At 35.6% G+C, this 287,975-nt stretch overlaps 21 protein-coding genes across 40 annotated transcripts; 12 read left to right on the forward strand and 9 right to left on the reverse strand.

Moving 5' to 3' along the window:
- Positions 1-24,821: 24,821 nt before the first annotated feature.
- On the forward strand, positions 24,822-27,489 carry LOC136350500 (transmembrane protein 272-like). Its single transcript, XM_066302265.1, has 4 exons — positions 24,822-25,122; positions 25,173-25,283; positions 25,337-25,459; positions 25,521-27,489. The coding sequence occupies exons 1-4, from the start codon at positions 24,990-24,992 to the stop codon at positions 25,877-25,879; spliced, it is 726 nt and encodes a 241-aa protein (XP_066158362.1). The 5' UTR covers positions 24,822-24,989; the 3' UTR covers positions 25,880-27,489.
- LOC136350477 (uncharacterized) lies at positions 26,483-30,292 on the reverse strand. 6 transcript variants are annotated; one of them, XM_066302242.1, is made up of 5 exons: positions 29,928-30,292; positions 28,796-28,948; positions 28,147-28,325; positions 27,814-28,092; positions 26,483-27,762 (listed from the first exon to the last, which is right to left on the reverse strand). In XM_066302242.1, exons 2-5 carry the CDS (start codon positions 28,842-28,844, stop codon positions 27,487-27,489), a joined length of 783 nt encoding a protein of 260 aa, XP_066158339.1. In that variant the 5' UTR covers positions 28,845-28,948; positions 29,928-30,292; the 3' UTR covers positions 26,483-27,486. The 6 variants fall into 6 exon arrangements, with proteins under 6 accessions (XP_066158339.1, XP_066158322.1, XP_066158317.1 ...); XM_066302225.1 differs by having other exon boundaries at positions 28,147-28,332; positions 29,928-30,287; XM_066302220.1 differs by having other exon boundaries at positions 28,147-28,332; positions 29,924-30,287.
- A 1,728-nt stretch (positions 30,293-32,020) lies between these two features.
- LOC136348239 (probable phosphoserine aminotransferase) lies at positions 32,021-67,503 on the reverse strand. Of its 4 annotated transcripts, none has more exons than XM_066298949.1 (8): positions 67,227-67,503; positions 34,431-34,490; positions 34,241-34,371; positions 34,073-34,188; positions 33,865-34,023; positions 33,719-33,813; positions 32,993-33,162; positions 32,021-32,929 (listed from the first exon to the last, which is right to left on the reverse strand). In XM_066298949.1, the coding sequence occupies exons 1-8, from the start codon at positions 67,236-67,238 to the stop codon at positions 32,566-32,568; spliced, it is 1,107 nt and encodes a 368-aa protein (XP_066155046.1). In that variant the 5' UTR covers positions 67,239-67,503; the 3' UTR covers positions 32,021-32,565. The 4 variants fall into 4 exon arrangements, with proteins under 4 accessions (XP_066155046.1, XP_066155131.1, XP_066155201.1 ...); XM_066299034.1 differs by lacking the exon at positions 67,227-67,503 and adding an exon at positions 34,881-35,032; XM_066299104.1 differs by lacking the exon at positions 67,227-67,503 and adding an exon at positions 34,962-35,029.
- LOC136347919 (beta-glucuronidase-like) lies at positions 34,645-50,711 on the forward strand. Of its 5 annotated transcripts, none has more exons than XM_066298706.1 (13): positions 34,645-34,664; positions 47,975-48,165; positions 48,211-48,393; positions 48,448-48,614; positions 48,667-48,800; positions 48,854-49,044; positions 49,095-49,215; positions 49,262-49,460; positions 49,731-49,874; positions 49,923-50,007; positions 50,058-50,234; positions 50,293-50,434; positions 50,484-50,711. In XM_066298706.1, exons 2-13 carry the CDS (start codon positions 47,992-47,994, stop codon positions 50,678-50,680), a joined length of 1,914 nt encoding a protein of 637 aa, XP_066154803.1. In that variant the 5' UTR covers positions 34,645-34,664; positions 47,975-47,991; the 3' UTR covers positions 50,681-50,711. The 5 variants fall into 5 exon arrangements, with proteins under 5 accessions (XP_066154803.1, XP_066154477.1, XP_066154638.1 ...); XM_066298380.1 differs by lacking the exon at positions 34,645-34,664 and adding an exon at positions 37,440-37,618; XM_066298541.1 differs by lacking the exon at positions 34,645-34,664 and adding an exon at positions 37,440-37,618 and having other exon boundaries at positions 48,020-48,165.
- A 5-nt stretch (positions 67,504-67,508) lies between the features above and the next one.
- Positions 67,509-123,520, forward strand: LOC136348165 (uncharacterized). The gene is made up of 5 exons (XM_066298821.1): positions 67,509-67,829; positions 98,379-98,435; positions 119,128-119,202; positions 121,433-122,399; positions 122,701-123,520. The coding sequence occupies exons 1-5, from the start codon at positions 67,701-67,703 to the stop codon at positions 122,832-122,834; spliced, it is 1,362 nt and encodes a 453-aa protein (XP_066154918.1). The 5' UTR covers positions 67,509-67,700; the 3' UTR covers positions 122,835-123,520.
- Positions 123,521-173,058: 49,538 nt separating this feature from the next.
- On the forward strand, positions 173,059-175,672 carry LOC136350563 (TLC domain-containing protein 5-like). Its single transcript, XM_066302413.1, has 3 exons — positions 173,059-173,236; positions 173,288-173,508; positions 173,561-175,672. Exons 1-3 carry the CDS (start codon positions 173,085-173,087, stop codon positions 173,932-173,934), a joined length of 747 nt encoding a protein of 248 aa, XP_066158510.1. The 5' UTR covers positions 173,059-173,084; the 3' UTR covers positions 173,935-175,672.
- An 855-nt stretch (positions 175,673-176,527) lies between these two features.
- LOC136338961 (arylalkylamine N-acetyltransferase 1-like) lies at positions 176,528-178,998 on the reverse strand. Its single transcript, XM_066281807.1, has 4 exons — positions 178,627-178,998; positions 177,784-178,005; positions 177,346-177,615; positions 176,528-177,173 (listed from the first exon to the last, which is right to left on the reverse strand). Exons 2-4 carry the CDS (start codon positions 177,994-177,996, stop codon positions 177,000-177,002), a joined length of 657 nt encoding a protein of 218 aa, XP_066137904.1. The 5' UTR covers positions 177,997-178,005; positions 178,627-178,998; the 3' UTR covers positions 176,528-176,999.
- A 311-nt stretch (positions 178,999-179,309) lies between these two features.
- On the reverse strand, positions 179,310-188,612 carry LOC136344904 (nuclear factor related to kappa-B-binding protein). 2 transcript variants are annotated; one of them, XM_066292919.1, is made up of 16 exons: positions 187,305-188,612; positions 185,235-185,955; positions 184,940-185,185; positions 184,167-184,284; positions 183,807-184,117; positions 183,465-183,750; positions 183,228-183,413; positions 182,890-183,177; positions 182,574-182,834; positions 182,245-182,437; positions 182,053-182,181; positions 181,796-182,000; positions 181,442-181,742; positions 181,185-181,389; positions 180,484-180,687; positions 179,310-179,752 (listed from the first exon to the last, which is right to left on the reverse strand). In XM_066292919.1, exons 1-16 carry the CDS (start codon positions 188,197-188,199, stop codon positions 179,634-179,636), a joined length of 4,668 nt encoding a protein of 1,555 aa, XP_066149016.1. In that variant the 5' UTR covers positions 188,200-188,612; the 3' UTR covers positions 179,310-179,633. The 2 variants fall into 2 exon arrangements, with proteins under 2 accessions (XP_066149016.1, XP_066148931.1); XM_066292834.1 differs by having other exon boundaries at positions 182,245-182,449.
- A 2,844-nt stretch (positions 188,613-191,456) lies between these two features.
- Positions 191,457-192,454, forward strand: LOC136345021 (uncharacterized). The gene is made up of 4 exons (XM_066293036.1): positions 191,457-191,680; positions 191,731-191,918; positions 191,976-192,157; positions 192,212-192,454. Exons 1-4 carry the CDS (start codon positions 191,504-191,506, stop codon positions 192,349-192,351), a joined length of 687 nt encoding a protein of 228 aa, XP_066149133.1. The 5' UTR covers positions 191,457-191,503; the 3' UTR covers positions 192,352-192,454.
- Tim8 (translocase of inner membrane 8) lies at positions 192,374-193,226 on the reverse strand. Its single transcript, XM_066293148.1, has 2 exons — positions 192,996-193,226; positions 192,374-192,676 (listed from the first exon to the last, which is right to left on the reverse strand). The coding sequence occupies exons 1-2, from the start codon at positions 193,107-193,109 to the stop codon at positions 192,506-192,508; spliced, it is 285 nt and encodes a 94-aa protein (XP_066149245.1). The 5' UTR covers positions 193,110-193,226; the 3' UTR covers positions 192,374-192,505.
- Positions 193,227-193,766: 540 nt separating this feature from the next.
- Positions 193,767-201,100, forward strand: yem (yemanuclein). Of its 2 annotated transcripts, none has more exons than XM_066303039.1 (9): positions 193,767-194,041; positions 197,400-197,519; positions 197,572-197,865; positions 197,921-197,995; positions 198,045-198,210; positions 198,270-198,591; positions 198,640-198,879; positions 199,423-199,506; positions 199,555-201,100. In XM_066303039.1, the coding sequence occupies exons 1-9, from the start codon at positions 193,874-193,876 to the stop codon at positions 200,306-200,308; spliced, it is 2,223 nt and encodes a 740-aa protein (XP_066159136.1). In that variant the 5' UTR covers positions 193,767-193,873; the 3' UTR covers positions 200,309-201,100. The 2 variants fall into 2 exon arrangements, with proteins under 2 accessions (XP_066159136.1, XP_066159215.1); XM_066303118.1 differs by lacking the exon at positions 193,767-194,041 and adding an exon at positions 194,158-194,420.
- Positions 201,101-201,186: 86 nt separating this feature from the next.
- On the reverse strand, positions 201,187-207,406 carry mRpL19 (mitochondrial ribosomal protein L19). 2 transcript variants are annotated; one of them, XM_066281309.1, is made up of 6 exons: positions 207,197-207,406; positions 207,014-207,145; positions 201,868-202,001; positions 201,653-201,812; positions 201,423-201,600; positions 201,187-201,365 (listed from the first exon to the last, which is right to left on the reverse strand). In XM_066281309.1, exons 1-6 carry the CDS (start codon positions 207,291-207,293, stop codon positions 201,236-201,238), a joined length of 831 nt encoding a protein of 276 aa, XP_066137406.1. In that variant the 5' UTR covers positions 207,294-207,406; the 3' UTR covers positions 201,187-201,235. The 2 variants fall into 2 exon arrangements, with proteins under 2 accessions (XP_066137406.1, XP_066159332.1); XM_066303235.1 differs by having other exon boundaries at positions 207,014-207,406.
- On the reverse strand, positions 202,178-206,857 carry Dna2 (DNA replication helicase/nuclease 2). Its single transcript, XM_066302914.1, has 2 exons — positions 204,606-206,857; positions 202,178-204,249 (listed from the first exon to the last, which is right to left on the reverse strand). The coding sequence occupies exons 1-2, from the start codon at positions 206,583-206,585 to the stop codon at positions 202,327-202,329; spliced, it is 3,903 nt and encodes a 1,300-aa protein (XP_066159011.1). The 5' UTR covers positions 206,586-206,857; the 3' UTR covers positions 202,178-202,326.
- A 114-nt stretch (positions 207,407-207,520) lies between the features above and the next one.
- Mtmr6 (Myotubularin related protein 6) lies at positions 207,521-211,754 on the forward strand. 2 transcript variants are annotated; one of them, XM_066290009.1, is made up of 12 exons: positions 207,521-207,704; positions 207,794-207,907; positions 207,962-208,276; positions 208,326-208,586; positions 209,159-209,291; positions 209,347-209,579; positions 209,631-209,881; positions 209,937-210,065; positions 210,120-210,246; positions 210,296-210,458; positions 210,546-210,709; positions 210,771-211,754. In XM_066290009.1, exons 1-12 carry the CDS (start codon positions 207,681-207,683, stop codon positions 210,909-210,911), a joined length of 2,055 nt encoding a protein of 684 aa, XP_066146106.1. In that variant the 5' UTR covers positions 207,521-207,680; the 3' UTR covers positions 210,912-211,754. The 2 variants fall into 2 exon arrangements, with proteins under 2 accessions (XP_066146106.1, XP_066146115.1); XM_066290018.1 differs by having other exon boundaries at positions 210,561-210,709.
- On the reverse strand, positions 211,642-212,527 carry mRpL48 (mitochondrial ribosomal protein L48). Its single transcript, XM_066290075.1, has 3 exons — positions 212,297-212,527; positions 211,982-212,242; positions 211,642-211,927 (listed from the first exon to the last, which is right to left on the reverse strand). Exons 1-3 carry the CDS (start codon positions 212,393-212,395, stop codon positions 211,760-211,762), a joined length of 528 nt encoding a protein of 175 aa, XP_066146172.1. The 5' UTR covers positions 212,396-212,527; the 3' UTR covers positions 211,642-211,759.
- A 249-nt stretch (positions 212,528-212,776) lies between these two features.
- Positions 212,777-216,346, forward strand: LOC136343345 (RE1-silencing transcription factor B-like). 3 transcript variants are annotated; one of them, XM_066290028.1, is made up of 7 exons: positions 212,777-212,904; positions 212,985-213,296; positions 213,400-213,552; positions 213,601-213,759; positions 213,818-214,053; positions 214,103-214,438; positions 214,493-216,346. In XM_066290028.1, exons 2-7 carry the CDS (start codon positions 213,156-213,158, stop codon positions 215,196-215,198), a joined length of 1,731 nt encoding a protein of 576 aa, XP_066146125.1. In that variant the 5' UTR covers positions 212,777-212,904; positions 212,985-213,155; the 3' UTR covers positions 215,199-216,346. The 3 variants fall into 3 exon arrangements, with proteins under 3 accessions (XP_066146125.1, XP_066146144.1, XP_066146135.1); XM_066290047.1 differs by having other exon boundaries at positions 214,109-214,438; XM_066290038.1 differs by lacking the exon at positions 212,777-212,904 and having other exon boundaries at positions 212,912-213,296.
- A 239-nt stretch (positions 216,347-216,585) lies between these two features.
- Positions 216,586-223,709, reverse strand: ZnT63C (zinc transporter 63C). Of its 2 annotated transcripts, none has more exons than XM_066290066.1 (10): positions 223,533-223,709; positions 223,322-223,479; positions 220,329-220,524; positions 220,053-220,275; positions 219,319-219,569; positions 219,005-219,264; positions 218,823-218,951; positions 218,632-218,737; positions 217,498-217,678; positions 216,586-217,444 (listed from the first exon to the last, which is right to left on the reverse strand). In XM_066290066.1, the coding sequence occupies exons 3-9, from the start codon at positions 220,503-220,505 to the stop codon at positions 217,502-217,504; spliced, it is 1,323 nt and encodes a 440-aa protein (XP_066146163.1). In that variant the 5' UTR covers positions 220,506-220,524; positions 223,322-223,479; positions 223,533-223,709; the 3' UTR covers positions 216,586-217,444; positions 217,498-217,501. The 2 variants fall into 2 exon arrangements, with proteins under 2 accessions (XP_066146163.1, XP_066146155.1); XM_066290058.1 differs by having other exon boundaries at positions 218,632-218,740; positions 223,533-223,708.
- A 2,899-nt stretch (positions 223,710-226,608) lies between these two features.
- On the forward strand, positions 226,609-230,549 carry pdgy (pudgy). The gene is made up of 9 exons (XM_066302615.1): positions 226,609-226,960; positions 228,402-228,612; positions 228,671-228,801; positions 228,849-229,074; positions 229,125-229,310; positions 229,364-229,507; positions 229,561-229,748; positions 229,802-229,963; positions 230,017-230,549. Exons 1-9 carry the CDS (start codon positions 226,751-226,753, stop codon positions 230,302-230,304), a joined length of 1,746 nt encoding a protein of 581 aa, XP_066158712.1. The 5' UTR covers positions 226,609-226,750; the 3' UTR covers positions 230,305-230,549.
- A 2,183-nt stretch (positions 230,550-232,732) lies between these two features.
- Positions 232,733-233,781, forward strand: LOC136345749 (uncharacterized). The gene is made up of 4 exons (XM_066294747.1): positions 232,733-232,951; positions 233,008-233,195; positions 233,249-233,430; positions 233,482-233,781. The coding sequence occupies exons 1-4, from the start codon at positions 232,778-232,780 to the stop codon at positions 233,583-233,585; spliced, it is 648 nt and encodes a 215-aa protein (XP_066150844.1). The 5' UTR covers positions 232,733-232,777; the 3' UTR covers positions 233,586-233,781.
- Positions 233,782-243,976: 10,195 nt separating this feature from the next.
- LOC136344028 (fork head domain transcription factor slp2-like) lies at positions 243,977-245,286 on the forward strand. The gene has a single exon (XM_066291087.1). The coding sequence runs from the start codon at positions 244,045-244,047 to the stop codon at positions 244,918-244,920; it is 876 nt and encodes a 291-aa protein (XP_066147184.1). The 5' UTR covers positions 243,977-244,044; the 3' UTR covers positions 244,921-245,286.
- Positions 245,287-274,347: 29,061 nt separating this feature from the next.
- LOC136338819 (fork head domain transcription factor slp2-like) lies at positions 274,348-287,727 on the forward strand. Its single transcript, XM_066281542.1, has 4 exons — positions 274,348-274,554; positions 282,687-283,168; positions 286,359-286,564; positions 286,626-287,727. Exons 2-4 carry the CDS (start codon positions 282,892-282,894, stop codon positions 287,184-287,186), a joined length of 1,044 nt encoding a protein of 347 aa, XP_066137639.1. The 5' UTR covers positions 274,348-274,554; positions 282,687-282,891; the 3' UTR covers positions 287,187-287,727.
- The last annotated feature ends 248 nt before the right edge of the window (positions 287,728-287,975 follow it).

Consider the following 287,975-nt stretch of genomic DNA (forward strand, 5'->3'; position numbering starts at 1 on the left):
AAACGTTACTAACTGTCTCATAATAAGGAATTTTTTGTGGGCAGTTCATCAAACAGTTAGTAAAGAAATGGCAACTAAGATCACTCTTCACGTCTAAAGTCTTCGTCGCCGGCCTCTAATGTTGGTGGCCCGCATTCTGGAAACATCCGTTATCAGGAATAAAGTATCGTCAATTGAGGATGAGCGCGAGAGGGTGAAGGCACGAGCTGGATTCCTTGATGCGTAGTGCTAAGCCCTTAAATTTACTAATTAAAATTCGCAATTGAACTGTTGTTTCGAAAAAACCTATGACGCAGAATACTTGAAATCCTTAACGAATTTTGAAATTGATGTATTGAAGTCGAAAGAAACAATTGAAATTATCGCTCGAAGAGCCTCAATAATTTGAAAAATGGTAGATCAAGATCTAAATTCGACAGCGTGGAGTCAAGCCCTTACATTTTTTATCCAACATAGTTAACCGCGATATAATTTTTTCTTATTCTGTTACCAGAAATACTCCGAAATTCTCAATGAACTTCAGCCGGCTCATTCCTCGAATCCCCAATAATCTGTTAAATTGAAGATTGAACTCTAGCTTCACAGTGGCGTAGCAACGTAGGTTTCCGAGTCGCTTTTTATGCAAATTAGGCAATTGCGATCGAAAAAATGTGTGGCCAGAAATGCTTGATTTTTTTTAATAAATATAGCGCACATAATCTAACTAACTTAAAATTAAAATGCATTTAAGTAAACGGTGACGTTACAAGATAGAATTAAAAGTCCTGATAATTTTTGCGCAAATTTTATTATACTAATTTAGTTAGAAAAATGGCATTGATGGACCACCCACACTTGCGCCCCGGTAGAAACTGAGTTTAGAAAGTCAATCCAAAAATAGGTTTCTCCATATATGTTAACCTTGAATCCTGTTTGAAAAACAAATTTAATTTTTTGCTTAATTTCTTCAATTATTTTGCTTTATTTTTTTACTAATTATTCAAAATTTGGTTTTCTATAGTAATTATGCAATAATTGAATTTCGTACAATTTTTTAAATTTTATTACTTCATATTCATTGTCCTACTTTGAGCAAACGTTAAAAACTCCAAACTTACACTGTTTTTCGCAGAAAACATTTTTTATATGCTACAAGGAAGACAGTTTTTACGTTTTCTACTGATTTAAATTTACTCAATACATTTCGTCCAACTTTTATATCACAAAAAGTACACTTAATTATGTGACAAATTCAAGAATGAAATTAAAATAAACAGTGGCGTAGCTGAGCAGGATTGCGAGTCGTTACATTTCCTATACAAAGAAGGTAAATGCAACATAAAATTTTGATAAAATCTATAATCAAATATACTTGGAATTTCTAATGAATTTTGGCCAACTCCATGCTTCAAGTACTTTTAATAATTTATGAAGTTGAAGATTGAAATTTAAGTAAATACTGGCAAGATTTCAAGTGTTTACATTTTTTAAACAGAGTAAGTAATTGAAATATCAAATTTAGTGGCAACAGAAACACTTGGTATTTCTAATGACAATTATCCAGATTATTGCTCGAACCTTAGAATAATTGTGGCTTTAGCTTTCCAAATTACATACATACAAATACGAAGGGTAGAATGGGATTTGGTAATGAAAGGCGGTAGCGTGGACAAAAAGAGGAAGAGCGTGCAATGAAAAATTAATGAGAATTATTCATGGTCATAAATTGCAACTAAATTATATTCGATTCGAAATCGAACTCCTATACGTTTCTTGATGTTGATCTGAGAAGTCCATCAGGAAAATAAAATTTTGTGTTTACAAAAAGAATCAAACTTGTCTTATGAAAGCATTGTTTAGAAGATTTCTTCTACGCAAAGTTTTGAAAATTCACGGAAATTATAAAATTGGTTTCAAAAAATCATTTGCCTGGCTTGATTTTCTTCGTAACCAATTATCAATAATTCGTATCTATGGTGCCGTACCAAATAGACGTAATAAGCTATTAATAAGCTAACCTACTTAAACCGTAAAAATTCCCTGCCGCCACGTAATCCCGACGGCGTCAGGTGTGTGACAGTGACCAAGAACTCCAAAAGGCCCCCCTCTCCCTGAACGGGGCCCCCCCGGGGGTCAACGCACCGCCGGACGGTCGAATGGTACCGTTAGATCGCCGCCAATGGTTCGTGAATGCGGGTTCCTCGGCGAATGTTCTTCCACATTGCTAATGATCATATGATGGTTGGTGAGTGTGAGCAATTTATAACGACATGGTGGTACATTGCATTTTTAGAATTTTGCACCAATCCGGGAAATGGGCGAAGTACTCTCAAGTTCACAGGGCGGTTTCGTCGTGGGAGGAGCAGGCGAAAACGCGGAAGCAAGACAAGTTTGTTAGTCTCAACAATTTGTTTTTGTCAAGTTCGATGCTTACGTGCAAACCAACGAAGAGAAGAGCTAGGACTGAGCTACTAGAACTTCAAGAATCATCAAGCGTTGAGAACACTTCCCCGTCTTCTTTTTTCTTTTTAAGGTTATTCTGGAAAACATTTCTGAAGGCATTAGATTAGAGTTCCTGACTATCAGGATTCAAGATAAAAGTACTATTAATCTTGAATATTTTACGTGTATATAAGTGTGCTCTTATCGCAGACGCCTCTGTTATTCATCAAAATTGCAGCATCTTCAGTGGAATAATTCCTCTTGTAGCAATTTGAGTAATTATCAAAAATGATAATGACAGTACCAGTGGATTTATCCTCTAGACGATTAGAGAGGAATGCTGCACTTCAAAAATTTATAATCAATGTTCAAGAAAAAGAGGAGAACAAAAACGAGAAATTACATATTAAGAATAACCAGAAGCATAACATTCATATTCTGATGAATTATATTTTGGACTCTCGTTTAAAACTATGTCAGAGCGAGACCTAGTACTCCACGGATTTTCTGCGCGAAGGTGTTTTCATTTAAGGGCAATCATAAATATTATCAATTTAAAAGAAAAATTATACACGTAACCCTATGGAGCACTTGGTGGTAGAACAAACATAGGTCAATTACAAATAATTCTCTATGAGAAGGTACTAACTTTGAGTTCGATTTAGGACACTTTCATAGGTCCTAGCACCCCTTAATATTCACTGAAAGATCAATTGGATTTCATCATCTTAAAAATCAGAGGCGTACCACTTGTACTTCAACCATCACAATAGTTCTCCAAAGAATCGCAAAGATAATCACAAAAAAAGTGATTGTGAAAAATGTCTGTAATGAAATTGTAAGTCCTCCAAAGAACAATAAAATTAAACACCTAAGCATATCATCAAATACCAACGTAAAATCATCTACTTCTAGCACTAAGGACAGGCTTGTGAGCATGAAAATGCAGCACCGATGGCACGCTAATCATCGGCATATCCGACAAACTTGCAGAGAATACTGCAGCGCCCGAAACTACGAGAAACTCAGATGGAAAATCGAAATGCAGTTCTTTTTTTAAGGAACAAAGAGTGTGTTTAGAAGGAACATAGTGAAAAAGAAAAGTTATCGTATCTGCAAGTTTAGGTCTCATAACTCGTCATGAGGAAAATGAGGAATTTTCTGAGCTCAAACACCAGAACCAACAATTGTGGCGTCAAAAAATACGGAAGGAATGCAAATATCATAAAAATATAATTATATTCTCTTCGGTTCTGATTGTAACGCAGGCAAAGCTGACATGGCAAATTCACAAGAAATTGGTTTAGTTGCACAAACTGCTATTGTTATTACAAATGCGGGAGGGTAGATACAAGATCGGCGTAAATTGGACTTTAAAACACATTAAATTTGCCGTTTCACTAACTTCGCAATATACAACTGCGTAATAGCTTTGAAAGTGTCTTTAAATGAAGATCACTTAAACCACGTTTACAAACCTCTTGGTTATCCAGAGTGGCAATAGAATTTAAATCGATATCACAGGAGATTGTTATATTACTTTTTGCTCTTTAGAGCAGCAGACTCCTTGGCGTCCTTGCACTTTTAATAGTTTAGTAATTTTTAGGAACATAATTAATTGGAACCTTTTTTGTGACGATTGCATGAAATTCGATTTTCCTTAACCGCACTAAAATACCGCGTGGATCAAAATTTACTAACCCTCCTCCCGTCTTTTAACTTATTAAAACATTTTTTTATTCAAAAGGGGCATTATATGGGACAGAAAGTACTATCTTTTGACGTTTATTTATCTTTTGTAGAGGTTGCTGACGATGACTTTTTATTCTTTTTTCTTTAACCAAGGTGACAATGAAAACATAAATAACAATAATCAAAGGCTCTTTGCGAACAAAACATAGATAACAAACCAATTTCCTATAAACAAATAAGTTTTTTCATTGTTTACGTGCTACTTAACTAAGTTAGTGCTGCATTTGTTACCACATTTATACCTGTCATCCTCAAAAACCAATTGACTGATTTTGAATCACAATACACCATTGAATGTAGTTTGGGAAGACCTTCAATTTGACATGTCACTCGATCCATGTCTCAATTTTTCTTAAATCGGAAATTTTCTACGACTCAGGAACGTCCCGTATAGCCCACCTTTGGTCTTATAACTCCAATTATATGAAGGAATTTCAATGGATTTACAAATGGTCGTGACGTCGGAAATTCTACGCTGAACCCAGCAGATTCCCAGCGACTATCGATTCTCATATCCTATATAGAGAAATATACCAATTAAAAATCAATATATTTATGGTTTTTAATTATCCTAATGGTATTTCTCTGTTACAGGCAGCAATGTCTGTTGTCTGCATTTGAAAAGTCAAGATAACGGTTCAAGAATAAATATCTCAATAATTATGTAATTCACTGCACGGAAGTACGTACATACATAATATGAATTCTGAACTTGGTTTATTTACGAATGCAATACATTTGCACATTCTCTGTGCAACTTAGATTTTTCTTGGAATAAAACCGATCTACAATATTTATTCTACGGCGGAAATATTCAAACCTTCACCTGGTTTAAAAGCAAAAACAACATAATTTTTACTTTTCGCTTGGTTTGTTTGTCTTCTGAACCCACATAGGCACATTTTGTTTTTCACCTTGATGATGACAAATCGTCCTGACTTAACCGTTAAATTGGTCATCTAATGGTTCTTTCAAAGTTGTAAATTAAATAGCGACCTACATACATACGTTCTCCGCAATGTGGTGAAATAATGTTTTTAGAGAAGTCGAATGCCGATGGTGACTCCTCAATAGTTAATATCATAAATATTCAATTTTTTTCCACTCAAATTCCACCCATTTTTACACCAAAGAGAACAATAACCATAAACAGGAATTGCGTCATCAAGAATGTACTGAAACATACTTCGGCCTGAAACCCACCTACTTTGGTAGGTATATGATTTATTTCTGATCGGTAATGATATCACACTAATTAGAATAAGTTCTGCGAAGCGAGATTTGTCATTTTTCTAATGCTTAAATTGCAGTACCGCCATTGGGAGTATAATCTTATCAAGTGGCACCTGTTACTACCGGCATAATTGGTACGACAGGAGGCCCGTGCGGCGGCCATAACGGCACTAGAAGTCGATAAATTTGAGTTAGCACTCGAATAGCACGTGAAGAACAAAAATATGTCAAAATCTCTGTATCTAATACCGTTCATTTAAATCTCAAGTCTAAATTGCCATTGGCCGGATGTTGGAGTTGTATAAATTACACGGATATGCTCTTCGAAGACATGCAATAAGTAAATAGCAACACCACTGCTCCATTACCTTTAAGTAGGTTGATAATTGCTTCTTTTCGCTAAAGATGGCAAAATTGGATTGGATTAGATACGTCCTGGGGGTCTTCAGTGCGCAAAGAAGCATTAGACATACTGCTGTGATTCAAAAATGAGGTGAATTTTTCATTTAAACTTCGCGGATAACATAAAATCATGAAATGTTTTTTTTTGTAGGATGGTAGTTTGGCACTGTTTGTAACATCTGTGCAAATTGTCATATCAATATATTCAATTGCTGCAGATCTACATGTGCCTGTAGTAGTACTGTGTAAATATACAAAAGTGAGTTTTTCGATTTCTACTATACCTGATTTTGTTGAGCAACGAATTCATATTAAATTGTGTTCGCGAAATTAATGTTCTGCAGCGGAAACGTTGAGGATGTTGCAGAAGGCCTTTCATGATGCAGTTATGTCGCAAAAAAATGTTTACGAGAAGGTCGAGAAGAAGTTCAAACCGAAGAGGGCCCCGGACGACCGCCAACATCTACCGGTGAAAGCCACGTCAAGGAAATGGAAGATTTGGGACTCCAAAATCGTCGTTTGGCAATTAAATATTTTGCTGATGCTCGAGAATGTCACTCGATCCAACCGTATCCATCTTAAAGGATGTTTTGTGCCTCAAACACGTCAATTGGTTGTAAAAACACTCAGTTTTTTGGAAAAAATTCGTCGCATTCAAATCTGTCACGCAATGATATCTCGATATCAGGAGGTCACGAAAAGCACCATTACGGAAGATGATGCTTAGATCTATGCATGCGACCGGGAAACAAACGGCCAATCGAGCTGATATTGTGCAAGACGAGAACCAAGCCCGAAAAAAACGCACCAAAATCGCACAAAGATCAAGGTCACGTTGACAGATTTCTTCAATCATGGCGGTGTTCTGCATTGCGAATTTCTTCTGCCAAGTAAAACTGTTAACAAGAAATATTATTTGATCGTTATGCGCCGTTTGCGTGAAGCTATTAGTCTCAAATAACCAGAATGATGGGCAGAATATTCTTGGGTTTTGTATCACGATAATGCATCCTCCCACACTGCATTGGTTCTTTGAGAATATTTCGCCAAAAACTCGACCCATATCGTTCCACAACCACCGCGCTCGCCTGATTTAGCACCGTTGGACTTCTGGCTGTTCAACGAGCTCAAAATGCCGCTCCGGGGACATCGCTTCGGCTCGATTGAAGAGATAAAAGCCGAATCGAAGAAAGTATTGAAGGCCATCTCGGAAAAAGACTCCTCCGACTGTTTCAGGGATTTGGAAAAAACGTTGGTATAAGTGCGTTGTTACGTCCGTGAACTACTTTCGAGACGATGAAATTTATTTGAAAAGATAAAGATTTTTCAGTTTATAAATAAACTCACCTTATTTTTTGATCACAGTAACATAATAAATAAGTATAAATATAACATCGCCAACAGAATTCATTTCGTACAGAGTACCAAATATCGCAAATAATGTGATTAATCGATCAAAGTACTGGCAACGTTATTTAAATTGTAATTTTTGTAAAAACCAAAATACAAAATATTGAAGCGAATTTCATCGAAATGAAATCTTCGTTCTCCAATCAAAACTTCGACTCTCCTTGAGACGCATAAGTTTTTTCTATAATTAGATTTATTAATTCAGCAACTGAAATGAAATTTCTGAGAACTTTCCAAACATATGAATACAAGAGGGGGGGGGGCAACAAGAATTTATGAAATTTGTTAAACTCAATGTTCAAGTGAAAGTTAATCCTTGTAAGCGATCCCTGACACCCCACTGTATATCACTTTTTTTTACCTACTTACATTAACATCTTTGATGCAGTGTTGGGAATTCCTCAAACGTACGAAAACAGTGGCGTTACTGACTTCAACGCGCAGCTGTGAATTTTACAAGACCCGGGGATTTTTGTTCTCCATCCATAATTCTGTCACACGCCACTTAATTTTTCTTGTGCGGTTTTTTTAAGTCCAAATATGGAGTAAATGAATAAAGCATCGATAAATTTAATTAAAATATAGAAGAGATTCAGTTACGCCAATAAATACAGACTTTTTCCAAATCTACAAAACGGCTGAAATCATTGGCAGAACTGATTGAAGTGAAGAGATATGAATTTCAAAAATCAATGGTCAAGCAATATTTTGTTCGTTTTTTAACCCTTAAAATCCATCCCTGGCACGCTACCGTGGGCTGCTTTTTTTGGTTTGCTTGCTGTAGCACCTGTAATTCAGTTTCGGGTATTTTTCAAACGTATGAAATTAATGGCTTAAACACGCAATCATTAGTTTTTTAATACAATTTTCGCTCTTCATTAAAATTTTTTTCGCATTCCATTGGTTGTTACTGTTACATGTGTTTTTTACCTTAATTTTTTCCGAAAAATTTAGTAAATTCCTGCTCTGACATCAGTGACGTAACTTATTTCAACGAGCACTCGTGCATTTTACAAATCTCAACTTTTTTATGCGGTTTTCGTTCAACATTTAAATGTTCAAATCTCCTGTACACACCACTGATGATAATCAGCAATGAAAATCGCCAGTGCTAAATTATAAAAAATACTGACAAGGGTTAATAAATCACAGTCCAGATAACTTCACCAAGCGGATGGTGTCCATGGAAAAGTTGAAATAAAGATAGTAGTGAAGTAAAGAGTATCGAACAAGGATATTATCTTCCAGCTAAAGCAGGCACTAGCCTATGAATATAACAATGTTGTGGCAACTTTAACGTTTGAACAGAAATTATTTCGCTGGCAAAGATTACCAGAAGACTGCTACATTGCCGCTTAAACTGAATATTTGCCCATCGCTCTCTGTTGATAACAAATCTAGAAAAAACCAATCCACAAGTCCACTTCATCATCTTCAAGCGACGCAATTAAAATTCTTCGATTCCCATCGGCAAAATCTATCAGTCATACTATTCCCTATTGTGTTATTAACTCAAAGCGACAAAAACTCAATCAAACCTCACCACAAGGCGGATTTCCTAGACCCATAATCTAATCTTTTGCCTAACTATACCGCTATCACAATCAAAAGTTTTGACATTGCAAGATCACATTCTTTTTATATTATGATGCCGCAAAAAGAAGGCCTAACGAAGCATGCGAAGAAGAAGACAAAATGGCGAAAATGATGAAGATAAGTTGCGCAACCGCAATGGTGGGGATCTTCAGCGGCCATGGCCGTGGAATCAACGACCTCTGGTTGCCTAGTGAACCAAACCTGCCTGCCTTCTTTTGCGCACTTCTAGACCACATACTTAGCAATAAAGTATACATTTTTATGTGACACTTTAGTTTACAAAGAAGACATACATTTGGGGCAAACGATTTTGTAATGTTTAGGCAGCTTCGCTTCCTGTTGCTTCTGATGGTTGGAAGCTATTTTTCTCTTATCACATTCCGTTGTGGTGGCACAAATGAAGACCTCAGGTTTGGTCTTGCCTATCGAATTCCTGCGAGCAGAAATCTCCTCTTGAGGCTTATAAGAGCGTGAAACTATGTTGAAAATGCTCAAGGTGCTCTTTAAATCAGTTTGGCTAAACGCAGCATGCTTTCTTCGGTGATGAAATTCCCGCATCCCAGCATTAAGTTTGACATGAGGAAATCATCTGATTTTGTAGACCTTTGCGCCTCTGTATCCATGAACATATGGAATGTAAACTGTTTCACAAAAGTTAAGGATGCGGTCAAACCTTAATAAATAACAAATGACATGTTAATAAATATATTTTTCCTTGTTACTCTTAAAACAATATGTGGATGATGATGGATGGAATGGAATGGTGGGAAAATATGGATGAAAAAATAAAATTTATTATTATATCACATTTTTTCTTTAAATCTAATCAAAACATTGATATTGGAAACCACACCGTTCGAGTGGCCCTTGTTGTTTCACTTGGTGTACAAAGATGTTCGAACCTTTTTGATAATGCTTCGGACGAAGTTAAGTTCAGGAGAACAAAATAGGGCTGTAGGTATGCTGTGGGCTGGATCAAAACAACAGGATGTTGCCCAATTGTTTTATCGATCCCCCCCGCCCTTATAGTGTCATATCCATACTGTTAACCAGATTTCAACAAACTGGAACCATCGCAGAAAGATGGCGCGACCAAGGAGAATCACGAGTGCGCAAGATCGACTCGTTACCGTTTCTGCGCAAAAATGTCGAGAAGTAGGTATTTGGCTGGTAACCTATCGTACGCTACAGGAGTCCAAGTTTCCATGGAAACAATTCGTACGAGACTTAAAGCGGTAAACATAGGCTCGGCACGCCTCGCCCAAGAAAATAAAATTGCAAGACTAAAGTGGGTAAAAGACCACATTAATTCTGGTGAAGAATGGTCTATATTTGTCACGGACGAGTTCAGATTTTGCCATTACCCTGATATTAATGGCAAAATAAGTAGGCGTGTGCGGGTCTGGACAAATCCTGGAATACGCGGAAACTTAAAGATTGTGCAAGAAGTGCATCCTTTTAAGGGGGGAGCAATAATGGTCTGAAATGGATTTTGCTGTGGTGGGAAAAGTGAATTGTACGTTTGTGAAAGAAACATGAATGCACAAATCTATGGACAGGACATCACCAACAACATTCTGCCAAATTTTAAATTGTTATAGGAGAAAATTTCCGATTTTTAGACGGCAATAACTGACCAAATCGTGCAGCATTCGTCATATGTAAATGCGACAGAAAATATAGTTATTAAACATTTACCGCTTTCATGAAGACTGCCGGACCTTAACCCATTGAACATGTGTGAGACATTTTACAAAGAAGTGTTGGAGATCATCGACCACGGCCTCAAACAATGCAACAGTTTTAAAAACTTCTTCCACAGTTATGAGAAAATTTACCACAAGGCACGATAAACCATCGGATTGAAAGTATGTCAAGACGAGATATAGTTTTTATGTTATTTTCAATTTTACAAAAATTCGTTATTATTTTTTTAGTTTTTTTTCAGTAAATTGAAAAATATCATTTCTTACTTATTTTTTACCACGAATTCCAAAAAAAATCATTCTTATTGCTAACCCTAAGCAATGTCCAAAATATCCTAACATCCCTAACTTTTGTGGAGAAGTTCATTTCTCCAAAAATACTTGTTTAACATTTAAACCGTTAGGTATCTTATGCTCATTTCGTATTATGCGCAGCATCGCTAAGTCCTTCCAGAAATATTAATCAAGTTTGACCCTGATCATCTGCAACTCTAGGCAACAGTGCTATATCGACCTCATGCCCTATAGAACGGAAATCCTCGCAAGAATAATTAACTTTCTTATCCATTTTATAATCATAGCCTCCGTAGCTTCATTTCCAAACTAGCGACGTTCCCCAGCTTCTTAAGGCACAGCTTCAGCTTCCTCAAAGTGATGCCTTGCGACTCGATTGCTTCCAGGATGAACGTGATGAGCAGCAAGTCAGCCTCAATGGCTTTCGTACACTTGTGGAACTTTCGTCACATACTTTTCACAAAATTGCTGAAGACCTTTAAGGTTGTTGCAAAGGTTGTCGACAAGAAATCTTGGTTATTTCCACAGATGTAGAACACTGGCTTATTATAAACAACTGAATTATTGGCAGGCTAACTCAGGATGTTTTCTTCTTGTTGGTGTTATACTCAACGAAAAAGAATGTTGCCGAATCTCCTGATGTGTTAGATGTTTTTGGCTGCACAAGGAAAATGGGTCATAATTACAATAAGCATTCTGCCAATTTACAAATTCATTCACGTGTTATCGTGCTATGCCATTATTCAACAATGCTGGGACAATACAAACAACGAACCGTCTAACTGTACTCTGGTTCGCTAACAACAAAGTCCACAGTCAGACTGCGTAACGAACATAAACTACTTTTTATCATCATTCATGGCATATGACGCCATGATGTAACGAAATAATAATAAATTGCTTTATTGCTTTTCCATTACGAGATGGTTGATAACATGGAACCCCCTGTATTAGGTTTGCATTTCATGCTCCCCCCGTAATGATGGGGACTCCGAAGAAATTGCAGGTACCTACGGAGTGAGTAATAGGAATTTTTTAATGAGAAATTTCCACATGGCCTTTAATTTAACAAGATAACGGTAAGATGGCCAAACAGCTTTCAATCATAACGTGAAAATTAATTGTGTTTCCTCATCGACGAAAAGTGAAACAATTATAATAATTTCAGTTGAAGCAAGGTCGATGTATATTTAAGAGATAAAATCAATGCAGAATCCTTCGATATTTTAAATTGGACTGCAGAAGTTAAAGCTAAAATTTTCACATGAGGTGTCGGTCAGCTCACAAGAACATTTTGTTAATGAGATGCGCAAGGTTCATCATTCAGTTAAAGCAAATATCCGCGTTCTTACTATAAGTCCTTAAAACATGAGCTCATACTACTTTATTAAAGATTTTCGGACACTCGAAAATTAACTTTAAGCAGAGTATTCTCCATATCTTCATATGCCTACTATAAACCTCAAAATGTGAGCTCAATCTAAGGTAATAAACGTGAGTCTCGCACTGTTTAAAAATGTGGAGCCCTTCTTGAATCTTTGATTTACGCTCCATATTGACCTCTTCGACGCCTCCTGATCAAGAAGAGTCCAACTTGGGTCAAGGAGAACTGTTTGAAGAATTTCACAAGTAAAACTTGTGATATTGCGCCTAAACTATTGTTTTGATAATCACAAACAATAACAAAATAAAAGATCCCCGTTCACCTTAAGTCTCTTCTGCCAAATGCATAACAGTATTTTTTTAATTATTCCAAGTATGAAGTGTAAATAGTATTTGAAGTATATACTATATCCTCCGAGCTACCATACACGGAAAATATTGACTCCGTCACTGCGTTTGCCTCACTTATGCTTATTTTTGTAGCACCATTTTCATCTCATTGACCTTAACATGGTACGTCAGGTACCACTCGCAATTTGGGTTGTGTACTTTAACACCTATGATATCACCCAACGAAAAATAACGAGAATTATTATTGTTCTCCAACAATAAAACTTTTAGGTATTTTAAGGCGTATTAAAAATATTATTATTATAAATAGAATAATTTAATCGAGACTATTCCCGTTATATCAGGTTCTGTTACAAAACTCAAGTCTAAATTATCATGCAAATGAACCAATGAAATTTCTGAATTTCAAATTAACTACCTCCTAAATTACTACCTCCTGAACAAAGCTTATGCATCCTGTAAATTGACACTTTATTGGGTACCCTAAATGTTGGTTCCCATAAACGAAAATGGGCAATTCCCACGACCCATAGAGGGTAGGTACAGGTAGAAGATTCACTTGTTTTCAATATCAACTCCTACACTGCTCCACCCAGCTTCTCATACGATAATGAAGAGCCACTAACGGTAATCAGAAAGTAAGTAAGTTAAGTCCGAATAAAGTACTGTTAGGTACTTTTATTTAAATTTTAGTTTCATTCTGCATATCCCTGTTGCGTCACAAGGCTGTCGAGGAGCGACCCGTTAGGTCGTAGGTTGGCTTGAAGCCCAAAATGGACAGTTTGCGAGATATATAACTGTGCAGTGGATGAAAACAAAATTGATGTCTCTCGGGTTTTTGGGTCACTGTAATTCTCTCCTGAAGGAAATCAGAGATGCCAACTAAATCGAGTGACCGCTGTGGTCGTTGAACTTGAAACTTCTGATTCCTTTCACATAACCAGTCGAAGCACTATTGATCACAAGAAACTACTAAAATAGTTTCTGAAAAGCAGTATATTTAATTCCCTCCCTATGCAATCCCAGCATCTGCCCACTACTTCTTTATTATTATGTCAAATATTTGATCAATACATTCCCCTACTTATCTATAGCATGCAAACGAAATACGAACTTGAACGTCTTCAAACTGATTTGACCTTACACCAGATGGCAAATGGTACCTTTGGTTCCGCAATATTCGCTTTATGGCTCTTCCAACATATGCTTGTCCAAAACACGTAAATACTCCTTTGCAATGTGTTGAAAATCTGAGCACGAAGTGTAGTAACGTTAGTGCCAAATATCAGTTTCCTGCGGAAGTACATTTACTATGTTAATTTTTTAGGTCAATTGAAGCAGACTCAAATCAGAAGTCTTCTTGTCCATTTCCTTATTAAACTGGCAAGTTTGCAAGAAACGAGTTCTGGCTAACATGTGTGGTTTCAGGCAGAAACTGGTTCCCTACAAGCCAGTAGTTCTTTCAAAAGTGTGGGAATTACTGCAACGAAATGACTTATTTTGGCATCGTAACATGCAATTTGCTCGGTGTAACATGGCACGGAACAAGTAATTGGAACTGTTTCTAAGTCAAGGGCTTTTAGGCGAATACAATAGAATAACTGTTTTTGTGACAGAATATGTGTGTCTCATCAGAAGGTACTAAGACTACATCCGGATCTATGACGTCACGCTCTTGCAATGTATTTCCATATACTGTGAGACAAAGCTAAACTTGCTCACTCAACGAAAATACGTTTTTTGAATAGAGAAAGCATACAAAATAGTTTCGACTAAAGAAAAAGCAATATTTTTGGAAGTGTAAGAATTGTATTATATTTTGCAAAAGAGATCAAAACACTAAAACACATTCATTTGACTAAAAAATACTAACGAAAAACTAGTAACAACTAAACTTCTGTCGAAAAATCAAAACTCGTTCAGACAAAATATGTTTCAAATTTTCAATCGTTCTGGTATCATTTTTTAAACTCATTTGTACAGGGTGTTTCAAAAAACAAACAAAGCTATAACTCAATTATTTATAAACTAATTTTAATTAATTGAAAACTAAATAAAATAACATTTTTCGGGCTACTAAATAACGTCAAAGTTGCCTATTTTAACTCAAATTCTTGTACTTCTGGTGTCAACATCAGAATTTCAAACTGAACTTCATATTTTTGTTACATTTTCTAATAAAAAATATTTTCTGAATTTAATAATGTATGATAAATTAATGTTACAACAATTTTACTTTTTAAAAAAATTTCAAAATTAGTACAATATGAATTATGTAGCCATCTGTATCTTGAATTTGGACATTATGAGTTATGTAACCATCTTTATCGTCATATGGCCACCTGCCTCAGTTTATGGTCATCTGCATTTCATTCCATCTCGTTCTATTGTATCATCTTGTACAAAGTGGCACCCATATGGTCCCTAGTGAAAAGGGGCAACATAAAGCCGTCCGTAACTATTGGAACCACGTCACTCTTTCGCATAATTTTCTGTGAGCAACTATGGTGTATGTGAAATCCAGCAGCAACCTTCTTTGAAGCAAAAATTACAATACACTCACACCTATTTCGATCAGTCGTATTCTAAATTATCTGGAAACTTGGATTTTATCATGTCCAATTGAATAAAAAATTTGTTTTCTGCAAGAAGTAGTTTAAGATTGTAATTTTTATTGTTTATACAGAAGTAGGTGCATTAAACATGAAATAAGTAAAAAATACTGTTTCAAAATTCTATTTTGTAATTTTTCTTCATATTTTACTTCATGTTCATTGTAGCTACTTTTCCATAAACGTCAAAAATTACAAATCTATAATATATCCAGTCTGGAAGTTTGAGGTTAAGTATTGAAGTCTGGACCGGGAAAGCTACTTTTACATTGAATTGGACAATTTTAAGCAATTTTTTAAATTGTTCAATAATAATTTTCCACTTCGCATGACAAATGTGAGAATAATATTCAAATAAAAGCAAAAAGATTTGTGCTAATCTCGACAAAATGAATCATTCTGTTGTTAGATTCTCGATGTTAGCACTGGGGCGTTCAAAGTCAGCAATCTTGAGATTCAGGAATAAGCCAAAAAGACGAAACTACTGGTGAAAGTGGAGCTCACTTCCTGTGTTACCGTATTTTGATTGGAGGACTGTTTCCATCTTCGAATATATTCAATAAATTTTGAAAGCTTGATGTAGAAGAATCTTCTATTTTCACGAAATTCTTGAAATTTTGGTATTCAGAAATCTTACCCAATGTCATATTTGAAATCGAAATTTTCTAAAAATGTCAAATTTTCGTTGAGGTATCCTCTCAACACGCATATTCATGCATCACGAGTTGATAAATTATGAGTTCGAAGAGGAACAATCTTTCATTTTCGTGAACTTCTTGAGGTTTCCAGACCCAAAAATTTTTGGAAATTCGTACTCTGAATTTAAATGTTGCTGAGAATGTCCATTTATCTTTAGACTACAGCGTTAATTTCCTCACTCATCAACCAGGAGTTGATAAAACACTTAATAAGTTTTGAAAGATTGAAGATAAATAATTCTTCATTTTTATGATATTTTTGTATTCACAAATCTTGGAAAATTTTATGTCTTACCTGAATTATACCAAACACAGAAACATTTTTTAAGAATATTGTCTCAGTTCGCGAACCACGAATTCATAAGGCAATCCCTAATTTTCCTAAGTTTCCTGCAGCTCCAAGACCAAATCTATTTGTAAAATTTCTAATGTTGTGTGTAGAATGATCTCAATTGATGAATTAAATTCTTTTATTTTACTTTAAACACCCAGAACCATGACGATTTTGGGCAACAATTATCTTTCGTAACTTCGAAATAACGTGGAACAACCAAATACGAAAAAAACTATTTTAGCTGTCCATTTTTAGCTTATTAAAGCTCCTAATTCGTTATTATTTTATCAGAGATAATTAAAGGAAAAAATCCCTACTTTTGAGACTCACCTGCCATTGGGCAGCTGCCCCTTAATCAAATTAAACTAGTCGGGGGCACTCTAATGCAAAAAAGTTATCAAAATCTGCTAATCGTATTGTTAATTAAAAAGGGTGCCATTTAGGCCGTAAATCTGCAGGTGGTTTTTGGCACTATTGGCGAAAAAATATATTAAAATGCTGAATCACTAGGAAAATTATTTATTTCTCATGTTGTCCCAGTTGTCAGACGTAGATTCTTCTCGGAAAGCGCTCTTTTCGGGGGCGGAAGGGTTCAACAGCTGCGTTGAAAGGGTGTGGGAAAATCGTACAGGTGGTGATCGATTCATCCCTTCGTGATGGGAACCGATCAAGAGAGAGATCGGGTAGAAGAAGAAAAGACTCTTCAAGAACATTTTTTTGATCAGGTATGGATTCAGAAAAAATGCTAGAAAATCTTTCAAAGATAACTTCCTGAAAAAAAAATTCCAGAGGATTAAAGATTTTTATTATAATTTAGCCTTAAAATTTTTAAATGCTTACGTTGGTTACGGTCCTGATTAATGACACCATAACTAACACTTTCGCTTAAAAATATCAGATGCTCTTTGTTGCCCGTGGGAAATGTACCTTTTTTACTTTAAAAGCATATTGAATTTATATGATAATAGGACGGAAGGAAATACCATATGGTGGGTACTCAAGTATTGTATCTTTTGTACTATTTTTCAGTAGGCGGGACAGAATCAAAAATTCGAGAAAATACTTAGAATTGAATTAAAAGAAACTATATAAAAAAATTCTATTTAACTTGTACTCCCAACCCATAAAAAGTATTTTCAAAGAAGATGGAAAGAAAAAGAAATTATTTCCACCATCTTCGGAAAATCAGATTAAATTTGCGGAATACTTCCTGATTCCCGAGATGTAGAAGAAGGTTTGAATTATTTCCTAAACATTTCTGAAACAAAGAGGATAAAAATTCGCCAACTTGAGGATTCGTTCTGAAACCTTAAACTCTAGTACTAAAAGAATCTTAACATTTTGGCAAAAACAGCTACGACCTCGCGGAAACCTAATAATTCCAGAAATGCAGCAGGGGTTTTTAAAGCTTTGATGAATTTTCGAACAGTCCTGGATTGAACATGCTGCCAATTTGAGGCTAAAATCCAACTATTCAAACTCGAACTCTATTATCAAAAAAAATTTCAACATTAGAGCAAAACCAGTTACAATTTTAATTTTTTTTCGATAATTCTATACCAGCAGAAGATATTCTTTAACAAATTTCTCGACATTTCTGGATCGACTATAGTTCAGATCAAGATTGAAGAACATCCAGAACAAATGATAATTCCCATCGTGCTGAAGACATTTTTAAGGTTTTGGTGAACTTCTCGAAATTAATAGATTAAACAGAGCTCCGGATATGTCAACTTCTGGCTAAGATCCAGCCCATTAGCACTAAAACGTTCTGACAAAATCAGTGACAACTTTTGGGGCAGAATGGTGTTTCCACACACGCAGAAGAATTTTTTTGTATCTTGATGAGTTCCTCGAAATATCTTGATTAACAGAACATATACGTAACTGTCAATTTGAGGTTGAGGTTAGCCAATTAAACCTCAGACCTTAAAAGCCAGTTGCAGCAATTTGACACTTAGAATTATTAACTCTAGGCTAATTCAGCTCCTCAATCTCCGACTCAAATACCAGAAAAAAATTCAATATTCTGGCAAAAATCACTGTAACTTAGAAGATAAAAAGAGAAAATATATGGAATAGAATATAGAACAGAAAAAGACATTTTTGAGGTTTTGATGAGTTCATGAAGGAATTTTCTCACAGAAGAATTCTTCATATTTGACAAAAAAATGTATCAGTCAAAATCGAAAATTCTTAGTACCGACTAGTCGTGATCCCACCCACCATCACTAAGCCATCCAATTCTGCCTTCATAAATAGGTCGTGTTTCCACGTGCATATGTGTGTTTTATATTGTGTTGAATTCCATTTCGCCTGATGTCATATGGCTCAATACATTCTGCTTAAATTCCAAAAGTAAGTGGGTTACCGAATTGCTCAATAATAACATAGATATGAGGCGCATCACTTAAGTGGTTACAAACGGCGAAGAAGATTTCTTGAAACTACATAAAGTCAATAAAAAAGTGGTTTTTATATCCGACCACTTCAAGTTCCCAGGTCCGAATTAGGCCATTGTTAAACAACTCGTTTGCGTCACTCTTCTTAGGTGACTTTCAGTCATTGACCTTCGATGGAAAGGAGTCTTCGGTCATCATTGTTGTTTATTTATTCAGTTAATCAATATTTTTAAACTGCTTGTTGTCCAGATAATTTGAAATTTAATTGTGAATTTTACTGACAAAGCCGTGTGAATGTGACATATTTACATTGTAGTTGAAGTTTTTCTGTAAAGAAAAAACGTTCATTTCGCAAAATCCTTGATTTAGGCAATTCTTTCCGTCATTGAACGAAAATTGCATTATTTTAAATGCTCATAAGGAAATGATTTCCTTGACCTTGTGGGACGATTGTACCAGAACCATTATTGTAATTATTCATGGTAGGTTCAGGCAATTTTTTAAATTAATTTAATCTCAAATTGCTGATGAAATTTTTCTTTTTATTCCAGTTGCTCCTGGATTGACTAAATATATTTAACCTCCTTTTAAACCCTTTCCGTCATCTTAAGAATTACTGATAGCATCAAAACCGTGGCATGACACTCAGTTACAGGTCCACATAACATCTGCTTCCTATGCATCAGACATCTTGGGTTATTTGTCTAGTCATTAATTATTATTAAACCTTCCAGTCCATTAACTTTCTTGCTCTATGTGTTGTGCGATCTTGGCCTTAGAGATAAAGGGAACGCAAAACTTTTGTCTATATTTTCAATTGAATTTCTGCCTTTCTAGTCTTCGAAACCCCCTAAACTTGATCTTTATTTGTGGTTTTTGGTTTCAGGCAGCAGAGTAAATTCCATGACTTCTTCAGCAAATGGGCATTTTTCTTGTATTCCAATTAAGCTGCAGGCAAAATCCATCCTGCTGTGCTTCTTCAGCGTACCATCATCGTCTTTGAGCCGTGGAAGTCTTCGCCATGGCTTATTTCGGCCACTGCAGGTTGTTGGCCTCGGTGATGGTTCTCGACTTCCCGGTCTTTCACGGCCAAGATGGCAATGGTACTTTCTGAAGCACAAACTCGAGTGAATGCCACCACGCCGTTGGTTCTCGCGAAATGGGTCGTCTTGTTTGCTTATGCTCGCCGGCCGTATACTTGTTTCCACTTCAAGAACTTCTTATGGTGTTGATGACATTTCGTGCTAGCTTTACGACTTTGGGCTCAGACAATAACCATCGTTTTGCTTGATGTTATCATCACAAAGGCCTTCATTGTAATCTTGCCAGAATGCCTTCAAATTTTTTGCATGTGAAGATCTGAAAAACCGATAAAAAACCCCGGAATTGATAATAAAGCACTCATTAAACTACACAGAAAATTTTCTTCAAATAAATATCGAAATTGACATTACATAACTGCTAAATTCGCTTCCACTTTGATCTTCCTATAATGCTATATTCATAGCCTCTTTGGAATATTTGCATGATTCACTTTTGCAATGGCAAGCAAGTGAATTACACTTTGCCAGATAAAATTTATTTCCACGACCAAAACTGAAAAAAAAATTAAATATACCAAAATCCTGAAATCTATTACTTTATTTCCTCTTTATGTAGCAACGCCGCGCTTAGCAAATCATTTCGAAAAAATATCACATGGGATTTTAACATATTTTGAAGTACAGCATTGCCAAATAAAGCAATGAATACTAAATTAAGAGATTTTCTTCGTTAAACTCGGGTTAGAGCTGGAGTCTTCTATTCTCTCCTCTAGTCCCAGAAGTTTCTTTCACGATTTGCCGCTATTTTTATTGAAGAAGTAGCAGGGAGAGAATAAACTACTTTCAAGTGTCTGTAGTACATACAAGCATTTTTAAGACAATTTTTCTATCTACTTCATTTACTAACTTATATATACTTTTTCTCACTAAACTCTGATAGTATAAAATAGTATAATATATGAAGAAAAATGCTCTGAAAGTTCAACACATCCCTTCTCTTTTCGTCGAGAACACTATGAAACTAATATCTGACGTTTTGTTTCAAAATCTATTGAAGAGAGCAGAGAATTCTGATATTTCTCATTCAACAATTTTATTAACTTTCAAAGTTTTCTACTTTTATTAACTGAATCTACCAAATAGTCATTGCATTGCTCGAAATGGTGCATTTTTCTTCTTCCAGTAACTATCCTGATAATCTACTCTTTTTAACAATTCCTGAAACCCGATCATAGAACTCGAAACATCCTGTATAAAACTATTATTTAAAAAGTAAGAAAGTTAAAAGTATACATACTATGTTCTAAAGAAGGTAATTGTATTTTCATATGTCCAGTACCTCAGAAATAGCAAAGCAATATTCATGTCGAATCCATAAGTCAAAAAACGTTCGTACATTAATTAGCTTGATTTATAGAGACAAAGTACCACATTTCGTCATTCCTACATAGGCAAAACCATCCATTAAACCTCCCATCAAGCAAACAAAAATTAAAATAGCGAGTTAACGTCTAGTTCCTCATTGAAGCATGTAATGGTGTTCCTCGAATCTCCGAAGCGGTCTACAGGAACCCATAGAGAGGACAAACAAAAAATCCATGCACAATATAATGGTACCTACCTACAAAGAACCCGTGATGCGTATCAAATATTTCATCCAATAACTATAGTGTTCTCTGGCAACGTTGCACTAAGAACCCAGCAGTGCCGCCGGTCTTCTTTGCGGAACGAAGAAATTGTGAAGAATTTGCGTGATCCGACATTTTGTGGCCGCAAGTACCAACGTTGGTAACGGTACCATCGACGTGCCATGAGGATGATTATGCGAATTTTTCTCGTGTCGGTGGAATAATATGTTATGTAAATAATGCTTTCTCTCTTTCTTTATCCTTTGGGCAACACACTTAAAGATGGATGGTATCAAATAAAAAATCTAAATTTTCAATGTCTTCTTGAGTACCCATAATGGGTTACGCAACACTGACATAATTATGTATTTTAGATGCTCGCAATGTGTATACGAATGGTTCGCATGAGAAGAGATAACTATCCCGGACTGAATTACCATAATTCAAAGCAATTAATTTTTGAGCCCAATTAGACTGGTAATAGCCTTCTTAGGTCTATGCAACTACCCATAAATGGGTCGTAAAATGCATAAAATTGCACAATCCAACCTCCGACAAAAACTTTTCGAGTCATAAATGAAACACATCCCTTATTGGTCACAGATTTTCAAATATTTTACTGTACTCTATTGTAAACATTTTACTCATTTTATAATTGTGGAGGCGGCTCAAAGCCCTAAGAACAGTTCCAAGAACGAGGGATTTTATTGGGCAAAAACACAATTAAAGGGCTTGCAAGGCCAACTCCAGTGACCCGGTGATATACCGAGGAGGAATGTTACAGGTGGCACCAAACGAAATCACTTTCGTCACTTACGGTACCAACGTACCACGGCAGTACCACGGCGCGAGATCGAAACCGAATCTTCTGCCTTCAGCGAAAATAACTGAACCATATGAACCGTTTTCTTAAGGCAGGTCATCGTGCACACCAAATTCATATTCGAAAAGGGAAATTGATGAAAAATCGCCATTTGTGACGTAATGCGTTAACTGGTACCTGATTTTTGGCTTAGTAAATAAAAAGCGCAAAAGAATATTTTCGGACGGTCAATATTTGGGGGAAATGAAACCCTTATCTGCAACCCTTTTTGGTAAGGTACCTTGAAGTTCCTTTCAGATTCTAATAAATGCCAATATATATGTAGGGTGAAAATAAGCAAAATATCTCAATAATCGAAAGAAATTTATATTTATTCATGCTGTTTTACTAATTAGAAGCTACTGAATTTCAAAAAGAGAACAATATGCCCCTTGGAACTCAATTCTTTCAAATTTTTTTATTTAGATCTGAAAAATAAATTTAGCCAAGAAGTGGGCAATTATAGGATGGTATATAAAGAAACCATGGAAAAATTGTACGCGATGTTCAAAATATTTCTGAAAACTCAAAATAAACTTAAACTTTCAGATAATTCAAAGTCTCCGTACGCAAATCGTTGTAATGCGCTTGATACAGGAAGCCAAAAATTATTAAAAAATTAAATACCTACTTATTTTAGGCCTAATACTTTACTTCGATGAAATATCTGAATAAACATCTGAAAATGTAGTTTCAGTTAATAGAAATGTGAAGCTGCGGGATGTCATATAGAAACCTTAGAAAAATTATACACAGCTAACAGTATAATTTTCAAAAAAAAATTCAAGGAAAAACTAAAGATATTTACCGTTTTCCCTCTTCAACCCGATATACCTATAATATAAGTTATAATATGACGCAGAACCATATTGAAAAAATTAGACATAGTGAGCACATAAATATATTTTTTATTACATACAATTCAAGACATTCCCTCTTCAACCTCCTACACCCCAGTCAGTACCAAGTTATTGCATGACAGGGACTTTTAGATTATCATCGAATTTAATATTTCAGTTTTATAGCGTTCACAATCTTAAAGCTTTCTGTTTTTACAGATACATTACATAGCATCTCCACAATTTCTTGACATTTTCGACTATGAATCGGTAGAACGAGAATACTTTTTCCAATAAACATAGTATGTATTAATGTAATTTCTTTTTTATCTCGTTATTGAAAATTGATTTATTGCAAGTGTTGAGAAACACTACATATTAAGTAATAATTTTGGGTTCAATATTATGATTTGCAATAATGAATTACAGTGAGTCAACGCAATTCTTCGTAATCTTGTGATATAAAATTTCACCTAAATGACTCTTTTCTGTATTGCTTTGTAATAGAGACTAGTACACATTGTCAGTTTTATGGAAAAAATCATAGTTTATGACATCCATATGCCAAATTATCAAGGTGTAAAATTTCTTTTATTAATCAAAAGTACACTACCAATACACTCCTGCAACTTTCTAAATTAAGGAGATACTTACTAATCAAATCTACATTTCAAACTTCGACAAAATGGCGAAGAGCACTCGTTAAAATAACTACGTTAGGACAGGGAACACACAAAACTTGACAATTTCATTATCGAATGCGCTCACATCCATAACTCATTTGTATGCAAAAATGCAATAAGTAGTTTCTTAGAATGCAGCTTCCTTTTATTTAATTATTTTAGTAATGGAAGAGGCATTATTAAACGAACTTGTACTGAATGTTAACATTCCTGATGGAAAAGTTTGCGTTATGAGTATTCAAAACTTCTATATTTTTATTTTAATATCTTATTACGTGTTCAAATGTTAAATTTTCTATATCTTAAGGTTACAGAGATAGCAATATCAAATTTATAATACCTTGTATTTGCGGAGACTAGGTGTTTATTACTAATATATCACGCTCGATAGCATTGATTACACTGTAGGTATTAATATCATGTTACAAACAGATGCAAAATTATTATATTCTTATAAGACCGTGAACAAACGCAGTTAACTTTAAATTGTAATGCTTGAATTCTATTCATACATGCAATTATACGTTACTTCACAGGAAGGAAAACGTACCCCTACTCTACCCTCAAGAAAAAAAATATCTTTAATACAATATGATGAAGTTAGAAAATTCTAGGAAAGACTTCAAATGTGATATCTTTAAGTAATATTTTCTGAAATGTAAGTCTATAGAACTACCGCATAATAATCCTTACTTCCCTCAAGATTTATAAAAAAAATAATGAAAAATAACATTATCTATTACAAAAATCCCAAAATAAAACCACAGAGATCGCCATCCTAAAAATAAATTTAACGTTACCTTAGCGTAAGGTGTAAGACGTAATAACATGCAAATATCAATTAAAAAAACTTTTCCTCAACATTGTACGATATAATTTAATAGTAACGAAGATGATGATTAATAGTCTCTAAAATCTTAAATGCTTTCGTTGATAGTTTTAAAGGAATTGTTCTCCACCTAATGTCATGATTTTTATTATTCATTTCGATAAAAAATATGATTAGATTTTTATTAAAAAACATACATTAGACTCAAAAACTGCATCAGATTGCCATCATTTGTAATACGATTATTCTGCAAGAGAATGCGCTCACACTATATCCCCTATTCTATACTTGGTTTCGACTTTAAATCATAGAGGGAGACACTATTAAAATTCGATTTGTCACAAATCAGCTGATTATTTAAATGTCAACAATTTTTATTGAAAAGGGGTGAAAGTTTAAAAAATATGCAAATTGAATTCAAAAACCCTTGAAGCAGGAACAATGATTTGAAACTAAGCTTTAAGCATTATTATGTAGTTGTAGTGCATTTGCATAGGAAATTGTGTCATATATGACTGGTGCCAACGTTCTTTATAATCATCCCCCGCCCCCCATTTATGATGTTCCTGGGGGGACCCAATTCGCTAACACTCATGAGGAATCTGGAGCACCCCCTTCGTATGAGGAAGCTATCAACCCCAATGGTAAGTACTTTAATAATAAAATTTCATCCCTATGAAAGAATTCCTTTTAGCACCTCCACCTTCTTATGATTCCCTCTTTGGAAGAGTCAGAGAGGCACAGAAGTCCAGCAAAGGGATAATAGACTTCCTTAAAAATGTTATTATTATAGTTTTAGGCACTTGTAAGTATTGAAATTCTTTAAAAACCCTTTTATAAATTAAGATTTTTATTTAGTGGGCTGCTCGATTATTTTGGGGGTGACAATTGTCATTCCCATATGTATGATAGTGATGGGTTCAATTTATTTACATGAATGTCCTCAAGGAGAATATATTCCCGTTTATTTACTAGTGGGAGGCAAGTTCTTAGAACATATTATAAGTATCAGAAGAAATACTTATTTTTTGGTACCCTGTAGGTATTTTTGGTATCTTAAAACAGCTTCTGCACCTCTCAGCAAGAGTTCGACAGACAGAAGAAGAAAGACAGGAAGAGAATCTCCGGCAATCGCCCACTCAAACCCTTCTTAATTGCTTCATGCTGGGTTGGTTCATAATTGGGTCTGTATGGGTTTACAAAGAGTATGAACCCAACTATGATCCGACTTTTGGAAAATACTGTAACAAAAATTTGTATCTTTTTGCATTTTGGTTAATTACTTCAGTGTATATTATTTTGGGACTTATCACCTTGTGCTTATGTTCGATTACTGTTGCTACTGTTGCCTTTCATACTGACGCTAGGGACGATCAGGAGGAGGGAGGTCGGATATGGTAAGGTGGGGTTATACATGTAATTAAATAAAGGTTTATTTAATTTTTTTTCTCAGCTTTAAAGAACTTTAAAAGTGTCATATTAATTCTATTCTTATTTTGATATAAAAGGATTTTGTGGTAAGTTTACCAATTTTTGAGTTACCATATGAGAGTGTTCATAAAGTTTTCCATAGACAACAATATTCTAAAAAGTTCATTTTAAAGTATTGTTGGCTAAATTTTGGTTTTAACCATCTGTGATAAAAGAGAAACGTTAATTTCAAATAAAGGTAAATTTTCTAGCATTAGTATAAGGCAATCATTTAGGGGCAAAACTTACAAATAAACTTATTGAGGCTTAATGGCAATTATCTGTTTGTTGATTGAATCTGGTGCAATTTAATATTTTTATTTTGCTATTAATAGTTTAAGTTCGGAATATTTAGCGTTTATACACAAGTAGGTATGATGATTATTACTTTGCTTACAAATTTTCATTTGGTAATTTTCTTACCTAATTTATATTTATTGTACCAACTCCTAGCTAAAGCTGAAAATTCCGAATTTAGAATCAAGGCTATTTTTAAGACTGAGAAAATTGGCACTTTGAAAATGCTTTTGTGAGTTAATTCATTACGTACTCTCTGAGCAGTGTTTATTAACATTTGACCAATTAGATTACAACTTATGTTCCCTGTTATATTTTTTATGATGTAAAGTTTTCAATAGTGTTTAGTCAAATCTATTGGCAGCTAATGAACAAAGGTTTTTTTATCAAATTAATAATTTACCTCTAATTTACTCACTAATACAATTAAAATAAATTGCATTTAATACTAACATTTTAATGTATAAGGGGGCAAATTTCAATGTTTTTACGGGAAATCATAGTAACTATAGGAGATAACGAAAAACAAATAATTCAGTATCCATTTAAGTTTTAAAATAGTCTATCTGATCATGGAGTACTCAAAATCAGTAAAAGTAACACTTACAATATTCAACATGATGAATTATTCAAAAACTGATCGAATTATAAAAAAATTTCTTAATATCATCGTAATCTATTTCAAAAAGAGTCTTTACAATGAAGAAGTTATATTTGTGTACCTGACATAATAATAAAATAACGAGGGTTTATCAAACATGGCCAAAAAAATGTTATTAACCCACTACACCTCTATCTCATATAATTATAGAGATTTTCTATATGAACTTTGAAATCGACCCAAACTGTACAATAATTTGTATCTCAAACTTGTCAACATATACCTAAATATTTGAGATAGTAAAACCCTTGTTGAAATCAGTATAAATGCATGGACGTAGGCATCAGATGATTAATTTGACTTGCAAGTATCAATAACATGTAAGTTTTTTTTTGGCCATTTTAGTGTCGCCCTTTACAAAATCCTTCGTACTCCCATGCCTGAATAATCAATAGAAGCAATACATAATATGATACAAATAAAATAGCAAAATGACTAGTGCCTCATCAACAATTAAGTCTTAGATACTTTTTTTTTAGTTCTAAATCTAAATCTGGACAAAAGTAGACTAATCTTTACACAATTTTGTATCTCTGCTGCTGATTTCAGCTTTATGTGGAATATATGAGTTTAGTTTTTGTTAGCTTTCTTGCCTTATTTTGTCCCTATAGCAATTTTTCCATTTGTAGTGGTCAGATATGGATACACTGGTTACCATAGCCATGTTGAAGAACTTATAAATATTATAAAAACATATATTGTTACAGAAAAATAAATTAATAGAGCTGTGCCTACTTACATACATTAGCAGTAATAGTTGAGAAATCGATAAAGAAATATTTTTGTGCCAAAGTGCATCTTCCTGAACCCTCCTTAAGCAGCCATATCCATATACATCATTTACGTCACAGTTGTCCTGTTAATCCTCTCAACTAAGTTTAAATGCTTAAGTAAGCAATAACGTTACCTGAGGACAACATGAAGAGGGTACTACCACATAATCCGTAGTCCCACTTACCACCCCACAACATCTAAATTTATTCTGTATTTTATCCATATCGGTGTTATTTTCTGAAGATGTTTCATAACTGGCTATTATAATATTATATAAAGTATAATTGAGAGCCTCAGTAGGGATTGTACTGGATAATCGCAGGGTTTCGTTGCTGTAATGCAATTGATAAATGGTGCCCATGAAGTACCCTGTGAATAGTAGGGAAATTGCCATCAGACTCAGGGCTAGGAACTATAAAAATTATATAATTTTGTTCAAATATTAATCGTTAATAGAGTTATATACCTGTAAAATGTGTTTCAGCTTATTTTTCCTTATGATTAAAGTGAGAAAAATACAGGGGATGCTGATGAATCCAGCTGGTAAAATGAAGAAAGTCAGATCCACTCTCAAATCCATAAAGCAGGTGTACACACTGAGTTTCCATATTAAAGACCACATGGATATTACCAGCAATCCCAATCCTACAAACTGTTAGCATATGAATAAATATTTTTTTAGCAAAGTATATAGAACTATGGTCTTTTCCGCAAAAAGAATGGGTTTGTATAGAAGAAAGGACTTTATTCTGATCGTTATGATGAATGTTCTGTTTGCTGTGTTTAAGGTAAGATTGATGGGGGAAAATTAATTTTCATCACTGAAGTTTTAAATAAACATTTGTAGGATTTTACAGAAATTTCTTCATATAGTTTGTAATATTCTCAAACAAATCAGTAACCGTCCTAGACAAAGCCCAGCGAAGAATTGTTTCTTTTTACTTTACATTTTGGCCAGTTTTGATGGCTTGCTTATCATATTGATATTCGTATTTTATGGTACATCTTCGAAAGACAGTGATTAATGGATCTAAACTTGCTGGTTTTGTGCGTTTCTGTATACTGTTGTGTTTAAAGCTGGCACTGAAATAATCAAATAGAAAGAATCTACTTACCCCAACAACGCAGGCAGAAAAAATGAGTGTTGCCTCTGAAATTGTGCATTTAGCAGCAAATTTGTAAGGCTCACATTTTTGTCTGTAATTCATTTTAAATAAATATTCGTTAACATCATTATGTTCGCTTGTGATGTTTTAACACCGAAGAGCCTGAAATTAAAGTAATATCACTATATATGTCTTGAAGCTTTCGAACCGCGCACAATGGAAAATGTGTCATGCACGCTGATCTTAAACGGCTTATCCAAAACAAACGACACGTTATCTGAACCTTATCGATACGTATCCTTAATAATTACTAATGAAATGGATTTTAGTCGTGTATTCCCATTTCATGAGGCAATATCATGAAGATTGGTAATAATAATATTTAAACACTGAGGAACAAATAAACATAATTTTTTTCTTTTAACGAATTTTATATCTATTGAAACGTACAAGAACAAGATTTGTTCGCTTATTAAGAATTTTAAGTTGATTTTAGTAATGATCTTTGTACATTCAGTTTTTTCATATTTGAGATTAGTTGAGGGATAAAAACTATTTTACCTAGAAAAAAAGACAGAACATTTCAGTTTTAATAGATCTATATTAGAGTTGTGGCATTTTCCTATTAAAAATATCACTGAATATTTCCCAGATACTTTCTTATACATTTATTAGCTTCATTGGTAATTTTGGATGCTATGTATAATAAGTCTGAACTAAGACACATGGGTATTAAGAATTTCCAGCACAGGCGTGTGTTAGCATTTGCTTGTGAGACTACTAACTCTATTTGTTATGTGTACTTCGTAGAGAGTTGTGGGAAAACAGAAGGAACGTTTTCTCTGGAAATAGCATATCCTCTTGATAATAACGCGAATGCAAGCTTTAGGATAATTTCTGATTGCTTGAATTGTTAGGGACAGTATTACACGATATCAAACAACCAGAGGTATGGAAAATAACTTCTAAATAGTATTTCGGACAGAAAATACATCGTAAGTTTCTAAGCCCCTTTTAAAACAAAATTGAAAATGGATATTTTAAATCGTACGTTTTTGCAAAATAAAAAAAATATTTTCGACATATCATTTTGCATTTTTCACAACTATTTTAAATAATTTCATTTCGACTAGTTACCTACATCTGCACACCGTGCAGCAAGAGGAAATGCAGTGGAAACTTCCACAACTGCGGGTTTTCCGCTGTCAAGTGCGCCTTAAATGTTTCACCACTTATGACGTAGCTTCATTTTAGTTGATCCTAGATTGACTGAAATATCAGTAATGTAGATTACATATTTGTGATGTAAGCGGCTTTATCAGTTCTGTAGATTGAATTTATGCAGTTTTAAGGATTATTTAGGTATGTGATTTAAAAAATCTAGACTAACAACATAATAATATGTTTTCCTTCGAGTTACGCTACTGTTGGATCATTCTGTCAGTACCGTAGATTGGATATTAACAGTGTATATATTTTATAGTTTGCTCACTATTACTTCCTTTGCATCACTATATTCTCTAATAAAGTGGCAAAAGTATGAAAAAACTTCTGATTAATATTTTTAAAAGTTTTTTTTACTTTAAAATATCGATTTGACAAACATTCTTGATGTTATGGTGGATTTCGTTTCGTGAACAATTTGCTTTTCATACAAGACCATTTTCCTTTACTACGTGGAGTAATTTTTTCATTATTTATATTATTTTTCTCTGTATGGTGTTTTATGTGTGTGCAGAATTGATTTTAAAAACGCGTCTTTAACGCTGCTTCCCCATCCTCGTCCTTGGGGACAACGAAAACGCGGCCTTTGGGAAAACTGTGTTCACGAGATTAATGGCCGTGGAAATGGAAATTTCAACAACGAGGATGCGATATAACAGTAAATTAATCTCCACGCTCTGGATCTGCGATAATCAACGGAACGAAATTATCTGTAACATTGGTTTATTCTGATTTTGCCATGTCGTGTGACTCGCCTTTAATTACAAATTTGTTATTAAAATGTTGCTTCCCCTGGTCTTAAAGAAATCAATTTCCTGAAAAGCCAACAGCCATATCTCCTTATCTCGAAAACGCGCCTTTGCTTTCTCTGGCTGTTTTGCCGCCGCTTTTAGTCGAGGGTCGTAATTCTTACTTTGCCAGAGAACTGGAATAATACCTTCCAGTTTAGAAACATTTTATGGTTATTATGCAGGAGATACGTCGACGGAAAGAGCCGAATTAGATACAAGTAATAAAAGGGCGTTCAGGTGTTTTTTTATTCAGGTGAAATATACTCTTTTTCCTAAAAAACCTTCAGTCAGTAGTAAATTTCCCGGAATGTTTCAATGAAAAATTTTTAATTCTCGCAAGCACTACATAAAGTTAATTCATGGTGTCGTTTCATTGAGGGGGTTCAAGGGACGAATTTGAGGGCTAATCTGCTTAAAAGTCGCCCTTCGTGCCCGAGCTTTACCCTTTTACGTAACTTCGATAAAAACTTAATTGTTACTTTAATCCTTGGAGGCCTGGATTCGTCACGTTTAGCCAACAGACCGAAATCCGACGAGGGAAGAATTAAGGGTTTTCCGCGACCGTCATGGTTTCCGCGGAATTAATTATCTGCCCTTTTCGGGTGGAACTTTTAATCCTATAAAAATATATAGTTTTTAGTGGAATTTATTATAGCCACCAAGATTTAATCTTATATGCAACATGCTCCTGTGTATATAGATGAAGCCCTATATACTGCATTTGAAAACAATGTAGTTTCGCGCGTTATCAAATAAAATGGATAATAAAGTTTAAAAGATGGGTGTGAAATTTGCATTGAATGAGCCCCATTTTTGTTGAGACTTGCACACAGGTACAAAAGGAGACATCTTTGTTTTGCCTATTTAGGGAATTCCGATGCATGTGAATTTAACTGAGACACTTTCGAATGGAAAAAAATTAAAAATTTATTAAAAATAATAGATATATGTTAAAATGTAACTTGTCTTGACGAAATGGTGAAGGACGTAACTCTTACGGTAAAAAATGATTAAAATACATAATAATGTTGTCTACTTCCCTATTAGTAAGAAAATTTACATCAATTACTATCCCCATAGTGTCATTGTAGTAATATGTGAATACGAATATTCAAGAACAGCGTGAAACGGTAAGTTAAGGTTGTTTCTTAACTTATTTCTAATGCGAAATTATCAATTTTCTACAATAATTGGGAATGGTCACAGAAGCACAAAAACATCTAGTCAACTTATGTTTTATTCGGTTTGTGTTCTTTTCTCAAAAATTAAAATTACAAAACAACTATTTCAATATAAAAAGCTTGCTCAGTGCACGAAACAGCGATTTAGACTTTCGGTAATGTTCCTGAACACTCCCCCGCTCTTCGAACGAGAGGAGACAATCAAGAAAACAGCGAGATAAGCTAACGATGTAAATTAAGGGCGCAGTGACTGATGGTCATTCCGAAGAGATTAATTAATTAATCATTCAGAGAGCGACGCGACTAATGAAAAGTACCGCCAGTGGTGTAGCTCCATCCACTTTCTTTGAAAATTCTTTTACTTACAATAATTCCGGCAACAACGGCTTAGCCATACCTACACCACTGCTTTATCCCACAAGATAAGCCAATCCGATGGCGGAGGAACATGTTCATTTCGCTGTACCGACTCGAGAAATATTAATTGTTCAATACGAAAAACATGAAACGTGGTTGGTGCTAATAAATTGCTGCTTTAATGTGGAATAATGTAATTGGATATACAAGAGTAACAACAACTTTTTTATGCGTAATTCTCGTGAAATTCCTTCATGAAATTTACTAAATGAGAGATGTCTTCATAAGTAATTGCGTTATATAGGGACACTCTAATGCCTCCAACCAATTTATGCCCCTTTAGTTGAAACATCTTCCTCTCTTCCGCCAACTTCAGGAACTCATTCTCAATTTTCTCATCTCCATTATTAATTCGAAAAGGAATGTTAATTCTACTTCGATTTTCAAAAGGAACCTTGTTCTCATAAAAATTTCTCGAGTCTTTTATAGCCTTATAAAGCAACATACTTTTCATCCTGCATTGTTCTTCCATAGCTTTCACTCCTCCATGGCGTTTTGTCCATTTTAAGACTTTACCAAATAGGTACACCCTATAAAATTCAGATATTGAAGGAAATTGGTTTTGCTGAGAATATACATATGGAGATACTAACGAGAATATTGGAGGCGTGTTTAATATTGAGTTGTATTCGGAGATGCGTTCGAAATTGAGGATTGAAGGACAAATACTCAAGTGTTTCCCCAAAAGATCTTCCCTGACAATTGCAATGCCCAAACCTGCAGTTCCAAGGTTTTTCTGGACGGCAGCTATAATGACACCAAACTGGAAGGAAAGAAACTGTTATTGGAGCATTTTGATAGAAAGAACTGTTTTTTTTTTAAATTAAAACCTATGTAAAACTTTCCCTAAGTAAATTTATACAGTTTAGATAGTTTTATTGCTTATTTCAATCATACTGTAACTTAGGTTTATTTAAATTTTCGGAAAAAATTACGAATTTTCTTGACAATTAGGTGTATATATTAGAGATATTGGTGGTTGTCTAATATCGTAGTATCGTCAGGAAATAGTGGAGCAAATGCAAATATCTCGTAAAGAACTCAAGTATTGAAAACATGGAACTCAGTCTACTTCATGGATAGGATTTTTTTACTTTTTTTCCTCCACGAAATTGTAGAAAAAGACTATCTGATGCACATTGAAATATCGGTGAAAACAGAAAGATCGTTCCTCCCAAAATTCTCTTATATTGATACTAATCGTATATTATTTATTTTATCCTGTTTATAATCTATTCTCAAAAAATGTCCTAGGGAAGAACTTTAAGACCTCATCAAAGCATTTTTTCTTCTACTAGTTCCAACCTTTTAATACCTACTTTGGAAACATCAACTTTTCTCGTTAAAATGTTGGAAGACATGTCTGCCACCAGAGGTACGCACTTAGTGTCCGGTACAAAAGAGTATTCCACGCCTATAAAATCAATGCTTCACCCCTGTCATTAAATTAATAAAAAAATTCTACCCTGAATGGTCTCATTATCGCAATAATAGACATAAGAAGCATTAGGGGTGAGTTTCCAAGCTTTCGTGTCAGGAATAGCTCCCTCATGGGGCTGAGGGAGTACCATATTAATTTGTCCATACTTCTTGGCCTCATTCGCGGCGATATTGGACCATATTCCTGAAAATTTAATAAATTAGTACGAGGGAATCTCATTACTATCTGCAACCTGCAACTGCATAATCAGCGATTCCATTAACACCAATTAAATTCAAAGCAACTGCCGAAAACAACCCTTGACCTCCTCCATGCATGAACAGGATTTTGTAGTTTTTGGGCACATTTCTGGAAAAAAACTCTTAAATTTTTACCATTAAAACTTTAAATTAGACGCAACAGTAGTTCTCTGAGATCGTCCTGAGCCCCTTGGTTAATCTGAGCGTAAGCCTCGGAGCGATGGCTCAGCTCCGTCACACTAAACTCCAAATTTTGATAAGAAAGAAACTCTTCTTTAGCTTCTTTGAGCACCTAAAAAGAGGAAAAACTGAAAAATTTAAGTGCGTATTCGTTGTGTAAAACTCACTTACCTCTTCAGGGATTTTTCCAGGCCCTGCTCCAAAATTGATGGGAGCCATTTTGAAGAGATTCTGAAAGGCAACCAATTTGCTTATTAACGTTTGAAGGCTGGAATTAATTTAGCCCGCAGTGTTTGTAAGTGGAGTAATGCGGTTTTGGCGCTTATATCTAATCTTTGGCAACCGGAGTGGTACATAGTCTTCGTCTGATTAAATCCACCGTGGGAAATTTGCCGAGTGTCTGAGGTAAGCGTACCGTAAATTTGAACCCAAAGGATTCAAACAGGAATGAGGTATTCCAAATGAGAAACTTGCCTGAAAAGTAATTTAATGCGAAAGCGGAGTTTTATCGTTTTTTTAAGAGGAACTGACAACGTTGTAATTGCAGATAGTACATTGTGATAGCGACACATGTCAGTCACCACCCAAGTAAAGTTTATCATTTAGTGAGTGTATACTAACCTGTAGCAAAATTAATATATCTCTGAATTTAGGAAGCTCAATCTAAATGTAGATTTGAACTCTTCAACTCACATTACTCACCGACTTACAATGACCACCGAGATCAGTATTTAAACCAATAATAAATTGTTGTGTATGTAAGTAGATGAAACGCTAATGAACGCGAACTGCTGTGTTGCCAATTGAACTTGCATATTTTTCTCAGAATTTAAGATTAGTTAAAAAGCTCGTTTTGTCCAGCGTCTTACTTAATTTGTAACCACTTCCTTGATGGCTCTTTACATTCAAAAAACACCTATACAGTGCGACTCTTAATTTACCCCCTCCTGTACGCTTTTTAACAAATTATTACTTTTAAAAAATCGACATGGATTGAGAATTTTAAAATATTGAAAAATATTGATTTGTGACCTGTATCCCTGAAAGAAAAATACTTTTTTATACCATGCGGCTGTAAATTGACACTCCGCCCCCCTTTTAATTTTTTTAACCAGTTTTTTTAAATCAAAAGAAGCATTAAATACGTCGAAAAACTGGTTTTTGACGTTTATTTATTTCTTTAATGTTGCTTACAAAAGTAGTAGAACAAAATGCCCGATTTAAAAAAACTTAAGCATGGGTCAAGTGGGGCCTCAAATTTAAGGTCTTTCAAAACTACATTGAATAGTGTATTGAGATTTATACCTATTTTTGTCAAAAACAAATTGACAGATTTTCAATCCCCTTTCAGCACTGAATATAGGTTTGAATGGCCTTTGATTTGGGGTCTCACTTGATCCACGTTTCAGTTTTAAAAAATCGGCCATTTTACATTAGCTGTAACGTAAGCGACATTTAAAAAAATAAACAAGCGTCAAAATAGAGCCTTTTTGGTCTAATTTAATGCTACTTTTAAATTTTTTAGAAATAATAATTTATTAAAAAGTTAACAGGGAGGGTGACAATTTAGACCCGCACGGTATTTATTCTCAACTTCCTGAAAATATGACCTGAGTTCGCCAGTTAACTTTTGAATTTTGAACAAGAGTATATTAACGCTTATCCAAGGCCCAGTACCTCTACTTCGAGAATTTCCCCGAATTAAAAATTTACAGTATTTGAGTGAGAGGATCTAGAATTCCCTTTTGACTGAATGAAATTCTCACACGTATCCTTAAAATATTAAAAGCGTGAGATCAATTCCCTATTTAATTTCAGAGATCTGGGCAAGAGCAGTAATGCTTATTAGAGACTCGAAGAGTTAAAGAGTTAACGCCATATGCGCTCCCAAAACACTGAAAATATGAGCTCAGTTCATAACTTAACTATCGAGGTTTAGGCAAGATTCATAGTTTATTCTGGGGAGGGAACAAATTTCTGATTCGAATGGTCTGTTCAAGGAATCATCCGAATTTTCAAATTACATCTTAGAAATGGGAGGATATAGGTTAACCCTGTGAGACTCAGTAAAACACTCATATAGCCTTTTAAAGCACAGAACATACGAGCTAAATATGCTACACAGCTTCCGAGTTTTAGCAAGAATAGCAATAAATATCTGTGTCTCAATAATTCTCATCAAAAAATCAACCAGGTTTAAAAATTTGTAATTTCGAAATCGCAGGATCTTTGGCGTCCTTTTTAGGTCTAGTAAAGCAACCATATGTTCCCTTAAAATACTGAAAATATTATCTAAAATCCCCATTTAACTTTCGGGTTTTCACAGAGAGCGGCAATGCATATTCGTGATTCCCAGTATCTTTACTCAAACAATCAACCAAATTTTAAAATTTGCAACTTCAAAACGAAAGGGTCTAGAACGCCCTTAGGATAAGTAAAATAATGTGTATCAGTCGAAATTCGCTATTTAAGTTTCGAGTAACTTACAAGCAGGCATAGCAATGCATATTGGAGGCTCAATAACTCGACTTAACGATTTAACCAAATTAAAAACTTGGTAGCTCTGAAATGGAACGATCTATGAAGTCTTTTAGTCTGAATAAAGCACCCATATGTACCCGTGAAGTACTTGAATATATCGAGAAAACACGAGTTAAATTCGCTAATTGCTTGCCGAGTTCTACGTGGGAGTAACAATGGACATCTGTGACTGGATAATTTTACTGAGGGAAAATTATAAACTTAGCTCTAAGCTTATTTGAAAAAACTGTTCACATTTGAATAGTAATGAAACAAATACTATTTACATAAGTGAGAAAAGCGGTTCATCATCGACGGGTAATATGTTTAACTCACTTGAATTACCATGAAAGATTAAATTTTAAAAATACCACTACACCTAGATCGGTGAATAAATAGGTAGCTGTTTAATACATGTAATTGAAAATTCAAATTAAAATATAAATTGGGTGTTTACTTGTAAAATATATTCTTTGCATATATGTAATTATGTTATGCAAAACACATTACTCGCCGGGCCCCCTTCCATGGCCGATGCCTCCTTCTCGAACAACACTTGGCAACTCGGTTACTTATCAATTAATTAACTAAAAAGTACTTCTCCTGGCCATGTAGGCTAAAGACTAGCTAAAACACTTGTAATGGTTAGTGTCGCGTCATGTCGCGTCCATTTAGGACAAAGACCTCAAGAGATTAGGTGCACTCAAGACAAGGACCTCAGGGGCCTACATCCATATAGAATAACGTGATGATCATGACGATCCAGTCCACGCAACATCACAGGTATCAAATCATATGGCGATGTACGGGTGTACACTTATTGCTGTCCAGTCAAAAAGGTATAAAATTATACTTGCTACTGCCTAAGGCCTCTATACTATGCTATTATATTTATCCAACTCCTACATAAATCATCTATTCTCTAATTCACAAATCATTAAGCATACACACAATCAAAAAGCGCCCCCGCACAATACCTGTTTTCCAATCTACATATAGGTCAAGACGTATGCCCCATCCGTAAGTGGACACTTCTTACTCAACATTCCACTGTCGATTCTTTCTCTCTTTCACTTTTTTTTCACTTTCGCTCTCACATCATGTATTACTTATTTCTATGAAAAGTGGACAGGACGATCAATTTAATCATTTTTTTTTTCCGAAATTAATTGCGGCATTCCAAAAACATTTTTCAAGAACCCTTATATTTTATACAGGGGGATTGCTTGAGAATGGGCCATGGCGAAACCCGACATAGGGGACAGCAAAATATGACGATTGGATCCAACATATCTTATATCAATGTTGCGTGTTACAGGGTGTAAAAATTAAAATTTCATTTTAAAATTCATGAATAATTTTTTGTGTTTTCACAGCATCACTCACAAAATTGGTATACTTAGGTTTTGTGAGATACCAAGCAGAATTTTCATCTAATTTCTACGTAGTTCTTGGAGGGCGCTAATTACAGCGCACCGCCTCTGTATGTTTGGTCATAATTTTTATAAGTGCAACTAAAGTCAAATTCTATTCATTTTAATGACAGAGCGTCTATTTTTACTCAAAAAAAATATTCTATAATAGTATAACCTCGATGTCTCTCTCTGTTTACGAGATTTTTACCGATAAGCTAATTTGTGTCGTACCACTTCAAGTCCTCAAAAACGATGCAAAGCAAATGCGCCAACATTTGAACGGTGTTTTTCCACATCGGTCGTGGATGTGAATTTCTATGACCCACGTGAAATCCAGATCTATAGGTCAAATACCCTAAATTTATTTAAAAAAAAATTATTGACTGACTTTTATTAATTTTCAAACAAATCTTTCGCCGCGTTAAAAAACTGAAAAGCCTTTAACAAGTGAAAAATAAGTCTTATTTGAGCAGCTGTTCAAAACGACCACCTTGCACCTTAAATCACTTTACTATCTCTTTTCTCACAGATCTTTTTACCCTAAATTGCCAAATCAGCATTATGCCTAATTTCATCCGCTGCTCGTTGAATTTTTCACCACAATTCTTTACGAGTATTAATCGTTGTTTTGTAAACAATCGCGTTCATACTTGATCATATTGAAAAATCCAAAGGGTGCAGGTCTGGACTTCTCACGAAAAATTAAAAAGTCATTTCTACGACCGATCCAACGATATGGAAAAACATTGTTTAAATATTGGCGCACTTGCAGCCACCATCGTTTTTGAGGACTTGACTTAGTACCATACGAATTGGCCATGGATAAGAATCTCATGGACGGCGAGAGGTATCGGAATGACACGAAAATACCTTCTTTGAGTAAAAGTAGATGCCCTTTCATTACATTGAATAGAATTTAACCTTAGTTGCACTCATAAAAACCGTGACTGAATATACTGAAGTGGTGGGTTGTAATCAGCGCCTTCTAGGAACTACATAAAAATTAGATGAAAATTCTTACTTGGTGTCTTACAAAATCTGAGTATACCAATTTTGGTGTTGATGCCATGAAAGCACAAAAAATTGATAAGTAATTTTGAAATAAAATTCCAACCATTAACACTCTGTAATTTTGAAATACGCCATATTGATATAAGATATGTGGGGTCCATCCGTTACATTTTGATGCACTGTATCTCGTGTTTGGCCGCACGCAGTTCCTCACGAATCACCCTATATAAGCAAATTTGAAATGACCGATTAGTATGATATCCGTGAGCTTTCTCATGAATAAATGAGTAATCAGTGTCGTTATTCACGTGCTATGTATTTAATAGCACACGCGGGTTTAAACGTGAGTATTTTTGTTACATACAGTTCATACATGTATAAACACATGTACATACATACATTGAAAGCTACAATGAGGGTTATGATAAAATCGAGAAATCCAAGTCATTAATCATAAGCAAGATATAAGTAATACGAATGCGAATTTCTTAATTCTCACGAGTTCACTGGGGACGGCTTTATACAGGGTACCCCATAATTAGGTGCCAACCCTTAAATAGCGTAATGTACGTGCAAGGATAATACCAAAATGGCAAATAAACATATGTCCTAAAGTGCCCCCTAATGGAGATATTATTGTTGCTAAATAACTTTTAAACTGCTTAATAAAATGTTTGAAATTTTGATATTTTCACAACTTTGACGTGCTCAATCCAAGTGATGAAGTGATGATCAATGTAGTTAACTGTGAATCATAGAGCTGTTATAGAGAGGGTTTGCGTTACAAAACAGCCATATTTTTTCTAGTAGATGCGAATTGTATACTTCTTTGCTAAAAATGTGTAAAGTTAGAGTTTTTTTAACCGTTTTTGAGATATATACGGTTTAATGTTCTGCATATATTTTTTTCACGTTATTTTCAGTAAAACACTGAAGTTGTCTTTGAAATAAAAGCCAGTTGCTTGATATTCGACAGTTTAATATTTTTAGTAATTAGTTAAGAATCTCTAGTTGTGTAAATTTAATTTAGAGTGAATTATGAAACTTTTTGCAAATAATAAACTAGCTGATATTCACTTTATTTATGGTTTTTGCAGTGGTAATGCGAATGCGGTTGTATCAATCACGGGTATATCAAATGCGATATCCTGCCAGGACAGTGCCCCATCGAAAATTCTTTGTCACTGTACACAGAAACTTAGTGGAATATGGTACATTTAGGCGTTCTCAGTGACAAGGAAGGCCTCTTAGAGACCACAATTTCGAACAGGCATTAAATATCACTGAAGAATACCTCAGCATGGCCTTAAGATCATTAGTCAATATTACTACTATCCCTGGATCAACTGTAAGTTTTAAATAACATACATTTTATGTACGTATTTACAATAACACTAAATTTAGCCTGGAAGAATGACGCAAATGCACGGAGTGTGGAATTTATTTGAACACTTATATACATAAATGGTTTAACATTCTGTTTAGCTTTACCTTACGTTCCGCAACTATAGTTTCATAAAGATATTTGAGAAAAATAACTGATTAGAACGTAGAAATATCAAATTGCCAAACATTAAACAGCTGGCTTTTGCTTCGAAAACTGCTTCAGCGTATAACCGAAAATAACACGAAGAAATGTATGCAGAACATGAAACTTCATACATCTCAAAAACGATAACAGTTAGAGATATTATTCAAAAGTACCATTTTTGAGTGAAAAGCTCTAGATGTACAGATTTTTAACAAAGAAATATAAAATTCTCAGGCACTCAAAAAAATATGGCTGTTTTTAGAACGCAAACCCCCTCAATGACAAATTCACCATTATTTCGATCAGATATATGGATTGAGCATGTAAAAATTGTGAGGTTACCAAAATTTCATACGTTTATGCGAAGTAAACGCGTGAGTTTGGGAGTTATTTAGAAAAAATAATCTCATTGGGGCCCCCTTCAGGGAGTTGTATTTCTATTAGGGAACACTTGAGGACATATGTTTATTTACCAATTAGCTACTATTTTTGCACGTACATTGCGCTGTTTAAGGGTTGGCACTTAATTCTGAGGCCCCTGTACAAGTTCCTGAGACACATGTGAAAAATACATAGTAAAACTTAATCAGCATGCTTCACCGATGAGTAACGGTGCATTAATCAGGGTCTCGCGCAACATCTTTATTTCCTCATAATACTACTTCGATAACGCTATGTTTTTGCATCTTAGAATAATATTTTACCGCATTTTCTTTCGAATTTTCACGTTCCTTTCTTGTCTTGTTAAAAGTAGTTTTGAAATGATTTGCCCTTAACTTCTTGATTCCTAAGCAACTCAGACACTCAACAATTCTTCTCAAGAAGATTTGGTAATTTATTACCCATAAGGGGTCCATAATCCCCTAGTGCGATGCCGTTCATACGTGACAGCAAAAAACTATATTTATGAGGCGATAACGCGTAAGATACGGCAGTGGTTCGGTTTTAGATGACAGCCAGATGGATGAGTTTAAACATTTTTATTGGGGTAAACCATGAAAAAGATTTTATAACGGAGGATGGTTAATAGGCTTCGATAATATAAAAATAAAACGTGTGCTTATTTATTAGGTTGTTAGCTTAGAATTTATTACATTGCAGTCTCTATGTCGGTTATTTATGTCCACACTGTATGTAACTACCCGAGAACACGCTAATTAAATTGTTAATAGTGTAGGATGATCCCGGGGAATCTCATATTTAATCGAGCGAGTTATTGCTGTTCGTAAATCATATGTTGTTATAGGCGTTTAACCTCAATATAAGTTTTCACCAGAGAAACATGAGACTTCCAAAGTCCAACCTGGACTAAATCCAGGCACTCGGAAAAGGATATTTACTGATTTAATTGCCAAGATTTCTCCAGGCAATAAATTCAGCCAGCTTTTCCCGTTTATCCGTCTCAGAGGATATTCCCACGAGGGCCGACTAACTCTGATAGATGATGGAAATTCTCTGCCTTGGCCCAGCTAACTGATTCGGGAAACTTTACAGTGTCACTCTCGCCCTCGTTAATGAGGGCTATTACAGCAAAAAGTGCACTTGCAACAGGTTTAAGCAGGAAACGACGTTACATCCATGACTGAACCCGGAATTCATATCCAATATTCCTAAAGATAATCCGGGCTCGGGGCTCTTTTAGGAACGTATTAAAAGGGGCCCCCGTTCTACAAAGCGAATGTGCAATGTGACGTGAAATTGGAACCGGCAAGAATAACCCATCTAATCGCTTTCTGAAGATTCTCTCGAGCATGTCACAAAAGCTTTCCCAACTTGCGTTTAAGCTGACACAGTGATGAAATAACGTTTTTCTAGAGCCTAAAATCTCTTAAACGACTTATCGAACTTTAAATTTTGGAGCCACTGAGGGAGTATTTTGGTCTTTGAAGATACCTTAAGAAGTGTCAATGAAAAAGTTTCTTTTGGTTTAAAGGAGGAAAATTTTGCGCACCTGAAATATATATTTAGGAAAAAAATATTTTTTGTCGTGCTAATCCAAATGACACATTATCATCCCACTCTCTAACATCCCCATTTATTTCTCTGCCTATACCGCACACCACCAAGATTGAGTTATACAGGGTTCTCCTTTAGGGGCTGAGACAACCTGTATAAGGAAAATTAGAAACTTAATGTTCTTTTGAAGTTTTAATTTTTTTGTTGAAAAATCTGGCATTGGAAAAAATGAAACAAACAATTTAAATAAATATTAAGTAACTTGTTCCTGTAATGGTGCGATTATGTAACTACTATCTACGCAGAATAAATTGTTCATAGTTTTTTCGATTTATTCAAAAACAACGAATTTTTTTAGTTATGATGAATATCGTGCGTGTTAATTTTTTCTACCAACCTAATGTTAAAAAAATCATTATAGGGTGTAATTTCAAAAAAAAAAACTTTTTGGAATTTAAAAATTCTAAATTTCACTAATTTTTTTCAAGCATTTTTCTTACTTCTTTAATTATTCGGAAACATGTATTAATTTTTCAGTTATTTAAAACTTATTTTATCAATTTATGTCAAATAGTTTTGTAAGTTTCACGTAAATCGGAAAAATTATATTAATTAAAAAAATGACTAAGAATCGGTACTATGTTGCGTTATGGAACTTATGTTTATATTCGATAAACTCTCATTCTCATTTAAAAGAAACTGTCATGTTCCGATTGAAAAAAACGAAGTTATAATCAGTTTCTGGTTTAAATAAAAATATAAATTTCAAAAATATATTAAGTTTGCGCTTTTTTATATATTGTTACTAATAAATTATTGGTGGTGGTTGCTCATTTTTGAGTGTTATTCATTGGGTGATTCAGCCAAGTTGTGATGATGTCGCGGCCAACAATGCGGCTGGCGATGTATAACCCCTACGACCTAGTACTTTTTGATAATTTTTTCGATTTGGCGAAAAAGCGAAATAAAGACGTGTAGTGGAGATTCGCTGTATTATTTCTTCTAAATTGTAACAATACGAATTCTATAAGCTCTCAATGCCAGACCCTGTATACTGAACCGAAAATACAGTTTTTTCAAGCGCACTTCAGACTCAACAGAAGTAACTTGTCGCCCTTACTGTGCGCTCTAAATTCTACCAAATCTCTTAAAATTTACATTCATCGCAGCATTCTTTAAACTCAAATTTCACGATACAGATGAGTTCACGTGAAATAATTTTCCAGCTCTTACAAATTGTGCATATTTAAAGTTTAACTAACCCTACACCTTTCATAAGGTCAACGAGCTGTTGATTCGCTCCAGCCTTTTCTTTAACTCTTAAAGTGATATCTCCTCATGTAAACGTACACGCCTTACGACCTTCTTCACACTTCAAATTCTCCGTGAATCTGAAATGAACTGAAGTTGCCTGAAAATCGTCGTATCATCTCACCCCATCTAACCTTAAACATCTTATAGGACACTTTAAACCTCAAATGCACGATGTTAATTTAACTTTACTTACGTTACGTTCTGTCCTCTGAACTGTTTGTTATGTTAAATTTTTTAAACACACTGGAAGTTTTACTATATTACTACATATGTACTTATTAAAGGTACCTTACTACCTTACATTTTTGCATTTGAATTGTATATCACCAGTTTAGATGTTCATTCTTCTGAATTAGTTAGGAGGTTCGACTTGTAGTAACCTACCGAATTCTAACTCGAAAATGGCTTGATATTACTTGAACTAACCTTACATGTCTTACATACCTTACGATTCTCTTTTCACTGAGAATTTTTTGTGAATCTGAAGCGAGCGCTAGTAATCTGAAAGCTTATGAATTAAATCTCCCCACTTTAGCCAACCTTACGCCTCTTAGAGACCTTTTTAAGCCGGAAATTTAGAGTGTGAGTTTACCTTTGCTAACTTACATGTTTTATATTTATACGTATACGGGATATTCCTCAATGTCGTGCTAATATTTCAGAGTGTGATTCCTCGGGTCGTTTTATGAAGACAAATTTCCGCAAATTTCTTAGAAAGTACTTTATACATTACTTTACAAATCTCGCATTTTAATGAAAAAAAGTCATTCTATTGCTAGCCAACGGCGTTTCTGCCTATATGTTTTCTGATATTACTTATGAAAAAAGTGGCACGCCACTGACATTTTTTCGCTGGAATGTTTTTCCTGATTAGGCCGGTCGATTCTACATGAAAAAAAGCTGTTACACTTTTCTCGTTAGATGCGCTGTTCGGGATTAATACAATAAAAATCGTCTTAATTAATTTGTTTATTGCAAGAGTTTATTATAAGTCATTATCTTATATTATATACTTTATTTTTTATAGCTTATCATAATAGATCTTTTCAAGCAGAACTGACAAGCTCAATCAGAAAAAATATTCCCGCGAAAAAATGTCAGTGGCGTACCACTTATTTCGTAAATAATATCGGAAGACATGTATGTAGGAACACCACTGGTTGAACAATTGAAATACTTTTCTTACTCAAATATGGGGTTCTAACATTAATATACATCAAAATATGAAAAGCAATATCAAAAGGGCTTTCTGAAAAAGTAAAAAATATCGGTTCAAAAAATTTCAACATCCCGTAGTTAAAAATTTGGACCGTCGTAGACACATATTCATATGAACTTTTCTCCATAAAATGACCTCAGGAATCGCACCCTAAAATATTCACATTCTGTATGTGTGCAAAGATATTACATATTAATAAAATATGTATTATCCTTAGACTCTTTGGCCCCATCCTCATCATTTCTGACGTCATGGTTCAACAAGAAATATTGGAGTTCCTTTGAATATATCAGCCTTTTTGGGCATGTAAATGATTGAAAGATGCTTCTATCAATTGTTGTCTAACGGAACTTTCTAATTGCATTTGAAGAGCAAAGCGTAATTTACTTGTTTTTATTGCTCATTGAGGATGACAAGCTGAAGATTAAGAACAACAACTCTCTGCCATCTGTCTCGTTCTAAATATAGTTGCGAGTGGACTTAGGTCTCTTCAAACCCAAAGATCGTGACTGAAAGTGTTTTCTTTGATTTCCCTTGTTAAGACCAGAAAAAGCGACATTTGTTAAATATCCTTATTAACAGCAAAAAGAAAACAGTGACTAATATAAACTTTCTGAAGAGATATATATCATTGTATCGTCAAATAAGCTCGTTTATAAGCCATGTTATTTCAGTCGAACTCCAGTTCCAGGGGCCTTAATTAATTGTTTACAACCCTTCAAGGAAGAAGGATGGGCCCATAAAACTGGCGCGCTTTTAATGTTTCCCCATAAATAACCTCCCCCCCCCTCACGACTACCCACCCGTGGAGTCAAATTCTGGCGATTTTCGCAGAAATTTAACCCCCCAGTACGACCGTATCGTGAGTGGCATAGTTTAAATAGCAAACATGCATTATGTATGTAAACCGAAATTCGCCCCCCTTCCAACATTGGAGAGTACGTCCCCTGTTTGCTTTCATTCCAAAGGAAAACACGTTTCAATTGTCAATCAGTATTAGGCTGATCACCCCTATATGCTATCCATGTAATTTGGGGTTGTTGAATGATCTGAAACAATACTAATCACTCCCGTAAATAATTATTTCAACGAATGCCTCAGGCTTTAATGCGTACTATAAACTTTCTGGATAACTTTTCAGGTATGGTCCTTTGAAGGTAACCAGAATTCCTGCTAAAGACAAGACCGGTTCAATCTTCGAGCTCAAAGCGACCAAAATGAGCTTAAAACATTCCCAGTTTAATTCAATTTAATTTAAATATCCTGGCGGGGATTTCCAGGCTTAGTCACAAAGAAAATGCCTCCGATGTTGGGGGTGTTTGCATGGAAATCGCCTTTTTGTCGGCCGAATGCCGAACCGAACCTGAACGGAAAGTGGAACTTTGTTAAGCCGAGTGGTTAACTTTTCGCGGTCTCCGTTCTATCTGAAAATTAGTTTAGGAACTGGAAATATTGAGAGAAAGAAATTGGAAAACCTTTGTTACTCTTGGCTACAACAAAAAATGGTTCTTGAAAAATCGATGTGACAGTGATTTTTCAACGCATTCAAGTGTCTCAGGCTTAGAAAACCTCTCTTTGGACACTTCTGAATAGTTTTCCTAAAGAGTTCAAGTGTTCCCTGACTAAATCAAAATAAAACTTGAAACTTTATTAGAATTTTAAGTTAGTTTACTTAAAGGTTTCTTCAAATTGTTCAAGTTTCTTTCTTGATATTATCGCAAGCTAATACATATGTTTGAATATTTCCTCATGATAAAGTCCTGAAAATTAACCGTTTTGAGTGGTAAACATTTTAAATCCTCAACATATTATTGATTTATTGAAGGAAAACACTTATGTTGTTGTTTATTATCTTAACATTAGATATATCTATGAGGGTCTTTCTTATCTTAAGCAGTAGCTGGTTAATGATATTTGGGTCATAAGCAATGCATGCACGGCATTGGTGTACAAGTGTGTCCATTCAGAAGACAGAATTAGGTGAATATCATCGATTTGAATACATATAAATTTCTAAATGGTTATTTAACCTGAGTTTGTAATTTAAAATATTGTGTTCGATGTAGGTTAGCTTCGCTTATTAAATTTTGTTTTTCAAATATCGGGATGCGCTGGATTTTTGACTAGCAATTTTACGAAAGAAATCCAAAAAATCTCTCCACGCATCATCAAAAACTCTTAACTCTATCTCTAACTAAAGCTATCCAAATTGTAAGTCGAAATCTTTCTTGCGGTCGCTATACAGTCATCAACGCCATTTTCTAATTTTTTTTTTACCGAAAACAGCAATGAACCATTCGGATTTCAATACGAAATTTTTAAAACCACATTCGCTCTATTTTTCAAATCTGAGCAAGCCACCTAACTCATTATTATTCTTTTGTAAACAATTTCCAACTTTTTGACTCATAAGTGAACAACTTTACAAATTCAGACTCTTTTGGTGCTTGTTGTAAATTGATCCACCGCGCTTGGGTCTGAAATTTGATCGGTAGTCTTAGTACTATTAGGCAGAGCTAATTGAATTTCTGGAATTTTCGAGTAAATTGCATGAAATTCATGATTCTTTTATGATATACCAAAATTCTTATTTGCTATATAATTTGCATTATTTAATTCAACAAAAATCACTTCAAACACTAATGATTTTATCTCTCTCTCTCTCTCTCTCTATCTCAAAAGGCTCATTCTTACCAAAACAACAATTTTCAAGTACCTTCATCTTCAATAAAGTTTATAATTTTTATAGCCTCTCCATATAAGAATATGATAAAACTACCCCCAACATCTCTAGCAATATGGGCAGTACTTGTACTTGCAACTTATGAAGTTCAAGCAGGAGTCCTGCAAGTTACCCCATCACCCACTAGAGACGTTATCAGCCTTGATGGTCTGTGGTACTTCACCATAAATGGCAGTCATGTCGACTCAATTGAGGAGGTAAGTTTAACTCTTCTAAATCATGAGGTAACATAGAAGTTTTAGTCTGAAGATCAGGAAATTAATTTAATGCCAGTACCCTCAAGCTATAATGATATATCAACGAAACTGGATGTGAGAGATCATGCTGGAGCTGTTTGGTATAAGAGAAGCTTCTTTGTTCCCAGTTCCTGGAAAAATAAAAAAGTTTGGATTCGATTTGGGTCCGTTTGTTATAATGCCACAGTGGTAAGTTCTGGATACTCAAAAGAGATCTTTTGAAAGCTGAAAGGAGAGTTGCAGTCCATTAATGGAGAAGTCGCTGCGGAGCATGAAATTGGACATCTCCCATTTGCAGCTGAAGTTTCCCAATTTTTGAAACTAGGAGAAGACAACGATATTTTAGTCGAAGTGAACAATATTTTGACCAACACCACAATACCTCAAGGGGAATTAAATACTTTAATTAGGTATACTGAATGTTTTAATTATTTTTTACCGTTTCACTATAACATATTGCAGTGGAAGAAAGAAAGTTTCCTATACCTTCGATTTCTTCAACTACGCAGGAATTGACAGGCCTGTATATCTCTATACGACTAACGAAATTTATATCGATGATATAGACATTCACACAAACTTAAATGGCTCTGACGGTAATTGAATCATTAAAGTGATTCACGGACACGTTATCAGCGATGTTTTCTAGGCCTGATCAATTATAATGTGGCAGTGGTTGGGGGAGATTCTACCCTTAAGTATGAGATCAACATCCTGGATAATAAAGGCAAAGTGGCTGGTACAAGTTCAAGCCAGAGTAGCACTTTAAATATCAACAATGCTACTTTATGGTGGCCGTATTTGATGGCCAAAAATCCTGGATATCTCTATACTTTTGAGGCAATTACCTATTCTGAATGATATCATATTCATCAAAGAAATTTTGATAGGTTTTCATAAGATCAAAAGACGATGTTTTACTGGATTATTACAAACAAAGATTCGGCATTAGAGTTCTGGAATACACAAACACCACTTTCACTATAAATGGAAAAAATATCTACATGAGAGGTGATTTTATGTTATCTATTTATGGTATATATAAAAATTTTCCTAGGTTTTGGCAAGCATGAAGACTCAGATATTAGAGGTAAAGGCCTCGATTTGCCGACTATTCTTAGAGACTTCAATTTAATCAGGTGGATTGGTGCGAACTCCTTCAGGACCTCTCATTATCCATACGCAGACGAAATCATGGATTTGGCAGATCAATTTGGTATTATGGTTATTGACGAAGTTCCGGCAGTCAACACCCAGTAAGTAAAATTTAAATAAAACTTTGGAGACGTCCCTGAATCTATTTCGATGTGATTCAACTTTGACAAATAACTCCATTTAAACTTCGTTATCATACCGAACCACCTCTCTAAAATATTCTAATTCATTAGAATAAGGTCGCATCCCGACGGAGTATTGATCTAAGAATTTCCTTAAGGGACTTGAAGAGGATCACGTACAGATTTTTCCCTTATAAAATCAGCCAGAGGCGTAGTATTGGCCTAAATTAACAATTATTATTCTTCCAGGGATTATAACAAAGAGCTTCTGGAAAACCATAAAAGGTCCCTTACAGAGTTGCATAAAAGAGACAAAAACAGACCTTCCGTGGTTTTGTGGTCGATTGCCAATGAGCCTGTGATAGGAGAACCTGTTTCTGAAGATTATTACAGGTACCTAAGACCTCTTGAAATTCGTTAAATTAAGTGAGAACGTTCCAGACAAATTAAAGCCCATATAAAAAGTCTGGATACCTCGAGACCTATCACGTTAGCAAATTCCTATACCTACGACACCGAATATGCGGTAAAACATTTCCTTCGACCTCTAAAGTATGTTCATCAATAAAAATCTAGGCCCAATTCGTGGATATTCTGGGAGTGAATAGATATGAAGCCTGGTATCACCAAGTAGGAGAAATTGATGGGATTTATCCGAGAGTTCTGGAACAGGCCAAAGGCTGGCACACAAAGTTCAACAAGCCTGTAATTTACACTGAATATGGAGCTGACAGTAAAGAGGGACTGAGCTATGTATAATCATCACGTTCATTAATATTATAATAAATACTAAAACTATTCGATTCCTAAGCTGCCAACCTTTATTTGGTCTGAAGAATACCAAAACGACCTCATAACGGAGTACTTCAAAGCCTTTGATGAGCTTAGAGATGATCAGGGATGGTTGGTCGGGGAGATGATTTGGTGTTTTGCGGATTTTAGAACTGATCAAGGTATTACAGCTGCTTACAACGAACTTTTGCCATATTTTGTGTCTTTTAGATATCCGTAGGTTGGGAGGGAACAAGAAAGGTCTCTTCACACGTAGCCGTCAACCTAAACAAGCAGCTTTCAGGATGAGAAAGAGATACTGGGAGTTGGCTCATAACCTGAACAATGCTACTTTGCCTGCGGATTTAGACCCCTACATTGTGAGTTTTACAAGTTCAAAAAATGTGAATTTTAAAGATGAGTTGTAAGATGAAGATAAAATTCTAGTGTTGCAGATGGGCTAGAGTGTTTCAATGTTTCTTACGAGAACTGTCCAGTTCAATACTAAACCAAACGACATAAAACCTCAATAGATTTCGCTTAGTAGGTTAAGTCCTCCAGCGAAATTTTCTGGTGATCCCCGGATAGGCCGGGTCTCTCTGAACATTCAACCACGAGTACCACGAGTACTAACAGTGGTAAGCACGTCTGAGATTCCTGTTACTCTTGGCTCAATTAATGCGGGTTATCGGATTCTTGTTGCTCTTGGTTCAGGTAAGTTCGGGTACGGATGAAAGTGATTTAATCTCAGTCATATGCCACCGAAATTACATTATATTCAAAGCAATTTTAGTAAGAATTGAGTTACTAAGAAGCTATTAACGCACCGAAGTATTCACGCAGACTATAGCAAATTGTTGAGCTCGATGAATTTATTGAAATCCGAGTAGGAAGAGCCTAATTGTCGGGAATAAGCCAATCGCAGTCACTGGGCTGTAAATCTTCCTGAATCGCACGATTATGGTTATGTAGCTAGTTGATTTCTGTCTTGAGGGTAAGTGTGACTTGAAAGGACGATGTGAGGGGATCGCACTTCTTGTAGAGAGTTTCAAATAATACCGAAACTGATCTAAGCTGCTTACGGTAGTCGGAGTCGATTCAATTGATACTTACACGTTTGACAAAAAAAAAAAGCTGAGCAGACAAACATTCGAAACAGTTTGGCTTAATCCTCGCTCAATTTCTTGCGTATCTCTGTTTTCCCCGCACTATGTGGCAATTCCGAATCTACAGTGGTGTTCACGGTTCCATATTGGTGCTGTACATCTTCATTCGAAATCCTCGCATCCTTCGCTTAAACTGTGCCGTCGTAAAGTGCTAATAGACCCTTGCCCCCGGAGCGCTACCTGGCCGGATTACCCAAGAAATATTGTTTCATTTCGTTTTATATTGCTCCCGGAATCCGGATTGTTTTGTTTTTCTAACGAGAAAGTAGCGGATCAAGGGCGCCCCAGAGGAATCGTTCTAGCACCTTTTGATTGGTCGCAGCTGATAAACGTTTACTCGAAATCGCCTCTGAGGGCGTTATGGATGGACCTTCTTTTTTATTTATTCCATTTCCGAATGGTCGTAAAGCATCTTTATGGGGCTCCTAACTCACGCGAACGACCTTTCGTGTTGATATAACGTCTGTTCACTTTTGGCTACTTTTAAGGCTCCTCTGTATGTAGCTGGGATTTTAATTTGTGAAATTGCGAGCAAACTCAAGCATGTTTCTCGTGAAATATAAATGAACTTGAACCGAGCCACGCGGTCGTATTATGCATGTAGATATTTTCAAAACGGTCCCGAAAAGCCTTTTGTTTATCCCCGATGGTTTGAGGCAATTTTCCAATTTGCATAAATAAACATATACATGCCTATGGCTGCCTAAATTTCCCCTAAATATTATGATAATTTTAATAGTTTCAAAGTTACAGAAGCTTATAGAGTGGATTTGCTCAGTTTTAGCATAAACTTTGGAATTTCTCACTGCGGAGGATAATTTGGGGAATATATTAGCGGGTTCATTTAAATAGAATGGCTTTTAAATGAGGACGAAAGTTTGCCTAATCGTGTCAGTAAACAAGGGAGGATTATGAAGTTTTACATAAAAACAAACTATTCCCCCCTTATTACGCACAATTTTCAAGCCGACCTTTTATGCAAAACAGGCCTAATAATACGTATCTCCAGTAATTTGTTAAAATATTAAATATCCCCACAATTACCGAGCGAATATTAACCGAGCCAAAACATTTAAAATTCAAATGTGCCATTATGGATTCTGTGTGGAGATTTTTCCGAAATTGCCCCAAATTATCCCCTACACGAGTAAGAATTTTTTCATGCAAATTAACGTATTGAATCCCGGTAAAATATTAATCCATCCACCCCCAAAATGCGTCGTCCCTCATCTCGCCGGATACTGACGCAAAACACGTAATTACCGGTCCTCGTAAACATCCCTATAACCGGAACTCTTTCCATAATTAATGTCCCTTCAGTTTGGAATCTTTCTCCTTGGGTGCCCTGCAGGGACAAATTTCATTCCCAGGTACGTCATTTTATCCAATTTACATACATCAAACTCTGGAGAAAAGAACATGGGCCTATGGAGAATCCGCGCCATCTACATGCAAATGATATCGGTGCCAGACTCCTCAATCGGGATCATCCAATATTAATGGAGGATTGGATGGAAACGGAGACGTCTTTGCCGGGAATGTCGGTTTTAGGGTTTTTGTCTGCATCTTTTGGGCGATGTTTGAAAAATAGACCCTTCCAGGGGTGTACTTTTCTTTTGACACTTTAAGGCTTTTGAAAAAAAAATTATTACATTTTCGAAAAATTTAATGAGTAAAGTGTGGTTTGTATCGGCTCGCAGGCAGGTTTAGTTCAGTTGAGAATGTCTAACTGGTTAGAGTAAAATAATGGGCTTGATGTGTGTATCTCAGATCCACTGAGAGGAGGTGAGCTCAGGTTGGATCTCTGCAGTTAACATAGCCCGAAAATTTTCTCCAGAAAATCCCAGAACTTGCTATGTATATCAGATGTGGTGAAAGTGTTTCCTTACCTAAACTTTCCAAGTGTCACCTCAGGACAATTCAGTGAAATTTGATATATAGGATGTTATTTTAGTACGTGGTCACTTCAAGAGGTGATCCTTTGAGTGATCTTAAGACGTAAAGTTTATATAAATATAGATACGAAAATACTTCGTTTTCAAGATACAGGGTGTCACTTTTTCATCATTACGTATTTAAAGAAAAGGTCCTAAATAACCCGAAAACGCAAACCAATATAACGTTGGAACTTGATGACAGTTTACAATGTAGTACAACGAAGTCTTTTAAGCTCGAAATTGGTTGTCTCCTCTTGCTATTGGTGAGCACATGGGTAACGCTCTAAATTTAAGAAAAACTAAACAAGGAAAACACTTTATTAAAACAACACTTAAATAAATGGTACGCAAATTTGTTAATAAAAAAACATTTAACAATAAGGAAGACGCGACTTAAATAGTTGCTGAAAGAGTCTTTCTTCGACTTCAATGCGAGTATTAAATCGTCTTAACATCGATTATCGAACACGTTGAAAGATTCTCGGCGTATTTCTTATTTGATGACATGAATCCCGTATCCGTTGGATTAATTCTTCTTCGGTGTTGACTGGAGTTATATAAACGAAGTACTTTACATTTCCCTAATAGACAAAAACTAACGAATTTAAATCCGAGGACTTCGGCGGCCACGATAGTGTTTAATGCGAAAAAATATAAAAGTTTTAAAAAAGTCAGTGGCGCATAAATGACATGAATAACCATAACTAATACTATTAAATTTCAACAAAATCAGCTAAAGGATTATCAAAATTTTTCCAAAAAAAAAAACAATTAAAAGATTTTTTTTGACGACCTGCATCTTGAAAATTAAGCTTTACTGGACTTATATCTATATCAATTTCTCTTCTTAGAATCTCCCCTTGAAGTTTGGCCGCGTACTTCAATAACCCCCTGTATAGGATTTACGCCAATTTCGGATAAATTCAGTAATTTAAAGATTCTGCTACATAAAGAACAAATCTCTAAAGATTTTAGAATATTTGGAAAAACTGACAAATCACCAAAGAGAATTTTTTCGGGTGATAGAAAAATCGAAGATGATACCACAAACAGCAATGAGCATACCATTCGGATCGTTTGAATCTCAGTTAATGATGTTCGGATTTTGCAAAGCAGCTCAGATCTTCCAACGGCTTACTGATGTAATTTTGTCTGGTTTATTGAAAGATGGTGTTCCGTTAATCTCTCCGGACATTTTGGGATACTAAGGGAAAATGGTCGTTAATCATAAATATTCCTTGGTTGCCATAAATAAACTGGAGTCGTTATCGATCTCTCAAATTGCGTCTTAAATTAACTAAATGTGTCAACATCAGATACAAAGGCTCTTGCACAAAAAACTTAAAAGACAAAGACGGAAACCAGACTATGTCATGAGAGAGCATATAGATGTTCCCTAAGATCAACCACTTATCAGCAAGTCCTTAGAGGAACCACAACCCACAACAAAAAACAAACACAACCAACGACCAGTAGGTCTGCGCGTCTGCAATAATGCAAATCATGCAAATAGGTTACTGGATAGCATCTCAATATGATAGGCCATTTTTTTAATGAATTTCAGCTCACATTTTTATTATGAGTAATTTGTGAGTAATTTGCGTCTCATTCCACAGTACTTTCAACCAGCTGGGTCAGCAAGCTGCGCCAGTTTTGAGGGGGTGAAGTTCAAAATTAAAACTAACCGAGGAAAACAATTTTCGTTCATGGAAAAGGGTGCTTAGTTTACATCGTGCAAGTCCATGGGGCAATATCGATTTTAGTCACACAAAGCTTTAGGATTATTTTTCTGGAAAACGTTGGGTCCACACCTGATTTCAATTCAAGACGAAATCCACAAATGCAATTCCTCGTGATCCCACCTGAGAAGTGGGAGCGCTCGTCTTTCAGCTACGGCATAATGAATCGTCGTAGGCGAAAATCTTGGCGCAGCTGACAGGATACCGCCGCAGCTGCAGCTGCCACTCTCCCGCTCGCACCTATTTATTATTAAATTTGCAATTTTTGCCAAACTTAATGGAAACTATCGCGAAGAAATAAATCTCCCGTGTTGAATGACAAAGATGAATTAATGTGGAATTTTCAGCAAAGTTTTATGTTGGTGCAGGCCATACTGGTCAACGTTCACTTTTGTTAATATCGGAGACACACTGGCCTTAATCGTCGAAAATTATTTCCTTTGTAAACAAAGTCAGCCATATTTCGGCCCTTCGTTAGTCGGGTCTGGCTAATTATCCGACGTTTACGGTCCTTTTGTTATTATTATTATTGCCCATTAGGAAATACTAACAGACATTGGATTTATGAAAATTGTCGACAACGTTCGGTTTCCTTGTTCGTTTCGAATCTAAGGATAACACACAAACAAATTTATACCTGTTTATATAGTTTTATAACCATTAAATCTTTAAGACATATTTGTTCGGTAAAGTTTACCGACCGAATATTATTTGCTTTTTTATTCTTCTGACGGTTGGAGAAGATACGGAACGGCAGATGTAAAAGGGAAACACTCGGTACTAAACTGAAACTCAAACAAGGCACTCGTACCTTTTATAGCATTTAAGTAGCAAGTCAAATATTTGTCAAGAACCTTCAGTTTTCGTTTATCAAACGGGTACCTGACGAAAATTGGCCCGGTACAATTTACGTGACCTAGCAAAGTTTCAAATGAGCCACAGTCCCTTAAAAGCCCTTCCTGTCGTTTCCCGAATAACTTTTTCACTAGGAGGACGTGACTGAGAAAAAGGGCAGAGTTAATGACAATGATCAGCCTAAATCTGATAGGACTTTTGTCGTATATGTCGGTGCGTTTGTATTGAGCTCTAAGATGGTCTACATCTACAATTAAAATACGAAGTTGGCAACGTCAGGTCGCTTTGCCCTGGTACTGCCCACTTTTTGTGTGAAGCTCACTCTCGTCTCATTTACAGCCACCCACAGAGAAGCACCGCGAAAATGGTTCTTTGTCTTTTGATCGTTCTCTTGATACGTTTAGCTTTTTTGCAGCTCGCCGACAAAACGATGTGATTTAGACTTTTAGATTTCTGTGCATCAGTTTTCAATCGCAATTTCCTATTGATGACTTTTTTAGTCGCAGCTGCAAGAGAACGGTGCTCAACAGGCGCGAAATTTGATGATGAATGGACAGAAATACAGGACAAAATACTCCAACGTGATTTTTGGACGCGTGGAGGTGCAAAAGGACAGTTTCCTATTATTGACACGTGGCGTGATATAGAATCACATAGAACGCAGTTCTACTCAGAGGTTCATTTCAACATTTCCTGGTTAAATGCTGTTCTACTACTTCGTGGTTTACTCATCAATCAAGCTCCAAGCTTTCCTGTTTGAACACAATATACGAGGGATTACTGATTCAGAAACTGGTTGATGCAGAGGATTTATTTAGGCAGCTACATTTTTTTTATTCGGCCTCTTTGGACGGTTTTTTCAGAGACCCTCTGAATATCTTAAATGCGCCTCCCCTAGGCCGCTGCTTTCATATCAATCAGGCTGAAAATTTTACTGCCTAGATGCAATAATTGAGTGATTGCTTAGTACTAGAGTCATGGGTGCAGGTGATCAATTTCAGCAAACACCATTTTATAGAATTGTTTTCATAAATTTTCTTCTGTTTGGCCGAATTTGAAAATGGCCACTGCATCTTTCGCAATTCGCCTACAAATTAAGCAGTTTACGTAAAGTAATTGAAGTATTACTGATGCTAAAGTCCATTGGTGTAGAAAGTCTATTTGGAAAACCTCAATTTGTTACACTTTTTTTTTAATATGTCTTGTAGAGCCTCTTTTTTTGGCTTCAATTAAGCTGCACTTTTTACTGTTTGCACATGATAAACAAACGATTTTTGTCTGTGAAAACGATCCGTGCAGAGGATCCATTTAAGGAGCTAAATTATTTTAATTTTACGTTTTAAGTGGGGTATTTTGAGGGACCCTTCTAGTTTTCCCCTATACCACTGCTTGCCTAACAATCAAGCTGCGAATTTTACTGTCTGCACGCAGAACTTGAACAATTATTTAGTGCGAAATTGATTGGTACACAAGGTCTAGTTGGATAGAAGTGATTTTTACAATTTTTTCTTAGAACATTTTATTTTACTTTTTGATTTAGGATCGAACTGTGCGAACTACGCCACTGATCCTTTACCTAATCAGGTACAAGTTTCACGCTTTAATAAATTAATGAAGGTATTATTGCGTTCAGAGTTTTTTGGTCCCTCTGGAGACTTTTCGTTTTGAATGAGCCTCGCAAGATTATGCGCTGCTTCTTCTGCACTTATAAATTTTACTATTTGTAATGTGTATATAAAGGATTTTTGAGTTGAAAAATCATTGATGCAGGGGATCTATTCAAGTAGCTGCATTGCTTTAAAATTTCATTTTTGTAGAGTTTTCCAGTATCCTAATAGACTTCTTAGATGAGCCTACACTCCGCCACTGTTTCCTAGTCAATTAAACTGCAAAGTTTACTGTCCACGTCTGGCACTCGTCGTACTACTTAGTTCAAACTTCGTGGATGCAGATGGTCAATTTGGGCAGATGCAATTTTTAGAATTATTTCTTAGAAATTCTGTTTTTTTTGCTTGGTCTAGTTTAGGGCCATTCTACGTTACTGATTCTTTACCAATTAAGTTGCAAATTCCACTGTGCCTTCCAACGTAATACAATAAAAATATTTCAATTTTTAAAACACGCATTGCTATGAACAAACCAAGCAAATAATGTGACCCTGCATAGCGTGATGTACAGAGTGGTCCACGTAAGATGGTCCCCTACCTTATCTCAAAATTTCCTAAGGTTTAGAAAAAAGTTGAATATAACTATTATTCAGTTTTTCATTAATTTAAATTTTTCCGTATTTTCGAAATTACAGGGTGGTCCAGGAAACTGTGGCGTTACAAAAATTCTTTTTTCAGAACACCCTAAATTTTGTTACGTATTATAATTGGATCTGTTTGGAATTATAAGTACTTTTTGTTATTATGAAATATGAAACATTTTTTAGTATTTCAATTTAAAAAAAAGATCGGAGGAATAATAAACTTTTCGAAATACCCAATAAATTCACATAGTATTAATTGAATTGTTGGAAAACGTGTTCAGTTAAAAACAGACTGTCCTTTTACTAGATAATATTTTTAATTTTCGAGAAACTTTATACAGGGTATTTGCACAGGATAAAATGTGAATGATATGAAAAATACATCTTAGTAGAACGACCCTTTACTTTTAACTTGACAAGTTTTCAGACGATTCAATTAACACTATATGAATTTATCTGAGAATTTTAAAAAGCTTATTTTTCCTTCAATTTCCACTTTAAACCTAATTAACACAAAAACTGCTAAAAGATTTTCATATTTTGTAACAACAAAAAAAACTTATAGTAATAAGTGGAATTAGTATCCATAACAAAATATAGGGCATTCTGAAAAAAGATATTTTTGTCACGCCACGATTTTCTGCACCACCCTGTAACTTGGAAAATATTTTTTGAAATTAATGAAGAACTAAAGAACTTTTATATTAAACGTTTTTTCTAAACTTTACAATATTTGAGATACGGTAGTGGGCCATCTTATGTGGATCACCCTGTATAAAAGTAGTCGCAATTTTTATTGCCATTGTAGTCGTTTATTTTTGTCATTTAAGATACGATTCCCCATTACTCTTCAAGACAAGTCTCGATTAAGACGTTTTCAAAATCATTCAAGAAACCCGTTTTTATATAAATGTAAGCAATCCTGTCATAATTTCAAAATTATAAATGATGCTATAGGTTTGAACTTGTTGAGGTTAATGCTGCTATTTTCCGATGTACTTCCTACTTATCATACTCCCAGTTGCATCTCCCTTTCGCAACACGAATTTGCATAAATAATAATTAGTCCTGTCTCGATGTTATGAATGTTTAAATAAATGATTATCAGAAGCCCGCCCCCGAATGTCGACGGATTGCGACCAGGCCAGACCCGTCACAGATATAATGAAAAATGCACTCGTCGTGACATCCTGTAATTACCAGCGTTGCGTGTTCGTCCAAATTGTTTTCTCTTTTTCGGGCATTATGCGGCAGAATTTATTATTTATTAAAAAGAGACCTGTGGTTTGGGTATTACTGAACCTTAGGTCTGCGCAGCCCTCAATACACCTCAATGAGCGAATTTAAATCCTCCACTGCAGACTCGAAAATATCTGAAAGAGGACTTTTTACAAGACTGCCATTAGTATTTTCCTCTCACGTCTAAAAAGTCCGAAACTTAAAGCCACATAAAACAATCTGCTGGTAAATGGAACATTATAGAAGTAAAAAGTTTGACAATGGACATTCTCCGGATCGTTCGCTACCTTAAATGAGGGCAAAAACATGTAATAACGAAATCTGTCGTATCTTCATCCATTTCTTATCAGTGGCGGAGCACGATCTTAAAGTAAGATTGCAAGCAAAATGTCCAATATTGTAAAACAGCCATCAGGACCGCTTGTATTTTATCATGGTGGTTCATCTCAACGCTAATTTGGTGATAGGTGCTTTTAAAATCCGGATGCAGGCAATGATGGGGAGGCTCCTCCGCCTCTGTGTATATTTATTTCTTACTGAAATTGTGAAAAACAACCGGCAAAGGGTGATTTATTTCCGATAGAAGTAATTCGTATTTTGCAGCCGATGCAAAAACTAGATCGGGTCAAAAAGGCCCTATACATTGCCTGCTGTCACGTTGATAGATTGTTGCTCCTGGGCGATCAACTTGTATTATGTATCTGAGAAAACTGAATTTATTCGATATGGAAAAACTACAAAATGGACGGAACAATGGTGAAAAGAGAGTGATTGAAATATGCGCTAGAAACAACATCTTATAGAAACTCTTGTGTTTATAATACAAATTTACCTTTAATAAGGCCCTTAATGAAACGAGTCGATATTAGGATCATAATTGGATGCTTATGCACAGTTTTACAAAAGTAAAAATATTTCGCGACGATTTACAACAGTTACATTTACACAGATATGCCATCTACAATTATGCTCGAAACAGGTAAAACTTTTTTTTAATTTAAATTAATACAAGGTAATATCGATGTTGATACCAAAATTGCAGATAATTTCTATTAAAGCGAGAATATTTTGTAACCATGTGCCATCGAATTCCGATTTGCACAGTTTTCTCCAACCAAAACATCCTGAAGTTCGTCCTTAAACAAAGAAAAATTAGGGGAAATTAATATGAATATTAGGAGATGCATTTGCATATCTTTGGAAAAGTGAAAATATTTTGTAGAGATGTGCAATAATATCCAGATTTTCCCCAATTACATAATCCACAATTTTCTCCATAATAGGGTAAACAAATTTATTCTTCACAAATGAAATCGAGCCGATGTTGTATTGATATCAAAATTGCATGTAACTTCCACGAAAATCAGAATATTTTGTAGATACATTCTATAACACACAGATTTACACAGTTTATTCCACAATTTACTCCTTAACAACTTTTTTAAGTTCGTCTTAAGACCAACGAAATCGAGGAGATGTTGAAGCAATAGGGAAAGACTTTTTTCAATGCAATATATTTTCCTTTCCTATCTAAGCTTGGTTTGATATCCAGTAACCTCTCTAAGGCTGATCATGGTGGCTTGTACCGACATATTCAAGATGCATTTCATCTAGAATATCTAGAATCTCATTACTTATTTGGATGCGCGTTCCTTGATACCTGGTGCTGTTTCAACCCCGTAAACGAATCTTTTAGCAGATACCAGAACAGTCCTATAGGCACCCGACCTAACATATAGATGACGATTTTTTTGTTCAAAATTTGCCTATCTCACAAAGAACTAACCTTAAAAAGCTTAGGCCTAAATTTTAAGGGTGCTTCGTTTATTTCTAGTTATTCTGGAAGCGTTTTTAAGGATTTCGTGAACATGGAAAAATCGCTCATCGATACGTGATTCAATTCTTCCATTTGAAACTCCATGCAACGTCAAAGTGGAGCTAGATTCTACTCTAGGGGAAACTCGTTAACTAGTGTAAAACATTGTGTGGCAAAATTTAAATGCGATCGTACCAGTTGCCAAGAGAACTCCGCAGTGGCGGACCCAATGACACTCCTGATTTGACCATTCCAGAAACTGTGAGTAAAATTCACAAAACTGTACTGGAAAATAGGCGTTTCGAAAAGTACTGGAGATCATATTTTGACCGAACAATTGGATATGAGAAAGCTCTGCACAAGATGAGTGCCGCAATGGCCCATAATTGAACAAAAACAGTGCGTAATTTTTATTGATTATCTCCATGGAGCAAAAACACTAAACGGAGATTATTATACACATATTTTACAGTGTTTGAGGGAGGAATTAGAAAGAAAGTCTTTTTTCATCAAGAGAACGCACCAGTCCACATTTCCATCATCGCGATAACCAATATCTATCAACTTGGTTTCGAATTTTTTCCTCATCCACCCTATTTGCCAGATTTAGCCCCCTCAGACTACTTTCTATTTCCAAAATGACAAAATAGCTTGGCAAAATGAGATTTGCCGATAATCAAGAGGTGCAGTCCGAGGTTGAAGCCTATTTTGAAACATTCAAAGCTTCTATCTATAAACAGGATATAGACATCATGGAATACCACTGGGAACAGTGTCCATCTCCAAGGACAGTATGTTGGAAAATAATGTAATATTTTCCAATATTATTTTTTCTGTAATCGTTAGGTCAGGCACTTCTGGGATTATTCTCATAAAATAGAACTTGCGTCAGTTTTAAAATCATCCAATTCAATATCGCTTCGGATTCACGAAGCTGTACTTTTATTTCCATTAACTAACACAGGTATCCAGGAGTTATTTGCAAAGTTTCCGAGAAGAAAAGATTAAAGGCAAAGCTTTGTGTTTAGCTTTTTAAATGTAAATTAGGCTTATCCAGCCAGAAACGGGACGGCATATTAAAGAATCATAAAAACTCCTTCTAGATCCAGCATTTGATTCCGATGCAGGCCGCGGAGCTAAAAATTAACATTTTATATTAAAGGTGGGTGTAATGGATTTTTTCCTAAAGTGTCTTTTAAACTAAACCGAGTAATGAATAATTCAGAAGTACGAAACTTTTCCCTTTTTGTGTCGCTGCTGCTCAGACTTATTTGTCTTTTGTAAATGGAATAATTTTAAAAAAAGGAGACAAGGTAGTAATTACCTTTGTAGGAATAATTGCATGACTCCTCGGATTATCGTTATAATCCCGGGCAGATAATTAAAGGCAATTAATTATAACTTTGCGAACGAGATTCTTTCATGCGCTTTGGGCTCCTTATAGAGGTGTCTAGAGCTTCACGAATATCACAATGTGGGTGAGTGATGGTTCTCATAAGGGATAAAGAGAATCCCTGTTGTGAATTTTCGTTGTTTTTCAGGCCCTCCTTCATTGGCCTTACCATTTCACTTTGTTTAAGTGTTTTTGTTTTTTGTCACATTTATAAGGCTCCACGCTGATGGTGTACGCTTTTCTCAGACAAATGCCCTCTTATTGCCCCGTATTTTTACCTAACCCTGACAGCACTTCTTGTTTTGCAACGCTGAAATTTCACGAAACAAAAAAGGATCTCGCAGTTTGTTTCCGGATTGGACAACGAATTTCGGATATTATGTTTTCGGTGGAGAATTGACGAAAGTACTCTTGTCCGAAAATACGGGACTTCTCCGGCCCGGGACAAGCTCGAAATTAATCCCTATAGTCATGCGGTATCAAAAGTAGTGGGTAAAGTACTAATCAGATTCAAAGCAAACGACTTAATCCAGGTATCGACCTCAACGAACCAGCCGTCTTCCTCTGTGTAAAGAGAAAGAAAAAACGTCTTAAAGGTTGTTTAAGTGGTTGGAAATGTGACAGCTGAAGACATTTATCCGCTTTTAAATATTTTTATTGGTGACATTCTTTCGGGGTAAAATGACGGATGAAGGGACGGATACACAGTTATTGCATTAGGATAATTAAGGCGATTATTATTAATATTTATAAAAATATATGATAATTGTCGTAATTATGTATTCATACGCTTAAGGGCATCATCTTGTTAATGCAGACAAATTACTTCCGCGCCTGACAACTGAGTTATCCAAAGTTGCACGCATTTGCAACTGAAGACATTAATCTAGATGATGGAAGAATGAAATTGATCTATCAACAGTGCTATATCAGGCAATATCATATTATACTTAAAGCCACTTTCACTAAGGCGCTGAACGGCGTTTGAAAAATCGTTATAAATCGAAAATTTCATTCCAAACATAGTCTTGGAGAGAAATTTTCCATATTATAGTTTTTTTTGCATAAATTTTCATGCTAACGCTCATTAATATTCCCAGAACTTCAGACTTTAGTTCCAGTTGCGTTAAAAATTATTATGAAATTCATCATAACAGTTATTTTGTATATTATGATCTGAAGGGAGATATGGACGACCGTATTAAGGCGTGGCACCGAAGTGAAATATTTAAAATTTACAATAGCATATTTCATTAGGAATCTGGAAAGTATTATGTTCCATTGCACACGCGACCAATTCTCATGTGAGGGAAGCTGAACATGGAAAGCCATGCAAGCACGAGAAAATGCATTTCAGGACATGAAATAAACGATATTTGCAGCTATTAGACTTGAATTACAATAAATGTCCGTAAAATTATATTTTTCCTGGGGAATCCCTGTCACCTCTTACATCCCCTCAAAACTCTGTCACTTCTCAATTGACTGACATGGTTAAACAAAATCAGGTTACAAAACAACTACCACAGTGAACTGTCCAATCTGATTCTAAAACTTTTGACGTAATTTGTGCAAAAGTTTTTTATAGGTTCCCAGAGAAATCCTAAAGAATTCTCTACAAATTGAGTCAATTTGATCATGATCTGAAGAATGATGCCTTCGAACTAATTCCAGATAGGAAGGATTCCTATACTATTAAAAACTCTTAATTAATTTATGACTCAAAAATTATATAAATTCTATTTTCATTGATAAATAAATTTTTCCACTGCGAATTATATGAATTAAAACAGTTTTCAAATAAAATGACAATCCAATTCAGATTTATAGAACAGCAAGGGTCGTAATGGCCCGAGTATAACTTTAAAACCTGAAAATTAGCTTGTGTCTACTGTTTTTTACTTCAGCCCATATGGGGTGTTTTTACACCTCACAAAAGCCTCAAACACCAAAAATCCGAAATTAAAAGCTATTTAATGATTACATACTTTGTTAGAAGTTGAAAAAACGATAATAATTTGTTGTTTGAACTTGGCGTGACATTGTCTGTTTTCAAATTTTAATGAAAATGAAGTAATTGAGATAAGTAAATCGTCCAAATTTACAAACTTCTAAACAGCTTCTTTACAGATTATTTACAATTCTCAATGGAAAAATTTATATACCAATAGAAAGAAAATTTAAAGAATTTTTGAGTTGTAAAATGAGTCGGAATTTTTAGAATGTTACTCTTTAGCTCAGTATATATTTATTGCTATGTCGAACTAGTTCCAACATACCATTTTTCAGATCGCGATAAAATTTACTCAATTCCTGGAAAATACTTCATGATTTTTCTAGAAACTTTCAAGGCATTTTTCTACATAATATGTCAAAAATTTTTAAAGTTTGATAACTCAATTCAAAGCATTTTTTTTTTAATTTGAAATTGTTCAATCCTGTCACTCCTCACATCACACTCGAACTGAGCGGAGAAATAGCAAGATTTGGAGAGGTGACCGGGGTCACATGTGATGTGAGCAGTGATAGGGATCTCATTAGTTTTAGAAAATTTGATTATTCATGTCCAATACGTTTTAGTTCGCAGCTTATTTTCATTTTTTCCCTCTATTTGCCAAAGTTTTAAAGATGATGATAAAGTTGTCACCGAAACGTTAACAAAAGTGTTCATTCGAGTCCATTGTGAACGGTGAATGTTATTCTTAGGTAGATTCAACGGAGAGTATTATGCAATACCACCCCCACAACTCCCGCTGGTATATGAGATGTTATTCACAAAAAAAAATAAATTAAGAATTTACGACTTTTATTCGGCACGAAAACCAGAAAATTTCTCCAGAGACAATATACAGTAGGTCAAAAGAGTATTCCTACACCCAGGCGAATTTCAATAATTTTCAATTTTCATAACTTAAAAACAATTTCAATCATAAAAACTTAATATATTCGAACAAATAAGGAATCCTTATCTAGATTTTTGAAAAATACAGCCACGAAATTGTATCTTTGTACAAGAAAAATAAAGAAAAATGTCTTTAGGTATGCCTAAAAAAGTATTCATATACTATGAAAACCAAACTTTTATAACCCTAAATAACAATGAAATTTAATCATTAATATTTGGTGAGATAGTCCTCACCATTAATTACAGCTTTTAAACGAATATCCTTTGATTCAACTAAATTATATGTAATATTTTTAAGTATTTTGGACCATTAATCTAAAATTATATTGTCAAGTTTCTCTTTGCCCGAAATGTATCTTTTTCTTATCTGCCCTTCCAAATGTTCCAAGTGCTCAATCGGGTTGAGATCAAGGGATTGCCGTGGTATTTTTAAGAAATAAGATGCATTATATAGCAACCACTCTTGAATAAATTTTGATTAATGCTTGAGATCATTGTCCTATTGAAAGTAAAAACTCTCTTCTAGTTCAAACTTTTCAGCGCTACTTTTTAAATTGGTTTCCAGAATATTTTTAAACATGACATTATCCAGCCCCAGACCATCATATTTCCACCACGATTTTTTACTATTAGTTTTAAATTGCGCTTCTTCATTTTTCCCCCCCTGATTTTCTCGGCGTTGTCTTGCCACCATCAGATCCAAATAAATCATATTTGCTCTCATCAAGGAAAACAACTTGTTTCCAGAAGTCCATGGACTTTTTTATATATTCAAGAACGAACGCAACACGTACATGTTCACTTTATTAAACCAGCGCTCATTGGCTGGTCTTCTCCCATGGAGTTCTATTTTCCTTATATGGTATCAAATAGTCTCAGGATGAATTTCTTGTCTAAGTGTATATTCTAAGTGTGAAACGAGATAAGGTGCGCCTACATTGGGATCCTTTTCAATGTGTTGTGAAACAAAGCTTTCATTTCGTTAGATTATTTCTCGTCGCCTTCCAAAAGACCTTTAATTATCTTCAAATCCTGTTCATTTGTATTTCTGCATGATGTACTGAATAGTACCGTAACTTATTTCAACACATTTTCCTATTTTTCTGTAATATTTTCCTTTTTGATGATATTTGATTATCAACTTTTTGAGATCTTCGCTAATTTCTTTTCGCCTTCGCCCCATAAATATCATTTTTAACTTTTCTCTAACTTGTTTTAAAGCGAACTAGCGAAGGCTTATCGCAAATAAATGGAATATATAAATAGTAAATATGGGAAAAAATAAGCCAAACTATCGTGTATGAATGCTTTTTAAGGCATGACTAAAGATATTCTTTTTTATTTTACCTGTTCAAAGAAACGGTTTCCTGGTTATATTTTTCATAAATCTGTGTAATGATGCCTTATTTGGGCGAATATGTGAAATTTTTATGATTTAAATGGTTTTTAAGTTATGAATATTACAAATAAATGGGTTTCGCATGGGTGAATGAATACCTTTTTGACCTACTGCACATATTTTCATTTCATCATCTGTGGGAAAACCTTGCCGGTACAAGAGGAACTTGACTCTTTCCCAACATAAACTCGCTTTAGCAAAATTGTATTGAAAACGAGAAAAAAAAGGGGATTTCTGCCAATTTAAAAACCACTCTCAACCCTTAAAAACTCACCTCTTCCGCCATCCTTTCTCCAACATGTCCTCTATTATGTAAACCTATATAGTAATAGGCGACGTCAAGCCTCTTCCGGTTCGTACCTCCCAAGAATGCTAATTTCGAAAACCACAAAAGAACCACCGCTCGGCCTGGAAACACCCCTTAACGTGTCCGATGCACACATATTCTTTTACAACCCCCTTAAAAAACCGTACGGACTATTCCGAGCGATTCCGAGCTGGCCCGAACATGGATCAACAAGAGAAAACGCTCATACAGCGACAAGCACAGTTCAGTTCATGGCGGAGCATTGATTTGTACGGGGCCGATGGTTTAAGAAAGCCGGTTTACGATACTTTGGCCGTTTTTACAATACGTGTGTGTATATACGGAATATCTTTGCTATAGTTGGAGCTGTGAGAAAATCATGAGATAGTGCCCAAAGGGATTAAAAGTTTAATTGACAACTGCACATTTGATAAGCGGACCATGTCAAATCGGTGGATCTTGTTAGTGCTTTCGACTCTGTCGATGTGTGGAGCTATTTTTGCAGGTGGAGAACAGGACATTGCCAGCCCTTTAAGGGTGGCGCAATGCCGGGCTACATGTCTGGAAAAGGTAATATTACCCATTAAAAGAATTTATAATTTTGTGGTAATACTGTGTATTTCCATATACGAAGGCAAGGCCTTAAATCAGGCAGTCAAGCGCGTTTATTTGCGTTATCTTGATGCCTATTTTATTAAGCCTAATTAATGTCGTACCTACTCGAGGTCGTACTGGTTATTGGCCTTAATTTGTCCTGGTTTTACACTGGGTGTCCATATCGGTATTATATGGCTAATGATACGGTAGCAACAATGGCCTCTGACATATCGAATATTGGATGGTTTAAGATGGAGAAAGATGCAACGAATATTGACATTTAGATAGTCCTGTTGCTCCTCGAATCCGAATGAAAATGATATATTTCGTACGATATTTGTATTTGATTTTACACGAAGTTTAACTGGAACAAAATCTATCTGTTTTCCTGCTATTTGAGATTGTTTCCAGGTAGTTAAAAATAGTTCATGTTGCCTTTCAATAATATTCTCTATCGGATTATGTCATAAAGTACTTAATAAAATTTTAAATTCCACATTGAGAGCCACAGTTTCTTCGTAGAACTCTGGCAGAGTTACTCTCACTGTTTTAAGGGATCTCAGATACTTTGAGACGGTTCGCATTGCAAACGGTCCTGTATGGCCACACACATGGCAAATGTTTATAAGTCATCGAAATTACATTTTAGGAGTTTTGGCTCGTTTCCTAATGGTTCCAATAGGTTCCTTTGTTAATCTACTGAACGAGATGCATACGTTCTCAGTCGTTTATTTAGCTAAAAAAAATTGGAACCTTACTGTTTTTAAACCCAATATTACCCTTTTTAATACACTTCCTTGTTGTTACACATTTTCAAAATCTATTAGAATTTGCCAATATTTTCTTAGTGAATATATCTTCATATTTTGTTATATAAGCAATTTAAAGCTGCAATTTTGCTGCTTTGTATGAAAGATGAAGGACGTGTTGTTTTCAAGCAGGTTTCACAAAATCAACTTAATCTGGCGAATGTTTCATTAGTGGATTTTCAGCTTATTTCGTTAATAAATTCAAAACTGGAGTTTTGTTTTTATTAATGAAACACCTTTCCATTTTTAGCCTTACCAAAGAGAAAAGTTACCAGAACACTTTCAATTTACCTTACAAATCCTCAAAATCTACTGAAATTGGCGAATGTTTATTAGTTTATGCCGCGAATTTCAAGTCCAAACTCGGTTTTCGTGGTTAAAACCCCTAAATTACTGGTCACATGCAAAAACTAACTTCCCTTGTGAAACTTGATTATTCCTTCAATGGTGTTAATTATTTGTATTTAGCTGTGAAATTAAATTTATTTAAAGATATATGCATTTAAGTAATAAAATTATTGTCAAAGTTAGAATAATTATCGAGGAACTCCACTAATATATCATTGTTTTTGGATATTAAAATATACTGTAGGGTATAAGCTAAAATATACTATAGCAGCGTAAGTGACAGCTGTAAGCTAAAATTTACTGGTCTTCCTGCATGTTTCAAATTTACTAAAAATCCTAAATTAGATCGCTGCATTTTGCAAGTATATCTCTTTATTATTGAAAGTTAAAAAAAACTAGAAAATAGATCATTTTTGGAGAAAATTTGACAGAATGCAGGTCTAACTACTCGACGTGGCACATGTTTCCATGGTAGGCATTTCCACTAACGAATATTTTCGTTAATTGAATTGAAGCGATTAAGAGCTTTCAAGCTGCAACTTATCGTTTTGTTGTGGTTTTAAGATATCTTAAATCTACTAAAAAAAACTAACATTTGTGTGATTGTTGGTATTTTTCACGTAAATAGATTGACGGTTGAGAAGTATTAAGAAATTAAGAAGAATAAAAGTTTATTAGAAATGACATATGTTTCAGTCATAAGGATGTCGTATCAATAAGGTTCTTGAGAGTTGATAAAGCAACACTTTCGCCGCCAGAACTTACCATTATTGGCGTATTATTCAAAACTACTGAAAATAGCGAATGTGTCGTTATTAAGCACTTGTTGCAAATTTTACTACCCGAGAGCTCGTTTAATGACTAATCTCGCCCTATTTGCAAATTTAGTTCTAGATCTAAATTTCAAGTGCATAGATGCAAAACTAACAAAAGATCTAGGAAAAACTCCATTTAGACGCTCCTGAAAGCAGAACTTACTCAAACGCCCTCATTTCCGACATTTCAACAATGAGGCCCCCGATTCATCCGCGTAAACATCACAATAATTGCCTTCCTGATTTTCATTAGCTTCAAGTTTTATGAGCTGTCAAATCATGACTAATTTGCTTCCCAAAGAGTTGTGTTCATAGCATACGATCCATCAAAGTCGGGCCAAAAGGAACGTGAACATCTACTTTGCTTGTCCGCTAGTAAATTGAAAGATCAGAATAGGGTAAATTAAAATTTTACCGCCCTTATTGAAAATGTGCGGTAATGATGGGTGGTTTTGAACGGGTACTCATTTAGATTGAACCGTTATTAAAAAGGCATTTCTTTGGTTTCTCCTTGCATTGTTCGCGATTGTTCACGGTTGTTCTAGTTGGTTGATTATCTTCATTAAAATGGACGAAAATCCAACACGCATCTGCGGGAAAGAAGTTGGTTTGCGTCGACCACAAGCCAAGCGCCCCCAACGAGGTTTCGTCGTTGACAGATCACGTTGAAACCGAGCTTTATTAACGAATTCTGACAAGTCACCTCTGGCGGGCATATCACAAAGGTCCCCTCAAAGAACTACCTTGAAAAGCGAATTAGGCAAGTCATGGAGTGTAAACTTTAGCTGGGCAAAAAAGCCCCGGGCCAGTTTTATATTTCAATTTGTTTGATTTTGATACGTTCCCGGTCAGTTTTCTTGAAAAATTGAGTCGCTTTTTGTGGATGAATTATTAATGCTTTCGTTCTCGAAGAGTCATTACATCGGTCACATTTAAAAACATTCAGAAAGCGTCGTTTCTAGCAGCCATTTCGAATTTTAAATTGATTTGAAATTTTAATGCTCTAAAACTAATGTTAAATTAATGAGAATTTCAAACCGGCTTATTACTATGTGTATAAAACGATCCCTCAGTAATACATTTTTAATGAGGTATTTTCTCTAATACTGTGGAGAAGGCATTTATCCTCGGAGAATCCCGCAGAAGCATTGATAAATCGATTTATTCCTCAGATTAGCCTTTGTCGGGGATTTGTGGCTGGACTAATAAAGAGATCAAAATTCCCACATTTACAATGGAACTGTAGTTTAATCAAGCTGAGTCTTTCTAACAAGAGCACTACTTCCGTTATCAAAAGCACCTGATGCTTTCAACGAAATGATTCAGCAACGACGGTCACGAAGAGCCTTTAAGATGGAATCTCTGCCTGAGCAGAGATCTGAGATAGAGCAGAAAACCGGGATGAGTGCACGATTCGGCGTTAAATGTTAGGTTAGATTTCAAACAACAATTGGAGTGGTAACAAGAGATATTTCATCGGTATTCCATCGGTATTAAAGGTCCCGTTGTCGCATTTCGTGGGATTTATTTGTTTATTTGGATCCGTGAACTGTGACCTCCCGCCGGGAGTGTCCGATTAAGTCTTCCCTCGAGCGCTCCGTTCCAAATAACGATCGCAAATTCGAATCTTCTATTATACAACGTATTTTTCATTTCGCCTGTGGAACCACAATCTAATTAAAGTCCCCGAATTTTTTACCTGGACCCAAATTAAAGGTAGGTATCTAAACTAACCAATATGGGCGCCCTGGTGCTTGACGAAAAGCGAATTTGGATTTAGGCGGAACCGCATTAGCGGACAAAAAACTTAGCGACTAATACGTAACAAAGCTTGATGGTTGAAGAGGTTAGTTTAGACGACCCACAATGGATCTCAAAACAAATACCAGTTCGTTTCACTCGTACAAAACACTTTCATTGAATTTTTTTGTTGTATCACATTGTCCCTCCTTCCACTTATTTCTTTCTTTCGTTCATTTTCTGTCTTTGTAACTTCTTTTCCTTTTCTAAGAGAAACATTTTCTTAGGTGCCATTGTTTTTCTAGCTCTGTTAATGCTTGGCTTAGACCACCAAAATTTTCTACCGCAACATCTAATAGAATCTCCACTGTTACTTCCTATGTGCGTATATATAGATATATTGAGCTAGGACGGACACAAAATGTTGTGTTTTTAAATCAAGAATATGAAATACACGAAAAGTCTTTTCCGTTGTTTTTTAAAATTTTTTTAATAAAAAGCATCACTTTTTGGACTTCAGACACTTTTCAGCAATATATTTACATTAAATCATTGACACGGCACAATTTATTCATGTCCAGTAGTTTTCCAAATTTATGTCAATTCAGTAACGATGAGCGCCAATTCTGTCACAGATTTAGTAAGAGCACAGCTATAAGGTAGCACAGCCATCTTCTGTTGTAAGGAGATGCAGATTGGATCGAAACGGTCTGTACAAAACTTTACCACTGATTCTTGAGGTCTATATTCAACGGTTTAACCCAACGCGGTTTGACTATGTAGGTCCTCTTTAAAGGAGGGTTATTTTTCTTGTTATTCTGTAGGAAAGTTTTTCCTCATAAAATTTATATTTCACGTGAGGTGGCATACAAAAAAAAATTATGTCAGGTAAAACCATTTAAAAACCTCTGTTTTTGAGATGTTAGTAGAAGTTGTAGAAGGAACGCTGTTTTTCCAAAAATTATCCAATATTTTACTATTGGTAATGATTTTTGCACTTTTTTAGATAGATATTTATTGAAAACATCGGATACCTTCGTTTTAGCTCTCAGTCAATACATTGCTCTTAGTCTAAACTCCCCTTAATAAATGTAAAAATAATTATAATGAATGCAATCGTTTTGAACAGATGAATTGTGATTTGCCCGTCCTAAAAGTCCCCAAATATAAGATTTCGTTGACTATTGTTAATACAGGAGAAATAACGAAAAAATTTGTTAAATTAATAACACTAACTTGTCAACACCCTCCCCGGTCGACAGGATGTGTTAAAAGAGAAATGACTTCGCAAGCCATTTTCAAAGTCCAGGGCAAATATGATCAGTCCAATGTCCCTTTCCATGTCAATTTTAACCTTCATGGTACAAAGCATGCTTTGAGCACCTGTCTCTTTAGTTGCTTACTTTTTGGAGTTTGCCTACAAAACGCGACAACTCAACGATGACGTGCTCTTTGAGGGAGGAAGATTCAGTTTTGAGCTGATGCTCCGTTCCTCAATTCAGCAGCAGGCCGTGTACTTAGGCCCCCGCTTTTACTGAATTTCCTTGCTATATGTCCGCCACTGCCTGGGCCAAATATATCTGAAATATTAGTCGGTCCTGTGAAAAATCCATTTGACGCGGAATCGCACTTGGTTGCCGATCATTACAAGTCTTGAAATTACCCATAGAGCCTCTTCAGTTTTTCAGATATGGAGTCATAAATTTTCGAGGATATTTCTGAGATTGTATGAGTTTTCCCTTTTCTTTTGAGGTTTGTTAGGTTTCTCGTTTTTCCTTTTTGAAGTTTTTTGAGGGTCTCAGCAGAAATTTCCCTATCGTCCTCTTTTTAAACCTCTTCACCTTTCTCGCACAATGTTATTTACAATTTCCCGAACACGCCCTGTTACAATATTAATATGCCCCATGGTAAGTATTAATGGTTTTGTACTGGGAACCACCAGAATCTAAATTCGAAAGTGAAAGCGCAATAAGAAAATCCAACAAGATCCCAAGTCTCTCGCTAATTCTAATTCGTCCGTTCATTAAGAGCCTCGAAGGAATGTTGAGGAGTTATTTTCTGAAACATTAAGCCGATGCTTTGTTGTACACGCCAGATGGCTCTCTATTTGTTTTTGGCCGCTACTTAGATAATTAAAGATCTTGGAGGTTTTAAAATTGCTCGTGAAAGAAATGAATGAAACCCATTCCGAAAATAGATTGCCGAATTGTTTTTGCTCTCAAACGACCACACACCGATTTCCCAAAATCTCTTTATTACTGAACTTTTATAGAAATAAACGTTAATTATTGTGAAATGTGGCTTCCAAATTAGACATCCTTCAATGAAATGAGGGCCTCGAGGCCATGACTAACTTGGATCTTGATAGTAACAAGTGCTTTTACCTTTATTAGACTCCCAGATATCCGATAAAAGCGGGACTATATCAGCGTCTGATTATAGTTATTAGATGGAAATACTAAGAGAAGATTTTTGGGCCCTAGGGTACGTTCAGGCCCTCTGATTATCTTCGGGATAAATTAGAATAATTATATCACGAACCGTGTCTGAAATAGGGCGCTTTATGGGACCAATCATCGGGTTATTTTGAAGGTTTCTTAGAAATTCCAGGGACTAATGTCAGAAGGAATTATGTCGAAATGACTCATGTCTCTCTCAATAATAGATCTTGTCAATGAGGCCCAAGAACCCTTATTTGCGGGGTAGAATAAAGATGAATGCTCCCTTCATTTTGAAAAACGGCGAAATGCAGACAAATACTGACAACTAAATTGACCATCCTCAGGCGTTCCTGGTAATGTTCTTCATTATCTTCTTCACCCTCGGGAAGAACACCTCGAAGGGACCTTGAAGTTCGAGAAAATTGATTGATATTTTAAAGATAAGAAACTTGGAGAAAAGTTGGGAGGGGCGTAGTGCGCTAGTGTTAATCAAGCAATTTCACAAAAAAATTCTGGGGGAGGGAGTATTGAGGATCCTTCTGTCAACATCACCAGGTATCAGAAATATTCCTTCTATTTCGGTATTTAAAGGTCTTTCATCTCATCTGTATGCACCGATATAAACTTTGTGTCGCTAGGACTATGCCTTGAATGTTATAAGAGAGAAATTGACAAATTAGGGTCCTGGTCGACCATTAAGGGGGAGCAAGATGATGATCAAAATCGAAAGTATTGTACGTTGGAAGTGTTGAATACACACATTATTGGACTCGGGGAAGGGAAATACTTGGAAGAGACGTATATTTACTGTCTGAAGCTAGGAGTGATTTCAGTGCAAATCTACAATGAAACTTTCTTGATTGTACATTCCAACAGAAAATTCTACGGTTTTGATGCAACCATTAGACTCTGCAATATTTTTTTATCTGAAAATTGCTTTGATTCATCACTCTCCGGGACAGCCTGCTCAACGTTCCAAAATATCAACGAATCTTTTGATAGTTATACCTTTTGCTCTACTGTGTCTTTATTGGGCTTATGGGGATGTCTTTCAATATTTGTTTAAAATGGAGAAACTCTTCTAGATCTTCCTATCGAGATTGACTCTGATATTTGAAAACCTGTTTTACAGACCTTTTGTTTGTGTTGCTCGTAAGTTTTTCGTTTTCAGATAATCGGTACAAAATGTAATTCTGCCTTTGAGGATTCGAAAAATAACATCACTGTCCGTAAAGCGGCGAACATGAAACGAAAGAAAAAATCGTCGAAAAGTTTAAAAAATAAATGTCGGAGACTCGGTTCTTTCATAAGCCTGGGCAAACGTGACCCGTGCAAATATTTATTCAAAACGGCTCATTTCTACCTTTCTACTTCGAGTGCACTTCTCTGTTGTTTCAAGCTCAATATAAAATATTTAAATTCGATTAAATAGGAATTTTCAGTTCCACAAAGGGCAAATCTGGGTCACCGCAATTTCGCACGAAGTCGGGGAGTTTGAGACACCTTAATGTAAATTAACTTTCTAGTTCTCTCTGTGAAGTTGGTGTTTCTGTATTACGCACACATGCACCCCTATCTTTTACATCGCAAACACTTCTAAGGACGTCCCGAACAGTTTCCCCCTTTCACGACGCCATTACGTCTGCTCCACACAAAGGACTCTGGATTTCACGTGCAAGAAAGGACGTGCTAGAAATAACTCTCCTTCCTTATATAGAAAATAGGTGATTTTTCTCCATTGAATAAGCGGATCCAATCTTCCTCGTAGTAATCAATTGAGGCACCTCTTTTGTCGGCCAATTCTAACCAACCGAAAAAAAAAACCTGTGACTTCAAAATCGTGTCAATATCTCAGACACTAATGGAGTAATAACCTTATGTTCTCCAATGCATCGAATTGTGTTGTTCTCACGTCAAATTCTGGATGAATGGTCTTATTGTACTCACTAAGCATGCGAAATATCACACATTGTTCCTTTCAGCCCACGCTCTCCTGCTTAAATGTGGATTTTTGTCGTTTGAGATATCAACAAAGTCATCGCTTGTTGTTTCTGTCTCTATAAAGCGCGATAATTGAAAGGAATAATCGAATAAAATGCAAATAACAAGAAAAAGAGTATAAAGGCCAACGCGACCATATATCATAAAGAAGAGCCCATTTAGCCTCAGCTATTTGTATGGTCGTGCCTGTATGCACATTCAGCTTGGCATTAATATATTTTATATTGTCCCGGCCATAAGAAAATGGCCGGTCGTGTAAAACGTCCCCCTAATGAATTCGCAACCAGCTGTGAGACATTTTTGTGCATCATACATAAATACGGGTCGGACACACAAAGAAATCAGGAATCGTAAGTCTTCGGCCCACGCCACTTCGAACAAAATTGTGTTAATGTAAATTAGCTTTTTCGGTGAGAATCGGGAAAATGGACAATGGTCGAGGTGGCCGTTTGTCACCGGTTAACATCGAAGTTTAACGAATCGACATGCAATCGAAGCTGATGGGAACTGGATCTCTTTTACATCCGGCTTATAAGTTTAGATAACTCGGATTAACCCAATGACACTTTTTATTCAAGAGACCATTGCAGCAGTCAATGGAAATGTTCATTATGTAATCTCAAACTGCTAGGAAAGTGAGAGAGAGATAAGTATAAAATGACACTACTAAATGGTAAATTTATAAATTACGATATTCAGGGTGTGCAATTTGAGGAAGCGAAGTTTTGGATCTAGAAATTAAGGGGGAAATATGAATTTAATCCAGAGAAATTTCCACTATGGAACCTCTAATGACTAGAAAATTAAGAGAGATAGATGTAGGAATATGTGACGTCAAAATTGTCTTATTTAATGGCATATTCAACCCATGTAATAATATACATCGTGTCCTATTTGAAGGAAAAAAAATGGCATGGAAATTAAGGGGAAGTATCAAATGAAAGTGAATAGAAATTTCCACGAATGAATATTAAATTGCTAGGAAGCTCAGAGTATCGGAGCATGTATCACCCAAAACGATCCTAGAGAAAGTTATGAAAATAGCTCCAAAAGCACCCCCGACCTGATATGTAGATAGGATTTTTTTTTTGTTAGCAATTTGTCTATATTACAAAGATTTAACCTTAACCTGAACGTGCCATGTTGATCGGTATTAGTTTTTGAGGCGTTTTTAGTAAACACTTTTAGAAATTTTGGGAACATAATAAAAATTGATCATCGATACATGATTCAATATATTCATTTGAAACATCTTAGTCCGACCAGCATCGAAACGAAATTAGATTCTACTCTGGGGGAGGTTCGTTAGCAACTGTAAGATAGACTCAACAGTGGTCAATCCACTCCAGATCTGACCAACTCAGAAACTGTGGTGAAATTCCACAAAACTGTACTAAAAGATATGCATTTAAAAAAGTACTGTATAAAAACACAGTTGCAACAAAAATTAGCTGGATATGAGAAAGCTGGGCGCAAGATGGGTGCCCCGATCACTCAGAACTGAACAAAAATAGCCCGGTGAGGCCGTCTCAAGAGAGTGTTTGGCAAAGTTTCGTAGCAATGAAGCCGAGTTTTTGTATCGATTCATCATAACCATGGACGAAACATGGGTCCATCATTTCACACTTGAGACGAAGAAACAGTCGCAACAATGGGCTCGAAGGGGGAGGGGATCGGCTCCAAAGAAGGCGAAAACCGTTTCATCTGCAGCAAAGGTGATGGCATCAGTTTTTTTGGGATGCACGTGGGATAATTTATGTTGACTACCTCTTTAAACGAAAAACAATAAACGGAGAATATTATAAAAATTTATTGCAGCGTTTGAGCGAAGAAATTGGGAAATGAAGACCGCATTTGGCGAAAAAGAAAGTCGTGTTTCATCAAGATAACGCAACAGTCTACACTTCCATCATCGCAACGGCCAAAATTAATCAACTTTGTTTCGAACTTTTTCCTCGCCCACCCTATTCGCCAGATTTAGCCCCCTCAGATTATTTTCTATTTCTGTTAAGAAGTTCCTTCGATAAATGAAACCACGAAAACGCTAATTTGGTTTACATAAAATGGACCGTATTTAACTTGCACTTATATCAAGTATTGAAAGAGTTTTGGCCTAAGTAGGAAGAGGGAGAATGCTTAATTGGGCAGGTTACACACTATGATTTCGATCACATCTAGACACCGATGCAGCTTCCACACGAAGAGAATAAAAAAAAGAGAGCAAAAATTGCTTCGATTATCCCTTAAGTACTAATCCCGAGGAATTCCACCCAGGGGCGCACTACCACCAAGAACCCTTACGGGCTATGGCTACGCCGGATCCCATAAATCGCGGCCATCTGGGGAATATCTATACTGGTCGCTTTTCTGGGAATATTGCAGGCCCAACAAATTGCCCATCATGGCAATAGTCCCGACCGAGAAAACTTCCTTTGACTAGTAGCATATTCCCCAGCTAAAAAGTACCCTTGGTTTTGGCCTGATGGGCCATGTAGTCTGGCACCCGGATGGTATTCTCAGAATAAGTGTTGCTGTACATGGGCGTAACTTAAGGAATAAAATATAAATACATAACAGAAACCAAAATTAACAACAACAAACAAAAAAACAATAAACTGAAAGCCCCTAACAATTTCCAAAGTGGAAAAAATGGCTCGGTAAAATGAGATTTGCCAATAATCACCGAGGTTGGTGCCCACTTCGAGATATTCGAAGCTTCTTACTATAAAAAGGGTATAAAAGCCATATAACATCACTGGGAAAAGTGTGTTAATTTCAAAGAAGACTGTGTTGAGAAATCATATAACATCTTCCGAAATCCTTTTTTCTTCAAGCGTTCAATCGGGTACTTCTAGAACTACCCCCGTACCCTCCACCAAATTTAACGGAGTTCCATTTGAAGTAACAAATTTTTAGGTCTTAGAAGCAGTTCGGAAGCTGCACGCGTCGCGGCTTCAACTCAGCCAGCAACGAAGATTGGAAAAATGTTGGAAGTTCAACTGATATCCATCATGCGAACGATGCAGTAACAACTGCACATTCGCCATGAACAATCCCTGCTCCTTCTCCATCTTGGGTAGAAATTTGCGGAGTTGACGCCCCATTTAGGTTTGTTGTTTTTTTTTGTTTTTTTTTTTTTTTTGTGTGAGAAGTGACATTTAACGAGCGATTGGTCTTTTCAACTGGAGTGAAACAAGAGGAATTTAGATTAAAACCCTGGTCCCTCGTGCGGCACACTCGTAAACCTTTCGTGGACGAATTTACACGCAAAGTTTGGCTGGAATTGCGCGAGGCCGCCATGTTTACATTAAATTGTGTGCCGCGGTCCATTGTGCCATTAACATTTAATGCGAATTATGCGGAGAGCCCAATCGTAAGTCTCCATGCACAAAGGGAACATGTGTTTTGCCTTGTTTCTTCCGATACTTACAATGTTCAATGGGCAATTTAAGAGCTTCTTTTAATAATCCTCCGCTGGTTTTTTGCTCCGTTTACGAGCTTTTAACCGAAGGACTGCAGTTTACATCTCTCCTTTCAAAACCGAGAGACCCTAGACGTACAGTAGCCGAACATTTCAGAATATGGAACAAAATTCGCGATATTTGCTCGTCTGCCAATTGCGCCTATAAGAAACCAAATTATGCACTTAATTAGTCCGTTGGAGAACAATCAACCGAGAATCCGAGCCCAGAAGGTAGGTATTTAATAAATTTCGGTAGTCAAATGACTGAGATCTTTCTCAAGATAATCTTGAGATTCTTTGGAACATTCACTTTGAAAGAGATTTTTTTAAGCCCCCTGTGTGGCCAAATTCTGAAGATTTACCACCGCCAGTAAAATTCATTCTAGTGCAGAAAAAATGCGATTTGATAAACCTAATTGTTCTTGACCGGTCATCCATCGGCTCGCGATCATTATTCCACAGACCACCCAATCATCTCTGCACATAAATTGGAAGAGTTTATTGTTGTTACCTCTGTAATCAAATTAGAGCTGGCTCCGAAGAAGCAAGTAATGCTGTGTAATGTTCCGTTGGAGAGGTCCGGCTTCATTATCACTCTACATTGGAACTTCTCTGAAGCTTGAAAGCCACAAAATCGGGCCGAATCCATCTCTGGCGATAACAGACAATCTAGTTTTTATAGTCAAAGTATGGCACTTTTTAAAATAATAAGCTGAGCGTCCAATTTGGGGAGAGGCCATTCGGGCTTTTGATTCTTCGATTGTTTGGCGGTAATTAAATATGGCCGCAGCATCGCTAATTGAAAAGTGACAAGGCAGAAATGCGCCTTCTTCATTAGGAACGACCTCAAGGTGCTTTTGAGGACAAAGTGCGGAAATTTTAATGAAACGAAACAATTTATCAATCTCATAAGTGTACCACATATGTGGTAGTTCGCCGACAACTCATATAACAGAATTCTGCACTGCAGTTGTCGCCAGTGAAGCGTCTTGGCTCCGATGCCAATATCTCCTGCAATATCGTCAAAGGCTGATTTATTGCAGGACAGCAGGACGGGATATTGGGCAGGTAGTCCCTACTCCTGATTTTGCTTGTTTGCGGGACTTTTTATGCTTTGTTCGCTTTACAATGTCCGCAAACAGAAGAATAAAAATTTGGGGCAGAATCACCCGTGACGACATTGGAATAGAGCGTAGTCAAACCTGCATAATTAAACGGGAAAACATGTGGAAAACAATTGAGATAAATTGATGCGTTCAATACAGCTCGGGATATTGAATTTCAATATATGTGTTAAACTTTTCTTCCATTGTCCTCTTTGGGGGATGGTTTTTAAATTATCAAGATCCGGATTGGTTCGTGATACAGTGAAATATGGAGTCAAATAAAGGCACGTCGTCCAGGTTTTCTCCAATGTCGGAGACTCACTTAATACAGAGTGCGTCTTTGGGTGCTGGAACGATCCGTATACGGAAAATTGCAAGTTTAATGTACGTTCGAAGTTTGTATTTTTGTCTTGCGAAAAAACTTGACATTGCAAAACTATCTTCTACCTAATATGCCTTCCGGTCAAATTGGAAACTGACCCTTATTTCAGTTTTTTAAGTAGAATATGGCAGTTTTTTAATGAAAACGGGGTTTTTGTCGAAAATAATTATAAGTTTTATAATGCAATATAGTACGGATTCTCAATTCTTTTTTTAATTATTTTGATTGTTACTTTTCCGTACATTTGTGAAGCTTTATTGAAACTCAATTATCTACAAAACGATTTAACATAAATTTATTAAATAGATTTTAAATTACTAGAAAATTAGCAAATTTTTATAAACCAATAAAGAATGAAGGAACATATTAAAAAAAAATTTTAAACAAATTGGAATTGAAATTTAGAATTTTTAAACTCAAAAAACTCTCTTTTCAAAATGACACTCTAGAATTATTTTTTCACCATAAGATTAGGAAATAAAAACAAACAAATACGATACACATTATAAGTATTAAAAATTAATACGTCTTGAGTAAATAAAAAAAAATTATCAACCATTTCGTACTGTGTACATAACCGATATGTATCAGCATAACTTTACACGATCAAGTATCTAAATTTCTATTTTGATTGATTGTTTTGATTTTTTTAGGTTGCCAGGATTTTTCCACAAAAAATACAAACTCTAAAAATACGTTAAACTTGTAATTTTCCATAGATAGATTATGCCAGCTCCCAAAGGCAAACTCTGTATAGAGATGTAACTTTTTTTGTCAATATTTTATTTCGTTAATGAAAGTTCGAACGGGAAAAATCATGCCCCTTTTGTCCCCGAAGGTCCAGAATGTCTGGTTTCTGTTCATTTGCCTCTTTTATTTTGTATATAATAAAAGGTGGAGGAAAACAAAACCAAACCTCCCTTTTTCATTGTCAGGGATTCCTATTGGTCAACGTAAAGGTGTGACTTCATTGTCAAAAATTCTGATGGGTTAATAACAATTGTAACAAAATAAACCACACCTTCCGTTTTCGTCGCCGCGTTCTGATCGGTTAAAGAATGTAGATGTAAGCATGCTGAAAATACCGAAGTTACTTCTAGTAATAATCCTTTAAATATTAAACAACTAATAAAAATTAAAATAAACCAAGTTTGAATGAGCTTCACTCCGCTATTTATGTTTCCTACAATACCACATTTTCAAAATAAATAGATATTTATGGACTATTGAGATTCACCCTCTGATTTATTCCATCAATGTATCCACCCCATTCGTGTATTATAACAGTTTTCGAACTATCATTGCACATTTTTTTTATACTCGCATACGGCATTTCTCGTTTCATGATTAACTTCAACATGTCTGCAGAATCGTCAACCAACACTGGCCAGAAATGAATGAGTTTATTTGAGGACAAGTACGTCACAACTCAAATTATTGGGATTAGACAAAACCACCGAATCTCAATGCAAAAACTCTCTAATACAAATTGCCATTAAACATCCCCCTTCCCACTGGTGAAAATCCCAAATCCCCGAGGAATTCCTTGAACAAGAGTAACTGACCATGTTAAATATAATTTAGGCACCCGTTTGAGTCATAAATAGGGGCCAGATGTCAAAAGAACAAGTCTGTTGGTACTATGATTATGAACCCCAATCGGATGTGCTTGGATGGGTTTTTTGATGGTTTAAGAGGGTTTTCAAAGCTATAAATCTCATCAGGCATCTCAGCTTTAATGGCAGAATGTCCTAGAAAAAACAAGAAAAAGCCATTAGGCTTAGATATTAACATTTTTCAATAAGGGAGCAAATCTTTCATTACGGGATGTTGTAGCTTTAAATGCCATTAAGGGAATGGTAACTTTGTTTACGTTTCGGCTATAATCCTAAAGATACATATTTGCAAATTTGCAAGGGACGATATTCAAATAAGCCCAAACAGGGCTTATTTGAATACATTTGTATTTTATTATTTGTGAATTCTGTGACTGATATTGGATAGCAAAATAATTTTAGAATGACATCATTTTCCAGCCTTGTTGTTACAATCATCGACTTAATAAACTCAACAAAACACCCGAGATGGTTGTTTGAAATAATACAATTTCAACAAACATAAATCCTCCACACCTCCACATACATCACGTCAAATTAGAAACGAATGGGCCGGCTCTGAGACCCAGACCCCGCCCATCCGATCTAAATTTGTACCATCTTTTTAGTATGTATCTAACGAACACCCGTTGCCAACAAAAAACCCATTAATTTGATTCCAGCATGAATGTAACGGTCTGGATGCTCCATCTGATCTGGCACGGCTTAGCTGGCGGTTATTTCTGGATCCTGGATGGGACCACCCCAGTTTTTAGCGCAGATATAGTTGAAGTAGTTGCAACTAATGAGGCAAAATGATGTAGCTGAAAAACTGCTGAAACGTTTTTAATAAGTGACATCTGGTATAAGGGACCACCCGTGGGTTTAGGGTTAAAATAGCTCATGAGGCAATGACTAATTATGGTCGCCTTGCATTGCAATGTTTTCCTTTGTTTTCGATTAATGGGGATGGTTGTACTGGCATTAGTTATCTGGATATCTGGCTATGTTTGGTTCGAAGACTCATATTCGTAGGTTCATGGAGGTGAATTTAGAGCCCCTCTTTAGGCTAGTGGTTGTGTTAAAAATATAGAACGCAGGTATTTGAACCATTTCTCATGTATTTAATCATTTTTAGTGAGGGATTGGTAATGAATATGGGGAGGAATGCAATTGAAAAAAAATCTTTGGCAGTTTTCGAGATATTCGACATATGGTGCTACTAAATTTCCGATGACCTTTCTGGAATTATGATACTTTCTTTTTTTTCTGTTCCTGTCCGTTTTACCAGGTTTTTTGTTTATTTCTTAGATACAGAATTAATATGTAATTCAAAATAAGCAAGTAAACCTAAAAATCCATGGCTTTTGCGAATTTCGCGTGAGCCCGGACTTGCGTACATTTCTCAATATGCAATACGTCATTGGCGTATCATACTGTTTTAGAATCGAGCAAAAATTCCAAAATAATGTCTCCTGTCTATACTTCATGCGATTCTGGTTATTTCGCATATTTGCCATCGCTTTTATCGTAGTTAAATGTAAATTTCCTCAAATGATAAAAATTCTTTACAGCACTGACTATGCACTAAATCATTTGGCGCATCACAGCTTTTTAAGATCTTTCACGAATTAATGTATCTTCCTTTTTCACTGCTTTTCTGTTGCTTGTTTGTATCTGAATACTGAACTCTGTACCTTGTTGCTTTTATCGTGCTTTCAAATGCGATTTTTTTTTATTAACAGTTTTTCATTTGAATTTTTGTCTCGACCGACGCTTCAAGTTGCGTCCAGTACGCCCCTGCCGTTAATACCATACTTCACAAATATCCGTGGCGTAATTCGTGTGTGTGGTTTATTGGCTTCGAATGGGTGTTTTTCAAATTGCACAGCGTGTAGCATGAGTTTTTTTAACGTATCATAATGTTTCGGGAACCAGCAATTTTTATTTAAATAATTTCTATAATTTAAAGAAATGGCGCGTTTAGGAGTATATGGCCTCAAAGGCACAGCACCGTACTACCCGTCTGGATCTCCACCACTGCATAGAGAAGACAATAATTGCACTCCTCTATTAGCGCAACTTTTAAAATTTCCTCAAGCCTCAGCAATGCCGTTAACACAACTAAAGCGTGATTCTATGGCAGATTGCTTGGTCGAATTTAGCTTCAATAGTCACGATTTCAGTGCAGCTCTGTAATTAAACATGTTCCTCTAGACACACTGAGAGAAATAAATTACACTATAAATCATTGGCATCTCCCGTGGAAGATATCACCAACTTTTTCAAGGATGGTAATCAAAGTTAGAAAAATTAGATGATATTGAAGAATGATGAAGATGAATCTAACCATCTTTTCTTCGAGTGTGTAATAAAAAAGTGCAGATAAATGGCGTATTATCTCGAGAATGGCGTGTGTTCATTAAGACTTGGTGTTCGCGAACAAGGCATGGGGAGCCATTAGTGCGGCAATCAACGTCTTTCTGACCATCTATGATGGTCATATCGGATGACACCGTATGTCGTGCAGGAGGAAACGTTGTGGGAAGCACGGAGCATTTAATTGTTCCGTAGGTTTGCTCCATTAACTTCAGATTTACAGTTAGTTTAGCAGCTGGTACTGGCACCACACGAAGACCGCGTTTTTAATGCGAGGTGGCGTCGAAAACCCCCTGTCAAAGCAAACAATGCGATATTGTATCAAGCAGAGCACATTACAGTTTCGAACTCTCATCCTTTTATGTTTGAAAGGTTCTTTCGAAAACGTTCCCGACCTCCATTTGTACGTCGGTGTATCGGAGACCCAGATCGTTAAGCTTAACGATACGACGAGATGCGATGAAATAAAGGAGGTGCAAGTGATATTCGAAAAGGATCAAGTGCTACAAAGCGCGAATTTTATCCACTCTATGCAGTTTTCTCCAAGTCTCATCAAAGTAACCGAAAAATTAACACACACACACACCTAATGCAAATGAGGCGAGAATCAAAGGACTCTCGGAAGAGCAAATGTTAATACCCGGACCCTTTGCCGGCCCCCAAAGGCATATTTTGTTTGCATATTTTAGCTACTCGCCCCAAAGGTACATTTGCAAATTTGGGGGGCCCTTTCGGGCGATTCACTGATACATTATGGATGCTTTGGCAGATCATTTGCAGCGCATCTGTCGCATTTCCTCCGGTTGTAGTAGGATTGCGTTATGTAATAAAGCAGAGTTGCGAAAATGAAATGGCGATTAATTGGGGCAATACAAAGAGGAATCGATGCCGAACTGAAAATTTTGTTTGCAAACTCTCTTAAGAAGTTTAAGAACGTGTTGCCACACCAGTTTTAATACGGGGATGGTCACATAAGTACTTGACGTAACACTTAAAGAAAAAAAAAATTGAAAAAATCACATTATTGACCAACATCGTCTTCTATGAGATTGACACACTTTTCCCAGCGATGTTCTGTGAAGAATCTTCGAATGTTTCAAAATAGGAATCAATCTCGGACTCCATCTCTTCGTTATTAGCAAATCTCCTTCCACCGAGCCATTTTTCCTGTTTGGAAATAGACAATAATCTAATGGGCCTAAATCTGACGAATCGGGTGGGTAAGGAAAAAGTTCGGAACCAAGTTGATTGATTTTGGCTGTAGCGGTGACAAAAGTGTGGATTGGTGTGTTCTCTTGATGAAAGAAGGCTTTCTTTTGCGGCAAATGCGGTCGCTTTTTCCTGATTTTCTCGTTAAAACACCGTAAAAAATGTATATAATTATCTTCGTATAGTGTTTTTGTTCTAGGGAGATAGTTAATAAAAATTACGCAAAGTTTTAATATCTAATTGTTGGGTCCAAATACAATGTACAGTACCTTTTGAAACGCCTATCTTCCAGCATAGTTTTGTGGATTGTTACCGCAATTTCTGGAGTGGTCAAATCTGGATTGTGATTGACCTCCGCTTTGATGTTGGATGGACTTAGCGCTTTCAAATTAAATTATTTAATCACGCATCGATTATCAATTTTTTTCATGTTGGCGAAATCTCTAAAAGCGTCCATTAAAAGCTGCTCAAAAACAAACACAAATCGGCGTAGAGCCCTCGAACTTTAAACATAAACTTTTTAATGTTAGGTTTTTGTAATATAAGCAAATTTTTAACAAAAAAATCGGCATCTGTATATATTGTCGGGTATTTCTGGGAGTACCCTCGTATATTCGCTCCGCATATTGTTTCGCTACAAAAGTGGCAAAACGCGGGTATCTCATTGGTGATTTTCATATGCTCTATAGAGCTCATTGACACCATTAATCAAAGGGTCTTCCACGTTGCGTGTTAGAACTTGAAAATGTTGTAAACACGATAATAACTAACAGTGTAAACGCGTTAATCTTCACTTTATATTCCGAAGTAATCAATGCTATTTTCTTTCAAAATCAGGTTATTTAACTGTCCTCTATAACTTTACTTTACTGCATCCTGGATGGCCAATTTGCGATGACTCCTTCGCACATGTCGCGAGCTATACTTTGAATAGTGTGTTGAATGTTCTATTTTAGATAGGGAACTGTCTGTGGCTTCCTTTTGGAAATTAAGGATTTCGCATAACTCTACACGTAAAAGTCCAAAGGTGTGATATTGCCTGACGTTAATGAGCGATGGACACTAGCATTCTTCAAAATCACGCGTCCAGTTAACTGTTGTTGAGGTAAAATTGTTGTCTGACCGAACGTGTGACACGTCGCACCTCCTTGCGGAAAGAAAACATTGTTCATATCGACATTTTCTAGTTCAGACCAAAAATATCCTCTCGTGATATTCCCGTAATATTCACCATTTACAGTAACTCGATTTCCATCATCATCTTAAAAAAAAAGGTCCCATGACACATTGAGACCGAAGATCGCGACGAACGGTCACCTTCTTGGGATAACGAGGCACATCTCGAATTACCTGACTATTTTCCTCACTTGAAATCCTAGAGCATTGCTCATCGAGCTGAAAATCGGCTTTATTGAAAAGCAACATTTTGTCTGCAAAATATGAATCGTCTTCCAAGTGGTTAGGAGAGCCCAATCTGCCAAAATTTCGACTCAAACCATGATCGTCTGGCTTCAGTTCCTGAGTGACTCGAACTTAATAATCCTTCAGATGAAGACTTTACGCAAGATCCTCTACATTGTCGTTTGAGATAAGCCGAGTTCTTGAGAACGACGTGATATTAAGAGGTTTGGTTCATCGGTTACGCTGCGGCTTACCGCAGCAATATTGACTTGCTATCTGGCACCCCGTAGACGTAGGATTATTGACTTATCTGCAATTGAGCCAGTTTGTTCAAACTTCCTAGCTGAACGATAAAGATTCATAGGTCGATATTGCTTAATAAACTTCTTGTACTCCAACTAATTGAGCAAATATTTTTATGATAAATACGAATTATTGCTATTCGCGATTGAATCGTAATATGTCTCAGTGTTAAATTGACTTAATGTACTGAGCCTATTGCTTTCGAGATTTAACATTTACAATTCAGAGCTATGTTATTCTTTGAGCTTAAAGTTCTGACACGCTAAATGAAAGACCCATTATTTCGATGTATATGGCAGGTGCTCCACTGATTCCCAAGATATCGACGAGGCTAATTATAGGAATCCCCCATTTGGAATCAATTTTTTTCCATATAGAAAAAATTAATGGCAACAATAATAATTATTATTAGTCAAAAGGAATAGGGCGTTCAACTAGAACCAGACCATTTCTCCGCGACGTCTTTTTACTTATCGGCATTATCAAACATATGTGCGTACCAAGGAAGTACACACATATGCAGACATATGCACATGAGAGTGTTGCCTGGAAAAACTGAAAGGAAAAAAAGGTGGAACTAGAGACAGCAACTAGCAGACATCGAGTCAGGCTAATGAGAAGACGCTCAAAGTTTCTCCCATTTCAAGGACGAACTGAGGATGTCCATAGCAGCTTTGTCACAGCTACCTGCTGTGAAATATCCAGACAAGAATAGTAAAGAATGGGAAAGTTTAATGGGAATGAAGGTAAATAGAAGAAAAGCTAACGACAGTTCCGCTAAACGAACAGAGCTTTTAAGCAGACATGTTCCTGTACCTTCTAGTCCATATACTCCATTGAACCATTAACTTTACCTACGAGGGCAGTTCCAGAAGTACCCGACCTGACGTATACATGGAGATTTTTTTGTTAAAAATGTGCTTATATTACGAAGACCTAACCTTAAATAGCTTATTTGCAAGGTTTAGGGTGCTAAGTTGATTTGTGGTTGTTTTGGAGCCGTTTTCAGTGAACACTTTTAGAGATGTTGTCAACGTGGAAAAAGTTAGACATCGATAGATAATTCAGTAATTTCATTTGAAAGGTCTTAGTCCCTCCAACATCAAATCATAGCTAGATTCTACTCTGGGGAGACTCGTTAACAACTGTAAAATATCGGGTGGCAAAGTTTAAACACGGTCATACGAGCTGCCAAGACGAACTCCGCAGTGGTCAACGCAATAATGTGACCACTCCAGAAGTTGTGGTGAAAATCCACAAAACTGTACTGGAAGCTCGTCGGCTAAAATTGCGCGAGTTAGCAGACATGATAGGCATTTCAAAAAGTACTTTACATCACATTTTGACCAAACAATTATACGGGGTGAACCTCAAGTAGGGACTCTTCTTTTAACACGACACATATCTAAAAAAAACTAAGCAAAAACATTATTTAAACTTTTTTCGAAATCTCAAAAACCAGTGAAATGTGCGTTACTAAAAGTTTGAATAAATAACAAAAAATTGTTAATTAATATTCACTCTAGGACCGACTACGAAAGATGTTCGAAATTGCCGCAGTTGATTTCATTTACATTATCATTGTCGTTCGCCTTATGCGCGACTCTGTACATGCTGTTAGAAGAGATCTTTTTCTTCGAATTATTTCTATCCGTTTGCGCATCTCTGCCACTGTCTAAGTTTCAGTAGTGAACACCAAACTTTTCATATAAACCCACAGATGACAATCACATGGATTTAAGTCTGGCGATCTCGCAATTTTATTAGTTCACGGCGACCTATCAACTTGCTAAAAATTTGTTATTTGAAAAATTTCCTTTTTTTTTAATTTTCTTCATACTCGCATAATTCGGTTGTTTTTAAGATTTCGAAAAAATGTTTCCCAGTTTTTTCATGCCTATGTCGTGTTAAAAGGAAAACCCCCTACTTTAGATTCACCCCATATATAAGAAAGCTGTGAGTAAGATGAACAAAAACAGCGTCGTGAAGATGTTTCAACAGAGTGTTTGGCAAAGTTTTATAGCAATTAAGCCGAGTTTTTCGTCGATTCATAAGTGTGGACGAAACATACGTTCATCATTCATCAGCAACCTGAGACGAAAGAGCAGTCAAAACAATGGACTCAAAGGGGAGAATCGGCTCCAAAGAAGGCGGAAACCGTTCCATCTGGCGTCAGTTTTCTGGGATGCACGTGGGATAATTTTTATTGATTATCTTTCTAAAGGAAAAACAATGAACGGAGGATATTGGAAAAAGTTATTGCAGCGTTTGAATGAATAAATTAAGAAAAAGTGATCACATTTGGCAAAAAAGGAAGTCTTGTTTCATCAAGATAATGCACCAGTCCACACTTCCATCATCGCGACGGCCAAAATTAATCGACTTTGTTTCGAACTTTTTCCTAGTCCTCCTTATTCGCCAGATTTAGCCCTTTCAGATAATTTTCTATTTCCAATCTTGGAAAAAGGGCTCGTTGAAAAGAGTCTTGCCAATGATGATGGAACCCCGTGTTGATATCTATTTTGGAACATTCGAGGCTTCTTACTATAAACGAAATATCGCTGGGAAAGGTGCGTAAATGACAAAGGAAACTGTGCAGAAAAAATGTAATATTTTCCAAATGTTTGTCCTTTCAAGTGTCGGATCGGGTACTTCTGGCACCATCCTCGTATGTCTATTGCAATTTACGTCCATTCAACTTATGGAGCAATCTGTTTTGGTTGAGAAATAATTTATGAACAAATATTCCGTCGTTGCATTGATATAGTAACAGAATTAAGTCATTAAGGTTTCTCCAAGATCTCCTTTCTTCCGTGTAGCTCCAGTTGCGTTGCTCACAATCTTACAAAGAGGCGCTGCAAGGTGAAGCCCTCTGACGTAAACAAACAATCATATAAATTAAGGGTAATAAATGTAGCACACACGCAAAACACAAAGCCGTTTCCATCCCTCCCGAAACTCGATTTAGAGGTGATAAATTGCCAGTTTTCCTAACTCGACAACCTTAATATCCCATTTTCTACCTTCCTATCTACTCGGGAACGTTTTCCGTTCTCTCACTCAATTTGCGCGAAATATCACAGGTGAGGGGACAAAATTAAACTGGAAGTTTTAAAATTCCCGTTGCGTGCGACCTGCCAACCCTCGGCTCGAAAGAGATAAATGATGGTGCTCCTGTCTCTGATGTTCCAGAGTTATTGGACCAAACATCGGGTAAAGACGATTTTTAGAAAAAGTTTTCTCATAAAATGCAAAGAATTAGCAGTAATTTCAGGAAGAGATCCTTTCCAACAATGGGAGCTTTCCATTTTCGAAGTCCATTGTTCAACAAACGATCTCTCTGACAATGGAAACAAGTTAATCTGCGGTAGCTTTAAGTATCTCGAAAAGTACCGATGTCAAAGTCACTTTGCGCTGCACATAAAGCATTTCGAGCGCTCGCTGCTACCTTACACAAACGTAAAATATGCCGAGAAAATATGTCGGGTGTATTATAGTTCTATAGACTACTTATTGTCAAATAGCTGCAGTATTTTATATCGCCATGCCATTTGCGTTGGCAGCTAAATCGGCCAGATCCATTCAACCGGGAAATGGCGGACTCTTTATCTGACAATTGCAACTAACCATTACATCCAACCGATGGTAATATTTCTTTAGATTTCCTCAACATTTGTAATGGTTAATGGCCCTTTTTAGCCGTAGCTCTTCTCACAAAAAAGGATGTACCGACGAATCTGAAAACCGAATTTTGGTTTGAAAATTCAAGCATGTTTCCGTTCGTCGTTCAGGGCGACACTGATGTTTCCTTACTGTTGCCCCTGACGTAGAAACTCCCAACTTTCGAGCTCAATAACAACCAGGAAAGCAGATTTTTAAGGTCGTAGAAACTTTTTTTTTAATTCCACCTCTTAAATTTCTTTTCAAATGTTTTTCGGGGCGCCACTGATTTCTTAACTTTTCAACGGAAATGTGAAATAGAAATTCGAGCTTCGGTGCATACGTGATTCCATCGGACTCGGTAAAACTCAGTGGCGGGCTATTTTAATTCGAAAGCGAATTTTCGAAACCAATAAAGCGCGCTTTTGATCTCCCTTTTTAATTCCTTTTCGTAAAGTACTCATGTTTTCTTTTTTGTCCCCCTTTTGGCACAGTACTGTCTTAATTCAGATTAATCACCTAACAGTCAAAATTCGATTAATTCCTTTTACGCATCTCTTGGTCAAACTAACTAGTGGTGATTGTTTTAATGCAAAAATTTCACGCTTTTTTTCCATTTAAACCTTTTCAAGTTCCATTCCATTTGAACTTTTTCAAAATCCATTCAGTACGACATTGATTATTAGCATATCGCCATAACAACTTCAAATTATAGTTAAACTTTCGGATTTCGAAACTCAGTATGATTATCAGTGGTGTTGCTTGCATATTTTAACGCACTAATAAAAATTAACAAAATATTCTTTTGCTTCAAGTACGATACTGCTTTTTGTCAAATTTATCTTGAAACGTTCAGATTTTGTATATGAACCGTGGACTTTCAAATTGGGTGAAAAATCAGGGGTGTAACGTCATTTTTTTAATGCAGAAAGTTTTTACAAATTGTTTTCAATATGGCTCTAATTTTTACCAAATGGTTGGTAAAGTTCAAACTTTCTATACGCACTTTTCAGTATTTTTTAAAACTTGATAGTATTGCCGAATTGTGCGGTAAAGTCTAAAATTCGAAGAGAACAATTTTTAATTCACGAAGATCTGGTTTTGGTTTCAATTATGGTTCTTTATTGATTGAGTTTCACTTTAACCTAAACCAAAGACCCTTTACGAGCTCTTATGCGATTTATTATTTATTATAATGGCAATCAAATGGTTTTGCCTCTCAGCGGGACAAGGCAAAGCATCTATTAAAAGAAAACAGTACAAGAACAGGACCCTCTTAAAGGTGCCCGTTTTCGATTAACATGGTAATAGGATTGAATTCATTATAGGAGGTTCGTATGTTTTGCTGCTTTCAATTTGAAGTGGTTTTGATCAAGGTGACCAAAATTTACACTTTCTTAAACAGTGAAAAACTATTTGTGCAAATTATAACCAGAATTTGCAGATATTTTTTGAATATTATTCTTTTAAGTTTATCTTTATGCCCATTTCCCTTCGATGCTTCGAATCAATTTCAAACTTAGTTCTTCTTACGTATTGCGTGCTCTATTTTTCGCTACAGGCCACTCGGTATATTATTGCATATTATGAACCCTCCACTGGTGAGGGAATATTTCCTCGGCGAATTTGCTGTATCTCATTCAATTTTCTCGTAATTTCAGTCCATACGAGATCATCCTCCAATTTTTATTTTTGCTACATATTATTGAATATTTTTGAATGTATTAATCACAAGGGACATTTTCTTATAACACTTTCTTATGCCCATCTTTATCAGTTTTCGAGCAATTTGAAGTTTAATGTGACTATTAAACCGACCCATTCCAAACTACCGAATTTACGACGAGTATCGAGACAGAAATGTTAATGAGCCGAAACTTTTGGAATCTGATGAAGTTAGAATGATGAAGTTTTTGCGGTTATAAGTAAAATTTTTCTTCGACCTATTTAAAATTCGATATGTCGATGTTTACTTGCATGGGATTAACAGGAAATGAGTTTTATTAACTCGTAAAATTGTAGTTTTTCCATGATAAAAGTGTTGCCCAACCGGGCCTTATTAACGTCCAACCCGCACCTGACAGGTGATTCGGCCTCGACGGGGTTAATTAGATTTATGACGCGTCCGAGAATGTTGGTTTAAATGATTTTCGAACGGTCCGAGACCGTCAAACAGACCTTATCGACCGCTGCGATCTACCGGACTTTATTACCTGGTTGGTTTGCAACAGGTGCCCCAGGAAATTGACCCATACCAACCCCCAAGAATCAATGAAAAACCTCCATAGAAATGCACGCCTAGTTTCAAATTTAAAGACCTGCTTGAAGACACTTGGGGCGCAATTGCTTTACATATATATTAAATATAGCGACGGAAAACAGTAAGTTTACCCTCGGGCCGGCTCAGGCAGGTATTAGACAAACAAGCAACATGCATACACTGCTCGTTATTTGAAATGGAAATGCGCGGTGTCTCGCAGGATGTCGAGGTTGAGGTCGTCTCGTGTTCCTCCTGAGGTCAGATCACTATTGATATATAGCGTGGCCTTAAGGGACTATTCTCTTCGTGTATGTAGATGTTTGTGGTAGCGTAGCAAATTTCACGGCCTGCTGCAGGAAGGAGCAACGTAGCGACAAAAATGTATATACACATATAATAAAATTAATCACATAAGGAAGAATAATCCTCTAAAATTAATAATAATTTGACTTAGATTTCAAATTCTTAAAAGTAAGAAGCTAAAAAAGAACTTGTAGAAAATTGAACCCACCTAGCCTGGAACGGTTACAAATCTCGATACAAGGGCGAAGGCACGTCTAAAAATGAACACGAATTGCTAGAAATCGCTGAGATTTCAGTAAAGGGGACAAAGATTACCAAAGAAATATGTTACAGTTGCAATATGGATCGTTTTGCAACTACAAATTGGACCATGTTGCAGATGCAACATGGTCCATATTGCAGCTGCCTCCAATTTGGATACGTTTAAAAATTAAGTCTTTAAAACACTGAGGCTGTAAATCAATTGGACGTTTTTACAAATAACGACTGCTTGATTTGCATGCGCAAATCTTCATAATCCATTATCGTCCTCGTCCGGTAAATTAAAAACCCTCCTGCCAATTTTTCAGGGCCGACCTGCGTCCACCGCTTCTCCAAGATTTATGTATGTCGGATTTTCGCCGCCAACATGTTTTCACAAGATATACGGCATTCAATGTAAAATAGGCAGAAAGAATAATAGTGATTATAAGGCTTTCGCATTATTAACAATGGACTTTACTCGTCGATTTTTTTGGATATTACAATGGGGATTTTTTCAGGGATTGTCCTCAACTATATGCCGGAATTATGTACTTTCAAAGACTAATTTATTACTTCACTGTTGCTAATTGTCTTAAAAAACATTTTAAAAAACACATAAAATAAGTAATGGTTTTATAGGGCTTTATTAGTTTACAACGGCCGTAAAAGGAGCAATAGACGAGAACGCATTGCTGTATCAATCATTTTAATGTTGCCGTTTCAGCGATAAGGACCGTTTATGTTTAGGCATTTTTAGTGAGAGATGGCCTTTGCCTCCGAGGTGAATGGATATTTACAGTGCTAAGGCCATTAGTGCTAAGACAGACAGATGACCCCGCATTAAATTGAATCAAACTTAACGCGTCTAATCATAAGTAAATTAAGTAATAGGAGCTGTCATAATTTAGCCGATCAATCAATCAAAATTCGACCACTTAGACATGGCATTAAGGGAAACTTTAGCACCCTTTCCTGCTTAAACATCAAAAGGTCTAAGTAGCACGCACTTGACTGATCAATCATTTTTGGGGACATAATCCGATACAAACCGAGAACTAAGGGTAAGTTCGTGAGGCTATGCTTTTTAGGGATTAACACTCCCGAGTCCCTATAATAAGCCCTAAAATATTGCCGTTATTAATTTTAGTTTGCTACGTCTAAGCCTTTCGTGGAGGAAGTAGATGAGATATGTATGTTCTCTATAGAATTTTAGATTATGCGTTGATTTTATTTTGATACGCTTTTAATCGACTGTAAAATCATTATTTCTTGGGATAAAGGTGTCATTCAAAAACGAGGTTAAACGTTTTTCTCCAAAGTTTTATGTCGTTATTTTAGATTTTTCCTATTACGGTCGCTTTTCAAGCCTGAACTAACCTCATTTTTTTTCCAAATGAGGCACGTTTACATTTTGGAATTTTTCAATAGATGTTCTCATTTTAAACATGTTCTATATCAATACGTCAAGGTTAGCTCTCTGCCGTAATGGTCAATAATTTTCAATAAGAACTTAATAATTTGACACAGTGAAACTATTTAATATAATTCGTTTGACACTTCATATAATAATTTGTTAAAACACATTAACGAACGTATACAAATTCGAAATTAAGCAATTATTAAAACTTCTCTACTATTTTTCTCTTGTCTTATCGCATCCTTAATACGAATTTCTAATTCATTAAGGCAATTACGGGGAGATGCCTAAGTAATATTTTCAACATGACCCTAAAAAAAAGTCGCATAGTGTGAGTTCGGGACTGTTTGGAAGCCATTTAATAGTGCGCGCATTTCCTGTCCACTCCATGTATGTTTCATTTAAATGTTCTTTTATTAATTTGTAACTCCTCTTATTGGTCAACTAATAATCGTTGAGTTTCGAATTTATGTGTTTGTTAATCTTCCATAAAAAACGATTATATAAAGTATTAAATGAATTATATTAAATAGATTCACTGTTTCAATTTGTTTATATTTTACTGAAAATTATTGTCAATTGTGTCAGAGGACTAATACTGACATATTTATGTATATAGCACGTATGTGAAATGTGGAGTTTAACTGCTGAATAATATATAGGGTGTTTCGTTTGAAATAATCCAATAATGCTTCTAGAGTCACTTAAAATACAATTTTCCACAATTTTCCTCGAACTCCCCTAATTGCTAAAAAATAAATACAGTGACCCTCCGAAATTACGCACCATATGGGATATTCTTCTATTTCAATTTATTTTAAAAAAATCGTTCTTAGTAAAAGTTGTATACAAATTTTAAAAGTGCATTCCTGCAACTCAAAACGCAGTTTTCAAAATTTGTATATCGCATTTTATATGGGGAAATTCGAAAATTATGAAAATAGCTCATCCAAAAATTATTATTTCTTTATTTTTAATTTTAGAGGAAACACGTATTATGAGATATTGTTCAGAATTAAAAGATAAGCCCAACAATGAAATTTCAAGTTTCCTTTCTATAAAATACTTTTTAAGATTTTTGTCATTTACCCCGCACAAATGACATTATTTATATTTTTCAATCCTCTTCGAAACGAAACTGGCATATGAAATTAATTCGTTTTATTTGCTACACGAGGTGTATCATAAAAAAATCCAAAAAAGAGATTTATGGAATATTAACTTGAAACTTCGCTGTTGGGCTTATTTCTGAATTCTAAACAACTTTTCATTGTACATGTTTCCTCTAAAACGAAAAATAATGATACTTACCTCATGAGCTATTTTTATAATTTTCGAATCTCCCCTATATGAAATAAGATATGCAAATTTTGTAAAGTCATAGAATCGAGAATAATACACAGGGAGTCGCATTCGAAATAACTGAGCAACAGCGACTCAAGTTTGTTTGAGTCATGCTTGCAGAATGTTTTGTTTTTAAATAATAAAAACAGGAACTTTTACGTTTCAGAGTAAATTAAGAAAGCTTACAAAGATTTTTAAAAAATTAACTTTATAAATTAGTGCATTCAGTGCTGTTTTGTTAAACAAGAAGACAGGGAAATTTTAGCAAAAGAAAGTAAATAAAAACATTTTTAATTAAGTACTTGATTTCGCATAGAAATTCCTGAAAGGATGACGCACAGTTATTTCCTGATTTAGCGCGAGCGTCTCTCTCGCGAGGGTGGTTTACCCTTTCGACCTTTATTTACGACCCTTATTTGCGGTTTATGATGCTATGATTTATTATTAACAGAAATAGCGTGGGAATAGTTTGCTCGTCAGGGGTCAAAATGAAAGTATATTTTTTCTAAATTTGCCTGATATTAGTCGGCAGCATATGGTCCCGGACCTCCTAGTTTGCACCCGAATTTTTTCGCCCCATTTCGGAGAAAACACCTAAAAGATATGTTTTGAGATGATCGGGTAAATAAAGCTGATAAATAGGCCTTTGTGGATGGGACAAGGGACCAACTGAAGAGCAATAAATTATTCGTTTCCCTCTTTTGTCGTGGCCAGATCGTATTTTTATAGAAGGCAGTCGGTCTATGGTTGCGCTTATCTTTTCCACTAATGAACAGGTCGTGTCAAAAGAAATCGTTGGGGACTACCGAACCATTCATTTACTGGCCCTTTGATTACCTTGGGTGTGTTGTCAAATTAGCTCCCAAATGGACTTCATTATGTCTCCATGTAACTTAATGATTAAGATGCACGTTTCCAAATGGTATATTCATGCAAATAGTTTAATGGAATCGAGTCAAACCGGTGACAGATCAAGCGAAATAGTAATTAGGACGAGACAGGGAGAATTTTAAAATATTAAGACAAGATCTTGCATGCTTAAGAGGTTGCTAATAATATGGCTGCCTACAAATTGCGCCAACACAGCTGGAACACTATTAGAGATACTATATGCCGATTAGGCGTACAGCAGAAGAGTATTAATGCTTGTTCCTTTTAATTTTCTTGCTTTCGAACATGTCGGTAATTCTCTCTGAAATGTACTGAGGAAAGGTGGTATTTAATCATTTCGTAGCTCTTTGTTTGCACTACTTACAATCCGTCAAGGAGAAGGGTATATTGAATATTTCATTTTGTTTTACAGTTTCTAAACGGCGATCTGCGTAAAAACTCATGCCTGCAGGGCCCGGACTGTTTCATGGTAAGTAACACAGAATTTATTTTAAATATCCCTCAGAAAGAAATTAAAAGTAAATAAATAAAAACCCGAATGGATTCTTTTTACACGAAGAGAAAGAAATCCCTTGCTGTGTTCAAACAATTTCCGAATCGGTACAACATCAATTTTAAAAACCGATACGAAATCGGCGGAAAATAATAACCGAAGATAAATAGAACCCGCCGGCAAAGCGGAATTTATCAATATAAAGAGTTCTATATATTTCTGAATCTGTCTGAAGAAATATCCGGATTCAATGTCTCGGACAGTAATGATCCCGAATGCGGAAAGTTCCTTTTCCCGATTTCTAAATAAAACTGTTGATTCAGGAAAAACCTGAAACAGTGTTGTAGGAACAACACCTAATTAAGGGAGAGATTTACTGCCATTAAAAATGTTTATGCGCGCCCATAAGTCATGTTCCTCTGGCAGTTTTAAATGCATTAAAAACCGCATATATCTTTGTTAGAGCTCAATTATTGGAGCTATGCTTTGAGTGCTTGAAGCATCGCGTAAATTGATCAAGGCGGTACAGATTGAAACACCTCCAAGAAGGAAACTTTCGTGATATAAGAGACAGCAATAAAACTGCCGAAACAAATTTCCTGCGAGCGGCAGATGGAACACAAAAGTAAAAGAAAAATCAAAGCTGCTGCTGGACGATAGAACTGATGCCAGCGATATTGGAATTGGAAATATTATTTATGACATTCGAAGTTCCGGTAAAATGCTTTTAGAGACACGGAAATCTTCAAAACTATATAAGTTTCCCATGATTTATCGACCTATTTTTCTTGTCCGAATGCATTCTTCACTCTGCGAGTCGACTAAAAATACTGAACAATCTCATTGACTTCTGCTTAAAGGAATTTTTATTGTCTCATTAAGCGAAATAGACGCACACAAAAATACCACAAAAATGTTCATTCAAGAAAGCGAATTTCCTTTACAGAAAGCTTTAGCTCTTGAGAATCATCAGGGCTTTTAATAGGACCGCGAGATAACAGCGAATAAAGGGGCACTTTTATCGGAATTCAAATGAAGTTCTATGCCAAGGCAGTAAAACCGCAACTTTGCAGCCGGTACAAAGAAATTATAACTGTGTATATAGTCTGAAATAAGTCGCTTTTACAACTTTCCGTATCTGCTGATCTCCAGACTTCCAACTTTATATTCCCGATGGTTTTAGGGAAGTGTGCTATTTCACGTACCTATCTAAACCCCTGCAATTTCGGTCACCCCCGCAGTTCTTGCAGGTTGTATGGCAGTTTTTAGTTCGGTCGTAAAGGAGATTGTCAACCGTGGGAGATTTATGTAACGATCGATGTAAATGTATTTTTTGTATTATTCCACCTGCGTGGAAAAAACGGCCATGCAGGGTCTCTAAGAGAGCTTTGCGATCTTTGGCATAAATTTAGTGGCGGCAATTCGGCATTTTAATTGAATTGCTGCAAGAAGACGAGATGGAGAACTTGGAAAATTCGTTGGGGTCATAACGAGTTTGGGATATCACGAACACTTCAACCACGTGTAAATACACAGGGTGCTACAGAACACAACATAGCCTCAAGGATAATAAATATTCCAAGTTTTTTTATTGGTCACCACATATACCTGAAATATCCCTTGCGGGCTCGCGAATTAGCGTCAATTAGATTAATGACCGTAGATAGCAATTAAACTCTCCGGTGCGCAATGGGCACTTAGGCAAAGAATCGGGGAGATTCTTATCGATTTCGGTAGCCTGATGGGTCATTCCTCGAGATAAGGCGACTCAGAACTGGGTTGACATGTATTGAAACATCCGCAAACAGACATTTTCCCAAAGACCATTAGCGAAGAGAAATGTAAATCGGCCAGAGGGCACGGAAAACTTGGAAAATAGGATCCCGCAAACGAAACTCCGGAATGATTTATACATATTTTCGTCGGTTAAACGAGTGCTTCAACTTCAAAGTTGTGGAAGTCGAATGGAAAAGTCTGGACAGGCGTCCCGATAAAGTCGCGAGGCTCTGGATCATCGATCACTTAGTGTGTCCCGACAAATTGACTTTAAATGGATCATTGCGTGTATTGTAATGGTGAAAATTTGACATTTAGACACGTTTTTAAGGCCCTTTCCAGGAACATAGAATTCGAGCATGTCACCAACACAAATATTGTACGGGGGAGAATTTAGATTGTATTCTTTGACGATTTTCCTAGAAATTGAACTATTCATGGAGGCTTCGTATTTGTCACCTCGGACAAAAGAGCTCCTAGACAAAAGGTGTTATTTGGGTTCAATTTGTCCTAAAATGCCCACAACACCTGGGTCGGTTTCAAATTTTTCGGTCGATTTGTGTAAAATTTCGCACAATAGCACCTAATATACAGGATGATCACTTATCACACCCCAAACTGTGTAATCCGAAACCTGAGATTATAACCCACATTTCTTAAGAGATCATAGCTAGGCTTACGGGAGAAACTTGCAGTGATTCGATGATATTTTTTAAACTACGGTATAGTGAACATCCCTGTATCTGCATGGTTAATAGGATCAATTTCCTGTCAGGAGGCCCGAAGAAAGCGAACTTATTTATCGCAAACATATACTAGAAGGGCCCAGGTGTTAAGGGATAAAAACGTCGCGTCACAAAAGGGATGAGGATCAAGGAATTTCGACAATAGGCCTTTTGCGAACGATGGGTGTCGGCTTAAGAGGCGACAAATTTTTTGTCCTTTCCCCATAAATGTTGTATTGAATTGCAGAGCAGGGTTTAGGATCAATAAAGTTCGGATTATGATAATAACATGCCTCGAGGGAGATGCAGTATGCATTCATCTGGCAAGCATTGAATGGAAATGGAAGAAACGTGGAACGTAAAGAATATTGTGATACAATGATATGGGCTGTAGACTGGTGAAACTAGTTTGGGTGACATCTAGAATGTATAAGAAGTCACGTTAATTTTTATAATATGACTTACGGTGTACACGAAGACGTTCAAAATTCATATAAATCATTGATCCATTCTATATATACCGCATTACCTGAGTCAAATTTGCTCATGTACTCCAAATGGCTTATCGAAAACAACTCTCGTTTTGCAAGATAATTATACGTCACACATCGTAATCTTAACTGCCTACAGCCTTTACACGTTAACACCTTCACTTTATCCTCATTCCTGAAATATCTGATCGAACGCGTTCGCACTATACTTCTCGTACAAGCACCTGCAGCTGCCGATTTTTAGGACTCAATCAACAGCAAATTGCGCCCCCTTCATTACAGCCCCGTCAAGAATTTGCTTTGGCCGTAAGGATTTTTACATCAGAAAACTTATAAAAGAACAGATAAAGCTTCAAATTAACTTTCCCGCTTTATGAGAAAAGTTTTTATGCTCTTCAAAAACCTGTTTTTTGAACGCAACGCGGTTAACTTCGAGCACCAAGTTTAAGCCCTTTAATTCACCTTTCGCGCTGATGAAAATTAATTAAAAGGGCATAGAATTATATTTAGCCCCGTATAGTGTTTTAATTGAGGATTTAGTTACTTTTTCTACATTCAATTAATCTTAAAGTTCTCTAGTTGAAAGCGTGCTCGTTTCGCTCCTCGCCCTCCCTCGCCCTAATCAAATTCATCCCTTACTGGATCGCGTGTAAACGTATCTCCGTTTTCCCCGTAGCACGCACTCCATCTATCTGTACTTGTCTCTTAAAGCACGTGATAAATATAATAAATAGCTGCAAATATCTTTTTCCAAGCAGCTAATAAAAAGGGGGTGGTTTCAACCCCAACTCCCCGGCGTGTTTATTAAGCCGGTATCTGCAGGATCGTCGTCCTAACTGCAAATTGGGTGGAGCGGTGTTAAATAAATGGACCCGTTTTTGGGCGACAAGTATCAAATTTAAGGGGTGGATTGTGTCATGTATACAAACGAGGGATGCTACCGCAAAAAACCTTACAATGTAGTTGAGCAATGTAGAAATGAGTAGACATTATATATGGTCAGTTCAGTACGAAGCGGTATATTCGAGTAGGTCATAAAGTTGAGACTTTCACTGAGGGATAAGAGTTATAGTTTCTTTCATGCCTGCACTTTCCAGGAAGGTTATAAAGTGCATTGAATGTTATGCGTTAGTTGTTTTCAATCGAAGAAGTAATTGGACAAGGTCCCTTTCAGTTAGACATCTTCGATCTTGGATCATGTTTGAGGGTGCTCTCTCAGATTTACTACTCTCAAAATTGCTTAATTACTCATTAATGGATAAAATATTCCGTAGATCAATACTATTTTCTTTCTATTTTCCTTTTTCTTCTCCGAGCCTCGTTTCTTGAGGCCTTCGAGCATTTTGGGTTTTTGTGACTCGCTTGCATTTGACTCCTTCAGGCATGATAATGTGAAATGCCTCACCCTATATTTTCTCTCATAATCACGTTACTGTTCAATATGTCTTTTATTTATTTTATACTTCAACGACAATGTAAGTGTACATATATTATTTATCGGATTAGTTTTACTCTTCATACATATTTTTGGCAATAGCTTCCCTCAATCCGAAGGAATTGGTTGTCAGGAGATTATTGATCGCTGTCTATACGTCCTTATTTGTCCTAGATAGATCAGTCTCCTGGTAGTTACCCATTGTCCAACAGTTGGTATCGCGACCTCTTTTGCGGAAGGGCATTTTTTGTATCATAGTTTGTACTTTTGCTCTCTTGATCAGCTCATTTGCACGATCCGCGACACTTCGGAACATCTAGAAATCATGTTTCTGATGACATCGTATGACAGCCATTACTGAAATACAATGTATCCAAGATTGCCCTCAAACCGATATTGTTCATTGCCTGAACCTTCTTTCGATAGCAGTTGGTTGCATATCACCGTCCTCCTGATGCACATATCAGCCTCGGGTAAATGACTCTCTTGATAACAGGTTCCAATTCTAAGTGTGATCTTGTCCTTCATTGGGAATTTAAATGTCCCGCCAATTATGGGATATGGATTTGTCCTCATTAATCCTACTTTCTCGATATGTTTCTGCCATGTAAGCTTCGTGTCCATATCTACTTATAGATAAGCTGTTGTGTCACATCCGTGCGCTTCCTCATTCTTCACTATCATTCCATCTTCCTGTGACTTGACGGCATTTACGTCGATTCTCCATTTGCAACACCAGTTTTCCAATGCTCTGACTTCCTCCTGCTTTTTTTCATCTTGGATATTGCTACAACCTCCATTTCATCTGCATATACAGTGGCGGGCAAAAATTTTAGAACTTTTTTATTTTTTAGTCAGTTGAAATTTAAGATAAGTTATCAAGATATTGGTGTCATATAATTGTAGTCGTTCGTCAGATTGGTTATTAAAACGCATAGTTAACAAAAATAATTCTGAACAAAAATTATTTATAAATAAAACACATTTTTGTGTCGGACAAAAGTTTAGAAATTTTTATTTACAAAAAATATTATAAGAAAAAAAAACTTAATTTTGGTACCAGGTCCTTTCTAGTTAATCACCGCCTGACATTTTCCGGGCATGGAATCAACAACACTCACATACACATCTTTAGAATTTTTTTCCATTCGTCAAGTATTATTTCAAATAGTTCGGCCATGTTACGGAAGTTTCTCAAACGGATGCGGCTATCTAAGATTTCCCATAAATGTCCAATTGGGTTTAAATCGGGGGATCGCGACGGCCATTCAATTACATCCACCCTTTTAGAAGAAAACCGATTTTTTATTAACTTCGAAGTCTGTTTTGGGACACTATCTTGTTTGAATCTCCAACGAAGAGGCATTTCGTACTCCGCATATGTCAACATATTATTCTCTTATATATCCCCGTCTTGAAATTTGTCCATTCTTTCTTGTACTTCCACAATGGGTCCACTACTTGTCCGACTAAAGCAACCCCAAATCATGACACTGACACTTCCATGCTTAATCATTGGTACTTGGTACTTGACGTTGTGTCTTTCACCTGCTGGCTCTCTCACATTATGTGTACCAACCGATCTAAATATTTTAAATTGACTTTCGTCACTCCGAAGAACGGTACGCTATTTTTCAGAGATTCAGTACAACAACGGGCTTTAATGTTTTTTTTCTTTTGATAATAGAAGTTTCTTGACATCAACTCTTCCAAATAACCCCGTACTGCATAGTTGACGTCTCACTGTCCTTTCGCTGAACCGAAGATGACATTCCTCTGAAATTTCTTAATTAATATCCGGAGCTTTCTTACGATCCTTTTGCGAAATTCTTTTTATCACTTTATCAATTGCAAAGGTAATTTTACGGGAACGTCTTGCACTTTTGGGCTTTATAACACTTCTGCCACAACAACGAGAAACAGCTATAATTTTCGACGTGACACTTCACTAATATTCAGATTTTTGGCAATAACAACTTGTTTTTAACTACTTTCGGGCAATTCAATGATCTTTGCTTTTACATCGTTTGAAAGGCACCTAGCTTTACCTACGACTTACAGTATTAATGCTGGCAATCGCCCAAAATATTTTTATATGTTGAGAGGAGCAATATAGATGAAAAACTTATGTTGCCCCAATGATAAATATATGTAAATCCAATATAATAAACTAACTCACACAAGAATGATGCGATTAGTGAATAAGAATTTAATGCATACGACGGATGTCTTAGAAAGCGTATTAAAAAAAAATGAAATAAAATATTTCATGAGCTTTACTTAAAGGCTACTGTAGTACCAGCTGTGCACATGTGTGTTGTGGAAAATAGTAAAAAGCTCAGCAATCTTTTTAGAAAATTTCGAATGAACGAAACTGGTATTTCTAAAAATCCTCATTGACACATTTATGTAATCATGTACAGGTGTGTATGAACGAAACTTGAAATATCGTCAGTTAAGGTTTCTGGGAAGAATTTGATCCTTCAAGTACATTTCATGAAAGTGATTTTAAAAAATCTGTGCCTTTCATATCCATAGAAAACAGTGGCAAAATCCTTCAATCAAACTTAACAGTGGGGAAGAAAAAATCTAAAAATTGATTTGAAGAAGACATGCGTTTTATTTCGAAAGTTTTGAAAATATACAGGATAATTCAGATCACTAGAGCCTTGTATTAAAAAACAAAAAACAAAAACGATATATTTGCTTTGAAAATGTGTGATATCTTTGGTATTACACTGGTCGTGTGTACTTTTGAGCTGGCTTTCTACTTAACACTTGTATTGAAGCATCTCTGAATGTTTAACGTTTTCTCCTTGTCCTCTGCACTTATTTGTACAAATAGAAGTGGCAAAGCTCTTTACTCATACGACTGCTCATTCTCTGTAGAGGAAATGGTACTATCTGTTATTGCAATCACTCGTCTTAACCTTCTTCTACCGTTTTTGTCACAGGTCCTATTTTTACAATAAAAATTCTTCTGCCCTTTGGTAGAGTAAACATATGAAATTCCCTCTTTTCTCAGAAACGTAGTCATTCCTCTGTAGTACTTAGGTGTATTGAGGATCACGGGTACTCCTTATACAATCATTTTTTCTGTATTGTAAATATTCTGCTTTGTCGTGACCTCAGTACTAACGGATGTTGACTAGTTTGCATTGTTGATGATTATGGTAGAAATTTTCCGGATTTACGTGTCGTATTGCCTTCGAATTTCCTGTTTGCTATCTTACGGGTCAGTTTTTTTTAACTCCTGGCTCTTTCTTTCCTGCATCTGCTCTGTTTTTCTTTCTATACTTTCCTTAGACCCGCCTTCCGGGTTTTCCCTGGAGAGAATGCCTGCACATTTATTTTCTTTTTTATTCTTTTATTTTATAGCGCTCTTCCCGGACGCTTCCCGGAAATGCATTTCAATCAGCTCATTGAGGTTTTTTACAAGTCTTTTTATGAGTGCCCTGATGGAATCAGCAAGGTATGTATTGATTTTGTCGCGCACTGCATCTGTCAGTTCAAAGATACGAGTGGTTTGTATGCAATGCAAAATCCACTGGTGACGCCACTGCCCGGCACAAAGCAACGACCGATCATGGGACAAGAACCAGACAAAATCACATCCAGCGAGTTCAGAATTAAAAACCCATACTAACCCGACTTGTTCATAGTCAGCAGACCATGTGGGTACAGTCATGGGACTAGACAAGCGGGAATAATTCAATTATTGCCGCGGTTGCTTTTCTACATCGATTGTTTTAATTGCTAGTTTCAATCGATATTGATAAATCGATTTCAGTTAGATTGTGCATGGAAAATTTTACATTAAGTACCTGCCTCCAATTTAACTATCTAGGTGAAATAATCGTCTTGTAGCAATTAACGTTGACAAGGCGTAGCATTGATTAAACCTTAAAACGATGTTAATTAATATGGACTGTGTGTCTCTGACGATGACAATCAAATTTGCTTCCGATTTCAGTGGCGGATCGTGGAAATATTAACCGCAGATGTCTGGAGAGCAATCCGAAATCGATTAGATGAAACAAAAAAAGTATATACTTTCGACGAGAGTTAAATAAATTTCTCCAAGATCCGAGGACCATCAATCATTTACACATGAGAGATTAGTAAGTCAAACAAGGAAATTTATATCACGCTGGGCATTGCTAATGGTTTTAGTTACCTACTGTTTTCATGAATATTTTTCTACGTAATGTGGTTTTCGAGCGAATATTGCCGCTTATGTAGGAAATGAGTTATGGACCAGGGATTCCTTGCTTATATAACAAATTGACGGGATGCTTAGAGATTTGATATATCGCCTTCATGATGAGGAATATTTTTCTAATAAGACGCTCTGTTTGTTTATAAAGCTTGCTTTTGATGGGCGCAATCCATCACCGCGTCATCTTGAGGTAGTTCACCAACTTGCGTACCTTCTTTCATCCCTAAATTTAGGAAGTTAATAATATCATCTGCAATTTCCTCTAATAAACGAATTTGTAGGATACATTTTGAAGTATTGGGAGTAATTTGCAAGCCAATATCCTTAGGGCGGAGTTGTCCAGAATTGGGATTAACATTTTTCAGATAGAACTGGAAATTTATGCATCGATCCCAGTGACGTCTAAACCCCTGCCAGGAACGCTTTTTAATGTAAAACCGCAAGTGAGTGCATTATTACAAAGAATCCATAAATCTAGATTCGGAAAATGATCCAGTTCAGGGTTTTAAGGTAATAAATTTGGACTGTCGTCCGGTAAAACAGTGGCCGTGTTCGTTGGAGACGGGATCGTATCGGAAGAGTCGGAAAGCGCAACGAAAACCGGCAAATACATAAATAAGGATCAGGCTCTAACTAAGTTCCCTTACTAACAAACAAGCGAAAATTTCAACGCCCACAGCAGGCTTTAAATCCTCGAACCCAGCACGGAACCATTTGTCATGGGCGTGGGTTAAAAAGTTCTCTCTTCATGAGAATGTAACCGACATAAGATGCCCTCTTCGTGACGATTGCAGTGAAAATAGGACAATTTCGGGGGTTTCGCCATAGTTTATTATCAGCAATATTAGTGGACGAGTTATTTTTACTAATTGCAGTTCGTCCACGAAAATACATTCCAATTAGTGCCGAAAAGTCTCGTTTACGCGCTCCAGTGAATTGTGGCCCCAAAACAGCGCACAAAACTACGAATTTAGTAGTTTTGGGCTATAATTACTCTCACAGGGCAGGAAAATAAAAATGTTTTCTCTAATTACCTTCGTTATGGGAAGCTGGGTGAGTTGTGATGCAATTTCCTTCCTTATTAAAGAAAAGGTTCATGAATCTATTGTCGGCCAGTTATAGGTGAAATTGGAAATTTGGAGGAGGGGTAATTTCAACGTATTATTGAATAGGTTTCTTTTGGACTAGACATAACCAACCATCGCGATATTTCCATAGAATTGGTCCTATTTTTAAACTAAACGCCGCCAAATGTTAGTGCCCTTATGATATTATTTTGTTGTCAGAGATTTCTCGCACGCGCGGTATTCGATTCACATGCAGTATTGGCCAAAATATTTTGAACTTTTTTAAATTTCGCATAAATTGGAAAGTGGATGAATGTCATCGAGTTTTTTTAATTTAGTTATATTTTTAGTAAAGATGCATTTCAGCCACGAAAAAATAAAAAAATACTTCTTACAAAACTTTATATTTTTAATAAAAAAATTAATAATATCTAGACAAAATTGTTGGAACATATTTCGCTTCATAGAAAATCTCAAATAAAAAATAAAAATAAAAACATCTCCAGTATTTGATGTGATATTCCCGACGACGAACGATCCTTCTAAGCATTGATTCTATTAATTCTTCAATTAATCGCCGATCAACTTGATGCCAGACTTGTGTGAACCTTTCAAGCAGTTCTTGTGCAGTTCTAATGGGTTCCCCTATTCAAAATATACGATTAACAACTTCCCATAAATTCCCTATTGGATTTAAATCTGGACTTTAGGCAGGCCACTTCATGGTACACACTTGTTCTTGTTCTAACCACTCTTTCACTACTTTTGAAGAGTGCTTAGGATTATTGTCGAGCTGGAGAATAAAGTTAACTGATATTGATTTAAATATACAGGGTTCCATTACATTTCTCCATATATCTCAATACATGAATCTGTCCATTCTTCCAAAAATACGATGAAAAGGACCCACATCATACCAAGAAAAGCATTTCCGAAGATAAATGTACGAAACTACACAACTTATTTAAGTAAACTAATATTCTTTGTATTTTACCCTTTTTGGGCAACAACAGTCAAACACCTCTTTGACATTGAGTCGACTAAATGTTGACACCTCTTAACTGAAATTGCATTGCAAGTGTTATGGACAATTTTCCACAGATCTTTATTATTTGTTGGTTTTGTTACAGAAAACCCCTTTTTAACATCTATCCATAAATGCGCAATAGGGTTAAGGTTCGGAGATTGAGCAGGCCACTTTAAAACCTCAACCCCATTGTCGGCAAACTTCTGCTCGTGTGTTTAAGATCATTATCCTGTATAAAGATCCATCTGATGTGCATATTGTCGTCAGTATAAAGAAACATTACATTTTCCAGCATATGAACATAGACAAATTAGTCGAGTAATATCATATACCGTATACCCATATACTCTAATACGAAAACAACCCCATAACATTATGGAAGATGCATCATATTTTATAGTTTTCAAGATGTACTTTGAATTTTGTTCCGCTTGTGGCGGTCCTCTAAGATATTATCTCTGTCCAAAAGAACCAGCAAGAGGAATTTTTGATTAATCTGACCGAAGGATATTCCTCCATCTAGATGGGGGGCCAGGGGCATGCTCTCTTGAAAATTTGTCTGTCAGTTAATTGAGGAGCTTTTCTTCGGCTCCTAAATAAATTTGCTTGAGCCAATCGCCCCTTACTGTAGAAGTGCTCACGTTAAGTTCAATTTATATTTTTATTTTTTTAGATGTTTGTTTACACAGGACACGTTTTCGCCACCCCCTGTAATCGTCTATCATCTGTTGCGTGGTTTTTCTTTTTCTATCACGCGCTTAAAGTTTTTCTACAAATTTTCCGGCATTACTGATCATTTTGGAGAGACATTTTAACATATTTTGAATAAATTAAAACCTTTCCTTTTATTTCTAAGTGCTAAAATCCTGTTTCGCACGGCTATCGCACAATTAGCTTTTCTACTGATAGAGCTGCGACTAAAAATCATCACTGCCCAGTTCAACATTAGTACTTAAGTTATATTTACCTTAAATGGAAACTTTAAGACGTTTAATTAATTATAGAATGAAATTATGCGGCATTTTAACGCGTACAACACTCAACATTGCTATTTTCTACACGAGTCTATAAGTAGGAGGCTTGCATGAATAGGGGCATCCCAGAAAGGTGTCAACATAAAGTATCTGTAATTGTACTCACTCAGGACCGATACAGTATTGGGAAAACGCTTGACATCTATGGTCCCCAAAAAGCATTACTTTAGTTAATGCTCAATCCTTTGCAAAACTGCTCTTAGGGCTGCTATTACTTTGCACACCACTGTATGTATAAGACGCAAGATGCCACGGTACGGCCATAAGTTACTTCCTCCCATTTCACCATCATGAGTTAGTGCCCAATTTGCCAAAAAGGGCGGGCCAAATCGTAAAAAACAACTGCTTCTTTTAGGTCGCTGGTAACATATAACTTTCCAGTTTTGACCATTTCGTCGTTGTGAATTTTATAAGAGGATCATCGGAGACCTTCCGAATTTCCCTATAATTGTGATGTAGAGTTATCTGTGAGAGGTGCTTCAAGGGTTAGGCACAGAGAGTACGTCAGGCTCCTGGCCTAACAAGATCATTAGTGCATCTTTGCGGTGAGGACAGGATTTTAAATAGTTTCCTAGACACCAAAGATCGTAAAATCGTTGAAAAATGAGACAACATGTGAGTGTGAATTAATCCGAGTTAAAAGAGAACGTAGGCCGAGTTGAATGTATGCAATTCCAATAAAATGGCGTAATTTCACTTATCGCGGATCATTTGAACTCTTCGTATTGATCAGATTTCTCCAAAGCTCGACGCCATTGTCGAAAGCTATAAAAGAGACTAACATCGACCTTGTCGCATTCTTTGCCTCAAAAGACCGGAATAAGTTAACCATTCAAAACAAAACAAATGACAAGGAAAAGGAGAAATAAAAGAGCCGGAAATTCCTGGGCCTATTCCTCAGACTAATGGAAGCAACAGAGAAGATCCTTTCCTTCAGACAACTAAACATAACCGTACCAAGGAATTTGCAACCTGACAGAATACATTTAAGATTTTTATTCCTAAATTAGGGGAAATAACTAGTTGCTGGTATAAATTATATTTGTTATTATTTGAGGTCATTCAGGTATACAAAAAAAAATACAAAATAGAATAAATCCGGACAATCTCGATAGTATGGGGGATCGTGGATCCGTGAAATGAGAAACAATAAGTTATTTTTGCTTTTAGTGAGTTACTTTCCATCCACGAATATAGTGATCAGAAGCGATATCGTCGCTATATTCTACTACTATACACTATTGACATCAAGGGAAATACTTATCTGGAGGAGCTTGATGTAGTACATTTGACGGTCAAAATTACATTTCATGGATGGTCTGGATATCAGCAGCAACAGTTTAAAAAATAATGGGGCTGGCCGAATTCTCACAGCGTCCCCCCAAATTAATAATATTCCTAATACCCCATGTCAACTGTATCTGTGATGTGTGCCCCTCTTTTTATCATAGCGGGTCTCTGTGGAGGTATGCATAAATGATTTTTTAATTAACGTTAACTGGGATTTAATCCCGAATTGTGATGTAAATTTGACTGTGAAAATATTTTATCAAACTTTATCTGACTAGCTTGACGTATATACAGGGTTAATTTTTATAATTCCGCAAATTACCACGAGTTTATTGTTAAAGCTAGGAAACAGTCGTTTATATAAAATTTTTATATATTAACGTACATTTTTATGATACGATATTAGAACAAGCAAATAAACATCAGAGCCAGGAAAAATTATTCAAACTTATGTTTTTCTAAATAGGATCTACTATTATTAATGCATATTTAGATTACGTAAATTTTTTTCTTTGTAAAAATATATAAAATGTCAAGATTTTTCGACATTAAATCTGAATAAAGTATTAACAAAACGGGACGCACCATCGGAAGCAAAATTTAAAAAGTATGACGTCAAAATATTTTTTTGCTACTTTCATGTGACATTAACTTATTACTTAATTAAAAAAAAAAAAAAAACATAAAGTAATGTTTAACGATGAAGAAAAGTTCGAATTAGCTCGTTTACGAAAAACAAAAGTTAACAGAAATAATAAAAATATGAGTGTATCTGGAGCTGAGTACGGGCGTTTGCATCCAGAACTTTCTCTGCCCTTTTCACCGAGCACCTCCTGATAATGTGGCAGAAGTCAGAAATTATCTAAACAAGAGGTACGAAATGTGGATCGGGCGAAGCAGGAACGAATCTAGGGCCTTCAAACAGCACAGATCTTACCCCGATGGATAGTTTTTTATGGGGCTACTTAAACACTGAAGTTCATAATTGAAACGAAATACGAACTCAAATGAAGTAAATTCTGGTTTTGGTTCAAATACGATTTTGAAACTGAACACAAATCACACGAAGTGTATAAACACTAATAGTGGTCTTCGTATATCCCTGATTATTGTTATTATTATTTTTTAAATAACTTGTTTAGTTTGAGAAAACAAGTTTCATACCAGGTCTGCATGGTGCTAATGTTGACAATTTTTTAGTTTATTTTAAAGATTTAACGCAATTACTCCTTAATTAAAATATATCGATAACTATTGGAGCAAACCTTGACATATACAGAGTGAGAATTTTTCCATGCATAGTTAAGGCATCTTCGAAACTAAAAGAGACAGAGAGTTGGTTAAATGGGGAAAGATTTGCGGTTTAGGGAGTTGAATTTAAAGCCATATTTTAAGTTTCAAAAAAGTTATGGCTTACTATTATAGATATTTACGAAAAACCAAAATATGTCAAAATAGCGAAACGTCTGTAGTCCTTTTATTATCGATGGTATCATAAACGTGTAAATGTGATAAAATACATAAATTTTCGAAATGGAAGCCATACTTAAAAGGTGACTTACAATATAGCATTGTTTTCTTCCCTTTTTAATGATATAAAGTTTGATACACTCATTGGAAAAAGTTGGGATTATTTGAACATTTACTAACTAAGAAATACATTATTTTGTTACCGGTGGTTTAATTGAGGAAAATATCAGGACAGCATTTTCCCAAAATATCTCGCTAATAGCGCGAGGAACGTTTTTTGTGCGAGTCACTCATAAAAGGACCTTCAAAAAAGTCTAAAACAACTGTGCCCCTAAACGGACAAAGAAGATAATAGTAGATGGTATTAAAATTTACGTGAGTTTTCCTATCGTCGGTCTGGCGCCGCAACACTCTGTATGTATAAGGTATGTAGAGTAGAAACAACACGAGCATTTTTGGTCATGTATTATGGAGATAAATAAGCCGTGACCAATTCCAGAGCCTATGAAGTGTCACGAGATCATCAGGAATGATCTAAATACTGCCCGTTCGTTTGCTGGCAGTACTTCTTCTAAAATTTATTATTAAAGATATTGATATTACGTAGAAAGAATGATAACATTGTTAAGATTCAAAGTGGCATCTCCCGCTTTTTCTTATGGTGAGTCAGCAATAATTTACAAGATTGAAGAAATATACAATTCTCTAGTTCTACTGTTAGTCTCAATCACAATTATAACTATTTCATAAATAATCGTAAACTCAGTAAGATGCAATCATCACGGGTTGAAAAAATTTATTAATAGCTAACTATCATTGGCATATTATATATATATATATATATATATATATATATATATATATATATATATATATATATATATATATATATATATATAAAATCAGCAGTCTTCTTAAGAATGATTTACATATATGTATTTCGATTCTGCACCTGTAAATAAACCAAATAATGAACAAAAACCCACTTCATTTTGCTCATTTGCCCGAAAATTTTTTACATTCCTTTTAAGCCAGTACAAAAGGAAAGCAACAAAATCGTGTTTTCACTCCCTATTAGCGGCAAGTGCATTTCCGAATCTGCATCCTGGTTATTTTTGTTTAATTTAGTGGTGAATAATGCCTTCTGGTCGCAGTTTGCCAGTAGATATCCAAAATTTGATAATTCCCAAGTGGAGGTCAGGTATGAAATAATTAACCATTGAAAATCAATTGGAACTGAATCGAAGTGTTTTCTCTCGTACAATCGGACGTTCTTCAATACGAGGAATTATTGTGAAAAGACCAAATTCTGGACGGTCAGGAAAAACCATCCAAATGGACCAAATTATAGAAAATTTGTCCCGGGAAGATACGTTTCGCACTGCAGTGGATGCAAAAAAAAATTAGGTGTTGCTGATGTTTCTCTTAGTGCTGTTCGAAGACCTCTAACAGAACGTAAACTATGTGGAAGAAAACCGACCAAAAAACCATTTATTTCTGCAAAAAATAGACGATTTCAGCTGAAATCCGCTGAAGAGCGCAATGGACAGTGGAAAAATGGACAACTGTGCTTTTTCGGATGAAAGCAAATTCATCTTGCGTACAAGTGATGGTGTGTGCCGGGTACGTCGTCCTGCCAACAAGAGGTTTGATCCAAAATACACTCGAGACACCGTGAAACATCGAAGAGGAAATGTGATGGTGTGGGGATGTTTTTCGAGAACCGGGGTGGGCGCACTGATTGAAATTGATGGGGTCATGGACCGATTTCAATAAATTTACAAATTATAAGAGACCAAACGGAGCAGTTCGCCGAAGAAAATTTGCGATCGTTGTGGAAATTTCAAAACGACGATGATCCTAAGCATAATGTTAAGATAGTAAAACAATTTTTTGTGTCGATCGTAGCATTCGTATAAGGAAATGGCCTGCCCAGAGCCCACATCTAAATCCCATAGAGAACCCGTGGGGAAGCGTTGCCCGTAAAATGAGAGGGAGAAACCCACGAAAATTTCAAAACTGTGACTAGCTCTTCGGCGTCATTGTTCGAGTTTGGAATTCCATTCCAGGACCAACGCCTATGGGTTTACTGGAATCTATGAGTCGTGGATGTGCTGAAGTGATAAAAATAAAGGCTATTCTACAAAATATTAGATATAATCTAGGTAAGATCTGGATATCTATACCTTTGTACTTGCGTTTAGAGTATATATTTCCCGAGTCGCATAGATCAGCTTAAGATACATTCATACATGTGTGTATTGCGTTTAAAGAACACATCGCAAATGGGAATATTAATTATGAACAGCTGATGAGTCAGTTGGGCTTAGTAGTTTAACGCACAGTCGGTGATGTTATGTTGCCTGAGATTTTGAACACAACAGTTGTCTTCCCGCAACTCTTGGAAAGGTTAAAGCTCCGTTTCCATTATGGGAACATATGGGAACTTTTTGTTGCTTTGTGTTTTTGTGTTTGTTGCACATAACAGAAACTTACAGCCACATATATCACTTTTTTGTTTTCACCGAAGCAACTTGTAAATTGACCCATCTAAACTGTAGGAGCGATAGTTTCTGAAGGAGCAATTCGGTGTTTCCACTGATACGTGATAAGTTGCTGCAAAACAGAGAAGGAAGAGGAGGTATTATCAGTGGCGGCATATTCGCATTTGTTCTATTAACCATTAAGATGAAAATGTCTTTCTCGTTACTCATTTTCTTTATGCTCTTTGAACTTGACACAGTTTATTTTCCATCAAATGTTTGTTTGTTTCCAATGACGTGTTTTTATTTCACGATTCGGCGATTTTCTCCAGATTTGCTAGAAATCGAAACTGGCAACGAATAATAATAGCCAACATTCGTTTCTAAAACATCGAAAAATTTTTCGAAGCATTTTCGAAAACGGGCAGTAAAAAAATCACGATCGTTCAAAGTTTCTTCCGTGGAAACGGGGTTAAGGTGCTATGCTCCTGCTAGACAATTGAGAAATCCATGACTTCGAGGTGGCAAAATATCACACTTACACGGAGACAATGTTCGGATAAATAAAGTAATTACAAATAGAAATAAATCAATAAATATCAAGGGGATATATGTAATTCGTATTCATAAGGTCGATCGCTTTTCTTACAGAGAGGTGTAATAAACAAAATCTTTAGGGAATGAAGGAGATAAATTTATTACGTTATATAGTGGTTCTTCCACGCAGTGGGCACATTACTCAAAATTTCAAAAGGAACATTGTCGGGTTCGTGGAAGCTCTTGTTCTATATTTAATATTTTATGCTTTCTTTAATGGAAATGGAATTACTGACATGCTTTCAGAGCAGCGCCCAATTACGCATAAGACTGAATCCCTACTAAATTGGGAAATATTTCCAATACCATTTGGTAATCGTTTTGGGGATTCCATAAAAGACTAGTTTCCAATATCAATTAGTTCTTCCTGATGTTTGAAAAAGTTCTATTTCTGTCGTCCTTAACCTCCAAACATTTTAAGTGTTTATTTCAAATCAAATACGTAATGATCATTTTACTGACTTCGAAACGTTGAAACGTCGCATTGCTTTTCTCTGCTTCACGCTACCGTTTTCCCCTCCTCGATTTTCCGCCTTGATTTCCTTGGCGCATACTAAAATTAGTAGCGTTATAGATTTAAATGAATTTTACAATTATTATAAAAATTACTTACGTACATACATGTAAACTGAAAAGTCTAATTCATTTTTATTTACATGAGCTAGAACCAAATAATTTCGTTTGTTTGTAACCATATTGCCGTACCGATTTATTTATTTATTAAAATAAATAATGAAATTGGTATTGTTATAAGGACTGATTGAAATTTTAAGCCCTTCGTGATCCTACTGGGAAAATCTTATGTCCTGGGAAAGCATTACGTTGGATGTATCCCAGCCAGAATGGAATACACATATTACATAAATAATATTTGAGCACGTTTTAAAATCTTGTTCAGAAATTCCTGCTCGAAAATAAAATAGAGCATTACTCTCGATGAAAATTTCCATTATTGTCTCTGAATTTTATCATAATATAATCGCTTGGTAGTAATGATACGTTTTCAATCTTGCATTTCAACACACCATTACTTACTTTTTACATTCAGTTGTAAAATGACAGATCGGGCGGTTTTAGTTTGGTTACTCGAGTTGGAAATTTTTTGCTTAACATGAATAGTTTTCGTGCAATTTATACATTTTTAATGTTCACTTTTCACAATTTTCTATGACTCGTAATAAAGCTCTCCTTGTGGAGATTTCTCAACCTCGTTAGCGGTTTATTAGAAATTCAGATACCTAAGACTTACTGTTTATTTTTCTAAGCCGCTTTGTTAAAAGAAAATCATTGTCAAAATACAACAGAAATGTCGCATAAAACTTCTCAAATTTCACATTGATATCGGCAGGTACGTTGCAAATAGCCGCTCAAGGTTTCTCTTGATAAGGCCGAGATTGAATGGTAAAAATGTTGTTTATTTTGGTGGTATAATTTATGTACCAATTTCGAATGGGGGAAACACACACGTCGGCATCAGTATCAATTAAATATTAGATTTTTATCGAATTGTCCATAGCAAATAAAGGACGGAAGTTTTGTCTGCTGGGAAAAGGCACGGACGTGTGCAGGGCAGGCGCACGATACAAATCAATCTGTTAATCGAAGATTTCGAAAACCACGTTTCCATCGAAGACGTTAGAAAATGGAAACACCCCGTTACACATTGGCCGATGTTTCGCAACTTAGTAACAAAAAACCCAATTTTGGTTTAATTTTCCTCACGTTTTTTACCAACTCACGTTCCAAATTTCTATAACTAATTGTGGGTTATTTTTCCGTGCACCACGTGGGCTGCAAAGCCCAGTACCACCTCCATGCGAAAACCAGCATTATTAAAGCTGCAAAAAATGATTTAAGGACGTTTATCCAAATTAAAAAAACCCTCAAATTGCCCACGTGAAATTATATCTTTCAGTTATTTCGTAATGATCGGTTATTGGCAGCTTGAAATATGGACGAAAAGTTGCTCTATACAGTGCGGATGAAAATAATAAAGACCCTTAGCAATTCGGTGATTATCTAGGGCAATGTCGGAGAAATCTGAAGAAACTTTTATTAAAAAAAAAAAAAAAATGCCAAGTTCGATTCGCAAATAATTCACATTTCGGACACTCTGTATGCAGTCCCAGTAGCGTTTCGGCCCCCGAAAGTGATTCGAAATAAAACTCCGTCCCTGTCGATATCCAAACAATTGCAATAACCAATCTGGGGCCTTAATTTCCAGATGTAGCCGTTGTTCTTTATTTCTCTCAACACACTTGAAACGGGATTGCAAGAATGGGCCCTTGAGGCCGACATCTGAGTTATTGCACTGTTTGCCTTGCTCTTACCAATATTGTTATTCGGCGTTGGATTTTTCGCCCTGCCTTATTTTCCTATTTGTTAAACCGTTATTAGAAGTTGGGATATTTTTAAAGCCCCCCGAGGCATAAAAATGCGCCCTCATAAATTCCATGGAGAGAAGCAAAGAGCGCGAAGTTTGGTTAACTAACTGTCCGCTTTAGGCCACATCGCTTTGGCCCAAGTTTGTAATTAGGTATAATACTTTCAAGTAGTGATTTACAATTTCTGAAATTTTGAAAATGCCGGCGAACGTGGAGACTTTACCTTTCACGAGTCTCGGTTTCAGCAGATCCCGCGAATGAGATGCGCCACTGGCTTCATCAAGAGCTTTAAACCCTGAAGATACTCTTAGAAAACCTGAGATTTACTTTAATTATCCTTTTGTCACCCGAACTCCAAATCACCCTTTGTACTTATGCCTATCTGATCGGATTCTCGAACCGATATTTCTGCTTTAAAGGCAGCATTAAGAAGACTCTTTTCCCTAAACAGCATCAAGTGTTTACAAAGAAAACAACGATCTGATCGAGTCCTAAAGGACTGATGATGATTTACTGATTTAATAAGAATAAATTCTTAGATCTGACACACAATGGGAGCAGATTACACTGAAACGCTCTGGTGGTTCATTAAAACGTGTCAAAGATGTGCTTTATGTGATTGTGTCTTTCAACCTCTCTCAGTGTTTATGTAAACTTTTTTTTGTTACAGTGTTGGGAGAACTGCGAGCTGCTCCAATCAAACTTCCAGATCTGGGGGGAGATGTGCGAGGAGAAGGAGATTTGCGTAAGTTTCTAGAAAGAATTATTGACAAGTCTTCTGCGACAATGGCACGATTCCGAAACCAAGGAATTTACTTTATTTGATTAAATGCCTTAGGATCGGGAGTGTATAGAGGGACGTGGATTGGATGACAAAGAAAAATTCGCGGCTCAACCGTACACGACAATCCTTTTAGCCATTGCTATATTTGATGGTGCACCAGTACAGATTCATTATTTAAACGAGCAGTGATTAGTCGTCTGTTTGGGGTTTCCCTTTGATGCTTTCGTTTTGTGTATTTTGGTGTATTTGTCAATTTAAAATTCGATTCCAGGAACGATAAGAATTTAAGAGAAATCTGAATTTTGAGCATGGCCTCAAATTTATGTAGAGGCGACTCAAAACCCACGCAGGTCGAAAGAGTCCATAATTTCAAATTCTTGAAGCTGTAGGTTCGCCGCTGTTCTTTATCAAATTTTTAGCCAAACTTCTAACTCAATCCGAGACTATGTAAAATGCAATAAATCAGTAATAGCATTTCGAAGCAACTGATTTGTTTATTCTTAGAAAACGCTTGGGGGCCATTTTAAAAAATATATTCAGGGTGCTCCAAAAGCGGGAAAAGCGTCCACCCGGATATCTTTTCCGTTGATTGTTAATAAAACGCTAAAAGAAGTCAACTTTGATAGGGACGTCATTCGGTGAAAAGTTCTTTTCGAAATTCCATCCCTCTACCCCCTGAACACTACCCTCTTTGAAATTTTCACGCTGGAAGAGGGGTTGTGTTACATCTCGTTTCAAAGGTAATTTTATTCTCTACATGACCAAGCTTGTATTTTTTATTTTGTACGTCTGTTTTATAGAAATTAAACAAGAATCAAACACTTCATTTTAGCCATGAATATTGTGTGTGTAATAAATGGTGACAGCGTAGTGTACGACGACGGTCAGGGGATCAGCAGTACATGTGCATTGAAGTTCATGGAGGTCCCTTTCGATGTTTCCTGCGATAAAATAAATAAATAATCAGCAAAAATTGTCAGAGCAAAAACCAATTTCACCAAATGATGCTCCCCTACCTATCAAAGTTGACGTGTTTTGGCGTTCTTTTTTCACCGAACAACAGAAAAGATATTCAGAGTGGACACTTTCCCTGGGAAACTCTGTATAAATAGTTCGGCAATTGATCAGTGGCGTGCCATGTGAAAAACTTGATAGTCGCAGCTAAGTAGTTAACATTTTGGGAAAAACAAGGCGCGTCACTGGTTCTCCATGGTACTAAACACTTGAGGTTTCCCTTGCTATCAGTGAAAATGCACTGTTAAACTCCAATGGCGTTCCGGACGTGTGTTTAACAAGATAAAAGTCCGATAAAATCTGATCTCTTGAATTATTTTAAAAACTGTAATTAGTAAACTGAATAAGTGGTATTGAGAGCAGGCCACGCCACTGATTTTTTTACTCTTCGGCTGCATCGCGCGCTCTTACCAATTAAAACTAAAAAAAAACTATTTATACTGAGTGACGAATAAATGAAAACAAAGTTAATCACGGAAGAAGGTGAGGCTACACTTCGGCGTTTTTGGCAAATTAAAGAAACCCAAAATTGCAAATTTGGCACGGAAGTAAGGAATTTTAGTTAAACGCTCCACACTAACTGGACTGGCCTAATTGAATCCTTTTTAACACTCTTTGCCTTCGTATGGCTTTCAAACCTTCATCTACAAAGCCATAAATTTCATCTGAAAAATTATTTCTCTCAGCAAATAAATAACGAAACGAAACTGAATGAGAAAAGGGAAAATCCGACAGCGACGATGTTCCAATTTCGCCGAGAACACCGTCGTTCCCTTCGGATGCAAATTTGCTAATGAAAGCCCAAGTGTCTTTAAGCTGCAATAATAATGAGAAGTTAGTTGCCATTCAGCTATTTTTCTCCCAACTCCGGGGAATATTGCATTTTATTTCCACAAGTTTCTGAATTAAAGATGGGGCAGTAAATGAAAATGTCGTCTGTAGCGTGGAGGAATTATTATTTGGAAAGAAATTCCAACCACCTTTTCAACAGCAAAACAATTAATCATGAAGTGGAGTGACTAAAATGCAAAGTACCCCCATGTTTGTCCCTGCTTATCAGGCCCGACATCTTAAAACGAAGAATTGTTTTGCCCTCATACTTCCACTTTCAAATGAATTAATTACCGTACTTGCACGTGTGGCACGTAAACCATTCATAATGGAATCTTTGTTTCAGTTCCCTGGGTGTCAGCAAGCGTGCAAATTCCACCAAGAAGCCCTCTTTAGAACCCAACAAACTCAGCCTGTAATCCACACTAAAGGCGAAGCCATTATCCAGCTTTCAGGGGCTACGGCCCAATGGCCTAGTAGGCCGATCTCTGTAGAACCCAACGTGCCTGTAGTCTATGTTGTAATGCGCAAGACCTCTACAGGGCCTTGGAGGCAAATAATCCAGACTATGGAGTCTTCGACAAGAGTCCCTATCGATCAAGGAAATGCCATGTTGAGGGTACTTGTGGTAGACCCTCAGGGATTATTAACAATCTATAGTCCTGACGAAGAAAGTCTGAAAAGAAACAAGAAGAGAAAGAAGACTATTAATACTGAGGTTAAAGCTGCTACAACTATGAGTTCCAAGGAAGAAAACGCCCCTTGGGTTTTAAAAGAAGTGTCTTTGATTCATCAAAAGGTGCTGGTGATAGGGGAAATTGCTTGGGAACCCAAGACAGTCAGAGGGGTCTACTTGGTCACCTGGGAAGTTGATGGAGGAGGTCTTAAAGGTAATCTCTTCACGGACTCGACATGCGTTACGTTATCTCTGTGGCCAGACACAATTTACCACATACAAGTAGAGCTGGTTTCCAGAATCCCTGGAGTGGACAATATTAAATCCCAGATGATGGATTTAGACACCGACAGAGCCCAGAAAGTGAGCACTGAAGATGCTCAAGTTCTTCCAGAAGACAATCCAGAAGAACTAAAATCTCCATTATTGTCTATGCTCTTCAGCGCAGTAAAAGGGGAAAAAGTGGATAAATCTGCCAAGTATTACAAAGAGATAGCTGCAGCTTTAGTAGAATGTTTCGGAATGGTGGTTCTATTAATTTTCATCGGAATTGTTCTTCGGAAGTTCTGGAGCGTCTTTGTTAGACGGAGAGCTGATAGTGTGAAATTGGTCGAAGACTGCAGTGCTGCATATCCAGGTATGTTATTTCATAACGTCAATTTATCCCTCATGGGTTTCCTTTACGTTTATCCAAGGCGAATTCACATTCTTGCAGTCAGACAACATACCAGTCGCATTCTGGAATGTCCAGTTTGTCCTATATATATATATCAATCTTGCAAGATGTATATGTGTTTTGTCAGAGGGAAAATTTCATAGTAAAATATTTTGTAGGAGTTTTTTTAAGGGGATGGTGAAGACACAGTTATGAAATGCTCGGAACTATGGATTCCCTAAGGTTTTTTTCTTATTGTAATAAGACCAGGTATTTTTTTCAGATTACCCTCCAATAGTGACGGTCCTAACCCCACCAGACCCACTCTCCTTTCCCAAAGTCCTTCACGGAAGCGAAATGGGCAGGTTACCGACCAGTTTTGACCATCAATCAACCAGAAGCGACCTCCAAGTTTGACACTAAACTACCGTGATATTAAGCCTAATCTACATTAGTGCGCCTAAAGGACGTTGTTCAAGTTCCTAAGTTTGAAGAAGGTTTTCATTTTTGATGTATGGGAAATCTGTAAGTAGTTGTAAATTATTTCATAAGTATACATGCAGTTTTTTTGTTTTAAAACCTTTTCTGACTGATTATGTTTAAGCTTTACTAAGTAAATAATAAACTTCCCAGGATCAAAATTGTGACATACATACATGCCAGTGCTATTTACTTGTTAACGTACTAGTCACTATGATAATCATCATACATAAGATAAAAAAATTAGCAAACAAAATTCGTCTTCCTACGATTCAAGCTTTCGATGGCATTCAAAATTCTCAAGAATCAAAAAGTTGTTTCATTAGCTAAACCTCATTATTATGTATAAATTTTATTGTAGTAAATTTGTGTAAATAATAAGCAAAATTCTATCATCTTTCTAAGAGCTTTTGTACATAAATCCTCACTTATGTGTTATAAGTGGATTATAACTGTACATACCTTAGGATTATCATTATCGACTGTGTTACATAGATTTAAGTTTCTATTTATTACTGCTTGACTGTACATGTAAATGATTCGTGTAATTTAATTTCTCCGAAAATACTCCTGTAAGTATAAATGTACGTGTAAATAAATCAGATGAATAATAAATAATAATAAGTAAAAAAGTAAATCTTAATAAACAAACGAGTTTCATTTTAGCCTGAATTACATCGAATCCATCAGAGAAGAGCTTTGGGCGGAATATGCATGCAGTTAACTGATCCCCTTAGGTTAAGCAGGCAATTAAAGCTGGATGCCCTTAAGGCCCTTTATTTGCCCAATTAAGGACGTGGCCGATAGGTGTTAGCAGAAGTCCAGATTTGAGGTACGGGGATCAAGATGTATCTAAATTTGCTTAGATTGGGATATGAAGAACGAAAGATGGACAATTGTACTAGTTAGGTTTAATCGAGAAGTTCTAACAATTTGGAAACTTAGAGATAAGGGAAACGGTTAGTTGGTAAGGAAAAGAAAATTGTCAAAAATTTTGATTCCCCTTGAAATCTTCTACGCCATTGAGATTTTGAAATGAGTAATCACCTTATTGTTTTCAGGAAACTGTTAAGTCAATCGCATTTCAGGAGATGGCAAAACGCTCTTGAGTGTGACTAAAAAGAATAAAAATGTCGGAAAAATTGTTATGGTCCACAAAGATCTTACGCCACTGTATTTTGCCTCGCTATTGGATATAAATAGCGAAATTTTCAACTTGGATAATTGAGATACATTTGCGTACGAGAATAGCATTTAATGAGGCGTGAAAAATTCTCGCAAATTTTGAGAATATTGTGTCTACCCACAAAGATTATTTTAGCAGCAAAACATGAATTTAATAATTACCGAGTTTTGGCCATTCGACGACTCAATTAACGGTGAGAATATACATGGCGTTTCATAAAAATACCGACAAATTTTCATGTAGAGCTCATAAAAACAAACGTTTACACTGAATAAAATTATGTGTAAAATCGCTTCGTTACCAACATACAGAGTGTTTAATTTTTTTTTTATATTTCAAAAACGGTGTGAGATAAGAACATGAAGGTGGGAACACGCTATGCCAGGATAAATGCGCATGTTTTGGAGTAGACAGGTTATTTCCACCTGCATCTGTGGCGTCCGTGGGGCTATTCAGTTGGATGTTTTTAATGAAACAGACGGCACGCTACTGACTTTTAATACGAATATATTTTTTAATATTTCATAAGTTTTTAATAAAAAAGGCCTCTTGGTGTTTTGTTACTCAAGTATCTGTTTCCAAGATGAAAAATCATTTCTCATTCCTATGCCTACCAAAAATCCGGTATAGGTGGTTTCCCAGTGCGATTTTTTAAAACTCTTTAGAAAAAATTAATTTAATATTTTTTTGGTGAAGATAGAGGGCACGAAAACAAACTTGTGTGCAACATGCCTCATCGCAAAATAATACTCTTCTTCCAAAGTATGGTTCCGTTAAATTCTGAGCCATTTGCACACGTAGAAACCATGGATGGCCGCACGAGCGCCACTGGTGTAGGTGGAAATATTCTGCCTTCTTCAGAACATGCACATTGATCCCGCGATAGCGTGTCCCCATTTTCATGTCTTTATTCCGAACCGTTTTTTAAATATTAAATAAAAAAAACTAAACCGTCTGTATCTCGGAAACGGTTGAACTTGACTTGAAGCGATGTCGCACTGAAATTTATTGGGTCTAAATATTTGTTTTTAGAAGCTCTACATGCGCTGAAAGTTGGTCAGTATGTTTATGAAACACCCTGTCTTTCTGAGATTTCGGACCAGCTCAAACCATCTGGAGTGAACCGAAGCTTTTCATCCAAATCCTGATCTTTTACTTCTCCGTATCTCGTTTCGTAGCGTCTGAGCTCCCACTACTTCTGAACGTGTTCTGATCTAGAAGCTTCCCCTCAGAGTCCCCCTATAAAATCCCCTTGATCGCTCCCATATAATCAACGAAAAGGGTCCATAAATTCGACCCACACCGAGTGTTCGCATTGTTGTGACCCCGCGGTCCATCGTTGCGGCCTGATTACGATTTATGGGGGCAAAGCGCCTTTGGGGCTCAGGGGAATTAATTTTATGGGGGCTTTTTTGTTTTTACAGTCCGATCGGGGATTGGGATTGCGTGCGTATTTAAAGTTATGTAAAGTCGAAGAAAAAATTAATTGTTGGATCCGAGGGAATGCGCAAACAGGCGTGGGTTTTTATGCGGCCGAGCAATTAAAGGTGGGTTTTTGAGCACTACGAAGAACGCAATAAGAAGTCCCTGTATATCGCTATTTGGTTTTTGTGTTGGCACCTCCAGCAACAAATGGCAATGATAAATAATGAGACACGTTTCTATGGTCAACGTAGCTCAAAAGCACGAACATCCCTTTGATCTCTTCAAGTTATTTGCGGCAAACTCATCCACTTTGTCCCCAAATAATTAGGGGGCATAGCCCGAGGTGGTAACAGCAGCAGCAATGGGCAGGAACAATGCTCGGATACCTTTCTTTCTGCTATTAACGAGACTGACATTTGCGCTAGATCAGTTATTTGCTGCTCAGCATCAGTGAAAAGGGACAAAACAGAATGAAGAGATCGGCATTTTATCGCCATTGTCAATCAGATTTTAATTAAATCTGTGACAAGTTTGAAACATTGTGTAATAATAAGCTTTTTACGGCACCGAGCTAATTGAGTGGAAGAATGCGCGACCTGCAGATTTGAAACTGATGATGAATCGTAGCAGTTTCTTATTCGGAAGATAAGGGAACATAATAATGTTCTTGATTACTTTTCAGGCCGATCTGCATAACCTGCAAAGCAGGGGGAGACAGACGCCATGCCCAACTTGCAGGAGCCTTCAGCAATTACTTAAAATGTAATTTTAGGACGGCAGGAGTAACGGATGTGTATGGTAATTGGGTCCATTAAATGGGTAAATGTTTTCATTTGCCTGATTTATCACCAATTCCAATGATCGATTGTCTTTCGATTTTAATCTACACTCTGTCACAGCGCATTAAAGATTCAACTTTCTTCGGCAAGACCAAAAGATTAATTTATTAGCGGGACTAGAAATGAGTTACTTTCTCGAAGTTTACATTTTTCGGTAGTTAAAACAACGCTGCGTACTGGTCTTTTAGCACGAAATTTGGTTCAGAAACTCACGTGTACAAAGATGTCGAAAGGGAAGACTTGAAGCAGCATAACTTTCCAGTTAAAAACAATTTCAAATTCGAGTAATTCCCACAGTAGGAATGAGGTATTTTCTCGAAGTTAGCAGTGCTAGAAAGTTGAAATAAGGTTGTAGAGATGTATTTTTACCCTGAAATTTGATGCAGAGCGCCTAAGTGCAGCCCTCCAAAGGGCGTAGACTTCAATTATCGATACGTCTCTGCAAATAATAATAGTTTCTTAATCTCATGGGATCCATTAGGAACTTGTTATTTTTTCTAAGTTTGCACAGTCTAGTGCGCGAAACAGCCCTCTAAAGATGTATTTTTATCACGAAATTCTAACCAGAACCCGTCTGTACAACGCTACCGAAGAAAAAGGGTTCAACGTTCTGTAGACTTACCAATTAATAGAATTTCCAAATCCTCACAATATTCATTAAGAACGACATATTTTCTCGATATTTGCAAAGATAAGTGATTTAAACATTTCCATCCTCCAAGTTTGGACTATCTGGTAGTTTGAACCGTTTACTGATATGTTCTGATGTAAACGTACTCATTGTCTGAAAGTGCAACCTAAGGTAGAACGGCGTTTTTTCGCCTGAAAGTCTAAGATATCCTTCAGGTACCCGACTTTTTGCCTTTACGAAGATTCGTCAATAGCGCTATCCATTAAAGCTCAATTATCTTGGAAGCAACTCCATGTCAACATCAAAGATAATCATGTGGTGATCAATAAACCTTTAAAACAAGTACCAGCCAAAAATCTAGACTAAAAAGATCACGAGGAAAAAGGGGTAATTGTCAAAGCAACAGAAATAGAAAACCAAAACAATAAATATAATCAGAAAAATAGATGATAACAGCAGCATTAAACCAAATATAGGTATAAAGCATGGATATCTCCCGAGTATCGTCAGTTTCTGGCCTGTATAAGGAAACTGGATGAACAATCCTTCCATAAACGCAAATACCGCACTTTTCTAACCCTGAGCAGCTTGCCAGACATGTCTGCCACGTTACTTCTATTTTTTTTAAAGAACTCGTTAGGAAATAAATTTCTCCTCTTAACTCGTGAGCGAACCAATCAGGGGAACTTACGAGTTAATAAAATTTTCAAAATAACGTAATAATCGTTAGAAATCAGTTATTGTAGCGATATTTTCTATGTTCCGTAGTTGAAGCAATCCTGCATAGATGCGCGTTTTTACCTTGAAATTTGAAACAGAAACCCATGTATAGGTATCACGCTACAAAAGAGAGAGGCTTCAAGAAACCAGCATACCCCTCCAGTTAAAAAATATATTTTTAACGTATCTTCAGTTTCATTAGGAATGAGGTTTTTTCTCGAAAATGGCGCTGATCGATACTTGAGGCATATTTTTACCTTGAAATTTGATTTAAAAAATCCATATCTTCAAAACTAGTTTAGAGAGAGGCTTCAAGGACCCGCAGCAAAATCTAAAACTTACCACTTTCTTTGGCATACATATTTTATGTTGGCATATTTTACTTATTTGCCTCATGTGGCGAATCATATTCCGTGGATGATATGTTGAATGTTTTACGTACGGAGAATATTTCATGTTGAATCCAGGCATTTTTTCAGGAAAGGTCACCCCCGTTCCTGCGCTACGCGAAAAGTTATTATGTTTTCATGATTGCGTCATTTGGGTAACAAAACTGCTCGGGACGTGTTCCGGGTTTAAAGTAATGCCTTCTACATTGTATATTTTATTATTCAACTAGGGATGAAATGTAGTAATGTTAAAAAATTCATTTTGTTTTATTTTATGTGGCCGGTATGTGCGGTAGTTTAACCTAGACCGGGAAGAGGGCTTTCGGTGACTCGAATGCGTATTTTCAGAATGTGAAAAAATGATTCTAATCAAGTTTTTAATCTTAATAAAAAGAAGTGTGTCGATTCTTGTCTCAGCATTTTAGAAAAAAATTGCAGCTTTCCGAGCAAGAACGAAAATTTTCCGTTTTTAAAAATCAAGATACGCAATTGTTTGAACATATTATGAGACCGTCGTAAACATATGGAATTGTAAACATGTACCGTGTGCCCCGGGATAGGTGTACCGACTCTTGTAAAAGGTAAAACGTATTCGATTTCATATTTCATTTTTTGAGGTCCGGTCCTGTTTGGTTACAAATTAATTTCTAACATAATTTCACTTTTAGAAAATCAGGTATATTTTAGAAATTTTCAAAAAACCTATTTTCTCACAGAGTAAAGTGTCCTTTCTGTGTCAAATACGACATGGTATTAAGAAAAGTAAATTAGAATCGGGACCTATACACCGAATTTGAAAGTCTTCGGTCAACGTTGATTTCTCACATTTTGTTGCACGAGTTTGTTTCTCAAATAAAAAAAACTATTTTTAGCATTTTTTGTTTTATTAAAATAATAAACTATTATTATGAGATAAATTAAAAAATGCATATTAAGCTTTCACCAAATGATCAATTTGGTGAAAGATGATTTGGGAGAATGAGTCGAATATTTTGGCCCTCCAGATCCCCAGAGCTTATGATAATGAATATTTTTGTTTGGGCGAGAACGAAACAAATAGTTTATGAAAAACAAATTTCAAATGATACAGAAATAATAAAAAACAGAATTAGACCGGCAGCTCGATTAATTGCTAGAAAACACGTACAGGAAGCTTTTTAAAAATTCCGACATCGTATTGAAAAATGTACAAATTAAGAAGGAGATTTAGTGGAGCTTTAAGGTTAATATGAGACTATACATTCTTTGAATTTATCTATCTACTGATAATAGTTTATCATTTTAATAAAACAAAAATTGGTAAAAATATAATTTTTTATTTTGGAAATACATCAAAATGTGAGAAATCAAATTTAGCCGAGGACTTTCATATTTTGTATATGGTTTTAGGTCCCGATTCTAAACAATTTTTCTTTATAACATCATGTCGCATTTACCACAGAATAAACTTTGTTCTACAGGAAAATAGGTTTTTTGAACATTTCCAAGACATGCTTGATATTCTAAAAGTGAAATTATGGTAGAAATTAGTCTTTAACCAAACAGAGGGGAACCCCAAAAAATTAAAATTTAAATCGAAAATGTTTTGCCTATTACACGAGTCGGTTCACCTACCCGGGAACACACTATACAAGGTTACTGGTAATTCGACGTATTCACTTGGGGAGGTGATAGGACATGAGATAAGGAATAAATTGAATCCATATATGCATATTTCAAAACTGACTGGATTTCAAGTTGTTTCAATTTCTTTCCTAATTCAAAGTCTTAACGATTTCAGAGTTCTTTTTCAAGAAATTCTTTTTAGATTTTTTTACTTTCGCTACTCGATCATTTGTGTAATATTATGACCTGTACGAAATGAAATATGTCCGGAAACATTTGCATTAAATGAAAATTTTCAGTAAAAACTTTCACAAAATCATTTTCAAAGACCGGTTACCTCAACTTCTTCTGGGCAGTTTTCAAAACATTCTCAACGTAACGTGGGTATAAACTGCTCTAAAAATTTCTTCATTTCAATAGCAATTCAACGAAATATCGCGTGTTCACCAAATCATTTGCGGTTCAAGAAAAAAAAGAAGTTAAAATGTTTTTGATTTAGAACAATTTAACTTCAATTATTTTTTGTAAGTTTTTACTGAAAATCTTCGAACATATTTCATTCCGTACGGAAGGCCGTAACGTTAGACCAGTGATCGAGCAGTGCAAGTAAAAAAAATCCGAAAAGGATTTCTTGAAAAATCACTCTGACACCGTTAAGACCCCGAATTAAAGAAAAAAACAACAAATGACTCAAAATGTAGTGAGTTTTGGAATATGCATATATGAGTTCAATTTGCTCCTCACCTCGTGCCCCATCACCTCCCCGAAGGAATAAGTTGAATTACCAGTGACCCTGTTGAACGTGTAGAATTTTGGAGCTCATAACTCAAAGGGAAGCAAAAATTCGATGATTCAAATCAAAGATGCTGAATCGTCATGCCTCTTCGGTACCTTTTGTCATCGTATCTAACCCTATTCTCATTCTTCAAGAATTTCTTGGTTGTTCAAGTTCACTGCATTCAACCGTATCAACTTATCATCCACTTTTCACGACGTACTGAAATTAACAGAACAGACACCAATTCTTTCACTTCCAGTGTGATTTATGCGGTCTTCCACGACGGAACTCTGCGCCTGTCTTAAGTTATGGTTCGTTGAAATTGTCTGCAAAACTGTTCAGCATATGTGTGTATGTGTGAATTAGGGATGTTAGAATTTATTCCTGGGCATATTTGGAGGGCCATAAATTACACCTAGCTTAAATTTATGCCTTTCCTACCTCGCCTTAATGTGTTTAGCATGGTCGAGAGCAAAAATGGGGTCTTGTAACACGACGTGGATAAGAGTAGTAATATTCCAACCCTCGTACACGAGGGTTCATTTTTCTTGGTCATCTGGGCAATAAAGTCGAATATTTTAAAACAAAAATGCCCCTCGTCTGCATGTGTACGCGGCCAATGACAAACAGCTCCTTTTGAATGCAAATGGCGCATTTTTCTTGTACGAGACATTTTTATTTATAAAAAGGAATTATAATCAGTTTTGCAGCATGAATGCGTGCCCCGCGGTTTTATGCCAGAATCGAGGTACTCTTTGCGTATAAAGTAGCTTAATTTATGGTGACACCCCGGGAAACTTATAATATCTAATTATTGTTCGGTCAGCTGAGGAATTTTTTCATTTGGAGTTAGCTGGACAAGATTGTTGATAATGACGATATTTTGTCACCCAATAAATAAAGTTATCCACCCAGGAAATAAGTCCCCTTTATCTCTTTAACCTACTTAAACGCCGCTCCTGTTAACAAATAGCGTTTAGATAAAACCTTTCATAAATTATGAGGACAAACAGGCAGCAAAGCGCTTTAGATATAATGCGACCGTATTTCTAACTTTGACTCGGGGTAAATAATTTCCCTATTTCTCAAATCGCATAAATCGCTGAAAAATGTAACAAACACGACCATAAATAATGGCGGCTTGTTGGGGCAATTTACTGAGAAAATACTTAATAAGATGAAAATTGGAGTGCATGCAGAGACATTAAAAAAAAAAAAGCAAAGAGATGTGACTCCGTTATCGCTTAAAATATAGTTTAATTGAACTCTAGTGCGAAGAGCGAAAAGAAACGACAAAATTATGTAATATGAAAGAATAAGCCAAGATCAAAAACGATGGAAAGAAGAACATTGGCAAACATGTAATGGAAGTTGCAGCAGGATAAAATATCCATTTCCGAGGAAGTTAATTTGAATAGCAAAGAAAAGATATCCCATTGCAGATAAGTTAAATGCGAACTTCAAGAAATGAAAATTCTTAAATCTGATAGAAAAAAAGGAATTCTAACGGTGGCACCAAGCGGACTTTTAATGTCCAAGAAGTTACAATTACTTCTCTGAATGTATTTTTATAGTAAATGATTCTATATCGGAACCAATTTAGGCGGACTGTCGGGTACCCACAAACCTGGTTTCCTCTCCATGAAATTCTATTCTGTCCCATCGAACAATTTTTTTTTCAGAAAGGTTTTATATTTTCCCCAATGAAAGATATTCATTAGAAATTCCCAAAGGTGATTACTCTAGACGGGCTCTAATGGACAGTTCAAAAAATTCGAGAAAAGTCAATAATCTCAGTTTTTCTCCAGAATGACAGTTTTTCACGAAGAAACACTCTTTAGTAATATTTTAATGAATTCCTGCCAGATCTCACAGTACGTTACAAACATGTCTAATTTTGAAATTTATAATTGATTATGCCATAATTTCGAAATTTATAATAAAGAATTCCCCCTCATATGAAACGTCCTACTTTTCAAGAGTTTTTGAGCAGGCATTCACCATGTAGGTTTAGGTGAAAAGTTCTTGTCAGATGTCTTCTCATGAAGACAGGCTTTTCGAAAATATTTACAGAAAACTTACATTTTCCAATAATTCTTCAGAAACCCAAAAAACAACTGCCTCAAAGTTTTTAGTAAAATTTTTTGAAATTCTTCTGAGTCTTTGATACGTAAACTCTTCACTATACAAATCTCAGAGAGTCTCAGACATTTCTTCAGAAAGAAAACCTCTTTAAAAACATCAAGGGAAGTTATGCAATAATCTTTCAGAAACCCATAATTCCTTCTACTTCGTACAAAAGTCTTTGCGGAATCTTTAGCTAGCAATTTTCATTTAATAAAATCCTAGAAAATCGATAAACCCTGTCATTCTGAATGAAATCTTCTGGTATGATTCGGAATATTTACACTCAACACTTTACATAAGAATGCTAGTCTGGTCTCTGAAGTGTGTAATTGTTGTCTAAAGAGAGAAGCTATAATAATCCTCAAGATTGGAAAATAAATTACTGCATGGGAAATTTACCTCAGCTCCAGGATCGTCTCTATTTGAGAATATCCATTCTGTGGAGCATTCAGAGATAGAGTTGTATATATTTTATATACAGGATGTGTCGTAAATAGATCAACAAAACTTTCAGGGCATGTATAACGCATAAAACCAAATATTTATATCGAATAAAGTTAGGTGCGAAATCGGTTCGTTTCCAAGATATATCTGTTTAATTTTTTTTTTAATGTTTAAAATCGATTTGGGATACGGGTATGAAATTGGGGATATGCTATAGCATTTACACAAGTAAAAACTATTCCTGGAATCTTTCATAGGGTTCGCCAATCCATGAATTGACGGTGTAATGTTTGCATCGAGGAAAATGGCCGAAATTTTGAAAATTCTCATATAATATTTATTATTTGTTTTCGACCTATTTTGTATTGATTTATCTATATTCGCATAAAGCACTAGTTTATCGTACATTGTGTTGTCACATGATTCTTTTTTTTTTCTAGTTAAAATCGTTAATTTGTGGATGTATTTTATTAAAAAAAAAAAATTGTTTGTCTTCATGTTCTCCACCTCTTCTAAAAGACAATTTAATTCATTTCTCCTAAAAAATGAAAAAACATGACACTTGGAAACCTACGCCGGTTTTTTGGTAGGCACACGAATGAGAAATTATTTTTTATCTTGAAAACGGCTACTTGAGCAACAAAACAATAAGGGGCCTTTTTAATTAAAAATTAATGGAATATTCAAATGTTCTCATTAAAAAAACACAGTGACGTATCATTTTTTCATTAAAACCATCCCTTTAAATGGCTACATGGGCGCCAGTGGTATAGATGGAAATATTATGTCTACTCCAGAACATGAACATTTATCCCACCAGAGCGCGTTCCTAATTTCAATCTTTATCCAAAACTGTTTTTAAAATATTAAAAAAATATTTCTAAAAAACTGATAAAATAAAGAAATTAAATACTTAGTATCTCGGGAACGAAGCAGTTTACGACTTAACTTTTTTCAATCTAAATATTTGTTTTCATGTGCTTTACATCCCCTGAAATTTTATCTCTATGTTTATAAAAGACCCTGTATAAATGTATATATGAGGGGTGCATTAAGCATACAGCAAAAATTCAGGGGGTTATTCCCTGGACTATTCTAAGAATATTTGGTCCTTTGATGTTTTTTGAAAAGCCCCTTTATTCCGAACATAAGATAATATAAGATAACATAAGAGATCGTATAAGATCGCTGGATTGGTCGAGATGGACCCTGGAGCCTGCTCGATCCTCGGACTTGAATCTCCTGAATTATTTCCTATGGGGGCACCTAAAGTAATTAGTTTACAATACTCTGGTGGAAAATGGCAAAGATTTTGAAAAACTGATCATTGTTGGATATAACTCAATAAGAAACGACATTGGTGTTTTTGATAGAGTTCGACAGTCAGTGAGGAAAGATTAGATTCTTGCAGTTTAATTGGAGGGAGTCGTTCTCAAGAATTCTTGTAGATTAAGAAGCTTTATGCGTAATATTTAGTAGAGTATGCATAGAGAGAACATTCCATGTGAGAAACTGATAAGTCAAGGATATTTATATAACTTGGGTGCATATTAGACACAGGGTACTCAGAAAAGCATTTCTCCTCAGGAAGGAACTTCTGAACGAATACTTCTTTTCATAAAGAGAACGGGTCGGTTGAAAAAAAGTAAATTATGCAGAGAAACGGCCCTTAAGGGCCCCATTTTAAAATTTGTGAAATTGGTATGAAATTTTGATCGAAAACAGTAAAATAGGCCATTTCATTTAATTTTAATCAAACGAGCCCCATCTACGACTCCTCTATAAACAACTTCGAAAATGGATGATGGTAATTATTTAGTGGGTAATTAAAACAATTCTCGAAAGGACAAGGTATTTAATATCCGTCTGTAAAACATACATAAAGATGTAAATTGGACCGTAAAAAGTAGAAAAAACCCCGTCGAAAACTGGATGAATGCACTCTCTCTCGACTTCGTGGAGTCCTAATTAACATTTTAATTATTTATGATAAATAGTTTGTTACAAATTGCCTCCTTTCAATTTGCCCGCTTCTGCCATATTTTACGAACGTTAATTACGTTGAAAACGAGGAATTAGATGACAAGGGGCAAGGAGCTGTCGTTTCCTCTTTATTGCACTTTAATTTTGACAGGTTTATTTCAGCTTATTATGTTCTCCTTAAAACACTTGTTTTGAGTTTAGAACTCCGGTTTCCATCATAATATGCGGTGTAAAACATGTCGACAACTAATCGCATTAGGAGTTATCCCTTTGAATGTTCTCAGTTGTTTTAAGCGGATTCACCTAAAAGCCAGGTAAAAACAGACGATATACTGACCCAGTGTCAAAAGAAGCCAGCAAATGTCGCTTTGGATTAAATTGGATTTGCTAATGGTCGTTTAGAAGAGTATAAAGAAAAAATCTAGAAAGAGCGTCTCTGATTGTCTTAAAAATCACGTTTCAAATAAAAGGTGAGTGTAAGTCTTATACGACTTCCAAGCAAGTGAAATTTTCTAGTGGTTCATTGGAACTTTTCAGAGAACAATAAGCTCAAACTTTTGAGAATTGAACCTTAGAAGTTCTCGTGGGGGAAACTCTAACTAATGGTAATCTGTTTAACCAGCCACGAAAGTTCCTAGTTCCAATTTTTGTCTGTTCCTAGTTGCCGATTAATGGAGAAGCAGCTGGAAGGTTCTTGTCAATTTTTTGAAATTCGTAACCTTTCGGCACTCGGGATCTCAACATGCTTTCTTCCGCGAAATAAAGACTACACGAGAATCTTTCATGAGGCGGCAAAAACTCCTAGCTTAAAACTCCCCCTGAGAGATTGGAAGTTTCTCGATGGGTTTTCAACTCGCGCTCCTCTTTTTCGTCCAAAAATCCTTAGAGAGTTATATATTTTTTCGCAAATTTATAAAGAATAACGATTGTCTAATTTTTCTTGACAAAAACTACCAAGTTTTTCGCTTTATTGCATTGTTGTTGCACGTTGAATTGTGCACACACAATTTTTGCAAAGCAAACTCCATGGATCGATTCTACAAATAAAGTCGTTCTCGTTCAATAGTCGACAAACGCGCAAAATTAAAAAAATACAAATTAATTAATTTTTCTTCATATCTCAAAAACTACTTACAGGCAACGTTGTACATAACGTGTTTCCTAAACATACCACGCACATTTGCGAGAATTTTCATTGGGCCAGTATGAGAAAAAATTATCGTATATACGTAATAGCAAGAATAACTGAATTTTCTAAATTCATAGTGATGAAAACTACTCCTTTTCAAGAGTATTGAAAAAAGGCTACTTTAAGAATTTTGCCGAGGGAATTGCTTCAACGGAAAGTTGATTTTAGGGTTGCTGCTCGGCTGGAAAGGGCTGCGATTAAGTGTGGTAAGGACTATGATTGAAGAATGTTGGTTCTGGATTAACTATAGACGAGTTTCTATCATATACCTATTGCCCAGATATTCATGAGAATGGCGACTGGTATAACAATTGTCGTGAACGTTAGGACTATCGTTTACTGATGATAAAAATATCCGTTTCGCTTATGATTTTTGGTGCTGGGTTTTTTTCGACTGCTTGGACAGGTAGGTTCAATAACAATTTTCTTACAGACGGTTACTTTTGTAAGTCTGAAGCTCCAAAAGGTAATTCTAGATATCGAACAAAATAATTTTTTTTAATTTACGTTAGCATTGTGAACAATGCAAATTGTTCTATAGGAAGCAACCGATTCGAGTATTTTAAACTCGTAGTTTATAAATTCAATATAAGAAGAGCTTGAAAAATTCCTGATGCTTCAACCAACGGTTAACATTTGGACCCGCCTTTTTACATAATTCATAAATGTAATCGACAACGTATCGGTGAAAAATAAACAATATTTCATACATATTTATGTATGCAAATTCGACACTAGTGTCCCGGCGTAAAGAAGAAAAATAATACTTGTCATTTGTAGGCCGGAACACAATACCTTTCTATAATTTTCTATCCTTACAACAGAGGATTATATGGTAATTTGGATTAATGACCCTTTTATTGATATTAATTTTAGTCGATCGCAGATGGATTGTAATTTGACAGCACACATATTTTGAGCTATGGATGCAAAGTACAAGATTGTGAAAGGTAATAATAGCTACAATTTCAATTGCTTTTAGTTTTGAAACCACAGAGCTTAAACGATTCCAAGCTGGATCTTCGAGAAAAGTTTTAAAGGCTTTTTGAATAACATTTTTCATCTCGGGAGAAAACAACCTGGTCTGGTGAGTCTTCGTGAAGGGTTGCACCAAAACATTTAGTAACAGCCGTAGATTTCGAGCTCTTCCCGAAAAACTAAACAAATTTTAAAAAATTTTAAAATTTTAAAAAATTCTTCTTAGGCGATCCAAAGATATAAATTCCTTCATCAAAACCAAATACCTAGTCAACATGGCGAGTTTCCCAGAACGATTCCACAGCAGTATCTACTCACTTTCATAAATCAAGAGCTCGATTCAAAAACTCCGACAAATTTGAAAAATCATTGTTGTTCGTCCAAACCAAATATCAACCAATCTAGTGGTCGATCTATGGTAAATGGATTAATTTAGAATACAATTTACTTTTAACTTGATAATTTTCGAAAGCTTCCTTCTAGCTAATATCTATGATAATCATTGGAATAAGTTTTTTTTTTCTGGAGAAATAATTTTGAAAAACGACGTTTGAATGAATCGACGTCTTGAAACATTTTGCTACGCCACTGATGTACTGCATATTAAGCGCTGTATCCAGTACCGGCGCCACCCATTCAGGTTGTTTGGTATCAAGAACGACTTACTTCTTGTTCCGCCTCTGGAATTTCCGTTAAAAAATGTATTTAGTTTAGATATCAAATTTCCATTTTTTTTAAAATTATTTATTATATCAATTATGTAAATATATATACATATATACATCAATACACCCTACAGGATAGTCCATCGAGGACTTTGTACTTTGATTTTTAGTATTAAAAATAAAAATGTGTAAAAAATCTTGGATTCGTCGAATTTTGATTCGAGAGGGAAATGTCCTATTTTATTTTCAACCCTTCAATTTCTACCTCTGAAAAGGGGTAACACGTACCCCCAAAATTTTCAATAGTGTGCCGACTGCTATGTCATTTTAAAGATAGTTGCACCTTGAATATGAGCTCCAAGTTTGAAGTTACTATCCCCGTTGGTCTCCCAGCTTGTCAAAATCTGTAAAGAAAAATGTTTTTAGTTAATAATTAATTTATCATATTAAGAGCTGCACACTTCAAAATGAGGGTAGGAGGACGTTTAAAAGTTAGATATCATTAAATCGTTTTCACTGAGGTGAGTTTTACCCCTAATTGTATAGTAAAATTCATGAATGCCACCAAATTACATCCGAAATGTTACGTAACGTAAGATAACGTGTTCCACAAAATCTATTTTATAGTATGGAGGTAAATGGTGACGATTTCCAGCTTTTCATAAATTGATCAGAACAACAATGTTCACACTTTTCTTCATTTAACCGTATTTTAATGGAAAAAATTGCAAATAAATAAAAGTATCCTTTTAAATTTGAAGGATGAAACTCACCTCCGTCAGAGCAATTCAGTAATATTTCACCTTTAAAGGTCTTGTTACCCTCATTTTAAAATTTGCACCTCTTATTGTGATAAATCGATTATTAACTAAATACTTTTTTCTCGCAAACTTTGACAAGCTGTCATATTAACGGAAATTATGTCAGTAACATCAAACTTTGAGATAATAATCAGGGTACAACTACCTTTGAAATGGGGTATCACTCGACACCCCTTCGCGTTAAAAATTTTGAGGGTAATTGTCACCTCTGTCCAGGGGTTGAAGTTGAAGAATTGACAATATAATAAAAAATTGTCTCCCTTGAATCAAATATGGAGAAGTCCGTGCATTTTCACACAATTTGATTTAGAACACTGAAAATCGAGGTGCCAAGTTTTCATTGGGCCGCCCCGTATGGGCAATTGTACCAACAAATATGAATCGACCCAAATTGGCTTGAATTCACTTTAGTCGAAAAATTGAAACCGCTCAGAAAATGGTCGAAAAATTTGAAGAAACTTAACCCTTCATAGATTCGAAATTCTTGTTTAAGGATTACTTTGTGCTCAAACTGGACTGGGAATCGAAAGTTTTGGTTGTCAGCCACAAGGGATATTCGCTTTAATGGGCTTTTTAAACAATAATTATTACATAAGCTTGGTGTCTTACGCATCTAAACTGGTATTATAATTTTTGTAAATGAGTGCATATAAATTTCCGCTAAATTCCTCAGGTAAAGGCGTACCACGAAACCGCGCACTCTTCAGAATGTTAAGCGCAGCCCTCATCAAGATAACCAGATGCGATTGCGATAAAAGGAGGCCCCGGATTAGTATGCAAACCAAATAAAAAAAAATCACCAGAAATTGGTTTAAAATTCACCTCTCATGTGCTATGGTGCGTCACTCGACTCACAATCGTTTTTATTGTTACTATGTGTTTGCTGTGTTGGCAAATTTATAAAAAGTCCTCGAGAGAAGGAAACCGTGATATATGACTATGATAAATTAGAAAGTTGCCGTGGCAACATTGTTGAGGCAATACAGAAAAAGGAGAAAAGGATTTACACGTAACTCTAACTGATAAAATCTCCGGGTCCTGATGTCAATGTGAATTTGGAATTAATGGCTGGTAGCATCCGTGTTGCCTTCCTTTTCGACTTGTACCAGTTTTGGTTCTTTTTCTGGGCCTGAATGGGTGTAAGGTGACTCGGATACATTGCCATTCGCAACGCCCGTTTGGGAAACTTAATATTTTGATTGCTTTTTAAATGTTTCAACGGGGATATAATCGCCTTGATGTGTTTATGTTTATTGGCACCAGTCTCGATATTTTCCGCATTTTATGCCGCAGTTAAGACTTGTCAACGCCTAAATCTATGCAAACCAGACCGGCTATAACGTTTCGAAAAAAATCTCCATCGAAAACTCCAGCTACTTTGAATTATAATACCCTATTAGGATTAGAAAGGATTTAAGAAGGCAAAGGCGATTCTCCATGGTTGTTGATAAATTAGACAATCTTCTTACCACCGCATAGATTTCCATCAACATATGGAAGATCAATGGCCTATTATAAGCGGGGCTTAAACAAATCTCTTTAGCTGTTTAAATCAGATATTTGATACTTTGTTGACTACAATGGGATAAACCTAAAAATTAAAAAAAAAATCGTGCCCTAAATGGGACTTCATGGGTGAAATATGTACCATTACGTGTGTCCCGCAAGTCGAACATTAATTCGAAAAGAAACCGATTATTCAATGACTATGGGCGGTCCCAGCGGGGGTGGGAACCCATCCTGATCTTACCGTTCGAAAACCTTCGATAAATTATACCTTTGCTCGATTTAGTTTAGTTCAGTTACGCAAGAATGTTTGTTAAATAACGAAGGAACTCAAGTCCGTTAATCCTCAGCCCCCACTTACTAAATCTTCTTCATTTATTTCCCTTCTTCGGCTGCTTATGGCGACTTTATCGTTTCGTATCTAATCAACTCAAGCTCATCACCCGGTGTCGCATTCAATCTCCGATAGAAATCTCCGGGAACGTTGAATCTCCACGTTTTTCACTTAGTTTATTTTGGACGAGTCTTAATAAATATTTGTTCGCTAATCCCATCGGTTGTCTCCTTAATTCGTGATGTCTTTGGTTCTTCCAGTTTTGTCACGAAATGAGGTTAATGATCTTCAAGCTTCGATTTAAATTGGCCAAGCACAAACCGGGGTATTAAACGGCGTTTAAAGCGGGGGAATTGTTCCGACTTGAAAAATGCAACTTTACGAGTAAAGACAACGCTCTCCAATAATCCATCAGAAAATATCGCATTTTCTAGCGTTCCCAGTTGTTATAAAGTTTAGAAAATCCCAAAAATTCATTCAACACGAACGTCTCTCGAATGATTTTTACATATTTATGTGCAGAAACTCCTACTTTCGAGATGCGAAAGAAGGATTATTCAAAAGGAATTTTTCCGGCAATTTCCGGGAGGTTTTACCCAAATTATCTGCTGCAAAGTTATCATGAGCATGAAAAACCGGGTCTTAATCAAATAAGTTTCAGAAAGGGTTAATAGGGAAACTTAGTAATACGAAGGACTGAAATTTTTGATAACTTCTCTAAACTTTTAAAGAATTTCTGAAAATCCTGTTGACACCCACGAGACGGAATTCAAAGGAGGAATTTTTGCAGGTCACTTCTTATTGATTTCGGTCGAAATCGATTCAACTTTGCATGGATATTTTCAATTTTCGCAGAGGATTCCTAGATTTCCTGCCAACTAATTCGATTTAATCTATCAAACTGAGCTTTGCAAGAGTTAAAACGTGACAACTCGTACTTAAATCGACCAAAAATGTCGGAAGCGATGATTTTGTGCTCAAACTGTGCGATTAATGTGAAATTTGCGTAAATCGCACGAATTCAACAAATCAAGCTGTATCCCTAGTATCGTCTGGTATTTCTCCCATGATAGCAGCAAGTTAGATAATTTGATGATTAGTATGATTCGAGGTATAATAGCTTTAGACCTACCGCCGACTGCTTCCGATTCATTAGTAGTTTCGAGAAATATCCTAATGAGTCTCTCAGGAACTATTTGAAAATAGGAACTTGTGACGGAATTTAGTGAAAATTTTAGGCGTTTTTGGGAGGTTGTTCCTTTAGCTTAGGCAATGATAAATTCTGCCAGTTTAAGAGGAGGGAAACTTTTAAACTTTAAAAGTAAAATGGTATCCCATACGTTTTCAGAATAGAATCCCTAACATAAAGTGATTGCCGTTACCCACAAAACATGAGCTTTTAGAGATTTCCAAAATTAATATTGCAAAAGTATTAAGGCATTAAGGAAGGATCAAATTTGAGAATATTTTAAGATTTTAGTTCATTGCATCGCTTCATTTTAAGCTTGAAGAATTAACTCTCCAAATATGGAATGAAACAGAGCAAAAACAATTACACAGAAGCCCTTGTAAAATATAAATTTTTAAAAGTTCCAATTGTAGCAATGGGATTTTTAAAAGACAATTAAAAAAATAAGATGATACCAATCTGAGATAAACATAAAAATGGACTACCTCGGAATTTTTACTTATAGTGAAAGACTACTTTGAAATAACATTTTTTTCTGCATCTCATACGTGGTGAAAATAGGAGAAAAGGTCTACAACGGCGGAAACGTAGAAGCGAGAAATGTTGATGACTTTATGCGGTTACAGAGAACACACTACTTATTCCCAATACAAAGAAATTTCCGGTTGAAAATGGGAGTTGATAAATTTAATTAGTCTACGGGGCCTGATTTTTCCGTGCGGTCCTGTATGCATTTATGATGAAATTTCTCAAGAAAAATTTTGTAAAAGACATCATCTTGGTTGCCTTAGCCACACCCGCAACACAACGCATAGAGGAGCATAACACACCTAAGCTGAATATTAAATAAATTTAATTCTTTGATTACATAATCCAACAACTGTGTTTATGAAAAAAAAACAATGCACCTAATATTTTGAATAAGTTATGACCGGTCCTACCGATAAAATAAAAAAAAAACATTTTTAAGCGCTTTATCTGTCTTGCCACACACAGAGGACAACCTATCGAGTTACAATTTACTGTACTACTATACAAAGAAGTAGATATTTTTGGTATATTATTACTTGGCCCTCCAGACATAAACCTTCACAATAAACTCGCTTATCAGGGGTTTCAATCTCCGTTGCAGTTTAAGTTGAAACTATCAATTTGTGTCAGCCTATATCTCTCTATCACCAATCGATAACTGGTCCGTCTTCATTCGGTTTCAGGAGCATAAAACATATTTAATTAATTCGATTTTCCAAGTCCGAGACACGCTCCAAAGAACCGGACCATCTCCTGCTATCGGCGGAACTTTGAGAATGATCTCGAACCGAAATCATAAATTCTTCACTAACTTTAGAACTGTCCGTAGATTAGCTGAAAGAAGGATTTAGAGTTCTAAAGTTATTGGCGTACGGTAAAAGATGGGACTTGGGAGATTAAATTTAAGGATTTGTAGTTGAGTAATTTATTGAGAAAAAGGTCGGGGCTAAGCCGCCCCTGGGCGGACGCCGGGACGCTGTGACATTAACACATGCATCGGCGTCGAGATAATCCGTAATGACAGCTAATCAGGGTGCAATTTGCAGTTCGGGTGCATTAACGGCCAGGCTAGTATATCCTGATATGGCGAACATTTCTCTCTCTCCCATTGGCGTCATTGATCCCTCCGCATCGAAAATTCTACTTCGGCGATATTTTCCCTTGAACACAAACCAGCGACTATAGTGTCGAGACATAAAATTTGAAAATTCGCAACAGAACGCTTCGAGGAACATACTTTAGGGCCCCTAAATTCGGAGATATGTTCAACTAACAACACCTGCAGCAGCGAACTCGCTTGTTTCATCCCCCTCGTGCAGGGGAGGAGTCAGCTGTTCGAACACATACCAACGTGCCCGTTTTTCCCTTTTCCATCTCTCCATATTGCCATTTTTTCACTCGTGCTAATGAAATGCTACGTGTGTTTTTACTTCGTTTTTCTTCTATTTCCAGCCGAGGTTTTCAATATTCTCCAATAATGTTATTGCTCGCGGTAATTTGAAGGGATGTGGATGCGAATTTGCTGGATATTGGTGAAGAAAGGAGTAGCAGTGAAGTTAATTTGCGCCGGAAATGGTAATACGAAAATAATCGTCACGATTGTATACCTTGAACAAACAGACAGACAATAGAAGTACAATAATTTGCTTCTCAGAGTTATATTTTGTCAGCAAGTTAATGACCATAATTACCAAGGGAAGCTTAAAGCGAGCACAATTTGCCGCATTTTTTTCGTGTTCTTGGAACGAGTTCTTTCGGTTTTTTGTTCTTCTAGAACCATTATTGTCGTCAAGATTTTACAACCGTGTGATCCGGTATCGTAAACCGAAACCCAATACTCCGATAATTAGCTCGCGATACATTATAAAATTCGAAGGCATCTCAGGTGGTAATTTGATACTTTATAGAGAAAATCTGTGTTGTTCCGAAATAGATATATTCGAATACCTGTTGACAGATAACGATCTCTGACATCGGGTTTATAATGGTTTAATAAACAGGTTGGATGCGGCCGTGTGGCAACGCTAATTCCGAAAATTACTTCGAAGCCTAATCTTTCAGATGATTGCTCAGTCAAGACGTCAGAACGAATTTCGAAATTTGCAGAACCCAAAATAATGTAAAAAGATTCGACTTCGGTGGCCCGTGTCGTAAAGTTTCCAGATCCCGGGGCACAATAGTCAACTACCGTCAATTTACATACATACATATACACAGACACACACACACACACACACACACACTCGTACACACTCCGTCTCCTTAGGGCCGAACATAAAAGGGACACATCTTATGTTCGTAAACCTGCAAAACGGTACACGACGTATTCTCGTATGGGGACTAGGAAACGGGGCCCCACCGTCCCAAAAGTCGTTTTTCGAAAGGTCCTGTTTTGCATTTGAATGCTTCCATTTGAATATATCGGCGCTAAAGAGTTTTCCACTTCTTTTGCCGAATGGGAGAACTTCGACAAATGAACGTACAATATTACAAACGCAGAAAAAAAACTGTAAGTTTGTCACGTTCGAAAACTGCCCGACGAGAAACGTACGTAAATCTCCAACTTTCAATCATGGACAACTTAGCAGTCAACTACACATACGTTACATCTACTAAGTTGGATCGAAACTTAAGAAAAGTGTTTTCTTTTCGATTCGGTAATGCCTGTCAACAGAGGCAACGGCGCAATGCAGTTTGAGGTGTCATTAGGCGCCGTTTCGCCAATCCGGGCGCCGGAATTGTGACAGTGCTCTCGCGCGACGTTGCCGCTCATTACTCACAGGGACATTTTTCAGTTAAAACATTGTGGGCACAACAGGAGGACGTACATGATACAATACAAAACGAGACACAGAGAAAGGTGATCAATTTTGCACTTTATCTAAAGTTGCAATAATTGAGCATTTGTCGTGTCAAGATGTTTAATATTTTTATGCGATGTTTGATTTGACTTGAAAATTAAATTACTTGATGAATAAATTATTCTTGGTTTGAATCGATTTATCCATATTAATGCTTGTCTTGACATGCAAAGTCGATCTGAATTAATCAATCACCATAAGAATTTGTAGAAGAATCTTTAGGCTTTCGAATGAGGCATAAGTTGTTTAAGTAGATTGTGATCTTCAGCAGCTAGAATTTTTTAAATGACTGTCACATGCTATTTTATGCGTTAAACAGACGAATCTTTAGACTTTCGAATGAGACATCGGTGGTTTAATTAAATTGCGAGTCTCGTTCTGGATTCATAGTTGCAACACTAAATCTAAATCCGACCCTGCAAAAGATCTCTGAGTTGGTCAATTTCCATAAAAATTTCAGAGTTTGTAGAGAAATCTTTACTCCTTCGAGTGACATATCGATGGTTGAAATGGATTAAGAAGTTTCGAAGCTACAATTTTTAAAATGCCTGCCACATAAAGTTATGTTTTGTATTCATATGTATATTCTTAAACCCGACTCTGTGAAAGCTCTCTAAGCTGATCAATCACCTTGAAAATTTGAGGGTGTGTAGAGAAGTCTTTAGGCCTTCGAATGGCACATCAGTGGTTGAAATGGATTAAGAGGTTTAGAAGCTACAATTTTTGAAAAATAACTGTCACATACAGTTATGTTTTAGGGTCACAGTTGTACTCTTAAACCCCAAACTGCGATTGCCCTGTAAATTAATCAACCGCCATGAATAGTTCAGAGTTTGTAGAGAAATCTTTAATCGTTTGAGTGAGACATTATTGGTTGAAATGGATCGTGAGGTTTAGAAGCAAGAATTTCGTTAAAATGACTCTTACAAAGTTACGTTTTGTGTTCATGATTTCACTCTTAAACTCGACCATGAGAAAGTTCTCTAAGTAGATCAATGATCATGAAAATTTCAGAGTTTGTGAAGAAATCATTAAACTTTAGAGTGAGGAATAAAGTATTTATATAAGTAAGAAGGTTTGAAAGTTAGAACTTTTTTTAGGTTGCTCTTGCCTTTGAATTTTCTGGTTATCACAAATTTAAACTTTGACTAGAAATTCGATTGATTTCAATTCAAATATTAATTGGTTGTGTGAGAAAACTGCAATTTCGAACATACACTCATCCCTACCATTTCGAACCTCGGTGTTGTACATTCAAGCTACTTTAATTTAGCTTGAAAAAGACCCTCATCTAAACCCATCTTAATGGCGGAGCCCCATTGAAATCCATAAGGCAAACAAGACGCTAATGAGGGATCGGGGATGACGATGGGGTTGAAAACAAAAAAAGTAATCAAGCGAGATTTCGCCAATAAAAGTGCGTTGTTCGTGCTTTACACATTCAGTATCAAGTATCTGCCTCGGTATTGGCGGGCAATATCAAGAACTTGAGGGTCTGCTCGGATTACCTTTGCAGGAAACGGGATTAGGTTTCGAAAAAAGTTTCAAGGCGAATTAAAGATGGGCCTCACGTAGCCGGAAGTTTGCCTTATAAAAGTGACACATTTGTTCGAGCCAGAAGTAAATTACTCTACAAAATTCTAATAATTAGCGAATTGATCCAGCTACCCCATGAGGCTCATTACAGTCCCCGCCCTCTTTATGGTTATGGAAGCCACTTCCCATATCTCGTTTATGGCTTTTCTATATCAAAAGGGGGCTCTAATACAACGTGCGGCCAAATTAACTCTGCGAATGGAAACCTGCTCCTGCAATTTACGACCTCGTAACATACATTAGAGTAATGAACCCATTTTGTGACGAGCGGAAAAAAGGCATATATCCATTCAAAAAGGGCTCTAATTATCACTTCAAGTATTGGGTTTAACACTAATATAAAACAGTAGCATTGCAGGAATTCTCGATGTTATTAATCGGTTTCAAGTTTAGTCCAGGACTCGCAGAAAAACGGAAATGGAGTAATTTTAGGTGTGAAAAAACTTCAGAATGTCACTTTCCTGCAATAAAATGGATGCAAGAATGTCTAGACATTACAGTAGTAGATAAATGCGAAGTATTAGTTTTGTGTCCCCTAAAAAAAGTACTTGTGCTGACGGACTAAAGACCGGACAGCAAAAAAATGACCAGACGATTTTAAAACTGCAATCGTATAATTTTTAATCACCGTCAAGTATGGATGAGTGGCATTCTTTGTTCTTCATTACGCACCTGGACAGAACCTGATTAGGAATTAAACGAGCTCGTTTGCAGCTTATTATTTCTTTCTCGCGATTGTGGGAGCCTCTTATAACTTCGGGCCTTTTGTTTATCATTTATATAAACGATCCATTCAGAATTTATTATTTACTTTTATGTTCCTTTTTTCTTCGAATTTTGGTTGAGAACTCTAGTTACTCTATTCCTATAGAATGTAAAATGTCACAAACCCTAAATAACCGTGCCAAACAGCCATTCTTCTATATTTTAAATCGCCGTAAAGAACTCTAAACTCATTGTGCCCTCTGAAATCGATCGTCAAAATTGCAACTGGAAATAAAAACTATTAAATTTAGTGAAATTTCTTAGCAGTAGTCACTATGTAATATGCTCAGTATATCACGGAATGCGCTGCTTCGCCAATTGGTATCGTCATAAGGTGGTACCAATTACAATAAGGGCATGGGATGTTGCCAGTTTTTTGGTTACCTATATATACATGCAGGAAATTTAGACTTTTAAAAATTTGTTAGTTTGAATCAAGGCGATCGTATGCCAATGATTTTCTGCAATGAAATTTCACGAATTGTCCCTTAAAAGTAGAAAAAATGTCATTCAGTTTGTATAAAAGGCGGAGGTGTGAGACACTTGGAACCCAGTTATGAAAGTATATTACATATTTTTAAAATTTGTCACTTCAAAAACATCACGATACTACGGTGATTTTCTTATTTCCTAAAACTTCAAAAAATCGTTCTTCGTTTCCATAAAATACAGGAAAGTTCGAGAGCACACCGAGCAATGGAATTTTTTTATTACGTTTTAAATTTAATAAAACCTGTTCACAGTGGCAACCATGCAATTTCGCAAATGGATCAAGTGACACGCTTCTCTGCCAATTGTGGCCCTCGGATTGCGACAGTTGTGGGATGTGGCGTTGCCATTTAATGAATGTGTCTTATGTTTTACCCTAATTTTCTGATTTATTGCTGCAAAAATAATATTAATTGATTGTTTTATTTAATAGATTATTATAATTAGTAAAATTAATAATATCTGGATAACCTGAAAGTTGATTCCGAACGAAAACTTGACCTTTTTCTAAAAAGTGTCCAAATTATTTATTAATCCAGTTTAGAACTTTTTCCATACAGTTTCCTTAATTACAATCCCTTTGCGGCTGTTGTTTTTAAGTATAACTAGTTTCTTTTCCGACCATTATCCTGCAGTCCTGAGAAGCGAAACAACGGGCTTTTGTAATAATTCTCCAGATCCACGCTTTCCAGAAGTAGTTCGATGCCGGAGCAGCGTCTAAATTTACAGATTGTGAGAATTTCAAGGACCCTCCAAGAGGCAGACTCGCCGTGCCCGAGCACAAAAGACATGAAAATAATAGAAAAAAAATGCAGGACATGAAATACGAGGAAAATCAAAGACGTAACTTGTGCAAAAATAATCTCAAACATCATGTTTCAGTAAGTATTTAATTATGTGATATTTGAAGTAACAAGATTCTCTTTGCAGTAGTCCAAAGACTTTTACAATGAAATTTTATTGAATTAGAACTTCAGTATTTAAAAATCCCTGGTATATATTAAAAAGAGCTGAGAGTACCTTTACCTAAAAATAAAACCATGGAGACTAATGCCTTCATATCCAGACTTTTTTTCCATATTTTGGCGACCTCATTTTCTAGCTTTGCCAGAAAAGGAAAAAGAGCCCCCGAGCTGATGGAGCGAACGTCTCTGACGGTCCTTTTGAGATTCTTTTTTCCTTTTTTTTTTTAATTAAAAAGATGCAAATTGTAGATTTCTTTCGGCTTCTTCACGGAATTTTACCGAAAAGGGTAATATTTATTAAGGACTCGAAATTCACGAATGAGGACGATCTATTATTCATGATTCCAGTTTTATCGATTAAGCAAATTGGACGGCTGTGGACTTTTCTTATTCCTTTAATACTTGGTCTCTAATAACAAAAAAAAAAAACGGTAATTTCATCGGGAACAATTAATTGGGAATCTAATGGTAATATTCCCAGCAAACAATAAGCGTTCCTAAAAGCGGAATTATCTGAAGAATGGGTATAATAACTTCAATGTGTACTTAAGACAACTCTATAAAGTAAACTACGTATACATGAGATATTCAATTTTAAACTCCCGACTGCAATTCGAAACTTCCGATTGATTCCCAAGTAGCAGTATTATTTACTCTAGAAGAGAACATTAAACTCAATTTTCCAGGAGGTAAATTTCTAGATACGCCCAATGCACAAATGCCTCCTAAAAAGCCCTTTTTTACAGTTATGGCCGCCTCTACTCGAAACATCTTCAGATATGTGCGTAAAGAATCGTTGCTTTGTGATGAGGGGAACCAACCAGGGGCGTGCTTGTCGACCTATTGTTTTCGTTATCCCGGCTAATTAGGCGGAAGTACATGGGCGGAACTTTGAGTCATCCATCCGAGTACCCTTTTTGGCTAATGCGCTTTGAGGAATTGGTTTTTTCTTCTCAGGGCTTATTCTTACTGTGATGACTGACAGTTTAAGGTTTATGCATCAAAGGTTTTGGTTTTTTTGGGTTTATTCGGGTCTTTGGAGGGGGTAAATTCAGGGATGGACTGGGACTTCTTGATCAGAAACGGAAAATGTAATATGCAGATAGGAAAGAGATACATGAAATAAATTGAAGAGGAAATTATTCCTTTCTAACTTCTACATTTCAGAGAGTCATTCCTGTTAACCCTTTCGTAGTGAGGCTGTCCTAAACGAAATTAAGATAACCTGATACATCTTAAACTATCCTACGCTAAATGTGAATTTGAATTGATACTTGTAGAACTATACACGGTACCTCACGAATAGGGACCTCTATCCGTATATTGAAAGTTATGGCTAAGAAAAAGCTGAAATTTGGGTATCATAATAAGGTGGAGGAGATCTATCGATTAAAAATATTTTTATGAAAGTATTTTATTTGATCTGATATTCACTATTTCATGAAAATATTTCGTCGTAGTCATTGGTTTTGTCATTGTTATAGATCGTCCCAAAACTAAACTTAATAGTTTATTGTGTTTAGAAGTAATATTTTCTATGAAAAATAACACATACTGAAGAAGAAAGATGCAAATTTTGTCAATTTACTCAAAATATGAGAAAAATGTTTCAAAAAGTAGAATTTTTCTTTTTTCATTTTCTAGACTCAATATTTACGTTTCAGCCCAACAGGAGTATAATTAATATTAATAATCAAGGTTAAAATTAAATTAAATTGAATGTAACGACAATAAGGCAGAATAAACTTATTCCTTTGTTTTCGTTACTATTTTACAATTCATTGCACCAAATTCGAGATTTATTCGATAATTTTTTTCAAATTTTGTAGGCATATGGTTATGATATTACTTCGATTGATGTCATTTACTATATTTGACACTCTTCTTTTCATTATAATTATAAGATTACTAATTATGAGGTTTGAGCTATATATATCGTTGAATTCGTAATAGAACGCACAATCTAAAGATGTAAAAAAAGTCATGCTTAATTGCTCAAAAAATGCAATATTGGACTGGCACACGTTTATTAAACACCCTGTATAGTACTGCTCGTAATGTTGGAAAACTACCTGAACTTTCAAGCACTTTTTGTTACAATTTTTTTTTCTGTTGTAATATATTTAAAAGTTAAAGGGAGGTGGGACTTTTGGCGTGGACACCCTGTACCCCTGTACCCTGTACAGTTCCTAATGATTCAGCCTGTGTGGTTAATTTTTCAATAAGTATATCTACGAACAGACTTCCACCAAATTCCAAAAGGTTCCATCATTACAGCCATATTGATTGCACTCAATTAATGCGGAATTTCAATCAAAATAGCGTGATCATTGCGGTGAAGCTCTTGTTTGCAATAGGAACTAACCTGAGGACAAAAATAAACTGACTGGCAAATGGGATTTTAATCCAATTGAAATTACACACAGGACCAATCGAATTTTGACCAAAAACATGCCGTTGTTATGCTTGCAGTATCACTGTTTTCCCAATGAGTTTAACGTAAACTGATGCCCGTCTCATCTGGACAAATAGAGTCTATTTGATCCATTTATCTGGCCTGGCACGAAGTAACCAAAGGCGTAAGTGTCCGATTGATTACGAATTGGCCTGGAAATTCTTTGGTTTACTGCGATAAACGAAGCCAATACAAAGTGCAGCACAAAATCCTTTTTGGAATTCAATCGTAAATTTCTTCCCGGACTAAGACTGGAAATTACTGGATACCGGCAACTTTTCACTGCAAAGCAAGTTTATTAAGCTCAGTCATGAATCTTCTTAACTCGCGACAATAGGCAAACTCTGTTAAGTTCTAGACGAGATACCATCAAGCAGATCAAAACTCCTTTACGAGGATAATTTCTCACACAAACTGAATCCAGTAACGAAGCTATAATGTATGTACAGAAGCCTTTAGCGAACATAAACAGAATAGCTAAGCACCACTTTGCCAGTGCCTAATATTGTTACCTTCTCTAGGTTAGACGTTAATATTGAAAGAAATTACAATTTCCTCTATATGGGAGTGTGCTAGCTGAAAGTTACTTGCTTGGGTGGCACTATAGGGGCTCTAAAAAATAAAAACAATCGCATTCGAAACCAAAAGTTTGGGAATCCAAAGTCTGGAATCCCGAGGGAAGTCGTATTCTCTCGCGACGTCACAAGCGGTCCACCGGATTAAGGAATATCTCGGGGGATTAACCCCCCGTGTCACGTCAGAGGGGGTGCAGCCGGTTTCATCAGCCCTATTCGAGGCAGAAAGTCGATATAAGAGTAGACGTGACGAAAATCGCAATATAAGATTTGTTGTATACGGGCTTCAACTATCACTGATGGAATTAGTTACCAGCAAGAAAGAACTATATAGAAAAGCTGAGGCAGAAAATGAAACTAAAAAATATAGGGCAATTTGGTTAATGTACCAAAGACATAACGTGCTCCGTGAAAGCTCTCCAGTCCTAATAGGAAGTTCTGCGATGCAAAGCAGACCCATTACCCTCACTTTATTCAGTCTGGCTGCACCCTGATCCATTCCAGAGCAAGCAGCGATATCCCAGCTATACATACAGTGCCTAATTTCAATTTCAAGGGCCATTTACGGATCTTCTCGAAACATAAAGGACTCCCCGAAAGAATACGTCTTGTTTCGCGCACAATAACGTCTCTTTCGGAGCAATAAAACGAATTATTTCTGATCCGTTGTTTTTATATCGGGGCCTAACGAACAAGGTGATGTTGGATCAAAGAAACAAAACCAATAAAGACCCCATTCCGTTTTGATGTCCCTTCCGGTCAATCTGATCTCTTTATTCTCGCCCCCCCTCCTTGCAGAATAAACATTCTCCCCTGCAACTTCTATTAATTTTGCCCGTCGCATATGTAAAAAGTTTGGGGGGAAATCGTCTTTTTCCAAAGGGAGCGACTTGAATGAATCAAAAGTTACGATCCTCCTGAGGGTCGTTGTGAACCTTCGAGAGGCCGCCAGGCCCCTCAGTCGTCCCCTAAACTACTTTTGGAAAAATTTATATTGTTATTAAAATATGTAATTTTATTTTACAGTTTAAATCCATAAATGGGAAAAAATGAAAAAGTTTCGGGATTAGTGGGGATTGTGCCTACGAGTTTAGGATTAGAAGCCAGAATTGTACTCATTGCACATTAAACTTTAAACTTTCATTCCCTATGTTTGCTTATTAATTTATATTTTCCTCTCTCGATTTGGGCTATAATGTGTTGAAATCCAGAATAATTACAATGAGGCTCTGTATGGTGATGGGGGTATCAACACAAAGGGCACGAAAAACTTGCGACTGTTAATCCATGCTGTTTTTCTTATTTCAAATTTAAGATTAAGACTATCGTTTTTGGATACGTACTTACTCTCACTTTTGAAAACTATAAAACTGCAAGTTATATTACTTTCATGGAACTACTTTTTAAGTAAAAAAAACCTTAATTCTTAGTAAAGTAAGTTTGTTGAAGTTTTGTGTTTCAAATGCTCTTAAAACTGTCGTAAATCTCCACTCTCAATCTGAAAAGCTGAAATCTTTTCAAGTTTGTACTAATCATGTTGTAACCGAATTAGTCGCATTTTAAACTCCAAGTTCTGGATCTTATGTATTGTATAATATACTTCGGCTCAACTTGGCCTCACTTCTAGCCTCATGCAATTATGCTCACTCTCAACTCTCGCATTTTATCGGGTTAAAATTACCGTTACTTTTAATACAGTCAGAGGCAAAATCAAATTCAGAGATTAGTTCACATTCTGGTAACTAATCTAGGTGAATTGTCTTCACTAACCGCACTTGAAGTTCCCATAGTTGCGACTTTTTCAAGTTGAATTACCCTCACTTTCAATGCTTATTGTTGTGTCCTTTACGTCTTTAATAAATCTGTTGTTAAACTCATGATTATGCATCTTCTATTAAATTTAATTGCTCTGATTTTCCACTCAAGTTTCTAAGCTTCTGTATTTTAAATTAATCTCAGTTGCAACGCCTATATTTGGAACTCTGCTAAGTTGATTTACCTTACATCCAACTCTTGGTTCTGTAGAGTTTCAACTTGCAAATTAACCTTAGTGGCTGCTCCTGTATTTCAAACAATATGAAGATGAAGTATCCTAACTCTTAATTATCGATTTTGTAGCTTAAATTAGTCTCACATTTAGCTCATGATTCTGTCACTTGAGTGACCCAGATTGACCTCATTTTGAGCTTATACAGGGTAGGGCGGAGCAACTCGCCTATTTAGAAATTCAATATTAAAGAAATGATGCATTTAAATATTGAATTCTTTGAACGGCATCAAGTCCAACATTTAAATATTTAAGTTTTGTGTTGGCACAGTTTTAAAGGTGACATCAGACAGGTGACGTCCATTATTTTCAATAAACTGCGTGAATCGAACTTGAATGTTTTGTTCAATTCCTTCCAGCATATTAAGGGGTGTGTTGTCGACAGCTTGACAAATGTTGTTCATAGTGACCCAAGGTCCCCGGACGATCGCTGTAAATGAATGATTTCAGGTAACTCTACAAAAATAGTTGCAAAGGGTGAAACCTCGATCGTGCTGGTCAGTGCAGATCGCCCCTCAAAGGGATGGGGTGTCCTAGGAAGAATTGCTGGAAATCAGTTAGTGACGTGCTATGTGTGCCGTGGCACCGTCGTACTGGAACCATCCACCTCTTTAAGTGTTGGTGGAAAAAACTCTTGGGCCATATAGACATAACGGTCAAAAATCACGGATACTGCTCGTTCGTTTTTTTTTCAAAAAAGCATGGATCAATTATTTCAACTCACGAAAGTGCACACCAAACAGTTACACTTTGAGTATGTAGGAAACGATGATGAAGGTGTTTAGGGTTCTCAGAGCTCCAATAGCGCATGTCTTGCTTGTTGACAGATCCCAAAAGATGGAAATGAGCCGGAAGAAAATAAGTGTGTCGTGAGGCATACCAAACAACGCCGCACATGCATTGTCTCACCTACATCTTTAAGTCCTGTCCTCTCGAATGTGCCTACCGTCATACTCCTCGAAGCAACCGTGGGTTCAGGGCACCAATTTCAAATAAGCAAGTTGCTCTGCCTCGTCCATTATAACTGCAACTTGACCACATAAAACTATCCTCACCTGTACCTTAAATTAAACTCAATTGATACGCCTATTTTTTTGTAATTTGTTTACTCTTACTTTCAACTCTTTATTGCCTAGACTTTGTATCTTATATCTACTCTTATCTCATAATTTTGTAACTCAAACCAACTGCCCCCCACCCCCCGATGCTGTTATATTTGCAGTTTTATCACGACGAAGTAACCTCACGTTTCAGCTCTTAACACATTAACCGCACTTGACCCTCATCTATTTCCAGTTTTATCTAATAGAATTTCCCTCGCTTTCCACTCTTGATTCTGGTCCTAAGTATCACAAATTAACCTGAAGTGCTGCTCCTATTTTTCTCAAGTGATTTCAACTATTTTATTCTAGTAGACTTTTACCTTAGAGTAGTCTTATGCTCAGTCCTTGAATAATCGCACTAAATTTTAACTCTGAATATAATCATTCTGTAAGTAGCTCTGTGAGCCAGGGAACGCCTCACCAGATACCTCTCGCTGTTTAAGAGGTATTTATTCTCAAATTTAGTCAATTTTTACTAGTTGAAATAATGCAAAGTGTTGTCAGAAATCAATTTTTATAGAGCTCCAATTTTTGTAAACATGTTTTGGATTGCCTTATGAGGCATGATTCGCCTTATGGAGATATGTCTCATAGTTCGGGAGAAAGTAATTATGGACTTGGTCGATGAGTGCTAGTTGACATTTTGTAAATGTGACAAGTTCCAGTAGTAAAGTTGTTGTCAGAGAACTAATCGCAGAAACTCTAACTTTGAATACAACTGTAAGAGATCTAAAAATTACAGTACCCCTCATGGGAATAACCTTCACAGTTTAAGATGTGAAAATTCTCCAACTTAGGAAATACTTGCTAAGTCAAAATTTGCAAATTTGGCAAGATCAAGTTGCTAATTTGTTGTTAACAGAAATCAAATCGTACATCGACTCTCATTCTGGGTATAATCAAATTTTGAGTTGTTTTGAACTATATTTGTCTCATCATGTGAGGTTTCTGGTAGGTTAAGAGAGATCAATTTTCGCACTCGATCGATAACTGCTAGTTAACATTTTGTAAATGTTGCAAGTTCCAGTATGAAATGTGTCATTATCAGAGATCGCACTAATCACACTAAGCTCTAACTCTAGATGTAATTACTCTGTGGGTAACTCTATAAGCCACAGCATCTCTCATGGGGATAACTCACTGCTTAAATGGTATTCATTCGCAAGCTTCATCAATATTAGCGAATTGAAATTTTGGAAAATTAGCTAGTTCGAGTTGTGAATTTCTCACTGTCAGGAATCAAATTATGGTTTTCTACTTTTAGTAAAGCACGTTTTGAGTTGCTCGATAATAGAAAGTATTCTTTATGGAAAGTCTCGCATAGTTCAATAGAGATTAGTTTACAGGCTTGGCCGCTCCTGCTAATCGAAATATGACAAGATCCAGTAGCGAATTTGTCACTGTTAGGAAAATAATCTCACGAATCCCCCTTACATTGCCCCCACAGCATCCCTCACCAAAATTCTGGTTCTACGGATTTTCCAGTGCAAATATAAGAGAAAGTAATTCTCAATCTCAAACATTCAAATCCCATAACCGAGCAGTATACATTGCGTTAGCCCTGGGGCTTTTCGCCCTTTACACGAAATGGGCCCAGACTTACTGGCAATAAAGTAAAGGTGTTTTCATTCCAAAGTACATGCTCATTTTCAGGTATGCTAGGAAAATGGCCTCAAGCAAGACTTGGGTTGATATGAACCCGTTCAACATGTACTGGATAGCGGAAAAGGTCAGCACCGACTCACCCTTTCCAGGCTCTTCAGGTCTACATACATGTGTCATGCCATAAAATCAGATTCGATGAAGCAAATATTTCAGGTATGATTATTGGTGTCTACCATCGTGTGAATGTGCTCTCCACGAATTTGTTCGAGTTGGAATGTGAAAAGTGGAACTGAGCTCAGACCTGCACTTCTGGGTAAATAAAGTTAATCTTTAAAATTATATTTTCAAGAGAAAATTGAACGATTTTAAAAAGTTAACAATCTTTCAATTTTGAAATCACTATCTCAAAAACAAGTTTTCCAAGTTATTTACCATATGGTTTGTGCGTGGTACTTTGCTGACGTGGCAAAAAGCAATTTAGAAGGCGCCACTTCCAGTTAGCTGATGGATTAGGGAGTGTGTTCTTTGCGGTGCTGCTAAAAATCTGATAAGTCTTTGATTAGTATGTTCGGACACGCAAAAACCCTGCACGAACAACTCAATTAGCCGACCAAGTAGCCTTATCTAAATTGGATGCTAAACCGCTAATATTATTTGAAGTAATAAATAATGTGACTGCTATATGCAAACCAGGGGGAGATCTATGGAGGCTTACTTAAAGTCTGATTTATCTCATCGCAGTTAACCTCTGAGCAATACAACCAACTCAAGACAGCTTAATTTCTCTCACCAAAATGACTCATAAATTCAGAAACGGATCAAATTACGCAATAAAAAGAGGATCCCTAATTTGCTTTATGTTTTACAACGTGCATGGGATCCCCTTCACCTCCCAGTCAAGGGTTTAGCAACCCTTTTTCCCCAATAATTTGCCGTCCTTGTCAATTTGAGCTCTTATTAATCGCATGCCGATGGGAAACGAATTCACGAACTTTTCTTTATTACATTCCCTGACCGAAATTAAAGATGTCTCTCTCAAAGTCATTATCGAAGTTCGTGATTAAGCTTCCGGGAGATTGGAAACGCTTTATGAGTACCAAAGAGGAATTTTCTATAGTTTATTAAAATTAAATCAACCCCAATCAATCCGCGTGTATCAAACGGACCTAAGGAATTGCTTAAACCAGTCCGGACTAAGTTGGCAATCAATCAGCTTTGACTTCGCGCCTTGCCCCAACAGATAAGGAATTGAGGGTTTTCCGAATTGAGCCTCTAGTTTAAATGTCAATAGTATCCTCAAATAAGCGAGACTTTTGAAGTTCATTAAACGGTTTTTCCTTCTTTTTGGACGAATGCATCGGGTCCGAACTCGTTCCGGTCAAATTGACCGCTGCCCAATGGTCCGTTCACACGTAACGTATATGCACCCCCCTTTTGAATAAATAATACATTTGAGCGAAATTTACGTGCGATTACTCCGTTCCAACGGTTTTTACGTATTTTAATGGTCCCCATTACGATCATCTTCGGTTTCATTGTCACCAACTATGCGTTCTCACATGCCTACGTCGGACATTCTTTCGGTACCATAACGCGGTCCAAATGGACGGTTCGTGTCTACGAGAACATATCTCGAGTCATATTAAAAATAATAACAGTAATTTCATGGGCCGAACCGCCCACGGAGTCGAACGGGGTGTGGAGTCTTTTTTGTATGCAAATGGTACTTGTCAATGGAGGGTGTTGTCTCGAACCTACTAGAATTTTGTACCACTATTCGAATTCTGCCCACGCGCATTCTCCCTTCTAACCATACCCCATATATAACCCCATATCGGTTAGACCATCGCGAAAATATCAAATCTCCTTTCGCATGCTAAGTTCGTGCGAAATAGTCCCATAAGATTTGGTTTCTTATAGAGTCCCCTCTTATTAATTCATGAGAATATGCTGATGATGTAGCGATATTCAAATCGTAACCGTGTAAACACGAAATCTCGCAGAAAATCCCACTAGGGCTATAATGGTTCTTTCGTAACGAGATCTGTTAGGTCTCAAATACCCAGGAAACATTGTCGTTCCACGGCCTGTCTGCCTGCCAGAGAGAAAGTTGTAAATAATGCAATTTTATGTGTCTAGTTTTTGCCTCATAGATAGGAAAAAAGGACAGTTACACACTGAATCAAGAGCGATATTCCTTTCGTGCACAAGCGAACCTGCTCTTCTACGGGGAGCAGCAAAAACTGCCATTTTTAAGGCCTTAATAAAGGCAGTTACAGCGGTAAATGATCATTTCCATTCTTTGAGCGACGCCAAAAAAGTTAACTTTCGTACAGTGAGAAGAATACATGCCAACAAAGACGAAACGTGTTTTCACCGGCACCACTTTTGTCATCTATCCAAACTTCACGAGGAACAACATTGCAAAGTCATGATTACTGCATGACAAAATCCTAGGATATTTTTAGACGAAGATGTTAAAATGGAACATTTCCTCATCTGAAGAAATATCACCCTTTCCTCCCTATCGACGTTACGTTTGGTTAGTTTTCTCTTGTTCATTCATCTACCTTTTAGAACTTCAACTTCTTAAAAAAATTGGATGGAATAAATAGGTTTCGTCATAGGTCAGTATAACGTGCACCGAGTCAAGCAGGACATCCAACTTCAGTCTCAGAATGGTTTTTCTAACGAATCAAAATTACAGTTTCAATTTTTTTTTTATTTCACCTAAAAACTGTAAAGTGTACGCCACTGTATTTTGTTCCGAACCTTGCATGTAAAAACCCTTTTTAAGCAAATATATTTGATTGAGTGGCGTCCTGGGAGTGATGACAGAATCATGAAGCGAAATCGCAAAAATTTCAAAAGCTTCCAATATTAAAACTTGAAGGTTTCGCGCTGTTGGTTTTCTTTTGACCGTTAGATTTAAAAATCTTTTTTTATCAAAAATATTTACATTATTTTAAATGGAAAACAGTCACGTACTGGAAGTACCCCTCAAAAAAATCAATCAATATTATAGATTTTAAATCTTCAAAAATATCCAATTTCAAAACTGTAACTTCTACGCCACAGATTTTTCTCTGAAAGCCAGATGCAAACCTGTCTTTAAACAGCAATATTTCAATTTATTCCAACGGTGCTGGTTCCATCAGTGGTGCGCTGAAAGTGACATCCTCAGGATTAGAAAAAATGGAAGGTTCGAAATCTTCAAGAATTTCCAATCTTGAACCTTTTAGACATGCGCCACTAATTTCCTATTAAAAGTCAGTACACTCTTTAAGAGTTATTTTTTTTGTTTATTTATTTTTATGGGAAATGGTGGCGTATTGGAACTGGCATTCTAACCATCAGAGAAACATGAAAAAAAAAATGTAAATTCAAAATCATCAGAAATGTCCCGCTGTAACACTACACGTTTTACGCCGCTGTTTCTCTTGTGAACATTAGATGTAAGAAATGATCTTTAAACAGCAATGCTTCATGTCCCCGCGATGGATAATAGACGCAGCCAAACGACCTCCGAAGCATATGGGAAATATGAAGGAAAATTAACGGTCCAAAATATTGGGAAATTTGCAAATTGAGAACTGCAGAGTTCTACGGCACCGACTTTTTGTGAAAGTAGATATAAAAAACGAAAACAAGTTTCATTGATTGAAGTTCCAATCACTCGTCTCAAGTAAATTGTCCATGGTTGGCTTATTATTTTGTAGTTATTTTCTTCCGTATCTTTTCGGGGTTTGGACCCACTGTGTCAGTATATACGAGAGACGTGCGAAAAATCCCTAACATCCGACGCGTTCCCCGTTCCCTTTGGCCAACACCTAATTAGAAACACGCCGTGTGTTGAAACTTTTCGAGATATGAATTTTTTGGCCGCAAATATGCGGATTGTCTTATAAGATAAATTACCCGTGGTGTTGATGAGGCTCTTGGAATTCCACTCCTTGGAGTTTTTGTCTCGTACGGCGTTCATCAAGCAAATACCGGTGCATATTGCATTATTTTCAGTATACCAAACTAGTAGTCTTCAACTCATCGAATTCATTAAGACGAATTTGTCACGGCAACGAACCTAATTCTTATAACAGACAGGTGTAGCGTTCCTCCAGACCTATGACTATTAGATTTGTGCGGTGTCAGACGCATCGTAATTTATTACCGACTATTAACGAGTTTAATAATTAATTTTGGTTTTATTAAATTAATGAAGCGAGCTAATGAGCTCTTTGGTTCTACAAGGGAAGTGCCGATTTTTTTCTTTCTACCGCGCTCATAATTTATTACGGTGCAATTTTTCAGTCAATGTTAACGGCGAGGCTATTAAGTTTAACTGGAACATTATTCAAATGCCTGATTCAATGAATTAATATTAGCGCTCACAAACTATGAGGAAGTGATGGGAAATTGATACTGCAAGAAGTTAAACAGTCTAATTGTCTTTATCTGAAGGTCCGAAAGAGCGGATCAGCTGTTTATTAGAGATTTCTAAACCGCGCCTTATTATCCCCTTGGATTTTAATTTAAACATTGAATCCGAGATGGTCCCGGATAAGGGCCATAAATTCCGTAACTGGACGTATGATTCAAAGGCAAAGCCAACTGTAGCGCATAATTCTTGGACGTATCGGACCAATCTTCCGATAAAACGTCATTGGGACAGGTTAAAGTTGGTGAGCGATTTATGAGCGCCATTCTTTCGCGGTATATTGCTTAAGCCTCGCTGATTTATCACGTATGCAGATGCCCTGGCTGCAATCCAGAATAATAGAAATCGTATATCGCGTTTTCCTGGACCAAACCAAATGAAACGTTCAAAGGGCCAAAGGGCCACGCACCGCGGGTAAGTGGGCCGACCCCTTTAGAAATCGGCGCTTTGTAGATCTGGTTCCTTTTGTGGCGGTCGGCGAATTCCATAAAAGATTCGCACAATAAGACCCATATTCAATTTATAACCATACACGCGGCCATTCTTTGTGCCCCCGTGATTGTGTTTGAGTTAGTCATGCAAACGGGCATGCCAAAAAAAAAAACTTATCTCCTCTTTGCGTCTGGAGTTTCCATCCATTTTATTGCATTTGCTGAAAATGTGGCCGTTATCAGTGATTTTTGTTAATCTTGCACGCGCAAGTTACGAGGATTGTCCCAGTAGTACCCGACGTAACACTTGAACGAAAACAAATTGGAAAATATTACATTTTTTCTTCACATAGTCTCCTTTGAGATTTGCGCACCTTTCTCAGCGATATTCTGTTTATATTAAGAGACCTCGAATGTTTCAAAATTGACATCAACCTCGGATTCCATAATTATCGGCAAATCTCTTTTAACCGAGCCATTTTTTCAAGTTCGGAAATAGAAAATAGTCTGAAGGGGCTAAATCTGGCGAATAGGGGGGGCGAGGAAAAAGTTCGAAACAAAGTCGATTAATTTTGGTAGGCGCGATGATGGAAGTGTGGACTGGTGCGTTATCTTGATGAAACAAAACTTCCTTCTGTGCCAAACGCGATCGCTTTTTCCTAATCTATTCGCCCAACTGCTGCAATAAATTTATACAATATTCTTTTTTATTATTTTTTCTTTAGGCAGATAATCAATAAAAATTATCCCACGTGCATCCCAAAAAACTGACGTCATCACCTTTCCTGCAGATAAAACGGTTTTCGCCTCCTTTGGAGCCGATTCTCCCCTTTGAGTCCATTGTTGTGACTGTTCCTTCGTTTCAGGTGTGAATTGATGAACCCACGTTTCATCCATGGTTATGATGAATCGATACAAAAACTCGGCTTTATTGCTGCGAAACTTTGCTAAACACTCATCTGAAACAACCTCACGGTGCTATCTTCGCTCATCTTGCGCACGGGTTTTTCATATCGAATAGTTCGGTCAAAATGCGATGTACAGTACTTTTCGAAGTACCCACAATGTCTGCTAACTTGTGCAATTCTAGCCGACAACTTTCCAGTACAGTTTTTTGCATTTTCACCATAATTTCTGCAGTGGTCAGATCTGGAGCGTTAATGGGTCGACCACTGCCGAGTTCGTCTTGGCAGCTCGTACGAACGCGTTTAAACTCTGCCACCCAATATTTTACAGTTGCTAACGAGTCTTCTCAGAGTAGAATCTAACTCCGCCTTGATGTTTGACGGACTAAGACCTTTCAAATAAAATTATTGGGTCACGTATCGATGACCAATTTTTTTGATGTTAACAAAATCTCTAAAAGGGTTCGCTAAAACCGGTTCCATAACCAAAATAAATCAACATAGCATCCTCAAACTCTAGATATAAGATTTTTAAGGTTAGGTCTTTGTAATATAAGTAAATTTTTAACAAAAAAATTGCCATCTATATGTCAAATCGGGTACTTCTGGGTCTATCCTCGTACCTAGAAGATAATATAAACCATTGTCCCACCTTTATTAACCCGGTCTTAGCGCCAGTTTTGTCAAGAGCAAGTAAAATTTATAATTCTGAAAGTTTCGAGTTTCAAAGTTAAAGTCAATTTACGCTCCGTAATATAATCCATACTGACCTTAACACAAACTGACTTTATTAAGTTTAAAGGAAAACTTTGACTTCAAAAAACTAGGCTTGATTCATGTTCCGACGTTAATCATTAGGTTAATTATAAAATAAATCACCTCACTTTACAACACTTCAAATCCATTATACCTACTCAAGTTAAACATCCTTACTTTTTATCTCCTTTTCAACCTTGAAAAGTAATCATTTAACACGATTTTCAACTCTGAGTAGGCTCGCGAGCCCTCACTTTTCACCTAGTCCCTTAAAATTACATTAACTTGCTAAATGTTAATGGAAACAAAATATAATTTAATTGAATTTAAAAATGTAATTAAATCTGATTTTCGGTTAACTACGTTAAATTGAAACTTTAGATGTAATTGTGTTTGCTGAATGCGCCGTTTGACTTTAGCAAACTTTAAGCAAAAATTTCATGCTCTGCGATTCCACCTATTATACTCGCCTATATCACTTACAAGAAAATTGATATCCAAGATAAATTTATCAAAAGTGATTTAGAACGAAAAATAGTAATAAAAAGGAAATGCCTATTTTCTCATCTTCCTGGTACGTTCCAGAATATCACAGTGGCACAGAAAAGTGACATTTTACACATACGCAACGCACGCGAAAGCAAGTGGCATATACCCGTGTGAAAAATCTTTGTGGGTAATAATGAGTCGTCTCTGCCATGCGTGCATTAAATATTTTATCACACGAATATCTATAAAGATTCTGCAGCACACGTGCACATCAAGAGCCCGCAACAAGGTTCTGACACGAAAGAGATCATAAGAGAAATTTCTACTTTCGCTCCATGTACCAGAATCTCGCCACACCTGATGGTTGCAGTGCAATCAGAGTGCGGTAAAGAATCACTTTACACACGTTTTGGGTAAATAACTATTGACATCCCCTTGTACTAACTCCATGCAGAATGTTCCAAATTTCCGTAGTTAAAACGCCGCAATAAAGGTCCTTATCGTTAATGGCAACGTCGATATGGTGCTACATACCGGACGTTTGTGTAAGGCGTTAACGACCATTCAGTCCTTCGGGAACTATAATTTTGATAAGCTCTGGGAATACGAAACTTTCGGTTGGCCCAGGTAAAGGCTTCCTTAGTTGATGGGAATATTTGAAGATTTGACAGACTTAAATCCCCAATTACTTAACAATAACGGCACGCCGTGAGCTATCAAAAGTCTAATCTGGCCCGTTTCGTAATAAATCTCAGGATGATAAGCTCCAACCTTTGACCCTTGGAAATAAAAGGGATGAAAAATGGAATTACTTCCAATATAAATCTCTGATATGGCCAAAATTCGGGCGAGATGGATCGTACTAAATGGCCTCTATGATTACTTTAATAAGAGAAACGCACATTTTTCTTCGGCTCCACAAAAGAGAGATAAATTCCGTAAAAAATTGATCTATAATTTATAAGAGGTATTTTTGGAGAAAAAAAGAGTAAATTGCCGTACGGAAACGGAAGTGGCAGTGGCGAAATAAAACTAAACGCGATTAAAGGGAAGTTGGAAGTTTTCTTATTTCTAGGAAAAATCAATTAATAATTACGGAGCCAAGACCCTCGTGTTTACCAGACTTTTAGTTAGCTTCTGCCGGCAGCTAACTTTTTCATTTCAGCAGGAAAACGATGTTAGAACTTTCTTTTTGCTCGAGTTGAGCGAAATTCTTATTTGATTTTCCCCTTTTTGTGAGCCCGTCAATATTTGCCGAAATTTTCTTTTTCATTTAATTTAGCACCCGGTCAAAGTTCGCGCGGCAAGCTCTGATGTCCACTTAAAGGATATACAAGCTTACACCCTCTAAACGAAATGTTTACGCCCTCAGGAAGGGGGTAGAGAAAGCAATAAAAATACCTCACCACATAGCTGGCAGCTTCCGCATGGTTTCGCTGACAGTTGTCTAATAGATTGGCAGCAAAGTTAATATCCCCACAAAAGAGTCCTGGATCCATTAGTTTGTCCTGACGCCTTAAAGAAGAGGAGTGACTCAGCGAAATGTTATCTCCATGAAATATGGAGAATTTAAAAATTTATCGATAAAAAACAAAAACAACAATCAAGCAACTTCGTAAGTCTTAGTTTTACAATGTGCAAAACTTCCACGTTTAACTCGGAAAGTTGGAGTAAGCAAACGTCTATAAAGTGTAACTCCGCAGACGAGTTTTTCCAATAGTTCCAGTACACCGCCAGCAGAATGATGCTCTAAAAAAGTGAAAAAAAGGACTCTGTTGGCAAGCTAGAGCTAAATCCTGCAAGAGATCCAACTAGATTTAGAGCAGTGTCGTAAACAGATCGTCTTTCAAATCCGATTTGCTCTAAATCTCCGCGTCTTGCCTGATAAGAGATCTACGCTGAAATTATTCCAGTTCAAGTAGGAGCTTTTTATATATCGTTATCCAGTGGCAAAAGAGTCTTTTTTTCTGGTTTCAACAAACGGAGAAACATCCAACGAATAGAGGGAAAACAGCAGGGAAATAATTAATTTAATTTTCTAGTATTAGATTAGAGTACCCCGGTGGCGAAACTTAGTTTGGAAACCACGCCAGCTGGCACATCTGGATGTGATTGGCCTATTAATATCATCAACGCGGTTTGTTTCCACTCAGACGAGTAAGTTTCGTTCAATGATAATTGTTCTGGGATTCCCGTATTCGTCCTCAAAACCGATTAGATTTAATGAGGCTCAAACTCGTTCCTGGATTCGATAAAATTGAAACTTCATTTTAAAGGTAAACTGCCGAATCCTTGAATCATGTTCCTTGGACGCCGTCTCATTTATTTGTTGTTAATGTAGGATCAGTGGTGTAAGAGCTGTCATGACCAAATTTGCAAATGCTCACAATTGTTAAGCATCTTTTGATTGTTTATCACTCGTAACTAAGTGAATAGGTCAAAAAAACCTGTCCTCTGGCAACCACGCTTTACTCATTTACCTTGAGACCCTGATCAAAATAGTAATGAAGTGTGGTTGCTTTTGCACGTTCCGGTTCTCTTTCGATTAGGTTTTTCCGTTCTTAAGTCTTCTGGGGTAAATATTATTTCTACTTTGTTTTAAGCTGCAGTTTGTATGTTTATAAATTAAATTTTCTCGTCTCTTTCTTTGCAGAAAAATCAAATTTTGTGTAACTGTCTCTGTAACCGGAGCAAAATGAGGATTTCAACAACGAGTCAAACTAAGACGTTGCCGTCGGCGGCTCGTACGAAAACCAAACTCATAGAACAAGAAACCGGACGGCTAGAAATTTGATTAAAGAGCCGGCTAATTAAATAAAAGTCCCCGAGGTATCTCGGTTCGTTTCGCGCGGGCAAATATTAAGTAATTAGACCGAACCGCACTCGCTTAAACCAATATTTGAGAGCCACTGTTTGCTCGGGATCGCCTAACTCAATTAGTCGCATGTCTTTGATTTTCCCTTTAAAATTCGTTTTGTCGAAACTGGTAATTGCCTCAATTCCTTCGCACAACATCAATCGGTGGCTTTAGCCAGAACAATATTAACCCAATATCAGAAATAGGAAAGGAATCTTTTTCCTGAAAAATGTGAATAATTAAATAATTTAGTAAGGAGTGCTCCTTCGCCATATCATCAAGATATACTTTCCAGCAACTTTCTCGACAACATGGTGAAGAAAGTGTTCAACTGAAATGCATAATTAAAAAATACACAAGCTAAAGATGAAAAATTGCAGTGATATTTCTAGCATTACGGTAGCTTATGATTTACCCCCTTACCTGCGGCAAATTCCTCAGGAACTCGACTAAAAAAAAGGGTGCAAAAGCCACCCCTCTGGCCACTTTGCAATACAATCAAAGCCATGCATCACGTAGGGCCCTACAATATGTCACAGGGACATTAAATTCCGTGATCGTGACAGCAGCACGCAACCTCGCACATTCTATTTATATGATTTGTCATTGTCTCCTTTATTTATATCGCCAGAAAGGTCAATAAACGATACCGAAACTGGAATTCAATGTCGTTCGTTTCTAATTAATGCAGAACCGATTGGTTTAGTTAAACCGGCGGAAAGTTTCGTTACAAACGACTGCAATTCCTCAAAGAAATATCCCTCCCTACGTGCACCGTCTCGCAGCCCGTCCATAACGTCTCAAAGTTTTACCTTAAAAACCTCCATTATTTCTGGATTAAACTTAAAGGAGCGCCTGGATTTGAGCTTAATCCAACAATGAGCAATTTCCCAACTTTGATTACTTTCTGAATCGTCCAGGCTGTATTTACTTTGTAGCGTTCGTCTTTGTTTTAGTTTCAAGAAAAGGGCCTGGAAATTAATTAGAAAAGGGCAAGAACCAGGTGAACTGCCCATATTTGCCCAATTTTCTGGGATTATTTTCAGGAAATGTTTTCAAATATTAAAATTTTAAATGCACATAATCTCATCTGTCGACATCAACATATGCACTGAATAATTTCAAAGGAATTTTAATAGATCGGGTTTATGCGTGTATGTGCCCAGTCCCAGCTCCGGCAAACAAAGTTAGCGTTTAATATTAATCCAGCTGGATGGATTTTCACCATTTATATTTGAAATACTCACATTAATAAACAACTGGCGGGTTATAAATGTTATTCAAATGAAAGCCTTTATTTTTAACTGAAAATAGTACATTTTATAACTTAAATCAAGCTGTGTAACATCGCAAGTTTCGATGAAATGAAGCTAAGATGGAACATTTCAGTTTCTAAAATAATTGTATTGCGCTATAAAACGATGAAGGAAAAGAGTTTTTTTAAGTTTTAAGGAGTAAAATTCCTAAACTTTTACCATTTCAGGTTATTTTTGGTTAGATCTGAATAAATAACTGAGCAGACCTACCTCTTGAAACAACCACGTTTACACTAGCAAAACTTTATTGTTTTATAGACCGATAAAGGAGAAATATTTTCATATTTTAAACAAACTTTCTCTCCATTGTACACTAGTTCTCGTTTGTTTGGAAGAGAATATAGGAGTTCATTAAATGTAGAAAAATCAGAGAACGTTTCTCTTCAAGGTGAACTTAAAAAATGGATTTAGTCCTCATAAGGAATTTTATTATGTGTCTTAAGCAAAAATTAAAACGTTTCAAATTCTTTGCCTTATTTCTACTAACTTATGAGACTCAAATATCAGGAAAATCAAAACATTCCAGAAAAAATTTTTACTGATCTAAGTGTATGAGGATCAATGAAACCAGTACAAAAATATATGGCAAATCAAAACTAAGAAGGTTTCGTTGCTTTGGCAAAATTCTTGAAGGACAGAAAATTCAATTTAGTTCTTCAAAATTACAGAGAATAAGGAAATGTGTGAAAGTTATGAAATTATTATTTATTCCTAGGAACCAAAAATCCTGAGAATTAATGGAGAAAATTATCCTTATTGTTATATAGAGTGAGTCACGTGGAACTGTACATACTTCTACTATAGAATACAATTACTAATAGGAATATCGAAAGAGCATTAAAAAGTTGGTTGCATTTGTTATTGTTACTACACAGGTAATTTTGCACATTTTATCAAAAAGTGGCTTTGTTTAAAACTTGTAATTCCACTTTGTTTTTTTTTTTTAATTCTCTGGTGCAAGAGTGCACTATAGTGTATGAGTAAGATAATGAATACAGAGTTCAAAAAACCTAGAACTGTCGTCAAAATCTTTAGTAGATTTTTTCAGTCCAAAAAAAAAACATTTGCAAAAGTTTAGATGAACTAATAGTAATAAACAGTCAATAAATTTGTCATATTCTTAATTTCCCTGCAAAAAAAAAATACGAAAATGCTATAATTTTCATTTCTTATATAAGTTTTTTGAATGACTTAATAAAAATAATATATTTTTTTCTTTTCTTTGTTATTTAAATCTCAAAATGTTATATACATATGTTTCAAATAATTGTTTCTATTATGATTCTCTTAAATCTCACAGAGTCTTGTGTTTGGTTATTAATTATAATATTCAATTTTAAAATATAGCACATTCAAGATAAGAATAATAGGTACATTTAAGTATCAAAAGTTGTAGCATTTGCGTAAACTTCGTTTTTTACAAAGAAATGAAGATTGTGATTAATTCGTTGACTCAGTATAACTATAAGTTTATCTAATCTTTAATAAATATGCACAGCGCTTTTTCACACACTCGAATACATTTGTACAGTTCCTCATGGCTCATTCTGTATAAAGAGACGAGGGTTGGGAGTTTCAAAATTTTAGATGCAGATTTAACTCCAATGCTTCCAACATTCCAGAATTGCCCTATAAACCCACATGTCCATAGTATGTTTTTGCATTTCTTTATAACAAATTCAGATTTATCATAATCTAACAAAGTGTGATACATATTTCATTCAGCCTTATCCAACTTGACTCTTTATCCTTCTAATTATTTTCCCACAAAATCATATTTATTACCTCCTCTAACCCGTACTAATAATTCAAAACTATATCGAAATTAAACCACAATAAACCGACAAAATGGCTGCCATTACGTGTTTTTATTCGGGCAGTTGCAATTATCGTGCTCTTTATTTATGCGCCTGAACATTCACAATTAATATTCCGGAAATGACATCGTAAAATAATGATGTTAACGGTTTCCATGCCGCAACTAATAAAGGGAAAAGAGAGTTGTTGCTGCTTTTATCACCAGAGAGAGAGAGAGAGAGAGAGAGAGAGAGAGGGAGTTAGAGAGAGAAAGAGAGAGAGATGCCTTTTCTTGGCATTGATCAGTAAATTAAGGGCTTAGATGATTAATTCAGCTGATGAAACCCGAAACAGCAATTAGTAGTTTGTTCTCGAGCAAAGTTTGCGACAGAGGAAATATAGCCGTTATGTTGCAGAATCTCTGATTGTTATAAACTAAGGCTTAACGCTTCCTAAGGCGACCTTAATTCCTAATTGAGTGAATAAAGTTTGGAAATTTTAGGGCGACAACATTGGTAAGGATTCTCTAAGAAATCTTGGAAGCGATCATTTGCATGTGAACAGGTTATTTTCCGGCGAATGGCTTTAGTTCAATCTCTTGATATGCAATTTTTTACCCGAATAAAATAAGCCTTTTTAAATGCGCCTATAAATCAGCTTGATTTGATTCCGGTCAGTTCCGCCTTTTTGCCCGGAAGATTTATTGCCATTTTTATATAGGTTTTACAATAATATATTGGGCCAGTTTTTCCAACAGATGCCCCTTTTTTCGATGCTTCCCAAATTTATTTATTGCCAATTTCATATAGTTTCTTACATAAAATGCGACTTCATCATAGTTGCCTTGAGTTTTCAATTTATCCAGCCATACTGCTCCTTTCCTATAATAGTGTCCTCAACTTTATTGCTCCGGATGTTCTTTTAGATCTAATAATGCCGGAAAATTTCGACCTAATTTCGAATTGGTTGGTGGAAAAGTGATTTTTATTTCATGGGCCACGGACGTGCCCAGACGATTCGATTGAAAGAAATTGCAGAGATTGCCAGTGTGGGACAGATTGAAATGGGATTGCTCGGTTCTATGTAAGATGCTTTTATTTTCAGATAGGAATATTAGGAAAATCTGTAGAAATATCTGGAATTTAAATTTTTAAATACCGAAAAATTCGATTAATCTGTTCTGTAGAGTGATGAGGGGCGGGAGTTTTTATCTTGTAAATTTTTTTTCTCTCTAAATATTTGTGATATAAATATTCTAGACAATCTGCCTATTTTAGGCCGATCGAAAATATTAATGTGGACTTACTTAATAGATCGAATAAAATGAATCTGAAAAATTACAAAAATTGTTGGATTGGATTGGATTGAAGATTAGAATCATTCGAAACAGCATTGATAATCTAGGTGCACTATGTCATTGCGATTATGAAAACTCAAGTGATGAAGAACAAAAAACTCGGTACAAAATCTAACAAATTATAACTATGTTACACATACATATCGGGGTTGTACTTGACAGAGCTTGATGGGAGAAGATCAGGAAATTAAACTTCTCTGCAAATCACACATAAAAAAAAGTGTAAATGATCATGAAATCGAAATACGCCACTGTCTCTGATGGACTTTAAAAGATTATAGAAATTTTTATGAAGGCAATATTATATTATGAAACAGTAAACCCTCTTAGTCACGTGAAAAATAGGAAAACATCAAAAAAGGAATTGACCACATTTTATAGAATTCAGGGAAGCGGTCAAAATCAACGTCAATACATCTATTAAACTATGTAAATGAATTGAATTTTCTTCAAAAACCTGTCAAATCAAATTAGACTTGTGCTCAAGAGGATTAAAACACAAGACTAAAAAAAATTCTCTTATTTTGGAAATAGCACCTAATTTCTAATAATCTAGACACCTAAGTGCTTTTCCCATATCATCTAATCAAATCAATTTGTAAATTTTTTGGAATTTTCTGGACAGATTTGAATAATAGACCGAAAAATCAACAAACATCGAGACATTCATTTCCATCGCTTTGAAAAATGTGTAAAAATTACGAGAATACTTGCACGCCACTGTATTGCATAAATTATGAAAAGCTCATAAAGTATCTTATAAAATCTGGGAATTTTATGGTGAAATTACAAAAATCACTGTGCTACCAAAAATGCATTGAAATACGAAAAAAAGTCATCAAGAAAAAGTACTAGTTATTTCTCGCCATTTAAAAAATTATCAGCAGCGCTGACAGTTTAGATACACCGTTTTTTCCATAGATAATAGAAGCTGAAATAAATTAACAACATTTAAAGGTGTTTGAAAATCCACGATTGCACTTAAAAGGATTTTATAGGAGATATCGCGTTATTTGATAAATAGATGAGGGGTGAGAGTTTTCAAAATTTAGTTTTGGTATCTATTCCTTCCTGGAAGAACGTATGTCAAGTCAATCATTTTGCATGAACTATCAAACAGGTTATCTTCCATTTAGTCCATATTTATCCCTTCTGCATGCTAATTAGAATATGATTAATCGAGGTAAACTCACGTCAAATAAAATAATTGAATTTCATGCAAAAAATCCAAATATTCCTCATAATTATAGAAAATTATTAGTGAAGAAAAATGCAAGAAATATGAACAATTTAGATCTTCCCCGCAATGTAAGAACTTGGTAATGCTTGCAACCCTAACTGCTCCTAATTACTTCACAGTCTTTCACCTCAAAGCTTTTCGAACAAACACGATGCTCCAGAAGAAAAATCCCAAAGTTGCTTGGAACGAACTTTGAAATCTCACGTAGAAACTTTTGTGCTACACATACAGAAAACGGAACGTGATAGTGAGGATCGCAAGTTCACACGTACCTGTCAGTTCTAATAGTTCCTGAAAGAATAATTTACTCTTGCTGGGTCTTGATAATGCAATTTGTACACTTCCCGTTCGTACGTTTTATTTTGCTAGAAAAGTTCACTTAATCTCATTTTGTTTATATGGTGAAACTAAACACATTGTCATTGAATAAACATATATTCATTTAAATCTGCATAAACTAAATCATTCTTCTCCTTTCCACTTCAAAGGAAAACTGTTCGGGCGCCCAATTTTATTCATATCACATCGAAACCCAAATTGACTTTCAAGCTAAGCGGACCGAAAAAACGCTTTGCCAGGGTTATAGCTTTCTTTTTATAAAACTTTCCTTTCGCAAATTTGTTTTGAAAGGATGTACTTTCATTTATATGCGTCCCCTGCGGACATTTTCCTGATTTGGGTACCCAAATCCATCTGGCTTTAAGGTATCCATAGAAAACATCTGTACATAACTGATTTTAAAAGCTGTCACCATTCCGTTAGTTTTTGACAGACAAATAGAAATTGAAACTATCGGTAAAAACATGCAAGAGGAGAACGATATTATTGCCTCTTCCCCCCAATCCCACCCAATTAAATATAATCTCTATTTCAATAACGATTATATAAACTACGAAAGCCCAATTTGCATGATCATATGTGCCGCCCTTTGGAGAATCTCTTACTTGATCTTAAGGTACCTTTCACGCACATATTAATAATTTATACGTCCACTTTATTATCTCAGATCCTTACTACCGACATATTCTCCAGAATTCTGCGTTCGAATACTGAACAGCATCCATGGCGTTGTATCCGCCTTTTTGGGCATCAATCAGTGCTTTATTTTTGACTGGCCCTTCGATCATCCAGAATGGAAGACCAGTTACATTCAATCCTTCATTATGACCTTTAGTTTCGGGTATTTCGTCCATGATACCTGGTGGATGCTAGAGTATAATAGAACCGGTATTACACACATCTTATGAGATGTCTAAATTAGAAGAATGTAAATTTCTAGACAAAACTATGATGTGCCATCACGTATTCTGCATGTTCGCCCTAACTAATATGATCTTCAAAGGTTACTCAGGGGCTCAAGCTACTTGTGCCCTTGGCAGCATGGAAATTACCAACCCTTTTTTGCAAGTAAGATGGTTTTTACGGACAGCAAGAATGCAGGCTACCCCTCTGTATAATTCCACAGAAGCCACGTTTTTCGTGATATTTTTAACAATCAGGATTATAATAGGCTCGTATTTACTCAACATTGTCTTAAGGCAGCCCAAAAACAACTGGGATTTCATTTTTATGTCTCTAGGAATTTATACAATATCCTGGGTTTTTCTCTTCGATATGATAAAATACGGTCTGAGGAAATACGCTCGGAAGTAAAACTTGCAGAGAACACAGAAAAAAGATTATAGAAATGTTGATATTTGGAAGTAAGAAATGTTACTACATATTTAGACAACAATATACTTACTCCTGCGTGGTAATTATTCAAAATGTTCTCATTAATTAGGATCCAGCCATTCGGAGAATAATTCAGCTCAACAGTAGCAACTCGGTGTAACTAGATATTTTATCAAAAGCCATTCCGAGGCTGTATACACAGTTTCCTCAGAACTTCTGCCATACTGTAGGTCTGTTATTTAGGTTCGTAATTAAGTTATTAGATGGGAAAATTAACGGCCGACCCGCTAATTGCGATGAGTTTTCCATATTAAGCTGATGAATGCGAAGTTTCCCCCCTTTCTTAATGTTAGGTTGTACTGCATTTCACCTCTTATCATCATATAAAATTGTCCTTAAATCTTCAATTTTGATTGTTGTACAAATTCGGATGGGCTGTTATCTCTTCAAGTCCGCTTTTTCAAATTTAAAAACAAATCTTTCTTTCCATGTTAATTTTGTTTTCGATTAATTGTGAAATAAAAACTTTTCATTTTGCCCCTAAGTGCACTATTTTGCAACCACTGGGTATGAACAAAATTGACTAAACTCAAAGACAAAATTGCGAGCAGACAAATTTTTATGGGAAATTATCATAATCTTATATACATACGTGGACGTCAATTTGCACTCTAAAACGTTATTTTGAAACTACTAAATTATATACTTTCAATATTTTATTTACTATACATTTTACTACTGTTTACTGTATTTACGAAATAAATTTTCTGAAGTACCGCTAAAAATGTTGATAACAAAGAAAATCCCAAAAAAGTTTTAAAGTGTAGAATAAGCTGTTGAAGATGGTAGAAAGTGTATAGCACTAACTACGAAAATATCAAGGAAAGTAGTTTGAAATGTTGGGAATGTGCTTTAAAAATAAATGATGATACATACTTGTAAACTAAGCCCTCATAACAGCGAATAAGCGAACTTTCTTATGACGGAACATTTGTATATATGTCAAATATATTTCATTTTAGAAGAATAATAATTAGGTTTGGATGTTACGTTAACATTGAATATTATTGAACATAAATAATAATAAAGATTCAAGAATATACATCTACCATGTGTCCCTCATGTCAAAAAACTAACTTTGGTATTACCGTAAATTAGTTGTCTACCATATTATCTTTTTTTTCTTTTATTTTGTTTAAAAATAAGAATTCACGCGCACATAAAGGTTGTTAAAATTGTGGAATTGCATATTATTGTCAGTTAAAACTAACGGACAACAACATTCGCCCTTTACTAAGAGCTCAGATGACAACCCTTGTTAGCATTTCAGTAACAATTTATCACCGTCTTGAGGACTTAAAAAAAAAAAAAATTAACAGTTAACTAAAAGATATGGAATGTAAAAGTGTAAAATGTGAGAAACGTTCTGAAAATTCATCTTTTCGATCGTTAAGGAATATCAGTGTTGATATGAGTATCATACCATCATTCCAAAAGGTTCATGTGTGCTAAGTGATCGATATTTGATCTTTGAATTTAATATATATGCCCAAGGTTGACCTATTACTAAAGCACAGATACCCAAGTGTTATTCATGTGATCAGTATCAAAAGCATGCTAACATGTTTAAAAATTTTTTTAAGAATCTAGAGGTTTCACGTATTCAAAAATTTTCATAGTCGTTAGAAATTTTATATAACCTTTTTGTGTGTTCATTTTCATTTGATGGTTTTGACCTTGTATTTCTTGAATGTATTGTTTTTTCTGTCTTAACAATTGTTCTGTCATTAAATTTATTTCTTAATATTTTTATTTGATCCGATATACCGACTATGTATAGTATAAAAAGGTTAGTAATAGATCTATTTTTATTTTGTCTTATTATAAACTGTCCGAAATTGTGAAAAGATTTATCTATAAAATTACTAGGATAATGGTCTTTACATAAAAGCATTTTTTATGTATTAACACTTCTATATGAGGCGTTATACTCAAACGGAATGTAAGAAATTAGCAATGCACCGTAATCGTACAAAAAACTTTATATTCACCAAGTTATCAAGAAAGTGGCAATTTTCTATCAAAATAAATATTTTTTAAATTATAAATTAAGTACTGCGACCAAAATATTCTCAGCTAAAACTCCCCTTAGGTATTTATTCTCATGTGTTGCAAGAAAATCTTTGAGGAATAACATGTGTTGTTAATTGCCAAAAAACTCATGAAATTTTATCTTGCCTGGTTCAGACCATGAGAGATTAACCTCACCTACATGAGAATAATGAGACTCTAACCTGTAGAAACGCAAAAGCTTAAAATTGTATGGGTTTTAATGGCACTTTTCCTACATATGAAATATTCACATAACACGTGAGAATAAGGGTCCTGAATTTAAATTCTGAACAATTCCAAATAATCAATGGAATGTAGGTAGGTCAAATTTAAAGTTTTTCTTCACTCTTTGAGATTAGCTCTAGCAATATTTACCATATCATCCTAAATTCTTTCGGCGCTTTTATAGGAATTTGGAATTCAGGTTTCAAATAATACTGAACCTATTTTTTTCGAAAAATATTTATTACATGTCTGTCTCATATCAAAAACTGTACACCCCAAGATTGCCATAGTAAAAAAGTTTCGTTAACTTTACAGCTTATACTAATAAATGATCGATCCAGACAACGACACTTTGCATGCGTTTAGGGAAACTTTCCAGAAAGTGGAAAAGAAGTGTTTCGTATCAATTCCCGCTTTGGAAGTTTTAAACTTCTACAAGCCACTTCTCGATGATATCAATCTGGGTTATATCGCTTCTAGTGACATTCTTATAATTTATTACAGAAGCAAATCCCATGTTAAATGCCAATTCCAAGAGCGTAGAACGTCGCCGTCTGGATAACAATGAGAATTTTTCTCTAAAAAATCTCACTTGAAATGTTGAATCCTGCATGGCAGTAGCAGCATCAACATTTGCCTTTAGATAACTATCAGAACCAAGATGAGATCAGGACTAATTCCATGTAACGGAAATATTCAGAAGCGAATTATTCAAGTTTTTTTGCCATTACTTTGTAGTGGAAGTGCGGTGGTCGCGTGTCGTAAATCTTACGTCCCTGTTCGTCCTTGTAGTCGTGGTAGTTTACTGACTTTTCAACCCAAAATTCCTGACTTTCAGCCACTTTTTGAGTGAAGAGACTCGTTGCGTCTGTTTTCATAAGCTGAAAATTCAATAAAGCAAAATTAGAGAACTATCGATCACTTAAAATGCCCTCTAGTTTGCGAGCCCAATTTCAGTGAAGGAATATTGATTAGACCCGTTCAATATCTATATCTAGAACGCCATCTATGTATTTCTGGCGATCCAGATATTTTTTTCCAAAAATCCCTTACCTTGAATCCATTTTTTCGAGCAACAGCTTCACTTTGAGCAAACAGTTCTTTGGCGATGCCTTTTCCCCTATAAGCTGCATCCACAGACAATATTCTAACTTCGAATATCTTGTCTATGTTATACTTGGAAAACAAATCAAGTTCCAAGTTCACCTCATTGAGCAATCCAAAAATTCGTCTGTACTGAAGGTTGTCGATGTCTTTCATTTCTTCGATGGATTTCTCAGTTTCGCCCTTTTTAGAGGCTCCATTTAAGGCAACTCCGGCGATCTAAAAATATTTAGAACGAGTTTCGAAGAAGTAATTTAATCCCCAATACCGATTGTTCGAGACCGGGAATGTCTGGAAGGCATTTAATGGAATTTCCTAGCAATAAACCACTGATATTGAATTCCTGGAGGGGAAAAGAAATATTTCCAATTCAGAAATTTAAGTCACCTTCTCATTCTCCTTATCAATCGCCATTATGGAAAATCCATCTTCCATGGTTTTAAGGTCATGGTGTTCCAATAAAGGACAAGGAATACCATGGAGACATAATCCAACTGATGCATTTAAGGGCTCATCCGGAAAATTGATCCGAAGATGGTCGATTACAGCATCGAAACGTGTTGGGGGGATGACAACGTAGTCCAACATAGTGTGGGACATGATTTAAGCCTAAAGAAATGTTGTATAGATGGGACACACTATATATTGTAAAACTACGATGTTTTGAGTTTAAATCCCTATTGAATCATCGATATTAGATTTTAAAAGGGTCGCTCCTAGGTATGAACTTCAGACTTTTTCAGTCTGAATGTTCGATTTGTTTTCTTGTTTTTAAAACACATCCGCAACCTCAACTGTCCTTAATATGTTTTTCGATTTTACATAGAAGCGTAATTTGAAAACAACTAAATGAATTAACAGAAACGAAATAGTATAGTGACTGATAAATGTAAACTTTCCGACTCTAACTAAAATTATCTTGAATTTGGTTCCTTTTTTCCTAACTTTAACTATCGTTAATTCATCTTAACCAAAATGATTTAAAATCATTGTTTTTATTAGGCATCTACGACTAAAATAAATACAAATAAGTTAGAGTAATAAAACTTTAATTTTCCATTACTATTACCGCATTGCAGCGCATCTCTAATCAAACATTAATTAAAACCACACACATCCAAGCATACAGCAATTAGCCTCAATTGACACTTTCATATAACTGTCTCACTTTATTACATTTAATCTCCTAGAGAATGGCTCTAAATATGAAAAAAAAATAGAGACTCTTACCTATAACTTTTCACGAGCGCTGACTTGTTTCGTGAGAGACTCACTGCACTCTATTCGGAGCAGCAGATCTAAATATCTGGATCATCGGTCCTGTTGCTCCTATAGCAACGGCCCCATCTGCGCCGCGCCGCACAAATCGGACCTTCCTCCGGAAAATTTCGTGATAATTGACTTGGACGTCTAATGAGACTGCAGTCAACAATGGTACAGGCTTTTAATTAAAATCTTCCCAGTGGGGAAAGCAGGTTTTGCCAGTTAATCACTTAATGAACAAATTTTCTCAATCATAGGAGACTTATTATGGGCGCGCTTGAAGTAATATCTGCTATACTAACGTTAAGAATGTCTTTTTAGGGGGAAATAATATATGAGTTGAAGAATAAAGGGCTAACTACATTTAGATAGATTATAGTATTGAAGTTTGTTGTATGTACATAAAAGGGTTGCTATGCCAACATTTTATGTGAAACGAGGTGTGTTTCAATAGTTTTGCAGAGATTTTCAGCGATTTGATTCAATTTGATGAGCTCCTTCAATCAGTTAGTGCGAAATACTTCTGTGGGAAACGTTACTCGCAAATGTTATAAAAGAATAAATGATCAATCCGCCTCGATTTTATGTATAAGATTTTTCCGCAGCTCTAGATGTCAGGATTGCGAAGTTCAGAAAATAAAACTAAAAACTCATGTATACGATCAATTTTTTATTAAGTGAGAACTGAGACACATGCAAAAGGAAAACCATCCTCAAAATTGAATTATATACAAAACACGAGTTGATTTCCCCTATGTAAAATAAAAGTAACAGGAAGTATACAAATCTGTTGCATATAACTGATAAATAGGGACCGGTATGTAAATCTAGGACACTATTATCTATATTAAACTTGCTCTATAATTACACTATAAGAAAAATTATTTGCTTTTAATACACCATTGAGGACGCTCACCAAGTTATAATATATTGTTTTTGAATAATAGTCGAAAACAATTAAAAACAAATGCTCATTATTCGCTTTCAGAGCTGTGAATTGTGACGGATTCTTGCAGTTGCACTGAGGGCGATTGGGTGGATTGTTTGACTATACTGGGGCTCATAACTTTGGCTACGATTTGACGACTTTGTCCTACAAAAAATTACTCTTCAAGTCTTTAATGGAAAAAAAATATATAGAAAATTCAGGTATTAATGCGACGTAAAAAAAATGTTTATGACTAATGTTTATTGTTGATATTTTAAGTCCCTAACTAACTCCTTTATTATAAAAAAGACATTTTCGGTACAATTTGAGGCACGAAACAGAAAAAATAACTTAAAACCCTCTTAACAAAAAACCTCTCTCCTTTTTTTGCCACAATATTTCCTGAACTTCCCAATTAAAAATGTTATCTTCTGGAATTAAACCGTTATTCCGTAGCCTCAAAGGAGAAAACTGAAAGTTGTTCATTAAGGAGAATTAAGTTAAGGCATCGTTAAAAAAACAACTCTCGGTTATTTAATTAAGTTTATAATTTTTTCGCGTTTACGTAAAAAGGGAACAATGGATCTGAAATAAGTAATAAAATTATAAAATAAAACTTTGCACGCTAATTTTCTTTGTGGAAATTCTACTGGTGGCAGTTGATCATTACAGTCACATAGAGCATCAAATTAATCACAAGTCGTCATAAAATAAAGCAGATAGTTCAAGAAAATAAGCAAGAAATTAGATTTGGGTTCAAAAAGTCATTCAAAGTCAACATATGGATCTATATTTCTTACAGAAAATTAATCTTTTATTCAATTCCGCAAATTAAAGGTATGTATTATTTAATTGTTCCAACTTTATAGGCTGTTTTGTTTCCTAGACAATCTTACCCTTTTGATTTTGAGCAATCGGTATGACTTTCACCCCTTGTAGAGACTTAATGTTGATCGCAGTCCCCTGAAATCCGGCAGGTAAAAGGATTTGCTGAGCTAGGATTTGACCTCCTTGACCTTGACTGGCCAATACCACCCTTTGTCCACCACTTGCCGTATTGGTTTGCAGTCGAATTGGTTGATTTCCCAACACAATGTGACCTAGGGGAAATTTTACTTCTCGAGTAAATATCGTCATTCCGTGTATTTTAAACAAATCCTGAGAAAATGTTCCCGAAACTAATTTCGAAATTTGCACATTGCTACTATACTTAAACCAGTTTCATTCCAAGAAGGAAAGAATTTTTTAAGGACCTCGGTTAATGCTGTTAGCTATATTTTCAATATTTTACACTTCTTTACGAGACTGCCGGGGGTCGATATACGACCTACATTTATTAATTACAATGGAAAACAACAGCAATTTTTTTTCGAAAATATTTCAAGTAACAACTATTTTTCGACACGTTTTTACAAATTTTTACTCTCTTAACTTTAATTATCGATATATACGGAACCAATGGCTTAAAAATATATCAAAATTATCGTCTCGACAAATTTTATATCCCTGTTCCAACGAGGTTATAATACCTCCTCCTCCAGTTTTCAAGATACACAAAAAAATTTGTTAATTATATGTAATTGTAAAAATGGCTTACCGGCTTGTGTGGTAGCCGTACTCGCACCCCCGGTCTTCGATTGCCCCGCCGAAAACAGCAATTGTTGATTTTTCAAAGCAGTGGAACTGAAAACAATATTCCCCCCCTGACTAATAACTCCCGTAGTGGCCTGTGCTCCCTGATTAGCTGGCTTCTTGGCTTGCAACATCAGCGAAGAGCTGCTTGAAGCGGACGCCGGATGAGTCTAGATGGGCAAAAACTCAGTCTCTAAATTCGGAAACAAAACCTCTACACACCTGAACGATCACATTCTGCCCATGCAAACTCTGAATCCCTGTCTTACTCGCCAACAAAACTGGCTTTCCATCCAATGTAGTCAAATTTAAATTAGCTGTGTTGAGCATCCGCAGCCCCCCACCAAATGCCGGCACTGTACGTCCAGTAACCTTTGATGGAGCTTTTTGGCCTTGAACCAACACTTTTGGTTGCACCACTTTTTGACCGTCTGAGGGGATAATTTTCGCATTGACCAATTGCTGATGAGTAAGATTCGGAGTTTTCGAGGTTGCTTGTTGGGTTCGCGCACTTGCCACCGTTCTATAATAACGTTTTTCTTACAAAAAAATACAGTTGATTTCGGTCATTATTACCGAGCAATCTGAGGTTTTGACTGCGTTACATTGGTAGTAATTGTAGTCGTTTGGGAAGCGACTACAAGTTTCGGCTGAGTGAGGGCGACTAAATTGTTCTGAGTTCCCACTGCAAAGTGAGCTATAGCATTGGGTTTAGTAGTGCTGGTCAAATGTATCACATTTTGCTGCGCTCCTTTTGCCCCTTGGACTCGAAGGGTTGTACCTAAAATCCATTCAAAACTTCCCTTTCTTTAATTACACAAAAAAAAACAGACCTTGAGGTAGACTTCCATGTGCTTTCTGATGGGCTAAAAGACTTTCTACGGAAATTACTTGCCCTGCGGCATTCGTGAGAACTTTAGCAACTACTGGAACTTGATTGCTCGAAATGGCTTTGCCCACATCTTAAAATAACCCTCGTTTAATGCAAAAATAGTAATTTTGGAAATATGAGAAATAAATCTAACCTGAACTTGTGGGGCTACCCTTAGCAAGAGGGGTTGTCTTTTGTAATTGCACCACACATCCTTTTTGTTTTAGCAACACCTGCTGCTGTGGAGTGAGAACGTTGGCGTTGGGAAGGTACTTTTGCTTAATAGTTTGCAAGATTTGTTGAGTTTGGGCGGTGGTTAGATTCGCTGTTGTTTTCAGTTGAACCGTCTGAAAATGGGGCTGTGTATGCACATAAATTCATTAACAGCGAGAACATTTTTGGAGTAAATTCATTGGCTCAAGAACAGTAGTTGTTCTTGTACCGTGTTGTGTACTTATACTAATAACCCTGATATGAACTCACCTCGGTATGTCCCGCAATCTTCGGTGCGCCTCCCTGACCGACACCCTCAGCAGTAGCCTCTAGTCCGCTTTGCGCACTGGTACTAGCCGCTGGACTATTAGCGCGCAGCAATGTTACATTCTTAATATTCTGCAGCTGCTGCGCAGTCAATCCCTGCACAATTTGCTGCTGAATATTGACTGGTATCTTATTTTTCTCCATCTGTTTTACTGATTCACCATCGCTTCCTTCAACCGAGTTTTTAACCACAGTTTTTTGTTGCTAAAAATAATGTTTAAGTCAGGAATAACATTTGAGATTTTTTAAATCTCTTAACCTGTTTAGACTGAATGGCAAGCCCCTGCAAAAACTGTTGGGCCTTCAAAGGTCTCTCTTGGATTTGTTTAAGGATTTGTGGGTTTGATGTGGGGATAATGACGGACTTCCCCTGCGAAGGTGAGACGATTTTCACCATTGGGGCTTTAGCTGAGCTTTTAAGGACACCTAAGGGGCTGGCAACGCGGATTTGCATCAATTCCGGAGCTTCTTCATCCAAAGACTCGCGCTTGGTGACTAAAGACTGCACTTTTATTGATGCGGTAATTGGCGGAGGTTGCTGGGAAGGCTGGAAGAGGATTTAGAAACAGCAAAATACGTTGTAATTCTAATTATTACTTCTTGTTGCTTGGGAAGGTTGTTGCTGAGCAAGAGACTAGTGCCTTTAGTGGGAATTAGGCCTGGAGTAGTGGAAATAATTTCTTTTGCTTGCAATTGACTAGTTCTGCGAGCAGGAGTAGGTTTAGTCACAGCAATTACTTCCGCATTTACAGGCTCCGCCATGACATTAACTTCTGGAACCTCCTACAACACACTTAATACAAATAAAAGCCAACTAAAATGATTGTACAATACTTTAACATTAGAAGGACTATCAACCACAATTTCCTCCTTAAGATCCTCAACAACAATTTGCTCCTTTGCTGATAAGTCTGCAGGAGGAGGGGCTGTTACAACACCCTTTTGTTGTTTTTGGTTCTTAGGCACTTTCTCAGCCTTCGGAGTTTTTGGCTTAGCTGGGGATTTCCTGCTGTTTTTCTTCACTTTTTGCACCCCTTGATAATGCTGATGGATACGTTCAAAATCGTCCTCTGTGCGATGCCGATGAAGATAAATCCAAATTTTCCTTTTCTGGCAATATCTGACGTTTCCAGGTAGAAACAAAAGTCATATCATCAATAAATATAACAAACTCACTTGACGCAGGGATCCCATTGAGTGTGCATACGATCCAAAGCACCAGATACGACAGATTGCAAAATATTATCAGCAGCGCTACTAGAAATATATTGGGAAGACTTCAAAAGTTCGCAAATATCCGCTCTAGTACCCTCTCCGTTGGGCAAGCGCGCAGTGGCGTCTCGAACCAAAGACAAAATAGTAACAAAATTGGGACGGTCTGCGTTTAACATATTGTGACCTCTGGCTTTGGAGTTAGCAGGGGGATAGTAGATACCTTTGAGAGGCCCTACGACCGACTCATAACCGTTGCAACGGAAAGTAAAAGCCTGGAAGCGATAATTTGAAATTAAAGATGCGTAAAAAGTTGAAAACAACCTTATGAGGATTGTCGTATCTTCTTCTCTCTTGTTCGCGGTAATCTTTTATTTCGTCTGAAGTGGCTTTTCGAACTGTCCAGGTGGTGGGACATCGAGGAGGAGGCGGGGTACTATCCCTAGAAAAAGAGAAGGAAAGAAATTATTTAACAAGCTAATGTACAATGAAAAAACTCGCGAGCTTTGTTAAATCCTTACTTACCTAAAATTTAATAACAAAAATTAATGGTATTTTGAAAAATGCATAGTAAAAAATTTGCATAATTTCGAAAAATTGACAGAATTTAAAAGAATACTCTGAAGTTGCAAAAATCTGCAAAATCATAAAAAATTTACCAAATTGTTAACAACTGACTAATAAAAACTGAAAAAATTAAAAAGAACTTCAAAAATTTGTAGAACCGTAACTTTTTCTCTTACAATTAATAATAAACCCGCTATAAAGAATTCAACCTGAAATTATTTGAAATCGGCGACAAGGAGACTTATTTCGTTGAGCATTACACTTAATGGTGAATGTGAAACTTTCAATTAAATTACTTATTTAATACTAAACTTGAATTAAACTATCTTTAATTGAAAATGTGCATCGCTATTGTCAAGAGCTCATTTTACTCTTTTAAATTTAATTTTTTGACATGAATCTTATTATTAAAAAATCAACAAATAAATCTCCAATTTCCATTAAATATTTCTCAATTTGTACCATTGCTTTTTCTTCTCATTCAAAGAAATCTCTCGGTACTCCCTTTCATTCATTAACATCCAACTTACCGATCAGCAATATCTAGTTCAACATCAATGGGCTTCGTAAGCTTGCTTTCGGTCCTATGCTGCAGCCAAAAATTACACAAATTGAGCAATAGTTGGTCGGAATCTCTGCCTGCTCCAATCCACTGATATACATCCAAATTCAATTTGTATTCCATGTAGGGCACAAAGTCGTCTGGCTGCTCCGAGGCGTTGCCGCACAAAAACGTTATTGCCGAGGGCAGAATGTTTATCCAATTATCAACGTAACTGTTGATAATTATAAGAAATTTTTCTCTTAAACAACAATTGAACTTACCTATACCAATCATTTAAAGGACTTATAGGATTTTCCTGCCATGCTTTCAATCTTTCTTGCAAAGTGTACATGTTCATTCTGTGCTCATTAGTTGAGCAAATAACATCCCTAATAAGGGCAAAAAAATTTGAATGAGTGTCCTGCATTAACTCTGGTTTAATGCTCAATTCCATAATATCTATTTCAGAATTATCCAACTCAATCGGAGTGTTCATTATATCAATAGTCTCCAAGTCCTCCATTTTAATAGGAGTTATTTCTCCATAACTCGATGTCATCATAGTCCCAATTGATGGGCTGTCAAGGAGGCTTTGAGGGGGGGTCATGTGCTGTACGCTCTGAACCGCTTCTATAGTCTCTTCAACAGACTCTATATCTAAAGGCTCAATTTTTACTTCCTCTTTAATTTTACAAGGTGCTGACCCTTTAATGGATGCACTCAATAAAGTTTCACTCATAAATGTACTTGCAGTTGTTGGCACTGTAACTGCATCTATAATGGAGTCAGAATCTGATTCTGAATTGGAACTGTGTGTGTTGGCGATAGAATTGGAGGTTTTGCTGACAAATAATACAGGAGTTTCTGAGGATATTCGATGTTCTGGCTCTTTCCTTATTTTCTTTTTTAATATAGGTTTCGATTCTATTGGAGAGGGCTTTACTGGGAATTTTTTCATGAAGGGTAGTTGAGTGCGTCGTATTACGTCAGACATGGAAATTCCTGAAAAAGGATTTATTTATTATTTTTTATAGTGTTAAAAAAACTATTTTCAGCAAAATTTGAGCCATCACAATTGATTACAATACAAGAATTGAAATAATAAATTACTGAATATACTCAATTTTCTTACAATACGCTTACATATAAAGAAATATCTATGTCCATAACAAATGAAAAGAGTAACTCTCAACCCAAGAGGGTGGAATATTGGGTAAGCCGTAAGTAAGGGCAGCAAACACGTTAGTGTGTTAAGAAACTTGCTTGCGAGTTATGTACACCATTTTTTCCACGACCATGAACCATATACGAAAAAATAAAAAATACTAATTTACCCAACCAGGGATTAAGCACAAATAATCGCAGCGAAAATCACAAAATATTTTTGAGATTTAGTGTTAATTTCTTGAAACTTGTTATAGAAATCAACATCTTCCTACTATTTTGTAAACATGCAGGTGAGTAAGTTATTGGCACGTTGCCGAATTGAATACAGTAGCATGCTACTATAAATAGTTCTTTTGACAAGAGTGGTTCAATGCATTATGTCCATCATCCATTTGTTTTTCCTCCCACAGGTGGTGTTAGAAATTGCTAACACATGTGCATATTGATATTTGCTATGGCGACAACTATTTCGGTCTATTATACATATTTATTCAGGGGATCCTGGTCCACAAGTCCAGCGAGATGACTTGTTCTAATACAACGGACGAGGCATCGTCAGAAGCCATGGCTAGAAAACTTCGATGAATATTGAAACAATACCTAACGAATCTCTATCATATATTATTTTATTTAATATTATCGCCTAATTTACAGGGAATTTCTGGCTTACGTTAACATGAACACGTTTCTTGAAAATATTGTAAATCAATTTAGGTATTTATCAAAACTTTCTAGCGTTCAATGTATTTGCTATTTATTATATAAATGTTTAAATATTTATATGCAGAAAAATAAATATATGGGTATTACAATTAAGGCTCACTATGATCACAATAAGAGAAAAATATTTACTTTATGTAAGAGAACAGTTACGAAAAAAATATTTCAATTTTGAACATAATACATCCCTAATTAGTATTTGGTAAAATTACTTAACAATAACACTACAGTATCAGCTAGTGGAATTTCGAAACAACTGGTTACCAATCTACTAAGGCAGCCAGAAATTAATGTGGGCAATGTTATCACAAATAGGAAAGATATTGCAGATGAGTTATACACAATAAAGTTTTTTAAATTAAAAATAATGCAAAACAAATTAAACTGTCTCCTCCGGTGGTGTAATGCACTTTATTAATGAAAAATTAATTTATACATAATCATATACCTGGGTATATACATACCATCCACATTCAGCTCTGGATCATCACAGTTTTCCAATTTCCTCTTCTTATGTTGATGCAACACATTTCTATACACCTCATCATTTATATAAAAAGGATTTTGATATGATGTTATGTACTTCTCTAAGTCAATTGAGAGGCTGTTAATCTTACCCACTGTAGTAGATTTAAAAAGCTTCTCTTTAGTGCTATTTAAGCTAGTCCTAATGCTGTTCAAATGTCTCTTTTGCTTCCTAGGCAATCTAGAACTAGGCCCTTCTGGATAGTTCTCATCAGCAGAAAAATCTGTCTCATTAACTTTGTTTTTAATATTCAGCAGTGTTTGAAAGTATTTCCTTTTTGTTCTCGAATAAATGTACTCACTATCCAAATCAATGTTCCGCTTTTCCTGCTTAGGTTCATGTCCTGGCGGAACCTGTTTTATCTGCCCTAGCAATTTACTTTGAGATTCAAGCACATCAATCTTCAATTGCTTCCGATACTTCTTATGCCTCAATTTAGCTTCATCTTTTTCTTTTTTATGAATTAACTTCCTCATTCGAGCAATTTCTGGCCGGAAATACCCAGCTTTAAGATCCTCAAAAAATTTACTCAGAGGATTTGAAAACCAAAAATTGTCAAAATCAAACAGTCTTTGCAGAGTTTTGGTCTTTTCCAAATCGTCATTTCCTGGGAAATTGGGCAAGAAGGTCTGCAAGTGTTCTTTGTGCTCATCAGAGAAGGAGTTCCAGAGGTCTACTGTAAAAAACTCATTGAATATATCACGTCTTTCACATAATCCTTGAGGCAATTGCAGTTTAGTGCCTCCAGCGTACGCAGACTCCATCCCGTCCTCATCACTTGAATCACTTGAGTAGTCTGAGGACCCCGTGTCCTCAGATTCAGAACTAGTCATGTTGTTATTAGTCCTACTTATGTAAGGTTACATTTAGACTAGAGCGTTTCGCGCAGTTATTTACAGCAATTATCATTAATGAAATCCGTGATACGCTGGCTATAATCCAAAGGTGCTGTTCAGTAGGAACCGGGGCTTTTTGAGGCCGAGATAGATGCTCTCGCGTCTATTTACAAACAACCTCAAGGGGGTGCAGAGGGGTAGACATGCCGGCTTTGGCAGTCCTCGAATCGATCCAACGAAGAACTTTTGCTGAAATTCCAGACGCACTCCGTTTGCGGTAATTTATGTGGGACACGCCTGAATCGAAAATATCTAATGCCAAGCCGCGGTAGTAAAGAAAAATAGCCAAAACAACGCATTCGCATAACCATTTCCAGTTCGGCCGTCATTTTTCGTGACGCATGAAGTGAAAGGCCTGACATATCGGATTTGGAGGATCGAAAGGATTTAAGCCATAGACTAATGGATGGCGGTAGCGAAATTCAATTCCGCGGTAATTTGTGTCATACTAGACAAGATTGATACAATAATCATTTTGATCAAATATTTTTTTCTTATATCAAGATGAATGATAATATTATGTAATTAATTTTTTTCTCATTTGCAACATTTAAGATATATTTTAATAAAAGTATCATTTTAAATAAAAAGATAATTATTTTATGCGAAAATAATTAAAAATTTAATACTATCTCAAAAACTTCGGGAAATCTTATAGCAAAACAAACATAAATACGTGAGTTTCGCAAAATATTGTATTATTTGAATTATTTTTGTAGTACTGTTACTTCAATGGTAAATATATTACAATTTTACACTTATATTATTGTTGACTCATAATATCGATTATTATAAGATGTTTTTTCAAGATTTGTACGCACTATAATAGAATTAATAAATTTGATAACAGTGAAGCATCAAAAAAACATTTTTATTAAGTATTTATCTGGATGTCGATTTAATACGGGGTTAATATTAGGTCTACCGGTATGAAATGAGCGCTATTTTGTAAAAATAAAACACCAATTTTAACAAGGAAAGAAAAAAAATATATTCAAAATATTGACCATTGCTTTCTACACATTTTGACCACCTTTTTGGTAATTTATGGATACAACGCCAATAGAAATATGCCTCTTTGGCATCAAACCAATTAGACACCCAATTTTCTACTTCTTCGTAGGAATCGAAGTGCTGCTTAACCAATGCGTGTCCCATCGATGAAAACAAATGGTAATCCGAAGGAACCAAGTCTGGTGAATACGGCGGATGGGGTAGCAACTCCCAGCTAAGTGTTTTGATGGTATCCTGAACCGTTGTTGCTTTGTATGCAGGTGCGTTGCCATGGAGCAAAATTACCTTCCCGTGTTTTCTGGCCCATTCTGATCGTTTTTCGATCAATGCATTGTTTAAATTAATCAATTGTTATCGGTAGCGAACAGTATTAACAGTTGCACCAGGTTTTAAAACCTCGTGGTGCACCACACCTTTTTGATCCCACCAAACACGCAACATTGCCTTCTAGCCGAATCAATCAGGTTTTGCAGTCGATGTTGATGGTTGTCCCGAATCAACCCATGATTTTTTCCGTTTAGGATTTTGAAAATAAATCCATTTTTCATCTCCAGTAACAATTCGATGCAAAACTGATTTTATTTCGTGCCTTTGAAGCAAAATTTCACAGGTGTTTTTTCGGTTCTCCATCTGTCTTTCATTCAATTCATGCGGCACCCATTTTCCACACTTTTGGATCTTTCCCATAGCTTTTAAACAATCAGACATTGTTTGTTGTGCAACATTTAACATTTCTGCCATTTGCTTTTGACTTAAAGTGTCATCTTCATCGAATATTGATTGCAGTTCGACGTCTTCAAACTTTTTTGGTTGTCTGCCACGTTCTTCATTTTGCACATCAAAATTGTTATTTCTGAATCGTTGATACCATCTTTTGCATGTAGCTTCTGATAAAGCATAATCACCATATGCCTCGACAAGCATTCGATGCGACTCTGGAGCACTTTCTTCAAATGAAAACAAAAAATTAATGCTTTCCGCAAATTATCATTTTGTGTTACAAAATTCGATATTTTTAGCACAATGAAATAATATATTGTTATTTGTTCAAGGACTTGATTTGTACTAAATATATTTGTCAGTTTGCATACCAACCAAGCAAACAAAAAAAGGTTTGTTTACAACAAATGCCCTATATCGAGACATTTATATCCTAACGCTCACTTCATACCGGTATACCTGGTATATAACCAATGCGAAGCAGGGTCTTGAATACATGATCTTTAACTCTAATGTCAAGTTTTCTTTACTCTAAGATTTTCAATAAACGTTTGAAAAGAAACTCGGGTCAGACAACTAAATCTTCAATAATTATCCGACTCTTCTGTTTTCTAAGACTTTTATTAAGTAAATTCGACTCTTCAGATTATTGACTGATAGTTAATATGTGACAACTTACAAAAAAAATGAGTTTCCTAGGTTTTCCATTTTATTTACATTAGGAGAAATTTTCAAGGAGAAATTAGCCCCATACATGCATTCCGGCAGATAGTACTCGTACATGTATTACTATTGACTCAAATAACTCTTGTCAGATAGTGCTGATCTGAAAGTCATATGGATTATAATATTTATATTCACCATTGTCAAGAAATTCGATTCTAGGAATTTGTACAACATATCCTTTTCTCCCCGAAAAAAAATCTCAAATTAAAATAACCAATTCCAAGTTAAGATTGTTGTTATTCTATTAATATGAAGTAATTTTGCTATGATACGATTTATAAAGTGGTAAGTTACGTTCTTAAAAAATTGATGCATTGATGCATGTACACAAAAAATAGCAAGTTACAATGCATTGTTATTATTAAACCCAAATAGTTTTTGTTTTGTTTTATGTGTATTTTTGAACCTTATGGAAAAAAAAATTATTGATAAAAATGCGAAAAAAATTGTGATGAGTTAGATTTGTCTTGGGATATTCTCCATTAATAGAATAAACACACTACACAAAGTTTCAAATCATTGACAAACTTTAAAAATATGTTTACTCACACAATTTAAAGAGATGTACATATTTTCAAATAACTTGCAAGTACAATGAAACATATACATTATCATTACTCTAAAATAGGCACTTGTAAAACTTTTGAGCTCATGTTCAGGGACATCCAAAAACAATGATATTATTACAGATTAAGATCATATCAACTTCAAGCATCTATAAAAACCCTGCACAATTGGCTACTTCACCCTGAATATAGTAAGAAAAATTTTCGTTAGCACTATGGTTTATTTACTCCATATTCTGCTTCTCATTTCCTTTGCAGTCATTGCTGAGGTATCCAGCCATGGATACATGTTCAGTCCTATTAACCGGGCATCTAGATGGAGACTCAATAAAGATGATTATTCGGTCCCACACTGTTATGAAGACAACGAGTTCTTCTGCGGAGGATTCAGTGTCCGTATAATTCCGGAAAAATCTACTTACAATAACAAATTTTTATATAGGTTCAATACAACATCAATGAAGGACTTTGTGGACCATGTGGAGATGACTATCGGGATCCAGTACCACGAAGCAATGAGAATGGAGGCATTTATGGTAATGGTGTAGTTGTGGAATCCTATTATGAAGGGAGTATCATTGATGTGGACATAAGAATCACTTCCAATCATTTGGGAAATATGTCTTTCCAGTATGTTAAAATATGTTCCTTATTTTGCAATATTTTTAATTTGACTAATTTCTGCAGCTTGTGTCATCTCCAAAACCCAAATATGCCAGAAACTGAAGAGTGCTTTGAGCCACTTACGTTTCCAGATGGATCGTTTTACCAGGACGTTCTTGCTGAACAATTTAATATTACAACTCAAGTAAAACTACCTGATAATTTTGTTTGTGATAGATGCGTCTTTAGGTGGCATTATGTTGCTGGTAAGATATATTATTTATTAAATAAGAGAATGCTTCTTGATCTTTTCTACACAGGAAATAACTGGGGACCATGTAATGATGGTACATACGCAGCTGGATGCGGACCTCAAGAGACATTCAGATCATGTGCAGATATCACCATCTTGCCTACAGCAATTTCCTCAAGAAATTCGGAATTAAACCGCAGATCCTAATCACTTAAAAAAAAGGCTTAAGAATAACAAAATCATTTATTAAAATTATCTTACTTATTAAACCCACCTAAACTACTCAATAAAAATGATTATTTAAAGAACATTTTCCATTTTTATTGATCAAACTGCATTAATTTCTATGTAAATAATGAGTTTACATGCCTCCACTTTTCTGTAACAATTGAGCAAATCTATTTGTAATAAGTAGAGATACATCAATAAAGCGGTCTACACAGTTAGTCAAGCATATTTCAGTCCGGCTGTCCAGTTTGTTGGACGGCTTATCTACGCATTTTTCCCAGCAGAAATCATTGAATTCATGGATCTATAAGTAAGAAAATGGTAGAAAAACATTACAGAACACAGAGACAAAAATTTTTTGGTGCCTTTTTATTTTTGGAACTTTTTTCTTATTTTGATCCAAGGAATATATTTTAAATTTACGCTCTATGTTTAGGAATGCAACTATATAAAAGGAGGATAAGCTAGAGATACTCTGGCTAGTTTTTCCAATTATATAATATTCAAATCAGTCACAAGTTAAGGCGTTAATGTGGAGCAACACAACAAAATTTATTTGTAGAATATTCTCAATAGAAATTAAAAAAGAATAGGGAAATGTTCGGTTGGTGATATAACCTGACCTGTGCATTAAACTGAGCCTTCTGCTTTTCAACCATGAAGAACTCTTGCAAATCCTTGTCCCCGACTTTATCGGTGAGGGAAGAAAATGAAGAATCTCCGAAGTCTGTACTCATGGCTGAGAGTGAAGATTATTGAGTGAAATAATTTTAAAGATATTTAATATGAACATTAAATTCAAAATCACCTCTCGTGTTTATTTTTTTATTTTTAGGTTAACAACTGCCAAAGTACAATCCCATTGCAGGTCCGATACACAATTACTTATTGAGAGCAGCAACAACACTTAGAACTGCAATTTATTACCCTTTTTACACTAACTTTTGAAAAGTTTCAATTCGTTTATCTATGTATTACACATTTTAATTTAAAAATAACGTTTTAATCAAAATACATGCTTAAATATTATTACGGCATGAAAGAAATTTCAAATTTTAAATTAGACTCCAATTCTGATGTATTAAAGTTTATAGAGCTTTTAGTAAGGCACAATAGATGCCGCAAAGTGAATTTTAGAGAATTAATTTAATTATTACAGTTTTTCAGTACATTTTGACTACATATTATGCAGAATACATTTTTTTTCAAATTCAATACTAATATATGAGCACAATTTAAAAGAACTGCATGAATGGCCGATTAATAATTAAAATCATCTTACTGCCATCTCTCCAAGCTTAACTAAACTAGCAAATAGCCGTTTGTCAAATTCCTGTTTTGACTGGCCATGCCATGCGCAAAGAATTGCGCAACGAGTTAAAATCACTTTGAATAGCTTTCGCTTGTTTGGTTCCATCGTGTGCTAGTGGAGCAGTGCATTTAAAACATGTTGGAGGGAAGCCGGGCCTTGTTTTTTGTATTAAAAATTTTGTAATGAACAATGTCAGACAATAAACGTGTCCTCCTGACAACATTAGAACCGCAGAAAAGCAGCGAGAAAGGCGGCAAGAAGTACAGCAAAACTGTGCGTGTTTATGTGTCAGTGCCAGAATCCAATGAAGATACGTGCCCAATATTCCACTATAAGGACGAGCTAGCAGCTGCAAAGGTAATCTTGTGACTTAAAATGGTCTGCTAAAATATATTCGAAGCTCTAAATGGCAAGGCGAAAGGCTGTCATTGCATATCTTGCCAGAAGTTACGTCTTGAAGTCGCCCAGTGCCTCTCCCATGTAAAGTTGCCTCAAAGTGGTTTTCGGACCTTCACATGCCCAATACCGACGAAAACTTATTTAGGGCAGCCTTTAATTATTTGATTTTCATTCTAGACGCCATATTTGAAGCATATTTAGCAAAAAATTGCTTTGTGCGACCGACATGTGGGTTTCAAGTTGCGGAGAACGTGCCTGTCCCAAACTTGCCTACCGGCACATTTTACCAGGCACAGACTCCTGCAAAAAGCAATAAGACATGTCCAGGGCTTTGCTGGTAAATATCGATTGTGGTTATGTCCTTTTGCTCGGTCCAAAGGCCCCCAACTGCTAAAATAGCTGCTCCCTTCTTGGTGTCTACAGCCATGCAACCAGTCGGTCACGTACACTTTTTCGTATATGTAATGGTCCTGTTTTTAGTAAGCATTCGGATATTTGCTGGGTATGATATGCAGTAAAGATACCCTGAAAGGAATTTATTTTTGCCACGAGTATAATTCCTTTAAGTGGCATTTTCCTAGGATTTTTCGCGTAATGCACTTCACACAGATATTGGATATTGGAAACTAGCGTTGTCACTTGTGGTCATAAAACTGGGAGTCTGCAAGAATTATTATCCTTAAAATTTTGATTGTGCTATTTAACAGTTTCGTGTTTCCATTACCTCTGATGGACAGAAAGTTACTGTATATATAATGGCGATATTTACCTAGTTTCGTTCAATTACAATACTAATTAAATCGAAGCCACGTCCTGACTTTGGTGTTATCCATTCAATCGTAAAAAAAAACAGACGAGATGGATAAAGTTGCAGTAACCGATATACTTTGAGGGAAGTAATAGCGATATTTATTAACCGTATAGATTTTTTTTGCAAATCAGCAACATCATAAATAGTTTTTCTCATTACTTTGAGTTATCAAGGCAAACGACAAACCTCTTGTCACGCTTTAGGTAAGGCGCTAGATAGCCGCGTCCTTGCTGATTTGGAAGGAACTACCGTACTGCAATCAAAACTATATAATATTTTTTGAAAAATTATAAGAACAAATTCATTTCCGGGAAAATGCCTCTGATTTTTAGCGCAAAAAAACATGTTACCGCTAATTTTCTTTTATTATTGTTGAAATCAAATGGCGCGCTTCTATCAGGAGCACAAAATCGGCGAGGAGGTGAAATTCGTGCCGTCCAGACCTGAGACTCCGAGCTTCGATACCCAAGATAAATGCGGCATTGCCAATGTTACTTAATAATCCGAGAATAAATCTCAATGTTGTCTGTACGAGGCACAAAGAATTACTAAACATACCTACCGTGTTAATGTAACCGGTGATCATTAAAAAAATATTGCAGTAATCGGTGAGCCGTAAATGTAGGCCTTTATGAGGTTCTTTCCTAGTTATAGTCTAACATGAGAATGAGAATAAATAACATATAAACATCTCCAAGATGTGTCTCTGGAATTTTAAGCTTAATTGAGAGATTTTTTTTTAATGATTACTCTCTATATTTTATGAAAGGTTATGAGTATTATACTAAATTTATCATTAATCTTTCTATTTAATGGCCAAACCTAATGCAAACTCTAAAGGATGAACATTAAAAAAAAGTAAAGCCGTTGAAATATCCGAGGCATGTCTAACATCAATCCATCTGTTAGTCATGTGTGTGATAGAAAATAACAGATTGCTTAATCAACGCCCTAAGTTTACGATTCACTGCCTACCAGGAAGTTTTTTTAAATAATAATCTGATATAATTGGCATAATTTCCATTGATTTTTCTCATGTATACTTGGCAGCATGGCCGAATAAATTTAAACCGGGGCGTGTCGCGATCCCCACGAAACGAGTTTGTTACGTGAGCGAGACAAGAACGGACTGTGACGCACGTGGTCGGTGGTCTTTTTTTAGCGAAAGGAGGAGAACGCGTCACTCGCCCGCGAGATTAATTTTGAATGTATTAGGAGAGGTCATGATTTATTGCGAGATTTCACCAAAGCTGAAATAAGTGGACAAATGACCAGGTTGTAAGGTAATGTAATAATTTGTCATTATAGCTAATATCTGTGAAGTAAAAGTAGGCAGACTGCTCGATTTACCTGATGAAAAATGTCTAGGCTTTTAGGCTTTGATACATCTGAGGAATTAAGCAAGGGACAAACCTATTTACGTACAAACGAATCGAAATTGTTAGTGTACATCTTAGTATTCATAGCGGAAACACTGAACTTACAACAAACGGGCGTTGCTATTTTTTTACAGACCGTCGTACATTGCAATGAATTGTAAAATTGCCATAACACCCGTCGCTTTTAACAACGGGCGGTAAAGTAAAAAATGATGCCTGTTAATTTATTTCTCCGGGGTCATTTACGAAAGTAAACGTAACAAATTGAAATAGTATTGTATGAGCCAATTAGACAACATGTCAATAATTGAGCTACGCCCTACGTGTCTCCAAAATCGCAACAAGATGTTAACATTCAACAACATATCAGGAAATATCAGTCTTAGTCGGTCGTTACAAAACATTTGCAGATGTATTAATGAAATTAAAGTAGTGTCGAGTTTCCCGTGCTTTAACCCGGATTCGAGTCCCATCCAGCTAAACTCGTTTCATTTCATCTTTTGGTATGTGGGGGGAAAACAGAGTACATAGCACGGAAGAAAGTTTCATAACGCACGAACGTGACTGCCGTCTTGCTTGCTGCTCGTGCGTAACATTTCACGCTCGTGAGTTAAGACTAAGTACTTTTTTCGCCTATTACGTAAATAACTATTAGCGCCTTTGATCAAATAGCCAACTATATTATTCTACTGGTAGGTAGAAGACTAAAAATACATCACTCGTGCGTAAAGAGTGTAACATGCTACGGGCGGAAAAAGAGGTTACGCCGTTGATGAAATAAAGTCTCTCTGCTTCACATTAGAGCAGAGGCACTGTGTACATAAACAACTATTACTGAACCTCTGGTAAACAAATCGTTAACTTAAGATATGAAAAATGTTATCAAATTTAATTTGTAACTCGAAACAGTAAAATTATAGCCACCCGTATGGTAAAAAACAGGATACAGGCAGATTAGAAATTTATACAAATTGAGTTTCTTTTGCATATGAGGAATTAACAGTTATGTAAAAATATGGTGATATTTTGCTTGCTCATTTAGAATGTTCAAGTATCATTTTTTTTTTGGCAATTTTATATCCCAGCTCTAGCCGTTTTTGAGATACCTATCAAGTTTTTGTTGCAGAAAAAACCGAAAGAAAATGCCAAAGAACCCTTGGAAACCCTTTCAAATGGGCTGGATCCCTTCGACGAGGACAACGATGACGATGTACGACGTATCGCACTCGAAATGGAAGCAAAATACGTAAATATACTGAACAAAAATATTATAAACTTTAAACGGTTAAAATATTCAGGGTTCCGGAATGATGGGAGGTGCCAAGAAGAAGCATAAAGGGCGTAAAGACGATTATGCAGATATTGGTGCCGGTTACGATGAAAATGACTCTTTCATTGATAATACTGACGGCTATGATGAAATGATACCTCATAATGTCACTACTGCGCTGGGAGGGTTCTACATTAACAGCGGAGCTTTAGAATTTAAAACGGACGATGAGGCCACTTCGGGAGTTTCGTCTGAAAGTTCCGGAAGTGAAGATTCTAGTGAGAGTGAAGAAGAGGAGGGTAATAAGAGAATTAAGAGAAAGGTGAGTATGAGGTTTATTTTATTGGCAGTATTGACGGAAATTTGGACTTTTTTAGAGAGTGTTGGAGTCTAGTGAAGAAGAAGGTGTGGGAGGAGGAGGAAACAGTAACCAAAGTGCCGAAGGACAAAAGGTAATAAAAACAATTCTGGTTCAATTTTAATTATAATGCTAATTCTTAGAATCAAAACGGCGAAAAACCTAGTATAAGTATGCAATTAGCTATTAAGCAGAAGCTGTTTAGTCCCGAAAAAATCCAAATTAAAAAACGAAAATTAGCAAGTCAGCAGAAAAGCACTGTGAAAGAGCTTTTAAGAGAAAAGAGGCAAGATCCTGTTAACGGAGCAGGTAAATCTACAATTGTCACCAAACTCAATAGCATTTAATATTATTGATATTAAATATAGATCCAACTAAGGATATTTCTAAAGAAAACAAGAAACCCATGAGGCTCAGCAGTGTTGTTGCAGCAATTGATTCGGTAATAGCGAGAAACGACGATTTGAGAGAAGAAAATGGAACGGCTGATGTAAACACCAACAGTAATAAACTGTCCTTACCTGTAGAGATTCTAGAACCAGGGAAACCGCAAGAAGTAGTTAAATTACCAGAAAATCTGCCTGCAGACATTCAAGATATTATTGAGAACCTTAAAAAGGCCTCTAGAGAGCATAAAGATGGGGGGAAAGTGAAATTTTTCAGCGGGAATGTTAACACTCTGTTGCTGAAGTAAGATTTTCTAATAATTCAGATTTATGCTTATCGGGAAAATTGTAGTTTGGAGCGAAAATGCAAAGTTCTGGGGAGATCTTCCAGGGCTAAAGTTTATGAGCATTTAGCCCCCTTTGTGCGATGTAGGAAAGAAACCTTAGTGAAACGCGCTAGATCTTTGGTCCAAGAGGATGAGAACAGGAGGCTGCAAAGGACAATTGGGAGTCTGAAGAGTCAAATTATAAGGTTGATGCCGGCCTTGATAGCTAACCACGAGAAGGAATGTCAGAGGATATTAGAGAAGAAGTAAGTGCCAATTTTCCGAAGTATTAAGATAATGTTCACTATATTGTTGACTTTCTTTTCGGGTATCTGAAAATTATTGATGAGTTATTACAACGTAAAATGCAAAAAAAATGGCTAAGTAATATAAGTAATATCATTTTTGAATCTATTGGTACAATAAAAAAGGTAATGAAGTGGTGAATGTGCACAGTAACAAATTTGTGGCGCAATAGGAATATATATTTTTGAAATAAAGAATGTTGAACTTCATTTGCAGCTAAAAATATGATAGTTCAAATTGAAGTTGTGACGAAATGGCGGAGTAGAGTTCACATGTAATCTAGACAAAATAGCAAAATTATGATAAACTGGTAAATGTACAAATGGAATATATGAGGCTCAGTAATTACTGTATAAATTGGAGCCAAATAGAGGAAACGCAGTTATTTAGTTCGTTTTATCCAACAGTTTATTTTTCTCAAAGAAGATAGTTTTATGTTACTCATATATAACGTTGCGCCTCTACTTACTTTTGTCCATTATATATTAAAACTTTTCACTTAGATTCTCCCAAGAAGCTGCCAACAATGATGAACTAAAAAACTTGAAGGCACCGAGGCGAAGGTTTCCGCTACATGAAGAAATGAAGTAAGTAGATACAAAGGTATTTAGAAACTCTAACGGAACACTGTTTAGGCGTATGATTCGAGACGTAGTGAACTTTAAAAAGCGCTGTTTTCTACATGAAGGCAGATCCAAAAACGAACTAGAAGACCTGTTAACCGATTACCTGAAAAAGCAAGTCCTCACTCTGTGGCCTGAAGGCTGGATGTCAATGGCGGTGCTCGGGAAATTTTGCTCCTCTTTGGCGATTAAAACTCCCGATCCAAAATCCGCGGTAATCAAACAGCATTCGCAAAAGCTGCCGCCGTCTTCCACTATCGTTAACTCAAATGTGACCTTCACTCCAATTAATTTGACTGAAAAATTGGGGAGCTGCAGTGTCGCGAAAAGCGAGCCGCATGACGTCATCATAGAGAGTCCCGAGAGGGTGGAAAAACAATCCTCTTACAATAAAAAAGACAATGGGGTGATAGTTTTAAGTTCGAAAAGCAAAGAGCCTGTGATAAGCCAAGTAATCGATCTCACTGAAATGCCCGTGAAAAAATCGGTAATTGAAAACAGTAAATTTGAGCCGTTTCCGAAAAAATCTGATATACAAGAGGACGTGCAGAGGACTATTGAAAGTCTGCTAGCGCTTCAGAAGAGGTCGGAGCCGAAATCTGAAGCGTCCAATTCGGGAACGTCAGTCATAACCTATAGTAAAAGCTATAATCAAGGGTGTGACAGGACGGATATATGGAACCCCAACGAGTTTCAAAAGCAGCTAGCTGCTACGCATACGGCGGCAGAGATCAGTAAGTTCAATAATAGCTATAAAAAGCAGTGAATTTGAATTCTTGTTTGCTCAAAAATTCTGTTTAATAAAGACGATTGGTCAATCACCGGATTTTTTTAATATTGAAAGACCAATTCGGTTTTAATTTTTTGTTATGTTTGTCGGCTTTTATTTTTTCTAAATGAGAGTCGAGGTTTTGAAGGGTTTAAGACAATCTTTTCGAAAACAATTACGACCTCGATCAGGCTAAAATTATCGATTTCGAGGCTGTGTTGGGGCAAAACAAAAATGAGTGGGCAAAATTCGAAGTGTATGTAGAAAATTTAGATACCTATCAAAGAAAATAAAAAACGATTAAAGCACTCTTAATATATTTCTTGAAGATAAATCTAGTGGAGTGATTAACAGTTTTTGACCATCTTTTTTGGTTGTGCTAAAAGCAAAAGTTCGATTTTGGCCACTTACTTCGCCTACCGTGAATGAAATACCCATCATTTTGTAGTCTTCTTATTAAAAAAATTAAAAGAATTATTTGGTTGAAATGTTGTTATCGAATTTCCAAACGATTGTCGAACGAACTTGTCGTTTCTTTGTTCTGATCACATTTTTTATTAAACGATTATCCTCAATTTATTGAGAAAAATGTGATTTTTGTATAGGTATACCTTAATTTTGTATAGTCCTTTCCCCATTGTAAATAATACAAACGTGCTACTGCCTTTACAAGCACTACTTGAATTTACGAAGTTTTGCGTTGTAAATTAATATCGGAAATTGTATATAAGTATTCCCATTCCCTTATAGTATATTTATTTGCCATTGTACATTAAAGAATGGATTGCATTTCATTGTTTCAATTTTCCTATTTCTTAAATTAAGAGCAGATATTGTCAAAATGGTCTAATGTGATTTTAAAAAGGCACAAATAATACTTTAAAATGTTGTAACTCTTTTTACTTAATACAAATTCATATAAATCTACGCTAATTTGCTGGGCTTAACAAAAACTCGCTTCCGCTTCATCTTCTTCCTCTGCACTTCCAAATTGTGAAGCTTAGATTGAACTTCCCCGAATATTTCCAACTGTTCTTCTTCAGGGATGGTTTTCCTGTGATAAAAAAAAATTAGAAACCATGTTCAAAAAACTATATAAAACTTAACTTACATGTACTCTTTCATTAAATCATATTTCTCCCAAGGTTTATCCAATTCTTTTGCACGTTCATAAAACTTTTCTGGTAAATGCAAATCCTGCAACCCCTTCAAATGTTGCCTTTCCCATCTCTCCAACCACGGTCTAGGTTTCAGTTTTACCCTGATGGTATTTATTGGTACTTGAGCTCCTAAAAATAAACTTCAAAAACAAGGTTTTGTTTGAGTTAATATTATATATACCTTCAGGTAAAAGTTCTGCGTCCATGTTAACATCAAAAGTACTGTACTCTGGCAAAGCATCTCTGAGATATAAAAGCTCTGCATCAAGGCGTTTTTCTAGTCTCAATACTTCAACTTTGTGTAACGTCGGATCGTACATATCATACAGAATTTCGACTCCCTGGATATAAACGGGTCAAGACAAGAAATTTAGGTTAGAGTACACAGGACAGTACCTGATGGTCAATAATATTTCTTAAGATAAATGTAGCTCGAAGGCCGCAACCTTCTCGTTTTATGCAAATTCCTACAAATCTGTGGGTTTTGCCAGGGGTGTGACGGTCAGAGGACGTTACGGCCAGAATGGAGCCTGAAAGAAAGTGAGGTTTGTATTGAAAAATCGTTTGAAAACTCGACAAAAAAAGCTTGAAGATGGGAACTTGCGTGTGATCGTCACCTCGAAATAATTAAAAAAAAACAATTATTATATATTACTAAAAATTACAGGAACATATGTATACATAGGATCATCCAGAGTAAAAAGGGTTTTAAAATATAAATAATTATTTATTATATGTTAATTACAAAAATAATTTCAAAAACTCAAAGGCAGTATCACTTGAAAAGAGAAAAATGAAATATACCATGAAATGTACCATTTTTAATATGTACTCTTTTAAGCTGTTTAATAAAAACTAAACTAAAGGTTTTAAATCAAGAAGACTCTCCCACTCGAACCTTTCATCCTCCCTCAACCTAATAACGTTCTTCTCTAAAATATCTTTAATCTTCTTAAAGGTGGAATATTTCTGCAAAGTTTGTAAATCTCCCACTATAATGAGCTTATGTTTGGCCCTTGTGATAGCCACGTTGAGCCTCCTTTTATCTTCGGTTAAATCAAACTTATTGTCGATCCATTCCGTACGGAGATCTTTCGATTTCGAGCAAGAGTATATAATAATTTCCTTGTCTTTGCCTTGAAACTGGTCTACGGTATTAACATCCACATCTGACAATTTTAGTAAATGACTGAGGAGGGACACTTGCACGTTATAGGTGGCGATAACTCCTATTTGTTCGGGGGGGACTTTCCCTTGTTTCACTAATGAAGAGACTAAACTATGGATTATTGCGGCTTCATAGATGTTTTGATTGTTCATTGAATGGTTTTCCTCACTGAGATTTTCGGCCAAAGCCCAGGAAACTGTATTAGTTAAATTCCAAACTGGACCTGTATCAACAAACTGAACAGCGTTTTCTAGTTTCGGGCTTAAAGCTCTTACAATCCAGTTCGGACACGATTTAGTGATTAGCACAAATCGTGGGATGTTTACGGTGGCCTGTGCAATTCTTTCAGCCCCAATTTCTAGTTCTCCGTTATAAGTAAGAGCATTCGCTAGGGCCGTTATAGATTCATTCATGCGGTAGTTTAAATTAAGAGAAACTCGGCATTCTTCACTATCCAAACGCTCAAATAAGCTCTCAGTCATCCCTAGTTCAATAGCAGTTTTATCCCGGACTATCGCAGGGAGTTGATCTGGATCTCCAATTAAAATGAACTTTTTACAGGAATGTAGAGGTCTAAAGACTGAGCATTGCAGCACTTGTGTGCTTTCATCCACTATGCAGACATCCATCATTCTCTTAGAAAGGGCCGCATGGGATGACCCTAAACACGTTACTGCCATCACTTGAACGTTATTATAAACCGCTGCTAAAGCTTCAGCGCTATGACAGTCTTTAGTAAGGAAATTTTCAGAATAATTTCTTATTTGCACATTCATTTTGGCTTCGCTGCCCAAACGCATGAATTTAACTCCAAAAGTTATAAGCTTCAAACACACAGTATCCACTGCAGAGTGCGTGTGACTGGTTATAAGAACGCTCTGGTTTAATTCTAATAAAACTTGTATGAGAGCAACTATTGTGGCAGTTTTTCCAGTCCCAGGCATGCCTTTTATCAAGAAATACTCATTGGCAGCTATAGCCTTCAAAACTGCTCTTTGCTGAACTCTATTAAGACGTTTCAAAATCGGTTTTGCTTTATCTGCTAAAACTTTCGGTAATTTAGGCTGAAACGTAGTAGGCTGCTTGTCAATCACAATGCTTCGCAATTGATTTGAATATTCTGTGGTATCCAATATTAAGGCTAGACTTGATAGGTTGAACGTCAAGAATATAGTGGAATCATAAGAGTCTATAAAGAAGGTTTCCTTTTTGAATTTGCTGTTAAGATTTCTATCTAAAGATACAGATATAGAGTCCAAAGATATGTTTGAAATGAAGCCTGAGGCTACTGCGGGTCGAGTTCGAACACTTATAACAACATAGGAGTTTGTAGTCAAACCACTAAGCAAAAAATTATCGTGTATAGCACTATTTTCAGAGCTGAAGGTTGTTAAAAAAATTCCATTTTCTGATTGTTCACAAATTTGAGATATAGAAAGATTAATTAAACATTTTCCTTTGCTTTTTCGCTCTTCTGGAGACATGGTGTAGATAGTTCTCAAGTCTTTAATGCCACTTCGATTAGGCATTTCAAGGGAGAGTAGAGAAACCCAGTGCATGAAGTAGTCAATATGAGCTGAAGTTATAAACCTGCTTAAATTGTTGTGAACCTGGAAAATAGTATTAATCAATGATAATAGAAGATGTAAACTGTTAAGAAATATGATGTATTTTTAAGTCCGGGGGTAAGCAAGCTGCTTAATACAAAATTGCTGAAAATCATTTTTCTGAAGTCTGAATTTTTCCATTACAGTGATTTCAATTTAGATTCAACTGGGGCCTCAAATTTCTGATATTTTCCTGTTTTTCCCTTTTCAAAAATGTTTAAAATGATCTTGTTAGAATTAGTCCAGATGACTAAAATATTATGGTATGTTTTAAACTTTCTTGTAATTTCTTTTCCATTTCAACCACGTTGCAATCAGCAGTTTACCCCTTTTTTAAGCTAAACATCTTTTTTACTTACCTGTCTTAGAGACATTTTGGATTCAATATCTTCATTTGAAAATTTAGAATAAGCCATACAAACTGCACTATATGAACATCTGCTGCAACTTGGATGATCAATCACTTCAGGAACTTCTGGTGGTTCCAAATATTTACCTTCTTTTAAGGACACTACTTTGGGAACTTTTGACAAGTAATAAGTCAATTCATTGCGCAGCAGTATCAAGTCTCTCTTCTCAATTTCTGATGCTGGAATTTCCTTCAAAATCCCCTCTTTGAGGTATAGGAGTAGTCCAGAGGACACTTGGTAGCCTAATTTGGACATCATCATTATATAGAGCAATACTTGTCCTCGATGTTCTAGAGAGACACTGGCACGTCCAGTTTTTACTTCCAGAGGCATTAAAGTTAAGCCACTTTTCACACTTATATCTACTTTGCCTTTAATTCCAAGGTCAGGGCACCAAATATTTTCCTCAATATCTTCAATTGCAGTAATAGTTCCTTTCCAGTTATCATTCTTATAAGTCTTCACATTGTTTTTTTGACTCACGTAAACATTGACAAAATCTGCCACTTTTGGAACATAATTAAGAAATTCCTCTGAAATAAATCCTATAGACTCTCCAGTCTCATATATTTGCCTAACATATTCAGGTTTGTTGAGAATATTTAGAGCACATCGTTTAACATCTTTGATATCATACAATTTGCACTTTAAAACCTCCTGCAACAATGAATGAACCATTTTTCCAATAATCATGAATTTGTTTGTTGGATCAAAGCCATGGAATTTCTCTTTAAAAACTGCAAGTCTTTTGCAAAAAACTGAGCCAACCACAGAGGTAGTAGATATTAGTAGATCTGGTTCAAAAACTATATATCCAAAATTGTTGTTGATCAGCCAATTTCCTTCATATTTAATTGCTATAAGGCGAACAGTGTCGTTAATACATAGCTTGCAGTGCAGCCAGAAACCCTGCAAAGAACAAATTGCTTGTTCCTCAGAAAATGTAGATTTTATGGTTATAATTATCTCATTAGTTCTGTGAGTTAATGCTACAATTTTGCAATGTTGTGATGTGGACAAGTCTAAGTTATAATTAATTTGATCAATGCAATCTGCATCCCAACTGTCTTCAAAAACATCCAAGTCTATATTGCTTGTATCATGATTTTCTTTTTGAGACATAATTATTGTTGATGAATTTGTTGATGAAGAGGGTCTGGAGCTACTAAAATCTAATCTAGTTTTCACTTTTGATGTTGATAATATGAGTGAATCACTCAACGTATTCTTGACAGGAGTTTTTTCATTTAGTTCTTGAATTTGTGTTGCTTCTCCTTCAATATTAATTTCCTTCTTTGTGGGAGTAAGTGTAACAAAATTCTTTAAAACTTCTACATTAAACTCATTTAAATTCTTTGGAGATCTTTCAAACAATTTCTTTGGAGTTCTTCTTGCTTTTTCAGGGCTGCTTTTATTTCCACTAGATTTCCAACTGCTGCTGGCAGTTTTTGTGTTTCTTACAGGAGAACTATGAGAAATATCTCTCCTATCTTGTACAGGACTTAAGAGTTGATCCAGAGCCTTGGAATTGAGTAATTTTTCAGGAGTTTTAACACTAATAAGTGACCGATTCTTTAAGGGTGTTCCCCCACTAGTTGAAGGCAACATTTTGGCACTAAAAACAATAGTGCTATTAATGGTTATTCCATTCATTGATGGCTGAGGTGACGGAGTTGATTTAACGTCAATCTTTTTCTTTGGGGGGCTCATACTAGAAGGAGCTCCTTGTTTCCGTTTTTCAGTCTTACCCTGCAGTAAACTTATGGATTTTTCTTCAATATATTCGATTTTTTGCTTTGCTGCAACTGGAGAATCATCGGGTTCGGAGAGTAATACTGGAGTTGAAGATAAATCGGACTGGGATGTGAAAAAAGAAGAGATTTTCATACATCCTTGAGCACTTTTGCGTTTGGCAGATCCTTTTCTCATGTTAAAAAAACGATTCGCTCAAAATTTTTAGTTTTTGAGAACTTTAATTGAAAATTGAGGTTAGGACCGTTTATTTGTCAAATTTGCCGCCGTTACTATACATAACATAAACAATGTTGCCATATTTTGCAAAACTCCACCTAAATTAAGAGGGAGGATTTACATCAATTGAATGCAAGATTATTACAATTGTCTACAAACCAAATTCAACTTTTATTTTGATTGATTATCTAATTATTAATAATCAATAATACTTATTATTTCTCACATTTAAATAAATACAAACGAAAAGAAAAAAATATCTAACAAAAGCATTCAGCAAAAAATTCAGGAAATTAATAATATACTAAAAAAAGTTTTAAGATTATTACCCAAATATTGAATATGCAAATATTCTAAAGACTTGCTTTATTTAAATTCCTGCTTACCAACATAAAACTCAGGAATATTAATCTGGGTTCTACGAGCCACCATGTCAGCCCTCTCCAATCTCTCCCGTAGTTTATTTCGGAATTCTAATTTAGGATCTGGCAAAAACTCTGGATATACATGCCTGAAGTCTAGAACTTGCTTCTGAGGATTATCCTTGCTGTTTTTTGGGGACTTCTCACTTGAAACTGGGAGGGCTTGGCTATAAAGGGCTGCTAAAGATTTTGATGCCTCTGAGACTTTATTTAAACATCTGGTTATGCAGATTAAGGAGAACATTTCATTTGAGTACGAAATTTGACTTTTATATTGAAATTAAACGCAACTTAAATGAAACCTTCTAAAAAGAATTTTGATATTGAGGTTATGTTGTAGTAAAGTCTAGCTCGTTTTTTTTTTATGTATGTCAGTATATGTCAGTAGTATAAATTTGGCAATGCTGATTTCATATGGTTTTCTTTCTACATGTAAGTTTTAAATGACGTTTTCTTAATTAAAACGTCAGAACATAGTGACATTTTAAGGTTTATCCCTAGACGTGGTTTAGGTTTGTTTATAAATAAATTAAAATTTATTTATTAATTAATTCAAAAAATATTTATCAAAATACTGCAAAAATTAGTACCAAAACTCCCTTTTCCGCTGCTCCGTTTATTTGACAGAGAGATGGAGTTAATTCATACTCCCAAGGTAATTGTGAAAGATTAAAAAACTAGAACAGCTTTCCCACGTAAAATTATATTTAATTTTCACTAAAATATTCATTTCTCCGGTGTCAGGTTGAAAATGTGCGTATGCTGGATAGATATTCAAAAACCTCCTCCCAAGGAACACTCTATTTGACTGCAACTCATTTAATATTTGTTGATCCAGAAGCCAAAAAAGAGACATGGGTAATAGCTGAGGTACCAAGCGTAAAACTTTTTTAATATATTCACTTTAATTAGGTACCGCACATGCATATAGCCAGCCTTGAAAAGCTCCCCTTAACAACTACAGGCTCGCCTCTCTTGATAAGAACTAAAACGTTTCTATCAGTAACATTTGTAATCCCTAAAGAAAGAGATTGTCATGATATATATGTAACTCTACAGCAACTTTCACAACCAAGCAACATTGAGGATCTGTATTGCTTTACTTACACTTCAGATGAAATACCAAAAAATGTTGGCTGGAATTTCTTTGATTTGCAGTCTGAGTATCAAAGAATGGGGGTTCCAAATGATCAGTGGGCATTAACTAAATTAAATGAAGATTATGAGGTAAGAGTTATGTGTTAATATCAAATATATATTCATGAAATCATTGTAGTTATGTGACACTTATCCTGGATACCTCTATGTCCCAGCTTCAGCCACAAAAACCACTCTTAGGGGGAGTTCAGGCTTCCGCTCCAAAGGGAGGCTGCCAGTGTTGTCTTATTTGCACCATAATAAAGCTAGTATAAGTCGGTGCAGTCAACCTTTATCAGGGTTTAGTGCCAGGTGTGTTGAGGATGAGAAAATGTTGAATCATGTATTGAGAACCAACCCAAATGCTACATTTATGTATGTGGTTGATACCAGACCTAAGGTAATACAAATATTCACTCCTAGAAATCAGACACATAGTGACAAAAATATTACTTAAAAAAAAATAAATTGATTTATGATATATGACTGTATATAAAATGTTTTAAAAAATGCACACATTAAAAAAAGAAAAAGTTTTTGTTACTGTTTTACTGTTAAAGTCAAAGAAGTCAATACAAAAGGATTTAAGCAAAAAATATACAGGAGCAAATTAAAAAATACAATTCATCCCCCATAATAATTAAAAAAAAAAAATTCTATTGTATTATTAATGCCAAAAATAGTGGCACTCAGGGTTTACTGGAGTCAAAATTGGCCCAATAAACTTTTCCCATTAACGTCAATATAGATCCAATAACAACAACCACAGTAAAATGTACTAACTGTCAATAAGAAAGAGTATAGTTGACTTTCATTGCTCCCAACTATTAAGATTTTTCAGATATTTAAAATAAATATTTATCATTTCATCATTCCAGTTAAAGCTTAATCAAAATTCGCCATATTTCTATATGATTTTTTATCAATATTTCTGCACTGTTATAAGCCTAGTAAACATATGCTTTTACTCAGATTAATGCAATGGCGAATAGAGCTGCAGGAAAAGGCTACGAAAACGAGGCCTTTTATGAAAACATAAAATTCCATTTTCTGGGAGTGGAAAATATCCATGTAATGAGAAATAGTTTGCTCAAGGTTGTTGAAAGTAAGTTCACTTAATTTTTCAAGAACTACACTTTCTCAAATATCAACAATTGCAGCATGTGAGCAAAAAAACCCTACAATGAATAGTTTCTTAAGTGGTTTAGAGTCAAGTGGTTGGGTCAGACATATCAAATCCATTCTTGACACCTCACTGTTTATAGCTGAGGCTCTAGAAGAAGGCATTAGTGTTGTAGTGCATTGCTCAGATGGTTGGGACAGGACCGCTCAAGTCTGCTCAATAGCGACATTAATTTTGGACCCGTACTACCGCTCTATTTCTGGTTATCAGGTAATATTTGTCTGATCTGGATTAAGGGTTTCTATATTATGCATTTAAAAGGCATTAATAGAAAAAGATTGGCTGGCGTTCGGCCACAAATTCTCAGATAGATGTGGACATATCCAGACTGAGAGCAAAGAGATCTCTCCTGTTTTCACTCAGCTTTTGGATGCCACTTGGCAGCTGATGCAGCAATTCCCATGCACCTTTCAATTCAATGAAAATTTCCTGCTTACAATTCATGACCATGTTCATTCTTGTCAGTATGGCACTTTTGTGGGCAATTGTGAGAAAGATAGAGTGGATTTGAGGTATTATAAGACTTTGATAATGATTATTTTTGCTGATAAAAAGTATGTTCCTTAGGCTGTCTGAACGAACCTATTCCCTCTGGGGTTTTATGGCGAATCATTTAGACGAATATCTGAATCCTTTGTATGACCCTAACGAGACCCCTAGGGTTTTATCTCCTCAATTAATACCGCAAAATATAAGGTAGGTGTTTTTATGAGGGTTTGATCGGAAAATACTAAGATTTTAACTTCATAGATTTTGGAGGGGAATGTACTACAGGTTCGAAAGCGGAGTTCACCCAAGGGAACCTGTTGCAGAATTGCTTTTGGCTACTTCTGATCACTCTTTTTCTCTAGACGATCATGTTAAATATCTGGCAAAGGTATTTTTTGAACTAAGGCGGATAGTTGTGTTTTAATAATATTTTCCAGCGCATAACGTCTGTGAAGAATCTGATATCCAAGACAATGGAGAAAAAAAAGTCAAAGCCCAATAAGGAGCTGCTGTGTGATAACGTCCACTTGGATAATAAACTGCTTTATGAGAAAGCGAATAAAGAACTTAAGAATGCGGATCACGATCATCCTTTAAAAAGTTAGTCATTAAAAAAAAATGCTCAAATATTCTTTGAGTTAATTCATTTGCTGTTATTAACTATATAAAAATTGCTTATTAAACTAGCTGAGAAACATCTAGGTGAAACATTAAGTGGAGGCGGCAAAAATGACCTTCCGAAAATGGACGAATTGTCCAAGGAACTGGAATCTGTGGCAGTAGATTGGAAAGCTATGAGAAATACTACTGAATGTAGTTGTTCTTCTGCATTTGACCATCTCAGCAAAAAGGTAATGTACATAATCAAATTGTTTTTATAGCAAAACTATACAATGTTTCTAATGATTTCAGAATCATTGCAGGAAATGCGGAGATATCTTTTGCGTGCGATGCATTACTAAGCAAGTCACATTGCCTGGACATAACACGCAAAAGTTAGTTCCTGTGTGCAAACCTTGTTTCGATGCTTTAGGAAATTCTTTAGACATTTAAATGGTCGCGCTTGACTCACCGTTAAATAAATATTGAGTATAAATCAAAGTATTAAAATATTAGACCTTTAGATTAAATTTTAATCTGTAGCGCGTACAATAGTGAGAAGAAAATGGAGCCCTGTCTCAGTTTTATAGCACACCAAGTATTTTGCAAATGATACAGCAGCTGTAGCCAACCTTTAGGTGCATACAAGAACTTCCTTTTATTCTGTGATATCATAATTCGGTTAACTAAGTCTCATTTAGTTGATCCCACTTAGATTTACAAACCATTAAGATTCTTTTTTGAGTTAATTAACTCGTCATTCACTGGTTCATATTCATGAGATTGAACACCGTAGGAATAATATTGTGTATACATTAAATATGGTTGGGGTTTTATTTATTGTGGCATAGTTGAATATATGTGCAAGTTTAATTACTCTTCAATTCTACTGTTAAAATTTCCTGACTAAACCTCAGACACACCATTTATACAGGGCGACTCAAATTTGTGGTTGTTGTAAGTTTCTTTGATGAGCTTGATAAAGTCGTCGATTAGTAGATGGTCTTGCAAATTTATACTATAAAAAACCTCCGTGAAGGTATTATTTTGATATCTTTAGAGGTATTTCCAAATTAAAAGACTTCAAATGTACACTTTATTAAAACTTTTCCACATTATTTTGAGAAATACGGGAGAATTTTCTCACTCATTTTAGGGGCTTTTCCTGTAGGTAGTATGAAACAAATTATTATAGTATTTATTGTATTATAAATTCTTTCCTAGTCTTAATTAGCTTACAAAAAACTATACATTGTGATCTTTCTCTCTTTAATATACAAAGCAGCACACTCCAAATATTGTTATTTTTTCTTTGAAGGCCCCCCCATTTGCTCCAATTCATCCTTTAATTTATTAAGTTCACTATCAGGCACATATCTCTCCTCTTCATGGAATTCTTCGTGATTCACTACATTCATAGTAACTCCTACAGGCAAAGTGGCTTCTATTACTCTAAACAATATTGGCAGCTAAAAATTTAATTATATACAAGTACTTTATGAACAATGATTGGACAAACAAACTTGGAGGGTTGTCAAATCTGTTATTTGAATAGTCCTATTAAAGAGCTGTAATTTGTACTGTGCATTCACAATCTCACTTTGAGGTTTATAGGTAGATACTTGCAGGTCCTGTGCTGGACAAGCCCAAGCATCCTCAACCTCAATGTCCATGTTTTTGATGATATTGTGCAAATATTTTTGGTAGCTTTCTAACACTGGAAAGTCGTAACCTCTTAGCTGAATATTTAAAGTGTCATATAATGGTATTTTGGATTTCATTCCCTTGAAGAATTAATTTTAGTTAGACTTTATAGGGGAACGGGTTAAAATCTTCACCTCTAAGTAATCAGGTTCATAAAGAGACCCACTGTAATTTCTATTATTTAAGAGGGATTTTATGAAGTTTCGTTTGAGGGACCTACGAAAGACGTTCATGATTCTGTTTTAAATTCAATTAAATCAGTTTAATGCTTTTATTTATTTAAGTATGATTATTTGATTAATAATAAAGTTTAGAGAAAAAGTGTGGTTATGCTACAGAACGTTGCTCGGAAAGTAATTTAATATTTTATTAGGTTTATATGAAGCATTGAATTCGTTTTCCACTAGTATCGATTAAACAAAATGGGGATAAATTTGATTTAAGTGTTAGAGAATATTCTAGATCTCATTGAACAGGACGTGGATTGATATAATGCCTTATGATATGAAGACGGAAAATTAATGGAACCAAAACGTTTTAATAATCCATAAAAACTTTGTAAAAATAAGTTTCTAAATAGTACCCGAAAATATGCGATGGTGGTTACATCTAGCGAAGAATAACTAAAGTTATGTGCCATGACCATAACACCAGACACAGGAATTTTTAAAGTTTTTTATATTATTTTCAATCAAACCATATTAAAGTGCTATTAAAAAGCTGAAAATTAAAGGAATTAGAGGTATGTTTTTATAGTGTCTCTGTAGCACCCTTGAACGTTATAAATATATAACAAAATTAGTCATTTCTGACTTTTTTCAGTATGAAACGACCTAAACCTTTTGACCATAACCGCCTCTAAGAACATAAAGTGTGTTGTGTGTTAGATAACTCAAAAAATGTACCAGGGTCCCACCAACAAAAAAAACTACCAAAAAATTTATGTTTAGTACATAATCATAGATATCTAGTGCAATTAAGGTATCCAAAGAGATGTCGTCTAGAAGAAGTTTACACTCTGGAGTTCCTGATTATTGTCGCCTTTGCCTTGGAGAGATCCAGGCAGGCACTGATTCTAGTGTTTTACTTCATGGAATTGTTAAGGAAATGTTGCACCTTATCCTGTCAGAATTGGTAAGTGTAAAGGCATAGAAGGACCACTTAAGATTTTTAAATATTTTTTCAAATTTAATGTCATTAACAAAACATTTTTAAGTGTAACATTATTGACCCTTAGAATTTATCAATATGTGAATCACCCATGATCTGCAAGAGTTGTTTTGAAACATTGAAGCAATGTTACAGCTTTAAATCTTCCTGTCTTGAGGCCGAAGACAAAATTCAGGAATTTGTCTGTCCTCAAATTCCTGTGCTTGTCAACTTAAAAGAGGTAAATACCCATTAATTTAAATAAAAATTTTAATTCATTGTTATGCAGGTTTTACTAAAGACCACTAATGCAACTAGAGAAGCATCGGAACAGCATGAGGTGTGTAGAACTTGTTTGACTTTGGGATTAAAATCTTCCTACACTAAATTGTGTAGCTATGAAGGGGATCCTTTACAGAATATGGTGGAAAAATGTCTACCAGAAATTGTACAGTAATTGACATTGAGTTATAAATTCATGTTTGTTCATTGTTTTTGAATTATAGGGCCTGAATGTAACAAAAGATTCTAGCATTTGTGCCACTTGCCTCGAACAGTTGGAAGAGCAATTTCACTTTATAATGCAATGTCTTGACACTGAAGCAAAAATTAACTATTACTCTGAAAAGAAATTTCTTTTTAAGAACATAAACTTATACAATGTGTGTTCTTTCACAGTTTCTATAGAAGAGTCTGAAGATGTTAGGGATATGGAAGCTTTGGAAAATGATAGCTGTGATAGGTACTTAATTACCACCATCTTACTCTGAGTATGTGTTTAATTATTGCAGTTTCAGATTGAGTCTCCAAAAATCAAGTAATATACAAAAAACTGGTATCATCGATTTGACTGACGATTATTTGCGTAATATTGAAAAAAATAAATCAGATCCATATAAAGAGTTATTTAAAGTCGATAAGAGTCACTGTCATGATTCAATGATAATTGAAGCAAGTAATATGCAGGTAGATAGTGACAGTGAAGTGTCTGTAACTGATGAGAGAGATCTTCTTGAGATTCGAAAGATTATTAAAACTAGGACTCCCAAACCACTTGAGGCTCAAATTATTGCAAAGGAAAAACTTTGCAACAAGGAGGAGAATGATGGGGAATTGAGTGAAGATGAGTAAGTTTGTTGTGCTTAATCATATATATAGATTTGATTTTATTTTTGTCTCAGATTCCCAAAAAAGCGCCTTATTCTTAGAAAATGTAAAATTTGCAAATTTAAAACGAAATTCGGCAGTAGGATGAAGGCTCACATGACTAGGGTTCATTCTATGAAAACTCCTTTGGAAGAACCACAGAAAGACGAAGACAAAGTCTATCACTGTAGGCAGCTAAAGTGTCTTTTTAAGACTGTGAATCGGGAGGACTTAAAGTTGCATAAACAAGTGCATAAAAAGGAAAAAGAGCAAAAATGTCCGCACTGCGGTATCGTCTTTGTAAAATTACATTTTTACAAAAGACATCTGGAAAATCACAGCAACTACCATACAAAAGATCCTTCGCAAAAACATATCACGACACCTATTTTGAACATGAATATGAATAAACTTAGTGCAACAGTCAACAAATTCAGTTTCAATGGTCAATTTTTAAAAATGTTCAAATGCCGCTTGTGTCCGTATCAAACGAGGTTAAAAAGCAACTATGAAAAGCACTCAATGTCCCATAAAAAAGGCACAGAAATAGTGACGCATAAGTGCAATGTGTGCAACTTTGAAACCATTCACAGAGAGAACTTTTTAAGTCACATGCAAGGCCACGAAAACGATGAGTCTAATAAGGTTTTGAAATGTTTTTTGTGTTCTTTTCAACCAAAGAGCAAATTCGCCTTGAAGCAGCATGTAAATCAGGTTCATAAAGGAGGTACTGGGTTATGAAAATGATTGGTAATTGCTAAAATGTAATTATAAGCTTTTTGTACTGATCTGTATATTTCTGTCTAAATCTTTTAAAATCAAGCAAAAATGATTATTTCTTTTTTGTTAATCACCAGAGTAACTAATCTTAATTATATTAATTACGAATTAAGTGTTACCTAATGTCTAATTTTATCATTAAATTGCCCAACATTTACGTGTCGTTAATGGAATTTAATAAAGTCAATAAAAAAGACTCAGTATGTCAATTAACAGAACAAATGCAGAATTAGTATTCTGCAGCAAAGTTTTACAGGATTTTTTTAGGCGAATTATGGTCAAACTCACGATGTCGAATTTTCGATAAATCACACGGATGTTTCAATCACATAATAGTGAATGCAAGAAGTGTAAACATACAAAAATTAAACTAGCCTTCGGTGGTGTTGAAGAAGTGGTAAATCTTGCTAAATAAATCATATTTCGCATGGCAGAGATTACTAATTCAACGGGCACTGAAGGAATGTCTTGATAACATACGTGGACCCATTATTGAAGTAAATACAACTAATAGTAGCCTGGAGGCAATTCCTATTTTCGGTAATCTGCATGCAGAACGGTTGCAACTATCACTTATTGAGAAATTCGGCGATTTTGCCAAAGTAAATGCGCAAACAATTAACTTTCATCGGGAAAACTAAAAGAGGATTTAAAAAATAATTCTATTATGGTTTCATGTTTAATAAGGGATTGAGGTTTTTTTCTTTCCAAATAGCCAAACGTAAAACGTCATGCAAAGATGTTAATTTTCAAGTCATTGTATTCGATAGATTAAGTTATTACTGAACTCTCGTTACAATGCCATTTAGTAGCTTTGGTCGATACCTCGAGACCTGTTGGTGAATTTTCATCTGTTGGAGATTTAAGAAATTACAAAGTATTTTCAAAAAAAGTTGTCATTTTTTATTTAATTAGTTCTATTTACACAAAGTAAGGCGTCTGAAAAAATCCTTTCTAGCAATCAGTGGCGTAGACTCGTTTACTTTAAAATTATTCTCAACATTCTACAAAGTCAAAAACAATAAATGTAATGCACAACTAATATATTTACATTAATGGTGTTTGTATGACTGTATAAATAAAAAAAATAAACATTCATTGTATCATCATTCTAGGCTCTGAATGATATCTGGGAACATATTTGATGGATTTTTGATTTTTGACCTATATGAACAATTACAGGAGGTTTTTGGAAAATTTTTATTTTTTTTAATGAAAGTTTTATAAGAATTATGAACGTAAAAAGAATTATGTCCACATTAACAGAGCATCGCTTAATGGCACATTTTGAATTATCTAATCGAAACGAACAAAAAAGTTGATTTTAAATAAAGAATAACACAAAAAAGACACTTTAATTTCAACATTTTATTATTCTTATATTTATAATTTCTTTAGGTAAATATGACTCAGAATATCATCGGTACAAACAGTTCAGGGAGACAAAGTTTCCCTTATCTATCTATCTCTCTCTCTCTATCTCTCTCTCTTTCTCTCTATCTCTCTCTCTTCATTACATAAACTCTGACGACAGCTGAAAAAACGGAAAATCAAAGAAATTCTTAATTTCTACAATGTATTCCATATTATTATTGTTCTTTATAGTTTTGTCACCAACTGAATAAAAGAGAGAATTATAAGAAGACAATTTACACTCGAACCCCTTGCACAAAAAAAAACAATAAATACTCTCCTTTCATCGTCAAAACATAAAAAAAACAAAAAATGAAACCATTTAGGGGCTCTATTTCGGTTTAAAGTAATTGTAAAGCTTCGGATCATTAGTACAATTAATCGGCAACTAATGAACCAAGCTTTAATTCACTTAGTAAAACATCAAGACACAAAAAATACAAATAGGCAAAAATTCCTTAATTACTGAAGATGAGACACGGTGAAAAATTTGTGATAATGCGTGTGTGTAAGAATTAGTTGATTTTAGCTATAATTAGTTACTGACCTACGAATCTCATTAGTTAATATAAATAAATTGCAATATTTAGGAACGTTGCTGAACAACATGATCTTACCTAATTCCAATTGCAACAGTCTAAATTTATACTTAATTAACGTCTGTGTTACCCGCGCACGCCTTAAGTACTCCGAGCCCCTAGGCAGAGATCACAACAAAAATTATTTATTACGAGAGTATTAAGGCTATATTGACTGGACTATCGTCGGATTCCTGAAAAGCTTCCGCTCCTGCACTGCAATAATTTGATTCTAGATATAATTATTAAAACACTCGGAAAAGACATACAGCATTATCCCCTGAGAGAGTACTGCGAGCCCCGTAGGACGTTGCAGTCGTAATCATTTTGCAGATTTGATTCAGGGCGTTTTTCCAGCAAATTGCCCTTCTCCATGTCGCTCAGGCCTTGGGTGGAGTTGCGCTGGCGACAAAGGTAGGGAGTGTTGTTGGGGGTAGGAGTGTCTCGCCCCTAAAGTGAAAAATAGATTAAAGCTTGACGAATCAGAACTTAAAAAAAAAGTTACATATTTCAATGGGGTCGAGGATACTTCTGTTTGGGAATTGGGGAAACGATTTCTTTTTCTTAAAATATTTTTTGATCGTATTAGTAGTTTCGAGGAGGCTGTCCACACTGGGATCCTGGAAAAAGGGTTTATCGGGTGGGCTAGGATAATACCAGGAATAAATGAAAATGAAAAAAAAACAAACAAACAAACGTCATGAAATTTGACAAGAATTTCTTTAGCGAGATTTATCATCGCAATTTTTTAAGTTAAAAATATCGTTTAATATATATTTTTTAATTTAATATCTTTTTACGAATCACACATTTCGATGCGTATTAAATCTTGATGCATAATTATAAACTAGTGAAAGAGCCACTATGCAAAAATATTAACAAACATATATACAAACCACTCTATTTTGCTCGTTTGCCTATTATTTTAAATTAATCTCATTAGCATTTTATTACATGAGTCACACAACATAACAGATATTTAAATTCGCATATAGAAAGAAAGGGAAAATTTAGTTTAAAAGTTTATAAGAGAGCAAGTTTGTTATTTTTGACGAATTGCAATGCATCCCACAATTTTTTTCGCAATTTTTAACGAGGAAATGACAATAGTGATACATTCGCCATATTGTTAAAAACTTTGATGAAAGCCTTATTGCCAACATCAATATGAAATGGTGAAGGAAATGTATCCATAAATTTTCAATAAACATATAGTTTTTGTTTTAACAACAATGAAATGAACACAATTCACTCATTTTTCTCATTTGCTTACAATTTTGAATTAGCCACATCAGCGTACAATTACATTATACTTGATTCACACATGCCAGATACTTAATTTTTCCTATCGAAATAAAAGGGAAATTTAGCAACGAAATATATTGATAAAAGGACGATTTTACCTTGGATGGACCACAGCAGGTGTTCTTCACACAATTGTTAGATGATTTGGAAGATTTAGGACAGTCGAGAACGCAGTCTTCAGTGGCAGATTCAGGATCCCCCACACTACTAAAAATAATAAAAAGAAATTCTAAATAGCAGAAACAACTGAAGGAATTTAGATTTAATTATGCAGGGAACGGTAACTTACTCTGAGGTAGTAGGAATGTCCGTGTAATCGATAAACTCCGGCTGAATGGTTGTGGAGTGAATACCTTCATTGTGAAAGAACTCTTTCACCTTTTCAGCAATTTTCATGTATTCTGACAAGTTTCTACATCTGCAAATTCAAGAGAATGTAGAAAAGTTTCTGCTTCAAAAGAGATTATTTACCTAATATGGGCTGAAGCGATAATCCTATCTCCAGCTAATTGCCACACATGAAACTCATGGACTGCGAGAACACCATCTACGTTTTGAAGCAGGCGCTGCTGGATTGCGTCCACTTGTATGTGGGTAGGTACTGTTTGCAACAAAATCAGAGCCGAATCTCGGAGCAAAGGCCATACAGAACGTAAAATTAGTAAGACCAGCAAAAGAGAAAGAGCAGGATCGATATAGAATTTGTATTTCCAGTCCGTCAACCAAAACACCTGGATAAGAAAGTAAACTCATATTTCTTTGTACGAAACTTAAAGCAAGCTTACCAAGGCAGAAGCAATGACAATCACAGATCCCAAAGCATCGCTGAGCACGTGCAAAAACACCCCTCGCATATTCATCTGGCCAGCAGAGTGTGAGTGACCGTGACTAGCGGTTACTTTCGGGGGCGGCAGAGGCGGCGGTGAGGGGTAAGTTTCATCGTTTTCGTTGTCGTCAGTCAGGGCTAGTTGAGTGAGGCGATTGCGAGAGTGAGAAAGGCCTCCTGCGTGGGAGTGACCGTGTCCTGACCCATGCTCTTGAGTGAGAGAAGGGTATTTTCTTGATAAACCAACGGTACAATTCCATATTAGGAGAAACGGGGCAAAAAAAGTAGAAATAGAAGAAATAATTTCGAAAAATTGTTAGATCCATCACTGAAAAAAGGATTTATTGGATAGGTGGTGACATGTGGTACCAAAAACGCGAAAGCCAAAAAGTAATAACACAATACATTTTTTTATATTTGTTAACTTTCTTGCAAAAAAAAATAAAAAAACGAATCATTATATTTACCATATTACCAAAAAATGTTTAAAAGAATATTACTATTTATATTTTTCACGCAATTTTAAATCAAAACTACCATTTATTATGTTAGTTTTAATAGATTGAACATTGAAATATACTTTAATTTGCTTCTATGCATTAATTTTTTCAACACTTGTTGAATATTAATGCACAATTATCAAATAGTCAAAGAGTTACTATGAAAAAGATCTAACAGGAACCTCATACTTACCATGGAACAACAAAAGTCCTATAAGATTGACTAGCAACCCAATTCCACCCACTACCACCAGTAATTGTGGGTCATGGATGGTCTCTACTTCAATAAACCTTTTACATGCTTCTACTGTGATAGAAAAGCACAGAGCAACTAGGAAAACGGCGTTGACTAGTGCTCCCAGGACTTCGGCCCTGGCCCAACCGAAGGTATTTTTCGACCATTTTTTCGGCGATATCTAAAAGGGGAAAAGTCTCACTTCTAGTCTCTGAGAAAAAAGAATACACTCACCCGAACTGATACGAAAGCCACCACTAATGCTGCCACATCACTCAACATGTGAAAACTGTCAGCCACCAAAGCCATAGAATTGGTGATATATCCGACCACGATTTCGACGAAGAAGAAGCTGGTAGTGAGGCACAGCATAGACAAGAGCCTGCATTTTTTTCCGGTCCATCTGCCCATAGTTTGATTCAAAAGTCTCCTAAATTGAGGACTTTCAAAATTTAAGTAATAATTTTGGCAAAATTTTTGAGAGATTTGTTCAAAGCAAACAATAATTAAGGGGGCTAGAGATAAAATGAACTAGGTAAAGCAGTAAAGGTTTTTGACGACTCTCAATTTCATATAAGATCCCCAATATCCTTATCTGACTGTATTACCTTGTGTTTGTACGAGTTATCTAAAACCAATACAGAAAGGTAACTGCAAAGAATTACATCTATTTTTGTTTTGTGTTAAACCGACTACATAATAATTTAATTTTTGCACCACTTTGAATCACAAATCTGCTAGAAGTAACGGAGAAAAAACCTGTAATACTCCAAAGTAAACAGATATAATTTAAAAACTAATTGCTTCCTTATCAAATGGCTCTTAGTGTGATAATTACGAACACTCACAAGTGGAACACTAAGCCGTAGTCGCTCACTAGTTGAATAACAACTTGATTTGGCAAAGAAATGTAAATGTGATGTTAAAACTCGGAAAATACAAACTAGCTGATTTACATTTTATGGGTATGTTTTGCGTATATTATAGAACCAGGAATTAAGCACGTTTAGTAATCATTTTTCAGTTTCACGATTCTTTAACTTACTATATGGACACACAACACAATCTAATAAACACGACGTTTCAAATTCCACTGAGAGCCTAAAAGCGACTTCCCGGAAAATCAATCTCAGTATAAATTGGCCAAGCCTTGAATTTTCTGTTACCCCACCAAGCAAGAAATAATGGTATTTTTCCACATAAAACAATCTTTATCAGTCTAAAATTGTATGAAATCGATTAGCCTTAATCAAAGTCTCAAGAGTACATAATTTCTGCGGAATTAACCCACTTATCACACTTGCTTTATTAATAAAAATTTTTTTAGAGAGGTGCAGAAATGTTGCTGCAAACACTAGAGATTAGTTGTTACCAATTTCTATTTATCATCAATATAGATTAGATTAGGCGACACTGACTGCTTAGAAAATTGTTGGAATAAATCCAATATTATCTGTTTAATTCATAAACACATTCTTGATTTGACAAACCTTTGGTTTGGGCACAGTAACAACACCACTAAACTAAATGGAAACAATTTTCCTCGAAATCGCGTTTACATCACAAGTTGATGTTGCAAACTGCTTAATTTTTTTTTAATTCGTTGCCTTGATTACCATTAACAACATACCATTCAATGCACTTAATTAATGCGCTGAAAGACGGATTAAGAATAACAATAAGTGTTCATACACGCTTCGGTTGCGGTATAGTAATTTTTCTATTAACAATGGCTATTAAACCAGCAAAAGATGAGTTTTCTATAAGGCCGATTGGCAGTAAACAGCGAAATTGGACGTGCAAAAATGGTACGTTATTTCCTCTCAATTGTTTGTTAAGTAAAATAATCGTTATAAAAGTTTGTAGGATGATTAAGGAAATATTGAATCAGCAACAAAGACGTAATATTGGGGTCGCATGATTGGTTATGTTTAGATATGATTTTAATGGAAAACCACAAAAAAACATTCAGTGTAGGTTTGCACACCTTGGTGCGGTGTGAAATTTTAACTGACGTAATTCGTTACTGGGAATAACTTGCAAGAAAATTGTTTTCTGTCAGGATATAATTAATTCTTAGTAATATTCATCATCAAAAAATTCTTTCAATTGACCTCCTCTTCTGTAAAAGATAGCAGAACTATAATCACAAATGTGCACTAAAACACTGAAACTATTTCAACTCAAAAGATAAAACTTACAGTGGATAAGCTTGAAAGGAGTATGAAAATTGAACAATTCACACCACAAATGACTAGAAGATAGAATGAAAGCATGATTTATATTGTTATCTCTAAAAGTATAAGTCAATCGAGTTTCCTTCTAGAAAGATTTTCAAAAAAAAATTATTTAACTATATGGCGTAATAGTGATTATCAACGCATTTTTCGCTACAAAAATGTTGCCAAACGTCGGAAATATACTGAAGAGAGTACAGTTATACTATTACTTAAAGCAGACAATAGTATCTTTATTACATAGAAACTAATAGATATTTTATTATATCTATGTTGACTGTTTCTGCCGTATCATTTATGGTTTTTGGGGAACATTTTATTGTATGCAGCAGTGATTAAATTTGAAACCAAGACACTTCCATCAAATTGCCTTTTACTATTAACATAATGAAAAAGGAAATTAGGTAATTTACAATCAATAAATAACCTATTAATCAAAAAAAATAGGACAAAGACATTATCTGCTGAGTCACCTTGTAATTTACCTTGGTAAAAATGAAACTTATATTATTGTAAATATTGCATTGGTCACATACAATTCAAAATTTCATATTTATAAGGCTTCAGATTGAAAAACCTTGAAGTAAAAACTGCAGCACTGAACAAACAAAGAGACATAATGGAAGAAAAGATACTTCCTGACTCTCTGAAGCAAATTGTGACTTAATAAAGCTGGGATCAAGGTTTATGTACATTGTAAATTTACTCTGAACAGCCTTGTGGAGCATCTAAAATAAGATTAATGTTTGTTTTGGGATTGTATGCAACTAAACTATGCTGTTTTATCAAGGTTGAAATGGTGTTTTTGGACTGTCCTATAGTCACAAGGCTTTTCCATAGCAAGGCTCAAATGACATTCAAACTCTTAATGAACAATTTTAAAAGACAAAAAATTATTGAATAAGGCACAGTTTTGCTTTATCAAAAACAAGGTTAATGAAGAATTCAAAATAATGCTGCAGCAATCTCTTCAATAGTTAGGAGACTTACCTTTGGCCACCACTCGATCAGAACCTACTATATCAAGTTCAACCACATCACAATTCAATGGATACTCTCAGATATCTCTCTCCTTTTCAATTTGTGATAATTTGAGTAACAAAGTGGAAATTGTCGCGGAATCTTGACCTCTCAGGAAAAAAGCACGTCTACAATGATATTTTTAGAAAGTTGGAGGTTAATAGATTCGGTAGGGGCTCACTAAAGGTTGCAAGTATTTATAGAGTTTGTTATTTACACTCCCGGGATTGAGTATTCTATTGTAATTCGAGTTGTTTGTGTCGAAATAAGCTTGAAATTACTAGAGCATTATTAAACTAAACTCAAACGAAAAATACAAAACATTGAATAAGAAAAAATTGTTGTCACAGTTACAGCTAACAATGACAGTGACACATGTAAATAAAGTCACAAGGATTCGCATTTATATACTTTCATACAGAGTCACTCTCTCTAATTCGATTCGAATTATTGGAGTGTGTCGACAATGTAGATAAATTATGTGGTCGACCAACAATCTCGAAGAAGTTGATATGATATATATCCTTGATTTTTATATTTTTATCTAGTTATATACTAGTTTATATGAGTAAAATTGAAGGAACTTAGGCACAACATCAGATTCTCTCTTGGAACTTTCCTCAAATTATAATCCCTTCAAAATATAATGCCACAGTAAGTGGCATCTATTGTATTCATGATTTATAATAAGTCAAAAAAGTCATATAAATAGATATCAGTTAAGATTATTAGATACAGCGTGTTAGAGTACAATAACATAACGCAATAAAAAATTTCGTGATTCTTAAATTACATATAAATCTCAATTCCATTAAAAATTAGCAAAATGATCATACCATCACTGGCGTGGCCTACCGAATTTAAAAATATCTAAAAATAAGGACTGCTCCATTTAAAAATCAAAAGTTATGATCACCTTTGGTCAAACCGGAAGTATCATAATATATGCAAAATTGTTTATAAAAAATAATATTATCTCATACAACTGGTCCAAATATAAAATTTTCGTTTTAAATATCAAGAAACTTACAGGGTGTACTCACATTTGTTTTTCCCCAAGATACCAACTCTTCGAACGCTTCTAAAGTTTAATAATTACCACTATCTTCGAATACATGTTTATTACATACCTTGTATATTGAGCGATTTTTTAAACTTGTGACTCATTAAAACTGTTTTACTTATATAAATTCCTATACTTAGCATTAATTTACATGTACACACACACAACGTGCACTGACAAGTAAATACGGATACATTCAGTGCCTAATGACATTTACTTCATTAACTAAAACATTATAATATATTTTTCTTGACGCAGTTTAATGCGTATAGAAACATCATGCATGGGACAAGAACTAGATATGAACCGTTTGTACGGTTTCCACAGTTTCGATGAAGCGGGAACGTCATAAATATAAAAGGGAATATACAGGGTGCTTTATTAAGACAGTGAGCACGAATGCTTACAGTACGATGAAAGTTTCTGAGACATATAAAGAATCATAATGCCAAATGATTAAAATAAAAAAAAAAACATATATCTACAATCAGTAATTAAGAGTTTCGATAATATATACATATGTCGGATTAATTTTATAACGATTTTCCATGGTTGAGAAATGTTAACGTATTATCATAATATAGAGACAAATAAACGAATTTATTACTACTCGAAGGCACCACTCGACTCCTATTGTCTGCTCCTGCTTCCTTGTCAGTTCCCAGGAGATATGCAAGTCCCACATGAAACTTTCCGACACTAGATAATTTGGTAACGGCGGCAGTAGTAACCTCGTTTGACGGTGCTTCGTCACAAGATGGCACTGTCAGTTTGCCCGTCTTTATCTTCTAGCGGTACTATTACAGTATATAATATACAATACTAAAATTTATGGATTATTATATATATGACTAATAAATCTCCGCCACAAATGTTTGTGCATATGTTGGTCTCCTTGCCTTTTCGATTGGGCATACCTCACATATCTAGGTTATTAGATGCAGAGACATATTATAGAAGACCAAAAGTCACACATAAATTCGTTGAAAATGGAAGAAAATATTTTTGATGGAAATGCTGAAACACATTAAATATTAATTTTAATTGTGCATTTCTTGATGAAACTAACATGTATGCATGGATACGCATATCGTAGATAAATGTAATTTTTCTTTTTTTATTGATCCCCATGTATATTATATTTTTTGAGTTCTTTGAGGGATTCCTAACATATTCCATGCAACAATTCAACAGTTTTCAAAAAAATAAAAGATAAATAAAAATAACGTTAGAACTATTAATACATAAAAAATAACTATATAAACTATAACTTAATGTATTAAATGTTAGAACTGTATCTTGTGGACTTTCTGAAAGTGCGTAAGGTGTAATTTTAATTTCTCAAGGACTTTTCTTATCATTTGATAAGTTATTTGTTGAGTCATTTTATATTTTAACTCTTCTATATTGTTGAGCTTATTTAAATACGCCCGATGTTTTAGATAATCTCATAAAAAGTCCACTAGGGTGAAGTTAGGCGATCCAGCAGACCTCTAATTCCAGTAATATATTTCAATAAATGTTAAATTTAGACATAGGAATGTTACATGAATTACTTTTAGAAATTTCAAAGAACTGCAAAATGTCATAATATACATGGGAATTCATAAGAAAAAAAAATAATAAATTACATTCATCTCCTATATATGTATACATATATATCAGGGTATCAGTTTATACATGTGTTACATCAAAAAATGTACAACTAAAAACAATATTTGATATGTTCCAGGATTTTCATGAAAAATATTTCATTCAATTTTTAACGACTTTATGCAGGACTTGGTTCTCTGTGTATACATATAATATTGTTAAGTTCATTATTATACTGATTTAATAATAGTTGATTATACAAACGATCATAAAGAGAAAACACGACACATCGAACACATACAATAACAAGCTTAACGTGGCTTCCTATAAAAAGGTCCCAGCTAATTAATTATCCAAAGTTCAAATCTGCTGAAAAGCATTAATAGCGCTGCATATAAAGTTGTAAACATTTAGCTGTTCATAACCTAGGGTTTACAATGCTATCAATTCCAAACAAACATGCAACTTGTAGTCCGTGGTCTTATCGTTCACTTGAGGTTAAAGAATACTTCAACTCACTTCTAATCTATGAGAACCCGAACTACTGGGTAACTGATTGTTTTTGTATCAACACCCAGTACCGGCGCAATGTAGTGGTACCGAACAAAATCAAGCAGTAACCAACTGGTTCTGGTCTTGTGTGTTCTCTCTATGTTTTGATGCGGGGTATTTATCATATGAAATTTGGTATTTAACAGTGATATGGACACCAATAAGTGATCTCAAAATAACTCACTCTAAACATGTCTCGTTCCCTTCTGAAACGTTTGGTAATCCTCAGACACCAAAAATGCTATGAACACATTCTCAGCAGACCTGTTAGTGTTAGTTCTCGCAAGGACAACATCAATAATAACATCCTGAGTAATCCTGAAAAAATTGATATTCCTAGAGTTAGTATACCAGAGTTTATTTTCGGAAAGTTGGAGACTTATGATGAGTTTGTGGCTTTTGTAAGTATTGCCGATGTTGTGATAAGGAGGCGTTTTATATTGTGGGCGTGGTTGTGAAGAATTAGTCAATTTACATTAATATCTCAATGTTTTTTTTTATTATACGGACTGATAAGTCTAAATATAGTTTTTTTGCCGTGACCGTGATTTTTCCGCGTAAGATATACATGGTTTTTAGTTTGGGGATAACTAGCATTGTTGATATACACATATATATTAGTTGTTATTTGAAGTAATTACAGATATTATTATACACACGGAAAATTTGGACTTTATATCATGTTTTTAAGGTAATTGCGATAAAGTATAAGTGCCTGCACATATATGAAAACGAATAGAAAAATTTATATTGTTGTGTAATGTTTGAAATAATTATTTAATAAACAAATTGATAACACAATCAAAAATATTTATTTTGATGATTTAACAAGATTTTTAAGTATATTATTTTTAGGCCTTAATCAAATTAGTGAGAACAAAACCCACTATGACGTGTTTTGTAAGAATCGAAAGTAAAACATGTTATAAATATTTATAACAACACATACTTTTTGCCCGCCAATACGTCAAGAAATTCTAAAATTATATTTCTCAAACGCACATAATTATCCTTCACCATTCTCACTAGAGAAAGAAACAATACTTTGAAAATTTATAGAAAAAATGCTTGTTTAGGAAGACTGTCGATCATCTGATTCTTTATTTACATCGATTGCAGAATTAACTGATTCGTTAGTAGCCATCTTGTCAGTCGCTTTAAGTGAGAAACTTCGCTGTGTCATCTGAGTATCATACATCAGAAATTTCATTTCTATGTCTACTCTTTCAGGGAGGATTTGGGCTTACCAGAATATTCCTTTATTGTTTATTTGTGCTACTGGGAGTATTTTTATATGTTATTTTATTAAAGTTGCAGGCATAAATCGCAAAAGTCAAGTAGTGGCATATGTATACGTATATTTCAAATATAATATTTTGACATACGGTACTCTCATATATTATTTTTGAAAGAAAAAATGATGATTATCTAATCAAAAGTACAGCTCATACTGGCTTGGCTTCACTATTTGTATTATTGAACGTTTGTGAATTACAATAAAATGTATTTAATGGTGCTTTTAGCTACAAAAACGAAACTTTTTTTTAGTTATTAAAACATTTTGAACAGTTCTAGAATATTGTAACTACGTTTGACTCTCATATGAATAGGCATTTCATTAATTAATGATGGATGAACGGTAAATGATGATGATGTTTCTGTTAATTAACCATATCAAATTCTAATCAATTTAACATAAACGAAATCATAACGTGATTATTTTTAATATGTATATTAATTTTAAAACAAAAAAAATATGAAAAAATATACTATAACAAATATGTGATAACCGCCATAATATCAAGAAAGTTTTTATATTATACGACGCAATTACATTTCTAGGAATGTCCTTTGACACACATAAAATATACTTATGCAGAGGTGCGAAAATATAGCAGGAATTTAAGTAAAATTCTAAGGACCAAATTAGGTCTTAATAAAGGAGATGTGGTGCTTATTTACCTGCCAAATTGTCCTCAATTCCCTATAGCTACATTAGGATGTTTGGAAGCTGGACTGATTGCCTCTACTGTGAATTCTTTATACACTGCAGGTACACATAAATATTTTGAGTGATTTGATGTAATAATTATAACCATGGTTGCTTCCAGGTGAAGTTCTCAGGCAGCTTAAAGACTCGTCAAGCAAAATTATAATCACCACATGTAATTTGTACGCCACTGTTACTAAAGCAGTCTCAGAATTACCCAGAAAGATCCCAATCATATGCATTAAAACTAAGGTGAAATATTTCATATTTATCACTTAGGGTTAAAAACTTGTTTTTAGCCAGAACAATTACTTCCTCAAGGGACAATAGATTTCTATGAATTGATAAAAACCACCCTAGATATTTCTGATTTAGAACCTCCCCATTTCAATGATGCAGCAATTTTACCCTATTCTAGCGGTACTACAGGATTACCTAAAGGAGTAAAGCTAACACATGGCAATATTGTTGCTAATCTTACTCAAATTTCCCATCCCAGTGTAAATTTTTTGGAATGTGCTAATGGTAAATTTAAACTCTACTAAATGACAAAATAACTTACAGCAAAATTTTAGGAAATTTCCAAGAGGTAAGTCCAGGAGTGCTGCCAATGTTCCACATTTATGGATTTACAATATGCACAATGAAATTACTAACCCAAGGGGCGAAAGTAGTGACAATGCCCCGGTTTCAGCCTGAAACTTTTATAGATGTTCTAAAAAACTACCCCATTAGTATAATATTTGCTGCCCCCCCATTAAGTAAGTTGGTAAGTGTAACTGTGTAAGTACATGATTTAGGTATTTGTTCCCAGTTCTATTCCTGACTCATCATCCAGATGTTAAAATTGAATACTTCAAGAAACTTAAAAATATTATGAGTGGGGCTGCCCCTTTGGGGATTACAGATGAGGAAAAGTTCAAAGAAAAAGCTGGGAAGGAAGTTTCGATCTTTCAAGGTATATTTCTATCTAAACGGGATTTTTTTACAATGAATACACTCAATTTAAAGGATATGGACTTACCGAGACTTCACCAGTGGTGTCATTAGCGACACCCTCATTACTACAACAATTTCCCAATGATTGTAAAGGGTCTATAGGTAGAGTTCTTTTGAACACTGAAATTAAGTTTATTAAACTTGGTGATAACGGTGGGACGGCTTTAGCACCCCATGAGGAAGGGGAGCTCTTGGTCAGGGTAAGATTCGTTGATTAATTTGCTGATTTTTGTATCATATATGTAACAAATAGGGTCCTCAAGTAATGGAAGGCTACCATAATAACCCACAAGCAACTAAAGATACGTTCCTAGGTGATTGGTTCAGAACTGGTGATTTGGGACACTATAACGAACATGGATTTATGTTTATTACTGACAGGGTTAAAGAATTGATTAAAGTCCGAGGGTTTCAGGTAATTTTTAAATTAAAAAAATGTATAAATTACACAGAAATTGCGATATTCAGGTTGCTCCTGCAGAGTTAGAAGAGATTCTCAGGAGTCATCCAAAAGTGGCAGATGCCGCAGTGGTGGGCATTCCCGATGAGATTAATGGAGAAGTGCCTAGAGCTTATATTCAAACTAAAGGGAATGTTGATACTAGGCAAATATATCAGTTTGTTGCCGATAAAGTAGCTAAATATAAGAGGCTGGAGGGCGGAATCGAAGTGATTAAAGACATCCCCAAGAATGCGTCTGGGAAAATTTTGAGAAGGGAATTAAAGAATAGATATTTGTCTAAACAGAATACCTAAATCTATATAGTCATCTTCAAATCTAATAATATTTAATTATAAAATTTAATTTGTATCATTAAAACGATTCCAAATAACTTTTTAAGTATCTCATAGATGTTTTTAGTATCCATATTGTATACTTCATTTTAAGCATTTAGTAATATGTGTATTTGTTGATTTTATAAATGGTCTTGTTTCAAATTGTGGTAGACAATTGTTTTAATTCGGATTGAAAATATAAATTAAGAGATATTTGGAGAAGGTTTCCCAAGTTTCATTTTAAATCCCAAAAACCCTTTATTTTCCGACTAATCATAATTTCTCAATTTAATCTTTTACGTATGGATAAATAAAAACCATTAACCATTAAAGATATCTCAAAAAAGTAAAAGTCGCAAACATTCACAAGAAGTTTCAGCGATATGTATTAATTTGATTTCAAGCTATATACATATCCAGCTATGTAATGGATCTCTGAATTATCCGCAATTATTTTAAATTGTCCAACGTGTTTTTATCATTTGCAAATTAAGTTTTGTTAGATATTGCATTCACCATAACTTCAAGAATAACGATCTCATATTACAAAACTTTCTAATTTAATAATAATGATAATATTAATGCTTGTACAAAACTAGAAATTTTTTTAGATTTATATGCTTTAAAAAAAACCATCTTTGCAGTTTCGTTAGTTGTTTCTTCGAACTTTATAAAACCGCATTTATAAATTAATAAGTTACGTTTTGACGCAAATATAAAGCCACCTAAAAGCATATGTATTATAAAAAAAAAATCACGAAGTAGTTGCACTAAATCTGAAATCTTATACTACCTTTTTAAATATCCTAGTAAAATCAGCCAGCTGTTAGATTTAGAAGCTCAAGTGACTTCCGTTTCTGGTGAACTTGGATCTTGGAGATTGTATAAGTTGGAAAGAATTTAAGTTACTTTTACTTAAATCATTGAGTATTAATAGTACTATTGGACAAATATATTTCCTTACATTTGTAGTAAGACTCCATCACTACACCATTCCCATAGCGCCTCCTTTCTTATTGCTTCGAGGTATTGAACTACGATGTTCTATTCTTAGAATTACTGAAGAAATCTTCACAAAACTGTCTGTTGTTGCATTGAAGCTAAAGGTGATTGTAGTGCTAAAACGTATCACATTTTTTGAATCAATGACGAAGAATAGAGAAATTTTTGGGTCATCCACCATCTTGCAGCTTCGTTATTGAGGGTAGACGTATATTCATTACCATATATATATATACGTATATCAGATAGATATAGGGTGTCTTTAGCTCATTGCCTATTTAAAGTGTTTAGAGTACCATGAAAGCTAAAAAAATCACAATTTGGTGCGCAGCCATTTGGGTTTAAGATCTATTGATCGAAAATATTTTAAAAATGGAGGCCCTTCTGGAAGTTCCTAAAGTTGATAACATCTTTGTTATGTTAAAAGTAACGACTGTATTTTTTTATGATTCTATGTTAAATTTCAAGTTAACTTTATGTAATACTAATAACCTAAGTTATCAACTTTTGGAGATAAAAACTGTTTTATGTCAAAATTGGCAAGAATCTTTTGCATTAAAAAATTGTTAAAGCAGAACTAAAAAAGGTAGATTAACAAAATTTTTCCAATAGAATGTCAAAACATTGCTCTTTTATTTTTTAATTTCAATTGTGATAATTATCCAGAGGGTGGTCTGTCAAAAATTTCAATTTCATTATTTCTTCCCTATTACCCCATTTCTTTTTTTTTTTGAGGTGTATGTTCTTCTTCTAAAGGGTTTTCGGTAAGAATTAACTTAGGTATGTCTCCAACTTTTGGACAATTCAAGTTTTTAATGATACACTTAAATTACCAGGTTTGAGGTCAAGATATTGGATACACTTGAGACGAACGCGAGGACGGACAACATGGACAAGATGGACAACTTTAGATACAGGAAAATTAAAATGGATTTGCCTTTAGTGAATAATATATTATTGGAATCTGGTTAAAATAAGTTTTTGGCTGCTCCAAACTTATCCGAGAAACTTTGAGTTATTGTTTTTACCAAAAACAAAACTGATATAAACAAATACTTCTGAAAACTAAACTTTGTCATAACAAAACATGTTTAACAAAGTAGAAAAATTTCCATTAAATGCATAGTTTCTTGAAAATTTCTGTTATCATACATATTCATTTACTATAATAAACTTGATTGAATAATTGTTTTCCAAAATTGCAAAAACAAAAATATCTTTTTCACCGAAAAATCGCATCATCCCATTAGGTGTTCTAGTTTTCAGCTCATTAGATCAAGTAGTGATTCAGAGTAAATAGGCAACTACCTCAAACAATGTTCGGCATCTATTGATGATAAGCTGCGTAATGTGACATATTATCACAGATCGTAGATATGAGCTAGGTGTATAAATACTGGGCATTTTTGCAAAAACTTTATACCTAAACGTTTGTACAACATTAATAACAATGAAGCTATCCTCAGTTTGTGCGTGTTTTTTTGCCGTTTTAATAGCAGAAATTTCCGGGCATGGGTATATGTTCAATCCAATCAACAGAGCCTCTTTATGGAGGCTAGACCCCCTCAATTACACTATTCCTCATAATTATGAAGACAATCAGTTTTTCTGTGGAGGCTTTTCAGTAAATTCACTGAATCTATCATCACTACTTTACTCCTCACTATCCTGTTTCTTCAGGTCCAATATGAAATTAATGGAGGACTCTGCGGTCCATGTGGAAATGACTGGAGAGATCCTGTACCTAGAAGCAACGAAAATGGGGGAGTTTACGGAAACGGCATTATAGCGGCTACTTATTTTACAGGCAGCATTATCCAGACAGAAATCATTATTACAGCAAATCACAGAGGAAGCATTTCTTACCAGTAAGTTCTTTTTTCATGTCAATTTATTTAGATATAAGAAGATAATAAATTAGATTGTGCGAATTGGCTGATGACAGTGCTCCAGAAACAGAAGAATGTTTCCAGACTTTACCATTAATTGATGGTTCCTATGATCAAACCATAGGAAAGGATGATTTTTATGTAACCAGTTATGTGCAGCTTCCCAAAGAGATGGTTTGCAGTAGGTGTGTTTTGAGGTGGCACTACAGGGCTGGTGAGTGAAGACTAAATATATATTTTTTTATTACATTTTTTTTTAATTTAGGGAATAACTGGGGTTTGTGTGAAAATGGCACTTCAGTGGTGGGATGTGGAGATCAAGAGACTTTTAGATCATGCGCTGATATCAGCATTTTGCCTGAGTTTTAGTTGTGGCCCACATTGAACAAATTTTGTTGTTGTACAGTTGGATTTGTGTTCGATCTTATATATTTTTTATATGGTTTTATACCTTTTTTTAATAATTTTTTTTAACAAAATATTAATTTATTTTACAAATGTGTATTTTTTTAGTTTTTTACATCAATGTAGTAAAACAGCAAATAAAAAATATACAAAAATAAAATTTGGTTTCATTTATTGAATTCGCAGGTTTTGTTAAATCCAACAATAAAATTGTTTAAATTTTCTTCAGTTTTCAAGAAGTGAATCTTGCAGTTTTCGGTAATACACAGTTACTCCTGTTTATAACTCCTAATTGAAGTTATGAATAAGGCTTACATTTTTTTGCACTTTGAGGGTAGATATATAGATCTCCCATTTCGAAGATAAACAATTTGGAAACTTGTTTGAATTGTCAAGTCGATTTTTTGAGTTTTGGGCATGGAATATTGCTTTTACCCGCAACTTCCAATTAAATTAGCAAAACTTAAATACAGGTGCATACCTTCATTTTGGAGCTACGAATTATGATATTTGTTTGATTAAGTTGATTTGTTGAAGTAGATTTTTGGTTTGCGGTGAAGCCTAGTTGCCCATCACAACTTTACCATAGAGTTGCGAAGTGTAGTCACATTTTCGGCATTTCAAGACTAGATAGAGGTTTATAGCCATTAGAAATAGTTCCTCTGGAGCCTTTCATTTTGAACTTATTCAAAATTTGGTTGAATTCTCGTGAAGAGCATTTGAATTCCGGTGATGACCTCCAAGTAAAATTCAGAACTTACTCTCAGATTCATTATTTTACAATTAACACCAGTAATTTTTGCTTGTTTTTTATTTAAGAATTCGACCCATTTTAGCCATGAAACTTCACATATGCCTCTTCTTACGTCTAAAACAATTTGATAATGATTTTAAAGGCACTCAAACCGCGATCAATCATCCCACCGACCAAAGAAGAACTGGCACAAAAAGACAATTTAAAACGGTACAAGGGCATTATGCACGGGCAATAACTCTGCCTGTAAAACTGGCCTAGAAATGCCCAAAAATGGGTCACCTCCAACGATCTTCGCAGCATTGTTATAGAATTAAGAGTTTTCTTGAGTTGTCCCAACATTACATGGTCACCCAGCATAATGGACCTGAAGGCCGCATGCGGTCTTCCAAATATTAAACTGCCATAAATAATAATAAAAGTGGTCGTCTTCCAACATAGAAGGTGGTAGAAATAAGGAAAAAATTAGATGTGAACAGGGATGGACTGTGATTGCAATGAAGAGGGAACTTTGGACATTCTGGGAAGAGATTTCAGTCCCTCCCTTAAATGAAGTGAAAATGCCATATAACGTGGTCAAATTGGAGACAATGAAAGGACATTGTCAAGATGTACCAAAACAAACCATAAACCTCCAGTGTTCTAGAAATTTACAGCCAGCAAATCGGGGTGACTTCTTGGTTGTTTAGAAAGTTTTATGACGTGCATCGAAAGTACGAAAGGAAGACTATACGAAAAGGGGGATATTTTGAATGCTGGATGGATTAATTTGAAGCCCCAGGTGCGACTCATCTCGATAACGACTTGGCTAATCTTAGGGATTAAGTGACATGTGGACCCACACTGCATCCTTATTATCTGCTTGTAGGATTGAAGGTATAAAGCGTGTGCTTAAAGCAGGTAGCCAATAAAAAACCAAATTATAGCTTGACCTTAAATACATCAATAAAGATGTTTCCTCGCATTTGTAGTGCCAAGGAAAGGGTCTGAGCTCTTCAATCATTCACGTTTGTATGTTCTTTAGATCAACTGACATTTTGCCATGGTCCGGTTAGCAACAGGAATATAAAGATGCCAATTCGTCATATTTTTCCAAAGCGAGTTGCAAATAATCGATCATACCATGTGCTTCGCAGCCACTTTCCGAGAACGAAGATTTGTTGCACTGATTAAATAAGGGTGCATACAGGCCAAAGAAGAATAGAAAAGGGTGTTTTCGGTAGCCAAAAAATTGTCTGTTATTCGTATTTTTGTGATGGAAGAAGATTGATCTAAATGCGAGTTTGTCCAGCCAAACCTTTGGGGTATTTGTTATTATTTGAGTCTGGATGATATCGCTATGTTTGGCGTTTCAGGGGGTGCGTGTTTTCCACTTATTGAATCAATTACTGGTCGCCAAGGGTTGGTAGCAATACTGAACATGAACACAGGGCTCCCGCCTTCGAAAAAGGCACAAAAAGACAACTTTTCTACGTGTGTTTAACGACGGGGATAGGACGAGTGTTAATACAAAACCTGTAGAAGACAGTGGCGGATGCAAGGGATTAGAGGGTTATTTTCATTTTTAAATGCCAGTGATTTGCTTGAAACGCAAGGGTTTTCAAGGTAAAAACGCTTGAAAGCTCAGAGCAATCATAACGTGTTAAAAATCAATATCAGTACAGCCTTGAATAAATGGGAAAGTCTTGGTTTGAGATATAGGAAAAATCAATTAGTCGCAATGAGGAGTACAAGTTGATGAAAAAATGAAATACTGGATGTATAATTTAAAAAACTTCAGGTTTCGCGAGGAAAACTTCACGAATCCATAAAAATTAACACTTTGAGCAATTTCCCGTATATCTCGGGACCTTTTCTAAATAGCTGAAGTACTTCTAAGGAAGAGTACTATGTGATATTGAACAAAAAAATTGGATATTCCATTTAAAACATTGGGGTTTTGATGAGAAGTTCATAAAACCACCAAAAAACACACTTTGAGTGATATTCTGTATATCTGAGACTCTTTTGTGGTTGGATACAGGAAATGTATAACTGAGGTACTCCGAATGGTCTGTACATGTGACTCTGAAATATAATACTGGATGTTCAATATAAAAAAAAAGGTTTTCATGGTGGCGAACTCTATCAAAAACTATCAAAATACACACGTTCAGTGAGTATAAATGTATATTTAAGAAGTTTTTGTAGTTAGACATAGAAAAGTAATAATTGGAGCACTTCTTCCAGCTAAGCCATATGTATATCTTGGAGAGTTTTCTGGTCAGATGTAGGAAATTTCATTGAATTTTATCAACTCATAACGAGCACTATAAATTAAATTGTCATTTAAAAAACATATTATTTCATAAATTTACAAATATATATTCTCTATTGCAGATGAAAGCCAAATATGCTCCGCCTCTGGAATGTTTCAATATTTTTTCCGGTTAAGGTGTCTTTTCCAGGATAACGAGCAGCCCAGTAATTGGAACAATTAACCGAGAACAGCAAAAAAGTGAGAGAGGAGACGTAAAAACCTCTAGACCTACGGAACGCACTTCTGATAATCTGCTTTGAACGTTATTTGTGTACTTTCAAGCCTGCAAGTGAAGACGTGAACCATCTAGATAGCCAATTAAGAAAAATACTTTTGTCGGCTCATTTTTCTCTGATTACAAACTAGTTCAGGCTTAATTGCAAGGCCCTGTGATGTCTTCAAAATAAGAGGTTGTTTTCAGAATAACACTGGACAATCGATTGCGTATCATCGAATTTAATCACTTTAACCACTGACCAAAGAGTGTTAATGATCGCAGAACACGCGTATTGTGTTTGCCATGTCATGGATGAAAATGAAACGGCCGCCATTGTACAAGGACCGACGGCCATTGTAATGTATTGTTTCGTAATTATACAGTTCACACCTTTGATACGTTGGCGGCTGCTTTGCTTTCTTTGTAGGTGTGAAAACTACAGGTTTTGGTCATTTGGTGTTGGGTACTGTTAACGAGAATGCAGCAACTCAAGTACCACATCAAAGCTTTAGTAACCCAGTTGCAATACTCATAGGTACATTCGCGGATGATTAATCATGGAAACATCCCAATAATGACTGCGCGAATGTGTTTTACTGAAAGTTCTTTTCAATTACTTTTATCCACATATCAAATGCTTATTCACATATTATGGAACGAGAAAGACTTGAAGTTAAAAATAAGTTCATAATCGGTTGACGATAATTCCGCGAAGCTAATGAGATCACATATGGGAAATTTGCGAACAGATTAAGATGTCAGTGAGGGCTTATTTTGCCCTCTTTGCCGGTATTTTCAAAAGGCTCAATCCCCACAACACCTCCATTTATTTCTGCTTAGTGACGTTTGCCTTTCGACACGCAGATTACCTTTCTCAGATCCGGCTTTTGTTGCTTCCCCCTTACACAAATCGCATTCACACAAGAAAGAAGTCCGGTTCTGTATCTCGGGAACTTGTAAATCTCGGTTAGCACCATTGTTAATTACGGGCCCTTTCATCTATGAAAAAGAAACAATTTTCTTGCCAGGAGAAGGTACACAACATCTTTCTCTTTTATCCCGAAAGCGACAATGCAGCCTGAAAAGTCAATTTGTGACACACAATCGTGGTGGCTGGTGAGTTTCAGCATTGGGTTGTCATCGTGTCGTCAAAATTTAATCCTTACAAAGGTCTAAGCGGATTATGAGCATTTCAAGTTAGTCAATGTTCGGAGGGAAAATGACAAAAATACTTTTAATTTTTCGCAGGTTTTTAACTAGTTTTGAGGCCGCAATTCCGAAGATTTTGACCCCAAAAGGGAAGAAAAGAACTAGAGTTTTGCGTGGTTGGAAAACCTGTCACTTGACATTTATAAAAAAATTACCAGTCTGACATCACGAGTTGCCTTTGTTTTATTTTTGACGTGCAATGGAATTGTTTTGACACATGTCAACGTTGTCAGAGCTAACTTCAAATCAGTGATTGTTTTTTGTTTCGTAAAGTAATTATGACATCTTCAACCAGATTTTTTCGAAATCAGGGTCGTATCAAATACCTTTTGGTACGATTTCCGAAATGAAAGTAAGGTAGTGAGATAAGTATGTTTGAGAGCATAATGTTTGTTTGTTCTATTGAGAATCGCGATTCGTGAGTTGTGGCATGAATATCTATGTGGCTAAAGTTACTGTCACAAACTCAGTGTCAAAATTATGGAATAATTAATTAATGCAGTTGAGCTTTTTCAAAATATTGAAGACAATAGAGACAGCCTGGCAACATCACTCTTCAAACTTGTTTTTTCAATTGTGTCATATAAACTGTGACTTACGGTAGGTTGCCAAACTTAGTCTTAAGTCTAAAGATTGAAGGACAAATTTAGGTGTGATCAGGAAACATTTTGTTTTCCTCTATTTGATGATTGTCAGATTTTCCGTCAACGAAGTACATAAGTTTTTTTTACCGATTTGTACACCTTTAAATTGAGCCTTGAAGTACCTCTGCTCACAATTCAAAAATTACAATACAGGGGTTAATGTGACAACAACACACTTCGTTTTTGTTATTTTTATTGATGTTTCTTAGCGTTGACAGCGTCCTGATTTATTATAATCAGGACATCTCATAGTCAGAACTTTCAAAAATTTAGGTCAGTTCAAATTAGTCTTTTCTGTCTCACATCAGGGTTGATCGCAAGCCTCTCAAATTGACTTGGTAAATGCAAATAACTCAGGCTGCAAACATCGCAACGCATTTGTTGTGTCCGATGATTTTATGATTTGATACAATGTTGTCACACTTCGTTTTCAATCAGTGACTGAGGGTAAAGTCAGGGTAGCTTTACATACATTACTGCTGATCCAAAAGCAATGTAGAAGCAGGAAAAAACGAAAAAAGTTTGAAAGAAGAACAAAACAATTTCAGCTGCTGCTGGGCTTCGTGAGGGGTAATTGAAGAGGAGAGTTTGCAGGAAAACGTTAAGGGTGGCGGTGAGGGGATTAGAGGAGTTTTATAGAGGACTTTAAGAAGAGGATTCTTTGAATTTTCTGCATTATTTCCTCTTCTTGTTATAGCGACATTATGGAAAATTGTTGTATTGACTCGCTTCGGTGCTTTCGTACCGCTTATGTTAATTTAAACGCATCGGTCCCATAGATTGGAATACAGACATATCTCTTTTGGGGTTGGAAAGGAGACAAAAGATGGGACAACGTCAACTATCTTGACGTCCCAATAACAGAGTTAACGACTTGTGAAAAGCCCCTCGCCGGACGACATGTGGTTTCTTCGGAATTAGCCCTCTAAATCCGATCTAATAACAAGTTCTTGTCCTCGTGCCGAAAAACCACTTTTTGTCGCAAAAGAATGGTTCCTGTTAAAGGCAGATGTGATGCAAACTGGGCCATTGTAGGTGATATATTGTGTGCGACAGATGATGACCCAGCAATTATTCGAAAACGAGCCCAACAAGAATTTTTATGGACAAACAAATTGGAGAATTGAGGAATAATGTTCGATATGCTGGTCAGACGCATATTTTTATTTGTGGGCATTGTCCACAGTGTTAGTTAAGCTTAATTGGGTAAATAGGGGTGTTTTGGAAATATCATTGATTAACAAACAAGGGGTGAAAGAGGAAGTGTCCAAGTCATTCACTGGGCTTTAGGATGCGGGCTCATTTTAACGCATTCTTAATAGCTTTCCTGCACCATACTTTAATTACCATAATTAGGAAGTTTGGGGGGAGATCGTGTTTGTTTTAAACGCGGTTATTTCGCTCAAAAACTCTGACAGATGCGTAGCAAAAGTAACACGATAATAGATAACAAGCCACAACATAAAACATCAAACCGATGGCTAATAAAAACAGCCAGAGAGTGTCGAGTGTCAATTAGATGTTGAACCAGAGAAGAGAAACATCTGTTCGATGAGAGAAAACAACCCCTATAAATGCGTAAATAAGGGATTTAAGTGAGACGTCGTAATCCCTGGGCATAAATAAATATTTCGCAAATTGAAATTTGAGAGATGCGAATGGAAATTTATCGCTTTATTATTAAGATTTATTTCCAGTTTCCAGACCAACATAAATCGAATAATGCATCCACACAGATGGCATTTTTCGCGTTGACCAACCCCATTATCCCGCTTAACGGTTGAAAATGGTCCAAAACAAAAAACAAAGCAAACCTGCCCTTTCCCTCCCCTGGGCGTATTATTGAAACCAATATTAAATGGTTTTTAATAAAAGCGGATTGTTTGATAGCACTAGACTGAGAAAACCACCCCTAATAGCTCAGCGGTTCGAGTTTACTCGAGCTTTAATCAGATAGAAATTTCGAGGGTCAATTTTTGTCCATGCATGGGAACTTCCTTAGCTAATGCTAATTAAGGCGGCTATTGATATCATTTTAGGTGAATACATTACCTACACAATGTGCGGGTGATTTGTATGGAAGTCAGAGCTATTCAAATCGAGGGCGAGATTTCTTTTTAACCCGCATCGTCCAAACAGAACTTCTCACGCAGTTCTATGGGATATATGATTGGCATGTTTGTTTTGATGCCCGCTTTGACTTGTATTGCCAACATTTTACACATAGGCGTATGGGGGTAGCTTTAATGAAAACCACCCTAAAGCTTTCTCATATTCTCTGATGATAAGTCTAAAATTCCCTTAGACAACACGACTTGCGAAACAAAATCGCCTCGTTAGGGGGTAAATTGGACAAGTGGACACAAGTAATTGGAATAGTGTGTTACGAGACACCCTTCCCATGAGGACAATCTCACGTTTTTCGAATAAAAGAAAATCGGAAATTGATTATGAAAAGCCTTGAGGCAGCGGTAGAGTTGCCGATATTTGAACAGGGAGGGGAAAATTTATTCGTTTTTATAAGGCGTATTCTAAATGTCAACTTTATGGGTTGCAAAGGAATGAAGTTTCTTACAAAAGAAGAACATCTTAGATGATTCTGTTTGAATCTGATGAATTCTGAAAAATCCAATAAACCTCAAACTTGCAAAAACTCAGCATTATAATCGAAGCTCAGAAATTTTTCCGTGAAACACAGAAACATCTTAATGAGAGGTGGTAAGTTAATAGCTTGGCTTGCTAATTAATAATAACTTGGTAAGTTTATAACAGTTAATAACTGGGGTTAAATCTGATAATCTTTCCTCAAATTGATTCTGATCATCGTAGAGCGAAAGCTCTGAAAAAGGTCAAGTTATCGTTATTTTGCGTTTCCAACACATTTCTTAAACACATAATGCCAAGAAGAATTTTAATATCAGTGATTCTGGGCAATTCTGGTGAGCTTAGGATAATTTGGTATATATCAAAATTACGGTAAACAAACCTTAAATAAAGTTCTCAATGTTAGGTAAAATATAGGAACCCAAAGCTGGATTTGAAAATCGTCCTGCAAACTTAATTTTATCGAAATTTAGCAAAATTCTGATAAAACGTCACGATTTCATTATTTTGTGTTTTTCTACTCATCTGTAAAATGTCCAATATCAAGGAAAAGACCCATCCTAAATGTGACATTAACTCAGAGTTGAATTTGACCATAATCTACTAATAAGTTTTATGATTCTGAGAAATATTATTATACAGGATTATTGGTAATTCGATGTGCTCCTTTGGGGAAACGGTAAGGCATAAGGTAAGGAGTAAATAGAACCCATACATGTACATTCCGAAATTCGATAGATTTTGAGTTATTTCAAGTTTATTTTCATTCAGGGTCTTAATGATGTCAGAGTAATTTTTTTACTTTCGTTACTCGATTACTTGTCTAACGTTATGATCTTCCGTATAGAGTGAAATGTGTCCGGAAACCTTTGCATTATGTGACGATTTAGCTATTACTTTTTAAGTTAAATTATTCATTTAAAGCATTTAGACATTTTTTTTTGGACTATAAATGATTTATTGAATACGTAATACCTCATTGGATAGCTATTGAAATGAGGAAGTCTTTAGAACAATTTGTAAGCATGTTACTCTGAAAATTTTTTTCAAAATTGCTCAAAAGAATTTGGAATAGCAGATCTTGAAATATTATTTTATGAAAGTTTTTACTCAAAATTTTCACACAATACAAATGTTTCCGGATATATTTCATTTCATATAGAACAGTTTAATGTTAGACAAGTGATCGAGTAGTGGACGTAAAAAAATCTAAAACGGATATCTTGAAAAATCATTGTGAAATCATTAAGATCCCGAATTAAAAAAAAATTTAATAACTCAAAATCACGTTTTTAGAATATGCATATATAAGTTCAATTTACTCCTTACCTCATGCCCTATCACCTTCCCAAAAGAATCCGTCGAATTACCAGTAACCCTGTATGAATACATACATTTAGATTATTTTTATCTATTAGTTAAGATAAGCTTCTTCTTATTTACCTAATATTGGCGCTCTAAATACTTTTGTCCTCAAGGAGAAACTATGAGCTGAGAACTTGATATCGTCAGTTTTTAGTTTTGATAATTGCTTGACGATGATTTTGAGGCATCTGCTACACATCAACATTAGTTAAATAATACTTATTTATTGAGCATACTGTAAGTCATACGTTTTGCCATTGTTTTTGGAAACATTACTCAAAAGATTTATTAAAATAATGGAGAGGTAAATCTGACCATAGATCAATAAAATACTTCACAATTTTAATAAATTTTATTATTCTTATATTTTCTCGTACTTTAAGGTAAAAAATAGCCGGAGTTGGTTTTTATGATTGTTTGGCCACAGATAAAAAATGGATAACAATTCGCATGGTTGACGATGCAGACTTCATTCCGATTTCATTTAGGTATGATTAAAACGATAAGATCAGGTTTCACATACATTTGCAAACAATGGATAAATAATGCAATGATTTTGATGAGTGTTTAATAAAGATCTTGATTGCTCATTATTTACCAAATTTCAATGACCTACGCTTACAAAAATACATAAAGGAACATACTTTCATGGGACTTCGAGGTAGTCAAATTAGGCCAGCGTTTAACAAGACCTCTGATGATTGTGATAAAAGTTCGGATGTGGTGATTTTTATGTCAATTTACCACAGTTTTAGGTTAAATATTTTCTTTAAATAAAAGAAACAGAGTCGACATCTGTATAGAGCTGATTCTTATGCATGTTTAAGAAAAAATTCTAAAGAACCTAACGAGCATTTCAATATTGTTAACAATGTAAAGTTAATTCAGATAATAATTCTTTAGGACATTTTTTGAAAACATTCTTTTGAAAAAAGCATCTTGCCCTTCAAACAATTTACGTTCAGAATGTTCATTGTCCAGTTTCCGAATCCCTGAAAACTCACCCCCACCCTCTGCATCGCCCTGTTTCCAAACTTTTTCAGCAAAATTTACAAAACAAACAAAATCTTCCATACATTTGTAAGTAAACATTCGAAACGCACCCGGCCCATGTAAACCAAACATTTACACTGTGGACCGGCCTTAAGGCGTGAAGCTGGAGTGAAAGCGCTGCTATTGGCCGATTGTGATTGGTCGCAGACATGGTGGGGAACGACGACATCCTCTTTTCCTCCCTTACACAGCTGCGTTTCAGCACTGTCAGCTAGAAAGTCAGTTCCCTCTGACAGTCCGTTGAGAGTGTGTCGTGTGCGATTTTTGTGTTCTCAACAATGATGATGGTGAATCCGAGTTCAACTTCCCGGTACAATTTCTCCATTGAAGCTATATTGTCCAAGGGGTATGAGGAGGTACTTCCACCAACTCCCGAGGCTGATCGTCAGTCCAACAGCGATGAGTCTGAGAGTGATCTCGATATTACTGGAGATGGGGAAGCTGCTCCTTTGGATTGTTCAAAGTCGTCAAGTGGAGATGAGAAACCTGCCAGTAAAACCAATGAAAAACCGACTTTTAGTTACAACGCATTGATCATGATGGCTATAAGAGATTCCCCAGAGAAGAGGCTCACGTTGAATGGAATTTACGAGTACATCATGAAGAACTTTCCATACTATAGGGAAAATAAACAAGGATGGCAAAACTCCATTAGACACAACTTGAGTTTGAACAAATGCTTTGTGAAAGTGCCTAGGAGCTACGATGATCCAGGCAAAGGCAACTATTGGGTCCTGGACCCATCAGCAGATGATGTTTTCATTGGTGGTACAACTGGAAAATTGAGGAGGAGATCAACTGCAGCCTCCAAAGCGAGACTTGCAGCCTTCAGGAGGAATTTAACCCTTTGCAACCCTTTACAGATGTTCATGCATCAGCAGCAGCAACAGTTTTACCCTTCACCAGCAGGATATTGGCCCTATATGGCAGCTGGTAGGCCTACAATTGTCCGACCGACTCCCCTACCCCATTACGCACCCCAATATGGAATGGAAAGGTTGATGGCTGTGCAGCCCCCAAGGATGGATTTTCTACCAAACTCCTTAGAATTCAATGGAATGTTTTCAGCGCCACATCCATCGCTTTCTCCTTCGGGAAGTTCTGTGTCTTCAGCACCAAGTACCAGCCCAGTACTAATACCACCAAGAGTATAATAATGGTATTTGTTTCCAAAAAACTGTGATAACTAAGATATGTGTATAGATAGTGCTGACTGATTTATGTACATATTGTATAAAAAAATCTATAAGTGTGAATATTAGGTTTTAGTATAGTTTTAGCAGATAAGGAGAAAGTGATATTAGTGTTTAGTAATGGTCATATCTATCCTGCCTCTTAGCGACATAGTGCTTCTATGTGTGCAATTTGCCCACAATCTTGTACCTTTTACCATGAAGAAATGCCAGTTTGATTTCTTCAAATATTGTTTAGCACTGTATAACATTGATTTTAATGCCATTTCTTCATTGTGATATTTCCATTTTCCAATGCCTAATTGGAAACTAATTAAATTAGACTATTTTGACAGTTGATTAAATTTGAGAAAATCTTTATTAATAGAGTTTTATTTATTTATTACCAGCCAATCCAGTACCCATCTTGCAAAATACGGTGATTTAGGAGTAATGGGGCGCTTCTTAACAACAATTATGGCACAATTTTTCTTAATTGAAAACTTCACTTATATTAAGTGCTGCAAGTTATGGGGCCCAAAATCTACAAAAACATATTTTCACTTTTTGGGCAATTTCAACATCTTAATGAGTTGGCTTAACGATCAGATTGGGTGCAATAATAATTGCAAAATTCGATAGTCAAGTCTGTAGACAGTGCAATTTTGACATATTCCGGGAACAATCTCTGAGTAACTACAGACAGTTCAAAGTCCTCTTTGCGCGCCAATGTGATTTAATTTATACTGAGTGGTACAACTTCGGGACCAAAAAATGGTTAAAATATTTTAAATTTTTTAAAAGTTTAAAAAATCACATTTTTTCTGTACCAGAGTTAAATATGAAATTCATAAGTGAAGTATAAGGACTCAAAGAAGTTGTAAAACACTCAAGTCTTAAAAATTTTGAATTGAAAAGGAGGAAAAAGTTTAGGGGAAAGAAAAATTAATGAAAGAAAAAACTTCTCTGACATTGGTCTTCAACAGGCTTAGTCTGAAGTCTCTATTTTGAGTGCTAAATGCCACAATATTCAGGTAAAATAAGAATCTAAATAGTTCGTAAAACTAATGAACTATTAATAAAAGAAAAACTTCTTGACTTCCTTATACGTGAATAAACCGAAGACAATAGAGTGAATGTGAGTATTTTAAAGTTTCCCCTTTGACTGTCAGAACTCATATTAAATACAATAGTTCAAAGGTGCAAGTTAAGGACTAAAAAATTGATAAAAGACTTAGAAATCGAAAACATTTTTTGAAAAACCTCAACTTTTTAAAGACAAAGACAATCTATGGCTACAGGTATAGCCAGAATATAGGTTTTCTCTGAGGGTCATGATTCATTCTACATGCTTTAATTAAAAAACTGAATCTTAAGGAGTAAAGACGCTTGTAAAACATAAAATTTTTGAAAAATTTTTACTTTAAAATGGATTATTAAATGGGTGTGCCGTCAGTCAAAGGGGATAGTCCAAACTGTGTAGGACTCTCTCTAAGTGTTTTAAAGTTTCTGTTGCCATAAAGCAAAACTTTTGTTAAGAATCTTGGAACATAACTATATTATTCCTCTACAATTCATATTTAAATTTTATAGTCATTATTATGCATAATTTAAGCGATCTATGAGAGGTACAAAGAAACGATGCATAAATTTAAGCTTCAATCCAAAAATATGATTATTTTCGTCGGCTCCTGTCGATTTTTGTTTGTTGTATTCAGGGGTGGTTTTTTGGTTTTGGGTAAGTAAAGGGGGTATGAGAAAAAACTCCATGTCAATTATAAATTTAACTTCAACGGAGGGTTTTTCAAAGATACTGAGGAGAAATGTAGAAAAAAAACATAATATAGCGGTCTTTAATGGCCTATTTTTCTTGTAGTCCTCTTAAGTAATCAATAACGTTTCGAAAAAGATAAAAGCAGCAGACATTAACTGAACGCCAAGGAGGAGAGGAAAACAAAGCACATCATTTTTTTATTTTTTATGTATCAATTGAAAATATGTCATCCTTTCAATATACAGCGCGATTTTCAAGACCGACATGTGAAATAATTTTTTTCTGATATTAACGCTCAAGTTTAAATTTTTTCGTTGACTTCTACCAACAAAAAGTTAAAATTAAATATAATGTCTTTGTTCTTTATTTGCTTTAGAACACCGTTTTCCTATAATTAACTAGAACCGACTTAAAATCGATCCAAAAACCGCAGGTTGGGAATGGAAAAGTGCTCTTCATCTTCAATTGGTCGTAATTCGTATGCATGAAAATTTTGCTACATCTATATATATATACATATATATATATATATATATATATATATATATACATATAACAGAGTAACTTAAAGTAAATGACCAGGCTTAAATAATGGTGCGACGTGGAACTTTCTATTTACCACAATATCGATATTATGGGCCCCTAAAGTTGACCTCCTATACGTTTTTCCAGATTTCAGCAAAATCTGTAAGAGTTATCTTAGATTAATATATTTGTATTGCGTTTAATCTCTATGGAAATGAAACGTTTATGATAACCTGGAAACTGATCAAAAAGATAATTTGAAACCTGGATTTGCTGTTTTAATGCCACGAATGTCTCTCTCGTGCTCATTAAGGACGTTTGTCTATCAATGGGCAATAAGGTTTAAACTTGGATTACTCCTGCATATTAATAATGATATCAAAGAAGAAAATAAATCAACCTAACACCTCATTCAAACATATGCTCAGCTCTTCCCCTTTGATTAACAACAACAGACCACAACTCAAAAGACACCGTCTGCATCGGTCCTTTTGCCCCTTTGATTATAGGAAAATATATTTAAAAAAAATGTAAATTAGACTTTTTACATGTAATATAGAGTTGTGAAAGTTGGTTCGCTATTGAAAAGACCAATCCTACCACCGGGACAATTTTGTGGGGGTAAAATGAATCGTGGCGTGAAGAAGAAAACCTAATTTTGTGGACAAGTTTTTAATCGTAAAGTGTTATTCAAGCGCGCCACTGCTCATAGGTCTCAATCTAACTATTGTTCGTAAGGCGTAAAAATCGAAATTCGGTATGTTTGCGATTGTTTAGGGTAGCTCCAAGCTGTTGTCCCTAAATAAAAAGTCTTCCATAAATCATATTTAAGGCTCTATTATACTCTGCGGACAGAATATTTAACCAGAGTCACTTCCATAGCTGCTTTGGGGTAGGTTTCGTTTTAAGGTTGCTCGAACCTGTGAATTAGTTTTATTGCAGGTAACTTTATGATCAGTGTTTTCAATTTTAAAAGCGTGTAAATGATTACTAGAGCTGCAACAATAAAGCAATAAAATCATTAGCTTTCATGGACGGATGTCCCTTCTTCATTTCGCTGATAGAGATTCCTGTGGTTTTCAAGGGCCTAAAGCATGGTGGGTATAGAGCAAACAAACGCCCACTAGCACAGGCAAAGCCACAGTGGGTATAATGGAGAAAACACATCTCACCAATTCTTGTGTATTTTTTCAATTAAGCTCAATTTAGTTAATGTACATGAATCAACTGCATTAAAAGAAGCACGTCAACATTTATTTAATTCACAATTGACCTGTAGGGCAACATGACCAACTTTCAACACCTACGAGGCTTATTTTGTTGACATATTGCAATATTTCTAGAAAATTATTTGCTCAAGTACATTTTAGACAAAATAAATTAAGATAGATCCGAGCAGACACCAATTCAGCAAAACTCATTCATTCATTCATTCATTCATTAAAGAGTTTCGTAATTTACTACACAGCCGCTGCTCGTAATTTCAAGTCGTAGTCTTGAAATTGACTTTTGACACTTTTGATCAATTCCATTCATGGAGGCAGATGGTTATGTTATAATTGCAGCCCGGATGTGAATCACAAACTGCTAATTATCCAGATTGCTAATCCAGTTAGTCGATGAGTGTTGTTGATTGTGGCACGAGACGGAAATTTGTCATTGGAATCATTAGACTTAAGGAGTGAGAATTGTCTAGGGATTCCAGGAATATATTGCCAGTTTCCTTCTAAATATGGTTGTTGCTGTCGTGCCTAAAGGCTTCTGCATGTTCCGTGGAGGAACCACATTTTCAACTGCAGTTGCAGTTTTTCCTTCAAAACCGATTAAGCTTCTATCCTTTTTTTTTGGTGGCTGCCACGTTTAGCCTACCGTGTCTCGTGAGCCGTTCGAGAAATTGGACTCACTCTAGCTTATATTACTTGTTTCAGAAACCGTAAGCCAAAGAGGTTGCTTAACATATTTTTATTTTTCCAGATTTTGGACAATAGAGTTGCCGAATATTTGCGATCGAATGGTGCAGAGCTCTGATTCTGAGTATAGTTATTTTTTAAGTTGCTCTGTAGTCCATCCTGCCCTTCATGAGGGTATACCGCGTGACTCACAACGCAAGCCACACAGGACGGTTACATGTAAAAGACTTCAAAATATGTATATTTTTTATATGAAGTTTCTATTTTATTACCAAATATGTTTTTCTTTATCTGCAACAAATTTGAAGTGGCTGAAAACTTAATAAGGGGTGGTTTAGGGGTGCGTCACCGTTAAATTTAAATGAATTTTTAAAATCCTAATCTAATTAATAACTAAGGTTTCACAATGTGACAGTAAATTTAATTTTATATCTTTTTGCATTTTTGAACATTTTTCGAGAAATCGTTCGTTATTGGGGAAAAAATATTTTGCTATTTGAATGAAACGATGTGTCTTAAAGACTAAAAGGCCATCCTCCAACCTCTATTCAATTGTGCTTTTGCTAGGACAAGACTTGTCAAATCTGAAATTATTCAAGTTTATGCAGTTTACAAATTTTTCGTGCAACTCATTTTTCTTAATTTATTAGTAATTAATAACTTTATTTTTATGACTTGATTTACCGTGGCTCAAAGTGGAAATGATACACCTTATAAGTTAACAAGTTTGTTTTCATAAATTTGCATCTTTAACGTACAAACATGATTATAAATATTTTTATAATATGCTTTGGCATTTATTCTTCCTAAATAATGCCTAAAATGAACAATTGAACAGTTTTTAATAAATAACCACATGAACCAACTGAAGGCGCAAATAAATTTTAAAGTTTAAATGATACATACAATGAGTGAGCACATTATTCCTTAATAAGATACATACTTATACATATGTAATTTAGTGCTTTGTCGGTAACCTTTATATAATATTACTTCTAGACGATTTGAAATTGATTCCGCTAATTTTCAGATGTAACCGAACAGTATTTTTTTCAATTACTGCCTTAGAGCTCTTTTTAGTTTTTTCTTGTTCGAAATCTTGTTTTTTCTAATATCCCTTTCTAATCTGACCCAAAAATCTTCTATCAGATTAATGTCTAGTGATTGGGACGGAGCCTTAAGTAGATGAGAATAGTTATAAATATAACAACCACTCTTTAATTACATCGGCTGGGTGTTTCGAATCATTGTCTTGATGAAATACAAAAGAATTTACAATATTGAATGAATTTTTCCACGCTGGGTTTGAAATTTTCTTGTAATATGTTAATATACTTGTGTTTGTCTATTATTTTGTCAATAAAATGGAGCTTCCCTTTGCCAGCACTGGACATACACCTTCACATCATTACGCTCCCTTCGTCATGTTTCATAGTAGCTTTAAATTTTGTTCCTGGAGCTCTTCATCTGATTTTCTCCAAACATATCCACGCCCACCCGTCCTAAATAAATGAAATTTACTTCATCAGTAACTACAACTCTATGTCAAAATTCAAAATCTTTATTCAAGTGTTTTTTTGCAAACATAACTCTAATTTTTCGACTCTTCACACTAATGAATAGTTTTTTCTGAGTAATTCGATCATGAAGACTGGGTTTTCTCAGAATTATTCTTACTCATTCCGGATTAACTTTTTTATTTAAATATTTCTCAACTTTAAGGGCACGTTAAGGCCACTCAATCTGAGATTTTCTTTTACTTTCATTAAAATTCATCTTTCGTCAGCATTAGTGAATATCTTTCTTGGGCTTTTGTTTTTTGCTTGCGATTATATCATCTTGCTTGCATCTCTCTATGATGTGTTGAACTGTCTCTGTTCTTTTTTCAATGATTTAGGCGATAGCTCTAATAGATTTTCCTTTCGTAGAATGAGAAATAATTAGCTCGTGTTCTTTTAAAGTTATGTGTCTACTCATCATGAATGCAACCGTGTTGCACACCATAAAAAAACACTATGTCTTTACTCACACGAACACTTTAGTAGTCTAATTCTTAAATCTTAGGCGGTTAATCAATCGTTATTCATTTAAGATTAATAATTTATAATAATTATTACAAGTATAAATTAATTAAAAAATGTAAAGAACAATAATTGCTTAGAATTTATAATTAATTCATAATTTCATATACCTTCATATTCATTAATTCATCACAACTAAGTTAAATCAACTAAATATTTAAATTTCAATAAAAAAACATCATAAATATATCAAAATTACCGTTTTTACGTTCTATATTTTTTTCTGCAGTGGAATAAACTCTTAAAATTTGTATGTATCATTTAAACTTTAATGTTTAATTGTGCGGTCAATTTGTTCATCTGGTTATTTATTTATTTGAAGTTGTTCAATTGGTCATTTAGCACGTTATTTAGAACAAGCAGATTTCAAAGCATATCATAGGTATATTTATAATTATTTGTTAAGTTGCAAATGCATATTTATGAAAGAAAATCCATCAACTTATAAGGTGCATCATTTTCACTTTGAGCCGATTTATTGATTTCATGACTAGGTGAATAGTTGCTAGTTGAAATTTAAATGAATGAAGCTCTAGATGCGGACATGATTAATTTAAAAAAACAGCATTCCCCCTAGGGATACCACTCACAATTGAAGAACTATTCATTCTCAAACTTTGTCTTCCACAAATTTAAATTTTCAGGTAAATTAGAGTGAAGCGAATGTTTTCTGCGAGAATACCTACAGCAAAGTGGTACTGTCAGCTCAGAAAAGCGTGAGAATCGTTCGAAACATGACATTTACGTCGAAGAAACAGGAGCAAGCTGTCAAAAAGTCGAGCACGGATTGGAAGAAGCCGGAAGATCTTCGGAACGTAGCGATCTGTAGAAATTGAAGAGTGGAGTTAAGAAAATATTTGGGGAATAAGCTGAACGAAAGGAGATTACGTGGGAACACAACTCATTGTGAACATGATTATGTTTTGGTTTTACTAATGAGATTTGCGGTTGACAGACGCAATCAGATTTGAAGGGCGGTCGTCGAATCTGTGGGAACACGACTGATCGTTACTAATCGGGCCAACTTATTATATATTTTTCAGAATGTGCTTATACACACTCTGAAACAATAAGAATTAGCATACATTTCAGAAGATCAATAGGTACCATATTACATCTGCAAAGGTCACCATCGTAGGCGTAGCCATTTGCTTTTACTCTCATTAAAGACAATCTTCGAATCCCACGAGTTGTAATTGTGTATAAATATTGACCTCTGACTGATACACACATTCTCATATTCCATTATGACCGGCCTCATATTAGTCTACCTACACTCAATAAAAATTTAAGTGGTCACTTAAGCTGCCTCAATTAAATGTGTTTTCATCAGACGATGTCGAAGCAAACAACATCGTTCCAATCTGGTTAGGAGCGATTCTCTGTGCTTGACCCTTTGAGGGTTAGAGCTTTTGAGGCGGCAAATTACGCGTTATTTCTCGTACCACGTCAAGTGTTTTCCTCATCAAATGAACATCTCTGACAGGCGCTTTCTTTGAACACCACCGCTTTCTAAAGACGTTTTAACCTCCGCATTTAATGTTGATCGAGTCGGCGGTACAGTCTGTATATCGGAGATTAAGCCGTACCGCAACTTTATCAGATCTCTCCTCATATCTGCTGGCGTATGTTATTGTTGTGATGCCAACCTTAAACACTAGACAAAATCACTTTAAGACAATCTTAAAAGCCTCTTTTGTTCGAGTATGCCAATTTATTGGATATTTCTGGTACTTAAATGACTTGTAGCTCTGCAGGAGTGGTTTATTTTCTTTGGAAAGATGCAAAAATAACAAAGGGAACTTATGCAACGCCAGTTAAAAATAATGACCGCGGGAGGGTGTGTTTGCGCCCTTAACAAGGTCCGAGCTTGTTGGCGATTCTTCCGGGTGGATAAACAACCCGAAAACGAAACTCTAAACTAGTCACATCCGAAGAGCCATTGGAAACAAATAAGCAACAAAACACCGGCCACGTGATCGAAACAATGGGACGGCGGCGTCGACAAGAACGACGCCCGTCAGGCAGCGTCCCCGTCATTGTCGGACGCGGCAGGAAGCAAAATAAACGCTCTTTAATGAGATGAGATAAACTAGAAAAGAGTTGAGGGGTTGGGGGTTATTAAATTCCTTGTTTTGAGAGTGTGTGTGCCTGCATTGGGAAGTTTGATGTATCAATACTGGATGTTTTGGAAGATGATCACATAGGGGTAGGAGCATTAAGCGCTTAGTACGGTATGGTATCCAAAACGGAAATTGAAGCCTTTATACGTGCGAGACGATTAAATTTAGGAAGATTTTCATTCTGGAGCTGGCGCGAGATCTGTTTTTGGTAAAAGAGGGAAAAACTTTAAGGCCACATTTAGGCGTCTACTATGATACACAATAACTCCTCCAGATTATTCCTTTTACTATTGAAAACTTCAAAATTCCCTTCATTTCACTAAATCTTTCGGCATTATACCCTTAACTACAACGAACCTGGCATATAGGGCGAAATAGGTCTAAAGTCAGTTTTAATGAGCTGTCAGCTTATAACAAATTCGGTGCCGGTTTTCAGAGCTTTCCAACGTTGTTATGACGAGACCATAATATAAAGCTACACGCACCTGTACCTCAACTACGTATAATTCAGATTTACACTCTATAGAATTCAATCCTGTTAATCCTGAAGGTTTCGTCAGAGGCGCGCCAATAAAACTGAATTAAGGCTGATAGAAACTACTCTACAAATGTAAACTTTAACAACCTTGTTTCGGACCGTCTTATTGCTTTTTGTTGGGTTTCTTCACTTAACCAATTAAGACGAGTGGATGGTGCACAGGAAGTAGGGTCATAATATTTATTTTAACTCGTGCTTGCCTCATTACGAAACTCACCAAATGCTGTTCAATTTAATTCAGAGAATTAAATAATTGAGCTAGACCAGAAGACATTACACAGTGGTCCAATAATTATACACATATCGGTAAGTTAATAATTGAAACCACTGTCCAAGTTGATTCTAGAATTCCATCGCTTATGTGTGAAACTCTGGGTTAGGTTGTTTGCAGAAATTTTTTCGAGACACCCGGTAAATATGTCAAAAACTATGTTAAAAGTAATCGAAACTCGGGATAATTTTGTACAATTTGAACTACAATTTCTTCAAATTTTCCCTGAGAGCAAATTTGACTACGTTGGAAATTCGCCAAATACGTTCCATTTTCGTAAAGTCAAACCATGACGCTTCAAGTCTTGAACATGTACTCCTAAAATCTAAAAAGAATTAAAAAAATTATCCGTGAAAATTATTTTTAATATGGACCAAGATCTATGAAATATTTATCTAAAGAAGCTTAAACAGTCCTTTCTCGCCAATAAATGTAATCCAGTTAGCCAAAAATCCTGGAAGTTGCCGTCGAAATCAAAAATAGGTCAAGACTTGTGATGAGTTTCCCCTAAGGACAGCTTGCCAGAGTCAAAAATTCAGACGGTTTAAGCCTCTATTTTAAGGTCAGTTTATGTCAGAGTCCGGTAAATATTCTGTTGTAACGATACGTAAAGTTGGGCAAGAATTATCGAATGTTTTGGCATTTACATGATTATTTTCAAAGCTATTGACCAATCGGAACTAACCTGAATGAATGTTATTAACAAAAAAAACTTCTGGAATTTTGACTAGGTGTACGCGATTTTAGGGGTAAATTTTCTTGACGTTTGACCTACTGAACCTAGAAAATCATCAAAATTTTTCATTCAACCAACTTACTAGGTTTGTAGGAACCAATAGATTAAACTCCTGACAAATTTACAAATTTGCGACGAGGATAATGTCCATGGCAATGTTGAAATAAACACAGAGTATTGGTCAGTTTCGTGGTTTCATTGGAAATTATCTTCCAGATGAAAATATCAATAGATTAATCTAGTGGCCTTAAATATGTAAAAACCTTTAAAATAAATCGATCTCCATCAGCTACAGGGTGAAGCAAAAAATCTGTACCAAAATAAATTTTGGAATTTCAATACATTCTTCAGGAAATATTTTGTGGCACACTCTGTAAACCAACTACATTAACTGCCTTTGCCTTGATGAAACCAAAGGTCTGCTAATAACTCTTTAATTCTTGGTAAATGACTTGATATTACATGAAACCAGCTGCTCCGTCGTTTGACCCGGCACGAGACTGAACTTGAGTCTAAAAAAGGCATTTCATGCATAACTTACTAATTTGGGCAATGGCCATTATGTAATCAGCTGAAGCGATGAAGGTTTTAATGGGCTTTTTTGGGTTCTTTAGTTTGATGAATGGGGGAAGCTGCGGTATGGAGTAACTTGGTCAGACTGTACGGCTCAAGCATGTCTGCACGCTATTAGGTACCTTTAAGTCTTGATAAAAGAAGCCGACCCAATCTTTAACAAACAAAGATGTAACGATAAAGATGTCTTCACACTCTGCGTAAAATTCGCGAAGGACAATAAGAAATGGCCCGTTGACATTAATGGTGATGAGATATGTAAATTGGAGGATTTCGAAACAGCGGCATACTGTCGTCCTCTCGAAGGTGTGATATGTCTGCGCAAATGAGATATGCACCTTAATTTAATCCGTTTTATAAAGGAGTCGTAAATCGGTGGATGCGCACAGGGGGTAACCCTGGTACTGATGATGACGTCACGTGGTGTGGGTGTCAGCAAGGTAGCGCTTGCTGACCAGGTGGATCTATGGGTGCTTTATGTTTGGTCATAAATTCCCCCAGTGGCAGCTCAAGTAGGAAGAGCTCCACAAATCTTCCATGGGCTAAAGCTTTCGATGGTACCAACCTCCGCCCATGTAAATTGGAAACGAATGTGTTTCCTTCGATATATCGAGTTAGATATGTGAATATTTCGTGTTTGGCCGGTATTAATTTGGTGTAAACGTGTTGATACGGTGCCGCCCGCTGCGCAGAATGGACACCTGATGAATTCGTCAGAGCTGCGCAGCTGATTAAAAAAGAGAGAATTGTTGGACATAAACCAACACCGCTATATTTATGGTAATAAAGAAAACTGCAAGGGACCTCAATGCTGAAAACGATGAATTATGAAAATTGGAATTGCCACTTCGACGGAATTCATTTATCAGAGAACCATGCGTTGCGTATTTCATACCAAGTAACGCAGTTAATTTCATTGCCATGATGGGCGAAAATGGCACTGTGCAGCTACGATTCTAGGCCCACCAACAGCTGAGACAGCCAAAGTATTTTGACTAGCAGACCTTAAATAGAACATTAATCTCCAAAAGAAGCCGCTTCATTTCGAGCAATTATCCCAACTTCTTAAGACCCGGTTCAATTGCCAACACTGAAGAATCATATCTCTCGAACCGGAAGGAAAACTTTGCTTTGTTTTCCTAGCCCTGTACCATTGGGCTTTTGCAGGGCGGTTTACATGTTTACCCAAATAACGGATTAAAATAACGTATTTACAAAGAAGGAATTATCTCTTTCAAGTTTTGCGCTTTTGCTTATTTCTGGCCATGTGTAAGAAATACGCATTGTACCGTTAGGGCGTTTGTTTAGGACGGCAGCGTGAGGTCTTGAACATTTCTCGAAAATCGTATCTTAGGAAAATTAATGTAAATAAGCGGGCTATAGGATTATAGTTTCAAGAACAGATTTGTATCTCTTCGGAAGGTTCGTTAATCTGCTCTTTTCGAACCGCCTTTGCTTTAGAAACATTGACTCACAATATAGATACAAAATGTATTTGTGTTCATATTATACAAAGTGCAAAACGCCCATTTTTTTGAGTTTTTTACGATTTTTAAAATCCTTTTCACTCCTGGTTTTGTGATATTTCACCGGAGACATTGTTAGCTTTGTCACAAATAATTCGAATTTGATAGGTTTATGAGATTTCACCAGTAGTGTGCACTTGGCACGGTTGTTACAAAACGTATAAAAGTACGTATATGTATCATGAATAATTCCTATTTGCGACTCTGAATTTTTCAAAATTTACTCATAGTTGTCATATCTACGAAATTTTCTGAGTTTTTAATGATATTAAAATCAATAATGAAGTTCTATCAATCAATTTATAGGATTGTCTGGATCTTTATAAGTTTGTAGTAAATAAGTTTATTTTTTCTTGGCTCTATTCAATTCTTCTTGTAACGCCTTTGGATTTATCAAAAATACTACTACTAGTGCCAAAAAATTGGAAATTTCAAAATATTCTAAATGCAAGTTAGTAACTCAGCACCTATTTTAGACTTTTCAAGGTATTTTTATTTATAGTGGAGATCTCTTCTTTGTCCTTTCTATTCTGCTTCTTTTCTCCCTTCTTAAATTGCACCTGTTGTCATTAAAATTTTACGTAAATTTAATTAATTTTCAACTAAGAGTTTTTCTCAATTATCAGTCATAAATTTTCTAAATAAAAAACACTAATTTTTCTCGATATTTTTTGCTATTTTCAAGCCCTTCTCATCAATTAAATCTATTGGCGGCATTTTTTAAAGTTGTCGGAACTTCTTTTTAATCCATAGTGAAGAACTGCTATTTTCTGTACCCCCTCCACTTTTGTTCCCCTTTTTGAGCCGCTCCTGATTTTTTCAAAATTCATAGGAAATTGTTAGATTTTGTAAGAAATTTTATAAATTGTCTAGGACGTCGTATAGCACAAAGACCTGCACATCTAGTGTTAGGTCTGATATTATTTAGGATTCAGTATCTCGAAAGCGAATGAAGGTCGGTACAAGATGTTCATTAAATTTCCAAGAATTCTTGATTTTTTAGAGTATGATATTTGTTTAAATAATTGAAGAAATTTAACTATTTTATAGACCACCAGCTTTAAACTGCCAGTAGCCTTTCTCTGCTTTGATCGATACTAATCTTGTCTTTATAGGGCATTTTTCAAATTCCCTAATTATCCCGCTGAAAATCTCAGACGCAGCCCTATCAAAGATGTAAAATTTGATAATAACCCCTAACATTTCGAAGCAAATTAACTTGATTTGAGGAATCTCGCCATTGGATCGACTGTTACAACCCGGAGATGTATCGGATAATGTTCCATGATTCGACGTTTCAGAGGGTGGTTCTCGATGCCAAAAGGGCGATAGGCCGTTTCCCGCTGCGATTGTCTTTGTTCGGTCACGTCCGCGAATCTCGTTCAGCGGAGCCTCATCTGGGGCACGTGCCTCTTTTTAAATAAACATTTTAATATGCTCACTTCAGCGTATCGTCCCTGTTCGAGGAGGGGACTATTTGAATTCGTTTTTGAGATCACGTTCCGGGATTCTGTAGTATGAAAAAGTTTGTTCGAAAAAAGTACTGGAACACAAAAAGTAAATTGCGAAATGCGAAACCTAAATGCACCCCTCAAGTTTAGTAATTTTCAGCTCTAGCAAGAAAGGATGTATACTATGCTTGATATACGGTTACAAGCATTTTTTTATACCGGCAGCTATAACTATTTTGAATATCCCCGGTGTTCTACACGAATCTGTGCAATTTTTATTGTCAAAGTTTTCATTTGCTACCACTGGGTCAATATCACCAAATTATATATCGTGTCCCCTACCCCGTATCATAGACCTGCTTTTTTTATTATATGAGCTCAACTGAAGGCGAGAGTCAGAGCATTGATCCTGCTACTCAAGCAGTGAAGTAGGTCCTGGATGTAGTTGAAAGGATAAAATATTTTTTCTCTTTATCTGAACGTCCCTTTGCTTGTTGGGTTGTTTAGTGGAAGTAAAGGATCTTAGTAACAAGTAAGTCCCTCCCAGTCGTCCCAGGCAAAAGAAAAGTTATTATCTATTATGCACTTTGTATGGCTTTTATGACCCAACTAGCCAGAGTTAGTGGGTTTCTTACATATTTAAATATCTGAATATTCAGCCGAACCCGAGGAACACAAGACCTTTTCTACAAGAATTTGGGCTTATTCTTACAATGGTACAAACAAACCCGTGGTAGTGTCGCAAATAATTGTTAGGAGCCTGCACAATGCACTTTACAGCCAGTTTTACTAGCAAGATAATGAAATTCTCATTGAAATAATTTTCATTGTTTTATCTAAAAATAAATAATTAAATGGATACCTTAAATACTTAAAAATACATTTTACACGTAGGTTTCTGACTGGATATAGATTCCTGTTCTGCCTACCTGCCACATGACGATCACTAGATGTTCACTATGACTAGGGATCCAGATACATCTGAACGAAGTTTATGGTTCAATCTAACCCCTCATGGGGAAACTTGAAGTGAAATATCGTATGAATTTATGTGCTATTCTGGTTCTAGCCATGGGAGGGTTTGCTCAAAGAGCCATGAGGACAGGTTACTACCTTAGTAACCACATGAGTGTCATTTCTGTAAAATCTCAAAATCTTCAAGTTCGCTGACGGTACTGTGAAACTTAAATTCAAACTATTTTAATTACATTTCACTTATAAATAACATAATAAAAACATTCTTTCAATTTTAAAAAAATGAATATATTTGACGTTATGTTAACACAAGAAGCCGACAAATCCGGGAGAAAATCTTCAATATTATCGCTTTGTCTCTGTCTGAATCGTATGATGTGACAACGTGAGACAAGGATAGATACATGATCCGATCTATTTCACCGTATCCTGTATTACACCTATTGATGTCCTTTTTTTGTTCCTTTCACCTCGAAGTTTTCGTACTCTGTCTTATCTGCGTTAATCCATTGACTCCATTCCTTCAGAGCTATCTATTTATTAAATAGATCTTTCCCTTTAACTAGTGCAAAAACGCTTGATAATGGAATGTCTGGAATCTAGGTCAGTAAGTCATGTTCTTGTATGCGCTATTTTTTATTAAAGGCACGTAATCGTTAGAAAATTAAAGGACGTTTAAAAAAAGTATTGAATTAATTTTTCAGAAAACTAAAAGAGATAAATATATAGAGCCCTATATCATTGAAATCAGCTTAAGAGAGCATAGCAGAAAAGAATGATTATATGCATTGTAGCGGTTAATATTAGGTTTGAGTCACAGCTTGATACGAACAGTGGTGGCAAATTACAATTTAAAAACCTATAATGTGGGATCTTGTTTTATTTTTAGAGTTTCATGTAAAACCTAAGAAAGCCTTTTGCTAAAAAAATACGATTTGGGAAACTTTTAAAATTTTTAGCCAATTATTTCATTTTTACTAATACATTCCTTATATATCAAAATCCTATAAATCTATAATCAAAGCTAAACAAAATTAAAATATAAAAAGCAAAAAACACCAAAAAACTTTCTCCATACTGTAGGAATAAAATCTATACAATAGCTATACCATATTCAAACACAAACAATTCGAAGGTAATCAATTCTTAAAACATCTCCATCATGCTGTCACTAAATCTGCAGAATAATTAAATCTTCACTTCACCTTCTGTGGCCCTAAAAAGGTGGTTTTAGAAGGATGTTGCGACGTTTGAGTAGCCACCAACTATCAAATCACGCACTTTAGCTCATATATTATTTAAAGCATTCCAAAAAACTACAAATATTTTAAATGGAATATTTCCTTACTTAACTTATAACGAGTGAACTTAGCTTTACCATCGTTAGCAAAATTTTACTGCACAAGTCATAAATTTCGAATTCCAACGGTCCTTCCAAGGAAGACATTAGCCACAAGCAATATATTTGCAAATAAAAGCTCAAACACAACAAATATTTCTCCCCATAATCCGACTGTGCTCAATCAAACACCGAAAGCGGTTTGGGACACAATAATGGAGATGTTAGTGTTAACAATTGCCTACAAATCACCCTATAGGACGACCCTTGCGTAACATACTTCATAAGACCCATGAAGACTTTATGGGGTCGAGATTAACACGTATGTTTAATAAATAGCCGGATTTGGCAGCTGTGCTAGAGTGGAGAAGGGTAGTTAACCCTTAAAGTTGCCCAGACAACTACTGCTTGACCCTTCAGTGATTCGCTGGTGCAAGCTCCGATAAGGGCCGCTGTCAGTTCCATTGTTGTGACACAATACCGCAAAACATTTGTAATAATATCGATGTGCTTTTAAGGTTTCTGCAAAAATAAATCGATATTGGAAGGCAAGTTCGGTGTTTATGTGGCAGAACTGGGGCAGCTGGTTTATAAATAATGGTCAATTTTGATTTATTCAGGGACCATTTAACTTTCTGACGTATTTCTGGTAAATATTTGTTTATCAAAGAGAGAGAGAGCAATTTCTAAAACATCAACTGTCGCACGAGGTTTGTGCCAGCTCTATTTACATCAGCACGAATGCTTCCTAATTGGTTCAATTTGAAAATGGCGTTGCTCAGCTACGTCAGCTCGTCAGCTGAGTCAGGACAATGTGGTCTGGAATGTATACTTAACGAACTGTATCAATAATTATACTGAGTTTATCGTTTTGGTATGGAGGATGAGAAACTTTGTCCGGTTCAGCTTTTAAATTATATACAATATGTCACAGGATAAATATAATATGAGGACAAATGGATCAAAAATGTTTGAATTTTTGTATGACGTTTGGGGGTTCAGTCCTGCTTGTTGTAAAACTACGATGAACAAAAAATGAGTTGATTCCGTGTTCTACAGGGGTGTTTTATAAACAATTTTTTGAAAATCATCACCAATAAAGAGTTTTTATTTTGAAGATACGAAAAAGTTCGACTAAAAAAATTGTTTACAATGCAATCTTACCATCTTCTATCTCATACCAAATTTCGGGAATATAAAAATATTTCAGAAAAAAAAATGTTTTATTTTGAATCATACATGAAACATCGCGTAAACATTATCAAAAATAATAAATATCATACTCAGCACATCAGCTTTATAAACAAACTAATTGGCAATAGGTTCACCATTTAGTAATAATTATTTATAGGATGTAACCACCACCCAGATCCACACGTTTCGATCCTTCGTCTGAATTCCTTAAAACTCTTTTGAATGTGTTCGAACGTTAAAGAGTTCACAGCATTTGTAATTCTTTGCTGCAATATTGCTGCATCATTAGAAGGTGATTCAGCATAAAACAATGATTTGGGTCGACCCCATGAAAAAAAGTCCAATATTGAGAGATCTGGGAATCTCGGCGGCCACTTGATCGGTCTATTTCGAGCAATTCAATTTCTCTAAAGTTAAAATATTGTTTTAGAAAAATATTTTTTTATTCCTCAAATTTGTCACGGATATGTAAGATTGTATTCTAAACAACTTTTTTTGTTAAATTTTTCCGTATTTTGAAAAATAAAAATACTTTATTGGTGTTGATTTTTACAAATTTGTTTATAAAACATCCTGTGTAACGCGGACTCAACTAATTTTTTGTACACCATAATTTTGCAACGAGCAAAACTCAGTCCCCATACGTCATTTAAAATTCAAAAATTCTTGGCGCAGCATTTGTGCTCTTCCTATAACTATTCTGAGACACACCATGTATATGTAGATATGGTAAGTTTCGCTTGCGATCAGTAGAGTGCATATTGTGACACATCTCTACCAGCTATTATGGCATTTGTAAAGGTGTGTTGCAGAATCAAATTTTATGGAATTTTTCTTATTACAATTTGACAAAACTTAGCTCTGAATTTGTGGGTCGAGTGAATAGGTCTATAACTCAAGGGAATCGTCGTGGATGACGCATTCATTTTTAGAGATATCATTCCTCAAAATCGCTGAAGACATGTTACTCGAATTTATGTAAAATTGACAGAAGTCAGAGTTGTGCGTCTGTTTCTATTAGATAACTAGAGCCTTAGGACTCTCACCCCAGACGGAGTGATCGGTGGGACTTGCTATACCTCAGAATAGCCTTCATGGGCGTCGCTCTAACGTCGCACTCATGTTTCTAGGTATTTCACTTCTTAAAATTGATTAATGCATGCTAATTAACATTAATCTAGTTTATGGTGTGGAGGTTTAAACTCAGGTTATAGATATTCTTTGAGTAAATCTACACGTTATAACTAAGAGTAACCTTATCATTTATATATGCATATCATTCCTCATGATTGGTGAATAAGTGTTCGGAATTAAGCTAATTTGACAAGAGTCACAGATGCACGTCTACCTTTACTAGATAACTAGAGATATAGAATTCTAACCCGAACAGAGGAGATCCTTAGTAAATGGTATCGCTTAGAGTCAGTCGCAAGGGAAGCGTTTTTAAGGTTCAAGAAACAGCATCTTTCAAATCCGGTTAAAACATGACAGTAAGTAGTAGATAGTAAAGAGCTACTTAAAGGGTACCTTAATAGTCTATAGCAATCGTCGTGGGCATTACTCTTATGCAAACCAAGTTTAGGCATGTAAGTTCTAATTCCATTAATTTGACAAGATTTAGCTGTGGATTTGTTTTTTCTATAAAACTAATTAAAGAAATTTCTTACTTAGGTTACAAGTACCTTTCCAGTCGCTCTGTTACTCGAAGTAACGCTTAAGAGTATGGCATTCATGGTTCTACAGATTTAAACTCCCAAATTTTCTTAATTCGTGTCAGTTAACCTAGTTGAAAATCTGGGCAGTGAAGCGAGAAAATCTAACGAGCTGCTAATTTTAATTTAGAATTTAAAAACCAATTTTTGTTGAATTTTCCGTAACTAACCTGAACCAATAACCGGAGGTCTGCAGAGCTTCACAGATTCGCAGAACCAAGAATCCTCGCTGAGTACCCACCAGAAGTTGTAACCAATTGCGATTTTACCCACATAATTGACTAATGAATGGTCTCAATGTCGAATGCTTTGGACCAAAAATGCCTGCAACTGATGGATTTATAGCATCAACTAATGCATTTACGGCCATCTCTTTAGTGGTGTTTCATTGTGTGGGATGGGCTCAGATGACAATAATGAGGGAACAAATCACATTTTCATGGCCGGATTTAAAAGTACGAGACTCGTCTTGAAGAAGCGCATATTTTGCCTGAAATAAATTTCACGTCATGTATTGGTATCTTAATCCCATCATCTGTCTTTAGGGAATTTCTTGCGATTCATCAGTGTTTTAAACAGTAGGTATTTGCGGCTTAAAAATCAAGTTAATCGCCTCGGACAAAATTGCCAGCTCCCTGTCCGGAAAGGGACACTTTTAAGTGATTGGTGGAATAATCCGTTTCGATATATACCTGCAGACGAACAAGAAAGTCCACTATCAAGCTGAAGAGTTGGCTTTAATACCAAGCGATGGATCTCGGAATTAATTGACATGATATAACTGGGCGCTGATGTTATCTCCAAAGACTGCTCAACTATGGCAACTGTAATACATATAAATATTTTCTTATGCACGTGGTATTAATTAATTTGATGCAGTAAGAGACCGAGTCTGAAATCTGCGTCAAATTCGTAATTAAGGACCACCAAAGTACACTTTAGGGCTCTTGAGAAGCGGCCCTTTGAATGCTTGAAGAGTAGATAACTGTTCCATATCTACGTGCTCTTGATACGGCTTGTTAAATTTGATTTACAGCCACCACCCAGAAAGTGCAGACTCTCAATGATATCACTTTCTCTGTTATCAATGAAGTGCCAAATTCCTGAAGAGCACTTATCCAGTTAAGCGTGACAATGTGCGATAAGTTTTCTCAAGGATCGTTTAGTGTACATTGCTTTGTTGATACACTTATTGGACAATTGTAACCAGCATTGTCTAGAGCAATTTAATATAGTTGACAACATAATAGCTGCTATAATGCGAGATGTTTTGTATCTTTAAATTGTCCGATGAAATAATGGGGCTCCGAATTGCTCAAAGGGCGCTTTGTTTGCTTCCGGTACTCGATGTAAATTTAGTGATATTCTTATCTGTCTCTCACGTCTTAATCCACTAATCCAGGTTTTAGTGTCCAATTGTGCAAACTAATAGAACCACAATTCAGGTCTTTCGTTATACAATGCGATGTCAAATTGCAAAAAACCGGATTAGGTCAGCAAATATAATCAGGTCTTTGTGTTAAATGGTCAAGAATATTCTGGTCGTTATGTAATTTTATACTTGAAGCTAATGCGATTAAGGGATACGTTTTCGAGGCAAAAGTACTACTTTTGGTCACTTGAGAATTAGGATCTGAATCTTTGAGATTTAAGCATAAGGACTTGTCAGATGTTGTTATGTAACACGAGGGTTTCTTTCTATACCTGAATGTTGGGTAATTTGATGTGTGAAAAACGAAAAGGTATTGGAACGAGTGTGGAAATTTATGTTCTTGAAACATTTGGAACTATCAAAATACAGAATAAGAAACATCGAATATTGGCAAAAATGTTGCATTTATAGAGCTAGAGATGATAATTTATTTGATCTTTGAGTGTTCTGTATTAGAATTCTTTGAAGTTTCAAATTCATTGGAACACATTGGTATTTCTCGCTTTTCAGTACCACCAGACATTTTCAAAATATAAAGAAAAGAGTGTTATTTGTTACATTTTTTTAAAAATTTTATCCACTCACAAACCCACCTTGAACTCATCAAATTCGCTCATCGTAAAACATGTTTTAATTTCCACTGAAACACTGTGGTACGCCTTGTTTCACAGAAATTTAAGGAATTTTCAAAATATGAAGTAAACATTATATTTTTCTATTTTTGCCTGTTTTTCACCCTCTCAAAAAACAACCGTAAACTCCTCAAATTCGCTTTCAACCTTTGAATTTTGTAAAAAAACTGGAGGTTGGACGACATCTTTACAAAATATTTTAAGTTTTGTAGATATGTGTCGAAACAATCAATTTTGGTATAACACATCACTCCATTCTACTTTGCTTAAAAATAACGGACGGAACTTACCATAGACAAAATTGTGGAATATAACTGTCCAAATCTGGATAGTTTTGTAGGAATGTCCTAAAATATAAAATTTTTATGTAACATAAATATTACCTCTTGGTATGGATGAGGCTTGTAAGGCTGAGCTTATAGAATTTGGAATAGAGCTAAACGTACCTTATGCAACTATGCGCATCTACATATTGTAGCATATCTCTACATAATATTCTGATTTGTGCAGGGATATTTTAAACAATTTTATATCAACGTTAACTGGTCCCCTTATGTTTAAGGAAAAGTTTATAAAACTTTTTAGAGTAAATTTTTGGCCCATGGAACTATGCAAATCTGGATACTGTTTGCAAAATATTTTGAGTTTTGTAGGGATGTTTTATAGCATCAGATTTTGTCAATATCACCTCGTTTTCCTTGGTGTGAAAAAGAATGTATGGAAACTATTATTGACAAAGTTGTGTACTACGGGGTTCTAGAAAACTTGATCCTGTAGCACATCTCTAGCAGAAAGTATTCTAATTTTTGTAGAAACGTCCTAACTAAAGGATGAACCATTGATATTAACGTCGCTTGGTTTTCGTCTGTATAAAATTGAATTTATATGAATATATCACCGCATTTTTCTTGTTTTAATAATGAACTCGCGAAGTTTCTTCCAGACAAAATTGTGGGTTATAAAATTGTGGATTACGAAATTGGTCAAATCTGGATGTTGTAGCACATGTCTAAAAATGATTTTGACTTTTATAGAGTTGCCTTTGTGATCTGTGGCAGTTCTGAACACTGAAAAACGTTTTTCCAAAATATTCGGACTTCCGTAACGATGTTCTGAGTCGGCGAGTTTCAATACAAACTACACCGCATTTTCTTTTTTCCTATTAATGAACACTTTATGAAGTATTTTTTAGAGAAAATTGTGACCGAAATTCGGTATTTGTAAAAAATATTCCGCCTGTGTAGAAATAAGTTTGTTGCGATTTAGAGTGCTTTTCTTTGGATTAGAAAAATTCGAGAACGATTGAAATGTGCATAATTTCAGCACATGTCTGCACAGGGTCCCACAACAGCATTGGGCTTTTCAGTGGCTAAAAAAAATTATTCTCTCTCAGATACCATTGATTTCATAATAATACGTAGAAAAATGCTGTTTTAAAATCCCATCAACGGTACCAAAAAGTAAGGTACCGTTGGAAACTTCAGCTCCAAGTAGCTTCTTCAAAAGAAGATCTATCAGGGCCAGGGTTAAATCGTCCATTTCACCCCAGTAACGTACAAAAGTGCAACTGTACCGAATGCTTTTAGCCTGAATAGCCTGTAACAAAATATCCCTAATATGAGGTTGTAGATAATAGGGCTGATACAAACAAATGCACAATGCTGGGGCACAAAAGTATTAAGTTGCTTATTTTGTAATTTCACGATCAACTAAATCAGATAACAGTTTCTGTTGGAACGTATGCTGTCAGAGGCCTCCTCCCTTATTTTCACAAACAAATAATAATAAACTTGTTAGACCATCTACCCATTCTCGCATAAGAAACGTATCTGATTCTGTATCTTCCATGGGCCTTTAATGTCATGGGGTGATTTCAACCAGATTTTGGGTGGTACACTCCACTGCGAATTTATGCTTTTTTTGTAGTAAAAGCCTGTTTACAAGTATCACTGTCTTTAAAACGACTTGCTGAATGTTTTGACATGGTGGCCATGTGTTCACTGTAAGGCGCATCCGAAGCTTTCATCTTTACCGAAATAATGACAAACTGTGTAAACTATACAGCGTGTCCGCACACACACCACGTATTCGTAACCTTATATATTATATATGTATACATATCTCTCTTAAACTGGAACACACTGCTCTTTTATTAGGGCCTTATCCAGTGCGTGGGGTCTCGATCAAATGTGAAATTTACCAAACACACCAAATGTTGTGGTTTCCACGCATGAAAGGGAAAACTGTTAAGAAGTTTGATACTCAAGAGATGGTGTAGGATTTCAAAGATCTCTTTTGAGGGATTGGGAGGTCTGGGGTTTAAGAGCGATTCTCGTGTTTGAGCCCGTTTCGTGAAAAACCCAGCGTGATGCCATTGCGACCTCGAATTGTAACAAAACGATGATGTCAAATTTTACAGCTGTTTACGTTGTAACAGAGAAAAAGTACTCTGCCCATTACAGTCCACGTACTAACGATCTGGGCCCTTTTATGGCCACACCCCTGGAGGCCAGTAGCCGCAGCTAAGGACGCGTTATACCGGAACGTCGTATAACTGCAGAGGGTAATTTACTGCCCCATTCCCGGATGTGCCGAAATGACTTTTTCTCGGGCATTGAGGAAAAAAAATCATTGTATAAATCAGAAATCGATGAACTCTCATATTGAAAATGGATCAAAAGATTTGGTTAAAAGGGAAAGTTATGTCTTGGCGGCTTTTAGCGACAGGAAACGTAGAACATTTGCTTATCTATTTGCGTTTTCAAAGGAATTAAAATATTTATTGATAGTAGCTGTATCTTTGATGGTTTCTAGTTCTCGTAAGTGTTTACGTCTCATCAAAATAATCCGACTTTGCTTTTGGGGCTCTTTCTGTTTATTTACCGAAGATAAAAGACTTAATCGGTGCTTTTAAGTAATCAAACATATCATCCTTCATCGGGAAAAAAGTTATTTACCAGCGCTACATAGTGGCGTTTGTCAGTATACGTTTTAATAGCTTCTGTTTATGACTCTAAACCTAAACACAGACGGCTGACTTGAAATAATTCGTTTTACCTTCGATTAAAACACTTCGATTATATTTTATTTTAATTAGATTTCAACACGTACTACAATCTTAAAGATCCTGGCCAAAAATTTACATTTTTCTCGTAGAAACATTCTGAAAATCGGGCAAGCTCAGATTATTTTTTGCAGCCTTTTTAGGGTTTTTTTTCTGGATCTTTCTGAATTCAACGGTTCAGCACAGATTCTTATATATAATACCATAAAAAATAGCGGAATGTGTTAGTAAAAAAAGATTCGGTTCTAGAATTTTCCAAAATGATTTACAAATCTCACTTGTTACGCCTATGGTTTTTAAACAAATTAATTTTTTTAATCTGGATGTAATAAAGATGCCGTGCAAAAATTTCATACCACAAGCAGTTGCAAAGCACGTTCCTTAGACATAGAAAGCATCAGGAACAATTGTTGTCATCTGCATGAGGAGTGTTTTTTTAGATTTGAAAACCTCGCATGTTACATCTCTTGTTTTTGAGCACTGTAAATACATGGTTGTTTTGGGTTTATCAGACAGGTAATGCCAATATCTCACGAGTCACTCAGCGGTGGAACTCGTCGTTTTTTAAATAGCAAAATAACTGGAAACCCCTTGAGAGCCTCAAAGGAAACGTTTTTGATTCAGAGCTGTAATGGATCACATTTCTCTTCGTGCTTTAAAAATTATTTCTACGAATTCCTGTGGGGGACACTTCAAAATATTATCTGTAATTATTCGCAAACCTCGCTTGATACATCTCTCATCTTGATACAATCAAAATGCTCAATTTTATCGAATTAATAAAGGCTTAACATATAACCATAAATAGATGTTTTTAAATACGTAAAAATTGAAAAAAATATTTTATGATCCACATCAAGAGTTTAATCCAAAGTATGCAGTTTGTAAATTTCACCTGTCACGCCTCTGGTTTTTGGACAATGAAAAATCTACATTTATCTGGGTTCATCTGAAAATTTTTTGTGGCACATTCCGGAAGATTCCTTAAGAATAAAAACGCCCGAACTTTCTCAGATTTAACAGATTTTTAACTCAAAAATTTCACATTGATTGACACATTGAAAGCAGTGATGGGTCACCTTTTTGTCAATAATTAAAAAAATTCACAATTTCTTTACGATGCGTTAAAAAATGTCTAATTATTGCGACTCACTGTTCATTCAAAAACGTGTGCCATACGACCATTATTTTCTCCAATAAATCCATCACAAAACCATTCTTCAGGACTGCACTCCCGCTCTGTACAAAATTGAGATTAGACACGTCGCACGAACTTCTGGTACGCTCCAAACAGTCTTTACACCTGAAGACCGACTTTGAACCTGTTTCTCTAACTCATAGAGGCCTCGTCATTAATATTAGGTTTAGATTAATGGGTAATCTTGTCACCTCGGTCATTTTTAAGGATCCACCCGACGATGGCTCCATTATTAGAAAGCGAGGCCCTCATTAACATCTGCGTTATAATCGAGTCGTATTTACAATAACATCAAAGTTTAGCAGGACGTCGGACACTATAAAACGCTTATTTATGTTTTCGATCTTTTTGTCGGTGATTCCTTTCATGGATCGACCATTTTGTTCGTGGTTGTCACAAATTTATCTTCGTATCTTGCAGCTTTTGTCCAACTTCCTCTAGTGAACATCAATTACATGCATTTAGTTTGTTAGCTTGTGTCCGAAGCACAAGTCATAGAAAATATTGCGACATACATACATACATATATGTAAGTAGTAACACTTACGGTTCGCATTAAGTCACATTGACGCGATACAGATGCACAAATTTCCGTTTACGCAGTAAAGTCAATTGCACTCTCCATGTTACTTACCTCATCTCCATTAGCTCAACAACAAAGGCATTCCACTAAAGCTCATGCTTTCATTTTCGATCTGACCTCTTTACCAGTCAGTGTCAGTAGCTGGAATATTTGGACAAGACAGATAAGCAAAAGAAGACAAATTACAAGAAGAACAATGCAAAAGTCGCGTCGAACATGGTCCCAAACCTTCGGCTACTAAGAAATCTGTCAATGGGGTTTTAGAAAGTTGCGAGTCCATCACATGGTACCCCGCCAGGTCATCGTTCATTAGCCGCCCAGGGGGCGCAAGTTGTCAAGTTTCTACCATGGACGTTTTAAAGTGTGACCAGTTGAGGCAGAAGCCCGTGAAAATTCCGATTTCATACAGATGATGTCCCAGTTTCTTATCGTTTGAGACACAATTGAGCAAAAACATTCGTTTCCGGAAGTTCCCAAAGATCTCTAATTTATACTCTAAGGGACTCGGGTCATTTATATGGATTAAAAAGTTTGTCGAAATATTGGAAAATAGAAAAAAAACCTTCATGAAAGCTTTTATCTATTTCCGATTTTCTCACTATCTTGTCTTTAGAAAACGTCTTCTAGAAATTCTAAGTATTAGTTAATAGTTAGTCATACATAGAGATTCGTAGCGCTGAGCCAGATTGGCACTTTTTAGTAAAACTTTTGAAATTTATTGTGGCTAAATTTTTGGAGACTCCCCTTATTACCAACCTCTCAAATAGTTGTTAATTTACGAAAACTCTGGTAGATTTCTAGGTATTAACTCATACTAAAAAACTTTTTGACCACATGGGCATATTGGCACAGATTGTCGAAACCCTAATCTCACTGAGAAGGATTAAGATCTTCAGAAAAACCTTATATTTGAAATCTTCCAACTTCTGATGTTTCAAGAAACATCTTGAAGATCAAGATGATGATCAGGAATCCTAGTCAGGTACGAATTCATATTTCGGGGTTATTGCCTTACTGGGCCGGCTTGACATGGATGACCGAAACCCATGTATCGCTAAACTTTCAGGAATATCCCTTCTCTTGATTTATGTTAATTCATGAAAAATCTTGTAAAATTGAAGATAAGCACTGACTCATACTTATACGTTTTTTATTAATTCATTCTTATTGACATCGATTGACGGCACCATTAATTTAGAATTTTCGAAAGCATTTCGTACTTTCTCAAACATTGCTATTTAATATTTTACTTAAGAATCCATGTTTGTACTTAGGTTGAGGAGTAATTGAGAACAATTGCTGAAGTCCTGAAAAATGAAAAATGTGTCAATTTCTTTTAAATCCCCGCCCGTTCACCTGGCTCATCCCACACCACTTCTCTTGTCCCATGGCACGTCTCACTGCAGAGGTTCCAATGAGCAATGATTTTCCATGTATTTTTCTACCCTTTAAAACTTACACGCAAAAGACAGATCTAGTATTCTTAAGAGAAGCTTTAACGCGTATAAAATTTCTTTATTAAATCATCAGTTCTTAGTTTATGTCTATCTAGTTTTAGTAACTCTAGTCCAGGAACCAGTACGGCCCTGAATTCTAATGAAGTAGGTAGGGAAATGTTTATAATTATTCACTACAAATAAATAAATATTGTGCGAAAATGCATGGGCGTAGCAAGAAAATTTCTCAAGTTACAGTCGATGATTTTTATCATAAAAATTATGCCCGCGCATTTATAGGAACTTTTTTTTGGAGATATCATTGGATTTTCGAGAGTATTTATACAGAGTGTTTGTACTCAAACGTAAACAAATAATTAACTTAAGTAACATTTTGAAGCCGCACGCTTCTGTCTACTATATAAGGAATTTAATGTAGCACAAAGAGGTATTGGCGTGGAGTGTTTTTATTTTTAACGATTAGTGTTTTTCAGCGAAGGTTTTTTAAGTCCAGCCTAATTGGGTAAAGTACAAAGGTAAGTAAGTACTCCAACTTGGAATCTTAAGATACATTTCTTGATGAAAAAAAAGAATCTTGGAATCGATTTTAAATCGGTCAAAATATTAGTAATCGCACGTGGTTTTTAAACCTTCAGAAAAAATTGTTGTTACCTGCAGTATTTGAAGGAATGACTGCAGGAAAAAATATCGCCTAAACACACAAACATTCACAGTTGAGAGATCAAGGAAAATCTACCTCTTTTTGCACGAAACACGCACATTCTTAGAACTGGTGTTTACGCAAGACAACCATAGAATCGGACGACATATTTTGGCCGTCCAATTCCGGTCGGTGAGGAGTCACAAAGTCAATAAGCACATTGTGTATCAGTTTGGGGCCACAAAGACATCAAAGCGGCCAGATTATGGGGCCCGGCTCCCGGGCATGATCGGCGTCTTTGAGTTGCGTCCTCTTTTGTTCCACTACGCCTCCGAAAGCTGTTGCCTGTCCGAATGATTAATCGCGGCCCTTTAACAGTCTCCAAATAGCCATTATCCCAAACACCATAATATTTGCTAAAAATCTTCATTTGGCTATCCGTGTGCCACATGCTAGGCCACTTCTTTCGAAGAATTCTTATGAGAGCCTACTATGCACTCAAACCGATGAACAAATTACGAAAACCCTGTGAACAATGGAAGAAATATGGAGAGACGTGAGAAACCAAATATAAATCTAGACACACCATCACGCTGAGTCAAAAACGGTGATGCCCCTGTAGATACGCGGGCATTGTTGTGATTCCGTCAACAGGGTGCCGCTGTATAATGCCTGCGACAATGTCCCACCCCGCGGAGCGCCACTGGGTGCCACATACGATACTTGACTCCAACAATAAAACTATTCCCTCCCTGTATTTGCCCTATGACGAGGAAAACATTATTTTCGGTTTTTGAGCAAGCATATTAGGCACTAATTTTTAGAGATTTCTTTTCAAATTGGTCGTGTAATTTGGTTATGATTTCGTTGCTTTTGGTGGGAACCACTTGAGACAACAAAAGTAAACTTAAGCTGATTGATAATGGGTCAATTTGGGTTTCTTGGAGGCCGCCATTGAAAGCCTTACAAGGAAGGTTGTCGCTGAACAAAACTCCCAGCCTAATCCCCTTAATAGCTATAAACACAGAACTGTATTAACTTGTCGGTAGTAAATTGGAACGTTTAATAGCAGCCCGGAACATTAACGTCCGTAACACGTTGGTTGTTTAATATACACGTAGCGTTAAGATATTCAAATTTCCTTCATATTAGTTTATTAAAAGTATTTATATTTTCTTTCGGAACCGTCCACACGAGAAGGCAGAGCGAAAAGTAATTAGTAGTTTGCATGCATAAATAATACGAGTGACGCTATTTTAACAGTAAATTGGGAGATAATGTGCCGCTCTTTCTCCGGCCATGTCTTAATTAGTTTTACACGAACTCAATCAAAACATCTGGCCTATAAATTCCCTCATTTTAAGCTCGAACTTTGAAACACTTTAACCTAAGTTGCAGCTGGTTTAACCACCGAAATTGCATAATTTGATGAGCCAGTTTAACTCCATGGATTTAGGAATCATAGAATCATATCTGCAATTGAAATATTGGCACGCCACTGCTTACCATTCGGCTGAAATGAATGTTTCAGAGATTGCCAGGGATAGTTCTAATAGCAACTTTATCAAATGTTTATGACAATATGTTCTCAAATTTAAAAATCAATATTTTTCACAATCTTATCTTCTAATTTAGACATTACCGTCAGTGCTTACCAGCCCGCTGAAGTGACAATTTCGCAGATTACTAAGAATACTTGTAGTAGTCCTTTAGCCACAATTCTTTAAAATATTTTCCCAAATTTGATAATTGGATATCTTCAAAATTGGATTTTCTAATTACCATGAGTAGTAAATGGAAATACTGTGAATTAGGATTTGGTATTGTACAGGTCACCAGTCATCACCTGAGTCATCGGAGAACATCAGAATCTACTAAGAAGGTTTGTAGTAGTCATTTCACCTAAATTCAGTAAAATTATATGCAATAAGAAATTTTGAAAATTCAATTTTCTAAGTAACAATAAGATGCGGCAAACTTCTGGACTCTGGTCTCGGGTTTGGCATGCCACTGTCTATCAGCCGATTCGAGTGAAAATTTTACACATTATTAAGGGGAGTGGTAGTAGCAATTTCAGCTCATTTCGGTAAGACGTTCCCGCATATTTGACAATCAGACAAATATTTCCAAAAATTATTTTTCTTATTAACGTGAACACGCAATTTGTCTCCTGACTCGAACGAAATATAATCAACAATAAAATTTTTGCAAAATATTATTTGTTACATTAAGTCGCATATTCTCTCAAATTTTGCTATCAGACATCGCTAAAATTCGTTTTTTATGAGTAAGGAAGACACATAAATGTATGGGCTTTAGATTGGGTCTGGAATATTGCTTACCACCCAATTCAATGGAAAATTTTCAAGATTATTCAGTCGTAGAGATTTGACTTAAAATCAGTATAACGTTCCCTCACATGGCAAAGATATCTTTAAAATTGGATTTTTTTTTCACTCACTTGGAGAATCAATCAACCTATGGGCTCTGAACTTGACTTGGTATGCCACTGTCTGATTCCAGCGATTCAAGGGAAAATTTCACTGATTAGTAAAAGGAAAATACTAGGAAGTCCACCAATTGTAAAGGAACTTAAGAGATTTATTAAAACATTTTATTAATTTTTTAAATTGGGAATTTTTTGGCGTGCTTCTCTTCTCCTCTTGCCTTTTGAACGCCACCATTATTACTCTGTTTGAACTGAAAATTTCCCATTTTACTGAAGATAAAAATCTACCACTCTGCCACCCTTTCCGCCCCATTTACGTCAGCTTTCCATACAAATCCGAATTGCTTTGTACCGTTCCTTAAACGAAAACAAAGCTCGACCCAAATCCGACCATCAGAGGCACATTTCTGATGCCTTAATTGAAATGTTTTGGCGGCGTTCTCAAAGTGTTTGCTAACAAATAAAGTCATTTATTCCCGTTTCCAGTGACATTTCAAATTCGATACGCAGATAAACGTTATTTTTGTGTGGCAGGGAAGAGAACCCAAGAACCTTCATCATAGAGCGGCCTTGCACCGGTCTGACTTTTGTTGGTTCCACTTCACCATAATACCCTGCTTTTCAAACGTGCTACACGCATAATTTGTATAATTCAGGGGAAATAATAATCTTCTTATGTTGCCAGAAATTTGAGATGATTTTGATTCGGTTTTGATGGAAAAAAATTGAGGAAGAAACACTTCTGCTGGAAGCAGGTTTATTTGCCTTCAAATCATAAACGATCAGTAGTAGGTATTTATTTTAATGCCAGAAACTTTTATCATATAACGCCGCGGTGTCTTTTGAGAGCGCCCAGGTTGTCTGACAAACAACTACATGTAAACGAATCTACTTGGAACATTTTATAGTGTTTGTTTATGTTTAATGTTTAATCACACATAAAGCGGCGGTCCCTTTGATGAAGCTCCTTTGCGTGGAGGATAAATTTCCCGTGTATTTTTAAGACGGTGCCTTGTGAGGTCTGCTATGGATGTGCACGCCGTGGAAAAGCAGCGATCAATCATCCCACTGTCAGAACAGACGGAATAAATCTTGTCTTCTTTCGAGAGGCTGATTGGAAACGGAAATTGGGAAAGGATAGAGGAAATATTGGAAAAAATTAGAGTTAGCACGCAATAAATGCAAAATTTCCGCTGAATAGGGAGCTTCGCTCAATATTTCCGGTCTTCGAGGGTGCTCAAAGTCATGCACAAAAGCGTTGATTCAAACCACCTTCCCGATGCTACTTTAGGTGTTTTTAAACAATAGACCTCGACGAAAATAGACCTCCCGAGGGCTTTTGAAACGAACAAAGACCTGGAGAAATCCTGCTCATTTAATTTATATAGTTCACCTGCTTAATAAAACCAACCATAAAACCTCAAAATTTAAGAGTCCAGAAACATCTTTTTACTGTCATTTTAATAGATTCTCATTATTTCAGCAGCACCACTGGTATAAAACATCCAAAATCTATTAATCTCGTCGGCTTTCCTTAAAGGGCCTTTTTCGAAGACCGAGGGCGGAGCACGCACAAAACAACATTAGAAATCGTATATCGGCGGCGGCTCTCTTGAATAGAGGCTCAAACATAATATTTCAATTCTCGAAAATTCAATGGAAAGGTCTTCATTCTGAGACGACGAAATATGGCCAACTTGTCAACGGTACATCAGGGACTCGGGATCATTTGGCAAATGACTCGCCGAAAAAGTGGTGTTGGTGTTGGTACCGCATTGGGACACAAACAAGCCTAATGATGTTCCATGGACTCTGGGGAGGAATATCGATTCTTATTGCTAGAGGTGGTCGGTGGCAAACAAAGTTGATTATTAGGTTCTTCAGAAACCGGTAGCTGTTTAGTTTTCCGAAGAACTAGCTATTCATGAGACAAAAATTTCAAAGAAAATAGCATTAGTAGAGAACAGTTTGAAGAAGATTAATTAACGATTTGGGCAACAACTCAGTCTTTCCTAGCGTTTTAACTTGAGGCCAAACTGGGGTCTTGTAAGCAGATGAAAACATATGCTTCTCCAAGATTTCAATTTTAATGGAATTTACTACTAAAAGAGTTCTCGGTAACTCGTGAAATTTTCGCTTTAATAAGGAGATAAATATGAACGTGTCAAGCTCGGGTCCAGAATCCAGAAATTTATCGCTTATAAGTATTGTGCAAATAACGAAATGATTTCATATTTAATAATGATTTCCAAAATTGAACGAGTATGTTCATGGAATTTGACGCAATTTCTAATTCGCGTATCTTTGATAACTTATAATATTTCCTGTAGAATCAGAAATTATCAGTGGCGTGCCAGTTCCGGGGCCAAACACTTCTTTTTTGCTACTAATATAATTTCAACATAGAATCTCTGAAATATGATGCATGCTTGAAAAATTTTATATTTCCAAAATTCAGTTCCTCTGACGAATTTTGATAAAATCACTATCATCCGTCATAATCTGTGAAATTTTGGGTTGAAAATTGGTGATGAAACTTCGCATACTATAACTCAAAATCTTTACGTTTAGTACCCACGCCACGTCAACTGAATTTGTTCTTGTTCTAATAGTCAAAATCGAAGGAGAATTTTGATGATATCTGATAATATTTACCGCTGTGCGTATCTTTTTTAACTTGCGAACATGTCAGTCAAATGAGGCGATAAGCAGTGACGCACCCGTTCCGGGTCCAGTTACTTCATGTTTATCAATGATATCATCTCAAATATTAAATCGATATTTTTGATTGTTGTTCTCAACTTTCTGAGAATATTGTGACAAATACTAGTGAAATTCCCACCACATTTCTGAAAATTTCGATTAACACAAATGATAAACTATGCCTTAGCAAAACCAGACATACACATCAAAGAAATATTTTTATCAAATTTCATGAACCTATCACTACAAGTACCGGTAGCAACCAGCGAAATATTCCTTTCATTCAGATGATAAAACCGTTTCATACCAAGTCCATCAGAAACATCCAGACACCCATCTGCTCTACATACACCTTAACCCGTACACTAAATATTTATCCTCCATTCGTAACATCCATTAAATGTATATGAATAATTTAAGCGTTACACAAAGATACATATCAAATCTTTTGTTGCAAGACAGCCCACCGTAATGGCGGGTTACGGCATCATGGTCTCGAATTAAAGGATTTATTCTTTTTGTCCTCGGGTCCCCGTTAGGGCCGTTTTTTGGGGTCTGGTTTGGTGTCACCAACGACGTATGGTGTTAAAACTTTTTCTATAGGGTGGGGCTGAATAGGGTGTATAGTTAGGGACAAGATTTATTTCCAATTCAGAAGTTTAGTACGTTTTTGAAAAAAAGTCGTCAATATTTTTGAGGTCTAAGAAGGGTTGGTAACGTGGTACTGTCGCGATCTCTGGTTGTTAATTCGTACCCTTCTTGTGACTTCAATACAAACCATAGAAAATCTGATGACATAATGTTTGTTTTAAGGATTTAAACAGAGGGGTGAACACCGGTTTGGTTGTATATTTTTTTAAATCTCTTTTATTCAGTGATAAAAGAAACTTTTGAATAATATAGAATATATTTTCTTTTCTGTGACTTGAAAGTCGAAGGCAAATCAACAACTTGCAGCGAGATCAGTTAAGAAATATGCAGCTCCATAAATGATTTAAAATATATCTCTCTATACAAAATTTAGAACCTGAATAGCACTTTCTTACCTTCGAGAAAGGTGGTTCCAAGAGGTCTAATTTAGAGGCGATCGCTTGCCGATAATACGAGAGTTTGTGGCACAATGCCTCTTAAAAAATATTGAAATTTCTGACCTTAATAGGCTTTCTGAACTTACATAAACCGATTTCTAATATCTCCTCTAGTTTTCGAGATACTAATATCTACTTTGGAGAATTTAAAAATGCGTCTAAAATAAAGCTACATCAAAAAGAGCCCCCAATTGAATTATGCGGGTTTGATATGAATACAAATCACTCAATTTAAACTGAAAATAGTTTATAGAACTTTTAGAATTTCAGTTTAAATTTCCAATGCTAAATATGTGCTTTTAGGCGATTTTAAATTTTGATTGTATCTCGGGAGTGTTTATACCAAATTCTCCCAGGAAAACCTCAAACCAGTCATGTTAAAGTACTCTATAGGTTTACCTAAATAGGGTTACAATTTTTTTTTCATTTTATGAGATGCTGTGGCAGTTTCCCACCTGTTTTTTGGGGATTTAAGAGTACCTTTAAATAAATGTCCGTCAAACTACATTTCCTGGGTTATGAGTCTTCAAATGAAGTCTATATGTTTGATTAAGACCCAAATCATCCGATTTAATTGAAAAAGAGGTCATACAAAAATTTAGAACTTCGTCTGCCAAATTGTAAAAAAGTATGGAAAGAGGAATCATTATTTTATCATTTTCTCACTTTGATCGTCGGTATCTCGAGCATTTTTTGCCCAACTGCTCTAGAAAAATATCTGAAATTAATCATTTTGGTGAACTCCTTTTGGTGAACCTTAAACAGGGTTATAATATCTTTTCCGGTTTACGAGATACGGGATTACTTTTCTCGGGTGTGTGGAAATACGTTGCCTACTTCACAACATTAACATTTATCTCGCCATGGCGCGTCCCTAATTTCATGCCCTTATCCTAAACCGTTTTTGAAATATTTAAACTGTAAATTTTCTGAATCTGTTGGTCTGTTTATGAAACACCCTGTATGATAAATGCAGTCAAATAGAACAAATTGAAATTGTAATTTGTGCAAGGTAGTTCTGTTATGTATGTACGTAACTAAAAGACACTCGTTTTCTAATCTCACAAATCCTTCAAAACATTGGGTTGTATGAGTGATTTGAACTTCAACTTGACGCCAAAAAATATACAGGGTGTTTCCTAACTACGTGTAAAAAATTTAAAGGCGTAATCCTTGACTGATTTTGAGTCAAAAATGTCTAATAAACATATGTCCGCAAATGCCTTGTTTCCAAGATACAGGGTGTTGAAATGTGACAAGAAAAAGAAATTTTATTTCCAAAATGACTCAATTTGGATGTTTGAATTTTAGAAAAACACTTACCATCAGCAAGGCCGTAAACAAAAATCATATTGGCCATTTCTTGATTAGTGTAATTAGGCATTTGAAAAATTTTCAAAACTGAGGTATAATCTGATTTTTGGGACACAGAACTAAATTCTTTCACTTTAGAGAGTAAAACACCAAAATAACACTGACTATCTTGTTTATAGTAGTGGAAATAGCAAAAAAAACTAACAATAAACAAGTTGGTAAATACCACCAAACCTTTAGAAACCTTTAAAACCTTTTTCAATGTCTTTCAGTCAACACCGTGTATCTTGGAAACAAGGCATTTGCGGACATATGTTTATTAGACATTTTTGACTCAAAATCAGTCGAGGATTACGCCTTTAAATTTTTTACACGTAGTTAGGAAACACCCTGTATACATATGTGAAAGAATTTTCTGCTCCATATATTACATATTTCAGGAAAATCATGTATAGTAAAATCTCCCTTGGCGGACACTTCCTATAAGCGGACCTCTCTCATCACAGTACAGTTTTCTGTGTATCAACTCTTTCTCATAACAGGTTCTAATAAGTATTTCTCTATTAAGTGAACTCTATTAAACGGACACGGACACTGAATTTAACTCCCTTTTGATATTTCTTCTCTCATAAACGGACAACCGTTACTCGTCGATAAGAGAGTTTATTTACGAAGAGTTTTTTCAGCGGTAGCTTTTGTCCGCAATTATCATATAATTGAATATTCGGTGGTGCTTTGATCATAACTCAATTTATTTTTGCTTTATAAGGCACGATTGGCGCGGTTTACGGGTTCCTCCTTTATGCTGCAGGTGTCCTGGGCGCTCGTAATAATGTTCCAGAATGTGCGATGTTAATATTTAAGAATTATCAACTTTTATATTGTGTAATCAGTGAAAAAACAACCTACAAGAGCGGTATTTCGAACCATCAAGGATCCAACCCCCAATGAGGTATTCATTCGTGCGGCAATATTTCCCGTTGTGTGTTTATAGTGTTGGCAAGTGAGTAATGGCTCCAACAAAATGTATGCTAATTTTAAAGGAAAAGCTTCAGATAGTGAAAGTTTACGACAGAGAAAAACTTAGTGCACGTAATTTGGCGGCTCGATTTAATATAGGAAAAACCCAGACAAGTGAACTAATTAAGAAGAGGGAACAACTATTAAACATTTGTACATTATTTAACTCAAAGCGGAAGAGATGATTCGTTAAAACTAAAGGACTTAACATCGACAAATTAACATATGAACGATTTGTTCAAATCCGGAATAAAAATTTTTCTTTATCGAGACCTATGTCATGGACATGTATATGAACACACGTATATTTGTTCATTTGTAATTTGAAAGTATTTCTTCTTGTGTCTAATTAGTTAAGTTTATTGTTATTTTTTTTATTTGAATTAAATGCCATTTAATTAATTCGTTTTGAAGACGTCTCTATGTTTTTACATTTTCTAATAAGCGGACACCTCCTATAAGCGGACAAATGAAAGACGACCACTGGTGTGCGCCTATGAGAGGTTTCACTGTAATAGTTTACGTCCGCTAACGTATTTCGCCAACAAACGTCGCACAACGTATTTACAAGCGACGACACCTCGACATTACGCAAACCATGATAATTCCCGTTACGGATGTGCCGCACCGTCTTGCATCAAGCGATTACGCTATCGCGACAAGAATTGATCCCATAAGATAAGAAACCTCTCGTCGCAAAAACGTTTCACCGAGTTAACGTTATGCAACGGGAATGCGTCACACCTCAACGTCATAGAGGTATAATGACGACTATCACAAATGCGCCACATTGCGTCAGAGTTACGTGATTACGTGTATACAGGATACGCGCAGCGTGCGTATCCTGGCGTTAGGCGATTATACGTATTACACGACGAGAATGTGTCTCAGAAGGTAAGGCACTTCCCGTCGTGAAACGCCTCATTGAGATGACGCTACGCGACGGGAATCTGTCACACCTCAACGCTACGCGGGGTATAATAATTCCCATTGCGAATGCGTCACAATTACTTTATATTCTTATGCGGCGTACGCGGCGATAGAGTCACACCTCGACGCTGCGCGACGGTATAATGCCTCACCTTTATTTAACTATCCCATGTATGTCGTCATGGAGGCTGCTAATATTAAAAGGCGGAATGGAGGAGACAGCAAGATCAATCACCCCGCGAAGTTGGCAACGGGAAGCAATAAAATATGCACCTTAATGCATACAATATTAACGAGATTAATAAAACGCACGTAAAACGCTCTCTTTAAATAGAACCAGCTCGCAAATAAAACGAGCGTATCGATTTAAACACCTTATTCAAAACGACGTCGTAAAGCAGCAACGACAAGAAAAAAGGACTATCTTTTTGTTTCAACATAAAATGTAATCCGCCCTTTCCACTTGGTAATTACACAATACACAAGGATCGCATATATTTTCTCCATCAGGAGACCACACCCAAGAAGTGTCAGCAAACAAACGGGAGGCAGGCACTGAACCGACTCACATCTCCCCCGGATTGGCCGACAACTTCAAACAAGGCGTATCTCCAACGTTATATAAGCCCCCTTAGTCACTATAAACTTAATGGGAAAGTTTAGTTGTGCGCCACATACGTGAAAGGTAGTCTGTTTTCGATGTAAGGATGTAAATATGGTGGTACCGCCGAAATCGATCCCGAGGTGCGCGAATTTTGCCATGGCCAACACTCCATTGAAGTCGTTCTCCATTAACGCGATTTTACCGGAAACGGTGTTGGATCGGACGAGTGTAACGCCCGAGGTGGACGAGGATGGTGATGAGGACCGAAACGGGGTGTCGTCGGACGTGAGTGACTGCGATTCTGATTTGGACGTCACTGGAACTGGGTCTCCACCACTGGATTCGTGCAGTAATGTCAAAGGCGAAGAAAAGAGAGAGGAAGGAGCAGGTAAATTTTGTCATATTTTGAAATTATTCTTCACGTGACGCTTTTCGCGGCATATTGAGAGTTATCTGTCATTGAAAAATGTTAAACTAGCTTTATTCATTAACTCTACAATACTTAAGTAAAATGCTTTACAGTCAGACCGGTTACGCCGATGACACATTGATCATATATGAATTTTCTGGTTGCAAAAATTAACCTAAAAAACCTCAAAAAGGGAAAACTTACTCATTTCAAATAGGAACCAAGCAGTTCTAATTCTCCCATTACAGAGATGAACACCGCGGGCTAGTTAATGAGTCTTCAAACGATGATAAAGGGCCAGGTGTGTCATAAAATAAACCGCATATATGCACCGTTTGAGAAATTTAAATATGTGGGTATTCCATAGTATTTCATTGACCGTAAAATGTGACTCAGGCTGCATTTCCATGTCTCATATGGACGTCGTTATTTTCCACGTGGAAGGTGATTAATGTCCAGAGATTATACCCTTAATTTTATTTTTAAGCCCTCATGTGGTGTTCCCTATTATAAAATACGTAAAGATCTCAATTTCTCATCTTTAAGTTTGGCGTTCTACGTCTATTTTAGCTTCAATTAATTTATAATAAACTCCAAAACATCCATAAACGATTTCATCTACAACTGGTCCTCAAAATTCTTAATGAGCTGAGGCTTTTTGCCACTCAAAAATCTCCAAAGTTCAAGATTTATCTCCAACTTAGGTTCAATTCTAAGTGAGCTCAGTTTCTCTTAGATATCAAATTAGATCTAAATATTTGGTTTTGAACTTTTATTATTTTGGTTAGAAATTCGGGTATCTCATGAGTTGTGTCTGCACAAAGTCTTCTTAGTTGCGATCCAAAGAAAATATCAAGACTGAAAAGGAAATATCAAGTTGTAATGAAAATATGGAAGTTACATGTTTTCAGTCTCTAAACTGTTTTCACTTTATTTACCTCTTAAAACTCGAGTTCGACAGTCGTTAAAACGTGATTTTATATTGTTAGTTATATTTTTTAAAGTAGGGCTGCAATTTATCTTATAAAACATATACTGAGGCAACACAAAAACTACCCCTAAATCAATTGAAATTAGGCACTACTTTAACGAGGACTAATTCTGATTAGCTTAGGCTAAGCAAATCTCCTGTATAAAACGGTTTAGTTAACACTGATGCTGGTTAACCTAGAATCATTCTTTACGCAGGAACCGCTTCGGCAAAAATCCACTCAATAACCTCACTATTTGATCTAAGTCGCAAAAGCTTAAATAAACCTATTTAATCAAAATTAATCTTAAATTTACTTAAATTTTAGGGAACAAATTACCTTCTAATGGATCTCTATCCATAATCAGTCATTTCTACATTAATTATCTATCATTAAAGCCTTTATTAACCTAAAACTAAGCACAATGGTATATTTTTAATAATGTGAACTAAAATTAAAAAACATTGCGTATGCTTTTATAAATAATTTGAATTGCAATGATCTAACCTGAATGAAATGTATTTAAAGGACGTTAAATGAATGTATTTACCTGAAAATTCACTTAAATTAAAAATATCTCGAATTATAATCGTTAACCTAAATCCAACCCGCTTTATGTGTCTCGGCTCTTTATAACAAACAAATCTAAGTTAAAGCGTCACCAGGTTTGAGAAAATTGCTAGATCAATCCGGAAATTTGTGGTTAACCTAGAGCATAATTGAATTAACCGAAATCAAGTAATTCTGACCAATTTTTTGGGACATTCACGGAGAAATATCTAATAATTCAAGATAATAATTAACCTAAATTAAATTACTTCGATATACATTTCTATAATTGAAATGGAAGTTTAAACAGACTATAAATACCATTTTAAACAAAATCTTAATTAACATGTAGTTCTACTTGTGTTAATCTGTTAAAAGTGCTTTAAAACGTTTAATTGATCACGTTTTTAACTGCCCAATTAACCTAAATCACAAAAATTTCAACCAAAATTAACCATGAATTACGGGGCATTGAAATAAATTCGTTTTACATAATAATTAACCTAATCAAATGTCCTTAAAGGGGATTAAATCAGATAATTTTCCGAACCTATAAAAAAGTTAAGTACACACTCCTGAACGGAGCATAAACCAATTATTGCTCAAAGCAGGTGCTTTTGAATTACGTTAAATTATTATATTTTGAATCTGTGAATTAACCTACATCAAATGAAATTTCGTTAAGGCTAACACAGATCATTTCAATTCGAGATAAACTTTGAATGATGCGATTAGTCTCAATTGTATTTTAACCAATCTAATTGACTTTGAAGCACGATTAACTTGAAATGTTTAAACCCGATAATCAACTTTAATGAAATATATATAATGTAATTGAACTTTATGTTGAAAAAAAGTGAAGCTTGGAAAACAAGGATTTTTCCATACAATAATTATAAAGACTTACCCTAAGTCAGATCGACCTTAGAGTTCAAATCAAAGTCTTTAAAGAACGATTAACTAGGTCAGATTCCAAATACTAGTAACTGAGAGATGTAATTACACAAAATCCAACCGCAATTAACGCGAGTTGGTCCGAACAAAAGGGCTTTCAAGGACCCCGCTTGTTAACCCGTTGTGACTCGTTGCCGATTCTTAACTTGAGAATTACCCCTAAACTAAGTATTTTAAGGCTTAGTAAGAAGTTTATTGAATCATATTTTTCCTAAGTTAGTCGAAGGAGTTTTAGAATGTTTTCGGGATGGATTAGCGATTCGGCACGTACTGAAAACTCTTTCGCAAAATCCAGATTGATTGGATGGTTGAATTTGCATTATGCTGTATATTTCTAAAACCGCAGCTTTAAACCATGTAAAACTGAAAATATATAAATCCACAAACAAAAAAAGGGGTTTTTAATGCAAATATTTTCGAACGTCCTCTATCAGTTTAAAATTAAAATTTAGATTAAAAGAAAATCCTGCTTCCTATTAAATTGATGTTACGAAATTATGTAGAATAACCGAAAGAAATTTTCCAACTGTTTTGGTTCCCCCACTGAAACCTCTCACGATTAAGCTTCTCCTTTTGGCCTACCGCATTAATTAATGACATCGACGAAACGAAGAGTTAATGTTATGACACTCTCTAATTGCCTCGATAAAAAGGTTCAACGCTTCAAACACATGAAGATATTTATTTTGTTCCAGAAAAAGAAAAAAAACCCAACGATAAACCGCCTTACAGCTACAACGCCCTTATCATGATGGCCATTCGTAACAGTCCTGAAAAACGCCTCACTTTAAATGGAATTTATGAGTATATCATGAGAAACTTTCCATATTACAGGGAGAACAAACAGGGCTGGCAAAACTCGATTAGGCACAATTTGAGCTTGAACAAATGTTTTGTCAAGGTACTATTTCTCCTCAACCCGATAAAATTTGGCAATAGCTTAATCTAAAGGAATTTTCCAGGTTCCACGTCACTACGACGATCCAGGTAAAGGCAATTACTGGATGCTGGATCCTTCGGCTGAAGACGTGTTCATTGGGGGCACCACTGGCAAGCTGCGCAGAAGATCTACGGCAGCCTCCAGAAGCAGACTTGCAGCTTTCAAGCGGACCCTATCTCTGTACTCCCCTCTTCAAGGCTACCCCCCTTTCTATTCTCCATCCCCAGCCCTTCTAGCAGCGTACTCCCGCTACAATCCCTATTTGCAAACAGCTTTACCTAGGCCAAATTTGCCAGGAACTCCCATGTTCCCTTTGATGGACAAAGTAATGAGTACGTCAGCTCCAGATCTGTCGAACCTCCCAAATATGCAACCCTTGTTCCGACCTCCTCCGACTTTGTTGCAAATGTACAGTAGCTTAAGATTGGGGAATCCTTTGCAGTATCCCTTGCAGTTGCCCTTGATGAATTTCGGCCAACAAGGGATGAGCGGATTGGGAGTCGCTGCAAGTTCTCCCCCTGAAGGGGCACCCTCTGGGGAGGGTTTGTTAAAGCCTGTAACCGTGATAACTAGGAATAATTGAAGTGTGTATGTTTTGTGAGGTTAATTAAATTATTCTAGAGTTAATTATCGCGTGTTTTTAACGTATATATTCCATGTTATAAAGTAATAATTGTATATAGTTTTTTCTTTAGGCAAACGCTAAATATGCACATAATTACGACTAAGCTTTATTTATTCTACGTGTAAATATTTTGTTCAATGCTGTATATAACACAATTTAATATTTAATTTGTTTTATAGTAATTATTAATATTAAACATGGAAATGAACAAAGCGTTTACAGACGATATGGTATGATGAAATAAGGGGATAAGTATTTATAGATTTATTGCTATAGCGGAACTTTGAAGGAGAATTTATTAATTTTACTGTTAGATTTGCAATTTGAATGAACAGTTCTCACGGGGTTTACGAAATGTTGCGGGAAGAAATCTTTCTGATGATGAGAGTGGTTCATGACATTAATAAAATTCTCCTCCTCTATGGCATAGTTCAATATCTGTGATGTACATATTGTAAAACGATATTAGTACATAATATTAAACTCTAATACACATTTACTTGAAGCTTTTAATTTTATCAACCTCAGCCAAAAGGTCATGAAAAGGAAATTCACGAATGCACACACGGTCCAATCCGGCACAATAAATATGGCCTTAAATGTTCATGAGAAAAGTCGATAAATCTGGTGGTACTTATTCACTTAAGTTTTCTGACTCAAAACCGTAACGATCATTTCTGGGTCGTCTTAAGTGAAGCGGAGATCCCGCTTTTAGCCATCAACTAACGCTTCCCAAAAAAAAAAAAT

This window comes from Euwallacea fornicatus, chromosome 1 (assembly GCF_040115645.1).
Source record: "Euwallacea fornicatus isolate EFF26 chromosome 1, ASM4011564v1, whole genome shotgun sequence".
Lineage (NCBI taxonomy): Eukaryota > Metazoa > Arthropoda > Insecta > Coleoptera > Curculionidae > Euwallacea > Euwallacea fornicatus.

Coding starts and splice junctions, on each gene's coding strand:
- LOC136350500 (XM_066302265.1), top strand. CDS start 24,990: ATGACTGGTGCCAACGTTCTTTATAATCATCCCCCGCCCCCCATTTAT. Junction 25,123..25,172: donor GGAAGCTATCAACCCCAATG/GTAAGTACTTTA, acceptor AATTCCTTTTAG/CACCTCCACCTTCTTATGAT. Junction 25,284..25,336: donor TATTATAGTTTTAGGCACTT/GTAAGTATTGAA, acceptor ATTTTTATTTAG/TGGGCTGCTCGATTATTTTG.
- LOC136350477 (XM_066302225.1), bottom strand. CDS start 28,888: ATGAATTACAGACAAAAATGTGAGCCTTACAAATTTGCTGCTAAATGC. Junction 28,333..28,795: donor TTTCTGCCTGCGTTGTTGGG/GTAAGTAGATTC, acceptor ATATGCTAACAG/TTTGTAGGATTGGGATTGCT. Junction 27,763..27,813: donor CCTCTTCATGTTGTCCTCAG/GTAACGTTATTG, acceptor GAGGATTAACAG/GACAACTGTGACGTAAATGA.
- LOC136347919 (XM_066298380.1), top strand. CDS start 37,528: ATGATCATGACGATCCAGTCCACGCAACATCACAGGTATCAAATCATA. Junction 48,801..48,853: donor AAACTTAAATGGCTCTGACG/GTAATTGAATCA, acceptor GATGTTTTCTAG/GCCTGATCAATTATAATGTG. Junction 50,235..50,292: donor GTAAAGAGGGACTGAGCTAT/GTATAATCATCA, acceptor TCGATTCCTAAG/CTGCCAACCTTTATTTGGTC.
- LOC136348239 (XM_066298949.1), bottom strand. Junction 34,189..34,240: donor GACGATCTCAGAGAACTACT/GTTGCGTCTAAT, acceptor GTTTTTTTCCAG/AAATGTGCCCAAAAACTACA. Junction 32,930..32,992: donor AACACGCCTCCAATATTCTC/GTTAGTATCTCC, acceptor TGAATTTTATAG/GGTGTACCTATTTGGTAAAG.
- LOC136348165 (XM_066298821.1), top strand. CDS start 67,701: ATGTCAAATCGGTGGATCTTGTTAGTGCTTTCGACTCTGTCGATGTGT. Junction 67,830..98,378: donor GGGCTACATGTCTGGAAAAG/GTAATATTACCC, acceptor TTTGTTTTACAG/TTTCTAAACGGCGATCTGCG. Junction 98,436..119,127: donor AGGGCCCGGACTGTTTCATG/GTAAGTAACACA, acceptor TTTTTGTTACAG/TGTTGGGAGAACTGCGAGCT.
- LOC136350563 (XM_066302413.1), top strand. CDS start 173,085: ATGCAAGAGGAGAACGATATTATTGCCTCTTCCCCCCAATCCCACCCA. Junction 173,237..173,287: donor ATCTCTTACTTGATCTTAAG/GTACCTTTCACG, acceptor TTATTATCTCAG/ATCCTTACTACCGACATATT. Junction 173,509..173,560: donor GCTAGAGTATAATAGAACCG/GTATTACACACA, acceptor GTAAATTTCTAG/ACAAAACTATGATGTGCCAT.
- LOC136338961 (XM_066281807.1), bottom strand. CDS start 177,996: ATGTCCCACACTATGTTGGACTACGTTGTCATCCCCCCAACACGTTTC. Junction 177,616..177,783: donor TTGATAAGGAGAATGAGAAG/GTGACTTAAATT, acceptor AAATATTTTTAG/ATCGCCGGAGTTGCCTTAAA. Junction 177,174..177,345: donor CTCGAAAAAATGGATTCAAG/GTAAGGGATTTT, acceptor TTGAATTTTCAG/CTTATGAAAACAGACGCAAC.
- LOC136344904 (XM_066292834.1), bottom strand. CDS start 188,199: ATGACTAGTTCTGAATCTGAGGACACGGGGTCCTCAGACTACTCAAGT. Junction 182,835..182,889: donor TTGCCATTCAGTCTAAACAG/GTTAAGAGATTT, acceptor CATTATTTTTAG/CAACAAAAAACTGTGGTTAA. Junction 180,688..181,184: donor TACGGCTACCACACAAGCCG/GTAAGCCATTTT, acceptor AATTTCCCCTAG/GTCACATTGTGTTGGGAAAT.
- LOC136345021 (XM_066293036.1), top strand. CDS start 191,504: ATGGTTTATTTACTCCATATTCTGCTTCTCATTTCCTTTGCAGTCATT. Junction 191,681..191,730: donor TCTTCTGCGGAGGATTCAGT/GTCCGTATAATT, acceptor ATTTTTATATAG/GTTCAATACAACATCAATGA. Junction 191,919..191,975: donor TTGGGAAATATGTCTTTCCA/GTATGTTAAAAT, acceptor TAATTTCTGCAG/CTTGTGTCATCTCCAAAACC.
- Tim8 (XM_066293148.1), bottom strand. CDS start 193,109: ATGAGTACAGACTTCGGAGATTCTTCATTTTCTTCCCTCACCGATAAA. Junction 192,677..192,995: donor AGGCTCAGTTTAATGCACAG/GTCAGGTTATAT, acceptor TCTTACTTATAG/ATCCATGAATTCAATGATTT.
- yem (XM_066303039.1), top strand. CDS start 193,874: ATGTCAGACAATAAACGTGTCCTCCTGACAACATTAGAACCGCAGAAA. Junction 197,520..197,571: donor TCGAAATGGAAGCAAAATAC/GTAAATATACTG, acceptor TAAAATATTCAG/GGTTCCGGAATGATGGGAGG. Junction 197,866..197,920: donor ATAAGAGAATTAAGAGAAAG/GTGAGTATGAGG, acceptor GGACTTTTTTAG/AGAGTGTTGGAGTCTAGTGA.
- Dna2 (XM_066302914.1), bottom strand. CDS start 206,585: ATGAGAAAAGGATCTGCCAAACGCAAAAGTGCTCAAGGATGTATGAAA. Junction 204,250..204,605: donor CCAAAATGTCTCTAAGACAG/GTAAGTAAAAAA, acceptor ACTATTTTCCAG/GTTCACAACAATTTAAGCAG.
- mRpL19 (XM_066303235.1), bottom strand. CDS start 207,293: ATGTTCTCCTTAATCTGCATAACCAGATGTTTAAATAAAGTCTCAGAG. Junction 201,813..201,867: donor GAAATATTATTGACCATCAG/GTACTGTCCTGT, acceptor GTTTATATCCAG/GGAGTCGAAATTCTGTATGA. Junction 201,601..201,652: donor CGCAGAACTTTTACCTGAAG/GTATATATAATA, acceptor GTTTATTTTTAG/GAGCTCAAGTACCAATAAAT.
- Mtmr6 (XM_066290009.1), top strand. CDS start 207,681: ATGGAGTTAATTCATACTCCCAAG. Junction 209,882..209,936: donor AAAGATAGAGTGGATTTGAG/GTATTATAAGAC, acceptor TATGTTCCTTAG/GCTGTCTGAACGAACCTATT. Junction 210,459..210,545: donor TCACGATCATCCTTTAAAAA/GTTAGTCATTAA, acceptor TTATTAAACTAG/CTGAGAAACATCTAGGTGAA.
- mRpL48 (XM_066290075.1), bottom strand. CDS start 212,395: ATGAACGTCTTTCGTAGGTCCCTCAAACGAAACTTCATAAAATCCCTC. Junction 212,243..212,296: donor ATGAACCTGATTACTTAGAG/GTGAAGATTTTA, acceptor TAATTCTTCAAG/GGAATGAAATCCAAAATACC. Junction 211,928..211,981: donor CAGATTTGACAACCCTCCAA/GTTTGTTTGTCC, acceptor TTAAATTTTTAG/CTGCCAATATTGTTTAGAGT.
- LOC136343345 (XM_066290028.1), top strand. CDS start 213,156: ATGTCGTCTAGAAGAAGTTTACACTCTGGAGTTCCTGATTATTGTCGC. Junction 213,553..213,600: donor TGCTTGTCAACTTAAAAGAG/GTAAATACCCAT, acceptor ATTGTTATGCAG/GTTTTACTAAAGACCACTAA. Junction 213,760..213,817: donor AAAAATGTCTACCAGAAATT/GTACAGTAATTG, acceptor TTTGAATTATAG/GGCCTGAATGTAACAAAAGA.
- ZnT63C (XM_066290058.1), bottom strand. CDS start 220,505: ATGGGCAGATGGACCGGAAAAAAATGCAGGCTCTTGTCTATGCTGTGC. Junction 219,570..220,052: donor AGGACTTTTGTTGTTCCATG/GTAAGTATGAGG, acceptor CTCTCACTCAAG/AGCATGGGTCAGGACACGGT. Junction 219,265..219,318: donor TTGTCATTGCTTCTGCCTTG/GTAAGCTTGCTT, acceptor TTTCTTATCCAG/GTGTTTTGGTTGACGGACTG.
- pdgy (XM_066302615.1), top strand. CDS start 226,751: ATGTCTCGTTCCCTTCTGAAACGTTTGGTAATCCTCAGACACCAAAAA. Junction 228,613..228,670: donor GAATTCTTTATACACTGCAG/GTACACATAAAT, acceptor GGTTGCTTCCAG/GTGAAGTTCTCAGGCAGCTT. Junction 229,749..229,801: donor AAGGGGAGCTCTTGGTCAGG/GTAAGATTCGTT, acceptor TGTAACAAATAG/GGTCCTCAAGTAATGGAAGG.
- LOC136345749 (XM_066294747.1), top strand. CDS start 232,778: ATGAAGCTATCCTCAGTTTGTGCGTGTTTTTTTGCCGTTTTAATAGCA. Junction 233,196..233,248: donor AGAGGAAGCATTTCTTACCA/GTAAGTTCTTTT, acceptor ATAATAAATTAG/ATTGTGCGAATTGGCTGATG. Junction 233,431..233,481: donor GAGGTGGCACTACAGGGCTG/GTGAGTGAAGAC, acceptor TTTTTAATTTAG/GGAATAACTGGGGTTTGTGT.
- LOC136344028 (XM_066291087.1), top strand. CDS start 244,045: ATGATGATGGTGAATCCGAGTTCAACTTCCCGGTACAATTTCTCCATT.
- LOC136338819 (XM_066281542.1), top strand. CDS start 282,892: ATGGTGGTACCGCCGAAATCGATCCCGAGGTGCGCGAATTTTGCCATG. Junction 283,169..286,358: donor AAAGAGAGAGGAAGGAGCAG/GTAAATTTTGTC, acceptor ATTTTGTTCCAG/AAAAAGAAAAAAAACCCAAC. Junction 286,565..286,625: donor TGAACAAATGTTTTGTCAAG/GTACTATTTCTC, acceptor GGAATTTTCCAG/GTTCCACGTCACTACGACGA.